Source organism: Schistocerca nitens, chromosome 12, assembly GCF_023898315.1.
Source record: "Schistocerca nitens isolate TAMUIC-IGC-003100 chromosome 12, iqSchNite1.1, whole genome shotgun sequence".
Taxonomy (NCBI): domain Eukaryota; kingdom Metazoa; phylum Arthropoda; class Insecta; order Orthoptera; family Acrididae; genus Schistocerca; species Schistocerca nitens.
Window position 1 is genome coordinate 87,552,314 of NC_064625.1, and position 229,359 is coordinate 87,781,672.

The following is a 229,359-nucleotide window of genomic DNA, read 5'->3' on the forward strand; positions in this document are numbered from 1 at the left end:
AAAATTCGTATTTCACTTCTCGCTTAGATATAAAGAAATGTGTTAGGGGATGAAAGTTTCTATGGAAATAACACCACAAGAAAGCTAAAGGCATAATGAACAACAGCTTTGCACTCCAGGAACTGAATCGCGTTTTGGTCAGAGGTACACTGGAAAAGACCATTCTTCTATGGCCTTAATTAGCGTGAAAAATTAAAGAAGGTGTTAAAATTTGTGAAGAGCTTAAGAAATCGATTACAGAAAAACAAAATATTCTGTGGAAGCCATATAGCATACGCGAGCGAAGCAGCGGGTGCCAAAATAGTTTTCCCTATGAAGGGCATGGTAATTCATTTACATAAACCGCAAAATTTACATTAATATTATGCAAAAATACAACCAACTTATTATTTTACACGTATAACTTCACGCATTCAAATATTCCGTTTTTAATTTTCTCGTTAGTAATTAAAAAGTGAGTAAGCTCGTGAATTAGCGTTGAAAGCATAGAAAAATAGCCAATGACACAGGGGGTGAGGGATTTTCGTCGCATGATGATCTGAGAAAGGCCGAAACCCGTAATTTTATTTTGAAACTGGTGCGCTTGTTCCTGTCTATGAACTATTTTTAAAACACGCCATCACTGTTCGTCTCCAATTCTACTTGTGTGTTGTCTTTTGCACTTTATTACGTGATTCTTACACTTCGGCGCGCACGTAAGAAACGACATAAACGCGGTTTCCTCGTAACCACTTGACGTTAACTACTTATATTATGAAACTTCCTGGCAGATTAAAACTGTGTGCCCAACCGAGACTCGAACTCGGGACCTTTGCCTTTCGCGGGCAAGTGCTCTACCAACTGAGCTCCCGAAGCACGACTCACGCCCGGTACTCACAGCTTTACTTCTGCCAGTATCTCGTCTCCTACCTTCCAAACTTTACAGAAGCTCTCCTGCGAAACTTGCAGAACTAGCACTCCTGAAAGAAAGGATAATGCGGAGACATGGCTTAGCCACAGCCTGGGGATGTTTCCAAAATGAGATTTTCACTCTGCAGCGGAGTGTGCGCTGATATGAAACTTCCTGGCAGATTAAAACTGTGTGCCCAACCGAGACTCGAACTCGGGACCTTTGCCTTTCGCGGGCAAGTGCTCTACCAACTGAGCTACCGAAACACGACTCACGCCCGGTACTCACAGCTTTACTTCTGCCAGTATCTCGTCTCCTACCTTCCAAACTTTACAGAAGCTCTCCTGCGAAACTTGCAGAACTAGCACTCCTGAAAGAAAGGGTAATGCGGAGACATGGCTTAGCCACAGCCTGGGGGATGCTTCCAGAATGAGATTTTCACTCTGCAGCGGAGTGTGCGCTGATATGAAACTTCCTGGCAGATTAAAACTGTGTGCCCGACCGAGACTCGAACTCGGGACCTTTGCCTTTCGCGGGCAAGTGATCTACCATCTGAGCTACCGAAGCACGACTCACGCCCGGTACTCACAGCTTTACTTCTGCCAGTATCTCGTCTCCTACCTTCCAAACTTTACAGAAGCTCTCCTGCGAAACTTGCAGAACTAGCACTCCTGAAAGAAAGGATAATGCGGAGAAATGGCTTAGCCACAGCCTGGGGGATGTTACCAGAATGAGATTTTCACTCTGCAGCGGAGTGTGCGCTGATATGAAACTTCCTGGCAGATTAAAACTGTGTGCCCAACCGAGACTCGAACTCGGGACCTTTGCCTTTCGCGGGCAATTGCTCTACCATCTGAGCTACCGAAGCACGACTCACGCCCGGTACTCACAGCTTTACTTCTGCCAGTATCTCGTCTCCTACCTTCCAAACTTTACAGAAGCTCTCCTGCGAAACTTGCAGAACTAGCACTCCTGAAAGAAAGGATAATGCGGAGACATGGCTTAGCCACAGCCTGGGGGATGTTTCCAGAATGAGATTTTCACTCTGCAGCGGAGTGTGCGCTGATATGAAACTTTCTGGCAGATTAAAACTGTGTGCCCGACCGAGACTCGAACTCGGGACCTTTGCCTTTCGCGGGCAAGTGCTCTACCATCTGAGCTACCGAAGCACGACTCACGCCCGGTACTCACAGCTTTACTTCTGCCAGTATCTCGTCTCCTACCTTCCAAACTTTACAGAAGCTCTCCTGCGAAACTTGCAGAACTAGCACTCCTGAAAGAAAGGATAATGCGGATACATGGCTTAGCCACAGCCTGGGGGATGTTTCCAGAATGAGATTTTCACTCTGCAGCGGAGTGTGCGCTGATATGAAACTTCCTGGCAGATTAAAACTGTGTGCCCAACCGAGACTCGAACTCGGGACCTTTGCCTTTCGCGGGCAATTGCTCTACCATCTGAGCTACCGAAGCACGACTCACGCCCGGTACTCACAGCTTTACTTCTGCCAGTATCTCGTCTCCTACCTTCCAAACTTTACAGAAGCTCTCCTGCGAAACTTGCAGAACTAGCACTCCTGAAAGAAAGGATAATGCGGAGACATGGCTTAGCCACAGCCTGGGGGATGTTTCCAGAATGAGATTTTCACTCTGCAGCGGAGTGTGCGCTGATATGAAACTTTCTGGCAGATTAAAACTGTGTGCCCGACCGAGACTCGAACTCGGGACCTTTGCCTTTCGCGGGCAATTGCTTTACCATCTGAGCTACCGAAGCACGACTCACGCCCGGTACTCACAGCTTTACTTCTGCCAGTATCTCGTCTCCTACCTTCCAAACTTTACAGAAGCTCTCCTGCGAAACTTGCAGAACTAGCACTCCTGAAAGAAAGGATAATGTTGAGACATGGCTTAGCCACAGCCTGGGGGATGTTTCCAGAATGAGATTTTCACTCTGCAGCGGAGTGTGCGCTGATATGAAACTTCCTGGCAGATTAAAACTGTGTGCCCGACCGAGACTCGAACTCGGGACCTTTGCCTTTCGCGGGCAAGTGCTCTACCAACTGAGCTACCGAAGCACGACTCACGCCCGGTACTCACAGTTTTACTTCTGCCAGTATCTCGTCTCCTACCTTCCAAACTTTACAGAAGCTCTCCTGCGAAACTTGCAGAACTAGCACTCCTGAAAGAAAGGATATTGCGGAGACATGGCTTAGCCACAGCCTGGGGGATGTTTCCAGAATGAGATTTTCACTCTGCAGCGGAGTGTGTGCTGATATGAAACTTCCTCGCAGATTAAAACTGTGTGCCCGACCGAGACTCGAACTCGGGACCTTTGCCTTTCGCGGGCAAGTGCTCTACCAAACTGAGCTACCGAAGCACGACTCACGCCCGGTACTCACAGCTTTACTTCTGCCAGTATCTCGTCTCCTACCTTCCAAACTTTACAGAAGCTCTCCTGCGAAACTTGCAGAACTAGCACTCCTGAAAGAAAGGATAATGCGGAGACATGGCTTAGCCACAGCCTGGGGGATGTTTCCAGAATGAGATTTTCACTCTGCAGCGGAGTGTGCGCTGATATGAAACTTCCTGGCAGATTAAAACTGTGTGCCCGACCGAGACTCGAACTCGGGACCTTTGCCTTTCGCGGGCAAGTGCTCTACCATCTGAGCTACCGAAGCACGACTCACGCCCGGTACTCACAGCTTTACTTCTGCCAGTATCTCGTCTCCTACCTTCCAAACTTTACAGAAGCTCTCCTGCGAAACTTGCAGAACTAGCACTCCTGAAAGAAAGGATAATGCGGATACATGGCTTAGCCACAGCCTGGGGGATGTTTCCAGAATGAGATTTTCACTCTGCAGCGGTAGAGCACTTGCCCGCGAAAGGCAAAGGTCCCGAGTTCGAGTCTCGGTCGGGCACACAGTTTTAATCTGCCAGGAAGTTTCATATCAGCGCACACTCCGCTGCAGATTGAAAATCTCATTCTGGACTTATATTATGGCCTATCAGTCTGCTCGAAGTATATGAAAACAAGTTGATGACGTCATTATAGACCTCAATGCTGCTAAAAAAGGGAAGTTTTATGGCCATTCACAGTGTGCGAGTTTTGCAACTGTTCTTGATCTTTTACGACTGGCTAGCGCAGTTCATTTACAGCCACGGGACACGTGGATCTTCGCACACGTCTGGAAAGAGACGCTATGGCGTCTTCTATGACGTCAGCTGCCTGATCGTCTTGAATTCGTGGTTTTGTTCACTCATGGCCGCGTCCTCTATCGCCGTTCCAAGTGAGGTCGGGTATTTTTAAGAAGGTGGATTCGTTTTCGGGGTGGACAGGGGCTCATATCCCCTCCTGGTCATCCACTTTTATGTTTTCCACAACTTCCATAAGCCGCTCGTAAAATTATGGATTGACGCCACTGAGAGGGCACGGTCGTCATACTTTCCCATTCCGATATTCTAGACCAGTTGTTATCTACATCTACATTTCTACTCCGCAAGCCACCCAACAGTGTGTGCCGGAGGACACTTTACGTGCCACTGTCATTACCTCCCTATCCTGTTCCAGTCGCGTATGGTTCGCGGGAAGAACAACTGCCGGAATGCCTCCGTGCGCTCTCGAATCTCTAATTTTACATTCGTGATCTCCTCGGGAGGTATAAGTAGGGGGAAGCAATATATTCGATACCTCATCCAGAAATGCACCCTCTCGAAACCTGGACAGCAAGCTACACCGCGATGCAGAGCGCCTCACTTGCAGAGTCTGCCACTTGAGTTTGCTAAACATCTCCGTAACGCTATCACGCTTACCAAATAACCCTGTGACGAAACGCGCCGCTCTTCTTTGGATCTTCTCTATCTCCGCTGTCAACCCGACCTAGTACGGATCCCACACTGATGAGCAATACTCAAGTATAGGTCGAACGAGTGTTTTGTAAGCCACCTCCTTTGTTCATAGACTACATTTTCTAAGGACTCTCCCAATGAATCTCAACCTGGCACCCGCCTTACCAACAATTTTATATGATCATTCCACTTCAAATCGTTCCGTACGCATACTCCCAGACATTCTACAAAAGTAACTGCTACCAGTGTTTGTTCTGCTATCATATAATCATACAATAAAGGATCCTTCTTTCTATGTATTCGCAATACACTACATTGGTCTATGTTAAGGGTCAGTTGCCACTCCCTGCACCAAGTGCCTATCCGCTGCACATCTTCCTGCATTTCGCTGCAATTTTCTAATGCTGCAACTTCTGTGTATACTACAGCATCATCCGCGTAAAGCCGCATGGAACTTCCGACACTATTTACTACGTCATTTATATATATTGTGAAAAGCAATGGTCCCATAACACTCCCCTGTGGCACGCCAGAGGTTAGTTTAACGTCTGTAGACGCCTCTCCATTGAGAACAACTGCTGTATTCTGTTTGCTAAAAACTATTCAATCCAGCCACAGAGCCGGTCTGATATTCCGTAGGCTCTTACTTTGTTTATCAGGCGACAGTGCGGAACTGTATCGAACGCCTTCCGGATGTCAAGGAAAATAGCATCTACCTGGGAGCCTGTATCTAATATTTTCTGTGTCTCATGAACAAATAAAGCGAGTTGGGTCTCACACGATCGCTGTTTCCGGAATCCATGTTGATTCCTACAGAGTAGATTCTGGGTTTCCAGAAATGACATGATACGCGAGCAAGAAACAGGTTCTAAAACTCTACAACAGATCGATGTCAGACCAGAAATATGCTTATTCGAAGAGGACAAATCACAGACAGGTCAGACATATCCTAACATTTCAAATTGTACTTGAGAATGGCTACAATGCTGAAATCATGATAGTGCAATAAAATAAAATACATTAAAAGAAAGAACAAGTAACAGTCAAATGATGGAAATTTATTTCGAAAAATTCTATATGAGTGGTCCCCCACGAAGGACAGATCGTTAATGGAATCTCCCCATTGCCCCTCATCCATAATTCGCAGCATGTCACATCAGATAGCGCAAGCTGAGTTTCGGGCGAATGATGCTTTCTAAAACCATGCTGATTCTCAGATATAAGGTAATTTCTTACATTCGGATACAGAATATGTTTAAGGATGCTACAGCAAACCAATGTTAGGTATATTGGTCTGTAATTTTTCGGATCCGCTCTTTTATTCTTCGTATACTTGGGAATCGCATGCGCTTTTTTCCATTCGCTTGGGGCTTTGCGCTGGGAGAGAGATTCGCGATAAATGCAAGATAAGTAAGGAGCCAATCTGCATCTGCATCTACATCTACATGGATACTCCGCAAATAATATTTAAGAGCCTGGCAGAGGGTTCATCGAACGACCTTCTCAATTCTCTATTATTCCCATCTCGTACAGCGTGCGGAAAGAATGAACACCTATATCTTTCCGTACCAGCTCTGATTTCCCTTATTTTATCCTGGTGATCGTTCCGCCTTATGTAGGTCAGTGTCAACAAAATATTTTCGCATTCGGAGGAGGAAGTTGGTGATTCGAATTTTGTGAGAAGATTTCGTCGCAACGAAAAACGCCTTTCTTTTAATAATGTGCATCAAAAATCCTGTATCATTTCTGTGACAATCTCTCCCATATTTCGCGATAATACAAAACGTTCTGCCTTTCTTTGAACTTTTTCGATGTACTCTGTCCTACCTGGTAAGGATCCCACACTGCGCAGCAGTTTTCTAAAAGAGGACGGACAAGCGTAGTGTAGCAGTCTCCTTAGTATAGTGCCCTTTATAACAACGAACTGAGATCCCGTCCTGACGTGGCCGACTGAATTGCTTTCAACTCATTCAGTTGTTGCTCTACGGCAAGGATGCCTACAATGTGTCGTCCATACAGGAGTCTGGTCGATTTTCAAACCACGCTATTTTGTTACATTTACGTGCGTGAACGATTTCTCAAACGTGAAATGTAATATCTGGGGACGGAAATCGGAAGTACTCTTTCGAAGGCTTCATTTTCCTTAAGCGATTTGGAGAAATCACGAAATCATGGCTCTCCAGCCGGTGATTTGAACCTCGTCCTCCCAAATACGTGTCCATTGTTTTAGCATTCTTACGGTTTTACAGCAATGCTTGTGTCCTCTCCAAAAATATCTCTGTCTCCTGTTTCAAATGGAATGGCAGATCACTAATAATATTGGGTCCACGACGGAGCCCTGTGGAACGTCCATTTCCCTTTATCCCACTAAAATGTTGTGGCGCCCGTATTTTTGTTATTCGAACATCGTTGTGTAACTTTTTGCATCCTGCTTGAACCTCTGCCTCTTGCTGTCCTTTATGACAAACGAAAGTCAGTAATGACCTTGGATGTGTTGACAGAAATGATCGGTCATTAACAAAGTGTTTTCCCAGGTAAAGCGCCTCGGGGTCTCAGTAGGCGCCACAGAGGATTCCCTGCTTCCGGAAGTCTACATGTCGTCGACCTCAACCCGTACAAGTCTGTGTGAACAACACACGACTGGGCGTCATAATGGGCCACGTATCGTGGCGTTAGAGCAAGTCTTCCAAAACAGACATATTAAATTCACGGACAATATATCTGTCGCAGTACAGTGGAATTCTTTGTACGAGGGTTGAAACTTAAATAGTGGCAACTATTTAGTCGCAACCGATACGAAAGTGTCACATGTTTGCAACTGTTACTGTCCTTCACTGTAGTCACCAGCGTTGTGTTCAACCCGTTGCTAGCGATGTGGAAGGCGTAGTATACCGTTAGCAGAGCCTCTTATGTTGATCCTGCGTATGGAGCGGGCTAAAGTTATGGTGATTTTCGTGTACGACTGTGATGGTGTTATCCTAACGCATTACGTTCCTCCACAGCAGACCGTCAATGCACAGTATTACTGTTCGTTTTTGCAGCATCACTTGCGACCAGCTTTGCGAAAGCAGCGGCGACACTTTGCGCAACCCACCCATCATTTTGCACGACAATGCGCGGGCGCATACGGCGCAAGCTGTGGCTGCCCTGCTTGGTCGATGGGACTGGGAAGTACTGTACCATCCACCATACTCCCCGGACGTAAGTCCTCGTTACTTTGATTTCATTCCGAAGATGAAGGAACCACTTCGTGGCATTCGCTTCAGAACTGTTCCAGAGATTCGACAGACAGTAGACGGCTCCATTCGCACCATCAACAGAACAGGCTCTGCTAACGGTATACTACACCTTCCACATCGCTGGCAACAGGTTCTACAATACGCTGGTGACTACTTCGAAGCACAGTCACAGGTGCAAACATGTAAGTCTTTTGTATCGATTGTGAATAAATAGTTACCACTATTTAAGTTCCAACTCTCGTATTTGGGAATTTTATGGCAGTCACTGCATGTAGCACATACATTACAGCATTGCCCTATGTGTTGTTGTTGTTGTGGTCTTCAGTCCTCTGACTGGTTTGATGCAGCTCTCCATGCTACTCTATCCTGTGCAAGCTTCATCATCTCCCAGTACCTACTGCAACCTACATCCTTCTGAATCTGCTTAGTGTATTCATCTCTTGGTCTCCCTCTACGATTTTTACCCTCCACGCTGCCCTCCAATGCTAAATTTGTGATCCCTTGATGCCTCAAAACATGTCCTACCAACCGATCCCTTCTTCTAGTCAAGTTGTACCACAAACTTCTCTTCTCCCCAATCCTATTCAATACCTCCTCATTAGTTACGTGATCTACCCATCTAATCTTCAGCATTCTTCTGTAGCACCACATTTCGAAAGCTTCTATTCTCTTCCTGTCCAAACTAGTTATCGTCCATGTTTCACTTCCATATATGGCTATGCTCCATACAAATACTTTCAGAAACGACTTCCTGACACTTAAATCTATACTCGATGATAACAAATTTCTCTTCTTCAGAAACGCTTTCCTTGCCATTGCCAGTCTACATTTTATATCCTCTATACTTCCACCATCATCAGTTATTTTGCTCCCCAAATAGCAAAACTCCTTTACTACTTTAAGTGTCTTATATCCTAATCTAATTCCCTCCGTGTCACCTGAAATTCGACTACATTCCATTATCCTCGTTTTGCTTTTGTTGATGTTCATCTTATATCCTCCTTTCAAGACACTGTCCATTCCGTTCAACTTCTCTTCCAAGTCCTTTGCTGTCTCTGACAGAATTACAATGTCATCGGCGAACCTCAAAGTTTTTACTTCTTCTCCATGAATTTTAATACCTACTCCAAATTTTTCTTTTGTTTCCTTTACTGCTTGCTCAATATACAGATTGAATAACATCGGGGAGAGGCTACAACCCTGTCTTACTCCCTTCCCAACCACTGCTTCCCTTTCATGCCCCTCGACTCTTATAACTGCCACCTGGTTTCTGTACAATTTGTAAATAGCCTTTCGCTCCCTGTATTTTACCCCTGCCACCTTCAGAATTTGAAAGAGAGTATTCCAGTTAACATTGTCAAAAGCTTTTCTAAGTCTACAAATGCTAGAAACGTAGGTTTGCCTTTTCTTAATCTTTCTTCTAAGATAAGTCGTAAGGTTAGTATTGCCTCACGTGTCCCAACATTTCTACGGAATCCAAACTGATATTCCCCGAGGTCGGCTTCTACTAGTTTTTCCATTCGTCTACAGAATTGGCGTTAGTATTTTGCAGCTGTGGCTTATTAAACTGATTGTTCGGTAATTTTCACATCTGTCAACACCTGCTTTCTTTGGGATTGGAATTATTATATTCTTCTTGAAGTCTGAGGGTATTTCGCCTGTCTCATACATCTTGCTCACCAGATGGTAGAGTTTTGTCATGACTGGCTCTCCCAAGGCCATCAGTAGTTCTAATGGAATGTTGTCTATTCCCAGGGCCTTGTTTCGACTCAGGTCTTTCAGTGCTCTGTCAAACTCTTCACGCAGTATCTTATCTCCAATTTCGTCTTTATCTACATCCTCTTCCATTTCCATAATATTGTCCTCAAGTACATCGCTCTTGTATAAACCCTCTATATACTCCTTCCACCTTTCTGCCTTCCCTTCTTTGCTTAGAACTGGTTTGCCCTATATGAACCACTAATGTATGCCAATATTGTTAGCCAAATGATTCTAACGTAGAGCTAAAGGGGAAGGCGGAAGAGAGCGATAAACCTTAGTGTAGTAAGGATTAATATCCAAGCCTCATCTGTCGTGTTTTCGCACTGGTGCTAAATAATTCCACATGAGTTTTACGAAATTAGTGTGCACTGCCTGAAAAGGGTTAGTAGGAGTGCATCTGGGAAGATGACGTCGATTTTGAGCCAATGACGGCATATGCCACCTGGGGGATAGGAGGGGACTGATAGTGGTTTGAAAGTCGTCCACCAACAGATAGTGTAGTTGCAAAGCTGCCGTAGCACCATTTGTATCTACCCTTTAATGGAGAATTCTGACAGCCAGACTCGTGCTACTGAGACGCACTCATGCTTCCTACAGCCACCTGAGCGACTTTGAAAGGGGTCGAGTTGCGGCATTGCGAGCGATGAGATGGTCCTTTCGGATAACTGGAACAAAGTTGGATGCGCTGCGTGGGTTGTGTGACGATCCTGGCATCAGTGGTCACGTCAACCTTCTTCTTCATACGTGGGACTTCGGGAGGGCAGGAAAAGGTGTGAACGGGGCCTAATCAGTTACCGTTGCTTGCACAGTAAACTCGTAGACTTCATTTAAGGAAATAAATTCTTTAAACAATCATTTTAAAAAAAATTGTAACACAGGCTACACTGGCGGCTGAAGGCCTTATTACGAAAGAATTCAAAATTATTTGTCGGCTGAAGGCCACAAGCAATAGGAGTAATTTAAACAAATATTATTTTGAAACAATTGACACAATCAGACCAAATAAAGAATGGAGTGATTCACAGACAGTGCTCTAAGGATCTACCTGAGAAAAGTCCCTACAGCTGCGTAAGTGGTGAGTTAGGCAACGAAGAGTTATGTTCACTTAACAGGATGACAACTCAAATTAGGGACAGCTTAAACGCCGACCAGCACACTCGCTAAATCCACCTAAGATGCGATAACTAAGACCACGGTAGAATAACAGTTAACACCGTCAAAAGACGAGCATTTGATTACACAAGTTGGTTCCACCAAATCTTAGGACTCAGACAGGGTTAAGACCAAACTGCCTATTCAAAATCTGACTAGATGCACATGGAACCGCAAAAGACAATTCCACTAACAACTCAAACAATGCCAAAAAATGGTTCAAATGGCTCTGAGCACCATGGGACTTAACTTCTGAGGTCATCAGTCCCCTAGAACTTCGAACTACTTAAACCTAACCAACCTAATGACATCACACACATCCATGCCCGAAGCAGGATTCGAACCTGCGACCGTAGCGGTCGCGCGGTTCCAGACTGTAGCGCCTAGAACCGCTCGGCCATCCCGGCTGTCAAACAATGCTAAAAGAGTCACTATACAACAACAAGACGAATTGGACGTAGACATGGACGCTAAGAACACAGGAGCGGTCGAAAGACCAGATACACGTCGTCCACTGAGACGACCGACCGAACGACCAACCATCGGTCGTTGCCAATCAAGTCAGGCAATGGTAACGTCGGAGTATAAAGCCGCCAACAGACAGCTTGATGGCATGAGGTCACTTCGACGGACACACACACACACACACACACACACACACACACACACACACACACACAAGTGAAAGGTGCACTACTCAAATATAACGATCCATTCAACTTACTCGCTGAATCCGGACCGCAGCGTGGTCGTGCACTCTCACGACCACACCCTTCCATCGGGCAGTGCAAATATCGCAAGCTCCCTCGGCGAGTACTGGCGCTGTCGGACCTCACTTCTCCTCGGTCCCAACTCAACCCCGACACACCCGACCCGGAAAATTCTTCACGTCCTTCCAAAGATAGTACGGGTATTAGATATCGATAAACGCCGGTCGGGGTGGCCGAGCGGTTCTAGGCGCTACAGTCTGGAACCACGCGACCGCTACGGTCGCAGGTTCGAATCCTGCCTCGAGCATGGCTGTGTGTGATGTCCTTAGGTTAGTTAGGTTTAAGTAGTTCTAAGTTCTAGGGGACTGATGACCTCAGAAGTTAAGTCCCATAGTGCTCAGACCCATTTGAACCATATCGACAAACGCTGCTGCTGCCACTCGCGGACAGACAACGCTAGCAAACGTAGTTGGGCTGGTTGGGTTGTTTTGGGGGAAGAGACCAAACAGCGAGGTCATCGGGCTAGGGAAGGACGGGAAGGAAATCGGCCGTGCCCTGTCAAAGGAACCATCCCGGCATTTGCCTGGAGAGATTTAGGGAAATCACGGAAAACTTAAATCAGGATGGCCAGACGCGGGATTGAACCGTGGTCCTCCCAAATACGAGTCCAGTGTGCTCACGAGTGAGCAAACGTAGTGGCTCCAGTAGCCAGAAGAAGAGAACAAGACGCCACTACCCCTATTACACGATGGCAACCTACCAACGGCATACAAAGCGGGCCGCACTCGGCTCAGTTGTCACACCTGTAGACGTGGTTCTGAACGTCCAGGCAGCACAGGCGGGCGCCAGGATCGTTTTATTCGAAGGGCAGCAGTGGCAGATCGTCCTCCTACCACAGTACCGGTAAGAGGGCTTGTGAGCCCAGATGTGTCAACACCAAATATTGTTAACCAGTTATTAGCAGTGGGACTTTTTCTTTTTCACTAGCTGCTTATATTTTATGACCCACCGTCTAATTTCTTATGGTGGGTCGTATGTTGCCACTTAGCCTCTGTGACTGGGTCCGGAGTGACTGAAAGAAGTAACACCACCCCGGCTCCCGTCCCCACTTACACCGTTGCCCGTGTCCCGCCACGTGGAGGCGGGCTCTATTTGTTTACATCCATTTGATATCTTTTTTTGTGCAGCATTAGAAAAACTTATAACTAATACAAAATCAAGTAAGATATTAATAAACAAAACGAAATTAAATATTTAGAAAGAAGGAAGGGAGAGGACTGAATAGAGGAGGGATAGGTATAATATTGCCCGTCACCTGGTTGTGGGCGGCGGCCCGGGTCTTGGAATGACCCTCAAGACGCTGGCCGTCGCTCACCATTCCTTTAACAACTACCATCCTAAAAACTAACTTAACTAGAAGAGATTAGAGTACGTTAAAGCCAGAAACTAAGACTAAGATCTCCGTGTCCAGCCTGCTAAACTATTTACGATATACTTTAGAGAGGTAACTGATTTTGTGCTTGGCTCAAAGTTTCTAATGAAAGGGTACTTGTGGTAAATGTAATAATATAATGACGCTAACGGTTTGTGTTGAGCCTACAAGGCTCCTAGTAGAGTACATCAGGCGCAAGCACCTCCCGGCCCCGCCGACAACACAGCCTGAACGGTGGTTTTCCCCGATCTAAGGTATCCGTCGGGTTGGGCTCAAAAGAGAGGGACCACAATTAAGATCCTTCCATCCAGACTGTGCGCTGCCTCTTAACGGAAGGCGTAGGTCCCTTGAAGAGGTTGAAACGTCCCCTTTTGAACAATTTTTTACAACTGTGCTTAAACTGACGCACAATATTTTTGTTAGCGCAACGCAATCTGACTTTCAAAATTCTCTACAAGAGAATGGCCCTGACTAACATTAACCTGTACTTTTCAGAAATCACTTACAAAAATCTTGGTTACTCCCACTACTGCAATACAGCAAGCGCCACTACTGCCAGCTAAATAAAAGATTCAAACTATGGAAGGCACTAACTACTGATAGGGATAGTTAGCAAATGAAAGATATTAATAGAGAACAAACAATGTATTTACCTTGATATCATGACAAATTACAAAACTCCACCATCTCTCTCCCCACATCCACCACTGCTGGCGGCTCACCTCCAACTGCCCAGCGCTACGCGCTGTTCACAGCCAGCTGCCTAACACTACAATGGTTGAGTATTACAACAATGCAAAGCAGCCACAGACTGCACACGGCACAGCCGGTGATTTTCATACTGAGGTGGCGTTACCAATAAAAAAACCTAAACAGCCTACTTACAAGGTACCCAGCTTTAAGCTCTCATTAGACATGGAGATGCTGTTAACTGTGGGACTACGGGCACGCACTATTTAAGCCCGTCTTCCACTCGACGTGCAATGCTGGACTGGTGGCATCAGAGAATCACTTGGAAGATGGAATGCCGCCCCGTGGTCTTCGCTGATGAAAGCAGATTCCACCTGTACGCAAGTGATGGTCGTTTGCGTCCATGACATAGACCTGGTGAGCACTGTCTCGTAGCGTGCATTCATCCAAGACACTCCAGGCCTTAGAGTCTGGGGTGCGATGAGCTACCGTCTCTTTGGCGCTTCTCGAGGGGAAGCCAAACACCACTCGATTCGTGCAAGAATATTGTTAGGCCCGTTCGTTTACCGTTGTTGCAAAAGGACGGTGTGTGTTATTCCAACAGGATAACGTTCGCCCACACGCTGCCCGTGAAACTCTACGTGTTCTGCAAGGCGTGCAGTAACTTTCCCGGCTAGCGCCTTGTCCGGACCTGTCCCCAGTCGAACAAGTGTTGGATATGATGTAACGAGAAGTGACTCTTGCGACTCGTCAACCAACAACTCTTACGGAAATGCAACAACTCGAGCAGACGTGGCATAACATATCCCAGGACAGTACTGGCGATATGTACGATAGACTGGACGCTAGAGCCAGCGCCTACATTGGTACCCGTGGATGCTGCACCACATACTAATATGGGTGTTCCCGCATGGGTCGATAGCTGGTACCTAAGAACCGTTTGCACTATTGATCTGAAAATTTATTCATTCCATGTACTCTATACGCATTGTTGCAATAACAAATCGTGGGGGAACTGTAAACCACAGCACACTTTTTTTCGGAGTGTGTTTATGATCTTGCCTTTCAATTTAACCAAGAATACACATCAAGAAAAGTTTTGGATTATCTCGGTTCCGAGAGTTTTGGAACCTGTACGGAAAACTGCTTATGAAAACCACACATTGCATGTTGTACCACGATACAGCGAGACCTACAGAGGTGGTGGTCCAGATTGCGATACACACTGGTAACTTTCATACCCAGTAGCACGTCCTCTTGCATTGATGCATGCCTGTATTCGTCGTGGCATAATATCCACAAGTTCATCAAGGAACTGTTGGTCCAGATTGTCCCACTCCTCAACGGCGATTCGGCGTAGAGTGGTCGGTGTGTCACGTCGTCCATAAACAGCCATTTTCAATCTATGCCAGGCATTTTCAATAGGGTTCTGGTCTGGCCACTCTAGTCGAGCGATGTCGTTATCCTCAAGGAAGTCATTCACAAGATGTGCACGATGGGGGCGCGAATTGTCGTCCATGAAGACGAATGCCTCGCCAATATGCTGCCGATATGGCTGCACTACCGGTCAGAGCATGGCATTCACGTATCGTACAGTCGTTACGGCGCCTTCCATGACCACCAACGGCGTACGTCGGGCCCACGCAGTGCCACCCCAAAACAACGGGAAACCTCCACCTAGCTGCACTCGCTGAACAATGTGTCTAAGGGGTTCAGCCTGACCGGGTTGCCTCCAAACACGTCTTCGACGATTGTCTGGCTGAAGGCATCTGCGACATTCATCGGTGAAGAAAACGTGATGCCGATCCTGAGCGGTCTATTGGCATTTTGTTTGGCCCATCTGTACTGCGCTGCATGGTGTCATGGCTGCAAAGATGGACCTCGCCGTGGACGTCGGGAGCGAAGTTGCGCATCATGCAGCCTACTGCGCACAGTTTGCGTCATAACACGGTGTCCTGTGGCTGCACGAGAAGCATTATTTAACATGGTGGCATTTCTGTCAGGGTTCCTCCGAGCCATAATCCGTAGGTAGCAGTCATTCGCTGCAGTAGTAGCCGTTGGCCGGCCTGAACGAGGCGTGTCATCGACAGTTCGGGTCTCTTTGTATCTCCTCCATGTCCGAACAACATCGCTTTGGTTCACTCCGAGACGCCTGGACACTTCCCTCGTTGAGAGACCTTCCTGGCACAACATAACAATGCGGACGCGATCGAACCGCGGTGTTGACTGTCTAGGCATGGTTGAACTACAGACAACACGAGCCGTGTACCTCCTTCCAGGTGGAATGACTTGAACTGATAGACTGTCGCACCCCTCCGTCTAATAGGCGCTGCTCATGTGTGGTTGTTTACATCTTTGGGCGATTTTAGTGACATCTCTAAAAAGTCAAAGGAAAACGGGATGATACAAAACTTTTTTTGGTTGTGTATATGCAAAATATGCTCTTGTTGGTTAGCACTTCCTTCTGCTGACCCGTCAATTGTGGAACGTCGGTTAGGACCTCGTATTAGTACCCTTTGGAGGTCTAAGATATCCTCTGTAGGAAGTGACTATTGAAACAGCGGACTCTTAATACTCAGCTCGCTCAATTTGTTCATGAGATATAAATTGCACAAGATAGCTGCGCCAAGCTGACGCCCTGTGACTAGACTTTAGGGAAGCGTTGAAATAAATGACTGAATTCTACCTAACGAACTGTAATTCGATGCAAACGGTTGCTTTATTAGTTTGGCCTTCCGAGGACCATATGAAGAAAGTGTCCTCTCGTTTATTTACTCCTTTCTTTATTTACAGTGGTTTTTCGTTCTTTCCACATGGTGTTCCCTTCTTTCTTCTGTTCATATGGCGCTTGTCGTTTTCTTCTCCTGTAACCCCTTGAAGCTTTATACTTTTACTCTGAACATTTGTCTTTTTTCAATTTCTTTCTGTGTTACTGTCATTGGTATCAAGTCTGGTCTATCTTGTTTGATTTACGTCATTTGCATTTTTAAGTTTCTCGCCAAACAACTTATAAATTATTTATGGCTATTTTTTCTCCTGTAGACTATTTAGATATCCATACATTACAACTCTTCTTTTTCATTGTGTCTACTTATTTTATGATATCCTTTATTTCCATTTCCCACTGTCGTATTTTGGTCTCAAGGTTTTATTGACAATTTTACTTCCCCTTTTTTTTCTATTTCCTCTAATTGTTTGGCTCTACTTAACGAAAGGTATTCTGAAGCATAAAGGTATTTGGGGCTACTAACAGTGTTAAGTGTCTGTTTTGCATTTACGCATAAAGATTTCTTGTTATACGAGTTTTTTGTTAACTGTAAAGTCGCTCCCGTTTTCCTTGCCTTTGCAGTAAGCTTCTTTATCCAAAGCATTCAGTTGTTTTATTCCATCTAGATATTTGAATTTTGTGACCTTTCTAATTCTTCAATTTTCAGTTGCATCTGTTACATCTGTCATACTCTGTTTTTTTTTCAAAGATAGGCTGGCTTTTGAAACTGTCTCTGCTTTGTTGCATCTTCTATAGATTCCACTAAGATGGGGAAACAGTCTGCAAAAATCAGTCAATCAAATTTTACACTATCATTTGATGATCTCATTCTAGGCATCAAATTAATTATCCCCTTGTTAGGTAATAATTTAGTATTGGAGGGCAGCGTGGAGGGCAAAAACGGTAGAGGGAGACCAAGAGATGGATACACTACGTAGATTCAGAAGGATGTAGGCTGCAGTAGGTACTGGGAGATGAAGAGGCTTGCACTGGATAGAGTAGCATGGAGAGCTTCATCAAACCAGTCTGGTCTGAAGACCACAACAACAACAAGTATTATTGTTAAAGTCGTATGTGTGATGTTTGCAATGGGGGAGGTACTGTAACATACTACGTTCTCGCTCCCCCCACCCAGTCCCACACACCCCACAGGACCGTACCGTGTGCCTGCTGAATGAAGACATTCCAGAAGGTCTGGGTCAACAGCAGCGGCGGATTGCGGTGTTCACTTCCCGGCTACCGCGCTGGTATATTTCAGCGGCCAGGCCGGCTTTAATGACATCGCCGGCTGCTCCGAGACCGCCGTAAAGCTTATCAGCAGCAGCGGCAGAGGCCGTGCGCTCGCGATACGCCCAGTGGAGCCGGGGCGGGCGTTCGCCGTCCACCGCGTCAGCCATGCGTGTCCGGCAGCGAGCTCTCCGCCGGGTTCCCAGCTGGCCGGCATTATGCGCGCGGCGCGGCTGCGTTTCGTAACTCGGACACGTCCGCAGGTGCAGCGGCGTCGCTGTGAGAACGGGCCGGGTCTTCCCGCCGCCGCCGCCGCCGCCGCCGCTGTCCTGGTTGGAGGTCACCCGCGGTTTCCGTGTTTTGCTGCGGCGAGCGCTCCCGGCCGATCTCTCGCCAGTGCCCCGGGCGACGCCGGCCAGTCAGCTGTTGAGCCGCCGCTAGGGACGGACGTCTCTCCCGCGGCCCACACCGCGCCACGCCTCAGACCAGCTGACTGCCTCGCCGCACAGTGGTCAGTCGCCCGCCGAGCCGCGCTCCACCGCGCCTGTGGTGTCGTACTGCGTGTCGCTGACGTCTGCGGAACCCGACGCAACCATGTGAGTACCAGCCTCATTCTGCAGATCCACTGTACTTGTGTCAACTATTCTCCACCAGCTTAGCTGGGTGGGACCGTGCTCGCCTGCCATACAAGCGGGCCCGGGTTCTATTCCTGGCGGGGTTGGAGAGTTTCTCCGCTCGAGGATTGGGTGTTGTGTTATCATTTCATCCCCATCAGCGGGCGCAAGTCCCCCAATGTGGCGTCGAATGAAGTAAGACATGCAGTTGGCGGACGAACTTACCTGAATAGGGGCCTCCCAGCCACCGATGCCATACGCTCATTTCCATTTTTTTTTGTGACACCTGTTGACACTGGATGGTACTTTACCTGAAGTTCACTACCAGACCTGTCCTGTGACAGGCTGGGAGTCTGGTAGCCCCCCCCCCCCCCCAAATCTCCACACTGCTCCTCCTCCACCACCTAAATCTTGGTTCTGGCGACCATAGCACAGCTTGACTTTTAGTCCGCAGCTCGTGGTTTAGTGGCTAGTGTTGCAGCCTCTGGATTACGTTGTCCCGGGTTCGATGCCTGGCCCGATTTGGGATTTTCTCTGCCCAGTACTTCATGTTTGGGTTGTCATCACCATTCGTGAAAGTGGCTACATAAAACTGTGTAAAGAGTGGGACTTGGTACAGGTGGTGATGACCACGGAGTGCCTCACAAACCGATCATCATCATCATCATCATCATCATCATCATCATCATCAACATCAACTTGACTTTTAGATTATTCTACAAGGTGACATCTCCACCCAAATCTTGGTTCTGGCGACCAAACTGTTCATAGCACAGCTTGACTTTTTGTCGTCAGCTCGTAGTTTATTGGCTAGCGTTGCAGCCTCTGGATTACGTTGTCCAAGGTTCAATGCCTGGCCCAGTTGGGGATTTTTCTCTGCCTGGTACTGCGTGTTTGTGTTGTCCATCACCATTCGTGAATGTGGCTACACAGCACTGTGTAAAGAGTGGGACTTCGTACAGGTGGTGATGACTGCGGAGTTGAGTGCCTCACAAACCGATCATCATCATCATCATCATCATCATCAACATCAACTTGACTTTTAGATTATTCTACAAGGTGACGTCTCCACCCAAATCTTGGTTCTGGCGAGCAAACTATTTATTGCACAGCTTGACTTTTAGTCCGCAGCTCGTGGTTTAGTGGCTAGAGTTGCAGCCTCTGGATTACTTTGTTCTGGGTTCGATGCCTGGCCCGGTTGGGGATTTTCTCTCTCCGGTACTGCGTGTTTGGGTTGTCCTTATCACCATTCGTGAATGTGGCTACATTGGACTAAAGATTGGGACTTTGTACGGGTGGTGATGACAGCACAGTTGAGTGCCTCACAAACCGATCATCATGAACTTGGCTTATAGATTATTCTACAAGGTGACATACTGGTGGTGAATCATCAGTTTCTTCTGCGTCGTTCCCACCGCCTCAGCCGGCCTCTGTGGACGAGCGGTTCTAGGCGCTTCAGTCCGGAACCGCGCTGTTGCTATGGTCGCAGGTTCGAATCCTGCCTCGGGCATGGATGTGTGTGATGTCCTTAGGTTAGTTAGGTTTGAATAGTTCTAAGTCTAGGGGACTGACGACCTCAGATGTTAAGTCCCATTGTGCTTAGAGCCATTTGAACCACCGCCTCAATAAATTTGAAGAATCATTTCAAACTTGGTTTCACATAAAGCGTATTCATATTTTAGCCCAGCAAAAGTCTTTAGTGTGCAAAAGCGTGTAATAAGACGCGTTTGTGGTGTAAATTCAAGAACATCATGTATAAATCTGTCCAAGGAACTTTGTTTTGTAACCACTGCTTCTAGGTGCTTTAATCCCTTAGTGAAACCTGTAGCAAGTAGTTCGCCTCTGTTTCCAACCAATAGCTTAATACACAATATCAATGCCAGAAATAAGAACAATCTACATTAAGGCATAATATCACTTACTTTGGTCAGAAAAGGAGTTCAGAATATTCAGGAACACAGACTTTCAATGAAATAACGGTAACCAATAAATACTTGGTTTGGGATACAGTAAAGTTTAAACAGCGTTTGAAAGATTTTATGATAGCCAACTCTTTCTCCTCTATAGACGAATATCTAAACTGGGACTATTAGGGCGGCTTGAATAATAACACCTCTTAGATTTCAGTTTTGACAGCACTTGGTCACAACAGTCAAAATTTTTTTTGGCTCTGAGCACTAGGAGCCTTAACATCTGAGGTCATCAGTCCCCTAAAACTTAGAACCTAAGGACATCACACACATCCATGCCCGAGGCAGGATTCGAACCTACGACCGTAGCGGTCGCGCGGTTCCAGACTGAAGCGCCTAGAACCGGCCGGCTTTGTTTTCTGTGTATCATAAATTTATTAAAAGTGCGTAATTATGTTTCATTCTGACAGCATATTAATTCTGTAAATATTAGCAGTTCCACTTTAATGTATTCACGCATTTTGCCACTCTTGTGACAAATGATCTGGGTAGTCGGTATTATATAAGGACGTTTTATGTTTTTGAGTTTAGGTTTTCTTGAGTTGTTCCGCAACCACGAAAATGATCTCATTTTTGGGTCTATGGAATGAAAACCGATCCTAGTGTAATCTAACGACGCTTTTCCACCAGAGTGTGCATTTTCTTTTACTTTTTTATTTTTTTCTTATTTTTCACGCTACCGACTTCAGGACCATTAAGTGTGGTAGGAAATGTGCAATATGAGGGTGTTTGACAACAGTGCTTTGCACAATTATGCATCGTACGCGATTCTTAAATTACTTGCAGCGATATAGCCATTTTGGTACTAGAGACACACTGGAGAATAGGCAGAAAAAGAAACTGGTAATGCGAAAAATAAAAAAGGAAATTATACACAGTCTGGTGGTGGATTCGCAAAGTAGGCCAATCTTATGGGGCGCAGTATTACACTGGTCTGCAGCATAGCTTAAATTGAAAAGTGTCAGTTAGGTGTTGGATTCGTGATGCCCCAACGTGTATACGAAATATATGGTTACGGAGTCATCTGTAGCGTTGCTTTAGATCTAAGTTACTTATAATGATCTCATTACTACACACACACACACACATCAGTGCAATAGGAGCAGTTGGCCACCTAAAGGAATTAATGGTGACCAACTCCTTCTACTTGACTGATGAATTTTCCAGTATAAACAACGTGTGTGTGTGTGTGTGTGTGTGTGTGTGTGTGTGTGTGTGTGTGTTTTTACTAATAAAATGATGCGAATATTTGTGCAATTTGACTTCTGTCTACAGACGTACTGAGCTGTAGTGAATCCCAACTTCTGTATTAAACTGGAGCATGCCAGTTTGATCTCCACTTGTGAAAGCAAACGAATTTTTCATAACACTAGTATGAATGTACTTCACTGCGCTTCCCATACGTAGATACGTGTACTTCCCCGCCTAGTCCCCCCCCCCCCCTCTCCCTCACACCTTCCGGTCATCGATTTATACAAATTCTCCCACTAATGTCTAATATATTACGAAACGGATATTCACATTTGGCGAATCCATATTGACGTCAACTGGTCATGACAAATGTAAATTTGTGAAATTTTGTGCTGGACCGGGGCACGAACCCATGTATCCTGATCGCGGAAAGCTGGAAATCCGGTTTCGAGTCCTGGCTTGCAACAAATCGTTATTTGTCACAAACAGATGACGTCAATCCAGATTCGCAAAATGCGAATCCATTTCGCAATAACTGGAAATTAGAAATTTGTGGTAAGGTCTTATGGGACCAAACTGCTAAGGTCATCGGTCCCTAAGCTTACGCACTACTTAATCGAACTTAAACTAACTCATGCTAAGGAAGACACACACACACCCATGCCCGAGGGAGGACTCGAACCTCCGACTGGGGGAGCCGCCCGTACCGTGGCAAGACGTCCTGAACCGAGCGGCTACCCCGGGCGGCTGCAGTAATTACCTTAGTTTTAATCGTCAGAACAGTGTCCGTACCTTCAGACAGGCATGCCTGTCTGAACAACATTGTAATGTGAAGACAGAAACGGCCGGCCGGAGTGGCCGAGCGGTTCTAGGCGCTACAGTCTAGAATCGCGCGATCGCTACGGTCGCAGGTTCGAATCCTGCCTCGGGCATGGATGTGTGTGATGTCCTTAGGTTGGTTAGGTTTAAGTATTTCTAAGTTCTAGGGGACTCATGACCTCAGATGTTAAGTCCCAAAGTGCTCAGAGCCACTTGTACCATTTGTACCAAAGTATAACACTTAGATGTAACTTCCTGGAAGATTAAAACTGTGTGCCGGACAGACTCACGAACCTCGGGACCTTTTATTTTTGTGGCCAAGTGCTGTACCATTGAACTACCCTAGCACACTCACGACCTATCGTTACAGCTTTACTTCTACTAGTACCTCATTTCCTACCACATCTGCGCAATATGCTTTACTCCAGAAGTGCTAGTTTTGAAAGCTTCACAGGAGTGCTTGGGTGAAGTTTGGAAGGTAGGAGATGAGGTACTGGCAGAAAGTAAAGCTGTGAGGAGAGGTCGTGAGTCGTGGCTGGGTAGCTCAGTGGCAGAGGACTTATTTGGGATGAGCAAAGGTCCCGAGTTCGAGTCTCTGTCCGGACAGTGCTGTAATCTGCCAAAAAGTTTCATATCAGCGTACATTTCAGTGCAGAGTGAAAATCTCATTCTAGAGATGTAGATGTATACAGCTGACAGAGAAAGAACCTTGAAATCATTGATGCTCAGAGGTGTAATGAACATCGTGAAAGTGTTGTTCTGCTGTCGTCAGTGACGTCATCATCAGGATGTATTTTACTTCTTTTAATGGAAGTTGTATTGACAGACTGATCTGCGTAATCACCTGAGGTTAAGGCTGGAGAGCGCTAGTTTACCTGCGACTTTCTGAAGCTATCGAATGTGTCCCAAAAACTAAACTTTTGTTGTTGTTGTTACATCGACGTTTCCATGACAGACTGAATCACAGTGTAGGTCAACAATTAAACTGAAACGTGGTTTCTTAACTGTGAGCTGGTAAAGTAAACGGAAGTGACAAAACCTTCATTTTAAAAGAAAAAAAATATTTATTGAAATAAGACAGTCATGGTTGCAAAACCTTTTTTATTTACAGAAGGTGGTGCGTTTCGCCCTTTTGGGGCTTCATCAGATTGGCCTAGGGGTGAAAAAATGACGCTAGTCGGAGTACGCAGATTAAAATGGGGAAATGAAGTTAATATGAAAACACGAAATCGGCAAAGTTCCAGGCTGTGAAGACGCCTCTATAGTTAAACATAACAGTGAATTAAAGTAAAAATTAATGTTGAAAACAAACGTTCGTCCACTAATGCCCACGTATGGCATTAAGATAAAATTTTGTAAGGAACCATCGTCCTAATGCCAAGTGTTGAACCTGGAACCAAGAATACAATGCAAGGTTTAGGTAGATTGTACCACATGAGGCCGTCAATGGACGAATGTTGGTTTGCCACTGTTATGGTTAACTGTAGAGACTGTCTCACTTCAAGAAATTCGTAACCGGTTGCTGTGCCAGTCGCCCAGAACGGAATGAAACTAATCTTTTTTAAAAAAATATTTCTGGCTTTGGAGTGATCTGTAGCAAAACTAGATGTTTTGAACAAGCAGGAAGGTGATAAGTTTCTTTTTAAATTCATTTGTCCTGAGGTACATCCACATCGTATCCCGCTGACTACGAGGGGTTACGAAGTGGTTGAATGTGATTTTGAAAAGCCAACGAATGTCTCACCATAATACGTTGCGGATTCCGAAGATATATTTACGTCTCTGCTGAAAAAGAACCGTGTTTTTCTTCTGAGTCGCACGTACCGCTGCAAGACACAGTATTATCAAAAGCAGAGGAAAAGTTCCTACAATTATATGCCCGGAAACCAGTACCTGTTGAGATACGGGCAGAAGATCTGCAGTTCATAGTTTGAATTTCCTTCAGTCATGAGGCACGATTCACAAGGCATTCTACGTCTACGTGGATACTCTGCAAATCAAGTTCAGGAAAAACGAACATCTGTATCTTTCCGTGAGAGTACTGATTTCCCTTATGGTCGTTATTCCATACGTAGGTCGGCATCAACAAAATGTTTTCACATTCGGAAGAGAAAGTTGGTATTGAAATTTCGTGAGAAGATTCCGCCATGATGAAAAAATCTGTTTAAAGACACTCCCTCCCCTATTTCTCGATACTGCAAAATTTGCTGCCCTTCTTTGAACTTTTTCAATGTACTCCGTCAATCTTATCTGGTAAGAATCCGATAACGCGCAGCAGTGCTCTAAAAGAGGACGGACAAGCGTAGTGTAGGCGGTCTCTTTAGTAGATCTGTTACATATGCTGTGTTCTGCCAATAAAACGGTCTTTGGCTCGCCTTACTCACCTCATTTTCTGTGTCTGCTTTCCAATTCCAGTTGTTCGTAATTGTAATCCTTAGGCATTTAGTTGAATTTCCAGTCTTTAGAATTTACTGGTTTATCGTGTAGCCGGAGTTTAGCGGATTCCCTTTAGCACTCATGTGGATGACCTCACACTTTCATTATTTAGGGTCAATTTCCAATTTTTTCACCCTACAGATACCTTTCCTAAATCGTTTTGCAATTTGTTTTGATCTTCTGATGACTTTACTGGACGATAAACGACAACTTCATCTGCAAACAACCTATGACGGCTGCACAGATTGTCTCCTAAACCGTTTATTTAGATAAGGAACATCAGAACGCCTATAACACTACCTTGAGGTACGCCAGAAATCACTTACGTTTCACTCGATGACTTTCCTTCAATTACTACGAAATGTGACCTCTCTGACAGGAAATTACGAATCTAGTCACGTAACTCAGATGATATTCCAAAAGTCACAATTTGACTACAAGTCGCTTGTATGGTACAGTGTTAAAAGTTTTCAGGAAATGTACAAATAAGGAATCAATTTGAAATCCCTTGTCTATAGCACCCAACAGTTCGTGCGAGTAAAGAGCTAGTTCCGTTTCACAAGAATGATGTTTTCTAAATCCGTGTTGACTGTGGCTCAACAGCCCGTTCTCTCCGAGGATTGCATAGTAAACCCTTTTCTGCGCAGATGTGAATCCTCGAGCAATTACGGAGCTGGGGCGCAGTATCTCTTGAGCACCAGTGCGTGCGTAAGAATTGTTATTGGCGGTGACATTCGTAGTGGCATACACCTTGCCAAAGAGATTAGCAGGTGCTGTGTATCACAGATTTCTGGTAGGTAGATTAGCTGCGCTGCTGGGACACGTTACCTTTGCAGAAAGACGACGACTGTGCCATGGGACACCACCCCATTTTCTTCGGATCGTGGGATACTGCCACAGTTGCAACGTTCCATGGGCGATGGATTGGTCGAGGTGGCGCTCTAACATGGCCTTCCCGTTCACCGGCCCTAAATCCGTTGGATTACTGGCTATAGAGATATTTAAAGGCAATTGTACATTTCCCACCCGTCGACAATGTGCAGTCCTAATAGGAATGTGCAACCAATGCATGTGGCGCATTTCGAATGGAGCCTGGTGTATTTGAAGCAGTACACGATTATCCGCTAACAAGACGACAGCATCAGAATGTTTTTGGAAGGAACACAACGCCTTTTGACTGTTCTGTGGCTTATTTAAGTACAGCTCAGTTTTCGGTGTTTTATGCCTTTTTCAAGTGATTGCTAAAAACAATAAACGCGTACCGTAAGAACCACGTAAAATTTCAAAAGATGTAAAATGTCTATAATAATTAATGTAAATTGGTGTATAATTACGAAATATGTACTTACATTTCACGTTTTTAACATGTATTGCAGGATGCCTAACATGTTGTCGAGCTCAATGTTGGCCATGAAATAAGAAGAATATTGGCTCCCCACGGAGTGTCAGGTGTAAAATTATCTTGTAACAGATCAGTAAATAACTGCGTGAGCGTATTTAGTAAAAACAGGCTTACGTTGGTAAATAAAAGATGAGCCCATGTCCTTAAAACGTAATGATAGTGAAATCAAAGAGTATGAGTAATGGAACAACTAAATATTAAAATTAGAAAGTGTCAAAAATTTATGACTATTAATGTTAAATATCTTGAGATTGTGTGTAATTATCTTCGTGGTGGCGCTGTGCACCATCATCTTTTCAATAAACATGTATACATCAGATCGTCAACAACTAAGTGAACCTGCATTTAGCTGGATGAGGAACTAAAGTCCAAAAGGAACGAAACGAAATTAAATTCTAAGACAGTGAATCACGTTTAAGTTCAAATGTTCAAATGTGTGTGAAATCTTATGGGGCTCAATTGCTAAGGTCATCAGTCCCTAAGCTTACACACTACTTAACCTAAATTATCCTAAGGACAAACCAACACACCCATGCCCGAGGGAGGACTCGAACCTCCGCCGGGAACAGCCGCATAATACATGACTGCAGCGCCTTAGTCACATCTAAGTGCCACTGGTAAAATAAGAAAGTTAACAATGAAAACGCGGAAGGGAGCTGGGGAGGGTAAATGGACGCTGGCTGAAGAGGGATGGGCGAGATACGGGAATATAGATTGTTAAGCCAAGACTTATAAAAATAAGAAAATTAAAAGAGCTGACTGTGTAAGAGAAAGATGGGTTCGGAATCAAAAACAGAGGGGAGCGGCAATGTCAATGGGCAAAAGCGAGATGGAGAAGTGGGGAAAGCCGTGTTAGACGTTGGTATATGTAGGGGATGGAGAGGAGGGTGAATAAAATGATAGTAGGGATAAGAGGGCATACTTGATTAAATGTTTAAGCAGGGAAAAATCAAAATCAGAGTGAAGAGGTGGGAGAAAGTTGGGGTTCTGGATGGTGGGGAGGCAGGGGAGGGGGGGGGGAGGAGGAGGAGGAGGAGGAGGCGGCCAAGATCCAACGGACGTACCCAAATTTTACGTCGTGTTACTGTATGCAATTTTTGCTTTTAGCGAATATTTGAAAATGGCATAAAAGGCTGAAACCGGTATTGTAATTAAATAGACAACAAAACAGTCAAATAGCTGCGTGTTCCTTTAAAAAATACTGTATGACCTCTGCGCAGCAACATCAAAAACTGTATAGCATCAGAATGCGGCGTTACCATATGCAGTTCTGCCTATAGTGCTTATTTCTACTTGACGGACAGATGGGAATTAGAGGAGATAATGATATTTCGACAGGTATTGGTTTCCAGACATGCCATTACAGGCACTTTTCTTCTAGTTTTTACCATTTTCTGTAAGAATAGGCGACATTTTTTTTTACACGTCATTTATACTCGACGGCTTTAATAACACGGACGACTCTACTCAAAACTTCATATTCACGTAGGGAAACTAACACTTCATGTAAATCAGGTGTTGCTGTATGACGATGTAGCTGCAACAGCGGTTATGTAGTCTTTAGGAATACTTACGTTGTTGATAGCGTCATTGGTCAATGCTGACAGACTACAAGTTTCTTCAGTATGTTTATATCGGAGAATTTCGAGCCGATACAGAAGGGTGTGGCACTGTTTCTTGTTGCCCTATAACCGTAGGAGAATAGAAGGAAAAATGAAAGAAAAGCTAGGATTTAATACACCGTAAGCGCCGAGGACATTTGAGACTATAAAAGTAATTTTCTCGTAACTTCGCGACATACAAAAGCGCAGAAAATCTAAATCTTGTTCACCGAATAGGGACCAGAATCGTTTTCCTGCAGAATGCGAGTCCAATGTCTTCGCACTGCGCTACATTCATCGGTGCTTGCCATAGCCAATTAGGGATGGTATTGAAACGGTAACTTGCAGAGTAGTAATATAGAGGTAGACAGTTCATAGTGGGTGAACGTTGAAACTAGCAAAGGTTCAATATCAAGGCGGTTTCCTGGTGCAGGGAGCTCAGCTGCACCATACTACGGTGACTTTACGTATTTAACTAGTTTTTTTCCCGCTCACCAGTCACTTGTTCAACAATCTTTCTGCCCATTGTACCTTCATTTGCTCTCTGCCCCCTGGTTTCTTATGATTCTGTGAGTTAAATTTTCGTGTCAGGCCACTCAACTTCTGCTGTCTTGTTCAATAGATGCACTGAGAGGGCAATAAATGAAATCAGAGCAAACTAGCAGCGAAAAGAGGACTTAGGGTTCATAATGAGAAAACATAGAGCTTTGCTCATGATATCGCTGTGTCTAGTTAAGATACGGAACAATTAGGAGCGGCGATGACGCAGACTGAAATCGTCTTCCACTAACAGTTAAAGTTAATAATGCTAAAACAATAACTACAGCAACAGTCTGAGACAAAAGACTATTGCTCAATGCTCCCTGAACAATGAGCGACTGGAGACTGCAGGATGATACAATGAAGGCTTTCACGACCGTATGTTTCAGCTGCCGAGAATTCTTCCGGGTTGTATGGCCGTGGTCCATGGAACTCCTCTATCCCTGACGTTTCGTTCAAGGCTGCGTTGGACATCTTCGGAGGTGCTCCTGGCTCAGCTCAACCAGGAGGACCTCCGAAGATGTCCAGCGGAGCCTTGGTCGAAACGTCGGGGATAGAGTTCCATGGACCAGCCATACAACCCGGAAGAATTCACCGCAGGATCCTTTGCATAATTCGGGAGTTAAATTACATCAAATGGATGATACAAGATGGTATTGCTAGCTAAATCTCACCGCTTTAACGAGAGAAGAAACTTTTTAAAAGGCATTATATTTGCCGTTGACAGTAGAAAGATTTTATTTTCACGACTGCTATGTCAGCCTTCAGGCCTATATCAAGAGGTGTATTGCGGACGACAGTCCTTCAGCGTAATTTTCTTGAATTAGAGCGCCAACTACCAAGAATCAAAACAAATGTTTAAGACAAAATGTACGTAGTTCTTTATGTAGAATCTGATTCTACAATAAGAAATGGGGGTAGCCATTTGAAACTATAAAGTTGCCTCCGGACCCACCCCCACGGGGCTAGGGTGGTGGGCTAATTGTAGCACCAGCAGATGTCCCCCTCGAAAATAATCAACTTCGAATTCTACACGTTTTTTTGTGTGAAGCTTATTTTTAGAGTTATTCTGGTTTGTCAACTTAAAATTTACACCCTGTATATTACGACTTTTGAACACTATTAAGGTAAATGCATTCGTTGTTCTCTATCAAAATCTTTCATTTGCTAACTATGCCTATCAGTAGTTAGTGCTTTCACTAGCTAGAATCTTTTATTAAGCTGGCAGTATTGCCGCTCTCTCTGTTGCTGTAGTTCGAGTAACGAAGATTTTTGTGAGGTAAATGATTAATGAAAGGTATAGGTTATTTTTAGTCAGCGCCATTCTTTTGTAGGGATTATTGAAAGCCAGAATGCATTGCGCTAAAAATATTGTGTGGTAGTTTAGTGATGATCAGAATAAGTTTTACTCAGCTGTTTGAGTATCAAATAACGTAAGAGTATTTCCAGCACTGTCATTGTTTACATGCAAAGGGGAAGTTTCAAAATGACTTGACTGTGGCAAGCAGGGTACTAAAAATACTCAATCCGAAAATTACAGGTTCGATCTTCCTACTCATCCGCATTAAGTTAGATTTCTCTACTTTTAGGACTAGCTGCCACTCATCATACCAACTGGAAATTTTTTCTAATTCGTCTTGTATCTTCTTACAGTCACACAACTTCGAAACCTTACTGTAGACCACACCATCATCAGCAAACAATCACAGATTTCTGCCCATGCTGTGCACCAGAAGATTTATGCACATAGGGAACAGCAGACGTCCTATCACGGTTCCTTAGGGCGCTCCTGGCGATCCCTTGTCTCTGATGAGCACTCGCCGTCGAGGAAAACATACTGGATTCTGTTACTTAAGATGTTTTCGATCCACTCACACAACTGTGGACTTATTGCACATTCTCATACCTTCGATAAAGACGTTTGTTTGGAGTGTGCTGCTGCAGGTTAAGTGAAACGTGGAGACTAGGAGAAATAGAAAAAACATAAAATAATACCCTTCGAGAGGTGATACTACCGCAGAAAGCTAAATATTTGCTGAATAAACAAAGTATCAAATCAAGAAGTTCTCCACAGAGTGGGGGGAAGAGAAACCGTGTCTCTTTAAGCTTACCCAACACTGGAGGAACACAGGGGTCGGTCTTTCATCTGACGAGACGTGGTTTCATTAAGAGTATCACTGAAGGGACGGTAGAGAAGGGAAGAAGAGGACAGAGACCGAAATATACCAACCAGATGCATCATGGATACCACTCTCAAACGGATTATCGAAGACAAAAATGAAAAATGCATGCCAACCAACATGATGCTTGACCTAAGACAGAACCAGCCACTAATGACCTTACGCGATTTTCGGGAAGATGGATCTCACACTGGTCTATATGGATTTTTTTAATCTATTTTAATTGACTAAAGCTTTCCGACTACTTTCTTCCATTTGTTAACCATGTTGTTTACGATATCTACTTGGTCAACATAGGCCGCTCCCTTAACGCATCTGACTGTCACGCAGAGAGACCGGGTGCAATTCCCGACCTGGTCGGAGATTTTCTCCGCTCAGGGATTGGGTGCTGTGCTGTCATCATCATCATCATCATCATCATCATCATCATCATCATCATCATCATCGACACGTAAGTCGCCCAGTATGGTGCCAAGTGAAAAGATTTGCAACTCAGCTGCCGAACTTTCCCATGTGGAGCCTTCCGGCCATGAATGCCTTACCATCATTTCATTCGGAGAACATGTCGTTCCTCTTCATTATGTCCACAGAAAATTTCGAGATTTTTGTGTACCATGCTCGAATTAAGTTCCATACGTGGATTAATAATGGGTGGTCAGAAAGCTTGTAAGGTTGTTGCATAGTAGGTCGTTCAGAGAAATAACTGTTAAAAAAATCGGTACGTTACGCCATTTCCGTGTTAATTAGCATTCAAGTTAGCCGACCAGGCCGTTGCCCGCCAGATACAACTGACGTTAAAAAATAGTTCAAATGGCTCTGAGCACTATGGGACTGAGCACATCTGAGGTTATCAGTTCCCTAGAATGTAAAACTACTTAAATGTAACCAACCTAACGACATCACACGCATCCATCCCCGAAGCAGGGTTCGAACGTGCGACCGTAGCAGTCGCGCGGTTCCAGACTGAAGCGCCTAGAACCACTCGGCCACACAGGCCGGCATTTGGCGTCACTTGTTCTCACAGCGTAGGCGATGGCGCACGAGCCTGCTCAGCCGTTGGCTCGGGTTCGATCTTTACTACCGTCCCACGTCCAATTTTTGTATCGCTCTCTTGTTCGGTTTTAGAAAATAAAACGGAAACACATTTGGCGATACCATCTCTGGGGGGCCTCTAGAATTTCCAAGCGCACCGGTCGGATTGGTTAACTTCAATACTAATGAATTTGGAAATGGCACAACGTATCGAATTGATTTCGTAAAATTTAATTTTCAGCACAGCCTTTTCAGATTGACTCTGAGCACCCTGTATATCTAAACTGAGGCTGTTCAGAGCATGGCGGAGGGTACGTTGTATGATTTTCTGGTGATTCCCAATCATCATCCACTGAAGTGAACCTTCGCCGACGAGGTACGTCATGGCATTAACGGGATACGTACGTGCTAGTAGGTCGTATGGAAACAGCGCAGTAAAATGAGTCGACATGAAGGAGGCCGGCCGCGGTGGTCTCGCGGTTCTAGGCGCGCAGTCCGGAACCGTGCGACTGCTACGGTCGCAGGTTCGAATCCTGCCTCGGGCATGGATGTGTGTCATGTCCTTAGGTTAGTTAGGTTTAAGTAGTTCTAAGTTCTAGGGGACTAATGACCACAGCAGTTGAGTCCCATAGTGCTCAGAGCCATTTGAACCATTTTTGACATAAAGAAGTGACAGAATAGCGGAAAAGAGCTATATTCTGAGTTAGGGATTTCGGAGCTTATGTCCACGTATCAGCACGGTTTTAGAAAGCATCGCTCGTGCGAAACTCAGCTTGCCCTTTTCTCACGTGAACTATTGACGAAGGAGAATGCACAGATTCCATATTTGTAGATTTTCGGAAAGCAGCTGACATAGTGCTCCATTGCAGACTTAACGGAGGTACGAGCGTATGGAATAAGTTCACAGATATGTGAGTGGCTCGAAGACATAATAGAAACCAGTAAGTTGTCCTCGACAGCGAATGTTCTCCAGACACAAGTGTAACGTCAGGAGTGTACCAGGGAAGTGTGACAGGATCGTTGTGTCTATATACACTCCTGGAAATGGAAAAAAGAACACATTGACACCGGTGTGTCAGACCCACCATACTTGCTCCGGACACTGCGAGAGGGCTGTACAAGCAATGATCACACGCACGGCACAGCGGACACACCAGGAACCGCGGTGTTGGCCGTCGAATGGCGCTAGCTGCGCAGCATTTGTGCACCGCCGCCGTCAGTGTCAGCCAGTTTGCCGTGGCATACGGAGCTCCATCGCAGTCTTTAACACTGGTAGCATGCCGCGACAGCGTGGACGTGAACCGTATGTGCAGTTGACGGACTTTGAGCGAGGGCGTATAGTGGGCATGCGGGAGGCCGGGTGGACGTACCGCCGAATTGCTCAACACGTGGGGCGTGAGGTCTCCACAGTACATCGATGTTGTCGCCAGTGGTCGGCGGAAGGTGCACGTGCCCGTCGACCTGGGACCGGACCGCAGCGACGTACGGATGCACGCCAAGACCGTAGGATCCTACGCAGTGCCGTAGGGGACCGCACCGCCACTTCCCAGCAAATTAGGGACACTGTTGCTCCTGGGGTATCGGCGAGGACCATTCGCAACCGTCTCCATGAAGCTGGGCTACGGTCCCGCACACCGTTAGGCCGTCTTCCGCTCACGCCCCAACATACGACCGAGGCACACAGGGCCAACACCCGGCATCATGGTGTGGGGAGCGATCTCCTACACTGGCCGTACACCACTGGTGATCGTCGAGGGGACACTGAATAGTGCACGGTACATCCAAACCGTCATCGAACCCATCGTTCTACCATTCCTAGACCGGCAAGGGAACTTGCTGTTCCAAAAGGACAATGCACGTCCGCATGTATCCCGTGCCACCCAACGTGCTCTAGAAGGTGTAAGTCAACTACCCTGGCCAGCAAGATCTCCGGATCTGTCCCCCATTGAGCATGTTTGGGACTGGATGAAGCGTCGTCTCACGCGGTCTGCACGTCCAGCACGAACGCTGGTCCAACTGAGGCGCCAGGTGTAAATGGCCTGGCGAGCCGTTCCACAGGACTACATCCAGCATCTCTACGATCGTCTCCATGGGAGAATAGCAGCCTGCATTGCTGCGAAAGGTGGATATACACTGTACTAGTGCCGACATTGTGCATGCTCTGTTGCCTGTGTCTATGTGCCTGTGGTTCTGTCAGTGTGATCATGTGATGTATCTGACCCCAGGAATGTGTCAAAGTTTCCCCTTCCTGGGACAATGAATTCACGGTGTTCTTATTTCAATTTCCAGGAGTGTACATAAATGATTTCGCTGACAGTATCGGCAGCAATCTGCGATTGTTTGCTGATGACACCGTAGTGTATGGTAAGGAGACGAGGTTGAGTGACTGTTGGAACACGAAAGACGATGTAGTCCACATTTCCAGCTCTGAATGTGGCAAAATATAAGTTAATGTGGATAAGTAGGAAAAAGAAATACGTCATGTTCGTTTATAGTATTACTAGTGTACTGCTTGACACAGTCAAGTCGTTTAAATATCTGGCCGTAACGTTTCAAAGCGATATGAAACGGAACGACCAGGTGAGAACATTGTTAGGGAAGGCGAATGGTCGACTCGGTTTATTGGGAGAATTTTAGGAAAGAGTGGCTGGTCCACCTATAAAAAGGAGACCGCGTATACGACGCTAGTGCGACCTATTCTTGAGTACTGCTGGAGTGTTTTGGAGCCGTACCACGTCGGACTGAAAGATAACGCCGAAACACTTCAGGGGCGGGTTCTTGTACTTGTTACCGGTAGGTTCGCACAAAACGTAAGTGTTACGGTAAAATGGAAATGAGCGTTTGGCGTCATTGGCAGGGAGGCCCCTTACGGGGCAGGACCGGCCGCCTTCGTGCAGGTCTTCTACATCTACATCTACATTTATACTCCGCAAGCCACCCAACTGTGTGTGGCAGAGGGCACTTTACGTGCCACTGTCATTACCTCCCTTTCCTGTTCCGCTCGCGTATGGTTCGCGGGAAGAACGACTGCCGGAAAGCCTCCGTGCGCGCTCGAATCTAATTTTACATTCGTGATCTCCTCGGGAGGTATAAGTAAGGGGAAGCAATATATTCGATACCTCATCCAGAAATGCACCCTCTCGAAACCTGGACAGCAAGCTACACCGCGATTCAGAGCGCCTCTCTTGCAGAATCTGCCACTTGAGTTTGCTGAACATCTCCGTAACGCTAGTCACGCTTACCAGATAACCCTGTGACGAAACGCGCCACTCTTCTTTGGATCTTCTCTATCTCCTCTGTCTCCTCTGTCAACCCGACCTGGTACGGACTCCACACTGATGAGAATACTCAAGTATAGGTCGAACGAGTGTTTTGTAAGCCACCTCCTTTGTCGATGGACTACATTTTCTAAGGACTCTCCCAATGAATCTCAACCTGACACCCGCCTTACCAACAATTTTATATGATCATTCCACTTCAAATCATTCCGCACGCATACTCCCAGATATTTGACAGAAGTAACTGCTACCAGTGTTTGTTCCGCTATCACATAATCATACAATAAAGGATCCTTCTTCCTATGTATTCGCAATACATAACATTTATCTATGTTAAGGGTCAGTTGCCACTCCCTGCACCAAATGCCTATCCGCTGCAAATCTACCTGCATTTCGCTGCAATTTTCTAATGCTGCAACTTCTCTGTATACTACAGCATCATCCGCGAAAAGCCGCATGGAACTTCCGACACTATCTACTAGGTCATTTATATATATTGTGAAAAGCAATGGTCCCATAACACTCCCCTGCGGTACGCCAGAGGGTACTTTAACGTCTGTAGACGTCTCTCCATTGAGAACAACATGCTGTTTTGTGTTTGCTAAAAACTGTTTAATATAGCCACACAGCTGGGCTGATATTCCGTAGGCTCTTACTTTGTTTATCAGGCGACAGTGAGGAACTGTATCGAACGCCTTCCGGAAGTCAAGGAAAATGGCATCTACCTGGGAGCATGTATCTAATATTTTCTGGGCCTCATCAACAAATAAAGCGAGTTGGGTCTCACAGGATCGCTGTTTCTCATTCGACGATTGTTACATTCGACGCCACATTGGGCGACCTGCGGGCCTCCCCGAGCGGAGAAAATCCCCGACCCAGCCGGGAATCGTACCCGGGCGCCTTAGGACGGCAGTCCGTCATGCTGACTTTTTTTTTTTTTTGTTCGTTGCATTTAGTCTGGGGGTCGTCGATTCCTTTACTCAGATTTTTTTACTACAGAGGGCGAGCAGCCTTCTGACCGAACACGCTGAGCTACCGTGCCGGCATCACTCAGCTACCGGAATGGACAATGTTACGGTGATGCTTCGGGATCTCAAATGAGAATTCCTGGAGGGAAGGCGACGTACTTTTCGAGAAACACTCTTGAGAAAATTTAGAGAGCCGTCATCTGAAGCTGACTGCCGCAAGATTCTACTGCCGCCAATGTACGTTGCACCTAAGGACCACGAAGATAAGATTCGAGAAAATAGGGTTCGTAAGGAGACATATTGACAGCCGTTTCTCTCTCGCTCTATTTGCGAGTGGAAAAGGAAAGGAAATGAGTAGTAGCGGCACAGGGTACCCTCTGGAACTCACCGTACTGTGGCTTGCGGGGTATCTGTGTGAATATATGGTGTTTCAAAAATGACCGGTATATTTGAAACGGCAATAAAAACTAAACGAGCAGCGATAGAAATACACCGTTTGTTGCAATATGCTTGGGACAACAGTACATTTTCAGGCGGACAAACTTTCGAAATTACAGTAGTTACAATTTTCAACAACAGATGGCGCTGCAAGTGATGTGAAAGATATAGAAGACAACGCAGTCTGTGGGTGCGCCATTCTGTACGTCGTCTTTCTGCTGTAAGCGTGTGCTGTTCACAACGTGCAAGTGTGCTGTAGACAACATGGTTTATTCCTTAGAACAGAGGATTTTTCTGGTGATGGAATTCCACCGCCTAGAACACAGTGTTGTTGCAACACGACGAAGTTTTCAACGGAGGTTTAATGTAACCAAAGGACCGAAAAGCGATACAATAAAGGATCTGTTTGAAAAATTTCAACGGACTGGGAACGTGACGGATGAACGTGCTGGAAAGGTAGGGCGACCGCGTACGGCAACCACAGAGGGCAACGCCCAGCTAGTGCAGCAGGTGATCCAACAGCGGCCTCGGGTTTCCGTTCGCCGTGTTGCAGCTGCGGTCCAAATGACGCCAACGTCCACGTATCGTCTCATGCGCCAGAGTTTACACCTATATCCATACAAAATTCAAACGCGGCAACCCCTCAGCGCCGCTACCATTGCTGCACGAGAGACATTCGCTAACGATATAGTGCACAGGATTGATGACGGCGATATGCATGTGGGCAGCATTTGGTTTACTGACGAAGCTTATTTTTACCTGGACGGCTTCGTCAATAAACAGAACTGGCGCATATGGGGAACCGAAAAGAACGATGTTGCAGTCCCATCGTCCTTGCATCCTCAAAAAGTACTGGTCTGGGCCGCCATTTCTTCCAAAGGAATCATTGGCCCATTTTTCAGATCCGAAACGATTACTGCATCACGCTATCTGGACTTTCTTCGTGAATTTGTGGCGGTACAAACTGCCTTAGACGACTCTGCGAACACCTCGTGGTTTATGCAAGATGGTGCCCGGCCACATCGCACGGCCGACGTCTTTAATTTCCTGAATGAATATTTCGATGATCGTGTGATTGCTTTGGGCTATCCGAAACATACAGGAGGCGGCGTGGATTGGCCTCCCTATTCGCCAGACATGAACCCCTGTGACTTCTTTCTGTGGGGACACTTGAAAGACCAGGTGTACCGCCAGAATCCAGAACAATTGAACAGCTGAAGCAGTACATCTCATCTGCATGTGAAGCCATTCCGCCAGACACGTTGTCAAAGGTTTCGGGTAATTTCATTCAGAGACTACGCCATATTATTGCCACGCATGGTGGATATGTGGAAAATATCGTACTATAGAGTTTCCCAGACCGCAGCGCCATCTGTTGTTGAAAATTGTAACTACTGTAATTTCGAAAGTTTGTCTGCCTGAAAATGTACTGTTGTCCCAAGCATATTGCAACAAATGGTGTATTTCTATCGCTGCTCGTTTAGTTTTTATTGCCGTTTCAAATATACCGATTTTTGAAACACCATATATATTATATATATATATATGATGGTCTATTCCTCGTGACCGGGCCAAATATCTCATGAAATAAGCATCAAACGAAAAAACTACAAAGAACGAAAATCGTGTAACTTGAAGGGGGAAACCAGGTGGCGCTATGGTTGGCCCGCTAGATGGCGCTGCCATAGGTCAAACGGATATCATCTGCGTTTTTCTTAAATAGGAACCCCCGTTTTTTATTACATATTGGTGTAGTACATAAAGAAATATGAATGTTTTAGTTGGACCACTTTTTTCTCGCTTTGTGATAGATAGCGTTGTAATAGTCCCAAACATATCGCTCACAATTTTAGACGAACAGTTGGTAACAGGTAGGTTTCTTAAATTAAAATGCAGAACATCGCTACGTTTGACCATTTTATTTCGGTTGTTCCAATGTGATACATGTACCTTTGTGAACTTATCATTTCTGAGAAAGCATGATGTTACAGTGTGATTATCTGTAAATACCACAGTAATGCAATAAATGCTGAAAATGATGTCCGTCAACCTCGATTCATTTGCAAATACGCGTATCGACATTCCTCTCAACAGCGAGTAGTTCGCCTTCCCTAATGTTCGCACATGCATTGAGAATGCGCTGACGCATGTTGTCAGGCGTTGTCGGTTGATCACGATAGCAAATATCCTTCAACTTTCCCCACAGAAAGAAATCCGGGGACGTCAGATCCGGTGAACGTGCGGGCCATGGTATGGTGCTTCGACGACCAATCCACCTGTCATGAAATATGCTATTCAATACCGCTTCAACCGCACGCGAGCTATGTGCCGGGCATCCATAATGTTGGAAGTACATCGCCATTCTGTCATGCAGTGAAACATCTTGTTATAACATCGGTAGAACATTACGTAGGAAATCAGCATACATTGCACCATTTAGATTGCTATCGATAAAATGGGGGCCAATTATCCTTCCTCCCATAATGCCGCACCATACATTAAACCGCCAAGGTCATGATGTTCGACTTGTCGCAGCCATCGTGGAATTTCCGTTGCCCAGTAGTGCATATTATGCCGGTTTACCGCTGTTGGCGAATAACGCTGCATCGCTAAATAGAACGCGTGCAAAAAATCTGTCAACGTCCCGTAGTTTCTCTTGTGCTCAGTGGCAGAAATGTACACGACGTTCAAAGTCGTCGCAATGCAATTCCTGGTGCACAGAAATATGGTACCGGTGCAATCGATGTTGATGTACCATTCTCAACACCGATGTTTTTGAGATTCCCGATTCTCGTGCAATTTGTCTGCTACTGATGTGCGGATTAGCCGCGACATCAGCTGAAACACCTACTTGGGCATCATCATTTGTTGCAGGTCGTGGTTGACGTTTCACATGTGGTTGTACTCTTCCTCTTTCCTTAAATGACGTAACTTTCCTGTGAACGGTCCGGACACTTGGATTATGTCGTCCAGGATCCCGAGGAGCATACATAGCACACGCCCGTTCGGCATTTTGATCACAATAGCGATACATCAACACGACATCGACCTTTTCCGCAATTGGTAAACGGTCCATTTTAAAACTGGTAATGTATGACGAAGCAAATACCGTCCGCACTGGCGGAATGTTACGTCATACCACGTACTTATACGTTTGTGACTATTACAAAGCCATCTACCAGAAAGCGAAAAAAGTTGTCCAACTAAAACATTCATATTTCTTTACGTACTACACCAATATGTAATATGTATCCCTCTTACAGTTGCGCTCTTGACCCATTCCCAATTCATTACACATGGTTACATTTCTATGAGTCTTTCTTGTATTCTCAGCTCCAGAGTGCCGGCCGCGGTGACCGAGTGGTTCTAGGCGCTTCAGTCTGGAAGCGCGCGACTGCTACGGTCGCAGATTCGAATCCCGCCTCGGACATGGATGTGTGTGATGTACTTAGGTTTAAGTAGTTCTAAGTTCTAGGGGACTGATGACCGTTTAGCGCCACAGTTTCACCTGGTGATAAAAACTGGAACAATTTTTTTTCTCCAGCGTAAGTCGGCTCCCCATTAATGCAACAGTATACAGAGTTTCGCTGGCATACGAAAATCGTATCCCAAACTGAACCTCTGTCAGTAGCTGCACTTTAATTGTAATCAGGGAAATTTTATTTACCCTGCGATACCAGAGTTCTAGCTGTGATGGCCTGGTAGTCACTGGCAGCCCTGGAGATCTAGAGAACACCCTCTTTATCAAAAAAATACCTCAGCACGGAACCTTGAAAGATAACATCGAGACCTGAAAGCCACAGGCGTTAACACCTCGGAGTGGTTTCCTCCACGTTGCCGGACCAATGGTGATCGTAGTTGTGTAGCCAGTGGCACTCCTTATGATCACGCCAGGTGGTTGGTGCGTCTGACGATAAGGAATGCCATGTGGTAACGTTCGTTCACCACAGAGCCTCCACACGGATACGTTCGGTGCGGTGGTCTACGCAATATCAGGAAAAGGTGTAGCGGCAAACCTGTATCACTTGTTGTCAGGCATCGTCCTTGGAAATTGGAACATTAGTCACTGTTCTGGGAATGCAGGGTGCTCCACATATCGTCGCAATATCTCTGTGAATGCTTGTCTTGCTGCAAGAAAGACTTTTTTGTGGCTCAAAGTATGTTACGTGTCGGATACTTCACGTTTGAGAGAAAATTGCCTGAGCTCTCCGCCTCTAGTCTCGTGTAGCGTCCTTGATGGTGGTGGTGGTTCGTGTTTAACGTCCCGTCGACAACGAGGTCATTAGAGACGGAGCGCAAGCTCGGGTTAGGGAAGGATTGGGAAGGAAATCGGCCGTGCCCTTTCAAAGGAAGCATCCCGGCATTTGCCTGAAACGATTTAGGGAATCACGGAAAACCTAAATCAGGATGGCCGGAGACGGGATTGAACCGTCGTCCTCCCGAATGCGAGTCCAGTGTGCTAACCACTGCGCCACCTCGCTCGGTAGCGGCATTGAGTATGGTCGTCCCGAACCCGTCTATTCCATAAAAACAGCCCACCAGCCATGGGATCCCGGCCAACGCTGGCAGCAACATTGAGGAAGGAAGCACGATGATCTCACAAACAACAAACATTCAAACGTTATTCCTGAATGAGAGACCTACTGTGTAATCTCTTCTTATATACGCAACGTAGATGACGTGCGTTACTGAAAATAACGGCAGAGTGCTCAATGTACAAACAATGTATTTTTCGCTCGTGACACATTCATTATCTATACCTACATTCCTAGCAAGCCAACGTAGGTGCGTGGTGGAGGGTACCCTCTATCACTACCTGTCATTTCCTTTCCTGTTCTACTTGCAAATAGAGCTACGGAAAACAGCTGTCTATATGTCTCCGTATGAGTCCTCATTTCTCGAATCTTGTCTTCGGCGTCCCTACACGCAATGTATGTTGGGAACAGTAGAATCGTACGGCAGTCAGTTTCAGATGCCGGTTCTGTAAATTTTCCTACCAGAGATTCCCATTTGAGTTCTCGAAGCATCTCCGTAATAATTACTTGTTGTTTGAACCCACCGGTAACAAATCCAGCAGCCCACCTCTGAACTGATTCGATGTCTTCCTTCAGTCCAGCTTGGTATGGATCCCAAACACTCGAGCATTACTCAAGAATAGGTTACACCAGCGTCCCTCATGCGGTCTTTTTTACAGGTGAACGACTGACTATTTCCTAAAATTCACCCGATAATCCGAAGTCGACCATTCGTCTTTCCTACCACAGTCCCCACATGCCGATTCCATTTCATATCGCCCTAGAACGTCACGGCCAGATATTTAGAGGACTTTCCTGTGTCAAACAGGACACTAGCATTACTGTAACATAACATTACAGGTTTGTTGTTCCTACACATCCGCATTAACTTACAATTTTCCACATTTAGAACTAGCTGCCATTCATCACACAGACCAGAAATTTTGTCAAGTCATCTTGTATCTTCCTGTAGTCACTCAAGTTTGACACCTTACCGTACACCACAGCTCCATCAGCAAGTAACCGTGAGTCCTCCAAATCATTTCTGTACATTGGACACAACAGCGGTCTTACCACGCTTCCCTTGTCTCTGACGAACACTGGCCGTCTAGAACAACAGACTGGGTCCTATTACACTACTGGCCATTAAAATTGCTACACCACGAATATGACGTGCTACATAAGCGAAATTTAACCGACAGGAAGAAGATGCTGTGATATGCAAATGATTAGCTTTCCAGAGCATTCACACAAGGTTGGCGCCGGTGGCACCTACAACGTGCTGACATGAGGAGAGTTTCCAACCGATTTCTCATACACAAACAGCAGTTGACCGACGTTCCCTGGTGAAACGTCGTTGTGATGCCTCGTGTAACGAGGAGAAATGCGTACCATCACGTTTCCGACTTTGATAAAGATCGGATTGTAGCCTATCGCGATTGCGGTTTATCGTATCGCGACATTGCTGCTCGCGTTGGTCGAGATCCAATGCAGAATATGGAATCGGTGGGTTCAGGAGGGTAATACTGAACCCCGTGCTGGATCCCAACGGCCTCGTATCACTAGCAGTCGAGATGACAGGTATCTTATCCGCATGGCTGTAACGGATCGTGCAGCCACGTCTCGATCCCTGAGCCAACAGATGGGGACGTTTGCAAGACAACAACCATCTACACGAACAGTTCGACGACGTTTGCAGCAGCATGGACTATCAGCTGGGAGACCATGGCTGCGGTTATCCTTGACGCTGCATCACATACAGGAGCGCCTGCGATGGTGCACTCAACGACGAACCTGGGTGCACGAAAGGCAAAACTTCGTTTTTTCGGATGAATCCAGGTTCTGTTTACAGCATCATGATGGTCGCATCCTTGTTTCGCGACATCGCCGTGAAGGAACATTGGAAGCGTGTATTCGTCATCGCCATACTGGCGTATCACCTGGCGTGATAGTATTGGGTTCCATCGGTTCCCTTGTTCGCATTGACAGCACTTTGAACAGTGGACGTTAGATTTCAGATGTGTTACGACCCGTGGCTCTACCCTTCATTCGATCCCTGCGAAACCCTACATTTCAGCAGGATAATGCACGACTGCATGTTGCAGGTCCTGTACGGGCCTGTCTGGATACAGAAAATGTTCGACTGCTGACCTGGCCAGCACATTCTCCAGATCTCTCACCAACCGAAAACGTCTGGTGAATGGTGGCCCAGCAACTGGCTCGTCACAATACGCCAGTCACTACTCTTGATGGACTGTGGTATCGTGTTGAAGTTGCATGGGCAGCTGTGCCTGTACATGCCATCCAGGCTCGCTCTGACTCAATGCCCAGGCGTATCAAGGCCATTATTACAGCTAGAGGTGGTTGTTCTGGGTACTGATTTCTTAGGATCTAGGCGCCCAAATTGCGTGAAAATGTAAAATATTTGTCCAATGAATACCCATTTATCATCTGCATTTTTTCTTGGTGTAGCAATTTTAATGGCCAGTAGTGTATTTAGAGTACGACGGGATATTTTTGTATGTGATAGCTTAGAATATCCACACATCAGTGTGTTGGCTGTTTTTTTTTTTTTCACTGCATTGAACAGTATTTCCGCAAAAACGTCACGAACTTTACGACCTGGTGTTTTGTGCACTGTTGCATATGGACTTCGTAAATATTGCACGTTTTAACTTTCTGAAATAAAAACTGATCGTCATCTAATAGATCGTCAATCATGTTTTCGAATCCTCTGAACGCTATTCTCTTGTCTGCCCTGATTGCTGAATGGTCAGCGTGACGGATTGTCGATTCTCTGGGTCCGGGTTCGATTCCCGGCTGTGTCGGGGAATCGCCGAAGTTACGTCAAATTGAAAGACGTTCACCCGGCGGACGGTCTGCCCGACGGAAGGCCCTAGCCATACGATTAAATAAATAAATAAGTAAATAAATACTACTCTCGTCAGCGGCTTGGATGTGTAAGGTGTTACACTAATTGCGCAATAGTTCTGACCTTTACCTGCCATTGCTACCTTCGGGACTGAGTGAATCATTTTTTGAGTTATCAGCGGTCTGCCTGGTTTGATGCGGCCCCACCACGAATTACCCTCCTGCGCCAACCTCTGATAACGGAGCCCAGTGGCCTCATTTAATCGTGCCTTTGGCAAAGTACGACGTGGCGGCCAATAGGCGAGGTGCTGCCTTCTGTGGTTTTCATTGTGTCTTCATATTGCTACGTTGATTTCAAAGGTACCTTTACTTCAGTGAACGGTCCACCCCGGTAGCTGAGTGGTCAGCGGGTCGGAATGTCATACAAAGGGCCCGGGTTCGAAACCCGGCTGGGACAGAGATTTTCTCCAGGCAGGGACTGGGCGTTGTGTTGTCCTAATCATCATCTCATCCTCAGCGACAAGCAAGTCGCCGAAGTGGCGTCAAGTCCAAAGACTTGCACCAGGTGTACGATCTACACGACGGGAGGCCCTAGCCACACGGCATTTCATTTTTTGTGCACGAATATAAAATTTGTGATCAGTGGAGATTCAAGTCCGGTTGAAAATAAAATCCTATGAGCTGAGAAAGGACTTACGAGAGACTGAAGAGGAAGAGGTTACATCCCGCTCAGGTATTAGTGGGGAATTGAGCCGAAAACAGAGGACAACAGGTTAATGGATTTCAGACCGCAAGGTCATTCGGTAATGACGCTGCGGCCACCTCATCAACAAGTGTATTTCAGTTTCTGAATCGTTCAGAGCTGAGAAGCAATCTTGGCGCCAGACGACGTTTATGCGATCACAAACATGTAATGATGGTAGTAGCCATAGAGTAAATATCTCTGGAGGGAGCATTGCGTTCTGCGCATGTTGTCAACACTAAAGCAGAATTGTAACGTGTTTTCGGGTCTTCGCTGTGCGTGTGTGCTTTCCGCAGAGTTTGAAGTTTATAGTATCAAGAGTTTTTGGTGTTTTCACCGTTTGTTGGTAGTGTAATAGCGATGGTGAATTACTGTTGTTGCAACGGTTGGCCGGCCGAAGTGGTCGTGCGGTTCTAGGCGCTGTAGTCTGGAACCGCGAGACCGCTACGGTCACAGGTTCGAATCCTGCCTCGGGCATGGATGTGTGTGATGTCCTTAGGTTAGTTAGGTTTAACTAGTTCTAAGTTATAGGGGACTAATGACCTTAGAAGTTGAGTCCCATAGTACTCAGAGCCATTTGAACCATTTTTTGCTACGTATGCAAAGAAAAATATGTGAAAGGAGGGATAGTAACTTTTCGTGGGTACCATGTTTAAAAATTTCGAGACGCATTATAATCAAGACTTGATTCTGTAGACCTAGTTTTCTACGATTTTATGACTGTATTATAGATATTACGGATCGGACGAAAGCTTACAAACAATCGCTTCCTCTCCTAAATTCGCTAGTGGAACAGGAAAGGGAATGGTTAGTTGTTTCAGCAAATACTATTCTCCATGCATTTATCAGTGACTTTTCGATTATGTATATAGATTTCAAAGACGGGAGACAGATAAATTCAGTAGAGTAGGAGACTGTAATTGTCTTCGTATAATGTAACCTTTTTGTTTACTGTAAAGTTACAGTAGGAGACCATGTTAGTGTGTCTAGGACATGGGGAATGATTATGTGTGATTTATATTTTAGTTTCCCGAATGATTAACAACGTGTAAAGATGTGGCTCCAGAAAATAAGGAGGAGTAATTTTGTCCCCACAAAATATTCCAAAGTAATTTCAAAACACTTTGAAGAGGAATGTTTAGACAGAAAAAAAATTTGGACGTGTGTGGCTGAAGGTAGATGCTATACCAACTATTTTTAATTTTCCACAGCACCTACTACCAATTTCTGCATTCAGCTGAAATACATTTTCTGCACAAATCAAATAAAAAACACAATAGTGTAGCTAATCAAAGTACACAGTCATCTTCTTTGGTGTATTTTGCGTTCAATTTAACTTCTTCACCATTTGATTAAGAAGCGTAAAATATTGGTAAACGTGTCCCCAAACTCTCATTTGTGTCACTTTCCACTTCCCTTAATGGTGTTATATGGGTTGACTGTTACATGACCAACTGTATTTGCTTTACGGTACATTTATTCTCAGATCGCCTTTTCCCCCCCTTCTTACTCAGTCTACTGTTCATTTAATAAACTGGGAGCAAGTACGTAAAATGCGTTAAATAAACACTTCAAAGTGTCATCAGGAAGAAAAATTGTGATTTAGGTCGCAAAAACGGGAAAATAAATACGCAGAAATAGCAAAGAAAAAAGGACGAATTAGCAGGGATGTAATCGCTAATGTATGGCAAATTCGGTGTTTTTCGGACACTTGCAAAAGTACTAGCGTACTGTCAAGTCGTTTTGCAAGACTATCACTACAAAAATGTACGTCAGGCTCTGTAATACTATAAAGTGCCGTATCATACCGAAAACAACCAAAAATGGAGTGCATCTGAACTGTGACACCTATCGCAAAGAAGCAGAATGCAATATCACTTGCCCTTAAAAGTTACGTAGCTGGTTTATTCCCGGTATCAAATGGTTTAAATGGCTCTGAGCACTATGGGACTTAACATCTGTGGTCATCAGTCGCCTACAACTTGGAACTACTTAAACCTAACTAACCTAAGGACATCACACACATCCATGCCCGAGGCAGGATTCGAACCTGCGACCGTAGCGGTAGCGCAGTTCCAGACTGGAGCGCCTAGAACCGCTTGGCCGCTCTGGCCGGCTTCCCGGTATCAAATGGATACTGTTAAAATGTCTGTGCAACATACATAAATAATCCACGACACGTACGAAAAGAATCCGTCTGTACTAGGGATGTAGTGACATTCGAAAGCCACGCGGGATTAGCCGAGCGGTTTGGGGCGCTGCAGTCATGCACTGTGCGGCTGGTCCCGGTTGAGGTTCGAGTCCTCCCTCGGGCATGGGTGTGTGTGTTTATCCTTAGGATAATTTAGGTTAAGTAGTGTGTAAGCTTGGGGACTGATGACCTTAGTAGTTAAGACCAATAAGATTTCAGACAAATTTGAACACATTTTTGACATTCGAAATATACAGGGTACTATACGGACGAAGACACGTGACCAGGCTGGCAATGTATGTTGACAACACAAAATCTGTTCTGCGCATGTGAATGCTCACTCCAGAGATAATTACTCTGTGGTAGTAACTGAGGATATTACAATGGCCACTGCCGTTGTTGTAACTCCACGTGCACGCAGAAATGATGAAAATAAGGTAGCAGTTACCGAGTATCGCGGAAAAGCGAGCTTCTTTAGTGCCACCTGTTATTAGCAATTTTTACGTCGTACTTGAGAAGTTTTATTTCCTCGAAGAGAGAAGGTGTTTGTCACTCGCCGATAAAGTGTCAAGCACAAGCATGCACGAACGCACACACACACACACACACACACACACACACACACACACACACACACACACACACACACACACACTGGATTATTTCTTGGTAGGATACGTGTTCTTTCCTTTTATGTTAAAACTTGAAGGGAGCAGCAGCACTATACAACTGTTCGCTGGCGGTGCCGTAAACTACAGAAAAGTATCGCGGTTCGAAGATCGTAGGGAATCACAGAAAGATTTGGATAAAGTTTGCACTTGTGGCAACGAATGGGATAAATACAGTACAGTGTGGATAAATACAGTAAAATATTGCTAACAACGAGAGGTCCACAGAGTTGGGATCGACGTTTTTGAAACCAAATACGAGGGTTGGAACTTCAATAGTGGCAGCTACTTATTTACAGCTCGTAGAAAAGAGATTCAAAATTGTCACCAGCATTGTGTATAGCCCGTTGCCAGCGATGTGCCAGTTGTGTTGACAGTTCGAGCGGTGCGGTCTATTGCCGACGAATTTGTAGCAGTTCTGAAGCGAATGCTGTGAAGTGTTCAGTTTAGAAATGGAGTTGAACTCACGAGGGCCTAAGTCAGGGGAGAGCAGTAGGTGGTATAGCACTAGTACAGTGTATATCCACCTTTCGCAGCAATGCAGGCTGCTATTCTCCCATGGAGACGATCGTAGAGATGCTGGATGTAGTCCTGTGGAACGGCTTGCCATGCCATTTCCACCTGGCGCCTCAGTTGGACCAGCGTTCGTGCTGGACGTGCAGACCGCGTGAGACGACACTTCATCCAGTCCCAAACATGCTCAATGGGGGACAGATCCGGAGATCTTGCTGGCCAGGATAGTTGACTTACACCTTCTAGAGCACGTTGGGTGGCACGGGATACATGCGGACGTGCATTGTCCTGTTGGAACAGCAAGTTCCCTTGCCGGTCTAGGAATGGTAGAACGATGGGTTCGATGACGGTTTGGATGTACCGTGCACTATTCAGTGTCCCCTCGACGATCACCAGTGGTGTACGGCCAGTGTAGGAGATCGCTCCCCACACTATGATGCCGGGTGTTGGCCCTGTGTGCCTCGGTCGTATGCAGTCCTGATTGTGGCGCTCACCTGCACGGCGCCAAACACGCATACGACCATCATTGGCACCAAGGCAGAAGCGACTCTCATCGCTGAAGACGACACGTCTCCATTCGTCCCTCCATTCACGCCTGTCGCGACACCACTGGAGGCGGGCTGCACGATGTTGGGGCGTGAGCGGAAGACGGCCTAACGGTGTGCGGGACCGTAGCCCAGCTTCATGGAGACGGTTGCGAATGCTCCTCGCCGATACCCCAGGAGCAACAGTGTCCCTAATTTGCTGGGAAGTGGCGGTGCGGTCCCCTACGGCACTGCGTAGGATCCTACGGTCAAAGTCCGTCAACTGCACATACGGTTCACGTCCACGCTGTCGCGGCATGCTACCAGTGTTAAAGACTGCGATGGAGCTCCGTATGCCACGGCAAACTGGCTGACACTGACGGCGGCGGTGCACAAATGCTGCGCAGCTAGCGCCATTCGACGGCCAACACCGCGGTTCCTGGTGTGTCCGCTGATCATTGCTTGTACAGCCCTCTCGCAGTGTCCGGAGCAAGTATGGTGGGTCTGACACACCGGTGTCAATGTGTTCTTTTTTCCATTTCCAGGAGTGTATATATATAAAGACGTACTGACAGGATTGTAATAGGTCTGCATGCCACAGGGGAAGATAGTCAAGAGATGATCTAGGAACTGTAATGGGAATTTTTGGAAGAAAGACTACATCGTTCTATGGTAATTCTGTTGTACACTCATGTTCGGAAAAAAACAAAACGCATTCAACGGCTAGAGATACGACGTTCATACAGGGTGAGTCAGCTAACGTTACCGCTGGATATATTTCTTAAACCACGTCAAATACTGACGAACCGATTCCACAGACCGAACGTGAGGAGAGGGGCTAGTGTAATTGTTTAATACAAACCATACAAAAATGCACGGAAGTACGTTTTTTAACACAAACCTACGTTTTTTTTAAATGGAACCCCGTTAGTTTTGCTAGCACATCTGAGCACATAAATAAATACGCGTGGTTCAATTTAAAAAACGTAGGTTTATGTTAAACATACTTCCGTGCATTTTTTTATGGTTTGTATTAACCAATTACACTAGCCCCTCTCCTCACGTTCGGTCTGTGGAATCGATTCGTCAGTATTTGATGTCGTTTACGAAATATATCCAGCGGTAATGTTAGGTGACTCACCCTGTATACAGAGGACATGTCCACTACGTGATCAAAAGTATCCTGAGACCTGGCTGAAAATGACTAACACGTTCGTGGCTCCCTCCTTCGGTAATGCTAGAATTCAGTACGGTTTTAGCCCACCCTTAGCCTTTCGCAGGCATACGCGCAATCAGCTGCTGGAAAGTTTCTAGGGGACTGGCAGCCCATTTTTCACGGAGTGCTGCACTGAGGAGAGCTATCGATGTCGGTCGGTGTGGCCTGGAACGAAGTCGGCGTTCCAAAACATCCCTAAGGTCTTCTATAGGATTCAGGTCAGGACTCTGTGCACGCCAGTCCATTACAGGGATGTTATTGCCGAGTAACCACTCCGCCCCAGGCCGTGCATTATGAACAGATGCTCGATCGCGTTGGAAGATGCAATCGCCACCCTCGAATTCCTCTTCAGCAGTGGGAAGCAAGAAGGTGCTTAAAACATCAATGCTGTGTTAGTGCCAAACAACAAGAGGTGCGAGCCCCCTCCATGAAAAACACGACCACACCACAACACCACCGCCTCCGAATTTTACTGTTGGCACTACACACGCTGGCAGATGACGTTCACCGGGTACGTACCATACCCACACCCTGCCATCGAATCGCCACCCTGTGTACCGTCATTCGTCACTCCACACATTTTTCCACTGTTCATTCGTCCAATTATTACGCTCCTTACACCAAGCGAGGCGTCGTTTGGCATTTACCGGCGTGATGTGTGGCTTATGAGCAGCCGGTGGACCATGAAATCCTAGTTTCTCACCTCCCGCTTGTCTGTCTTAGTATTTGCAGTGGATCCTGATGCAGTTTGGAATACCTGTATGATCGTCTGGATAGATGTCTGCCTATTATACGAGGGCCGTTCAGAAAGTAACCTCCGGTTGATTTAAAAAAATACACCAAGTTAAATAAAAATATTTTAATATATACATCTTACAACTACATTTTTGCACTATTTTTCTACATACTCTCCATAGCGATTGAAGCACTTATCGTATCTCTTCACAAGCTTTGAAATTCCTTCTGCATAAAAATCACCCGCTTGTGCCTGGAGCCAGCCTGTGACCGCATCTTTGAGCTCTTCGTCGTCATCAAACCGCTGTGACCCGAGCCATTTCTTCAAATGCATGAAGAGGTGATAATCACTTGGCGCCAGGTCTGGGCTGTAAGGTGGATGGTTGATAACGTCCCACTTGAAGGACTCAAGAAGGGCCGTTGTTCTGCGAGCAGAGTGAGGACGGGCGTTATCGTGCAAAAAAACGATACCGGAAGTCAGCATACCTCGGCGTTTGTTCTGTATAGCCCGTCGTAACTTTTTTATTGTTTCACAGTACACGTCTTGATTAATGGTCGTACCACGTTCCATGAATTCAACCAACAACACCCCTTTGGCATCCCAAAACACCGTTGCCATCAGTTTTCTGGCAGAAAAATCTTGCGAGGCTTTTCTTGGTTTAGTAGGCGAATATGAATGTGCCCACATCTTTGATTGTTCTTTTGTCTCAGGGTTCACGTACTTAATCCAGGTTTCGTCACCGGTCACGATTCTGTTTAACAATGGTTCTCCTTCGTCCTCATAACGTGACAGAAAGTCTAATGCAGAGGCCATTCTTTGAGTTTGGTGGTGGTCGGTAAGAATTTTGGGCACCCATCGTGCACAGAACTTACGATAACCCAATCTTGCTGTCACTATCTCGTACAAGAGAGTCTTAGAAATCTGTGGAAAACCAGTAGACAACTCCGACATTGAGAAACGTCGATTTTCACGAACTTTTGCATCAACTGTCTGAACGACTTCGTCAGTCACCAATGATGGTCTACCACTCCTCTCTTCATCATGAACGTTTTCTCGTCCACTTTTAAATAAACGTACCCATTCACGGACAACTCCTTCACTCATGACTCTTGGTCCGTACACGGCACAAAGCTCACGATGAATAGCTGCTGCAGAATATCCTTTGGCTGTAAAAAACCTTATGACAGGACGCACTTCACATTTGGCGGGGTTTTCTATTGCAGCACACATTTCAAACTGCCACAAAAACTAAACTAGCGCTGGTACGACGTTCACTCGACCACGGCTTGATGCCGACTGACCTGTTGAGTGCGTGAACGCACAGATGGCGTCGCTACTCCCCCCACAACCCGCACTGTGACAAATCGGAGGTTACTTTCTGAACCGCCCTCGTACATTACGACCTCTTCAACTGTCGGCGGTCTCTGTAAGTCAGCAGACTAGGTCGGCGTGTACGCTTTTGTGCTGTACGTGTCCCGTTTCCACTACACCGTCATATAAGACCTTAGCGTTTTGTTTTGCATGTTGGCGTTCCGATTGCTACGGGGTTTATTTATTGACTGTAATTTTTTATTGATAGTTTACTCTTGCTGTTTGAGTTTCCATATTGTCATGGGATAGTGAGTAACGCTGTGGACGATAGCTAAGAGTGCCAGTTGGAGAATTCGGAACGTTTCCGACATATTCTTCTAGCTGAGTTCAGTAGAGGTGTGCAAGCAACTAGAAACATTTGCGCTGTCTATGAGGATAACGCCCTTCGGCAGACCAGGGCAGTAAAATTGTTTTCTCGTGTTAAGGAGGATCGTTTTGTTGTTAGTGACTCTCCACTTTCAGGAAGACCTGGATTTGATGAAGATCGATTAAACCCATTAATCCACAGTGATACACGTCATTGTACTCGAGAACTGGCAGATGTGACGAACTGTGATCATTCCACAATCGTGCGACATTTGTATGCCATGGGGAAGGTTCAAACATCGGGAGTATGGATACCGTATGGTCTAAGCCAAAGTCACAAAAATTAGCGGGTGACCAAATGTGCATCTACGCTTGCTCGTCGTCAATTGGCTCGTGAACAACACCGACCATTCCTGTCCATCTACATCTACATCTACATCTACATACGTACTCCGCAATCCACCATACGGTGCGTGGCGGAGGGTACCTCGTACCACAACTAGCATCTTCTCTCCCTGTTCCACTCCCAAACAGAGCGAGGGAAAAATGACTGCCTATATGCCTCTGTACGAGCTCTAATCTCTCTTATCTTATCTTTGTGGTCTTTCCGCGAAATGTAAGTTGGCTGCAGTAAAATAGTACTGCAGTCAGCCTCAAATGCTGGTTCTCTAAATTTCCTCAGTAGCGATTCACGAAAAGAACGCCTCCTTTCCTCTAGAGACTCCCACCCGAGTTCCTGAAGCATTTCCGTAACACTCGCGTGATGATCAAACCTACCAGTAACACATCTAGCAGCCCGCCTCTGAATTGCTTCTATGTCAATCCGACCTGATAGGGATCCCAAACGCTCGATCAGTACTCAAGAGTAGGTCGCATTAGTGTTTTATAAGCGGTCTCCTTTACAGATGAACCACATCTTCCCAAAATTCTCCCAATGAAGCGAAGACGACTATCCGCCTTCCCCACAATTGCCATTACATGCTTGTCCCCCTTCATATCGCTCTGCAATGTTACGCCCAAATATTTAATCGACGTGACTGTGTCAAGCGCTACACTGCTAATGGAGTATTCAAACATCACGGGATTCTTTTCCCTATTCATCTGCATTAATTTACAATTATCTATAATCAGAGTTAGCTGCCATTCTTTACACAAATCACAAATCCTGTCCAAGTCATCTTGTATCCTCCTACAGTCACTCAACAACGACACCTTCCCGTACACCACAGCATCATCAGCAAACAGCCGCACATTGCTATCCACCCTATCCGAAAGATCATTTATGTAGATAGAAAACAACAGCAGACCTACCACACTTCCGAGGGGCACTCCAGTTGATACCCCCACCTCCGATGAACACTCACCATGTGACGTGAAGCGGTGTCTTTATGTTAATCTAAGGATAAGAAATGAATGGATGAGCTCAAACAAACCAGAAACTCCCCTTCCCAGACCTGCACGCGTCCATAAAAGATAATGTCAGCAACTGTGATAACTGAACATGTAACACGTCAGCCTCAGTTACAAATAGAAACCAATCTTTATCCAGGTTTCAGCCAAAATAATTTGGCCTTCTTCAGAAGCTATTGACACTAAACTATTGCATGCAAAGTTTGGCCATGTCGAGTATAAAACTATAGCTCCGTAGTTTTTTTTTTTTGGTCATCAGTCTACTGACTGGTTTGATGCGGCCCGCCACGAATTCCTTTCCTGTGCTAACCTCTTCATCTCAGAGTAGCACTTGCAACCTACGTCCTCAATTATTTGCTTGACGTATTCCAATCTCTGTCTTCCTCTACAGTTTTTGTCCTCTACAGCTCCCTCTAGTACCATGGAAGTCATACCCTCATGTCTTAGCAGATGTCCTATCATCCTGTCCCTTATCCTTATCAGGTTTTTCCACATATTCCTTTCCTCTCCGATTCTGCGTAGAACCGCCTCATTCCTTACCTTATCAGTCCACCTAATTTTCAACATTCGTCTATAGCACCACATCTCAAATGCTTCGATTCTCTTCTGTTCCTGTTTTCCCACAGTCAATGTTTCACTACCATACAATGCTGTACTCCAGACGTACATCCTCAGAAATTTCTTCCTCAAATTAAGGCCGGTATTTGATATTAGTAGACTTCTCTTGGCCAGAAATGCCTTTTTTGCCATAGCGAGTCTGCTTTTGATGTCCTCCTTGCTCCGTCCGTCATTGGTTATTTTACTGCCTAGGTAGCAGAATTCCTTAACTTCATTGACTTCGTGACCATCAATCCTGATGTTAAGTTTCTCGCTGTTCTCATTTCTACTACTTCTCATTACCTTCGTCTTTCTCCGATTTACTCTCAAACCATACTGTGTACTCATTACTGCAGGTACTATGACAGTTAGGCGGGAGGTGAGAAAACTTGGATTTCATAGCCGAGCGGCTGCTCCTAGGCCACACATCACGCCGGTTAAAGCCAAACGACGTCTCGCTTAATGTAACGAGCGTAAACGTTGGACGACTAAAAAGTGGAAAAACGTAGTGTGGAGTGACGAACCACGGCAGGGGGTAGGTATGGCCAATGCTCGGTGAACGTTATCTGCCAGCGTGTCTTGTGCCAATAGTAAAATTCGGAGGTGGTAGTGTTATGGTGTGGTCGTGTTTTTCATGGAGGGGGCTTGCACTCCTTGTTGTTTTTAGTGGCACTATCACAGCACAGGCCTACATTGATGTTTTAAGCACCTTCTTCCTTCCCACTGTTGAAGAGCAATTGCATCTTTCAACACGATCAAGCACCTCTTCATGATGCACGGTCTGTGGCGGAGATTTTACGCAACAGTAACATCCCTGTAATGGACTGGCCTGCACAGAGTGCTGACCTGAATCCTACAGAGCACCTCTGGGATGTTTTGTAACGCCGACTTCGTGCCAGGCCTCAACAACCGAAATCGGTACCTCTCCTCAGTGCAGCACTCTAAAGAATGGGCTACCATTCCCCAAGAAACCTCCCAGCACCTGACTGAACGTATGTTTACGAGAGTGGTGTTGGGTTGAGTTGGGGGTTGGGGTTGGGTTGTTTGGGGGAGGAGAACGGACAGCGAGGTCACCGGTCTCATCGGATTAGGGAAGGACGGTGAAGGAAGTCGGCCGTGCCCTTTCAAAGGGACAATCCCGGCATTTGCCGAGCGATTTAGGGAAATCACGGAAAACCTAGATCAGGATGGCCCGAATGCGAGTCCAGTGTGCTAGCCACTGCGCCACCTCGCTCGGTCTACGAGAGTGGAAGCTGTCATCAAGGTTAATGGTGGGCCAACACTATACTGAATTCCAGCATTACCGATGGGGGGCGCCACGAACTCTTAAGTCATTTTCAGCCAGGTGTCCGGAAACTTTTGATCACATAGTGTATCACTGAGCGACACATGGCTGAGATGCGTTTTATAATGCGAGTTCGATTAAGAAATCAGGGATGTCTTCAGGTCTGGGACCCCATGACCACTCCCCCACGGAAAGACCGCCGTTTTTTTTCCACCTTTTAGATTTGATCTCACCTTTTATGCCTTTTACTATGTGTGTTTTAACCTTACTATTTTATGATTTGACTCTCTTGACAGGATCGGTCTACTTTTAGCGGAAGCTCTTTCATCTGTGAGTAACTTCGCAATCGCAGGACTAATGACCACGTCGTTTAGTCCCATAAACCCTCTCAACTAATCAATCAATGAATCAAAGGAATCAGGGGTATTACTAGCAAATTTAAGAAGCCTTTGGTAACCGGTCTAAAGGTACTTCGATGCTGCTTAATGATGCACACCTTGCTGTGCAAGTTTCGATACACCATTTCTTTCGTCCGGCCATCCTGGTTTAGGTTGTCCGTAAAACGCTTCAGGGAAATGCCGGAATGGTTCCTCTGGAAGGACACGTCCGACTTTCTTTCCAATCCTTCACCAATCTGATGGGACCGAGGACTTCGCTGTTGGGTCCGTTTCCCCCAAATCAACCAACCAATCAACCATTCCTGGTGGCCAAGGCATAAAATACATTCCCAGTTGGAACCAGTCGCGCACTCGTGCCGTTCTTTAAAATGCCGACCCGGGACCACGCAGTGGCGGGTGGTGGATCGAGGTGACCGTGTCAGACAAGTATGCTCCTCCACAGCTGGGACCGTTGCAGCGGACGCGAGGAGCGCGGACCCGCTAAACGCCCGGACAGCCAGTAGCCGGCTGTCGGCGCACAGTGGCCCGTTTCTCCTGGTTAGCGGCGCTTAGCGCGCCCGTCCAAGGTTCAGCGCCTCCAGACGGTCTGCTGGCGGCGGCCCAGCAGACAGTGAAAGCTGGAGCCGCCGGCGCCGCGCCCACAGCCCAAGCGGCCGCACCGTTCTCGGGAAGGTCGCCGTCACATGTCTTCCCAGCAGGAAGAATATCCTGACAAGACTCGGTCCCATGTTAAATAAGTACGCGAGTCGAAGCCGTCGGACCAAACACACTGTGACCACAATGGCATCTAAAAAAAATGTTCAAATCTGGAAATTGAAATAAGAACACCATGAATTCATTGTCCCAGGAAGGGGAAACTTTATTGACACATTCCTGGGGTCAGATACATCACATGATCACACTGACAGAACCACAGGCACATAGACACAGGCAACAGAGCATGCACAATGTCGGCACTAGTACAGTGTATATCCACCGTTCGCAGCAATGCAGGCTGCTATTCTCCCATGGAGACGATCGTAGAGATGCTGGATGTAGTCCTGTGGAACGGCTTGCCATGCCATTTCCACCTGGCGCCTCAGTTGGACCAGCGTTCGTGCTGGACGTGCAGACTGCGTGAGACGACGCTTCATCCAGTCCCAAACATGCTTAATGGGGGACAGATCCGGACATCTTGCTGGCCAGGGTAGTTGACTTACATCTTCTAGAGCACGTTGGGTGGCACGGGATACGTGCGGACGTGCATTGTCCTGTTGGAAAAGCAAGTTCCCTTGCCGGTCTAGGAATGGTAGAACCATGGGTTCGATGACGGTTTGGATGTACCGTGCACTATTCAGTGTCCCCTCGACGATCACCAGTGGTGTACGGCCAGTGTAGGAGATCGCTCCCCACACCATGATGCCGGGTGTTGGCCCTGTGTGCCTCGGTCGTATGCAGTCCTGATTGTGGCGCTCACCTGCACGGCGCCAAACACGCATACGACCATCATTGGCACCAAGGCAGAAGCGACTCTCATCGCTGAAGACGACACGTCTCCATTCGTCCCTCCATTCACGCCTGTCGCGACACCACTGGAGGCGGGCTGCACGATGTTGGGGCGTGAGCGGAAGACGGCCTAACGGTGTGCGGGACCGTAGACCAGCTTCATGGAGACGGTTGCAAATGGTCCTCGCCGATACCCCAGAAGCAACAGTGTCCCTAATTTGCTGGGAAGTGGCGGTGCGGTCCCCTACGGCACTGCGTAGGATCCTACGGTCTTGGCGTGCATCCGTGCGTCGCTGCGGTCCGGTCCCAGGTCGACGGGCACGTGCACCTTCCGCCGACCACTGGCGACAACATCGATGTACTGTGGAGACCTCACGCCCCACGTGTTGAGCAATTCGGCGGTACGTCCACCCGGCCTCCCGCATGCCCACTATACGCCCTCGCTCAAAGTCCGTCAACTGCACATACGGTTCACGTCCACGCTGTCGCGGCATGCTACCAGTGTTAAAGACTGCGATGGAGCTCCGTATGCCACGGCAAACTGGCTGACACTGACGGCGGCGGTGCACAAATGCTGCGCAGCTAGCGCCATTCGACGGCCAACACCGCGGTTCCTGGTGTGTCCGCTGTGCCGTGCGTGTGATCATTGCTTGTACAGCCCTCTCGCAGTGTCCGGAGCAAGTATGGTGGGTCTGACACACCGGTGTCAATGTGTTCTTTTTTCCATTTCCAGGAGTGTATGTGTGAAATCTTACGGGACTCATCTGCTAAGGTCATCAGCCCCTAAGCTTACACACTACTTAATCTAAATTATCCTAAGGACAAACACACACACCCATTCCCGACGGAGGACTCGAACCTCCGCCGGCATCAACCTAACAATCCATCTCTGAAGCGCCTTAGACCACTCGGCTTATCCCGCGCGGCGACATCTAAAAGGAAGGCAGGTGAATAAGACAGCCAACCAGCTGCAGTGCAGCAACGTTCAAAATATTGAACACCCTGCATGCCAAGGTATCTGAGGCTGTTTCTACAGTGACGAGCCAAAGAAACTGGTACACCTGCCTAACATCGTGTAGGACTCCGCGAGGACGCAGAAGTGCTGCAAGACGACTTGGCATGGACTCAATGTCTGAAGTACGAGGTGCATTCAAGTTCAAAGGCCTCCGATTTTTTTTCTCCGGACTGGAAAGAGATAGAAACATGCGCATTGTTTTAAAATGAGGCCGCGTTCATTGTCAATACGTCCCAGAGATGACAGAACCGTACGGCAGATGGAATTTTACCGCCAGCGGCGAGAATGAGAACTGTTTTAAATACTTAAAATGGCGACGTCTTCCTTACTTGAACAGCGTGCAATCATTCGTTTTCTGAATTTGCGTGGTGTGAAACCAATTGAAATTCATCGACAGTTGAAGGAGACATGTGGTGATGGAGTTATGGATGTGTCAAAAGTGCGTTCGTGGGTGCGACAGTTTAATGAAGGCAGAACATCGTGTGACAACAAACCGAAACAACCTCGGGCTCGCACAAGCCGGTCTGACGACATGATCGACAAAGTGGAGAGAATGGTTTTGGGGCATCGCCGAATGACTGTTGAACAGATCGCCTCCAGAGTTGGCATTTCTGTGGATTCTGTGCACACAATCCTGCATGACGACCTGAAAATTCGAAAAGTGTCATCCAGGTGGGTGCCACGAATGCTGACGGACGACCACACGGCTGCCCGTGTGGCATGTTGCCAAGCAATGTTGACGCGCAACGACAGCATGAATGGGACTTTCTTTTCGTCGGTTGTGACAATGGATGAGAGGTGGATGCCATTTTTCAATCCAGAAACAAAGCGCCAGTCAGCTCAATGGAAGCACACAGATTCACCGCCACCAAAAAATTTCGGGTAACCGTCAGTGCTGAAAAAATGATGGTGTCCATGTTCTGGGACAGCGAGGGCGTAATCCTTACCCATTGCGTTCCAAAGGGCACTACGGTAACAGGTGCATCCTACGAAAATGTTTTGAAGAACAAATTCCTTCCTGCACTGCAACAAAAACGTCCGGGAAGGGCTGCGCGTGTGCTGTTTCACCAAGACAACGCACCCGCACATCGAGCTAACGTTACGCAACAGTTTCTTCGTGATAACTTTGAAGTGATTCCTCATGCTCCCTATTTACCTGACCTGGCTCCTAGTGACTTTTGGCTTTTTCCAACAATGAAAGACACTCTCCGTGGCCGCACATTCACCAGCCGTGCTGCTATTGCCTCAGCGATTTTCCAGTGGTCAAAACAGACTCCTGAAGAAGCCTTCGCCGCTGCCATGGAATCATGGCGTCAGCGTTGTGAAAAATGTGTACGTGTGCAGGGCGATTAAGTCGAGAAGTAACGCCAGTTTCATCGATTTCGGGTGAGTAGTTAATTAGAAAAAAAAAATCGGAGGCCTTAGAACTTGAATGGACCTCGTAGTGCTGGAGGGAACTGACACCATGAATCCTGCAGGGCTTTCCATAAATCGCTTAGAGTACAAGGAGGTGGAATCTCTTTTGTACAGTACATTGCAAGGTGTCTCAGATATTGTCACTAATATTCATGTGTGGGAGAGCTTAATGGCCAGTGGAAGTGTTTAAACTCAGAAGAGTGTTCCTGGAGCCACTCTGTAGCAATTCTGGGCGTGTGGGAGCGTCGCATTGTCCTGCTGGAACTGTCCAAGTCCGTCGGAATGCTCAACGGACTTGAATGTATGCAGTGATCAGACAGGACGCTTACGTACATGTTACTTGTCACAGTCATATCTAGACGTATCACGCGTGCCATACCCAGCTGCACTCGCCCCACACCATTACAGAGCCTCCACTAGCTTGAACAGCCCTGCTAACATGCAGGGTCCGTGGATTCATGACGCTGTCTCCGTACCCCCTTACACGTTCACACGCTCGGCACAATTCGAAACGAGACTCGTCCGACCAGGCAACACGTTTCCACTCATCAATAGCCCAATGCCGGTGCTGATGGGCCCGAGCGAGGTGTAAATCTTTGTGTCGTGTACTCATCAAGGCTACACGAGCGGGCCTTCGGCTCCAAAAGCCCATATCGAAGATGTTTCGTTGAATTGTTCGCACGCTGACACTTGTTGCTGGTCCTGCATTGATTTCTGCAGCAATTTGAAGCAGGGTTACACTTCTGTCACGTCGAACGACTCTCTTCAACCGTCGTTGGTCTCGTTCTTGCAGGATCTTCTTCAGGCCTCAGCGATGTCGGAAATTTGGCGTTTTACGGGATTCCTGATAATCACGGTACACTCGTGAAATGGTCGTACGGGGTAATCTCCACTTCATCGCTTCGTCGGAGACGCTATGTCCCACCCCTCGTGCACCGACTATAACACCACGTTCAAAGTCATTTAAATCGTGATAACCCGCCATTGTAGCAACAGTAACCGATCTAGCAACTGCACCGGACAGCTCTGGTGTTATAACGGTGGTGTCGACCACAGCGCCGTATTCTGCCTGTTCACATGTCTCTGCAATTGAATACGTATGCCTATACCAGTTTCTTTGGCGCTTCACTGTATATGGACATAAAATTGAAAATAAAGGGTGTCCGGAAAGTATGGACGGTTATTAAAGTGCTGCAGAAAATAGAAAATTTATTGAAAATGTAATGCTATTATTTACGTAAATGTAATGTAAATGGCATCCGTCCATCCTTGAGGGATGATGGTGTAGCATGCTTGGTTCAGAGTCTGCAGCGTCTGCTGTGGCTAAAAAGTCCCACTCGAGAGTGGCAGTCCCTACTGCAGTTTGGACATGTGAAATTTGAGGGACTTCGAACAGAAGCCGCTCTGTCTCTTCGCTTTGTCCTCTTCATCTCCAGGATGCTACAAGCCTGAGCGATAAACATGAAGACATGTGAGTTGCCCAATCATCACGGTCTACCTCTCGACCTAAATGATAATATCCAGAGGAAAGGCAAGCCAATACGTCTGGTATCACTTCGGTTGCTGGAGCTGCCGAAAGGGGACGTAGTACGCCTTCCAATCGCCTTTGGGGCCCCACTCCAGATTTTCTTTCAGGGTTTTATCCCTTAGCCTTCATCCCTCCCGAGACGAACCACAAGGCAGTGGTGTGTTAAGGTAATTAGAGAAAGAGAAGGAATAGTAACTGAGGAGAGGGTAGGGAATAGTATATATAGGATATAGGATATAAGACGGGTCGTTGTGAGGCACACTTTGTCTGGCTCCTCTGCTGAGACCTGCCCGGCTAGGTTGGACCTGCCAGTAGCTACGCTACCGCCGATATAGCTCTCAGCTTCCTTGGAGCACACAAACTCTCCCGCCCACACGGACAGTGCTACGATAAGGCGGTGCCTCATGGGAGAGAATGCTATTATTTACAGTGACATTAAGTGAGTTCTCCCATTTATGTTTGAAAAATTAACCCTCAATATACCAAGCCAAGACCGTGCGGCAACGAGCATTGCAGTCTTTGAGCTTCTCGATGGCACGTTTACAAACATATGGTGGGATACCGTTATAAGCCTTTTAATTTCAATTGGTGTATCGCTTGTGGTTAGCTCACGTACACTTTTGATGTGACAAATCTACACAAAAAAAGTCGCATGATCTAGCAGGCCTTTTCTGATTGCTACGCAAAGAGACGCAATGACTTTTTCGAGGAAACTTTTCATTAAGCGACGAAATCGCTTCACCGAATGTGTGCCACGTCGCACCATCTTGTTGAAACCAAAATATCACTTTCGTCAGTATGAGGGAAGCACGAGGAAGCACGTTTCGGTAACGGTCGTAGTTCGCAGTGACGGAAGCTCCCTCGTCATTTACAAAAAAATACGTGGCGATCAATCCTCGTGCCTAGACCCCACACCGCACAGTTGTGCGTTGTGGATGCATATCATCTTACACAGCCACTCGCGGGTTTTCGTTACCCGAAATTCTGCAGTTGTGCTTATTGACGTCCGCACCGAGGTGGAAGTGCGCCTCATCTGAGAATATTATTCTGTTTGTGAAGTGCTCGTTCTCCGTTTGTTGAGACAAGACCGTTTGAGGAAATGTATGTCTCTTTCCATGATCACCAGGCTTCAGTTCTTACACTACTGGCCATTAAAATTGTTACACCAAGAAGAAATTCAGATGATAAACGGGTATTCATTCGACAAATATAATATACTACAACTGACATGTGATTACATTTTCACCCAATTTGGGTGCATAGATCCTGAGAAATCAGTATCCAGAACAACCACCTCTGGCCGTAATAACGCCCCTAGTACGGCTGGGCATTGATCAAACAGAGCTTGGATGGCGCGTACAGGTAGAGCTGCCGATGCAGCTTCAACACGATACCACAGTTCATCAAGAGTAGTGACTGGCGTATTGTGACGAGCCAGTTGCTCGGCCACCATTGACCAGGCGTTTTCAGTTGGTGAGAGATCTGAAGAATGTGCTGGCCAGGGCAGCAATCGAACATTTTCTGTATCCAGAAAGGCCCGTAAAGGACCTGCAACATGCGGTCGTGCATTATCCTGCTGAAATGTAGGGTTTCATAGGGATCGAATGAAGGGCCGAGCCACGGGTCGTAACACATCTGAAATGTAACGTCCACTGTTCAAAGTGCCGTCAACGCGAACAAGAGGTGACAGAGACGTGTAACCAATGGCACCCCATACCATCACGCCGGGTGATACGTCAGTATGGCGATGACGAATACACGCTTCCAATCTGCGATCACCGCGATGTCGCCAAACACGGATGCGACCATCATGATGCTGTAGACAGAACCTGGATTCATCCGAAAAAATGACGTTTTGCCATTCGTGCACCCAGGTTCGTTGTAGAGTACACCACGCAGGCGCTCCTGTCTGTGATGCAGCGTCAAGGGTAACCGCAGCCATGGTCTCCGAGCTGATAGTCCATGCTGCTGCAAACGTCGTCGAACTATTCATGCAGATGGTTGTTGTCTTGCAAACGTCCCCATCCGTTGACTCAGGGATCGAGACGTGGCTGCACGATCCGTTACAGCCATGCGCATAAGATGCCTGTCATCTCGACTGCTAGTGATACGAGGCCGTTGGGATCCAGCACAGTGTTCCGTATTACCCTCTTGAACCCACCGATTCCATATTCTGCTAACAGTCATTGGATCCCGACCAACGCGAGCACCAATGTCGCGATGCGATAAACCGCAATCGCGATAGGCTTCAATCCGACCTTTATCAAAGTCGGAAACGGGATGGTACGTATATCTCCTCCTTAGACGAGGCATCACAACAACGTTTCACCAGGCAACGCCGGTCAACTGCTGTCTGTGTATGAGAAATCGGTTGGAAATTTTCCTCATGTCTGCACGTTGTAGGTGCCGCCACCGGCGCCCACCTTGTGTGAATGCTCTGGTAAGCTAATCATTTGCATATTAGAGCATCTTCTTCCTGTCGGTTAAATTTCGCTTCTGTAGCACATCATCTTCGTGTTGTAGCAATTTTAATGGCCAATAGTGTATCTAAGTTGAATCTTGTACTCATACATTTTCTTTCGAAAGCATTCAGTTGTTGAACTCTTAGGTGAAACGATTTTCTAGGGCTTACGGTCACATTGTCACACACGATCGCAATATTGGCTTGTCTTCGAACAGAGAGCGGTCGCCGTTTGAAACAGAGCCCGTGGTATACAACTCCCGGATCAACTTCCAAACTGATGATTCGGTTGGAGCATCATTACATCCGAGTGTCACACGCAATTCACGAAATTTCACGGTTCTTGTAATAACTTATTGTCTCTTGTATACGTTACTCAGTTGTCATCTGATGCATGACCAAATTAAACATCAAACAACAGTGATCCCCACACAAAAGCTATCAGGGACTAATGGGAAGGGTAGCAGGTAACAAACATCAAACAATCACGGCTGCCAACCGTCATATGACAAAATGACGCAAAACTCAAATTCGTCCTTTCTCGGACAACCGTTAATAAAAATAGGTTTCTTGTCCTGAAAAAGATGGCTTTAAATCCGTTGAAACCATGGTTAAGGTTAATTGGAAACCACCATTTATTGCAATTGGGTGACTGTCTTATTCACCTGCGATTCTGTAGCCGTTGCTGAATTACAGCCGTCTTCAAAATATCTGAGAGGAAGGGAAGGCCGAAATATTAAACGCCTGCTTCGAAAACTGTTTCACTAAGGGAGATCACTTTGCATTTCTACATTTAAATTTACGTCAAAGTGACATACATCGAAACACGCTAAGGTGACAAAAGTCATGCAAAATGTAAATGTCATGTGACTAGGGCCTCCCGTCGGGGCCCGCATCTCGTGGTCGTGCGGTAGCGTTCTCGCTTCCCACGCCCGGGTTCCCGGGTTCGATTCCCGGCGGGGTCAGGGATTTTCTCTGCCTCGTGATGGCTGGGTGTTGTGTGCTGTTCTTAGGTTAGTTAGGATTAAGTAGTTCTAAGTTCTCGGGGACTTATGACCACAGCTGTTGAGTCCCATAGTGCTCAGAGCCATTTGAACCATTTGAACCTCCCGTCGGGTAGACCGTTCGCCGGGTGCAAGTCTTTCAATTTGACGCCATTTAGGTGACTTGCGCGTCGATGGGGATGAAATAATGATGATTAGGACAACGCAAAATCGAGTCCCTCAGCGGAGAAAATCTCCATTCCCGCCGGGAATCGAATCCGCACCCTTAAGCCGTCGGCACACGGACCGTGCATCCGAACGTTGAGCGTGCCGAGTTTCTGACGTCATAGCGTGGAATAGCACGTTCGGGAGTCTTTCCGAATGTGCAGAGCAATAACTGGCATGTCAGATATTCTGAGCGTGCGTCTGAGCGTTGACCAATGAGATGGCACAACGCCACCTACGTCACACGCACGCCGTCTCCCTTCGGTACAGAGTTGTGAGGCGCCATATTGGAATTCATTTCAAGCCTATATGTATTCATGCCGTTTCTGAGCACCAGCAAATTGAGAATCACTGGAAAACCGGTTTTAGTTGTGTGATTCGTTCCAATAAAATAACGAGAAACATCATATTCATGGCAAAAGAATTATTGCAAAAATAGCCTACGAGAGTAGGCTATTTGAAGGCAGCGACACACTCAAGATCCATCCAAAACGCTCTGTTCTTCGTACAATTGCTTATAATTAAGTTTCAATTAATAACATAATTATCTAGGATTACCGTTTTTAGCAATGGGTAACACAATATTTTTAGAAATTAAGCTGTTGTTGGTTTGGCGTATCTGTCCGGTAATGAATACTTTATGGGGCGGTGGTTCGCGTCCCAACACACCCAAGTTTTTCTTTTTTTTTTCCTAACATTCGCGTTCTTATTTAGTTCTGATACTTTATTATTAGTTTAATATAAGTATATGCTATAATATTTGATGTTATGTAAATATAAGGTCACCTTTTTTTGAGGAGTGACTGTTCGGTTGGCTTAATTACAGGACAGCTTGCGCTACTTATATAAAGATATTTTGCTCCTTTTTCTTTTACGCTTCGTAATTTACATGTTGCAAAGATTCTGCTACTGCGTAGGAACAGTGATCAAGTAAGACTGACCTTGGGGTTTTACTAAATGTGAGAATGATGAAATAATGTTTATGTTATGCCGAGAATTATTCCAAATTTGTACCGCACTGTTTGTAATGGAACTTTTGTAAGCCTGTGTCCTTATTGATTGGACTTCGTACTTTCCTTTTCGTGGACGATGGAAGAAATGTGCATTTTAATAGAGCTAACGTGGGAATTTTACGCGCCCGTTGAGTAAACAGTGTGATTAACGAACTAGAAACATCCCTCAAACTGCTGTTGGGATGCGTTGCCATCGCGTATACCACGTTGGGGGCCACGTACCGTATGCACAAGTCGCTTCGTTCCTGAGCGTTCAGCAGCACGTTGAACTTGGCACGCTCAACGTTAACGTTCGACAGCACGGTCCGTGTGGCGACGGCTTTAGGGTTGACACGCTGTCGCGCTGACCACTCAGCTACCGGGGATGGACACAAAAGTCACGTGATACCCCTCAATATTGTGTCGGATTGCAAGGTTTGGTGTAGCAACTCTACGCGGCACGGACTCAACAAGACGTTGGAAGTGCCCTGCAATGTTGCCTCTGAAACCGTTTATATCGAGGGAGTATTGCCGGTGCAGGATTCACGAACTGACCTCCTCGATTATGTCACATAAAATGCCGATGGGTGGCCATGTCATTAGTTCGAACTGTCCAGGATGTGCTTCAAAAAAAAAAAAAAAATGGCTCTGAGCACTATGGGACTTAACATCTGTGGTCATCAGTCCCCTAGAACTTAGAACTACTTACACCTAACTAACCTAAGGACATCACAAACATCCATGCCCGAGGCAGGATTCGAACCTGCGACCTGCGACCGTAGCAGTCGCGCGGTGCCGGACTGCGCGCCTAGAACCGCTAGACCACCGCGGCCGGCAGGATGTTCTTCAGACCAGTCGCAAACGACTGTGGCCCGAAGACATGGTGCCTTTTTGTTTTGGTGAACATGAACTCCATGAATGGCTGCAAATGTTCTCCAAGTAGCCAAACATGACCATTTCTAGTAAGCGATCGGTTCATTCTATGTAAACACAGCCCACAACCATTATTGAGCCATCACCAGCTTGCACAGTGCCTTGTTGACAATCTGGTCCATGACTGGTGGGACCCGCACAACACTCGAACCCTACCATTAGCTCTTAGCGACTGAAATCGGGATTTATCTGACCAGTGTACGGTTTTTCAGTCATCTAGCGTCCAACCGGTATAGACGTGAGCCCTGGGGACGCACTGCAGGCGATATCATGCCGTTAGCAAAACCACTCGCGTCCGTTGTCTGCTGCCACAGCCAATTAACGCCATATTACGCCGCGCTCTCCTAACGGTTACGTTCGTAGCACGCTCCACATTGATTTCCGCGGTTATTTCACGCAGTGTTGCTTGTCTGTTAGCACCGACAACTCTACGCAAAAGCCGCTGCTCTCGGTCGTTAAGTGAAGGTCGTCGGCCACTGTCAGTGGTGAGAGGTAACGCCTGAAAGTTGGTATCCCCGATAAGTTCTTGACAGTGTGGATCTCTGAATATCGACCTGCCTAACAATTTCGGAACTGAACGTGCGAGGTGCCGGGGCTAGCAGTGTATTTAACACTAAATTCTTCGAGAATCTACATATGTAAATGATGCTCTAAGCCCCCCTATTCTAACTCCGACTTTTGCTGTTGCACAAGGATTAAAAAAAAAAAAACACGCGAACTGACTCTAATCAACCCTGCCAGTGGAGTAGAAGAGAGTTTGGCACCTGCAATAATTTAATTTGATAAATAAGTTAAATAAACGAAGGTTTCATTAACATAGTGAGAAATGATGGGTTGCTCTACCGATTAACAGAATGAAAGTTCTGTCCACAATAACAATATGATTTATTTAGACTAAACACAAAATAATAAAAAAAACACATGAAACATTTATAATACTTCAAAGTGGCTCAAATTGGAGACTCATACAAACACTGTAAAGGTGAAGTTGTACCTAAACTAGATTGTGAGGTTTAAGACGATGTGGTATGTGGAGCCAATTCCTTGCCACTCAAATCTTAAGAGAGACACACAGCTAGCCCAACATTAAATTGCTGCTACTCAAGACAGAACAAAGTTAGAAAAAGACGAACAGGCGCGCTCTGCTGAGCTCTGATTATCACCTAGGAAAATCCCTATCTGCCGGTGCTGTGGACATACATTACCAAACTGTCTTCTTAACTGCCAGAACACGATCTGGCGTACTGGGGGTGATGGCTGGTTACTTCGACGTCCTCGACCGAAAGGCGAGAGCCGACTACCCCTGAGCACCCGTACAGGCCGAACACAGAACATTCCCGCCCCCACGACAGTGGCCGTGGTTAAACGTTCCAATCAGCAACTCGAAAACCGGCGGAAATTCCACTCCATTGCCGGAGCACTACCATTCCACCAATGGAGATTCTTGGCGCCAATTTCTGCGCTGATTTTGCTACGTTACGGAGCTATGCCCTGAGAAAGCCAATCACAGTTACTATTTTGCAGAAAGCGCGGGAATTTTCCCGCCACAACTGCCTGGGTACACAAGTCATTCCCACGCCTCGCTGGTAGCCCGCCAGAAAGTGTTTTCGCTAAGTTCCTGCGAAGTAACGGAACCTCTAGCCCAGCCGCTACTTCAGGCCCCAGCGGGCATGTCTCTTGACAATGTCAGCGTCTGGAAAGCATTCACTCGACTGCCTCACACACGTCGGCTTAACCCTCTCGAGATCAGTGGTGCCCGCCTGTCACCGGACCACCCGGGTGACGAGAGACGCTGCGTGGGAAGTCCGCGTGTGGAGGAATAGCAACTTTCCACCGCATGCAATTAGAGAGGAGAATCGTAAGATAGAAATATGAGAGGGGGCTCATGCCACCTCTCAAACGTACCGCGTTCAGAGTCAGTTAATTCCGGTCGTTCAGTCATAATCAACGTCGGGAACCTTTTCGCATGAGTTACCGGGGTGCAAAAGACGGCGCCTCCAATGGACTGCCATTGTGTACGTGGTACCACCGCCATTTATATATGTACATATTGCTATCCCATGACTTGTCAGCATAGTGTATATGACAATGAGATGGTAAAGCAACTGAAATCCCTCAGCCTAGAAAAGGCCACTGGACATAACGGGATACCGGTACGGTTCTATCTTGAATCTGAAAAAGAACTTGCTCGTCTTTTTTGCTGCAGTGTACCGTAGATCACTTAGGGGAGCTAGGCGTTCGTAATGACTGGAAAAAAAAGCGCAGCCCAGTCCTGTTTTCAAGAAGGGTCATCAACAGAGACATAAACCTACGGTACCAGCCAAAGTTACTGCTCATCCTAAGGTATTGAAAAAGTTACGATAATCATGTTTTTTTGTGACTACTGTCGATACCAACACCAGAGAGCACTACTATATTTTTTCCAGATAATCATCAATATTGCTATTAAATCATACATCTGTGACTTTTTCTTGTTGGTTATTACCTGTTATGAATGCGTTCTCTAATGAAGGAAAAAGTTTTCGTTTTAAAAACGTGGAGTAATTGAGTGTTGGCTTTTTGCTGAAGCAGTAACTGGAAGCAATTAGCTGGAAATGTTGACAACCTATGCCATTCCGTGGCTACAGATAACCTACGAGGTGGTCAGTTCGCTTCAGTTTTCAGCACCTGTGCGAATGTACGTTGATGAGGTATTTAGAGCGAACGTTGGTGGACAATGAGGAACAATTGAACTGACTACTAGTTCTTTCGATTATCGTCAGTGGATTTCTTCTTTTGGAGATACGTTAAAGATAAAATGTATGCTACAAAACCACAAGGAATTGGGGACTTTAATGAAGCTATTGACAAAGCTTTCGAAGACATTGATTGTAAGAAACGACTATGTAAACAAGTATGCTTAAGCGTCTAGGGTTATCTGACGAAATTTATCAACAGATGGAAAACAAACCGAGAAAGAACTTCATAAATAATCCCGCAGCTTCAGTAAAGTCATTTCAAAATTATATTTATTATTATTATTATTACTAGTCCGCCGCATGGTAGCTGAGTGGGAAGCGCGACGGAATGTCATATCTAATGGCCCGGGTTCGATACCCCGCTGGGTCGGAGATTTTCTCCGCTCAGGGACTGGGTGTTGTGTTGTCCTTAACATCATTTTATCCCCACCGACAAGCAAGCCCCCGAAGTGGGGTCAGCTCGAAAGATTTGCACCAGGCGAACGGTCTCCCCTACTGGAGGCCCTAGCTACACGGCATTTCCATATTATTATTATTATTATTATTATTATTAAAGGGAATACAAACGTCTCAAAAATGAGATCGACAGAAAGTGCAAAATGGCTAAGCAGGGATGGCTAGAGGACAAATGTAAGGATGTAGAGGCTTGTCTCACTAGGGGTAAGATAGATACTGCCTACAGGAAAATTAAAGAGACCTTTGGAGAGAAGAGAACCACTTGTATGAATATCAAAAGCTCAGATGGCAACCAAGTTCTAAGCAAAGAAGGGAAGGCAGAAAGGTGGAAGGAGTATATAGAGGGTTTATACAAGGGCGATGTACTTGAGGACAGTATTATGGAAATGGAAGAGGACGTAGATGAAGATGAAATGGGAGATAAGATACTGCGTGAAGAGTTTGACAGACCACTGAAAGACCTGAGTCGAAACAAGGCCCCGGGAGTAGACATTCCATTAGACCTACTGATGGGCTTGGGAGAGCCAGTCATGACAAAACTCTACCATCTGGTGAGCAAGATGTATGAGACAGGCGAAATACCCACAGACTTCAAGAAGAATATAATAATTCCAATCCCAAAGAAAGCAGGTGTTGACAGATGTGAAAATTACCGAACTATCAGTTTAATAAGTCACAGCTGCAAAATACTAACGCGAATTCTTTACAGACGAATGGAAAAACTGGTAGAAGCGGACCTCGGGGAAGATCAGTTTGGATTCCGTAGAAATGTTGGAACACGTGAGGCAATACTAACCTTACGACTTATCTTAGAAGAAAGATTAAGAAAAGGCAAACCTACGTTTCTAGCATTTGTAGACTTAGAGAAAGCTTTTGACAACGTTAACTGGAATACTCTCTTTCAAATTCTGAAGGTGGCAGGGGTAAAATACAGGGAGCGAAAGGCTATTTACAATTAGTACAGAAACCAGATGGCAGTTATAAGAGTCGAGGGACATGAAAGGGAAGCAGTGGCTGGGAAAGGAGTGAGACAGGGTTGTAGCCTCTCCCCGATGTTATTCAATCTGTATATTGAGCAATCAGTAAAGGAAATAAAAGAAAAATTCGGAGTGGGTATTAAAATTCATGGAGAAGAAGTAAAAACTTTGAGGTTCGCCGATGACATTGTAATTCTGTCAGAGACAGCAAAGGACTTGGAAGAGCAGTTGAACGGAATGGACAGTGTCTTGAAAGGAGGATATAAGATGAACATCAACAAAAGCAAAACGAGGGTAATGGAATGTAGTCAAATTAAATCGTGTGATGCTGAGGGGATTAGATTAGGAAATGAGACACTTAAAGTAGTAAAGGAGTTTTGCTATATGGGGAGTAAAAGAACTGATGATGGTCGAAGTAGAGAGGATATAAAATGTAGACTGGCAATGGCAAGGAAATCGTTTCTGAAGAAGAGAAATTTGTTAACATATAGTATAGATTTAAGTGTCAGGAAGTCGTTTCTGAAAGTATTTGTATGGAGTGTAGCCATGTATGGAAGTGAAACATGAACGATAACCAGTTTGGACAAGAAGAGAATAGAAGCTTTCGAAATGTGGTGCTACAGAAGAATGCTGAAGATAAGGTGGGTAGATCACGTAACTAATGAGGAGGTATTGAATAGGATTGGGGAGAAGAGAAGTTTGTGGCACAACTTGACTATAAGAAGGGATCGGTTGGTAGGACATGTTTTGAGGCATCAAGGGATCACAAATTTAGCATTGGAGGGCAGCGTGGAGGGTAAAAATCGTAGAGGGAGACCAAGAGATGAATACACTAAGCAGATTCAGAAGGATGTAGGTTGCAGTAGGTACTGGGAGATGAAGAAGCTTGCACAGGAAAGAGTAGCATGGAGAGCTGCATCAAACCAGTCTCAGGACTGAAGACCACAACAACAACAACATCGTTGTCATTATTCAGTTAGGTTGCGATGGGTAGCGACTTTCGACACCCTCTATAGGCCCGTGTCTACGCCGCTAACCTGTTGCAGAATTTAGTAACATGTTTCGCTCGTATAATTTGACCATTCTGGAGGTTGAAAATCCCCTCAGAAGGTATCAACATGGGTTCCGAAATCGACGATCGTGTGAAACCCAGCCCGCTCGGTTCCACTACGAGGAACCGGCATCCCTGTTGATGCCGTATTCCTTGACTTCAAGAAACCGTTCGATATAGTTACGCACTGCCGTCTAATGAACAAAATACGATCGTATATTAGACCAGGTGTGTGACTCGACTGAAGAGTTCCTAGCAAACAGAGATTTCCCTCTTGTGGAAAGATATCTTCATACGTAGAAGTAACTTCGGGGTATCGCAAGGGAGAGTTATAGCGCCATTAAATTTAACAAAATACCTGTATATAAATCACATAGCGGTTAACGACAGAACTTCAGCGAGGCTTTTTACGAATGTCTACGGAGAAATCGCTAAGCTACTAATTGCAGTAAAACCTGGCAACTGATCCTCAAACCAAACAAACGTAACACATTTCGCATAAGTAGGCAGAAAAAGCCGTTACTGTCTCATTACACGACTGCAAATGAGTCACTGGTAGGGGTCACATCCATAAACTATCTAGGCCTATGTGTACGCGGCCAGGCATGTACCAAACCTAGATTCATTTGAAGAATCGTGCGGGCTGTATGGACGAGGTCGAAGAAACTTCTCGGTTCCTGACGTTTCGACCGGAGCTGCGCTGGACATCTTCAGAGGTGTTCCTGTCGACGCTCAGTATTGCCGACTGATGAGTCGGACATAGGAGATGAAACTTAACTAGCTATTGTCGTCTGTCAGGAATAAAAAATTATTTGACAGTTCTGCAGGGCCAGTGTCCATATCTCATTGAGTTTCATGCCTCCTTTTCTGTTAAAATTATCAGTATGCTTATATATTTTGATGCCATCTCTAAGTTGTCGTGGATAATAGTCTGTCATACTAGATGAAACTTTGGTTTCGGAAAACACTCCATGATTCTCTGTTAGTAGAGCGTGCTTTGCTACAGCTGATTTTTCTGTTTGCGTAGTCGCCAAAGACTTTTGTGCAATTTCAGTCTTGAATTAACGCGTCTCTTGGTAGATCCAACGTACACCTTTCCAGAAGTACAGAAAATCTCATACTCCATTTTTTGACAGGGGAGGACCTTTGAGTCTTTCATCAAAAAGTAACTGATAAGGTATTCACGATTTTACTGAAACATGGTATCAGACTGGCTTTTAAACTAAGAAAAATATCAAGCACTTCGATTTGTGAAGGAAAAAACCCTCCTCTTTCGGCAATTTGAGCATATAAGACTGCGTGTACATGTGGAAAGGTCTACACTGGATCTACCAAGAGAAGCGTGATTACAAGGCTGAATGAACGTAAAAGGCTTTGCCGACAAGGGAAAACAGAAATATCAGCTGTAGCAGAACGGGCTCTTCACCATGGAGTGCAGTTTTCGAAACCAAAATTTTATCTTCACTACTGGCCATTAAAATTGCTACACCACGAAGATGACGTGCTACAGACGCGAAATGTAAACGACAGGAAGAAGATGCTGTGATACGCAAATGATTAGCTTTTCAGAGCATTCACATAAGGCTGGCACCGGTGACGACAAATGCCTCTGAGTACTATGGGACTTAACATCTGAGGTCATCAGTCCCCTAGAACTTAGAACTACTTAAACCTACTAACCTAAGGACATCACACACATCCATGCCCGAGGCAGGATTAGTAACTGCGACCGTAGCGGTCGCGCGGTTCCAGACTGTAGCGCCTAGAACCGCTCGGTCACCACGGCCGGCGGTGGCGACACCTACAACGTGCTGACATGAGGAAAGCTTCCAACCGCTTTCTCATACACAAACAGCAGTTGACCGGCGTTGCCTGGTGCCTCGTGTAAGTAATAGAAATGCGTAGCATCACGTTTCCGACATTGATAAAGGTCGGATTGTAGCCTATACCGATTGCGGTTTATGGTATCGCGACATTGCTGCTCGCGTTGGTCGAGATCCAATGACTGTTAGCAGAATATGGAATCGGTGGGTTCAGGACGGTAATACGGAACGCCGTGCTGGATCCCAACGGCCTCGTATCACTAGCAGTCGAGATGACAGGCATCTTATCCGCATGGCTGTAACGGATCGTGCAGGCACGTCTCGATCCCTGAGTCAACAGATGGTGACGTTTGCAAGACGACAACCATCTGCATGAATAGTTGGACGACGTTTGCAGCAGTATGGACTATCAGCTCCTCGGTGACCATGGCTGCGGTTACCCTTGACGCTGCATCACAGACAGGAGCGCCTGTGATGGTGTACTCAATAACGAACCTGCGTGCACGAATGGCAAACGTCATTTTTTCCGGTGAATCCAGGTTCTGTTTACAGCATCATGATGGTCGTATCCGTGTTTGGCGACGTCACGGTGAACGCAGATTGGAAGCGTGTATTCGTCATCGCCATACTGGCGTATCACCCGGCGCGATGGTGTGGGATGTCATTGGTTACACGTCTCTGTCACCTCTTGTTAGCATTGACGGCACTTTGAACAGCCGACGTTACATTTCAGATGTGTTACAACCCGTGGCTCAACCCTTCATTCGATCCCTATGAAACCCTACATTTCAGCAGGATAATGCACGACCGCAAGTTGCAGGTCCTGTACGGGCCTTTCTAGATAATGTTCGACTGCTGACCTGGCTAGCACATTCTGCATATCTCTCACCAACTGAAAATGTCTGGTCAGTGGTAGCCGAACATAATATAGTTGTCCAATGGATACTCGTTTATCATCCGAATTTCTTCTTGCTGTAGCAATTTTAATGGCCAGTAGTGTATTTTGACAAACTGTTATCCACACTATATAGAAAAGCCATCGGAATACATAAACATAGTGGTAATGGTAACAGAAAAGAAGACGCAAGGAAACTCAGTGATTTATGGACAGCTGCTCTGCAGAATCGATAGATAAGTTTTTGTCCTTGATAGGTGACAATTGGTAGTTAATTCTTATCTCTGACGATAATTATCGTTGCTGACCATATGTAAACTCGACCACGCATACTTTACAAAGTACTTATGTCGTTCTCCGACTTCCGACTCATCAGTTGGCAATAATGTCACCAGGAGCCCCCCCTGAAGATGTCCAATGCAGCTGTGATCGAAACGTCAGGAACCGAAAGGCTTCTTCGACAGCGTCCATACGGCCCTGTAGACTCATCAGCTATTATGACATCCTTTCGTGAAAGCCTTCATTGTATGGACATTGAAAGAATCCTCAGCCAATATAATCCACTCACTACAGAGAGCAATACTTAATGTTTCTCAGTCTGACATGTGGGCCAGATAAGATTGATAGAGAGACGAAATCCAAAGAAGATCAGCGCGTTTTGTTTCAGGTTCGTTTAGGAAGTGCGAAAGCACCCCAGTGACAGATCCTGCAAGAGAGACAGTTTGCATCCCAGTGTGGTTTACTGCTTCATTTCCAAGAGCGTATGTTCCTAGAAGAGTCCACCTACTTATATCTCAGAGATTCGAGCACTTACGGAGACATGCCAACTATCGTTCTTCCGATGAACCAGCCGCGAGTGGAACAAGAAAAGGGGCATGCGTCAGTAGGGCACAAAGTACCCTCCATCACGCACCATAGCTGGCTTGTAGTACCACACAACTACACGTACATATATACTCAGTAATGTCAATGCATGGCTGAGGGTAGACCGTACCAACATTATCTATTTTCTTTCCCATTACATTTACACATCGTCTAAGATAGATACGCCTCCATGTAGCTGTTTATCAGTCTATAAATGCTCTCTGGCACCCCCGTAAAGCTTGTCTGTGTATCGTCTGCTATTGCTTACGAGTAACATGACCTTGATGTACTGATTCAGACACACCTTGCCAGAGACTAACCCGCCACCAGTTGATCTGTGTCGAAACCCCCCTCCACTTGGTGTGTGGAGTAACGCTGCCGTTATCAACCGAGGCAATTTAGGTCGGCATTCTGCGAGGGATGGTGAAAGTGTCGACGTGGCTGTTCTGCTCCAGTGAAGCTTGCTGGAACTTCGGGATGGGAAGACGCCACGTGGGAATGAGGTTGGTCCGCAGCGCAGCTACCGTCTTCACTAAATTACTATCTTCTTTCTTTGAGGATTGTGCTACATTGCGAACGTATTTTTGTAATGTATTCAGCGTTGTTTACCGATTCATAGTAAATTTTATTGCCAGCATTTGCTGCCTGTAAGATGCCAGGCGAGATTAAGCAGTTACGAAAGCTTTTAGTAAGTTACAAACCTTTGCCTCATACCTTTATGTTAATTGTCATCGTGTTGCATTTACGTCCTTGTTTAGAGTTTTCTGCTGTTTATGACACACACGAGGAAAGTTGCTTTATTAACCATTGTGTGTACTACTGAGTAAACATCCCATGGAAAGCGTTTATTTAAAACAGTATTTAATCGTAGTATAGTGTCTCCACCAAATTTCATTATTTTACTTGAGTCAAAAAGGCTTCAAGCAAATAGCACTAAAATTTTTCCTTTCACTTTACTGAACATATTCCGGTACAAAATGCAGCGTTCCAATTAGCTATATTACCTGTTTTCGTTTGCACAGGCAATAAAACTGAAGGGTTATCAGTATAGTTTATAATTAATCTAACATCATTCACAGGTGCCTCATCACAAAAAATGGTTCAGATGGCTCTGAGCATTATGGGACTTAACATTTGAGGTCATAAGTCCCCTAGATATAGAACTACTTTAACCTAACTAACCTAAGGACATCACACACATCCATGCCCGAGGCAGGATTCGAACTTGCGACCGTAGCGGTCGCGCGGTTCCAGACTGAAGCGCCAAGAACCGCTCGCCCACTCCGGCCGGCGCATGATCTCAGATGTACACGGTGAGCCAGGAGAGAAGGAACATTTGGAGGGGGGGGGAGGGTGTGATAGTATTACAGATTCTGAAAAAATGTTGTTAGAGTATATACCCTTTTACGAGATGGAAAGCATTTAATGTACATTGTTATTCATTTTCTGGTCATTCAAACATTGTCATTGTTCACAATGTACCACAGTAGTGAACAGGCGGAGTATTTGATACAGGACATTGTGGTCTGTCAAATTGGGGAACTACCTCAAACTGGCCCACAAGAACTACATAAGCTGCAGCGCATGCGCGTCGCGCGAAATTTTCAGTCTTCTCGCCGGCCTCTGTCACCGAGGGGTTCTAGGCGCTTCAGTCTGGAACCGCGCTGGTGCTACGGTCGCAGGTTCGAATCCTGCCTCGGGCATGGATGTGTGTGATGCCCTTAGGTTAGTTAGGTTTAAGAATTTCTAAATCTAGGGGACTGATGACCTCAGATGTTAAGTCCCGTAGTGCTTAGGGCCATTTTTCACTCTTCTCGCGCCCTCTTCGTGCAAATTTTTAGTCCTGGAGAAAAAAAGGAATAGGACCTTTCTTGTACGAAATTTAATGTACATTAATTTTGCACTGCAACGCGTTTTCTCTGGAGGGTCCAATTTTCGAGTTATTAAAGAAAAACGTACAGAAGTGATATTAAATGTATTCTATCTCGGAAACCATTTGGAACAGAGCGTACGTTCATATAAAGTTTGCTTCAGAATCGCTAATACTATCACCCTTCAAAGCATGTAATTTTTCTCGTGGGTCCATTCCACTGTTCCGTTGCACATCTACATATGTAAAAGGCAGTCAAATGAAAAAGATACAGATTAAAAGAAATAAGTAAACTGTTTATTATTTCAAATATAATCACCGTAACTGTTAACCCATGTGTCCCACTACGAGAAAAGACTGTCACTGCCTTCATAGAATAATGTTTGCGGCTGCCTACGGAAACGATGTGTAAAGGCTTCCTGGCGAGACTTGATGGAAGCGCGCCATGAAGTCCAAACGCCCAGGAATGTTGACGGATGGAACCATTCTGTTGCAAAATAATTCCGGTCCACATGTTGTCAGAGTTGTTACAATTATTCCGCAGAAGTTTCGCTGGGAAGCTTATTTCCCAGGAGGATAGACGAATTAAAAGTTAGAGCTATTACTGTTGAAACAATAACGTTTACTTGTCTTTTTCCATCTCTCTTGTTTTAGTTGGACTGCCTCTTATATTTAGACGTCCCACATTATAACTCAGAGAGGGAAAAATGACTAGATGCCTCTATATGTGTATCTCTCTTACGTAATTCACATGATGCGTATGAAAGCTATAGCATGGTGGCAGCATAAATGGCCGCACAGTGTTCTTCGAAAAAAAGTTTCCTCATTTCTCCAACAAGGATTTCGCAAGAATTACGTTGCTGGCTTCCAAGAAAGAAACATAGAAATGCAGTGGATAATGGAAAGTCCTTGCCGAAATCAGCGACGACGATGCAGCAAAATGGCTCTGAGCACTATGGGACTTAACATCTGTGGTCAACAGTCCCCTAGAACTTAGAACTACTTAAACCTAACTAACCTAAGGACATCACACACACCCATGCCCGAGGCAGGATTCGAACCTGCGACCGTAGCGGTCACGCGGTTCCAGACTGAAGCGCCTTTAACCGCACGGCCACACCGGCCGGCGTACGATGCAGCAGTCGGAGAAAAATTAACTGTTTGGCTCGAACTTTATTTACCCACACAGATATTACGTTTTAGCAGACTGCACCATGGGATCAAAACACAAGAGCATCACGTCAAAAGTAATATTAAAACATACGAGAGACACTGTAACCACTTACTCCCCACGCTCTGTACAATTAAGATTTCAGTATGGCCCTAGACACATTTTCTATTTATGGACGGTCGCACATTTGAAAGTTAGAAATTTTAAATACCTTGATTTAAAAGTTTGGTACCGTGCTTTTTCTGCCTTTTAAACGGATCGCTTTTATGGATTGACTAATGATGCAAATATAGTTCACGAAACCGGTAGTGTCTTTGCATAAAGATTTTTTAACACCTGCAGCGACGCTTCTTATTCAACATGGAATATTTCGATTGTGGATACCCTATGTACAATGTGTTATGTTGTTCAATCTGTACACTGAGCGAGCAGTGAAGAAAACAAAAGCAAAATTTGGAGAAGGAATGAAGATTCTGGAAGAAGAAACCAAAACTTCGGGATTGCCCATGGCACTGTAATTCTGTCAGAGCCAGCAAAGGATCTGGAAGAGCAGTGGAACAGAATGGACAGCGTCTTGAAAGGAAGACGTAAGGTGAATTTTAGTAAAAGTAAAACAATGATGAAATGTAGTAGAGGTGAACCACGTGATGCTGAGGAAATTAGGTTAGGAAACGAGATACTAAAAGTAGTAGATGAGTTTAGATATTTAGGCAGTTAAATAACTGTTGTTGGCAGAAGTGCAGGGGTTATATGCGTGCAACAAGGAAAGAATTTCTGAAAAAGATGAATTTGTTAACATCGAATGTAAAATTATGTAGTAGGAAGTCTCTTTTGAAGAGGTTTTGAGGTAGCTTGCACGAAAGCGAAACGTGGACGGTAAGCAATTCACACAAGAAGAGAATAGAAGCTTCTGAAATGCGGTGCGATAACAGAGTACTTAAGGTTAGGTAGGTAGATTGCAAGACTAACGGAGAGGTAGTGAATAGAATTGGGGAGAAAAATTTATGGCAGGACTAAAAGGATCGGTTGACAGGACAGAGTCTGATGCATCAAGGAACTGTTTATTCTGTATTGAAGAGAACTACGGGTGGTAAAAGTTGTAGAGGGAAACCAAGGGATGAAAACAGTAAACAAGTTGAGACAGATACAAGTCACCGTACGTATTCGGGATTGAAAAGGCTTCACAGGATAGAGTGCGTGGAAGAGCTGCGTCAGATCGGTCTTCGGACTGAACACCACGACAAGAACAGCATGTGAGTACCTTTGGTCAGTGACGAAGCGTGTGAGTAACAGAGTAGAGCACAGGATATCTGGAATGACTGTGCCCGTTTCACTGAGTCAGGTACATAACCGGACGCCTGACTCAACTGGCCGCCGAAATGCCTGTGACTAATGGGAGCAGCACTATTTACTACCCACTTATGTATCCAGACACTGTACTAGCGTTAAGGAAGCAAGAAGTTCGAGGCACACTCCGCTAGGGTGGCTTTAATTTTTCAGTTCTTTTTTTCTAATTCTTGCCTTCATCTACGTATACATTTACATGACTACGCTGCAAATTCAGTTAAGGGCGTGGCAAGGACGGTTCATCTACTCTTGCACTCTAGAGCATTTAAAACTTTCCGTATGAGCTCTGATATCTCTTGTTTCATTACAATGATAATTTCTTCGTATGCAGGTGGCGCCGACAAAATTTTCTCGCATTCGGAGGAGACAATTGCTGATCGAAATTTCGTGAAAAGACCCTGTCGCAACGAAAAACGCCCCTCCCCCCCCCCCCCCCCCCCAAGGTTACGTCTATCGCGGGAAAACATGCGTCACGTGTCAAGGGGACTCTAGGCCTCAAATTCTAGGGAAAAAAAAGGAAAATATGGCATTAATATCTCATCAATTTTTATCTCAAGTGTATGCATAGCAGTAGTTGATTAAGCAGTAAATTTATTATTTTAAACTTTATCATTAATGTTGTTGTATGAAATACAGTCTACAATTCTACAACGTACGTGTGTGAGGCAAATATGACGAGAAAACATTTTCTTTTGAAAATCGCTGTTCTTTGATGACTATTTTATGCCTGAAAACATACACAGCCTGAAGCATACAGTACTTCAGTTTCTTTCTTTTTTTCAATAAAAACTGTAATTGTATTCCTGTATGGGCTTTCCCTTTGTTTCTGCTAGATTAGTTACAGCTTGGTGAACTAACTGTAGAACATTGAGTGCGTTTCATGCCACACTGAAGGGTCTGTTTTAAAAGGATTGTCATTTAAGTAAGACCTGGTAAAAATTTCGATGTTACGTAATTGAAGTCCCACAACTCCATTTTCTTAAATTTTGCAGGTGAAGCAAAAATGATTCCTTAAAAAAAAGTGGTACAGACAGTTGCTATATGTGCATGTGCATTAGAGAAATCCATGCACTTTCAAATTTCTCTCCGATTATAGAGGCACTGGTTATTCGAATCAAGAGTTTTCACAAATAGATGGAGTTACGAGGTTTTCATTACCTATCATCGATTTATTTCGTTAGAAACAAATTGTTTGTTCTCATTTTACTGATTATTTCTATGCTTCGAGCAGTTCCCGACTATACTCATTTGTTTCCTTTACCTCATGATTCAATCAACACCCCATTTTCCTTTTTCGTTCAGAATACAAATCATAAGGGAATGTCAAGGTGGCAGCTTAAGGAGACTGGTTTTGGACGATTATTAAACTCTTGGCATGCTACGCGTTGCTTAGTAAAACAAATATTCTTATTTCCTTCAGTGGTAATGCTATTAGAAACATTATACAAGCTACGGCAAAAAGCCCTCGAGTTTTTAAGCAAAATGCGTTTCTTTTTGTCCATACATCATCATCTGGTTCAAAATTGGCTCTGAGCACTGTGGGACTTAACTGCTGAGGTCATCAGTCCCCTAGAACTTAGAATTACTTAAACCTAACTAACCTAAGGACATCACACACATCCGTGCCCGATGCAGGATTCGAACCTGCGACCGTAGCGGTCGCGCGGTTCCAGACTGTAGCGCCTAGAACCGCTCGGCTATCTGGTTCCATCCTGCTGTAGACAATTAATATTAGCATTTTTAGAACCATGATGTGTGAAACTGATGACTACGTAATGTGTCGGTGACGTGTATCAGGGAAATATGATGACACACGCATTATAGGCGCGTTAAGTGGACGGTTGTTTGTTCAGGTACGGACAGCTGACCACTAATCTACTAAACCTAGTAACCAAGCAATCTGACTGATGTGTCAGCACAGCATGGAATTCAACTTTTACACATCGTCACAAGCTCAGCACACTAGGCTGTGGGGCGGCAAGACTGGACCAAGTGACACATCAGGCAATCACATACAGCTCTCACTAGAGCCTTGCGTACTAAGCAAGTTGAATTTAACACATTCGAGGACAGACTCACAAGGGAACCTCCCCATCGCACCCCCCTCCGATTTAGTTGTAAGTTGGAACAGTGGATAGGCCCTGAAAAACTGAACACAGATCAATCGAGAAAACAGGAAGAAGCTGTGTGGAACTACGAAAAAAATAAGCAAAATATACAAACTGAGTAGTCCTTGCGCAACATAGGCAACAACTAGGGCATTGAGGGTTCAGGAGCACCGTGGTCCCGTGGTTAGCGTGAGCAGCTGCGGAACGAGAGGTCCTTGGTTCAAGTCGTCCCTCGGGTGAAAAATTTTCTGTCTTTATTTTCTCAAAGTTATGATCTGTCCGTTCGTTCATTGACATCTCTGTTCACTGTAATAAGTTTAGTGTCTGTGTTTTGCGACCGTACCGCAAAACCGTGCGATTAGTAGACGAAAAGACGTGCCTCTCCAATGGGAACCGAAAACATTTGATCGCGAGGTCATAGGTCAACCGATTCCTCCACAGGAAAATACGTCTGATATATTCCATATGATACTGGTGATTGCATGTGCGTCACATGACACAAATATGTTGTCGACCCACCTAACTTGCACACTTGGCGAATGGGTAAAAAGATTCTTCTACCTTGCCCGATTTAGGTTTTCTTGTGGATGTGATTATCACTCCCAAAAAAGTGATCGCATCGGACGGACAGACGGACTGATAAAAATTGTCTGAATACAAAAAATTAAAATTTTCACTCGAAGGAAGACTTGAACCTAGGACCTCTCGTTCCGCAGCTGCTCACGCTAACCAGAGGACCACGGCACTGCTGACCGCACATCATCCTTGTAGTTACATATCATGCACATGGACTACACAGTTTGTATATTTTGCTTATTTTTTCATAGTTCCACACAACTTCTTCCTGTTTTCTCGATTGATCTGTGTTCAGTTGGCCGGCCGGTGTAGCCGTGCGGTTAAAGGCGCTTCAGTCTGGAACCGCGTGACCGCTACGGTCGCAGGTTCGAATCCTGCCTCGGGCATGGATGTGTGTGATGTCCTTAGGTTAGTTAGGTTTAATTAGTTCTAAGTTCTAGGCGACTGATAACCTCAGAAGTTAAGTCGCATAGTGCTCAGAGCCATTTGAACCATTTTTTTGTGTTCAGTTTTTCAAAGCCTATCCACTGTTCCAACTTATAACTAAATCTGAGGGGGGGTGCGATGGGGAGGTTCCCTTGTCAGTAGGAGTAGCAACAGCCGGCCAAGGAAAAGTCAACAGCACAGAACCCAGTAGTCGATTCCGGCCACAGTTTACAGCTTAAGCAAGTCCCTTACCCTCTTGCTTGTTCGACGAAGCCAGCCGCTGCAGATCCCTGTGCCGGGAGATAAGCAGGAAGCGAAATACACCAACGGCTTCCCAGTAACGTGACCGCTTCCACTCCAGTGATATTTGCTACGGCGCCTTCACCCTGGTAAACAGCCCCTTTTAGGTGTGCTCTTCCTGTTGCCTCGTGCGGCGCCTGTACGCCAGACTTCCCAAACGATGTTATTGCTAGGCGTCCGAAGGAAAAAATCCTCGCTACTTGCTAGAGCTTACCCCTCGCTCCCCGATCAGCCCGGTAGGTGGCGCCACCGCGCGCTCTGCGCACACCAACGGAAAGATGACCCATCCCGGCGGCGGGAATAACGCTGATCGAGCCACACGGCTCACTGAATAAATATTTATTTTAGTTTACTTATTTATTAGGATTTAGCGACCCGTCGACAGCTATGTCATTATTTTTGGCCATCAGTCTACTGACTGGTTTGATGCGGCCCGCCACGAATTCCTTTCCTGTGCTAACCTCTTCATCTCAGAGTAGCACTTGCAACCTACGTCCTCAATTATTTGCCTGACGTATTCCAATCTCTGTCTTCCTCTACAGTTTTTGCCCTCTACAACTCCCTCTAGTACCATGGAAGTCATTCCCTCATGTCTTAGCAGATGTCCTATCATCCCGTCCCTTCTCCTTATCAGTGTTTTCCACATATTCCTTTCCTCTCCGATTCTGCGTAGAACCGCCTCATTCCTTACCTTATCAGTCCACCTAATTTTCAACATTCGTCTATAGCACCACATCTCAAATGCTTCGATTCTCTTGTCTTCCGGTTTTCCCACAGTCCATGTTTCACTACCATACAATGCTGTACTCCAGACGTACATCCTCAGAAATTTCTTCCTCAAATTAAGGCCGGTATTTGATATTAGTAGACTTCTCTTGGCCAGAAATGCCTTTTTTGCCATAGCGAGTCTGCTTTTGATGTCCTCCTTGCTCCGTCCGTCATTGGTTATTTTATTGCCTAGGTAGCAGAATTCCTTAACTTCATCGTGACCATCAATCCTGATATTAAGTTTCTCACTGTTCTCATTTCTACTACTTCTCATTACCTTCGTCTTTGCCGGCCGAAGTGGCCGTGCGGTTAAAGGCGCTGCAGTCTGGAACCGCAAGACCGCTACGGTCGCAGGTTCGAATCCTGCCTCGGGCATGGATGTTTGTGATGTCCTTAGGTTAGTTAGGTTTAACTAGTTCTAAGTTCTAGGGGACTAATGACCTCAGCAGTTCAGTCCCATAGTGCTCAGAGCCATTTGAACCATTTTTTGAACTTTCGTCTTTCTCCGACTTACTCTCAAACCATACTGTGTACTCATTAGACTGTTCATTCCGTTCAGCAGAGCATTTAATTCTTCTTCACTTTCACTCAGGATAGCAATGTCATCAGCGAACCGTATCATTGATATCCCTTCACCTTGTATTTTAATTCAACTCCTGAACCTTTCTTTTATTTCCATCATTGCTTCCTCGATGTACATATTGAAGAGTAGGGGCGAAAGGCTACAGCCTTGTCTTACACCCTTCTTAATACGAGCACTTCGTTCTTGATCGTCCACTCTTATTATTCCCTCTTGGTTGTTGTACATATTGTATATGACCCGTCTCTCCCTATAGCTTACCCCTACTTTTTTCAGAATCTCGAACAGCTTGCACCATTTTATACTGTCGAACGCTTTTTCCAGGTCGACAAATCCTATGAAAGTGTCTTGATTTTTCTTTAGCCTTGCTTCCATTATTAGCCGTAACGTCAGAATTGCTTCTCTCGTCCCTTTACTTTTCCTAAAGCCAAACTGATCGTCACCTAGCGCATTCTCAATTTTCTTTTCCATTCTTCTGTATATTGTTCTTGTAAGCAGCTTCGATGCATGAGCTGTTAAGCTGATTGTGCGATAATTCTCGCACTTGTCAGCTCTTGCCGTCTTCGGAATTGTGTGGATAATGCTTTTCCGAAAGTCAGATCGTATGTCGCCAGACTCATATATTCTACACACCAACGTGAATAGTCGTTTTGTTGCCACTTCCCCCGATGATTTTAGTAATTCTGATGGAATGTTATCTATCCCTTCTGCCTTATTGGACCGTAAGTCCTCCAAAACTCTTTTAAATTCCGATTCTAATACCGGATCCCCTATCTCTTCTAAATCGACTCCTGTTTCTTCTTCTATCACATCAGACAAATCTTCACCCTCATAGAGGCTTTCAATGTATTCTTTCCACCTATCTGCTCTCTCCTCTGCATTTAACAGTGGAGTTCCCGTTGCTCTCTTAATGTTACCACTGTTGCTTTTAATGCCACCAAAGGTTGTTTTGACTTTCCTGTATGCTGAGTCTGTCCTTCCGATAATCATATCTTTTTCGATGTTTTCACATTTTTCCTGCAGCCATTTCGTCTTAGCTTCCCTGCACTTCCTATTTATTTCATTCCTCAGCGACTTGTATTTCTGTATTCCTGATTTTCCCGTAACATGTTTGTACTTCCTCCTTTCATCAATCAACTGAAGTATTTCTTCTGTTACCCATGGTTTCTTCGCAGCTACCTTCTTTGCACCTATGTTTTCCTTCCCAACTTCTGTGATGGCCCTTTTTAGAGATGTCCATTCCTCTTCGACTGTACTGCCTACTACACTATTCCTTATTGCTGTATCTATAGCGTTTGAGAACTTCAAACGTATCTCGTCATTCCTTAATACTTCCGTATCCCACTTCTTTGCGTATTGATTCTTCCTGACTAATATCTTGAACTTCAGCCTACTCTTCATCACTACTATATTGTGATCTGAGTCTATATCTGCTACCGGGTACACCTTACAATCCAGTATCTGATTTCGGAATCTCTGTCTGACCATGATGTAATCTAATTGAAATCTTCCCGTATCTCCCGGCCTTTTCCAAGTATACCTCCTCCTCTTGTGATTTTTGAACAGGGTATTCGCTATTACTAGCTGAAACTTGTTACAGAACTCAATTAGTCTTTGTCCTCTTTCATTCCTTGTCTCAAGCCCATATTCTCCTGTAACCTTTTCTTCTACTCCTTCCCCTACAACTGCATTCCAGTCGCCCATGACTATTAGATTTTCGCCCCCTTTACATACTGCATTACCCTTTCAATATCCTCATACACTTTCTCTATCTGTTCATCTTCAGCTTGCGACGTCGGCATGTATACCTGAACTATCGTCGTCGGTGTTGGTCTGCTGTCGATTCTGATTAGAACAACCCGGTCACTGAACTGTTGACAGTAACACACCCTCTGCACTACCTTCCTATTCATAACGAATCCTACACCTGTTATACCATTTTCTGCTGCTGTTGATATTAACCGATACTCATCTGACCAGAAATCCTTGTCTTCTTTCCACTTCACTTCACTGACCCCTACTATATCTAGATTGAGCCTTTGCATTTCCCATTTCAGATTTTCCAGTTTCCCTACCACGTTCAAGCTTCTGACATTCCACGCCCAGGCTCGTAGAACGTTATCCTTTCGTTGATTATTCAATCTTTTTCTCATGGTAACCTCCCCCTTGGCAGTCTCCTCCCGGAGATCCGAATGAGGGGACTATTCCGGAATCTTTTACGACTGGAGGGATCATCATGACACTTCTTGAATTACAGCCCACATGTCCTGTGGATACACGTTTCGTGTCTTTAATGCAGTGGTTTCCATTGCCTTCTGCATCCTCATGTCGTTGATCATTGCTAATTCTTCCGCCTTTAGGGCAATTTCCCACCCCTAGGACAAGAGAGTGCCCTCCGCCCTCTTTGACAAGGCCGTTGGCAGAATGAGGTTGACTTCTTATGCCGGAAGTCTTCGGCCGCCAATGCTGATTATTTATCAAAATTCAGGCAGTGGCGGGGATCGAACCAGGGACTGAAGACGTTTTTGATTATGAGTCAAAGACGCTTCCCCTAGACCACGGGTACATGTCATTATACACAGATTAAAAGTTCGATTTGGTCAAAGATCGGGCACGAAACTTGACGTGTCCTATTTACTGGGTAGCGCACGAAATGTGTTTTGTTTTTGAATATAAACATTATATCCAGAATGAGATTTTCACTCTGCAGCGGAGTGTGCGCTGATATTAAACTTCCTGACAGATTAAAACTGTGTGCCCGAGTTCGAGTCTCGGTCGGGCCCACAGTTTTAATCTGCCAGGAAGTTTCATAAACGTTATTGTCAATACAATCAGAAAGGAACATATACTACAATGAAGAGCCGTCTTTGGAGATTTGTTCTAACTCAGCCCATGCTCAATATGTCCACCATTTCGTTTCCTAACTTCCTTCAAACGAACACTGAAGTTAGTGATTACCCTACGGCACATGTCTTCCGTAATTTCACTGCAGGCTTGAAGAATAAGTCTTCTGAGTTCCATTAAATCACGTGGACGTTTCGGGGAAAATTTTTCCCTTTTGGTACCCCCGAAGAAAAAAGTCACATGGATTTAGGTCTGGGCTATTGTGGGGCCAATTTTGTCCGTCACTGAAGCGACCTGGAGACGTGTGTGAAATGATCCGCATGTCGAAATGCTCGTGTAAAGTATGTGGCCTTGCTCCGTCTTGCATGAACAACTGCGTGTTGAAGGGCAAGGCAGTACCAAGAAGCTGTGGAATGAAGCTATTGCGAAGCATGCGCAAATAACGCTCGCTGTTCACAGTTTCTTCAAATAAAAAGGGCCCAGTAAGTCCGTGACTGCAAATTACTGCCCACGCTGTAATCCTCGGAGCATAATGTTGTCGTTTGAAGCACTTGTGGCTTTTCAGTGGCCCAAAAGCGTACATTTTGTTTGTTAGCCACGCCGTCTAAATGAAAATGCGCCTGGTCTGAAAACCAAACATTGTTGAGAGTTTCTTCCCTATCCTCCGCCCACTGAGCAAACAGTAGTCTCTGCTGCTTGTGTTCTTCAGTGAGCTTCTGTGCACAGGTCATCTTGTATGGGTACATATGGAGGTCACTTTTAAGAATGCGTTGAACGGAGCGTCTCGATATTCCCAGTTGCACTGCTGCCTTTCTACGCGATTTCCCGGGATTTCTCTGTACAGCAACTCGTAGCGCTTCAATATTCTCCGGCGAACAAACAGGCTTACGCCGAGGTCGCTTCGCTTCCAATACTGTTCCTTCCTGTACAAATTTATCGTACAAGCTGTGGATGGTCTTCTTGAAAGGGACCCATCGTGTGGTAAACTGTTGTCGAAAACGCCTCTGAGTCACAACAAGGCTTTTCGTTTCATGAAAAGGTAAGACAATTGCCGATCGTTGTTGTGTCGTCACTCTTCCGTTGTCAGCCATTGCTGCTTACTAGGCTCCTAGCGGCAGTACCGTGAATTACACGTCATTTCGTAACTCATTTGTTTTTCCAAGCTCTGCTAGTACTGCTGTAGAGATCCCAGCGGGATATTTAATGTGCGTCGTAAATTGTGAAAGAAACAATTGGTAACACATTTCGTGCGCCATCGAACATAAATTTAAATCTTAGAAAGACTATGCTGAAGGCATTTGTCTGAGAGTATTCTCGAACAAAAGCCAGTATAAAAAATAAAATTGAAAAATAACGATCAACACCGACAATTATATTGGTTAATGGTAATGACTGCGTGATGATATAATAATTTTGTGTCATTTCTAGATAATACTGAACGATAGTGAAACGTGGACGATAAACACTTCAGGTAAGATGAGAACTGAATCATTTCCAATATGGTGCTACAGGAGAATGCTGAAGACTATACGGGTAGTTCGGAAACTAATATGTACCTACTCAGTCAAAGTGTACAGAAAAGAAATATATGGCACGACTTGACTCAAAGAAGAGAGGGGTTCTCAGGAAGCATCCCGAGGCATCAAAGAACAGACAGTTTAATAATGGAGCGATGTATGGGGGATAAAAATTGTAGAGGGAGATCAAGGATCGGCATTTTCTTTTTCCACACTGGCTCTTATACAATCGTTTTTATACCACGACCAGCTGATTTAGACTATTAAAATTATCAAGTGGGTACTCATACAGGGTAGGCGGGGTCAAAGGTGCGCACGGGGCTATCGGAGGGTTTTTCCTCCTTGTGAGTGTAGTGTGGCAGCCCTGCACCTTCAGTTGAGACCTTATATGCTGGAAGAGTTAGGGGTGCTGTGTCACTAGCTTGCGCTTCAAAGCTTTCGAGATCTACGTGCATCTACGTGAATACTCTGCTAATCACAATAAAATGCCTGGCAGAGGGTTCAATGAACAACCTTCAAGCTGTCCCTCTACAGTTCCACTCTCGAACGGCACGCGGGAGAAACGAGCCCTTAAATTTTTCTGTGCGAGCCCTGATTTCTCTTATTTTATCGTGATGATCACTTCTCCCTATGTAGGTGGGTGCCAGCAGAATGTTTTCTCAATCGGAGGAGAAAACTGGTGACTGAAGTTTCATAAGTTCCTGTAGCAACGAAAAAAGCATTTCCTTTAATGATTGCCACTCCAATTTGCGTATCATGTCTGTGACACTGTCTCCCCTATTTCGCGATAATACAAAACGAGCTGCCCTTCTTTGTACTTTTTCGATGTCATCCGTCAGTCCCACCTGATGCGGATCCCACACCGCACAGCAATACTGCAGAATAGGGCGGACAAGCGTGGTGTAAGCAGTCTCTTTAGTAGACCTGTTGCACCTTCTAAGTGTTCTGCCAATGAATCGCAGTCTTTGGTTTGCTCTACCTACAATATTATCTATGTGATCCTTCCAATTTAGGTTATTTGTAATTGTAATCTCTAAGTATTTAGTTGAAGTTACAGCCTTCAGATTTGTGTGATTTATCGCGTAATCGAAATTTAGCTGATTTCTTTTAATACTCATGTGAATAACTTAACATATTATACTTCAGGGTCAGTTCCCACTTTTCGCACCATGCAGATATCTTATCTAAATCATTTTGCAAGTCGTTTTGATCATCTGATGACTTTACAAGACGGTAAATGACAGCATCATCTGTAAACAATCTAAGACGGCTACTCAGATTGTCTCCTATGTCGTTAATATAGAACAGGAACAATAGAGGACCCAAAACACTTCCTTGGGGAACGCCGGATATTACTTCTGTCTTACTCGATGACTTTCCGTCTGTTACTACGAACTGTGACCTTTCTGACAGGAAATCACGAATCCAGTCGTACATCTGAGAAGATACTCCGTAGGCACGCAGTTCGGATAGAAGACGCTTGTGAGGGATGGTGTCGAAAGCGTTTTGGAAATCGAAAAATATGGAATCAATTTGACGTCCGCTATCGATAGCACTTATTTCATGAGTATAAAGTGCTAGTTGTGTTTCACAAGAACGATATTTTCTGAAACCGTGCTATGTGTCAATCGTTTTCTTCGAGGTACTTCATACTGTTCGAGTACAGTATATGTTCCAAAATTCTACTGCAAATCGACGTTAGTAATATAGGCCTGTAATTCAGCGGATTACTCCTACTTCCCGTTTTGGGTATTGGTGTGACTTGAGCAATTTTCTAGTCTTTAGGTACGGATCTTTCTGTGAGTGAGAGGTTGTATATAATTGCTAGATATGGAGCTATTTTATCAGCATACTCTGAGAGGAAGCTGACTGGTATACAATCTGTACGGGGCCTTGCCTTTATTAAGTGATTTAAGCTTCTTCGATAGCAGGCAAGTTAGTTTTTCTGAACTTTAGATCTAGGATTTACCCTGTAATAGGTGCTATCTGTCTGCTACAACATAATCCCAAAGAATTACCAACACCTCGTATGTAAGTACATAACCTACCACACGGCTTAAGCTTAGGTGTTAGCTTAACACCTAGCCATACATGGCAGCTGATATCAGAAGTTCAGAATATAGTATAACCGGGCAAAGATCCTACGAACTAGATAGTACAAATCTCCGCAAGCGAACCTTTGCCCCAAAACGTTCGTCTTTTCTGTTCATAAATGGTTCAAATGCCTCTGAGCACTATGGGACTTAACAGCTATGGTCATCAGTCCCCTAGAGCTTAGAACTACTTAAACCTAAGTAACCTAAGAACAACACACAACACCCAGTCATCACGAGGCAGAGAAAATCCCTGACCCCGCCGGGAATCGAACCCGGGACCCCGTGCTCGGGAAGCGAGAACGCTACCGTGAGACCACGAGCTGCGGACGCCTTTCTGTCTTCGGTTATAATAGTGAACGCGTGGATTTATTTAACATACTAATGGACCTCAGTTTATAGTTCACTATTTCACATTGAGTGATTCCGTATTAGTAAGAATAGTTCATCTTATACAAAGTAAGAGAGAAAAATGTCGTCGACGTCGTTGTCTTCTAAAACGTTAAAGAAGGCTAAGAAGTTAATAAAAAATGGATCTTCCATTAGATATGCAGGTAAAAGATTTTGATGCAATGAATCCACATTGAAGCAGGCCGTATAGTGGCATAATTGGGGAGTTTCATGAGGATATTTTCTAAGACAAAGGAAACAGATTTCACGGAGCACTGTATCAAGCTCTATTCTATGCGATATGGCCTTACGTTTAAATGGTTCAAATGGCTCTGAGCACTATGGGACTTAACGTCTGAGGTCATCAGTCCCCTAGACTTAGAACTACTTAATCCTAACTAACCTAAGGACATCACACACATCCATGCCCGAGGCAGGATTCGAACCTGCGACCGTAGCAGCAGCGCAGTTCCAGACTGAAGCGCCTAGAGCCGCTCGGCCACAGCGGCCGGGACGTTTAAATGCTTCCGACTCTTAGCATATCAGTTTGCCGAAATGGTGTAAAACAAAAAGTTTAATAAAGAAACACAAGCGGCAGGGGTACACTGGACTCGCTTATTCGTCGCTCGGCTTAAGTTTGAGGCAACCGGAGAAAATCAGTATAGCAAGAGCAATGGGTATCAATAAAGCAGAAAGCTAACTATATTTTCGGTAGCTTGCAAACTTGGCAGTCTAAATAGAGCTTTCCGTCCCATGGAGTCCATGATGAAGACGAAACAGGAATACAGACTGTACCTGGAAAAATGAAGAAAAATGTTAAAAACGCCAAATAATAATAATACAAAGTGTTTCCTTGTGGTAAAATTTTTTTGCACTTCAGTCTGAGGTATGTTAGTGTCGTGTTCCAATGTTAAGTACCATCACGATGATGGGGCGATGCTGTTGATCTTGGTGATGATTATGATTACTATGGTTCCAAGATGGCGGGTGTAAAGTGAATGTGCGCAACGGAAAATAATAAACGCTAAAATCAAGATTTGTCCCTGCCTGACTAGACCCTGAAGCAGATCTTAGGATCTCTTGATTCTATAAATTACAGTGTAAACATAAATGACTGATGAAGGCACCTTATTCTACTAAATGATAAACGTTGTTCCTGCTTATATTGTTATTATAGATTAAAAAACATGTATATACAAGGTTTATATTTCCTAAGTAAAAATACCAATCAATTGCCAAACTCTGCCCCTTATTATGACTGCGCGGTCTAACATCAATAACGAGAAATGACTGACATCATCTACGTACCAAACACTAGAAGACACTACTTTCAAAGATGATCTACAGTGGTGTGGAACCTCAGTGGAAATAAACTAACGTGATCACAGCTGTTCAGCTTTTATAGCCCTAACAAGCCGAAGCAATTTGCGATATCACCGAATGTACTGCGTCCGGTGCGTCGAAGTGATGGTTCTCGTACTCTTTAGCGACGCTGGAATAACTCCAGCCACAAATAAACTCTTTCAAACACTAGGACGACAGAAGGCGGTCCACTGACTAATATACACTAATACAGTCTTCTCCTCTCTCTGTTCTGCAGATGAGAAACGCGAACTCCCAACCACTCGGACGGAGTTCAGATAACGTCTCAACGTAAGTGTAGACAGAAGGAGTGACCTCAATAACTGAACGCTGCGTACTCAACGACGACTTCCAACCCGGAGGTGAAGTCCAGAATCGTATAGGCTCGCAACAGTGCAGTACCTAACTGTTCTAACTATAAACTCTCCTGAGAGCAAAGACAGGAAGTCCGTGTGTACCAACAAAGCTGATATCGGGCGACCGTCACACACGGGTGCTCACATGGCTTCCCAGCAAGGCTTGGTCCCCTATCATCGTAATTTCGAAAACGAATCATATTCCCGAAACCATGGAATATTCTCCCTCTCTACAGATTCTTCCGAACGCCGACCAACCATATTTTAGTCTTTTGTCGTCTAGCGCGGAAAGTTTGCGAGGAAAATCCTATACTCGTACAATGGTACGCTTCAGGGAAAAAAATCCTTGGAAATAACCCAGGCTGCGTGGTTTCTGAGGTGCCGCTTCTTCGTTCCTCTCACCTGCGTCCAAGATTTCAGTAGTTTTCAAAGTACAGGGTGATTCAAAAAGAATACCACAACTTTAGGAATTTAAAACTCTGCAACGACAAAAGGCAGAGCTAAGCACTATCTGTCGGCGAATTAAGGAAGCTATAAAGTTTCATTTAGTTGTACATTTGTTCGCTTGAGGCGCTGTTGACTAGGCGTCAGCGTCAGTTGATGCTAAGATGGCGACCGCTCAACAGAAAGCTTTTTGTGTTATTGAGTACGGCAGAAGTGAATCGACGACAGTAGTTCAGCGTGCATTTCGAACGAAGTATGGTGTTAAACCTCCTGATAGGTGGTGTATTAAGCGTTGGTATAAACAGTTTACAGAGAATGGGTGTTTGTGCAAAGGGAAAAGTTCTGGACGGCCGAGAACGAGTGATGAAAATGTAGCACGCATCCAGCAAGCATTTGTTCGCAGCCCAGGAAAATCGACTCACAGAGCTAGCAGAGAGCTGCAAATTCCACAATCAACTGTATGGAGAGTCCTACGAAAAAGGTTAGTTGTGAAACCTGAACGTCAACTACCCGAGGCGATGGATCGGCCGCCAGGCAGCCCGTGACAGAGCACTTCATCACTGGCCTCCAAGAAGCCCTGATCATACCCCCTTCGCGATTTTTTCTTATGGGGGTATGTTAAGGATATGGTGTTTCGACCACCTCTCCCAGCCACCATTGATGATTTGAAACGAGAAATAACAGCAGCTATCCAAACTGTTACGCCTGATATGCTACAGAGAGTGTGGAACGAGTTGGAGTATCGGGTTGATATTGCTCGTGTGTCTGGAGGGGGCCATATTGAACATCTCTGAACTTGTTTTTGAGTGAAAAAAAAACCTTTTTAAATACTCTTTGTAATGATGTATAACAGAAGGTTATATTATGTTTCTTTCATTAAATACACATTTTTAACGTTGTGGTATTCTTTTTGAATCACCCTGTATAATCCTTCCGGTTCGGCTACAACATCGGCCGGTCGCGACTCTATTGTGCTCCAGCGCTTAGGTGCTACGACGTACGTCTTGCTACTTCCTGTGTTTAAGCAGGACCAACACACCTGTGTGGGCCTTCCACCCAGGGCTTGAATTCCGTCTGCCGTTTCATTTGCACTGGCGTTCCAACCTCTTCTAGTATGATAATAAAAGACAGTCCGTCACGTTTCATGCAATAAGCGCTAGCAATTGTTTACAAGGTGTGTGTGACAATGTCAGTCTCCTTTAAATATTCATACACTGCTGGCCACCGTAAATGCAACACCCTGAAGGAAGCATCCGAATCAAGTGAAATTTACACCATGAGTTTGCAGCGATGAGATATGCAACTGATTAGAATTTCAGCGCAGACGCACATCACGCGCGCCTGTGGCGCCACCTCATAGCGCCATTTAAGGCTTGGCGATTTAGACGAGTGTACGTTCGGCACGTGTGTTTACCTTGTGGTTGTTTCACAAGACGATCAGTTATGCCTCGTAGACAACAGCGAACATCTTTTGATCAAGTATCCGAGTTCGACAGAGGAAGGATAGTGGCTTACCGAGATTGTGGATTATCATACAGAGAAATCGCTAGTCGTCTCGGACGAAACCAAACAACTGTAATGCGGATATGTGACCGTTCGATGCAGGAGGGTAGGACGGACCGACGTGGTCGATCGCATTCACCTAGGTGCACCACTGCACGTGCTGATAGGCAAATTGTGCGCATGGCAGTGACGGATCGCTCAGTGACATCCCGAACCATAGCAAAGCACATTGCGTCTGTAACGCATCATCCAGTGTCTGCGCGTACCATTCGACGTCGTTTACAGCAGAGTGGTCTGCCCGCAAGACGTCCATTGCTTCGTCTACCATTGACGCAGAACCACAGACGTCTCCGTCGCCAATGGTGTGATGACAGACGGATGTGGACGGCAGAATGGAATGACGTTGTCTTTACTGACGAGGCACGCTTCTGTCTGCAGCACCACGATGGTCGGATTCGAGTGTGGAGACACCGTGGAGAGAGGATGCTGGACAGCTGCATTATGCACCGCCACACTGGTCTTGCACCGGGTGTTATGGTATGGAGCGGTATTGGATATTACTCTCGCACGCCTCTAGTACGCATTGCCGGTACTTTAAATAGCCGGCGCTACATATCCGAGGTGCTGGAGCCAGTTGTCCTTCCGTACCTTCAGAGCTCGGCCACAGCCATATTTCAACAGGATAATGCGCGACCACACGTGGCACGCATTGTCCAAAGGTTCTTCGTCAATAACCAGATTGAATTGCTTCCCTGGCCGGCTCGCTCTCCGGATCTTTCGCCGATAGAAAACATGGTCCATGGTTGCTCAACGAGTGACCCAGATTACATCCCCAGCTGCCACACCAGATGATCTTTGGCAACGTGTGGAAGCTGCTTGGGCTGCTGTACCCCAGGAACACATCCAACGTCTCTTTGACTCAATGCCGAGACGTGTGGCAGCGGTGATCTCCAACAATGGCGGCTACTCTGGCTACTGATTCTGGCAGGAACCACATGTCACAGACGTCTGTAAACGTAATCATTTGATACTTGGTCAACATGTTATCTACAAAATAAATTTTGTTGTGCTACCTCTTGTCTCTTTCTTGGTGTTGCATTTACGGTGGCCAGCAGTGTATATACGATGTACTACGTATCAAATAATACCTAATATGGTTGTACATCACGGCAAAGTATGTGGATGAGTGCTTGTATAGTGCGAAATTATAGCCACCTTATATGGTGATGATTTTCATACAGTAATGCATTATACGAGTTAATAATGGCAGCACCTAACAAACACCGTAATTCTCCTTTGTCAAAATGATTAGACCAGAATGAGATTTTCACTCTGCAGCGGAGTGTGCGCTGATATGAAACTTCCTGGCAGATTAAAACTCTGTGCCCGACCGAGACTCGAACTCGGGACCTTTGCCTTTCGCGGGCAAGTGCTCTACCATATGAGGTACCGAAGCACGACTCACGCCGGGTCCTCACAGCTTTACTTCTGCCAGTATCTCGTCTCCTACCTTCCTCTCCTGCGAACCTTGCAGAACTAGCACTCCTGAAAGAAAGGATATAGCTGAGACATGGCTTAGCCACAGCCTGGGAGATGTTTCCAGAATGAGATTTTCACTCTGCAGCACTTGCCCGCGAAAGGCAAAGGTCCCGAGTAAGGTCCCGAGTTCGAGTCTCGGTCGGGCACACAGTTTTAATCTGCCAGGAAGTTTCAAAATCATAATAATTTCTTTTTGTGCGGAATTTTTCCCCATAACAAAAGGAAGTTTACCCCAGATCTGGGGCAAAGATAATTTTCTTCATTTGTAACATTTTGTTAGATATAACCGTAATACATCATACAAGCAACGTGAAATTACGGCTTCGTGTAAGGCATGATCCTAGATGTATTCTGTACAATTTTCAGTGTCATGGAACCAAAAAAGCGGAAGGGAAGTATAGAACAGTGTTAAGAGCACATTTTTGACCCCGCCTTGACCACAACCCGTTTTGGGTGTACACAAATGTACATTTTGGTGCATAACCGCTGTCTTAGTAAACACAAGCGAAAACCACCTTTTACGTTCGTCAACGCATTAAAAGAGTAAACTTGAATACAGCAAGTAAGTTCAAAGGGATGTAGGTTGTTAGTAGCTGTGCAGAGATGAAGCGGCTTGCACAGGATAGAATAGCACGCAGAACTGTGACAAATCAGAGTTCGGATTGAAGACTATAACAACACAACAACAACGTTTCCATGTGATGCCAAGAGATTAATAGTTAGTGTTATAAGCCTGTCACACGAAGCGTGGAGGAAACTGTTTATCACAAGTTTCTGGCAAACAGGACAGAGATTAAGGTGAAAGTTACGAGGTTACGTTTGAACGCGCAATCTGGCATCACCGCATGGTGTAATGTTTAACTTCCGAAAGGGTGCGTGTCTATCCTACTTATATCCCACGAAAAGACCAGAAAGGTAGAATTAGAGAGATTCAGACCTACCAGTAATCGTTCTTCACGCGAACCATTCGCGAATGGAAGAGGAAAAGTGGAATGTGATAGCTATTGACATAGTGCCCTCCGCCACACACCGTGAGGTTTCTTGCAAGGGTGTAGATGTAGATTTTGATAGAATGTGTGATCTGATCGCTTTCAGAAGTGCGACTGAATTTTGGGGTCACTCTCGTCTATGAGGATTAAGTCAGTGACATTTCCTAACATAGGCAGTGCAGTGACGTAAGCAATGTTTCTTCGTCTTAATATCTGTCGTGGCAGATATTTTGTAACTCAGTTTGGGCCCTTGTGAGAAGAACAATGGAAAAGGAAGTTTCGACTGAAAATTTAGCCTTCATATGGACCAAAATGGTCTCAGTTATGTTGTTGTTGTTGTTGTTGTTGTTGTTGTCTTCAGTCAAGAGACTGGTTTGATGCAGCTCTCCATGGTACTCTATCCTGTGCAAGGTTCTTCATCTCCCAGCACCTCTTGCAACCTATATCCTTCTGAATCTGCTAAGTGTATTCATCTCTTGGTCTCCCTCTACGATTTTTACCCTCTACGCTGCCCTCCAATACTAAATTGGTGATCCCTTCATGCCTCAGAACATGTCCCACCAACCGATCCCTTCTTCTAGTCAAGGTGTGCCACAAATTTCTCTCCTCCCCAATTTTATTCAATACCTTCTCATTAGTTACGTGATCTATCCATCTAATCTTCAGCCTTCATCTGTAGCACCACATTTCGAAAGCTTCTATTCTCTTCTTGTCCAAACTATTTATCGTTCACGTTTCACTTCCATACATGTCGACACTCCATACAAATACTTTCAGAAATGACTTCCTGACACTTAAATCTATACTCGATGTTAACAAATTTCTCTTCTTCAGAAACGCTTTCCTTGCCATTGCCAGTCTACATTTTATATCCTCTCTAATTCGACCGTCATCAGTTATTTTGCTCCCCAAATAGCAAAACTCATTTACTACTTTATGCGTCTCATTTCCTAATCTAATACCCTCAGCATCACCCGATTTAATTCGACTACATTCCATTATCCTCGTTTTGCTTTTGTTGATGTTCGTCTTATATCCTCCTTTGAAGACACTGTTCATTCCGTTCAGCTGCACTTCCAGGTCCTTTGCTGTCTCTGACAGAATTATAATGTCACCGGCGAACATCGCAGTTTTTATTTCTTCTCCATGGATTTTAATTCCTACTCGGAATGTTTCTTATGTTTCCTTTACTGCTTGCTCAGTATACAGATTGAATAACATTTGGGATAGGCTACAACCCTGTCTCACTCCCTTCCCAACCACTGCTTCCCTTTCATGCCCCTCGACTCTTATAACTGCCATCTGGTTTCTGTACAAATTGTAAATAGCCTTTCGCTCCCAGTATTTTACCCCTTCCACCTTCAGAATTTGAAAGAGAGTATTCCAGTCAACATTGCCAAAAGCTTTCTCCATGTCTACAAATGCTAGAAAGGTAGGATTGCCTTTCCCTAATCTATTTTCTAAGATAAGTCGTAGCGTCCGTATTGCCTCACCTATTCCAACATTTCTAAGGAATCCAGTTATAAATGGAGTAATTTTAAACACAGAGGAATTACAGGTATTGGCTGCAAGTGGGCACTGATATAAATCAATGGGGAAAGTTGAAAATTTGTTCCAATGTCTGTAATTTATTTCTATTTAATTCATAGTTGCTGCTGGATCAAAGTGGTGACTGTAGTCCATGTGTTTTGGAAACGTGGTATCGTCATAATACCAGATGTACTGCTAAAAGAAGACAGAGAATAACGACACATTGAAAAGAAAAGAGAAAGGGTATTCCCCTAATAACAGTTGTGTCCAACTGAGATACATGATCTGGCTAAAGGTAAACGAATCCCTGCTTAGTTAGGACCACAAGACGGTCACCAATCAACCTGGAGGGCTGACTATGTCTATCATCTCACCGCACCACCTGTTCGAAATATTAAAATATTTTTTCAGGTAATTACGAAAAAAAATGGTTCAAATGATTCTGAGCACAATGCGACTAAACTGCTGAGGTCATCAGCCGCCTAGAACTTAGAACTAATTAAACCTAACTAACCTAAGGACATCACACACATCCATGCCCGAGGCAGGATTCGAACCTGCGACCGTAGCGGCCGCTCGGCTCCAGACTGCAGCGCCTAGAACCGCACGGCCACCACGGCCGGCGGTAATTACGAATAAATTGGCTTTACATTATATTGCGAAAACTTCAAGCTAGATAAATGTTCAGTTTTACGGCGGAGGCTAGCAGGTTTACTGCGCAAGTCTTAATCAAAGAAACCTTGCAGCTTACGTGGCGTTGTGTAACACTCTGGCATCCGACAAAAAATCTCCCAATTAAAGTACGACTAGAATACTTCACACTGACTTTGCAACTACCATGTGCAATTACGTCTCACTGGACACGTAGTTGTTCATATATAGGAAAAAGAAAACGATGACACTAAGACACTATAAGAATCGCAGTCTCATATAAAAAAATAGCTGTATCAGACAACATACAACTTAAAGAAGTCTTATCAGGCTGATATGCGAACGTGAAGCTTCACCCAGGGTATAAATTATTTTAAAATATCAGTTAAAACGGTAGGCCACAGCTAAATGTATTGCATACTCTAAGACAAAAAAAAAAAAAAAAAAAAAAAAAAATAGACGCGCCCCAAAGGAATTACTGAAATGAATTATTGAATTACTGAAGGCTTATATGATGTAACGATGTACATGTGTACAAATAATTGCAGATTCTGAAAAAAAATTGAATGTTTATTTCAAGAGAAAGAACTTCACAGATCGAGCAAGTCAATAACACGTTGGTCGACTTCTGGCGCTTATACGGGCAATTATTCAGCTTCGCATTGATTGTTGGATGTCCTTAGGGACATCGTCCCAAATTCTGTGCAACACGCGCATTAGATAGTCATAATCCCGAGCCGGTTAGACGGCCCTTCCCATAATGCTCCAAACGGCTCAACTAGCCGTCTCCAGACGCGTCTTTGGCCTGGAATCTTGTTGACTGGAGAAGAATTGTCTTCAGTGACGAGTCCCACCTCGAACCGAGCCCTGGTGACCAGCAATAACAGTGCGATAGCAACCCGACTGTCACCCGCCGTATCGCTCGCCAACAAAGAATGATGGCCTGCGGTGTCATTTCTTCTCATAGGATGACCCCTTTGGTTGTCATTCGAGGCAATCTTACAGCACAGCTGTACGTCGACGATACTCCACGTCGGTTTTGTTGCCCTTCATCGCAAGCCATCCTGGGGTTAAATTTCATTACTATAATGCCCGCCCGCACACGCCGAGTGTTTCTACCGACTGTCTTCGTGCTTGCCGAGCCTTACGTTGACCACCAAGGTCGCGGGATCTCTCCCCAGTTTGAACGTTTGGAGCATCGTGGACAGGGCCCTACGACCAGCGCGTGATTTTGACGAGCTAATGCGCCAATTGGACATAATTAGCACTATATCCCTCAGGAGTCGAAACAAGGCCCCGGGAGTAGACAACATTCCATTAGAACTACTGATGGCCTTGGGAGAGCCAGTCATGACAAAACTCTACCATCTGGTGAGCAAGATGTATGAGACAGGCGAAATACCCTCAGACTTCAAGAAGAATATAATAATTCCAATACCAAAGAAAGCAGGTGTTGACAGATGTGAAAATTACCGAACTATCAGTTTAATAAGCCACAGCTGCAAAATACTAACACGAATTCTTTACAGACGAATGGAAAAACTGGTAGAAGCGGACCTCGGGGAAGATCAGTTTGGATTCCGTAGAAATGTTGGAACACGTGAGGCAATACTAACCTTACGACTTATCTTAGAAGAAAGATTAAGAAAAGGCAAACCTACGTTTCTAGCATTTGTAGACTTAGAGAAAGCTTTTGACAACGTTAAGTGGAATACTCTCTTTCAAATTCTGAAGGTGGCAGGGGTAAAATACAGGGAGCGAAAGGCTATTTACAATTTGTACAGAAACCAGATGGCAGTTATAAGAGTCGAGGGGCATGAAAGGGAAGCAGTGGTTGGGAAAGGAGTGAGACAGGGTTGTAGCCTCTCCCCGATGTTATTCAATCTGTATATTGAGCAAGCACTAAAGGAAACAAAAGAAAAATTCGGAGTAGGTATTAAAATTCATGGAGAAGAATTAAAAACTTTGAGGTTCGCCGATGACATTGTACTTCTGTCAGAGACAGCAAAGGACTTGGAAGAGCAGTTGAACGGAATGGACAGTGTCTTGAAAGGAGGATATAAGATGAACATCAACAAAAGCAAAACGAGGATAATGGAATGTAGTCAAATTAAATCGGGTGATGCTGAGGGGATTAGATTAGGAAATGAGACAAAGTAGTAAAGGAGTTTTGCTATTTAGGGAGTAAAATAACTGATGATGGTCGAAGTAGAGAGGATATAAAATGTAGACTGGCAATGGCAAGGAAATCGTTTCTGAAGAAGAGAAATTTGTTAACATCAAATATAGATTTAAGTGTCAGGAAGTCGTTTCTGAAAGTATTTGTATGGAGTGTAGCCTTGTATGGAAGTGAAACATGGACGATAACCAGTTTGGACAAGAAGAGAATAGAAGCTTTCGAAATGTGGTGCTACAGAAGAATGCTGAAGATAAGGTGGGTAGATCACGTAACTAATGAGGTGTTGAATAGGATTGGGGAGAAGAGAAGTTTGTGGCACAAATTGACTAGAAGAAGGGATCGGTTGGTAGGACATGTTTTGAGGCATCAAGGGATCACAAATGTAGCATTGGAGGGCAGTGTGGAGGGTAAAAATCGTAGAGGGAGGCCAAGAGATCAATACACTAAGCAGATTCAGAAGGATGTAGGTTGCAGTAGGTACTGGGAGATGAAGAAGCTTGCACAGGATAGAGTAGCATGGAGAGCTGCATCAAACCAGTCTCAGGACTGAAGACCACAACAACAACATCCCTCAGGAGAACATCCAACAACTGTACTGACCAATACCAAGCCCAATAACTGCTTGCACAAGGATCAAATTTGCAGCAGCGCGTTAAGCTCTTTCTCTTGAATTACTCATCCAATTATTCTGAAATTGTAATCATTTATTTGTATTGGTTCAAATGGCTCTGAGCACTATGGGACTTAACATCTATGGTCATCAGTCCCCTAGAACTTAGAACAACTTAAACCTAACTAACCTAAGGACAGCACACAACACCCAGCCATCACGAGGCAGAGAAAATCCCTGACCCCGCCGGGAACCGAACCCGGGAACCCGGGCGTGGGAAGCGAGAACGCTACCGCACGACCACGAGATGCGGGCTATTTGTATTGAATCAGTCGAATATGAATGATTCCTTCGTGGTGTGTCATTTCCTTCTTGTCTTAGAATGTACGTTAGTTACGTGTAAAGTGCGGCATAAAAGGGAAAATAAATAAATACCTACTGTTACTACTCTTCGGCACGTCCTAAAAAAAGTGTGTATAAGGTAGGTAATGTTATGATTTGCGAAATATATACAGCAATAGCTGTCACATTGTCTCGTACAAAACACTGTATGGTAGAGATAAACATACTGCAAACAGTGTTTGGGCCGGCCGCTGTGGCCGTGCGGTTCTAGGCACTTCAGTCCGGAACCGCGCTGCTCCTACGGTCGCAGGTTCGAATCCTGCCTCGGGCATGGATGTGTGTGATGTCCTTAGGTTAGTTAGGTTTAAGTAGTTCTAAGTCTAGGGGACTGATGACCTCAGATGTTAAGTCCCATAGTGCTTAGAGCCATTTCAACCAAACAGTATTTGCTCTGCTTTCACGCAGATGACAATATAGGCGTATGTGGGTATGCGGCCAATACTAGCCCCATAATAAAGGGAAATAAGAAGTAGGCTCATTTGGTCAGCTTACGTCACTGTACATGACACATTTTGAACATCATAAATGTAAATGTCGTGTTACTAGGGCCTCCCGTCGGGTAGACCGTTCGCCAGGTGCAAGTCTTTCGATTTTACACCACTTCGGCGACTTGCTCATCGATGCGGATGAAACCATGATAATTAGGACATCACAACACCCAGTCCCTGAACGGAGAAAATCTCAGAGCCAGCCGGGAATCGGACATTCTGTTGCTCTGACCACTCAGATACCGGGGGTGGACATTGAACATCATAATACCAATAGAAGAATACTCCTATCACAGCAAAAAAAGACGTAAATATGCTCTGCTCCTTTTTAAAACTGACTGAAAAGTGGGGTACCATCTACCTCATCCCACCTTCCTCAGCACCTACAAATTTTCGCCAAAAATCTCGACATGCGGAAATGTTGGCGTTCTTTTCAGCACGGAACTCGCTGCCCGCTACCACATACTTCCTTAGGTATAATTTGCACACACCCACTAATCCATCACAGCGAGTCGCTCGTACCCATTCACTCCCAGTTGCTGCTTCTCAATCGTTCAGCCCAACTCATTGTCACTATCACTTTGTGTCTCTCTTCATTCTGTCAGAGTATTACTGTCTCCACTCATTGTCACTGTCTCCCTCCTGCCCACTCTTACTGCTAATCTCTCATTCATTCATTCCCACTGTTTCTGCCTCTTCTAACGGTCAATATCTCTCATTGTCATCGACTCTGTATCACTGGCTCTCACCCACTTCCACTTTCTGTTTCTCTTCCCCTCTCCTACTGACACTGTGTCCTTCACTCTTTTCCTGACACTGTCACTGTCAAGTATGTTTCAATGGCACTGTGTCCCTCCCTTTCTCTCACATTTCCATTCTCTCCTTCACTCTTCCTGTATCGCAACCACTGACTACTGTCTTCCAGTGTTCATTACTTTTCCATCTCTTTCCCACTGTCAATGTCTCCTTATGTCTCAACATGAAAAAAGGTGAATATTCGGGGAAACTATTAAAGGTTGTAAGTAGAAAAAGGCAGCTAGTACCCTACTTTTCAGTCAGTCTTTGGAACAGGAGCATATTCGCTCTTTTTGTGCTCAGATAGGAGAAATTTTTCCCTGGTTTCCTTCTTTTCGTCTCAATGTCTGTATGTCAGGTGTACAAGTAATTTATTTTTAAACCTCTGTATCTCGCAAACGGATAAAGGTATCAAGAACATTTTCAAGGTTGTTCGAGGTCGGGATCTGAGGAAAATATCGTACACAACACTCATTTGTTGTGCATATCCGTCTTGGAATCCGTGGCTCGGTTTTGGTAACCAAAATTTATGTTGTTGGGGTGTTTCTCGATAACGGATAAAGGTTTTGATAAGGGGAAGATACATGACTAGGGATTATACCGTCAAAATTCGAGCAGTTTGCTGCTACTAATTATTTAGATTTGCAAGCCGCCTCAAAGACAAGCCCCCTCGACAAGTGCTCGAATTGATTATTTATTTATTTATTTAGACATACGCTGCTGACGGCGAAAAATCGCTGGAAACGCTTTTTTCAGGTTTTCTCAGGAACCGCCCATGAACTAAATGGTACCTCCATTGTGCACACTAGACCACATCTAATTCAAAAAGAGCCAACCGATGTCCTACATTTGTGTAAGCCAGAGGAAGTGTGTAGTGTTCAAATTTTGTAGCTGTACTATAGAATGGTTAAAGACGATAGTTATGTTGGGTGTACAGATAGTTCCTAGCCCAAGGGATATTCAAAACACCGTACTCTTCTGTACCAACAGAAGCCGTGGTACGAACTCTGGAAAAATCCAGTTTTAAGCGCGGCATTTTGGAACCTACTGGTAGCGCATGATGTCACATGTGTATCAATAAAGGTTGTATCATTCAGTCATTCATTCATTCATTCACTCTTCCACTCCTTGCTCCTTGCTTGTAGATCTCATCATGAAGGAGAATGAAGTGGTTCTTGACACTGGTGAAGGTGCACAGAAACAAAATAAAATCCATTTTTTGGAAATCTACTTGATTATCAACTGTTCTTAAACTGTTCCAAACTTTCTGGGAGGGGCGTGGTGTGGTTTGTTTTGTGTCTTGATAGTAAGCTTGTAACGTCAGCAAGTGTTAGTTTATGTCTAGTCCTTAAAAAAAATTGGCGGCGCAAGGTCATTCATTCAGTTAAGACAGAGGAATGGTCCCACTATTGAACCTTGTGGGAGCCCGCGACTTACTTGTTAGTTCGCCAGTGGCGAAGCGCGTCATGGTATTATTTTAAATGACACCTGGTACCCGGTGCTTGCCTCCATTATTGTGTTAGTTTTGATTGCTGTGGCCGACAGTTCAGAATTCTGATACCTCTCATTGCCGCTAAATACGTATTCCATGGTCGGCTGTCGGCTGGTTTTCCGCAGGCTAATTCCCGGAACTGATTACGGGCCGAGCTGTTGTTTCAGCGGCGGTGCTTCCCAGGCGCTTAATGAGAGTGTGAGTTACAAAAGTAGATGTTTTTGCTCGCGTCCTACCAGAATTGCCGTGTAACAGACCGCATCCGACTCGGTTCTTAACCATTGCGTAAGCGCCGTTGACAGCGTACGTCAGTCCGCGTATGGGGCCCTTGCAAGAACCCCCCCCCCCACTCGTACTAAACCTCCAGAACTGTCTCAGTTTAGCCGGTGAGTCTGTAGATTGGTTCAAATGGCTCTGAGCACTATGTGACTTAACTTCCGAGGTTATGAGTCCCCTAGAACTTAGAACTGCTTAAACCTAACTAACTTAAAGACATCACACACATCCATGCCCGAGGCAGGATTCGAACCTGCGACCGTAGCGGTCGCGCGGTTCCAGACTGTAGCGCCTAGAACAACTTTTTTTTTTTTTTTTCGCTTTTGTGGGTCTCCTTCCTCCCCTTCAACCCATCCTTGCACTCGCCAATTTCTGCCTTCTCGGCCTGGCTTCTATGCCATTAAAAGAACGTTGAACACAAAGGACGCTTCTTCTGCATCAAGAAACAAAAACGTGTTGTCACTGCAGTGGAAAGTTCAAGGTGCGTTGCTTCTGCAGCAAAGGAAATGTTTCATTCCCTTTTGATGACTCTTTGCTTCAAAACTTTTATTTTCATCGTGTTTTTTTGTTTTTTTGTTTTTTTATCTTTTTTCACTTTTTTAATATACAACAAGTTTTCTTTTTAAATTGTTTGTTTCCACTATTCTTTGCGTGAGACATCTCGGCTCGTTGACGGCACTCAACGCTCGTCTTCTCGAGGGTTGCCTATTATGATATACCCCAAGCATATAGCTTGGTCTCATTTCTTTCTCCCCGTTTGTATGTGATCTCCTATGTCGGCAGTTGTCTTCTCTTAGCACTGAGTGCCCAATGGCCGGGCGCCACACACTGGTTGAAAAATAGAAAAAAAGAAAAAAAAGACCACTGCCATCAACGTTATTAACAGTCGGACGCAGTGCATTCATCTTACATCTACTTCGTTGTTCCTTGTTCGTTTTTGTTCATCGTCGTTGTCGTTCATAGTATCGTTATTCTCAATGCTGGTATATAGTTCGCGAACTTTTGTCTATATTTGTCATCCTTCATCAGCAGTTGCGCTTGTGAGGCTAGATATACTCTGCAGCCCTGGTAAGATGGCGCATCTTCGGCTTGAATTAGGTAATGCAGAGTATGTCCTGTCAGCCATGTCCATATATTTTCCTTCGTGATGGGGTAGTAAGTGCCATCAGGTTGCAACACCGATGTGATGTAGATTGTCTGTCTAGCTGTCCTGCAGACAGAGGCAAGGTTCATTCTGCACCATTCCCAGACCAATTTATTTTCTCCGCAGACACATCTGTGTAGCAAGCTGTCTATGAGGGCACACTCTCCACATCTGTCAGTTGCCGACAATCGTATTCTGTGTAATTTTTCTTTCGTAGGTATGGTCTCATTAACTACTTTATACCACGTTGATCTCATATTTGTTCCGAGCACTTTGTTGTGGATGTTCTTCCAGATTTGAGCCCAACCCCGTAGGGGATATTTCGTTTCCATGCGGTTTACTTAACCACTCGGCCACTCACGCCGACAGTCTGTAGATGTTAGTATAAGGGGCGTGCAGTATAACCGACCAAACCTTCCCACCCGAGTTGTCCGATACTTAAGCCACTCCTGCCTTGAACTGACTAAGCCGCCGCATAGGAATTCTTGCTACCTGTTATGTGGAGATGATCTCGTAGTTCTACACTCCTGGAAATGGAAAAAAGAACACATTGACACCGGTGTGTCAGACCCACCATACTTGCTCCGGACACTGCGAGAGGGCTGTACAAGCAATGATCACACGCACGGCACAGCGGACACACCACGAACCGCCGTGTTGGCCGTCGAATGGCGCTAGCTGCGCAGCATTTGTGCACCGCCGCCGTCAGTGTCAGCCAGTTTGCCGTGGCATACGGAGCTCCATCGCAGTCTTTAACACTGGTAGCATGCCGCGACAGCGTGGACGTGAACCGTATGTGCAGTTGACGGACTTTGAGCGAGAGCGTATAGTGGGCATGCGGGAGGCCGGGTGGACGTACCGCCGAATTGCTCAACACGTGGAGCGTGAGGTCTCCACAGTACATCGATGTTGTCGCCAGTGGTCGGCGGAAGGTGCACGTGCCCGTCGACCTGGGACCGGACCGCAGCGACGCACGGATGCACGCCAAGACCGTAGGATCCTACGCAGTGCCGTAGGGGACCGCACCGCCACTTCCCAGCAAATTAGGGACACTGTTGCTCCTGGGGTATCGGCGAGGACCATTCGCAACCGTCTCCATGAAGCTGGGCTACGATCCCGCACACCGTTAGGCCGTCTTCCGCTCACGCCCCAACATCGTGCAGCCCGCCTCCAGTGGTGTCGCGACAGGCGTGAATGGAGGGACGAATGGAGACGTGTCGTCTTCAGCGATGAGAGTCGCTTCTGCCTTGGTGCCAATGATGGTCGTATGTGTGTTTGGCGCCGTGCAGGTGAGCGCCACAATCGGGACTGCATACGACCGAGGCACACAGGGCCAACACCCGGCATCATGGTGTGGGGAGCGATCTCCTACACTGGCCGTACACCACTGGTGATCGTCGAGGGGACACTGAATAGTGCACGGTACATCCAAACCGTCATCGAACCCATCGTTCTACCATTCCTAGACCGGCAAGGGAACTTGCTGTTCCAACAGGACAATGCACGTCCGCATGTATCCCGTGCTACCCAACGTGCTCTAGAAGGTGTAAGTCAACTACCCTGGCCAGCAAGATCTCCGGATCTGTCCCCCATTGAGCATGTTTGGGACTCGATGAAGCGTCGTCTCACGCGGTCTGCACGTCCAGCACGAACGCTGGTCCAACTGAGGCGCCAGGTGGAAATGGCATGGCAAGCCGTTCCACAGGACTACATCCAGCATCTCTACAATCGTCTCCATGGGAGAATAGCAGCCTGCATTGCTGCGAAAGGTGGATATACACTGTACTAGTGCCGACATTGTGCATGCTCTGTTGCCTGTGTCTATGTGCCTGTGGTTCTGTCAGTGTGATCATGTGATGTATCTGACCCCAGGAATGTGTCAATAAAGTTTCCCCTTCCTGGGACAATGAATTCACGGTGTTCTTATTTCAATTTCCAGGAGTGTATGTCCCCTTGCAGAGCCGTAGCAGCGCCGCCAGATTCTGAAAGTGCACTAGTACTGTCTACGTTTTACGTATTGAAGCAGGAACAATTTTTTTTTTTGTGTGTGCAAATACTTTTAACACAGAATGCCATTATAGTGCTTTTATTGAAGAAACGACGTAAAATTAACTTGTTCACACTGATTATAGGCTATAAGAGCATGAATAGATGTAAAGGCACCCTACCGACGACTACAGACTATGGCGCACTGTGTGTAACTTGAGCATATATTCGATATAATTTGTATAAGATCGTACATACTGGGTTATGCCAAAGTTATTCATTTACTTATTAACATCAACATTTCCTGGCATTCTAAAATTACTGAAAGATAGTATTTATGACCTGTAGACTCGTAATGCCCGAGTGGCAAAAGGCAACTTTTCTTACAAGGGAACCGCCCCATCGCACCCCCCTCAGATTTAGTTATAAGTTTGCACAGTGGATAGGCCTCGAAAAACTGAACACAGATCAATCGAGAAAACAGGGAGAAGTTATGTGGAACCGTGAAAAAAATTAGTAAAATATACAAACTGAGTAGTCCATACGAAAGATAGGCTACAACAAGGAGAGCGTGAGCACAGCAGCGCCGTAGTCCCGTGGTTAGCGTGAGTAGCTGCAGACCGAGAGGTCCTTGGTTCAAGTCTTCCCTCGACTGAAAATTTTACTTGCTTTATTTTCGCAAAGTTATGATCTGTCCGTTCGTTCATTGACGTTTCTGTTCACTGCAATAAGTTTAGTGTCTGTGTTTTGCGACCGCACCGCTAAACCGTGCGATTAGTAGACGAAAGGACGTGCCTGTCCAATGGGAGCCGAATCGCAAGGTCATAGGTCAACCGATTCCTACACGGGAAAACACGTCTGATACATGCTACACGACATTGGTGACGGCATGGGCGTCACATGACAGGAATATGTTGTCGACCCACCTAACTTGTGCACTTAGCGAATGGGTAAAAAGATTCTTCTACCTTGCCCGATTTAGGTTTCTTGTAGATGTGATAATCACTCCCAAAATAGTGATGACAACGTAAGAGTTTGTCACATAAACTGAAAATAAAAAATTAAAATTTTCACTCAAAGGAAGACTTTAACCTAGGACCTCTCGTTCCGTAGCTGCTCTCGCTAACCACGGGACCACAGAGCAGCTTGCCGTACAGCGTCCCTGATGTTGCCTATCTTCGCATGGACTACTCAGTTTGTATATTTTACTGATTTTTTTCATAGTTCCACACAACTTCTTCCTGTTTTCTCGATTGATCTGTCTTCAGTTTTTCAAGGTCTATCCACTGTGCCAACTTATAACTAAATCTGAGGGGGGTGCGATGGGGAGGTTCACTTGTTAGCAAATATTCATTAATAATTATTACTTGAAACTTCCTGGCAGATTAAATCTGTGTGCCGGACCGAGACACGAACTCTGCACCTTTGCCTTTCGCGGGCAAGTGCTCTACCATCTGAGCTACACAAGCCGATTCACGCCCCATCCTCACAGCTTTACTTCCGCCAGTAAATTGTCTCCTACTTTCCAAACTTCACAGAAGCTCTCCTGCTAACCAGGAGTGCTAACCTGCAAGGTTCGCAGGAGAGCTTCTGTGAAGTTTGGAAGGTAGGAGACGAGGTCCTGCCGGAAGTACAGCTGTGAGGATGGGGCGTGAGTCGTGCTTGGGTAGCTCAGTTGGTAGAGCACTTGCCCGCGAAAGGCAAAGTTCCCGAGTTCGAATCTCGGTCCGGCGCACAGTTTAAATCTGCCAGGAAGTTTCATATTAGCGCACACTCCGCTGCAGAATGAAAATCTCATTCTGGAAACAATTACTTGATTCGCTGGAGAATAAATGTACTTGCCTTACGTATCTCTCTGCTGACGTCACAAGCGATTTCTGCATCGGCACCTCATCCCACTGGCTCTGGAAGTGCCAGAAAGCCAACCACTTCTGACAGCCATCGTGAGGAAACTACTACTCGCTCATTACTCCGAACGTACTGCAGCAATAATACATTCACTTGACGCATGTGAAATACCAGACTGGAAATAAAGTGAAATGTGCTCATATCTACATATAAGGGGCACCTTACACCGTCCTGTTCGCCAGAACCTCACAGGTACTAGACATTTGCCTACGTTTTGAATTCACAAAGCTCAGTCCTCAAAAAATCTCATGGGAAGGCTATTCAAGTTGTCAAGAGATAGTATTGTAACCCGTAGTGGACCTTGTAGGAGCCTACGACATGAGGTGGGTGAATCTGTCAATTCAATAGCAGCTAAATCAGAGGGAGTAGATTTGTTTGACGAATCACATCTGCAGTAGTGTGTAAATGGAATGGGACAAGCTCATAGGCATTTAAAGTTGGTCAAACAATTGGGCTGATAAAATTCGTTAATCAGCCCAGTTGTTGGAGTGATAGACGAGTATTGTTTCCTTGACTATCAAGTACAATTGTAGGTTCCGTGTAGTCAATCTAGTGTTTGTAACATTGGCATGTGTCACTTTCGTGTCATGAACAGGGAAACTATGTGATTGACTTAAAATGGACATTTGACTTTAAAAGTGTCCAAAGACTGTTGTTGGTGTGGGACTATCTGGTGTTTCGAGACTTGTTAGGGTATAAAGTGATACTGCCTCACCGTCTCCATAAAGAAAGGCAGATGTGGACGAAAACAAAAATCCACCCCTAGAACTGACTTAGAAACTGTAGAATTCATCCTCTGAAGGACCTTCAGACCGATTTATAAGCTACTGTGGTTGAAACTGACTCTTCAACGATAGGCGTAGGCTTCTTGATTGTGAGCAGAAGGCATGAAAGCCAAAAAGCCAAGTAAAGAAGCATTTGTTTACAACTGTCATGAAGATAAAGCGGTTGTCATGGGCAAAAATATATAAACTTTGGCGCTCCAGTGACTGGAAAGTTTAATTTTCAGTGAAGAGTAACGTTTTATTGTTAAAGGATACAGAGGAAAAGTTGTTAGTAGAGGCACCCGTGAGGCAGTGAAAGCTGATGATCTTGAACAAACTGTAAAATACCCCCCCCCCCCAAAAAAAATTTTTTTTGGGGGTGGGGGGGGTCCTTCACTGCAGGTGACCATAGGGCACAAGTTTCAGTTGATGGCACGTTGAATTCAATAAAATATACGGAAACCCTTAGGCGCAGCGTTGTGCCATTCCTACAGACCTTTGATAAATGGTGGAGGAACATTGCAACATGATCTGACCCTATATCACTTAGCTACAGCAGTCAAGACTTTCATGGAAGAAATCGACATTAATGCGATTCAGTAGCCTGGAAAAGGCGTTCAACAAAAGAACGCATGGTAATAAATGTGGCAGAAGTGTGGTTCGAGGACGACAAAGAAACATTTTCTCTAACCTGGCAGAATATATGCCACAACGTCGTCAGAAGCTCATTAAAGCAAAAGGAGGACACTTTGTACACAGTTAAGGTTCAATCGTCTTGCCCCAATTTATTTGCACGCTGCTGTACGTCTGCGTTCCGCAAACCTCTACAAAGTGTACAATAAGGGATCTTCAGGTTATACTTCGTTTCTGGGTTCCTTCCCATTTATGGAGTATGATTACAATGACTGTAAAACCCTCCCAGTACCACTGGGGTCAGTATGACCCCATAAGCACATTGGAAATATAAATCACACTTGTTTTTCAAAAGTTGTGTTATCGAAATATCACTTGGCCCCTCTGACGATATTTTATCCAATGATCTTTGTTCATTTTTAAGACTACAGCACACTCATATTTGAAGCTTCTGACTGTGGCTAAGCCGTGTCTCCAAAGTATGCTCTCTTCCAGAGGTGAGAATCCGCCAAGTTTCGCAAGAAAACTTTTGTAACATTCGGAAGATGGGAAATGAGGTACTCGAGGAAGTAAAGCTGTGTGGCAGGGTCGTGAGTAGTGTTTGGGTAGCTCAGTTGGCAGAACAATTCCCTGCGAAACGCAAAGTTCCCGACTTCGAGTCTCGGTCCGACACACAATTTTAATCTGCGGGGAAGTTTCATGTCAGCGCATTCCTCGCGGCAAAGCGAAAATTTCATCCTGGAAACGTTAATAATTATTCATGTGTCCCTCCGAGCCAGTTGTATCCAATGATGTTTCGTCTTGTTTTCATTTAAAACACATTAAAACATTTATTTCTTAAATGTGACATTTATAAGAACAGAAAGAACAGCTCTAATGTACATTTTTATGATAGCTTATTAAAATAGTTCCAATATATTCCGTAGATAACCGGAATAAACACTGATTCTTGAAACTTTGTAAGTAGGTGCTCCGTGGTATAGTTGGCACATATCTTCAGGACTTTGCAAGTTGTTTTCGGAATCTTCGTGGCCCTCTACCGAGGGTCGATCGAACCTCTTGCTATTCTCTCGGCCATTCTTTTTGTATGCCTTCCATATTCTCTCTTACCATTTTAGCTTTTTGAGTGTGTCTTTGGAGACCTTATTCATGCGCGCTTCGTGCAGTAAGTACATAACACATAAATTATTCGCTTATTTTAATTCTGTTGAGTTGATTTTCCTTTTTTTTACGGGGCTCGATTTCAGCCGTTTATTCGTATAATTCCTATTAACCTGAACTATTGTATTCTGTTACACTCCTGGAAATGGAAAAAAGAACACATTGACACCGGTGTGTCACACCCACCATACTTGCTCCGGACACTGCGAGAGGGCTGTACAAGCAATGATCACACGCACGTCACAGCGGACACACCAGGAACCGCGGTGTTGGCCGTCGAATGGCGCTAGCTGCGCAGCATTTGTGCACCGCCGCCGTCAGTGTCAGCCAGTTTGCCGTGGCATACGGAGCTCCATCGCAGTCTTTAACACTGGTAGCATGCCGCGACAGCGTGGACGTGAACCGTATGTGCAGTTGACGGACTTTGAGCGAGGGCGTATAGTGGGCATGCGGGAGGCCGGGTGGACGTACCGCCGAATTGCTCAACACGTGGGGCGTGAGGTCTCCACAGTACATCGATGTTGTCGCCAGTGGTCGGCGGAAGGTGCACGTGCCCGTCGACCTGGGACCGGACCGCAGCGACGCACGGATGCACGCCAAGACCGTAGGATCCTACGCAGTGCCGTAGGGGACCGCACCGCCACTTCCCAGCAAATTAGGGACACTGTTGCTCCTGGGGTATCGGCGAGGACCATTCGCAACCGTCTCCATGAAGCTGGGCTACGGTCCCGCACACCGTTAGGCCGTCTTCCGCTCACGCCCCAACATCGTGCAGCCCGCCTCCAGTGGTGTCGCGACAGGCGTGAATGGAGGGACGAATGGAGACGTGTCGTCTTCAGCGATGAGAGTCGCTTCTGCCTTGGTGCCAATGATGGTCGTATGCGTGTTTGGCGCCGTGCAGGTGAGCGCCACAATCAGGACTGCATACGACCGAGGCACACAGGGCCAACACCCGGCATCATGGTGTGGGGAGCGATCTCCTACACTGGCCGTACACCACTGGTGATCGTCGAGGGGACACTGAATAGTGCACGGTACATCCAAACCGTCATCGAACCCATCGTTCTACCATTCCTAGACCGGCAAGGGAACTTGCTGTTCCAACAGGACAATGCACGTCCGCATGTATCCCGTGCCACCCAACGTGCTCTAGAAGGTGTAAGTCAACTACCCTGGCCAGCAAGATCTCCGGATCTGTCCCCCATTGAGCATGTTTGGGACTGGATGAAGCGTCGTCTCACGCGGTCTGCACGTCCAGCACGAACGCTGGTCCAACTGAGGCGCCAGGTGGGAATGGCATGGCAAGCCGTTCCACAGGACTACATCCAGCATCTCTACGATCGTCTCCATGGGAGAATAGCAGCCTGCATTGCTGCGAAAGGTGGATATACACTGTACTAGTGCCGACATTGTGCATGCTCTGTTGCCTGTGTCTATGTGCCTGTGGTTCTGTCAGTGTGATCATGTGATGTATCTGACCCCAGGAATGTGTCAATAAAGTTTCCCCTTCCTGGGACAATGAATTCACTCACGGTGTTCTTATTTCAATTTCCAGGAGTGTATCATTACTATCAAGAAAAGTGGCTGAGTTGAAACGTGCAGCTTTTAGGCCGTAAGCCATTTTGGCATTACAAAGAGAGCAACTCGCAGAGTGAAACAGTCATCCACTGCCGTTCAACTCGTTGCCGGTAAACCGATAAGAGCAACCAGTTTGGAAGAATCGTATGGCCTACCGACTGAAATGTCAAGCGTCCCAGTAAATGCCCAAAAGTATTCTGCAGTTGCAAAGAGTGGACACAGGAAGAGAAAATTTCAGCAAACTCTGTAAATGACCGTCAAAAGCCACGGATGAGAATTCTTCTGATTGTACGGAAAAGAAGTACTCTTCATTTTGAATACGCAGGATAATCAAAAGCCGCGAAGAAAAAGACACTGGAGAAAAGGAATAGTGAAGTAACAACAGTAGAGGAAGGAAAGTAGGTGAAACGAGACCTCCAAGCGGCGTAAGAGTTTGTAATGAACCGTTCACGCCATATTTTAGAAACAGTGATCTCGGTTATTGATGAATAATGAGGAAACACTGTCTGGATTACATCTGCTTTTACTAATGACTATCGGCAATGAAACTTTGACGGTTCAGATGGTATAATCTGTCGTTACAGTCATTACAACATACAGTCCAATATTCACAAGATGTTGGCAGTATGAGAGCACTTGCATCCTCGCAGGCCTGGATGTAACCAGTGCTTCCGTTGGGAAGAGTTTCATGAAGTTGTTTGTATCCTCTCATGAGTCAAGCTGCTTCACAACATTTCTAACTTTAGAGGATACAATGCAGGTCCCTTCAGAAAACGTTATATAAAGGAGAGAAAGACTGTGTGAAACTAAATGTGACTATGAATTCTGGCGGTCGTACTGTAGGAATCTTTTATAGGGAAATAAGAATTCTGACTAAGAGATGTATACAGATGAACTTCAAGATTAGACAACATATCTCTTGAGGTTTTTTATTTTAAAAAAAATCCAAATGCGAGTAGGTCTTGCGCATAGAGGGTTCAGTGCAAACTTAATTATGTCTATAGACACTTCACCAATTCCGGGAATCAAAGATCTCGACCATTTTTGCCTGTTATCGACATTAATACTAACAAGATATCGGTGCCAACGTTTCGGAGATTATCACTTAGAAGAATAACGTTTCCACAGTACCGAAATACAATAGACCTCAGTATTTCACATAAATCTCAGCGTAATATGTCTACTCATTCCTGAGAAAAATGGGTCTTAACAGACGAACAGGCAGACCTACCGTCTCATGACCAATGACACAAATTTGTTTTTTCGTGTGGTATAGTTACAGATATAATAATAAGTATATAATAACTCCAATCCCAAAGAAAGCAGGTGTTGACAGATGTGAAAATTACCGAACTATCAGTTTAATAAGTCACGGCTGAAAATACTAACGCGAATTCTTTACAGACGAATGGAAAAACTAGTAGAAGCCGACCTTGGGGAAGATCAGCTTGGATTCCGTAGAAATATTGGAACACGTGAGGCAATACTGACCCTACGGCTTATCTTAGAACCTAGATTAAGGAAAGGCAAACCTACGTTTCTAGCATTTGTATACTTAGAGAAAGCTTTTGACAATGTTGACTGGAATACTCTCTTTTAAATTCTGAAAGTGGCAGGGGTAAAATACAGGGAACGAAAGGCTATTTACAATTTGTATGGAAACCAAATGGCAGTTATAAGAGTTGAGGGGCATAAAAGGGAAGCAGTGGTTGGGAAGGGAGTGAGACAGGGTTGTAGCCTCTCCCCCATGTTATTGAATCTGTATATTGAGCAAGCAGTGAAGGAAACAAAAGAAAAGTTCGGAGTAGGTATTAAAATCCATGGAGAAGAATTAAAAACTTTGAGGTTCGCCGATGACATTGTAATTCTGTCAGAGACAGCAAAGGACTTGGAAGAGCAGTTGAACGGAATGGATAGTGTCTTGAAGGGAGGATATAAGATGAATATCAACAAAAAGAAAACGAGGATAATGGAATGTAGTCGAATTAAGTCGCGTGATGTTGAGGGTGTTAGATTAGGAAATGAGACACTTAAAGTAGTAAAGGAGTTTTGCTATTTGGGGAGCAAAATAACTGATGATGGTCGAAGTAGAGAGGATATAAAATATAGACTGGCAATGGGAAGGAAAGCGTTTCTGGAGAAGAAAAATTTGTTAACACTGAGTATAGATTTAAGTGACAGAAAGTCGTTTCTGAAAGTATTTGTATGGAGTGTCGCCATATATAGAAGTGAAACGTGGACGAGAAATAGTTTGGACAAGAAGAGAAGCTTTCGAAATGTGGTGCTACAGAAGAATGCTGAAGATTAGATGGGTAGATCACATAACTAATGAGGAGGTGCTGAATTGAATTAGGGAGAAGAGAAGTTTGTGGCACAACTTGACTAGAAGATGGGATTGGTTGGGAGGACATGTTCTGAGGCATCAAGAGATCACCAATTTAGTATTGGAGGGCAGCGTGGAGGGTAAAAATCGTAGAGGTAGACCAAGAGATGAATACACCAAGCAGATTCAGAAGGATGTAGGTTGCAGTAGGTACTGGGAGATGAAGAAGCTTGTACAGGATAGAGTAGCATGGAGAGCTGCATCAAACCAGTCTCAGGACTGAAGACCACAACAACAACAACAGTTACAGATTGACTATTTCGGATTTTTCCCGTTACTTGTATTGTGAAACGCCTCTTCTTGCCAAAATTTCATGATTCTTGACCGGGAAGTACGCTATAATTCTGATGAATGACATTTGTATCAGTATATGTGGCATAAATGGTCGATACGTGATTGCACTGTCTTAGAAGCAAACAGCAAGGAACAGGTAATCGTTCCTGAGATAAAGAGGTCTTAACAGATTAACGATCAGACAGGCCGATAAAAAAATAAAAATGTAGTCTGATATTATTACAGATTAACAATTCTTGGAATTTAGATTTGGTTGTACTGTGCAACCTGTTTCTCGGAAAATTTCATGGTTCCAGACCAACGGGAGGTACCCTGTAACAAGCTGCGACATTGTCGCTAATCAGTGACCCGTATATACAATAAGTTTCCTTTAATTTACGTCTATTGTCACGAACCTTTTGTTAACAGATTACCGGTTTCGGTCTACAATGACCATCATCAGATCTGTTTCATAAATACAAAGTCCTAATGTACTGCAGCCATAGTGCCATCCTCAAATGGTGCTGATTTTGCATTTAACATTTGGCGATGCCACTATGGCTGCAGTACATTAGGACTTTGTTTTTATAAAACAGATCTCATGATGGTAATTATAGACCGAAACCGGTAATGTGTTAACAAAAAATTTGTGACCATAGACGTAAATTAAAGGAAACTTATAGTACCCTGTAAGTTCTTATGAGTGAGTTTGAGAGCGTCAGAATACACACCTCAACAAAAGTTTGGAATATCACACAGTTTACTACAATAACTTCTTATAGTATACCCACTTAAGTTTGTATAATCCCTTGTCAAAAAATAAACATAATTCCTTCTGAAAACAAGAACTATTTTTGTTAGTTACAAAACACCATTACGAAACAAAGTAGGCTCTCTCCTAATTGTACATGTTGAGAACAAAACCAGTGAAAATATTTATCTCATGATGATGATGATGGTGATGGTGGTGGTGGTGGTGGTCTGATGATGATGGTGATCTGATAATATGATGATGGTGATCTGATCGTGAGATGATGATGATGATGATGAGATGATGATGATGATCAGATGATGATCAGGTGATGATTATCAGTCTTCAGTAGTGAATACATCCTCGCCACACACGGACGAGTTCTTCCACTCTGCAAGGCATGCTCTGGATGAGACCAAGTTTATCGTGGGTTATTAGGCCCCTTTTTCAATCACTGCTTCAGTGAGGTCCAGGCCGGCCGAAGTGGCCGTGCGGTTCTAGGCGCTGCACTCTGGAACCGCGAGACCGCTACGGTCGCAGGTTCGAATCCTGCCTCGGGCATGGATGTGTGTGATGTCCTTAGGTTAGTTAGGTTTAACTAGTTCTAAGTTCTAGGGGACTAATTGTAGTGGACTGTTAAGGCAGCCAGTCCACAGTGAAGTAGCCGAAAGGGCACGCGTCAACTCACGCCGTCTGGCATTAAGTCTGGAACAGGATTCGTAATGAATGTGATAAAGAAAAGAACGTAGCTACTAGAACACTTAACTTTTATATATTCCTTTGGTATACAGCATTCTGGATGATACAAGTGAGACTCTATCTTGAGGTACATGCAACGTTACAAAAGGTTAATGGCGCCTTGCTAGGTCGTAGCCATTAACTTAGCTGAAGCCTATTGTAACTGTCTCTCGGCAAATGAGAGAAAGGCTTCGATCAGTGTAGTCGCTAGCAACGTCGTCGTACAACTGGGGCGAGTGCTAGTACGTCTCTCGAGACCTGCCTTGTGGTGGCGCTCGGTCTGCGATCCTGACAGTGGCGACACGCGGGTCCGACATGTACTAATGGACCGCGGCCGATTTAAGCTACCACCTAGCAAGTGTGGAGTCTGGCGGTGACACCACACTAATGACCTCAGAAGTTGAGTCCCATAGTGCTCAGAGCAATTTGAACCATTTTTTCCATTGAGGTCCTGAAGATCGCCAGGTGGGTTCGAGCGCTGTGCAGTGCCCGCTTTCCACGTGCTCAATTGCCTTCATGTCTGGGAACAGTGCCGGCCAGTGCATTCGGTTGATGTCGCATCTTTGAAGATACCGAGACGCTGCTAGAGTATGGTTCGGTCTTGCATTGTAATCGACCAGAACGAAGTTGTCACAAACGTTACATCTGTAGTGCCTCACAATAATTGGTAGGACCTCTTGGATGCATCGGAGTCCAGTAAACTTGAAGGAGATGTGAATTAGGAGGGTCCGCCACCCACACTACTACAATTCCACCTGCAAGCACATGGACTTCCTGAACGTATCGGCATTCTTGGTGTCGTCTTCCGCTTCTCCAAACCCTAACACATCTAGTGTTCGGTCACAATCAATCCTGGTCATGTAAGCAAACCTGACATTACTCCATTCTGGGTTGCTCCAATGTTATTGTGCAAGACAGCAGGTTCTTCGATGGCACCGGTTCCGTTGGTACAGTGCATAGCTTCATATTGGACTTCTGGAATGAAGACCAGCCTGATGCAATCTTCTGCACACGTTTTAGTCTGACATACGAGTAGCTGTTGCCTGGGGGAGGTAAATTCCATTATGTTGGGTGCCTGCAAGCCGACTGCTGGGGGAAGCCATCCTGCATTGATGTTGTCATACGAGGACGACCACTGCGAGGTATATCGTTCACATTTCTCGTCTCTCTGTACTTTATCCATACCTTAAACCACACCGTACCGATCGGCAACATCTTGCCGTGTAAGGCCTACTGAAAGTAAAGCCACTATTTTGACTCTCTCAAAGTGTTGTGTGTCTCTATGTGGCCTGTTACTACTGTGATGAACACAAACTGAATGAAGCTGTTGTTGGTACTGGACTGCTCGCGGTGTGCCTCTGCGACCGAACGGTTCTAGGCACTTCAGTCTGGAACCGCGAGACCGCTACGGTCGCAGGTTCGAATCCTGCCTCGGGCATGGATGTGTGTGACGTCCTTAGGTTAGTTAGGTTTAAGTAGTTCTAAGTTCTAGGGGACTGATGACCTCAGAAGTTAAGTCCCATAGTGCTCAGAGCCATTTTAAGGCGTGCCGCTGTGGCAGCGGTATGTTTACATTAGTGGGAAACTTCCACAGAGCGTCTTGGGGTTGGGGGTATTGTTGTTTGGGGAAGAGACCAAATAGCGAGGTCATCGGTCTCATTGGATTGGGAAAGGAAGTCGGCCGTGCCCTTTGAAAGGTACCAGCCCGGCATTTGCCTGAATCGAATTAGGGAAATCACGGGAAACCTAAATCAGGATGGCCGGACGCGGGATTGAAGCGTGGTCCACAGAGCGTGCCAGTAATAAACACCATCCAGTATATGGGCTCCAACTGGTTAAAGTGTGAAGTGCCTAAGTCAATGAGAACTCTAGCACCGTGCTACATTTTACAGTACTATTCCACTCTTGACCCCTACTACATGTAGACTGAGCCTTTACATTTTCCTCTTCAGATGTCCTTACTTCCCTACCATCTTCAAGCTTCTGATATTCAAGGCCGCGAGTCGTTGGTTATTCTATCTATTTCGTTGGCTATTCAATCTTTCTCGTGATCATCTCCCCCTAGTCCGCACTCGGTAGCTGTATGGTCAGCGCGACAGAATGTCAATCCTAAAGGCCCGGGTTTGATTCCCGGCTGGGTCGGAGATTTTCTCCTCTCAGGGACTGAGTGTTGTGTTGTCCTAATCATCATCATTTCATCCCCATCGACGCGCAAGTCGCCGAAGAGGAATCAAATCGAAAGACTTACACCCGGAGAACGGTCTACCCGACGGGAGGCCCTAGTCACACGACATTGACATTTAGCTCCCCCTTGGTAGTCCTATCCCAGAGATCCGAATAGGGACTATTGTGGACTCTTTTACTAATGCAGACGTCATCGTGATATTTTCTTTCAATTACAGGCCACATCTCCATTGCCTTCTGCATCCACATGCCGTTGACCGTTGCTGATTGATCCGCCTGTAGGGGCAGTTTCCTACACGAACCTCTCTGTCCACTACTTCGCCCTCTTCGACAAGGCCTTTGCCAAAATGAGGGTGGCTCCTTAAGCCGGAATTCTTCGACGGCCAATGCTGATTATTGATCAAAATTTAAGTGGTGACGGGTGTCGAACCCAGGACCTAGGATCTTTTGATTACGAATCAAAGACGCTACACCATTTTTTATTTATTTATTCTAATTTTTTTATTTTATTATTTTTTTTGTGTATTTGGTCGTGGCGGACGTCACATGACACCCGTTGAAGTTTGAAGTTCGCAGTTGATCCCTTCACTCATTTTTTTTATTACATAGAACAGCCAGTTCTTTGACCGAACACACTGAGCTACCGAGGCAGCTTCCCTAGACCACGAGTGATGAAGATGTTGGCAAAGGAGAGGAATTCGTGGCGTACCGCATAAAACCAGTCAGAAGACTGATGACTCAAAAAAAAAAAAGGTCCAATCTTTTTTTGTGCAGTGTATGTGACATAAAAGGCCTTATATTTTGATTACACGGACTTAGAAGCCAAGCGACTGTAGACCTAAATTTCAACTCGATACGTCTGTCCGTTACTGACAAGGGAACCTCCCCATCGCACCCCCCTTAGATTTAGTTATAAGTTGGCACAGTGGATAGGCGTTGAAAAACAACACAGATCGATCGAGAAAACAGGAAGAAGTTGTGTGGAACTATGAAAAAATAGGCAAAATATACGAACTGAGTAGTCCGTGTGCAACATAGGCAATATCAAGGACAGTCTGAGTTCAGGAGCGCCGTGGTCCCGTGGTTAGCGTGACCAGCTGCGGAACGCGAGGTCCTTGGTTCAAATCTCCCATCGAGTGAAAAGTTTAATTTTTTATTTTCAGTTTATGTGACAAACTCTTATCTTTTCATCACTTTTTGGGAGTGATTATCACATCCACAAGAAAACCTAAATCGGGCAAGGTAGAAGAATCTTTTTACCCATTCGCCAAGTGTACTAGTTAGGTGGGTCGACAACATATTCCTGTCATGTGACGCACATGCTGTCACCAGTGTCGTATAGAATATATCAGACGTGTTTTCGTTTGGAGGAATCGGTTGACCTATGACCTTGCGATCAAATGTTTTCGGTTCCCATTGGAGAGGCACGTCCTTTCGTCAACGAATCGCACGGTTTTGCGGTGCGGTCGCAAAACACAGACACTAAACTTATTACAGTGAACAGAGACGTCAATGAACGAACCGACAGATCATAACTTTGCGAAAATAAAGAAAGTAAAATTTTCCGTCGAGGGAAGATTTGAACCAAAGATCTCTCGTTCCGCAGCTGCTCACTCTAACCACGGGACCACGGCGCTCCTGACGTCCTATTCTCCTTGATATTGCCTATCTTGCGCATGGACTACTCAGTTTGTATATTTTGTTTATTTTTTCATAGTTCCACACAACTTATTCCTGTTTTCTCGATTGATCTGTGTTCAGTTTTTCAAGGCCTATCCACTGAGGGGGGTGCGATGGGGATGTTCCTTTGTGAGAAAAAGGTTTTTGAACACCGGAGAGAGAGAGAGAGAGAGAGAGAGAGAGAGAGAGAGAAGAGTATGATGATATATAAATAGTAAGTTCGGCAATTGGGGGAAATCTGGGGTGGGGGTAGAGGGCAGTTTGTAACGAATGCAATGTCAGCTGAGACCCTTCGGTGTGGCCACCACACATGGCGGGAGTTTCGCCTCCGCTCGAAGCGGAAATGTGTTGGGCGACTTTTGGCGCCGGGTGCGATGACGTAGACGAGGCAGCGCGAGGAAAAGCGCGGCACCACGGAAGAAAGCCCGGCCGGTGCGGCGCCAGGCTCGGACGACGGCGCTCCTCCGGCGCGCGGCTACCGCGACTGCAGACGACGCTATTTCGGTCGGCTGGCCCGCCGCAGCGGTGAAAGCGCCGGCCCGTAGCTCTGCCGCCTTGTCCACAAGCCGACTCGGCCGGCGCACGGAGCCGAGTGGCCTTGGGGTCGGCACGCCGACTGCACCGGCCGCCCGTCAGGTCGTCGCTCCCGTTTAACAGCCCGGCCAGCCGGGTCGCCAGCTCTAAAGCCTGGATTCGCTGTGTCGCTCAACTCTCGCCCAGCAGGTACAGGCAACACAGTGGCGGAAATAGATATTGTTACACCTCGAACGCTGACGATCTTCTCCGAAGAGCCCAATTCCGATAAGTCTTATCTACAGGGTGTTTCAAAAATGACCGGTATATTTGAAACGGCAATAAAAACTAAACGAGCAGCGATAGAAATACACCGTTTGTTGCAATATGCTTGGGACAACAGTACATTTTCAGGCTGACAAACTTTCGAAATTACAGTAGTTACAATTTTCAACAACAGATGGCGCTGCAAGTGATGTGAAAGATGTAGAAGACAACGCAGTCTGTGGGTGCGCCATTCTGTACGTCGTCTTTCTGCTGTAAGCATGTGCTGTTCACAACGTGCAAGTGTGCTGTAGACAACATGGTTTATTCCTTACAACAGAGGATTTTTCTGGTGTTGGAATTCCACCGCCTAGAACACAGTGTTGTTGCAACAAGACGAAGTTTTCAACGGAGGTTTAATGTAACCAAAGGACCGAAAAGCGATACAATAAAGGATCTGTTTGAAAAATTTCAACGGACTGGGAACGTGACGGATGAACGTGCTGGAAAGGTAGGGCGACCGCTTACGGCAACCACAGAGGGCAACGCGCAGCTAGTGCAGCAGGTGATCCAACAGCGGCCTCGGGTTTCCGTTCGCCGTGTTGCAGCTGCGGTCCAAATGACGCCAACGTCCACGTATCGTCTCGTGCGCCAGAGTTTACACCTCTATCCATACAAAATTCAAACGCGGCAACCCCTCAGCGCCGCTACCATTGCTGCACGAGAGACATTCGCTAACGATATAGTGCACAGGATTGATGACGGCGATATGCATGTGGGCAGCATTTGGTTTACTGACGAAGCTTATTTTTACCTGGACGGCTTCGTCAATAAACAGAACTGGCGCATATGGGGAACCGAAAAGCCCCATGTTGCAGTCCCATCGTCCCTGCATCCTCAAAAAGTACTGGTCTGGGCCGCCATTTCTTCCAAAGGAATCATTGGCCCATTTTTCAGATCCGAAACGATTACTGCATCACGCTATCTGGACATTCTTCGTGAATTTGTGGCGGTACAAACTGCCTTAGACGACACTGCGAACACCTCGTGGTTTATGCAAGATGGTGCCCGGCCACATCGCACGGCCGACGTCTAATTTCCTGAATGAATATTTCGATGATCGTGTGATTGCTTTGGGCTATCCGAAACATACAGGAGGCGGCGTGGATTGGCCTCCCTATTCGCCAGACATGAACCCCTGTGACTTCTTTCTGTGGGGACACTTGAAAGACCAGGTGTACCGCCAGAATCCAGAAACAATTGAACAGCTGAAGCAGTACATCTCATCTGCATGTGAAGCCATTCCGCCAGACACGTTGTCAAAGGTTTCGGGTAATTTCATTCAGAGACTACGCCATATTATTGCTACGCATGGTGGATATGTGGAAAATATCGTACTATAGAGTTTCCCAGACCGCAGCGCCATCTGTTGTTGAAAATTGTAACTACTGTAATTTCGAAAGTTTGTCTGCCTGAAAACGTACTGTTGTCCCAAGCATATTTCAACGAACGGTCTATTTCTATCGCTGCTCGTTTAGTTTTTATTGCCGTTTCAAATATACCGGTCACTTTTGAAACACCCTGTACATCTGCATTGTATGAAGTTCGTCCCAGAGAAACGTCCCATTCTACAAACTATTGGGATTTCCTCCCGTTCCATTTACGGGAATAATGACTGCCTCTGTGCGTGTAGCAATCGAGGGTGGTCCATTGAAAGAGACCTGGCCAAATATCTCACAAAATAAGCATCAAACGAAAAAACTATGAAGTACGAAACTTGTCTAGCTTGAAGGGGGAAACCAGATGGCGCTGTGGTTGGCCTGCTAGATGGCGCTGCCATAGGTCAAACGGATATCAACTGCGTTTTTTTTTTAAATAGGAAACCCCATTCTTTATTACATATTCGTGTAGTGCGTAAAGAAATATGGATGTTTTAGTTGGACCACTTTTTTCGCTTTGTGATAGATGGCGCTGTAATAGTCACAAACGTATAAGTACGTGGTATCACGTAACATTACGCCAGTGCGGACGGTATTTGCTTCGTGATACATTACCCGTGTTAAAATGGAGCGTTTACCAATTGCGGAAAAGGACAATATCGTGTTGATGTGTGGCTATTGTGATCAATAGCCCAACGGGCTGCTCGGTATCCTAGACGACATCATTCAAGTCTCCGGATTGTTCGGCGGATAGTTACGTTATCTAAGGAAACAGGAAGTGTTCAGCCACGTGTGAATCGTCAACCACGACCTGCAACAAATGATGATGCCCATGTAGGTGTTTTAGCTGCTGTCGCGCCTAGTCCGCACATCAGTAACAGAAAAATTGCGCGAGAATCGGGAATCTTAAAAACGTCGGTGTTGAGAATGATACATCAACATCGATTGCACCGTACCATATTTCAATGCACCAGGAATTGCATGGCGACGACTTTGAACGTCGTGTACAGTTCTGCCACGGCGCAAGACAAATTACAGTACGATGACAGATTTTTTGCTCGCGTTCCATTTAGTGACGAAGCGCCATTCACCAACAGTGGTAACGTAAACCGGCATAATATGTACTGTTGGGCAACGGAGAATCCACGATGGCTGCGACAAGTGGAACATTAGCGACCTTGGCCGATTAATGTATGGTGCGGCATTATGGGAGGAAGGATAATTGGCCCCCAATTTATCGATGGCAATCTAAATGGTGCAATGTATGCTGATTTCCTACGTAATGTTCTCCCGATGTTACTACAAGATGTTTCACTGCATGATAGAATGGCGATGAACTTCCATTATGATGGATGTCCGGCACATAGCTCGCGTGCAGTTGAAGCGTTATTGAATAGCATACTTCATGACAGGTGGATTGGTCGTCGAACCACCATACCATGGCCTGCACGTTCACCGGATCTGACGTCCCCGGATTTCTTTCTGTGGGGAAAGTTGAAGGATATTTGCTATCGTCATCCACCGATAACGCCTGACAACATGCGTCAGCGCATTGTCAATAAATGTGCGAACATTAGGGAAGGCGAACTACTCGCTGTTGAGAAGAATGTCGTTACACTCATTGCCAAATGCAATATGGTTGATGGACATCATTTTGAGCATTTGTTGCATTAATGTAGTATTTACAGGTAATCACACTGTAACAGCATGCATTCTCAGAAAGGATAAGTTCACAGAGGTACATGTTTCACATTGGAACAATAGAAATGAAATGTTTAAACGTACCTACGTTTTGTGTTTTAACTTAAAAAACCTACCTGTTACCAACTGTGCAGCGAAAAAGGTGGTTCAACTAAAACACTCATATTTATTTACGTACTATACGAATATATAACCAAAAATTGGGGTACCTGTTTAAAAGAACGCAGTTGATATCCGTTTGACCTATGGCAGCGCCATCTAGTGGGCCAACCATAGCGCCATCTGGTTTCCACCTTCAAGCAAGACAAGTATAATGCTCACCGGCCATTTGACCATCTTCTTCTGTGCGGATGCACAAACAGTGCCCGAACTCTTAGGAGAATGCGAGTAATGAGTATAATGGGCAGGGGGTACTGTAAATATAGTCCGGGACAACAAGCTGGGAATGTGGGCCTCACGGGAGGCGTGCCAGAGATAAGTCCCTGCAGTCGCACTATCCTCTGTGTCCTCGGCGGCTCACATCCCAGATGGATAGAGCCTCTGCCATGTAAGCAGGACCCCGAGTTCGAGTCCCGGTTGGGGCACACATTTCAACTGTACCCGTTGACTTGTATCAACGCCTGTATATAGCTAGGGGTATTCATTTCATTGTAATTTCATTCTAATCTTGTTCTCACGATCCCCATGTGAAGGATACATAGACGGTGGCAGCATATTCCTACACTGAAGAGAGACAGAAATTGGTACATCTGCCTGCGAGTAAAAAGAATTGCCAAACTCGACGTGGCATGGACTCCACTAATGCCTGAAGGAGTGCGGGAAGGGACATCATGAATCCTGCAGAACTGTCCATAAACCCTTATGGAGGGGTAGCGATCTTTCTCTGAACAGCATGTTGAAATACAACCCAGATATGCTCAACCATGTTTATGTCTGGCGAGTTCGGTGGCCAGCGGAAGTGTTTGAACTCAGAAGAGTGTTCCTGGAGCTACTGTGTAGAAATTCTGGATGTGTGTGGCGTCGCATTGTCCTGCTGGAATTTCCTAAGTCCGTTGGAATGCACTATGAACATGAACGGATGCATGTGATCAGACAGGATGCTTCCCTGTCTGTCAGCTGCCAGAGTAGTATCTAGATGTATCAAGGGTCCCACATGGCTCGCACTCTGACACGGTCGTACGGGAAAATCTCCACTTCATTGCTACCTCAGATATGCTGTGTCCCGTCGCTCGTGCACCGACTGTAACGCCACTTTCAAACTCACTTAAATCTTACAAAATTGTTAAGGCTTTAGTGGCTACTTGTTGTCAAACCGACTATTGGCTTCTGTCTCGGGTTCTTCGGCCGACGTACTTCTGATGATTTTACTGACGTTTCGCCAGCACGAGTGGCTTGCACTGTCAAAGCTTCACCCTCCATCGGCAATGGAAGGTGAAGCTTTGACAATGCCAGCCACTCGTGCTGGCGAATCGGCAGCAAAATCATCAGACGAAGGTCGGCCGAAGAACCCGAGACAGAAGCCAATAGGCACTTTGTCACTTGAATGTTGAAAACCTGCCCTTATGGCAGCAGTAGCCGATCTAACAACTGCGCCAGACACTTGTTGTCTCATGTAGGCGTTGCCGACAGCAGTGCCGTATTCTGCCTGTTTACATATCTCTGCATTTGAATACGCATGCCTATACCAGTTTCTTTGGCGGTTCAGTGTACATTCCTCTACTACGGCTGGTTCTTGAAACTTCGTATGTAAGCTTTTTCGAGATACACTCCTGGAAATGGAAAAAAGAACACATTGACACCGGTGTGTCAGACCCACCATACTTGCTCCGGACACTGCGAGAGGGCTGTACAAGCAATGATCACACGCACGGCACAGCGGACACACCAGGAACCGCGGTGTTGGCCGTCGAATGGCGCTAGCTGCGCAGCATTTGTGCACCGCCGCCGTCAGTGTCGGCCAGTTTGCCGTGGCATACGGAGCTCCATCGCAGTCTTTAACACTGGTAGCATGCCGCGACAGCGTGGACGTGAACCGTATGTGCAGTTGACGGACTTTAAGCGAGGGCGTATAGTGGGCATGCGGGAGGCCGGGTGGACGTACCGCCGAATTGCTCAACACGTGGGGTTTGAGGTCTCCACAGTACATCGATGTTGTCGCCAGTGGTCGGCGGAAGGTGCACGTGCCCGTCGACCTGGGACCGGACAGCAGCGACGCACGGATGCACGCCAAGACCGTAGGATCCTACGCAGTGCCGTAGGGGACCGCACCGACATTTCCCAGCAAATTAGGGACACTGTTGCTCCTGGGGTATCGGCGAGGACCATTCGCAACCGTCTCCATGAAGCTGGGCTACGGTCCCGCACACCGTTAGGCCGTCTTCCGCTCACGCCCCAACATCGTGCAGCCCGCCTCCAGTGGTGTGGCGACAGGCGTGAATGGAGGGACGAATGGAGACGTGTCGTCTTCAGCGATGAGAGTCGCTTCTGCCTTGGTGCCAATGATGGTCGTATGCGTGTTTGGCGCCGTGCAGGTGAGCGCCACAATCAGGACTGCATACGACCGAGGCACACAGGGCCAACACCCGGCATTATGGTGTGGGGAGCGATCTCCTACACTGGCCGTACACCACTGGTGATCGTCGAGGGGACACTGAATAGTGCACCGTACATCCAAACCGTCATCGAACCCATCGTTCTACCATTCCTAGACCGGCAAGGGAACTTGCTGTTCCAACAGGACAGTGCACGTCCGCATGTATCCCGCGCCACCCAACGTGCTCTAGAAGGTGTAAGTCAACTACCCTGGCCAGCAAGATCTCCGGATCTGTCCCCCATTGAGCATGTTTGGGACTGGATGAAGCGTCGTCTCACGCGGTCTGCACGTCCAGCACGAACGCTGGTCCAACTGAGGCACCAGGTGGAAATGGCATGGCAAGCCGTTCCACAGGACTACATCCAGCATCTGTACGATCGTCTCCATGGGAGAATAGCAGCCTGCATTGCTGCGAAAGGTGGATATACACTGTACTAGTGCCGACATTGTGCATGCTCTGTTGCCTGTGTCTATGTGCCTGTGGTTCTGTCAGTGTGATCATGTGATGTATCTGACCCCAGGAATGTGTCAATAAAGTTTCCCCTTCCTGGGACAGTGAATTCACGGTGCTCTTATTTCAATTTCCAGGAGTGTAGTTTACATCTATCTCAAAGAGTCTGCCTGTTCTGTTTCTTCAGATCTCTGTGACACTCTCACATGGATCAAACATGTGACCATTCGTGCTACCCTTTTCTGGTTCAAATGCCTCTGAGCACTATGGGACTTAACATCTGAGGTCAAATAGTCCCCTAGAACTAGCTACTTATACCTAACAAACCTAAGGACATCACACACATCCGTGCCCGAAGCAGGATTCGAACCTGCGACCGTAGCAGTCTCGCGGTCCTGGACTGAAGCGCCTTGAACCGCTCGGCCACCACGGCCGGCCGCCCTTTTTTGTGTGCGTTCAATTTCCCCTGTTTGGTACAGGTACCGCCTACTTGAGTTGATTCAACAACCGGTCGCACGAGTGACTGGTAAGCAAACATGTTTGAGACTGAATGCATTTTCTAAGTCTACGACCTACTTTACCATCGACTGAGTATTTCTGTTCATTTCGTATCTTTACAAAGTTACTGTGAGGTATTTGTATTAGTTGGCCGATTCCAGCCGTAAAAAATTGAAATGAGCGTTTGGCGTCATTGTCCGGGAGGCCCATTACTGGGGAGGTCAGGCCGCCTTGGTGCAGGTCTCATTACATTCGACGCCACATTGGGCGACCTGCGCGCCGGATGGGGATGAAATGATGATGAAGAGAAGACGATACCCAGTGCCTGAGCGGAGAAAACCTCCGACCCAGCCGGGAATCGAACCCGGTCCCCTAGGACGGCAATCTTTCACGCTGACCACTCAGCTATCGGGGCGGACATTCCAGCTGTGATTGTTTGATATTATAAACAGAGAATACTAGGTTTTTCGTTTTGTGAAGTGCATAATTTTACATTTCTGAATGTTTAAAGTAACTTGCCAATCTTTGCAGCACTCTGAAATCTGACGGAACAACAATGCAGCTTCTTTCAGGCAGTACTTCGCTACAGATATTTTCATCATCTGCAAAAAGTCTGAGGTTACCATTAATAATGCCTGCAACGGCAATAACATGACATGAACAGGAAAGGTGCCAGCAGATATCGTTGGTGCAGACCCACAGTTACTCCTGCATCTGATAATGACTCTCCATCCAAGGTAACATGCTGTGTCGTCCCTACCAATAGAATCCTCAATCCAGTCCCAAACTTCCCTCGATACACCATATGATCGTACTTTCGACAATAAGCTTAGGTTTGATACTGACTCAAATGCTTTTCAGAAATCAACAATTACTGCATCTACCTGGTTGCCTTGATCCAGCCGAAATCCAGGCAGCGACTCTACTTGCAGCCAAAGCAGCAGGTTTCCCACCTTCTCTCTTTGACCAGCATGGCCAGTATAGAGCTCCACTACATTTCCAGACTATAGTCTCACTAAACGAGCCTTCTGAGACGGGTGTTACGATTAATCAAGCAAAACCCCCAGTTGGGAAACGGGGCCAAAATTAGTTGGTTACTGTCGAGGTGCAATTTACAATTTCTTTATTGATTACTTCAACCATTAAAAGTCATTTCTTTACCACTTGACCAGAAACAGATCCAAAAAAGCTAGCGTGCATGAGTGCCTTTTCAAAATAATTTACTTTCCAGTTAACGGCCAAGCCATTTCACTTAAAACCGGATTTGATAAAACATTTGGTAACAAATCAAAATTTTCCAAGTAATGAAATTAAAAAACTTTACTTTACCGTTAATGATGATGATGATGATGAGTCCCATACTTCTTTACAGAGCGTAGGGGAGCGACGCGGGAGAACCGCGCCGCCTTACTAGGCAAGGTCCTAGTGGAGGTGGTTTGCCATTGCCTTCCTCCGACCGTGATGGGAATGAAAGATGATTATGATGAAGACGACACAATAACACCCAGTCATCTCGAGGGAGGAAAAATTCCTGACCCCGCCGGGAATCGAACCCGGGACCCCGTGCTCGGGAAGCGAGAACGTAGCCACGCCATTTTACTTAAAACAGACTTTGATAAAGCACATAATTAAAACTTTCCAAGTAATGAAACAAAACACCAATTTGCATACAATTTCGCTACCGAGCATGTAGGGAGCCACTTCTTTTAAATTTTGGCACAACAAGATATTAAATTACAAGAGCTTGCTAACAGGGAGGTATCAACTCCGCCATCTCTCTCCCCACATCCACCACTGCTGGCGGCTCACCTCCAACAGCGCAACGCTACGCGCTGTTCACATCCAGCTGCCGCTGCCCAACACTACAATGGCGAGTATTACAACAATGCAAAGCAGCCACAGACTGCACACAGCACAGCCAGTGATTTTCATACAGAGATGGCGTTACCAATAAAAAAACCTAAACAGCTTACTTACATAGCCCCCATGCTCCCCACAAAAAATTTTACAAATTGTTTTGGACAGTGGCCAATAATGATTTGATAAATTTTTTTTATAATTACAATAACAAAGATATCAATTGCACACACTTATTGATACAATGTTGGTCAAAAGCTAAAATTTTCTCACAGTCCATAAAGACAGTCCTAATCATTCATCACAGTAACATTGCAGTGTTTTTCTCAAAGTCTGAGCAGTAAAAGAAAATGCACATGGAAGTAGTGGATTTCCATGCAGAGGTGGCGTTACCAATAAAAAAACCTAAACAGCCTACTTACAACTTCTTTTAAATTTTGGCACAACAAGATATTAAATTACAAGGGCTCGCTAACAGGGAGGCAGAACTCGCATTTTCTAAGGATGCCAAGTAGATTAAAACAATCAAAGTAAAGATACAGTCATTCACCTTTTACAATAACTAACAATTTTAGAGCCACGTAATATAAAAAAAAACCAATGAAAGGCAAACTTAATCTTTTTTAAACAGTAAAATACAACCATTTAACATTTTACAATTACTAACAACTTTAATATCATGTCCTGCCACCAAAATGTCCTGGGATAGAAATAATTAACCGACCGGGTGTAAGGGCGGCCACAATTGTCTCCCGAAGGACGCTCAGGCTAGAAGCGGACTAACAGACCCACAACGCCTCACTTTCAGCAATCACATCGACCTCACGCGACGTCATGGGAGGAGGAGGAATCAAATCAGGAACCATAATCCCTGCCCAAAAATACACTTCCTCCCAGGCAGTAGTAATAAGAAGTCAAAAGATCACTGTCTATAATTACACCGGCAGCAGGGACAGAAAATCCGAAAGCAGGAGGCCACAAGGCAGAAAAAATGTAATCTAAAACAATATTCCCTGCCCAAAAATACACTTCCTACCGGGCAGTACTAATAAGAAGCGGAAAAGATCACTGTCTAGAAATACACCGGCGACAGGGACAGGAAACCCGAACGCAGGAGGCAGAAAAGACGCTGGTTGCACAAACCAAAATTCTTCAATTAACATCTAAACCTTTAACCTACTTAACTTGCAGTTTATCAGAGAAACATCAGGCGAACTCCGATGCAAAGGTTCCTCACACCCGACCGTGTCCACGTCGCCAGCGTACCCAACAGGGCACAGTCACGCAGCCACGCGCTCTGTCACCGGAGCCCTCGTCTTCTCTGCACCCACGGCGGCGAAATACCACTCCTCAGGTTAGGCGAGTTACTAGTCCATCATTCCCGCCTCCAGACGGACAATTGAAAGACATCCGTTGCCGCTCCCACCAAGTAGTGAGTCGGAACTACAGCCGTGGCCCCCCGGGTGTTCACAGAAAGAGCTTACAGCCTTGTCCCGTCAACTCGTCCCACACGTCTCGCACCACCAGGACAGACCACGCGGCTTCTCGGAACAACAGCCAACTCTGCACCGCCACGCCACACCACGGTCTCATCGTACGACATTCTCTAATTCCCGATTTTAAAACCGACCGACTGACGTCACCGCTGGGGAACCAACCGGCCATCCCTCCAAAGATCTTATTCCCTTAGAAAAGCCTAACAGGAAGCAACGACTCTAAGATCGATAAGACCAGATACGCCGCCAGAGGGGAATCTCAACAGAATCGTAAGCAGCATAACGATAAATATGAAAGAATCAATTAACGATGGAATGGAAGAACAATCTTAACAGCGCGATATATGTTGAGAGCCGACACACGGCTCACCTACACCATATGCCTTTGGGAAACTTACTAGTCTACATCTACATCATTACTCTGCAATTCACATTTAAGTGCTTGGCAGAGGGTTCATCGAACCACAATCATACTATCTCTCTACCATTCCACTCCCGAACAGCGCTCGGGAAAAACGAACACCTAAACCTTTCTGTTCGAGCTCTGATTTCTCTTATTTTATTTTGATGATCATTCCTACCTATGTAGGTTGGGCTCAACAAAATAGTTTCGCATTCGGAAGAGAAAGTTGGTGACTGAAATTTCGTAAATAGATCTCGCTGCGACGAAAAACGTCTTTGCTTTACTGACTTCCATCCCAATTCGCGTATCATATCTGCCACACTCTCTCCCCTATTACGTGATAATACAAAACGAGCTGCCCTTTTTGCACCCTTTCGATGTCCTCCGTCAATCCCACCTGGTAAGGTTCCCACACCGCGCAGCAATATTCTAACAGAGGACGAACGAGTGTAGTGTAAGCTGCCTCTTTAGTGGACTCGTTGCATCTTCTAGGTGTCCTGCCAATGAAACGCAACCTTTGGCTCGCTTTCCCCACAATATTATCTATGTGGTCTTTCCAACTGAAGTTGTTCGTAATTTTAACACCCAGGTACTTAGTTGAATTGACAGCCTTGAGAATTGTACTATTTATCGAGTAATCGAATTCCAACGGATTTCTTTAGAAACTCATATGGATCACCTCACACTTATCGTTATTTAGCGTCAACTGCCACCTGCCACACCATACAGCAATCTTTTCTTCGGATGACCTTACTATACGGTAAATTACAGCATCATCTGCGAACACCCTAAGATAACTGTTCAGATTGTCACCCAGGTCATTTACACTCCTGGAAATTGAAATAAGAACACCGTGAATTCATTGTCCCAGGAAGGGGAAACTTTATTGACACATTCCTGGGGTCAGATACATCACATGATCACACTGACAGAACCACAGGCACATAGACACAGGCAACAGAGCATGCACAATGTCGGCACTAGTACAGTGTATATCCACCTTTCGCAGCAATGCAGGCTGCTATTCTCCCATGGAGACGATCGTAGAGATGCTGGATGTAGTCCTGTGGAACGGCTTGCCATGCCATTTCCACCTGGCGCCTCAGTTGGACCAGCGTTCGTGCTGGACGTGCAGACCGCGTGAGACGACGCTTCATCCAGTCCCAAACATGCTCAATGGGGGACAGATCCGGAGATCTTGCTGGCCAGGGTAGTTGACTTACACCTTCTAGAGCACGTTGGGTGGCACGGGATACATGCGGACGTGCATTGTCCTGTTGGAACAGCAAGTTCCCTTGCCGGTCTAGGAATGGTAGAACGATGGGTTCGATGACGGTTTGGATGTACCGTGCACTATTCAGTGTCCCCTCGACGATCACCAGGGGTGTACGGCCAGTGTAGGAGATCGCTCCCCACACCATGATGCCGGGTGTTGGCCCTGTGTGCCTCGGTCGTATGCAGTCCTGATTGTGGCGCTCACCTGCACGGCGCCAAACACGCATACGACCATCATTGGCAGCAAGGCAGAAGCGACTCTCATCGCTGAAGACGACACGTCTCCATTCGTCCCTCCATTCACGCCTGTCGCGACACCACTGGAGGCGGGCTGCACGATGTTGAGGCGTGAGCGGAAGACGGCCTAACGGTGTGCGGGACCGTAGCCCAGCTTCATGGAGACGGTTGCGAATGGTCCTCGCCGATACCCCAGGAGCAACAGTGTCCCTAATTTGCTGGGAAGTGGCGGTGCGGTCCCCTACGGCACTGCGTAGGATCCTACGGTCTTGGCGTGCATCCGTGCGTCGCTGCGGTCCGGTCCCAGGTCGACGGGCACGTGCACCTTCCGCCGACCACTGGCGACAACATCGATGTACTGTGGAGACCTCACGCCCCACGTGTTGAGCAATTCGGCGGTACGTCCACCCGGCCTCCCGCATGCCCACTATACGCCCTCGCTCAAAGTCCGTCAACTGCACATACGGTTCACGTCCACGCTGTCGCGGCATGCTACCAGTGTTAAAGACTGCGATGGAGCTCCGTATGCCACGGCAAACTGGCTGACACTGACGGCGGCGGTGTACAAATGCTGCGCAGCTAGCGCCATTCGACGGCCAACACCGCGGTTCCTGGTGTGTCCGCTGTGCCGTGCGTGTGATCATTGCTTGTACAGCCCTCTCGCAGTGTCCGGAGCAAGTATGGTGAGTCTGACACACCGGTGTCAATGTGTTCTTTTTTCCATTTCCAGGAGTGTATATAGATCAGGAACAGCAGAGGTCCCAGGACGCTTCCCTGGGGAACACCTGATATCACTTCAGTTTTACTCGATGATTTGCCGTCTATTACTACGAACTGCGACCTTCCTGACAGGGAATCACTAATGCAGTCGCACAACTGAGACGATACCTCATAGGCCCGCAGCTTGATTAGAAGTCGCTTGTGAGGAACGGTGTCAAAAGCTTTCCGGAAATCTAGAAATACGGCATCAACTTGAGATGCCCTGTCGATAGCGGCCATTACTTCGTGCGAATAAAGAGCTAGCTGCGTTGCACAAGGTCGATGTTTTCTGAAACCATGCTGATTACGTATCAATAGATCGTTCCCTCCGAGGTGATTCATAATGTTTGAATACAGTATATCTAGTCGTTATCTACAGCCTGTATCGCTTTGCAGGAGGTGCCGCCTGGGACCGCCGCCGCTGGTTGTGGTCTCCGTCCTGCTGCTGAGCCTGCCGGCACCGACGCTGGCGGTGTTCCCCTGCGTGCTGCAGGAGGGGACGATGCTGTGCGACTCGCGCAACCTGACGGCCGTGCCGGACCTCTCAGACCAGACCGCAGACAAGGTGACTGAGCTGCGGCTGGAGCGCAACGCCATCCGCGACGTGTCTGGAGGCCCGCTGGTCAACCTGACGGCACTGCGCCTCCTGTCGCTGGACTGGAACTCGCTAGCCGACCTTCCAGAGGACCTGCTCGACGGCAGCCCCGGGCTGGAAGTCCTCCAGGTCGGCTGGAATCGGCTGTCCGCGCTGCCGCCCCGGCTCTTCGACAACCTGGCCCAGCTCAGGGTACTGCGTGCCGCCAACAACCTCATCGTTGAGCTAGACAAGTAAGACACTCCCTGGTTAACCAGGAACTGCACTGCAACTGCAAAATTATCCATTCTATCACACAAAAAAGGCTTTCGTGGTTGGCTTTCTCCGTTGTTGATGAACGTTCTGGATTGTATAGCCGTTACAGCGTTGCTCTTAGGAGGCGAAAAGAAAAAGAATTGTTATTTTATATTTTTTTAAAAGTGTCGGAAAAGGGAAAATTTTGGTGCGCCACTTGGCAACAGTATCAGGGATTCATTACACTATTATAATAACAGACGTTGAGCATCAAATACCTGAATAAGAGCAGCATATTGATATATTTCAGATCGTTCGGAAGAAACATCATTTCTATGCATTTTTTTAGTCGCGATGTAGTCATACCCGGAACAACACACTGAACTCGCATTCGGGAGGACGACGGTCCAATCCCGCGTCCGGCCATCCTGATTTAGGTTTTCCGTGATTTCCCTCAATCGCTCCAGGCAAATGCTGGGATGGTTCCTTTGAAAGGGCACGTCCGACTTCCTTCCCCATCCTTCCCTAATCCGATGAAACCGATGACATCGCTGTTTGGTCTCTTCCCCCAAACAACCCAACCCGGAACAACACTAAGGGACCAGAAGATTTATAGACTTTAAAAGAAATGCAACACTACACAGTTAAAAAAAGAGTTGGTTCAGAAATAATAGGAAAACGATAATGTACTTTCTGCCTCATGCTGCGTTCGGCCCATCAGCGTGATGGTAATTTCTGGTGATGAACTAACACAAAATAATTATCATTCAAGTAAATGAGGAGATGGAAATCATCAAGGTTAATTTACTTAAATAAGCACAATCTTTAACACACTTTTTTAATACTACGTAGCTTTTCATATTAAATTACAAGAGATGACCATTGTGGTTAAATACTTTATACGTAAGTCAAAATGTCCTCTTGATGCTGTCTGTTCGTAATCAATTACAAGAAACTACATGTTTTCTGATTGGAAAAATAACAATTAGCATATTCACTCAAGATTTTCACATGATATATAAAATACCGTTGCGGAACGCAGCAAATCCGCGTCCGCCTTTCATGGAATACAAACAGTAAAAGGTGAGGCGGCAATTGCCTCATTTGTCTTGAAACATCAAAATTCTTTTTTATGTCATTAATAGATACATGTACATAGAGATTTACAGGCACCGCACAAGAATGGCCGAGATAAAGAATAATACATTCTGTCCCTCCTATGCGATGGTTCGTTTCTTTTGCTTTACAATTGTTCGATAACTTTAGGCCATCAGGCGTGTACTATTGAGCGTATATTAATGATTGTGAGGCGAAAATTACTAATATTACACCGTGGTCCACGAAACTGTTCAGTTACTGATATTTCATTCAGAGCTGTGCTAGATATTTTCAGAGGAACTCCTGGTTCCGCTGACTCAGAGGAACCAGGGCCCTTTGAAGATACCCAGCACAGCTCTGGAGCAACTGGCAGAAACTAAACAGGTCCACGGACCATGGCCATACAACCCAGAAGATCCACCAGAAACGAATTTATTTTACACACACACACACACACACACACACACACACACACACACACACACTTTTATTTTGCGGTGGGTCAAAGGGCAAATTTGACACGGAAATAAACTGAAAATATTCGTAATACCCGGTTCCAACTAAATTGTTCAGCATGTATTATTTGGATGTCAAGTGAATGCCAGAAGTGGAAATCCCCTCCCAAATATTAAGAACTGGGAACTATTCTGCCCTTGCCACTAGGACATTTGGGTGAAGCTAATGGCGTCCTACAATGACCCACTGTGCTCTCACAAGAAGAGACTGAAATTTGTAAATAATCCCACCCCATCATATTTCTCTCTCTCTCTCTCTCTCTCTCTCTCTCTCTCTCTCTCTCTATCTATCTATCTATCTGTTATCTATCTATCACACACGCACATAAGCGAACAATATTTTTATATCTGTCTAGGTCAGAGAACAACATTGTCCCTGAAGTTAATTGTGTCCAATCCTGTCTCCATAACCCAGTGGTCTGCACAGCTGGCTGCCGGTCCCTGGACCTGGATTCCATTCCCAATACTGTTTGGGACTATTCGTTGGTGGGAGGACTGTTAAGGGGTGCACTAAACTCTTTGAGGCCAATTGAGGATGAGACGCCCTGCTACACCTGCAGGACAGGACAAGAAGTAGCAATTGTGGAAGGGGGCATGAATGAGTGGCTGTCAGTTACACTGCAGACACAACACTTTATTTAGTTGTCCAAACATTACAGCGCGATTTCTAAGCTTGACTATGGACAGAAAACGTTTTTAATTCTAAAACGGCTGAAGGCTCATGAATTAAATACAACTGGTGTATTTTTTTTTTTTTGTTTTTTTTTTTTTTTTTTGAGACAGAAGGCTCTATACTTTAACCTTAATAGTATTTAAGGCCAAGCGATGTAAGACTTGACTAGTAGAATAGGTTAAGTTTTTTTAAAAGCAGCTGAAGGCCGACAATTTTAAAACAACATAACTACAATAACCTTTCAATAGGCAGAAGACCCAAGCTTTATGACGAATAAGAAACCTTACTCGAAAATGGCTCAAAGCGTTTGTTGAAAACTGCAACCAATTTTCCAAGGCAGAAGGCGCAAAGCTTTTAACCTTAAATAGTATTTAAGCCCAAGTGATGTAAGACTTGATAAGTAAGAATTCAAAATTTTGAAGGCCCATCATTTTAAGAACAATACAACTATGATACATTTTCAACAGGCAGAAAGCCGCAGCTTTATCTTCCAAAAGGTAAAACTTGATAAGTACGATCCTTAAAACTTAAAGCTGCTGAACGCCGATGCTTTACAACAATACAATAAATTTTTAACTGGCAGAAGGCCCAAGCATTATCATCAAACAGTGTAAGATTTGCTCAATTTAAAAAAAAAAAACTTTATTTTGAAACGGATGAAGGCCTTTCATTTTAAAAACACAATTACAAGAATACACATTCCAATCATCGGCTATGAGCCATTAAAAAATACACATTTCAACGCCAACAAGAAAGGCAGTATAGGCAATGGCGCTCAGAAGTTTCCAGGGGGCTCGGTCTGTCCTTGAGATCTTAACGTTCGCTTAGATGAGACAAGAAGTCGGCCCAGCTATACTCGATCCGCCAGTAACACAACCAAGAGACAGTCAGGGACGCACCGATAGGACTTGCTAACCACCGACCAGTATACGAGAATTCCAAAGCCAAAACGTAACAGACATAGCCGCCCGCAACCAAAAATACATTAAGCTGTCAAAAACCACACACCATGTTGGACAGTTAAACAGGTGAGAAAATGGCACTGCCTGAATTTACGTCAGTGACAGGGCAGGTAACCGGAACACTATAACGGCCACAAGGCAGAAAATTCCGCTGGTGCACTTGAATTTCAGACCGACAAATATGGTTAATTCCACCACACAGTGGCTAAATCTTCACCAACTCGAACACTTGCTATTGCTCCCAGGAATACCGCCAACAGTGAACCACAAGCCAAAGGGCCAACGTGAACAGACGTGGCTTCGGTAATAAAATCACCACTCCATGGAAGTTGAGTCGGTGAGCCACGAACCCCGTAGCACTCAGAACGGCCCCCACAAGCTCTGACACTGCGTAGAGATCGCGAGCGGGCCCGGCCGGCTGCGACTCACAGAGACTTGCTTGCCGATCCGCTCCAACCGACTGGGTGGCCGCACACCGCCAAGCCGGAACTACACTCCTGGAAATTGAAATAAGAACACCGTGAATTCATTGTCCCAGGAAGGGGAAACTTTATTGACACATTCCTGGGGTCAGATACATCACATGATCACACTGACAGAACCACAGGCACATAGACAGGCAACAGAGCATGCACAATGTCGGCACTAGTACAGTGTATATCCACCTTTCGCAGCAATGCAGGCTGCTATTCTCCCATGGAGACGATCGTAGAGATGCTGGATGTAGTCCTGTGGAACGGCTTGCCATGCCATTTCCACCTGGCGCCTCAGTTGGACCAGCGTTCGTGCTGGACTTGCAGACCGCGTGAGACGACGCTTCATCCAGTCCCAAACATGCTCAATGGGGGACAGATCCGGACATCTTGCTGGCCAGGGTAGTTGACTTACACCTTCTAGAGCACGTTGGGTGGCACGGGATACATGCGGACGTGCATTGTCCTGTTGGAACAGCAAGTTCCCTTGCCGGTCTAGGAATGGTAGAACGATGGGTTCGATGACGGTTTGGATGTACCGTGCACTATTCAGTGTCCCCTCGACGATCACCAGTGGTGTACGGCCAGTGTAGGAGATCGCTCCCCACACCATGATGCCGGGTGTTGGCCCTGTGTGCCTCGGTCGTATGCAGTCCTGATTGTAGCGCTCACCTGCACGGCGCCAAACACGCATACGACCATCATTGGCACCAAGGCAGAAGCGACTCTCATCGCTGAAGACGACACGTCTCCATTCGTCCCTCCATTCACGCCTGTCGCGACACCACTGGAGGCGGGCTGCACGATGTTGGGGCGTGAGCGGAAGACGGCCTAACGGTGTGCGGGACCGTAGCCCAGCTTCATGGAGACGGTTGCGAATGGTCCTCGCCGATACCCCAGGAGCAACAGTGTCCCTAATTTGCTGGGAAGTGGCGGTGCGGTCCCCTACGGCACTGCGTAGGATCCTACGGTCTTGGCGTGCATCCGTGCGTCGCTGCGGTCCGGTCCCAGGTCGACGGGCACGTGCACCTTCCGCCGACCACTGGCGACAACATCGATGTACTGTGGAGACCTCACGCCCCACGTGTTGAGCAATTCGGCGGTACGTCCACCCGGCCTCCCGCATGCCCACTATACGCCCTCGCTCAAAGTCCGTCAACTGCACATACGGTTCGCGTCCACGCTGTCGCGGCACGCTACCAGTGTTAAAGACTGCGATGGAGCTCCGTATGCCACGGCAAACTGGCTGACACTGACGGCGGCGGTGCACAAATGCTGCGCAGCTAGCGCCATTCGACGGCCAACACCGCGGTTCCTGGTGTGTCCGCTGTGCCGTGCGTGTGATCATTGCTTGTACAGCCCTCTCGCAGTGTCCGGAGCAAGTATGGTGGGTCTGACACACCGGTGTAAATGTGTTCTTTTTCCCATTTCCAGGAGTGTATAAGCACCAGACCAAAGGTGGTATACGGTGCAATTATCGATACACACCGCTGCTGCCACACGTAGAAAGAGAAAGAACCACGGCATATCTGCAATAACTGCGGGAAACCATATGCAGAGTAACAGCCAAGTTTTAAAGCAACGCATAAGCTGCGGTCAGCATGGCTCAGAGGAGCTACTCGACCGAGCTGTAATGGTCTAGGTGATGAGAACTTACAACGGCATGGAGAGTGTCCCTCCATACCACATCAAACGACGCTATTGGCAGAGGACGACATGGCGGCTGGTCGGCACCGATGCACCCGCCAAAGCCTGTGGGCAGAGTTTACGTTACGTTACGAAACCGTTGGTACTCACCAATCTTTTCGGGAGGTTTCCCTTGGTTGTAATGGAAATGCCGGAATGGTTTATTCTCTCCAATACGGGAAGCCTTCTGTCCCACTACTAGTTCGTCAACAGACTGATAGAAATGAACTTAGATTTTATGAAGGGCCATATATCAAAGAGCCTAATCCGCTTCTTGGAACAGAGAATGCAAAGTACACAAAAAGCAAATTAAAAAGATCAATTAAATAATCTAGAATGATAATGAATGTGTATAATACATAGTAAAAAATACACATATATAAATAAATACATTTTGTCTTTTTTATTTCATTTTAAATAACTTCAGGAAGTTGATCAATCAACCACATACACAACTCACAAACTTAAGACAAAATTTAATTGACTTTCCATCTTATATAGGACATAAAAGTATTGACAGTTCAAAATTAATATCTGTACATTTCGTTTTCATAAATACAAAGTCATTCAAGACTATGTCTTTTAGTCAAGCTGGTTCCTAAACCAACTAAATTATGAAACCAAGTAGATAACAATCACAAATTTAAAATATCGATGATATCTTCTGGTACAGGCCTATAAATACAGGGTGTTTAAAAATTAATTACACTAAAACAAACTTTAATTATGAAAAAGGAAAATAACTTGCAGAAAGGTTTGACACAGCAATTAATGCAGTTTTCCTTCCAATTTTATTGACGACGTATCTGCTAGAGAGCAAGCGCATTGAGTTATTCCAACAGCCATCGTGGAGTCGTATGACTGTGCAAAGCGTGCACATAATTATTTACTGTTTCATGAATCCAAACCTGCTACTACAGTCCAGAGACAATTCAGGAGTAAATATCGAAAGACACCGCCTGAAAGACAATTGGTACGACCTTTTTACGGAAACTGGCTGTGTGTCACACGGGACGCCGGGTCAGGGATGGCCAGCAGCTGTAACTCGCATATCGTACCTGGACGTGCTTGAACTTCCAAATGGTTCAAATGGCTCTAAGCACTATGGGACTTAATATCTGAGGTCATCAGTCCCCTGGACTTAGTACTTAAACCTAACTAAAGACACCACACACATCCATGCCGGAGGCAGGAGATTCGAACCTGCGACTGTAGCAGCCGCGCGGTTCCGGACTGAAGCGCCTACAACCGCTCGGCCACAGCGGCCGCCGCTTGAACTTTACTTAATGCCCAGTTACAACATGAAATGGACACAGAATTGACTTTCTATCAAGATGGCAAGCCACCACATTGTCAACGTGAAGTTGTCGTATATTTTTGTAGGAATGTGCCGACTTGAATTGGACGTGGTGTAGCAATACCGGCATCACCTGATTAACCTCAGTGCTGTTACACTAAGACAGTGTGTTTGTTCCGCCGCTCCCTGGAAGCGTAGGCGAGCTGCGGCGAGAGATAACAGCACAAGCAATGGTCGCCATACATGAAGACTTGCTTCATAGGATTTGACAGGAACCTGATTACACATGGGACATTTGTCGTGTTACAAGAGGTAGCCACGTTGTAGTATTGTAAATATAGCTTCAAGATACTCGTATACTGCTTTTAGTGTTGTATCAAACATTTCTGTAAGTTGTTTACGTTTCTCACAATTAAAGGTACGTTTTGTGTAACTAAGGCCTTGCCGCAGTGGATACATCGGTTCCCGTCAGATAACCGAAGTTAAGCGCTGTCGGGCGTGGCCGGCACTTGGATGGGTGACCATCCGGGCCGCCATGCGCTGTTGCCATTTTTCGGGGTGCACTCAGCCTCGTGATGGCAACTGAGGAGCTACTCGACCGAATAGCAGCGGCTTCGGTCAAAGAAAACCATCATCATGACTGGGAGTGCGGTGTGCTGACCACACGCCCCTCCTATCCGCGTCCTCATCTGAGGATGACACGGCGATCGGATGGTACCGATGGTCCACTTGTGGCCTGAAGACGGAGTGCTGTTGTGTAACTAATTTCTAAATACCCTGTATATTTACTGGTTCGATAGCTCTCTATAATATTCTTGCCAGCGCCGATTGGATGCGTAAGCTTTTAAGACAATTGTTCGCTAATTCTAACACTTATTGCCATTGCCACCTTCGGAAATATGACGATGATAAAATTTTCCGAAAGTCTTACGAGAACTCTCCAGACTCATAGACCCAAAAAACCGTCTCGTTTGCTTGCCTATTCACCCAATAACTTCAGAAATTCCGAAGGAACGTTACCTACCCCTTCTCCATTTTTAATGGCATATTTCCTGAAAATTGCAGATTTCTAATACTGGATCTCCTATATTCTTCTATTACGCCATCAGACAAACGATTTCCCTCGTAGATATCTGCAACTTATACTTTCCCCTCTCTTCTGAGTTTAACAGTACATTGCCTTTTGCACTCTTAGCCAATGGAAGTATTAATTCTGTTACTCAAAATTTGCTATCAGTTACCTTCAGCTACAACTACATGCATACTCCACAAGCCACCTGACGGTGTGTGGTGGGGGGTACCTTGAGTACCTCTATCGGTTCTCCCTTCTATTCCAGTCTCGTATTGTTCGTGGAAAAAAAGATTGTCGCTATGCCTTTGTGTGGGCTTTAATCTTTCTAATTTTATCCTCATGGTCTCTTCGCGAGATATACGTAGGAGGGAGCAACATACTGCTTGACTCATCGGTGAGCCGGCCGGAGTGGCCGAGCGGTTCTAGGCGCTACAGTTTGGAACCGCGCGACCGCCACGTTCTCAGGTTCGAATCCTGCCTCGGGCATGGATGTGTGTGATGCCCTTAGGTTAGTTAGGTTTAAGTAGTTCTAAGTTTTAGGGGACTGATGACCACAGCAGTTAAGTCCCATAGTGCTCAGAGCCATTTGAACCATTTGACTTCTCGGTGAAGGTATGTTCTCGAAACTTCAACAAAAGCCTGTACCGAGCTACTGAGCGTCTCTCTTGCAGAGTCTTCCACTGTTTATCTATCATCTCCGTAACGCTTTCGCGATTACTAAATGATCCTGTAATGAAGCGCGCTGCTCTCCTTTGGATCTTCTCTATCTCTTCCATATCACTCCTAATGCCTACTCCCAGATAATTTATGGAATTAACTGCTTCCAGTTGCTGACCTGCTATAATGTAGCTAAATGATAAAGGATCTTGCTTTCTATGAATTCGCAGCACATTACACTTGTCTACATAGAGATTCAATTGCCATTCCCTGCACCATGTGTCAATCCGTTGCAGATCCTCCTGCATTTCAGTACAGTTTTCCATTGTTACAACCTCTCGATATACTACAGCATCATATGCAAAAAGCCTCAGTGAACAACCGATGTTATTAACAAGGTCGTTTATACTGTGAATATTAACGGTCCTACGACACTCCCCTGCGGCACACCTGAAATCACTCTTACTCCGGAAGACTTCTATCCATTGAGAATGACCTGCTGCGTTCTGGTATCTAGGAACTCTTCAATCACACAAGTGGTCTGATAGTCCATATGCTCTTACTTTGATCATTAAACGACTGTGGGGAACTGTATCAAACGCCTTGCGGAAGTCAAGAAACACGGCATCTATGGACCTCTGAGTCTCGTGGACGAATAGCGCGAGCTGGGTTTCACACGATCGTCTTTTTCGAAACCCATGCTTATTCCTACATAGTAGATTTCTAGTCTCCAGAAAAGTCATTATACTCTAACATAATACGTGTTCCAAAATTCTACAACTGACCGACGTTAGAGATATAGGTCTATAGTTCTGCACATCTGTTCGACGTCCCTTCTTGATAACGGGGATGACCAGAGCCCTTTTCCAATCTTTTGGAACGCTACGCTATTCTAGAGACCTACGGTACACCGCTGCAAGAAGAAGGGATAGTTCCTTCGCGTACTCTGTGTAAAATCGAACTGGTATCCCATCAGGTCCACCGGCCTTTCCTTTTTTGAGCGATTCGAATCGTTTTGCTATCCCTCTGTCATCTATTTCGATATCTACCATTTTGTCATCTATGCGACAAACTAGAGAAGGAACTAGAGTGCAGTCTTCCTCTGTGAAACAGCTTCGGAAAGAGATTTTTAGTGTTTCGGCCTGTAGTCTGTTATCCTCTGTTTCAGTACCATTTTGGTCACAGAGTGGACATTTTCTTTTGATCCACCTACCGCTCTGACATAAGAGCAAAATTTCTTAGGATTTTCTGCCAAGTCAGTACATAGAACTTTACTTTCGATTTCGTTGAACGCCCTCTCGCATAGCGCTCCCCACACTACATTTCGCTTCGTGTAATTTTTGTTTGTCTGCAAGGCTTTGGCTATGTTTATGTTTGCTGTGAAGTTCCCTTTGCTTCCGTAGCAGTTTTCTAACTCGGTTGTTGTTCCACGTTGGCTCTTTTCCATCTCTTATGATCTTGCTTGGCACATACTCATCTAATGCATATTGTAGGATGGTTTTGAACTTTGTCCACTGATCCTCAACACTATCTGTACTTGAGGTAAAACTTTTGTGTTGAACCATCAAGTACTCTGAAATCTGCTTTTTATCACTTTTGCTAAAGAGAAAAATCTTCCTACCTTTTTTAATATATCTGTTTACGTCTGAAATCACCGATTCTGTAACCGCTTTGTGATCGCTGATTACGTGTTCTACTATGGACAAACTGCACATTGCAGTACCTGACCTGAAATAATCTGTCAGTCAGATCGAAACAAGTAATCATTATTGAAAGAAGTGGTGACACAGACAATGTTTCAAATTTCATTATTGAGACCTTGATTCCTGAGACTATGATTCCTGAGACATGGCTCAAATTCTAAAAATAAAGATTTTTTGAATTGCCATCAAGATCTTCCGCGATGAAGCTGACCAACTTTCAGGTTGATGGCTGCAGTTACTTTGAGTACGTCTTTCCACAACTTCACCAGACTTTATTGTCAGTCTGATACTACACACAGACACAGATTTGCGTTGGTTTCCACGAAAGCGACAGCGCTACGGAGATTCGTAAATGTCACAGACATTCGCTGAAGAAAGGCTTCGGTTCAGTACGCAGTAGTCCCGAAGCCAACAGAAAAGCCGGAAGCATAAATTCTCCGGTACAAACACAGAAAGCACTTTACTGCAGGTTACGCACATACCGAGAAATGAGACAATGCGTACTTGCGGCGTGTGTTCCATAGCGAAGTCACGAAAAGGTATCAACTTTTTACACCAGTCGTATACCGTTTCCGTTACACAGTAAGAGTGTCGTAAAACACACATTTGTGACATGTCTGAAACTCGTTCAACAACACCCGGTAATTTTGTAAATCTAACAAGGGGAGGCCGCCAATTGTGAAATTCAGATTCGATTCATACTGCGCATAATAAAAGCTCATGGCCAGAGGTGTAATGTGGCAAACCACCAAGATGCACTTCTCAGCCGTTGTCGAGAAAATAGACAGTTAAAAGAAACCGTTGCGGTGAAATACTCTCTACGATAAATAGTTTTCTACAGCGTCGTGGCGCAGCGGTAAGCGCTCGGGCTCGTAATCCGAAGGTCGCCGGAGCGTGAGCAACACTACAATCGCAATTCAATTTTGACCTTTGTTGTGGTAGGGTTGTTAGAAACAATGTACGAATTTGATGCCCAACTACACTCCTCAAGTGATCTGGTGCTGCCCCCCCTCCCTCCCCCCCTCCCCCCTTGCTTTCGATTCCACTTTCGAATGATACATGAGAAGACCTCTACTTTTTCCAATTTTCCTGTCGCGGCAATTTCGCGAGACGTATGTGTGAGACTGTGAAACGTTGCCCAATTCTTCTTTGAATGAACGGTTTCGAAACTGTGCAGTACACTTCTGCCTGATTCGCAAAACGTGCGTTGTAACACCTGTCTCTGGGGTTTGATGAGTACCCTTGGTGCTCTTGCGACGATCTTACGTAAATAAATAAATTGTCCAGATTATAAGTACCAGAAAGTCTCAAACAAAGGGATCCGTTCCGAAGTCGGTACAAAACCCGAACTGCAACGATTTTCTTTTTTATTCGAAAGTGTTGCAAATGCTGATTATTTTTTACTTTATATGAAATTACACTTATTGATTGTAACAGAATGAATAAAAATAATGGCACTTGGTGACGAATGATCGTGTATGTTGGTAACGTTCATACAAAAGAAATTATTTTGTATTATGGTAATCGGACTTCAATAATAAACGAAAGAGCGCTTATGGCTTTCGCCGTTCCATTGTTGTCTCACCAAACACGTCGCTTCCATCTTAATTTAAATGGCCAGAAATTACTTGCATTATTTAATTAAAACAGAAGAACTGAGAGGATTGTCGTTTTACAAAATGAAAGACGTTTTAAACTCAGTATTCCAGTTGTCATTTGCAAAAAGCTACAGCTAATAGAACACAAGAAGAAAAACTCGTTCACATGCAGAACAAATAAATTTTCGGAGAACAAAGATTGCTTTAATATCAGTGGGTACAGATATTAATTTCTTCAAGACTTTGCCTTTCCATAAGTAAAACCTAGTGAAATACTTCTTTGTTGTTCACTGAATGGAATAGGCATAGTCTCACAAACATTTTGAATGAATTAAAATTAACAATTGTTACGTGCCAGTCTAAAAGCAGAGCAGAATAGCAATTGACATTAATACTATAACGTTCCGCACCGAATATTCAATCAGACGTATAAGTACGCCCTTGCTTCTTTATGAAAAGGTATGTTAAAGATCCTAGACAAAACGTGCCTATCAAGTTTACCTCTTCTATTGATCTAACCTTGTGAGAGTACCAGACTTACAATACTATCCCATTATAATACAGTGCTAAGTTGATAAAGGAACCTTTGAACATTTACATGCTTCCAGTTCGACTTTTGCGTCGGCGCCACTGCTGGAGACTGTGGACTTACGCAGCAACATGTTGACGTCACTGGAGCCTGGGACGTTCACCGGCCTCAAGAACCTCAAGGAGGTCATCCTCGAAGATAACCACCTGTCCTTGCTTCCACCAAAGACCTTCGGAAGCAACCCCAACTTCGTGACCTTGATGCTGGGCAAGAACAGTCTGACAGAGGTGAGGAGTCGCATAAATTTACTGTCTAGCAGCTAGCCAAGGCGAGTAAACGCGGAACTTACATGGTTTTTGGGGAAAATATTCGCACATAAATATCCAAAATTAATATTTCACTCTGCAGTGAGTGAGTGAGCGAGTGAGTGGGAGAGAGAGAGAGAGAGAGAGAGAGAGAGAGAGGGTGGGAGGAAGGAATAGAAACAGAGAAAGATAGAGAATGAGAAAGAGGAGAGTTAGTAAGACTGGAGGGAAAATTAAAGAGAGGAGGGAGAGTGAGAGAGACAGGTGTGGAAGAGAGAGTGGAAAATGTGAAAGAGGAAACTGGGTAAAATAGGGAGAGAGGAGAAGGAAAACAGGTGACTGGACAGATGTATGAAAGGGAAGGGAAACCATACAATAGTTTGAAACTATGATTAAAATTGTCACACCAGCGGTGAAAACCTGAATTCTTGCCTCTTGTAGTATGATAGGGTATTATTTTCCACCTAACCTTCGATGCCACATCAATGACGATTACGAATTGTATGAGACGACAAAGGCAAAAAATATGGAATATGGGATTGTACAAGAAGTCTGGTCTGGCTTCTAACAGGGGTAGCCAGGAATTCAGCTCGCAAGATGTGACTTAGCTTGAGTGGGACAGCGCACAGCCTCGCTGCACATTTCCCCCACCACCATTCTATCTGTCTGAAAGTGAGGAGGGGGGAGAGGGGAAAACTGAGAATGCACCGAACTTAGATGACAATTCAGAAGCATTGCATAGGATTTGGTTTTATATTTCATATTTCTCAACAACACAGATAACAAACAAAACAAATTTTGAGGATATTCTTTTTTGCAACTCTGAGGACAAGATTTTTATCTGTTACAAGCTGTTGGCATACAGGCAGACGTAGAAAATTACACATATGTTCGCACTCAGGTAAAGGTGACTCATTTCGTTCCTTAATGGACAAAAGGTATTTCACACACATGTTGATCGAAATATTGCAGCACTTTCATAACTTCATTTTGGGGAAAACTATGTAGATATCCTGTACAGGTTTTTAAAGTGAAACGATTACTCTTTAAAACGGTAATTACAGTGCAGATCAGATAGTTACATCCGCAAATGGAAGCAAAATTTCCTTGTAATTCTTTCAAGGTCACAATGAATTCTTCAGACCTCCCGTTTCATTTAACGCCAGTGAGCTTACGGGACTGGACTGTGTCGGTATTTATCCCTTCTACAATGCGGTTTTCTTCTGAAATGCATCCTCATCAAATCAGAAATAAGTATTTTTAGCATATTGCAGCCCCATCAGTAACTGTGAGAGATTAATATATTGAAAAATCCGCCTCAGTTGCGAAAATTTTCTGGTCTTTACCCAGGTTTCGGCTAGATTATATCTAGCCTTCTTCAGAAGCATAAAATTACTATAACATGCCAAAGTAAGGCACAGTCAACATTAAAAATTAAAACCTGTAGTACCGTGGTACCATATCGAATTAAAACATGGTACACCGTCCGCTTATAGTAACCTCTCAAAACTCTGGCATCTCAGGGGCTAGTGTAATTGGTTAATAGAAACCATAAAAAAATGCAAGGAAGTATGTTTTTTAACACAAACCTACGTTTTTTTTAAACGGAAGCCCGTTAGTTTTGTTGGCACATCTCAACATATAAGCAAATACGTAATCAGTGCCGTTTGTTGCATTGTAAAATGTTAATTACACCCGGAGATATTGTAACCTAAAGTTGACCCTTGAGTACCACTCCTCCGCTGTTCGATCGTGTGTAACGGAGAGCACCGAATTACGTAGGGATCCAAAGTGAACGGTGATGGACCTTAGGTACAGAAGAGACTGGAACAGCACATTACGTCCACATGCTAACACCTTTCTATTGGTCTTTTTCACTGACGCACATGTACATTACCATTAGGGGTGAGCTACACGTACACACTTGGTTTCCGTTTTCAATTACGGAGTGGAATAGTGTGTCCAGACATGTCAGGCCATTAGATGTTCAATGTGGTGGCCTTCATTTGCTGCACACAATTGCAATCTCTGGCGTAATGAATGTCGTACACGCCGCAGTACATCTGGTGTAATGTCGCAGCAGGCTGCCACAATACGTTGTTTCATATCCTCTGCGGTTGTAGACACATTACGGTACACATTCTCCTTTAACGTACCCCACAGAAAGAAGTCCAGAGGTGTAAGATCAGGAGAATGGGCTGGCCAATTCATGCGTCCTCCACGTCCTATGAAACGCTCGTCGAACATCCTGTCAAGGCTCAGCCTAGTGTTAATTGCGGAATGTGCAGGTGCACCATCATGCTGATACCACATACGTCGACGCGTTTCCAGTGGGACATTTTCGAGCAACGTTGGCAGACCATTCTGTAGAAACGCGATGTATGTTGCAGCTGTTTGGGCCCCTGCAATGAAGTGAGGACCAATGAAGTGGTCGCCGATGATTCCGCACCATACATTTACAGTCCAAGGTCGCTGTCGCTGTACCTGTCTGAGTCAGCGAGGATTGTCCACGGACCAGTAATGCATGTTCCGTAGATTCACTGCCCCGTGGTTTGTGAAACCCGCTTCATCGGTAAACAGGTAGAACTGCAACACATTCTCTGTTAATGCCCATTGACAGAATTGCACTCGATGATTAAAGTCATCACCATGTAATTGCTGATGTAGCGACACATGAAACGGGTGAAAGCGGTGACGATGCAGTATGCGCATGGCACTACATTGACTCAGTCCACCGGCTCTCGCAATGTCCCGTGTACTCGTGTGTGGGTTCATGGCAACAGCAGCTAACACACGAACTGCACCCGCTTCTCCTGTGACGGGCCTGTTACGGACCCGTTTGCGTGCTACGACCATACCTGTTGCATACAGTTGGCGGTAGATGTTTTGCAATGTGCGGCACGTTGGATGCTCTCTGTCCGGGTACCGTTCTGCATACACCCTGCAGGCTTCAGCTGCATTTCGTCGACACTCGCCGTAGATGAGTATCATCTCCGCCTATTCAGAGTTCGAATACACCATGGTCACAGTTCCTATAACACTACACTATCACAGACGTCTGGTAACACGGTGTACTACAGTTGGTCTGCGTGCGGAGACGAATGCAGAATAAGAATAGCAGCAAGCGCTACATGCGGACACTGCGACAGCTAGACCAAACCACAACAGTGCACTACAACCACGCTCGTAAACACGGTCGTCATCGTAAACACGTCCCTGCAGATGCTGCTCGCCGACCGTGGCCCGTGTTTTACAACACGCAACTGAACGTCGGAGGTTTCAAGCTTCAACTTTAGGTTACAATATCTCCGGGTGTAATTAACATTTTACAATGCAACAAACGGCACTGATTACGTATTTGTTTTTATGTTCAGATGTGCTAACAAAACTAACGTGGTTCCATTTAAAAAAACGTAGGTTTGTGTTCAAAAACATACTTCCGTGCATTTTTTTTTTGTTTGTATTAACCAATTACACTAGCCCCTCTCCTCACGTTCGGTCTGTGGAATCGGTTCGTCAGTATTTGATGTGGTTTACGAAATGTATCCAGCGGTAACGTTAGGTGACTCACCCTGTATATATATTTTTAACTTCTGAGGTCATCAGTCCCCTAGAACTTAGAACTACTTAAACCTAACTAACCTAAGGACGTCACACACATCGATGCCCGAGGCAGGATTCGAACTTGCGAGTGTAGCGGTCGCGCCGTTCCAGACTGAAGCGCCTAGAACCGCTTGGCCACACAGGCCGGCCTAGAAGAAGACAAACAACCACAACCATACCAACTAAACGATACCGTTCGGCCTGCAACAGAGGGTGTTAGCCTACGAACAGCACCAATGCGAGCCACAGCACGGCTCAGAATGAATGTCAGTTACGGAAACAATGATCGTGTGGAACCTAGCTCGCTTTGCTCGTCCATGAGGCAAGGAAAGTAGCAGATGCAGACACCCAGGTGGAGGCGGTGTTTCTGGTCTTCCCTCAGGTGTTACAGTTCCGCATTGCCGCCTAATGCACACAATACGACTGTATAGAATATCACACTAACTGTATGGTTGTATTGAAGAATTTCTCGGAAACATAACACAGCATGTCATTCTCAATGGAGAGAAGTGTCCAGACATAAAATTAGCTTTGGGCATATCCCAAGGGAGTGTCACAGGTCAATTGGAACTGTAATTGATCTCTTCAGAAATATTTTGAATGTTAGTGACAACGGTAACAATAAATGTAAATGACCTATTGTAGGTCGTCGGAAGTTCTAAGAGGCTTTTCGCGGATGAGGGTGTTACATACAGAGACGTGGTAATGTAGGAAGTTCCGGAGAGAATCAGCCCTCAGTGTAACGATTGGCTGTTGACCATGAACACAAGGTATGGAGAAAATGAGGGGAAAGACACGTTTTACATGAGCTAGCCGGCTACGGTGGCCGAGCGGTTCTAGGCGCTTAAGTCCGAAACCGCGCGACTGATACGGTCGCAGGTTCGAATCCTGCCTCGGGCATGGATGTGTGTGATGTCCTTAGTTAGTTAGGCTTAAGTTCTAGGGGACTGATGACCTCAGATGTTAAGTCCCATAATGCTCAGAGCCAATTGAACCATTTTTGAACATGGTATACTTTAGAGTGTGAGTACGGAGCGATTTAAAGTGGAGTGACTGAATAAAAATAATTGCAGGTAAGGCAGATGTCAGACTGAGCGTCATTGGATGAATCCTCAGGAAATGTGCCCGCACAGAAAGGAGACAGCTGAGAACAGTCTTTCAAGCAATACTTGAATACTACTCGTCAGTCTAGGAATCGTACCTGGTAGGTTTGATAGACGAAATAGAGAGGATACAGTGAAGAACAATGTGTTTCGTTGAAAGTTCATTTGGTGTGTGTGAAATGGTCACGGAAACGTTCAGGCAACTCTACTGGCAGACGCTGTAAGAGAGGCGTTCCGTACCACAGTGCGGTTTACTCTAGAAGTTCCGAGAGCGAAGACAATGAAAGCAAAATATTGAGGTCTGAGCTCACACAGAGAATTGGCAATAGTCGTTGGCAAACTATTCTTGACATGAACGGGAACACCGAGCGAGGTGGCGCAGTGGTTAGCACACTGGACTCGCATTCGGGAGGACGACGGTTCAATCCCGCGTCCGGCCATCCTGATTTAGGTTTTCCGTGATTTCCCTAGATCGCTCCAGGCAAATGCCGGGATGGTTCCTTTCAAAGGGCACGGCCGACTTCCTTCCCCATCCTTCCCTACTCCGAGCTTGTGCTCCGTCTCTAATGACCTCGTTGTCGACGAGACGTTAAACACCAATATCCTCCTCCTCCTCCACATGAACGGGAAAGTGGGAAAATGACAGTGCCACACAAAGAGTCCTTCACCACACACCATAAGGTCACCTGGATGCTGTAGATGATGCTACCCCCAAACTGAATGGGAGTTATTTGAGGAACATTCTACAGATAAAAGGGTGAAACTTCAACCCCATTGAGGAAATCTGCGACACCAACAGGCTAGGTTCGTACATCTTGGACCCAACTCCACCTCTCTTCTACAGTGTATACAGGGTGTAAACGTTAAGCTGACAAATAGAATAACTCGAAAAGTAAGCTTCACACGAAAAAATGCGTAGAATCCAAAGTTGATTATTTCCGGGGAGGAAGAGGGGGGGGGGGGGGGGACATCCGCTGATGATTAAATTTGCCCGCCATCCCAACCCCCTGGGGCGGGACGGGAGGCAACTTTAAAATTTCAAATTGGAACCCCCATTTTTATGTGCAGAATAAGATTCTACATAAAAAACTACTTACATTTTGTATTAAACATTTGCTTTGATTCTTGGTAGTTGGCGCTGTAATTCAAGAAAATCCATGTCCTAATTTTTGCGTGGTAAATGGTTACGGATAGATGTAGAATACTTACTTCGTAAATTTTGATTCGCTAGCACGAAAACTCTCCCTATCTCCCCATAGGGGTTTGAGAGAGACAGAGGAATTATACAAATGTTGACCCAAATATTAATTCTTTTCGCGGATTCGGATACGTTTTGTTTGTTTCTTTGTCAACATTTGTAAAACTCTAATTCCTCTCTCTCAAATCCCACCCTAAGGGGAGAGAGAGAGAGTTTTAGTTTTACCGAATCAAAATTTACGTAGTAATAAGTATTTTTTGTTTATCCGTGACCATTTTCAAGCGAAAATGAGAACATGGATTTCCTTGAATTACAGCTCCAACTGCCAAGAATCAAAACAAATGCTTAAGGCAAAATGTAAGTAGTTTTTTATGTACAATCTGACTCTGCAATAAAGAAATAGGGGACCCCATTTGAAATTTTAAAGTTGCCTCCCGTCCCACCTCCAGGGGCTGGGGTGGCGGGCTAATTTTAGCACCAGTAGATGTCCCCCACGAAAATAATTAATTTAGGATTCTACACATTTTTTTGGGCGAAGCTTATTTTTCGAGTTATTCTTGTTTGTCAACTTGAAATTTACACCATGTACATGCAGGCTGATGAGATGGATGAAAATTTGTACCAAGGACGGGGTTCGAACCCAGATAGCGTGAATGGGAATTTGGATTGAGGAGAAAGACGTGATAGGGAAATTGAGCAAAGCCACTGTGTCAGGGTTGTGTAATGGTTACAGTATCTGCCTATTGAGCAGGAGACCCAGGTTCGAATCCTGGTTTTGACACAAATTTTAACTTGTCGGTTCTGTTGGCATATCTATAGCATAGATGTTTGATACTTGAAAAGTCTCAGGAATCATATAATTTCATTTTATTAAACCACTTCTGTAAATTGTGGACCTAGGTACAGGACAGCTTCCCCACTCGCCCCGATGTTGCAGGTTCCGGCGGACGTCTCAGGTGCGATGCCGTCTCTGCAGTACCTGGACCTGGCGGACAACAGCCTCTCCGTGTGGGAGCGTGGCGCCTTCCGGGAACTGCAGCAGCTCCAGACGCTGCTTCTGTCCCGCAACAACCTGTCCAGCTTGACTGCAGGAGCCCTGGACAACCTGCCGGAGCTGACGGAGCTCCGGCTCAACGAGATTGGCCTCACCACGCTGCACCGCGACCTGTTCGTCAAGCAGGTACTGGCTATGTCTACACACCAACTGTTGAGTAACCATCTCTACATGAAGCTCATGGAAATGTGAGCCAAACCTGGACTGCATATTAGAGCTGACTGATGTCTGACAGAAACGTGGGAGTCTCACCATGCATGACCGCGTCGAGCAGGTACTGGCTCTGACTTGTTAGCGCACTCACTGGTCAGTAACAATCTCACCACGAAGCTAATTGGAAGATGAGCTCAACCTCGACAGCCAGGCACAGCTGACAGATATAAACTATGTGACCAAAAGTATCCGGAAACGTGGTTGAAAATGACTTAAAAGTTCATGGCACCCTCCACCGGTAATGCTGGAATTCAATATCGTGTTGGCTCACCCTTAGTCTTAATGACAGCTCCCACTCTCGCAGGAATACGTTCAATTGGGTGCTGGAAGGTTTCTTGGGGAATGACAGCCCATTCTTCACGGAGTGCTGCATTGAGGAGAGGCATCGATGTCGCTCGGTGAGGCCTGGCACGAAGGCGTTACAAAACATCCCAAGGGCCTCTGTAAGATACAGTTCAGGACTCTATACAGGCCAGTCCATTACAGTTATTGTGCAACTACTCCACCACAGGCCGTGCATTACGAACAGGTATTCGGGAGGACGACGGTTCAATCCCGCGTTCGGCCATCCTGATTTAGGTTTTCCGTGATTTCCCTAAATCGCTCCAGGCCAATGCCGGGATGGTTCCTTTCAAAGGGCACGGCCGACTTCCTTCCCCGTCCTTCTCTAACCCGATGAGACCGATGACCTCGCTGTCTGGTCTCCTTCCCCAAAACAACCAACCAACCAACGAACAGGTGCTCGATCGTGTTGAAAGGTGCAGTCGCCATCCCCTAATTGCTCTTCAACAGTGGGAAACAAGAAGGTGCTTAAAACATCAATTTAGGCCTGTGCTGTGCCACGCAAAACAACGAGTGCAAGTCCCCTCCATGAAAACCACGATCACACTTAACACAACACTGTTGGCGCTACACACGCTGGCAGATGACGTTCGCCGCGCATTCGCCGTACCCACACACTGCCATCGGATCGCCACATTGTGTACCGTGATTCGTCATGCCACACAACGTTTTCCTACTGTTCAAGCGTCCAGTGTTTACGCTCCTTACCCCAAGCGAGGCGTCGTTTGGCATTTACCGGCGTGATGTGTGGCTTATCAGCAGCCGCTCGACCATGAAATCCAAGTTTCCTCACCTCCCGCGTAACTGTCATAGTACTTGCAGTGGATCCTGATGCAGTTTGGAATTCCTGTGTGATGTTCTGGACAGACGTCTGCCTATTACATATTACGACCGTCTTCAACTGTCGGCGGTGTCTATCAATCAACAGACGAGATCGGCCTGTACGCTTTTGTACTGTACGTGTCCCTTCACGTTTCAATTTCACTATTACATCGGGATATTTAGGAGTGAGGAAATCTCGAGTACAGACGTATGACACAAGTAACACCCAATCCCCTGACCAAGTGCGAATTCCGTGAGTTCCATTCTGCTCTCTGACGATGTGTAATGACTGCAGAGGTCGCCGATATTGAGTACCTGGCAGTAGGTGGCAGTACATTGCACCTAATACAAAAAATTAATATTTTTGGGGGTGTTCGGATACTTTTGATCAGATAGTGTGCATCTACATCCGTATACAAGTTCCGCAAGCCACTGTAAGGCGTCTGGTGCATGGTACCCTGTACCACTATTACCATTTCGTTAATTGTTCCGCTCGCAAATGGAGGGAGGAAAAAACCTCTCCCTGTATGCCTCCGTATGAGTCCAGATCTCTTGTATCTTAGCTTCGTGGTCCTTATGTGGTTTATGTTGGAGGCAACAGAATCGTTCTACAGCCATCTTCAATTGCGGGTTCTCTAAATTCTCTCAATAGTGTTCTTCGGAAAGAATGTCGCCTTCCCTCCATGTATCCCCATCTGAATTCCCAAAGCACCTCAATAACACTTCGGTGTTGTTCGAACTCACCAGTAACAAATCTAGCATCCTGTCTAAGAATTGCTTCAGTGTCTTCCTTCAGTCCTACATAGTATGGACCCTAAACACACAAGCAACACTCATAATTCGCACTGGCGTCCAATATGCGGTCTTTACAGATCAACAAAATTTTCCCAAAATTGTTCCAATAAACCGGTTCGATCATTCGCCTTCCCTATTAGAACGTTCACATGCTCGTCCGATTCCATATCGCTTTGCAACCTTACACCCACATACAGTACAGGGTGATTCAAAATGAATACCACAACTTTAAAAAAATGTGTATTTAATGAAAGAAACATAATATAACCTTCTGTTATACATCATTACAAAGAGTATTTAAAAAGGTTTTTTTTCACTCAAAAACAAGTTCAGAGATGTTCAATATGGCCCCCTCCAGACACTCGAGCAATATCAACCCGATACTCCAACTCGTTCCACACTCGGGCGTAACAGTTTGGATAGCTGCTGTTATTTCTCGTTTCAAATCATCAATGGTGGCTGGGAGAGGTGGCCGAAACACCATATCCTTAACATACCCCCATAAGAAAAAATCGCAGGGGGTAAGATCAGGGCTTCTTGGAGGCCAGTGATGAAGTGCTCTGTCACGGGCTGCCTCGCGGCCGATCCATCGCCTCGGGTAGTTGACGATAAGGTTTCATAACTAACCTTTTTCGTAGGACTCTCCATACAGTTGATTGTGGAATTTGCAGCTCTCTGCTAGCTCTGCGAGTCGATTTTCCTGAGCTGCGAACAAATGCTTGCTGGATGTGTGCTACATTTTCATCACTCGTTGTCGGCCGTCCAGAACTTTTCCCTTTGCACAAACACCCATTCTCTGTAAACTGTTTATACCAACGTTTAATACACCACCTATCAGGAGGTTTAACACCATACTTCGTTCGAAATGCACGCTGAACAACTGTTGTCGATTCACTTCTGCCGTACTCAATAACACAAAAAGCTTTCTGTTGAGCGGTCGCCATCTTAGCATCAACTGACGCTGACGCCTAGTCAACAGCGCCTCAAGCGAACAAATGTACAACTAAATGAAACTTTATAGCTCCCTTAATTCGCCGACAGATAGTGCTTAGCTCTGCCTTTTGTCGTTGCAGAGTTTTAAATTCCTAAAGTTGAGGTATTCTTTTTGAATCACCCTGTATTTAAAAAACGGTATTATGTTAAGCAGTATACTACTAATGCTTTATCCGAAAATTAAGGGTTTGTTTTTTCTATTTATCCTCATTAACTTAATTTTTTCTACATTTATTCCCAGCTGCCATTCATCACACCAAATAGAAATTTTGTGTAAGTTATCTGCTACGCTCCTACACGCATTCATCTTCCACATCTTCCTGTACACCACGACATCATCAGCTAGGAACAGCAAATTTCTGCTCACCCTGTCAGCCACTTGGCAACGGCCTTGCCGCAGTGGATACACCGGTTCCCGTGAGATCACCGAAGTTAAGCGCTGTCGGGCGTGCGCCATGCGCTGTTGCCATTTTTTCGGGGTGCACTCAGCCTCGTGATGCCAATTGAGGAGCTACTCGACCGAGGAGTAGCGGCTTCGGGCAAGAACACCATCTTACGACCTGGAGAGCGGTGTGCTGACCCCACGCCCCTCCTATCCGCATCCTCCACCGAGGATGACACGGCGGTCGGATGGTCCCGGTAAGCCACTCGTGGCCTGAAGATGGAGTGCTCTCAGCGGCTCTCTCACACTTCCCTAAGGCACTCATCATACCCATGTCTCTAAACACTCGCGTTCGAGGATAACAGAAGTAGTTTGTATTGCTTAACAGATGTCAAAATGATGGGTGGGAGCGACCCCACGCTGCTTTGCGAGTTGTTCATCAAGCAGGTACTAAATACGACTTATTGACATTGTAGTGCGCTAACATGTCAATAACTACCCGACACGAAGCTAATGGGAAGTTGTGTCCAACCTGCATATCCTGCCAGAGCTGCCAGGTGTCGAAAGGGTGGCAGCCGCACCACGTTACACCACAACCATTTCGGTAGGCAAGTAGTGGCTCTGATTTGGTAGCGCAGGAAGCTAATTGGTACTTGGGCTCAATCTGGATGGTGTGGTAAAGTAGACAGTGAAAAAAAGGTGGTAGCCCCACTATGCTGTATCGTGACCTATTCGTCCAAAAAGTACCGCCTCTCACTTATTAGCGCTCTCGCTTTTCAATAAGAACCTCAACATGAAGCTAATGGGAAGATGTGCCCAACCTGTACAGTCTGGCAGAGTTCATGGACCAGTGGCTCAACAATGCTGTCCACCACACACTGTACCAAGACCTGTTCGTCAGTCATGTACTATATCTGACTTGTTAGTACACCCGCTGGTCAGTAACCACTCAACACTGACCTTATGGGAAGATGTGCCCGACGTGAACATTGTGCCAGGATTGACAGAGGTCTGCCGAGAATTCTTCCGGGTTGTATGGCCGTGGTCCATGGAACTCTTCTATCCCTGACGTTTCGTCCAAAGCTACGTTGGACGTCTTCGGAGGTGCTCCAGGTTGTGCTGAGTCTTGCCGACTAACGAGTCGGACGTCGAAGAACGGCCTAAATACCGTGGAAAGTGGGCGTGGTCTGGATTTCACTTGATAGCAGAGATCAACCTTGTCAAGGATAAAATATATCGATCATAGTACGTCAAAGATAAAAACTTCTCATCGATTCTGAAGGCAGCTGCTTCTTTTCTGTTAAAAGTATCGCCATATATATATATATATATATATATATATATATATATATATATGAGAACGACTAAAGTTATGAGTATTAACAGAAATGAGAACAGCGAGGAATTTTACATCGGAGTTGGAGATCATGGAGTGGGCGCAACTAAGGAATTCTGCTATCTAGGCAGCAAAATAATTGATGACAGAAGGAGCCAAACAGCAGATTAGCACTGGTAAAAAGGGCACTCCTGACCAAGAAAATTTTAGTGGTATCAAACACAGGCTTTAATTTGAGGAAGAAATTTCTGGGAATGTACGTTTCGAGCAGAGTGTTGTACGGTAGTCAAACAGGGACTGTGGGAAAGACGTAGGAGCAGAGAATCGGAACATTCGAGATGTGGTGCTACACAAGTATGTTGAAAATTATGTGTGCTGCTAAGGGAATGAATGAGAAAGTTTTCTGCAGAATCGACGAGGAAAGGAATGTATGGCAAACACTGATAAGAAGAAGGGACATGGTGATAGGAAATCTCTTAAAGTATCAGGGTAAAACTTCCATTGTATTAGAGGGGGTTGCAGAATGTAAAAACTCTAGAAGAAGACACAGACTGGAATACTTCCAGCATTTAATTGAGGGCGTAGGTTGCAAGTGCTGCTCTGAGACGAAAAGGATAGCACAGGAGAGGAGGAATTCGTGGCGGGCCCCATCAAACTAGCCAGAAGAGTTAAGTCTCAGCAAGAAAAAAGAGGGATATATGACTAATTTCACTGCTAGTGCTGACAAGCGACTAAATTAAAAATTCATAAATTCATTGCATGTGTTGACACGAGACTAACCTCACTGTTCTACTAGCATCCAGCTCGTAGCATTAGCTGTTTGGTGTTCATCGCAGACTTGTCTTCCGGTACGGTCCAATGGAACGGTACTAAAATGCGGATTTGGCTGATGCCCAGTTTGCCGTACGGATTAGCAGATGCTAATGGTCGTGGCGTTTAACCTTCGTATCGGGAGAGACTTCCAGAATGACGGTGAACCGGTGTTGCAGCGGTTGATAGTCGTCTTATGGAGCCTACAGATCGTGTACTTTTTGTGAATGTCTGGTGAAACTAAATTAGCAGTGGTGAAGCCACACAGCCGATGTTTGTTACTGTGTATCTTATCAAGTGAGTGTGTGGACTGTGTTTACTAATAAATAGCTTACTCTGAATAAATGATGGTACTGTTTTATTAATACGCGGAATATAGCACATACAGCACAAGCAACCAAGGGAACAATCTCCTGGAATTTCCTGCAGCCAAAATAACTCATCGTTTTAATCGACGAGATTAATTTTACGGATGTATGGTGTCATTTAACTTATAGGGGCTCAGATTTTAATTGATTTCAACTATTCAGTGAAAGGTAATGCGAACAGCTGCTTCATAAAGTGGTCTCATGGCAACGTGGTGAGACTATCCTTGTTTTGGCAGACGCCCCCTCCAAAAAATAAATAAATAAATAAATAAATAAAATAAAATAAATCATGTAATATTTTGTGTAATTTAATATCTTGTATTGACACATTTTATTAACCTGACACGTTCCACATCATTAAGAAGTGTCGTTTTCGTGATCTATGGAACAAGTACTAATCTAATCTGTCATACAATGAAGACTTTCACGACCGGATGTTCCAGCTCCCTAGAATTCTTCCGGGTTGTATGGCCGTGGTCCATGGAACACTTCTGTCTCTGACGTTTCGTCCAAGGCTACGTTGGACATCTTCGGAGATGCTCCTGATTGGGCTGAGTCTTGCCGACTGACGAGTCGGACGTCGAAGAACGGCCTAAATACCTTGGAAGGTGGGCGTGGTCTGGATTTCACGAGATAGCAGAGATAAACCTTGTCAAGGATAAAATATAACTATCGATCACAGTACGTCAAAGACAAAAACTTCACATCGATTCTGTATCGCCACTGTCCATATATTGCTGAGTTACATAGCGTCTTTCTTTTCTGTTATCCCCATGTTAATATATTTCGATGGTTTCTCTCTCATATATATATATATATATATATATATATATATATATATATATAGAGAGAGAGAGAGAGAGAGAGAGAGAGAGAGAGAGAAACCATCGAAACCATTGACTACCGTACAATACTGTGCTCGAAACGTACATTCCCAGAAATTTCTTCCTCAAATTAAAGCCTGTGTTTGATACCAGTAAAATTTTCTTGGTCAGGAGTGCCCTTTTTACCAGCGCTAATCTGCTGTTTGGCTCCTTCCGTCATCAATTATTTTGCTGCCTAGATAGCAGAATTCCTTAGTTGCGCCCACTCCATGATCTCCAACTCCGATGTAAAATTCCTCGCTGTTCTCATTTCTGGTAACACTCATAACTTTAGTCGTTCTTCGATTTACTTGCAATGCATGTCAACAATGCCTCTGTTCAATTGGAACAAGAAACACTGGCGATTAACATCAGTATTATAAATTAATTTACCTTATAACCAAACATAACCTAGAGGTTATTACGAACGTTCCCTGTAATAGTGATACGTTCTGTTGGTTTCGGGGCCGAAGACCCACTCGTGTACCCTTGATGACTGCACAACATAAAACCTTACGCCTCGCCTGGACCCGTCAACACCGACATTGGACTGTTCATGACTGGGAACATGTTACCTGGTCGGACGAGTCTCGTTTCAAATTGCATCGAGCGAATGGACATATACGCGTATGGAGACAATCTCATGAATCCATGGCAGGGGACTCTTCAAGCTGGTGGAGGCTCTATAATTGTGTGTAGGATGTGCAGTTGGTGTGATAAAGGACCCCTGATACGTCTAGATACGTCTCTGACAGCTGACATATACGTAAGCGTCCTGTCTGATCACCTGCAACCATTCATGTCCATTGCGCATTCCGACGGGTAATTCCAACAGGACAATGCCACACCTCACATGTCCAGAATTGCTACAGAGTGGCTCCAGGAGCACTCTTCCGAGTTTACATTAGATTAGATGATTAGATTAGTTTTTCGTTCCATAGATCCGTGCTGAGTAGATCCTCGTGGATGTGGAACATGTCAACTTTTCTTTTTTTTTAAGCTGAAATGACAATACAAATAGTATTAGTATATACAATACGTCATTTGTTTCTATTAATAAATTCGTCAGTGGAGTAGGAGTTGGCTCCTTTTAAACTGATCTGTATTTGTAAGTATATTTTTTATGTTTCCTGGCAAATTATTGAAGATGAGTGTTCCTGAGTAGACTAAAGTAAGTGCTTTTAAGTCCTTGTGCAGATCATTTTTGTTTCTGGTATTGTATGTATGAACTGAGCTGTTTGTTGGAAAAAGAGATGTATTATTTAGGACAAATTTCATTAAGGAGTAAATATACTGAGAGGCAGTAGTTAGTATACCCAGTTCTTTGAAGAGGTTTCTACAGGACGTCCGTGAATTTACTCCTCAAATAATACGTATTACACGCATTTGGACTCTGAAAACTTTTGTTTTCCTTGAAGAGTTACCCCAAAATATTATAGCATATGACATTATGGAATGAAAGTAGGCAAAGTATGCAAGCTTTTTCATTTTTATGTCGCCTATGTCTGCTAACACTCGAATTTCAAATACAGATTTGTTAAGGCGTTTCTGCAGTTCTGTGATGTGCTCCTCCCAACTGAATTTATTATCAAGTTGTAATCCCAGGAATTTAAGATTGTCAACCTCTTCTATCTGCTCTTCTTCATACTTTATGCATATGCTGGGTGGAAACCTGTTACAGGTTCTAAAGTTTAAACACTTCCGCGGGCCATCAGACTCCCCATATATGAACATTATTGTGCATCCAGAATGAGATTTTCACTCTGCAGCGGAGTGTGCGCTGATATGAAACTTCCTGGCAGATTAAAACTGTGTGCCCGACCGAGACTTGAACTCGAGACCTTTGCCTTTCGCGGGCAAGTGCTCTACCATCTGAGGTACCGAACCACGACTCACGCCGGGTCCTCACAGCTTTATTTCTGCCAGTATCACGTCTCCTACCTTCCAAACTTTACAGAAGCTCTCCTGCGAACCTTGCAGTACTAGCACTCCTGAAAGAAAGAGGAGAGCTTCTGTAAAGTTTGGAAGGTAGGAGACGAGATACTGGCAGAAGTAAAGCTGTGAGGACCGGGCGTGAGTCGTGCTTCGGTACCTCAGATGGTAGAAAACTTGCCCGCGAAAGGCAAAGGTACCGAGTTCGAGTCTCGGTCGGGCGCACAGTTTTAATCTACCAGGAAGTTTCATTATTGTGCATATCTGGGACGCCTTGCAAAGTGCTTTTCAGAAGAGATCTCCAGCCCGTCGTACTCTTACGAATTTATGGATAGCCCTGCTGGATTCAACGTGTCAGCTCCCTCCAGCACTACTTCAGACATTAATCGAGTCCATGCCACGTCGTGTTGCTGCACCTCTGCATGCTCAAGGAGGCCATACACGATATTAGGCAGGTGTACCAGCAATCCAGGGAGAAGAAATAAAAACTTTCAGGTTCGCCGATGACATTGTAATTCTGTCAGAGACAGCAAAGGACTTGGAAGAGCAGTTGAATGGAATGCATAGTGTCTTGACAGGAGGATATAAGATGAACATCAACAAAAGCAAAACAAGGATAATGGAATGCAGTCGAATTAAGTCGGGTGATGCTGAGGGAATTAGATTAGAAAATGAGACACTTAAAGTAGTAAAGGAGTTTTGCTATTTGGGGAGCAAAATAACTGATGATGGTAGGAGAGTATATAAAATGTAGACTGGCAATGGCAAGCAAAGCGTTTCTGAAGAAGAGAAATTTGTTAACTTCGAGTATAGGTTTAAGTGTCAGGAAGTCGTTTCTGAAAGTATTTGTATGGAGTGCAGCCATGTAAGGAAGTGAAACATGGACAATAAATAGTTTCGACAAGAAGAGAATATAAACTTTCGAAATGTGATGCTACAGAAGAATGTTGAAGATTAGGTGGGTAGATCACGTAACTAATGAGGAGGTATTGAATAGGATTGGGGAGAAGAGATGTTTGTGGCACAACTTGACTAGAAGAAGGGATCGGTTGGTAGGACATGTCCTGAAGCATCAAGGGATCTCAAATTCAGCATTGGAGGGCAGCGTGGAGGGTAAAAATCGTAGAGGGAGACCAAGAGATGAATACACTAAGCAGATTCAGAAGGATGTAGGCTGCAGTAGGTACTGGGAGATGAAGGAGCTTGCTCAGGATAGAATGGCATGGAGAGCTGCATCAAACTAGTCTCAGGACTGGAGACCACAACAACAACAACCATTTTCTTTGACTCTTCAGTATGAAATGTGAATGACGCGGAAAACTTATTTCTTTCAAGCACTTACACATAATGTTTGACTCGTCCTTCCCTGCGGAAGGTACATGCCTCGTAGTGACGTTGCGCTTAACCTTGCAGACGAGCCTACGGTCCCTGCAGCTGCGCAACAACTCGTTGGCTCGCGTCGCCCCGGGCACCTTCCGCTTCAACGGCCGGCTGGCGTCCCTCTACCTGGACAACAACCACCTGGCCGACATCGAGGTGGGCACCTTCGACCACCAAGGCGAGCTGGCCTTCCTCGTGCTCAGCGGCAACCGACTCACCACTCTCCGGTAGGTACAAACCGCTTGATTCCGTGTCCAGTACACTGTCCGAAATGGAAAATGTCGCATCACCTGCAAGTTGCCGGGGATAGCAGTGGTTTTAACAGTAAATTCTTCGAGAATCTTCATATATAAATGATGCTCTAAGCCCCCCCACCCTATTCTAACTCCAACTTTTGCTGTTGCACAAGGATTAAAAAGAAATGCGAACTGACTGTAATAGACCCTGCAAGTGGAGTAGAAAAGAGTTTGGCACCTGCAATAATTTACTTTGATAGACATTAATTAAATAAAGGAAAGTTTCAGTAACGTAGTGAGAAATGATAGGGTTGTTCTACCGATTAACAGAATGAAAGTTCTGTCCAAAATAACAATATGATTTATTATGACTAAACACAAAATAATGAACAAAAACACATGAAACATTTATAATACATCAAATTGGCTCAAATTGGATACTCAAACAAACGCTGTGAAGGTGAAGTTGTCCCTAAACTAGACTGTGAGGTTTATGACGAAGTGGTACGTGGAGCCAATTCCTTGCCACTCAAATCTTAAGAGAGACACACAGCTAACCCAACATTAATTGCTGCTACCCAAGACAGAACAAAGAAAAAGACGAACAGGTGCGCTCTGCTGAGCTCTGATTATCACCTAGGAAAATCCCTATCTGCCGGTGCTGCGGACATACATTACCAAACTGTCTTCTTAACTGCCAGAACACGATCTGGCGTACCGGAGGCGATGGCTGGTTGCTTCGACATCCTGTCATGGTGATGATGTCTCGAGTATAGCCCGAAACGAATTATCCTGGTTTTGGTTGTTCCAGACTAAAGATTTCCTAGCAATACAAATGCGCCTCTGAGGGAGACGAAGAAGGCTCGCCACACAATCACTGACGGTACAGTGATTGATTCTAACAAGCGAAGTCACACTGTAACTCCGATAGTCAATTTTAGCCAAAACTGCTCAAGACAGACAACATAGGCCGCTTGTACGCAGAATGCTCAATTGCCAACTGTACTCGGAAAGTTACGTTGAAGTCGAAACTTCAGCAACTTCGTCAAACAGTTACAATTAAATAAAAGTATATTAGACAGCCAACGGAAGGCAGGCTGTCCAGAGCAGCGAGAGCTCAGTCTTGTAACCTACTCCGACCGAAAGGCGAGAGACGACTACCCCTGAGCACCCGTACAGGCCGAACACAGAACATTCCCGCCCCCACGACAGTGGCCGTGGTTAAACGTTCCAATCAGCAACTCGAAAACCGGCGGAAAATTCCACTCTATTGCCGGAGCACTACTTTTACCATTCCACCAATGGAGATTCTTGGCGCCAATTTCTGCGCTGATTTTGCTACGTCACGGAGCTATGCCCTGAGCAAGCCAATCACAGTTACTATTTTGCAGAAAGCGCGGGAATCTGCGCGCCACGGCTGCTTGGGAACACAAGTCATTCCAACACCTCGCTGGTAGCCCGCCAGAAAGTGTTTTCGCGAAGTTTCTGCGAAGTAACGGAACCTCTAGCCCAGCCACTACTTCAGGCCCCTGCGGGCGTGTCTCTTGACAATGTCGGCGTCTGGAAAGCATTCACTCGACTGCCTCACACCCGTCGGCTTAACCCTCTCGAGATCAGCAGATCCCGCCTGTCACCGGACCACCTGGGTGGTGAGAGACGCTGCGTGGGAAGTCCGCGTGTGAAGGAATAGCAACTTTTCACCACATGCAATTAGATAGGAAGATCGTAAGATAGAAATATGAGAGGGGGCTCATGCCACCTCTCACACCGTCACCTTGACTGAAACATAGTAAACAGATACTCAAGGTACTCCATGCCAGCGACAGGCTGTAACTTCATTAAAAGTTGATCCTCATCCGAAATTACCTCTAGACAAAAATCATTCCTTCAGATGCAGAATGGCATGAGTATGTAATGGCTGCTTCCCCTTTGAATGTGAAGAATGACTGTGCTGGTAAAACTTCCACGTTACTTGATTTTCAAATTCCGGAGTGAAACTGAACGTAATGAGACTGTTTTCTCTTTCCTTATTGTGGTGTCACCGCCAGACACCACACTTGCTAGGTGGTAGCCCTTAAATCGGCTGCGGTCCGGTAGTATACGTCGGACTTGCGTGTCGCCACTTTCAGTGATTCCAGACCGAGCGCCTCCACACGGCAGGTATAGTCTAGAGAGACTTCCTAGCACTCGCCCCAGTTGTACAACCGACTTTGCTAGCGATGGTTCACTGACAAAATACGCTCTCATTTGCCGAGACGATTGTTTGGCATAGCCTTCAGCTACGTCATTTGTTACAACCTAGCAAGGCGCCATTACCAGTTACTATTGATGCTGTAAAACGTGTACCGTCAAGAGCGATGTTCACCAATTATGGATTAAAGTTAAGTTTTCCACCAGCTACGTCCGTTTTTCTAAATTCTAATTTCCTTGTCCTGTTCCAGACCTCACGCCACCCTGCGTGAGCTAAAACGCGTGCATTTCGGCCTCCTCTAGTAACACGGTGTTGGCTCTCCTGCCAACCACAACACTTATTCTCAACATTTCTAAACTGACACACAAAATATTAGTGCAACGCAGTCTGACTTTTAATAATCCCTGCAAAATAATAGCCCTGACTAACAATAATCTATAAACTTCATGAATCACTTACCTCACACAAATCTTCGTTACTCGAACTACTGCAATACAACGAGCGCCAATACTGTCAGATAAATAAAGGATTCTAACTACTGAAGGCACTAACTACTGATAGGCATACTTAGCAAATGAAAGATTTTGATAGAGAACAAACAACGTATTTACCTTAATAGTGTTCAAAAGTCATCAATATATAAATTCGTGACATTCAGTTCAACAAATTTCCTTTCTCTGACGGACACGCGTCCAGATCGTCTGCTCATGTTAACATCTCAAAACTCTGGCATCTCTCCCCCCACATCCACCACTGCTGGCGGCTCACCTCCAACTGCTCTACGCTACGGGCTGTTCACATCCAACTACCCAACACTACATTGGTGAATGTGTACAACCATCCACAGACATCACACAGCGCAGTCTGCGATTTTAATACAGAGCGCTACGTGGCTTTACGAACATAAAAACCTAAACAGCCTACTTACTCTGGGTGTGCCTAACGTCACTGGAACTGGAGACTGTATCACTCCAAACCCAGGGGAAACGTTTTCCACAGACAGCCTGTTTTTGTTGAACTTGATTAGGGTCAATTCTCCTCACTCAGCCTATAAGTAAGCTTCTTTATGTCCATCTTTTCAGAGATGCTTGCCGGACACGGCTGATCAGTACAGAACATCAACTCAAACACCTTTCAACCGTCTAATTTTCAAACCGTTATTTTATTGCCCTACCAGTTCTGAGGATATACGAGGGTTGGAACTTTAATAGTGGCAACTATTTATTTACAGCTCGTACCAAATAGACACGTATTCCAAAGTTTTACTGACCAAAATAGTCACCAGCATTGTGTATAAACCGTTGCCAGCGAGACGGATGTCATAGGATACCAGTTGTGTTGACAGTGCGAGCGGCCGGTCGGTGTGGCCGAGCGGTTCTAGGAGCTTCAGTGTGGAACGGCGGGACCGCTACGGTCGCAGGTTCTAATCCTGCCTCGGGCATGGATGTGTGTGATGTCCTTAGATTAGTCAAGTTCAAGTAGTTCTAAGTTCTAGGGAACTGATGACCTCAGATATTAAGTCCCATAGTTCTCAGAGCCATTTGAACCAGTGCGAGCGGCGCGGTCTATTGCTCGACGAATTTGTAGTAGTTCTGAAACGAATGCCTTGGAACTTTTCCTTAAGTATAGAAATCAAGTTGAAATCACGAGGGCCTAAGTCAGGGGAGTGCAGCGGGTGGTATAGGACTTAGCCTCCCCATCAGTCAAATAAATGAGTAACAGCTTGCACTGTACGTGCTTGAGCATTGACCTGCAAAATGATGGTCAGGTCCTGCAGAAAGTGTTATCACTGCTGTCTCTCTGCTGTTCATTTTTGGAACACAACCTACGACCAGGTTAGAGACAGAAGTGATGACACTTTCTGCAGGACCAGACCATCATTTTGCAGGACAATGCTCAAGCACGTACAGTGCAAGCTGTTACTGATTTCTTTGACTGATGGGGCTGTAAGTCCTGTACCACCTACTGCACTCCACTGACTTAAGCTCTCGTGAGTTCAACTCGATTTCTAAACTGAAGGAAACACTTCACGGCATTCGCTTCTGAACTGCTACAAATTCGTCGGGGAATAGGCCACGCCGCTCGAACTGTCGACACTACTGGTACTGCTAAGAGTATCCTACGACTTCCACCTCTGTGGCAACGTGTTATACACAATGCTGGTGAGTACTTTGCAGGTCATTAAAACTTTGAAACACGTATCTATTTTGTACGACCTGTAAATAAATAGTTGCCACTATTAAAGTTCCAACCCTCCCATTTCGCTACCTTCAGGCGCCCTTACCGGCGTGTAGGAAGATTTAACCGGAACCTACGTGTCGGTCAGGGGACCTGAAGATGGTGTAAAGGTATCACCGAAACTGATAGACTAATAAAATAACCCTGGAAACTAGACGGCTGAAAAGTGTTTGATTTGACACTCCGTATAAAACAATCGATTTTTACAAGTGTTGCTTGAAAAATCTAATGAAACAGTCAATGTAGATCTTTTGCACATTGTTTATTCATCATTGTACATCTTTCTCTGATTCTTTTAAGAAATTCGGTCATTATTTAGCTACCAATCCGAGGAGTTAAATTCGCTCTGTCCAAAATGAGACGTGCCCACGACGGAAGTCATGCAATGTGCAAATCGTAGCTGAAATTAGAAAACACTTTTCGTAATGTATAAGGCATTGCACACGTAATAGCAAAAATTTTCGGAACATGGCGGGCGTTCAAAACAGAAATGTAATTTAGTCGCATGTTTTTGGTCATTTTTGCAGTAAATAATGAATGAGTTGCAATAGAAAAGAAACAGCCTATTTATTACACCTTGCAGACGTGCCCGACTAGTTCAAAAATGGTTCAAATGCCTCTGAGCACTATGGGATTAACATCTGACGTCATCAGTACCCTAGAACTTAGAACTACTTGAACCTAACTAACCTAAGAACATCACACACATCCATGCCCGAGGCAGGATTCGAACCTGCGACCGCAGCGGTCGCGCGGTTCCATACTGACGCGCCTAGAAGCGCTCGGCCACACCGGCCTGCCGCTCGACTAGTAATTCATGGAGACGGAATTGGATATTACTCGGTGCTATACATTAAGAAAATGGTTTGTATTTCAGATTTCAGATAAGATTTTCAGACTACAGGACTTCGTTCATGCACACGCCTCATTTTGTGGAGATCAACTTTGACTCCTCGGATAGGAGGCTTAATGATAAATATTCTCCAAGAGTCAACAAATAATGTCCAAAAAGGCCTACGTTGATTCGTGATTAATTTTATAAAAAAGTCGTAAAAGTCGACTATTTTATAGGCGTATGAGGAGATTGGATCCTTAAATTATGTAACAAAGCAACGTGTTTCAACGCACAAATTTCATCTTCAGGATAATATAAAAGCACTCCGTCTTCAGGCCACGAGTGGCCCATCGGGATCATCCGACCGCCGTATCATCCTCAGTTGAGGATGTGGATAGGAGGGGAGTGTGGTCAGCACACCACTCTCCCGGTCGTTATGATGGTTTTCTTTGACCGGAACCGCTACTATTCGGTCGAGTAGCTCCTCAATTGGTATCACGAGGCTGAGTGCACCCCGAAAAATGGCAACAGCACATGGTGGCTGGATGGTCACCCATCCAAGTGCCGGCCACGCCCGACAGCGCTTAACTTCGCTGATCTCACGGGAACCGGTGTATCGACTGCGGCAAGGCCGTTGCCTTCAGGATAATATGGTAATACAAATATAATTAACGGGAGTACGCATTCATATTGATGCCGTTGTTTGCAGTGTTGGCATGTACTGCAGCTATCCTGCGGTAAAAGAGGAGGCTACCCTAAGAGGAGTGAGTACTTCCTTCTTTTGTCAGTATGTTTCTCACATAAAAAGTTTTCTTTTTAAATAATCACTAACTATGGTTAAATGAAATGGCTGTCTACTTGTAGAGTTTACAGTTACATCCATTCCCATGGCTCCTTGGATCTTGTTAACCAATTGGTCAGCTCCTCGTGTCTGGGATTCAGTTACGTAGAAATTTTTAAAAGGAATCGTATTCGCTATTAGTCACTGTTTATAGACTTGCAAAGGACACTGCATGTAGACGAGCTCTGCGGTTCGTCTACGATGACGCTATAGTAGCAATTTATAGCGCCTGCATTTTTCTAGCGAGACAGTGCATAAACTGGCGAAGCAAAATAGCAATGAAATTAGAATTATATATTAATGCCTTCAGCTGCTGACGAGCATTATATGTATCAACGGGGACAGGTGTAAATGTGTGCCCCGACCTGGACTCGAACCCGGGATCTCCTGCTTACATGGCGGACGCTCTATCCAGCTGAGCCACCGAGGGCACAGAGGACAGTGCGACTGTAGGGATTATCTCGCGCACGCCTCCCACGAGACCGATATTCTCACCTTATATGTCCACACACTACATTCGTAGAGTCGCTACCCAACACATTCATTACTCGTGGAAGACATTCTTACCAAGTCCCGTAAGAATTCGGGTAATATGTGTGTATCCGCGCAAAAGGAGAAGGACATGGCTGGCATTGCCAGAACTATATACTTATCCCTGCCATACCCGCAGGACAGGACAGATACTTTACTTTGTGGAAAGGGGCCAAAATGAGCGGCTGCCAGTTGCACTCGAACATAGTACTTCATTCATTTGACAAACATTACAAGAGTAAGGAAAACATTAAAAACAGAGCAAGCCTAGTTCTATGTACCGAATTGGCAGAAAATCCTAAGAAATTTTGGTCTTATATCAAAGCGGTAGGTGGATCAAAACAAAAAGTCCAGACACTATGACCGAAATGGTACTGATACAGAGGATGACAGACTAAAGGTCTAAATACTAAATGCCTTTTTCCAAAGCTGTTTCACAGAGGAAGACTGCACTGTAGTTCCTTCTCTAGATTGTCGCACAGATGACTAAATGGTAGATATCGAAATAGACAACAGAGGGATAGAGAAACAATTAAAATCGCTCAAAAGAGGAAAGGCCTCTGGACCTGATGGGATACCAGTTCGATTTTACACAGAGTACGCGAAGGAACTTGCCCCCCTTCTTGCAGCGGTGTACCGTAGATCTCTAGAGGAGCGCAGCGTTCTTGAAGATTGGAAAAGGGCACAGGTCATCCCCGTTTTCAAAAAGGGACGTCGAACAGATGCGCAGAACTATAGACCTGTATCTCTAACGTCGATCAGTTGTAGAATTTTGGAACACGTATTATGTTCGAGTATAATGACTTTTCTGGAGACAAGAAATCTGCTCTGTAGGAATCAGCATGGGTTTCGAAAAAGACGGTCGTGTGAAACCCAGCTCGCGCTATTCGTCCACGAGACACAGAGGGCCATAGACACGGGTTCCCAGGTAGATACTGTGATTCTTGACTTCCGCAAGGCGTTCGATACAGTTCCTCACAGTCGTTTAATGAACAAAGTAAGAGCATATGGACTATCAGACCAATTGCGTGATTGGATTGAAGAGATCCTAGATAACAGAACGCAGCATGTCATTCTCAATGGAGAGAAGTCTTCAGAAGTAAGAGTGATTTCAGGTATGCCCCAGGGGAGTGTCGTAGACCCGTTGCTATTCACAGTATACATAAATGACTTGGTGGATTACATCGGAAGTTAACTGAAGCTTTTTGCGGATGATGCTGTGGTACATCGAGAGGTTGTAACAATGGAAAATTGTACTGAAATGCAGGAGGATCTGCAGCGAATTGACGCATGGTGCAGGGAATGGCAATTTAATCTCAATGTAGACAAGTGTAATGTGCTGCGAATACATAGAAAGAAAGATCCCTTATCACTTAGCTACAATATAGCAGGTCAGCAACTGGAAGCATTTAACTCCATAAATTATCTGGGAGTAGGCATTAGGAGTGATTTAAAATGGAACGATCATATAAAGTTGATCGTCGGTAAAGCAGATGCCAACCTGAGATTCATTGGAAGAATCGTAAGGAAATACAATCCGAAAAAAAAAGGAAGTAGGTTACAGTACGCTTGTTGGCTCACTGCTTGAATACTGCTCAGCAGTGTGGGATCCGTACCAGATATGGATGATAGAAGAGATAGAAAAGATCCAACGGAGAGCAGCGCGCTTCGTTACAGGATCATTTAGTAATCGCGAAAGCGTTACGGAGATGATGGATAAAATCCAGTGGAAGACTCTGCAGGAGAGACGCTCAGTAACACGGTACGGGCTTTTGTTAAAGTTTCGAGAACATACCTTCACCGAGGAGTCAAGCAGTATATTGCTCCCTCCTACGTATATCTCGCGAAGAGACCATGAGGATAAAATCAGAGAGATTAGAGCCCACACAGAGGCATACCGACAATCCTCCTTTCCACGAAGAATACGAGACTGGAATAGAAGCGAGAACCGACAGAGGTACTCAAGGTACCCTCCGCCACACACCGTCAGGTGGCTTGCGGAGTATGGATGTAGATGTAGAATTTTAGAACTTAATTCCCGGCTAAATGCGCCATTCAATCTCACGCCTCAAGGGCAGAACAACTTTAATTTAAAAACCGGCTGAAGGCCAATCACAAGAGACTCAAAAACAAGAATTTGAATTTTAAAAGGCATAAGGCCTTTGCTTAAAATTTTTTTAAACCAGGCTGAAGACTCAGAAAATCTCACGCCTTAAGGGCAAAACAACTTTAATTTAAAATCAGCTAGAAGCCATACACAAACAAACAACAAGGACAATGAAGAAAAGGCAGCACATCAAACGGCGCTCAGAAGGTTCCAAAGGTCGGCCTAAATTCAAACACTAACGCTTGCTTAGGTGAGACAGGCAATCGGCCCAGCAATTTTCAATCCGACGGCAACCCAACCGACAGACAGTCAACGGACCAAGTGACATGATAACTTCCGCTCCACCCGACTAGCAGGCAACAGGGAGTTCAATGGAACAACGCAGAAGGTATCGGAGCCCTCAACGAATTACAGATTGAGCTGTCAAACTACACGCCGTGCTGCACAGCCACAAAACGACGAGGAAAATACACTGCCTGAATTTACGTCAACGGCCAGGGCAGGTAACCGGAACGTTAACGGCCACAAGGCAGAAGATTACGCTACTGCACTTAAATTAAAAAATAATCAAGTTAAACTCCACAGGAAGGCAGCTAGAATTTCGCAACCTTGAAAACACACGTTGTTTCTCGCGGGAATGTCCCAACAGCCCACAATTAAATTCAAGCGACACTATGTGAACAGTTGGGGCTGGCTGGTAGATTAAGTTAAGACTCAACCTTCGTGTCAGGGATCGGTGAGCCACGGACCTCGTAGCAATGGGAACAGCACGTCACACTCCGACCGCGCGTGGACATACGCCACGGAGACTTCCTCGCTGCTCCACGCCAACCGACCAACTGCCCGCACACGGCACAGCCGGAAACTATAAGCGCCAGGGCAAAGACAGTACAAGGGTGCGAATATCGATACACGCAACTGCTGCGACATGCAGAGAAAGAGGATAACAGCATAACCGCGGTAACCGCGGGAGACTAATCACGGAATAGCAACCAAGGTTTAATGCAAAGCATAACACGAGCCAGCCGAGGCTCAGATGTAGTGTCTGTTCTTTCGGACGTCCGAAAGAACAGACACCATATCGATATAAGTATATAGTTGTGGCAATAACGGCCATGACCTTCTTCTTCTGTGCGGATGCACACATATTACCCGAACACTTACGGAACCTGGTTAGAATGTGATGTGTCGGCAGCTGGGCCAACACCTTGTAGATAGAGGTGGCTTAGAAAGCACGCTAGACTAACGCAGACGGGCGTGAAGTACTGGAACAGGATACGTAATTAATGCTATGAAGAAAAGAACGGAGTTTCTCATATACTTATCTTTAATTTCTTCTTGTACATCTCTATGGTGAACACAAGTGAGACTCTAATTACAATCACTGTAAGGCTAATGGCGCCTTGCTAGTTCGTAGCCATTAACTTAGCTGAAGGCTATTCTGTCTCTCGGCTAATGAGAGAGAAAGGCGTCGTACGTCTAGTCGCTAGCTCTGTCGTCCGTACAGCTGGGGCTGAGTTCGAGTCAGTCTCTCGAGACCTGCCTTGTGGTGGCGCTAGGTTTGCGATCCCACAGTGGCGACACGCGGGTCCGACATGTACTACAGGACCGCGGCCGATTTAAGCTACCACCTAGCACGTGTGGTGTCTGGCTGTGACACCACAGAATGTCTTCCACGAGTAATGAGTGCGTTGGGTGGTGACACTACGAATGTAGTGTGTGGACATACAAGGTGGGAATGTGGGTCTCGCTGGAGGCGTGCGTGTCATAGTCCCTCCGTGGCTCAGATAGATCGGTTGGCCTCTGTAATAAAAAACTGAGTGGAAGGATCAACCACCGAAGTTGAACAGGATGTCTTGCGACGTCCGCGACGACCAAACACAACGATCAATGGTTGGTTGGTTGGTTGCTTGGGGAAGGAGACCAGACAGCGTGGTCATCGGTCTCATCGGATTAGGGAAGGATGGGGAAGGAAGTCGGCCGTGCCCTTTCAGAGGAACCATCCCGGCATTTGCCTGGAGTGATTTAGGGAAATCACGGAAAACCTAAATCAGGATGTCCGGACGCGGGATTGAACCGTCGTCCTCCCGAATGCGAGTCCAGTGTCTAACCACTGCGCCACCTCGCTCGGTCAACGATCAATAACTAATATATATATATATATATATATATATATATATATATATATATATATATATATATATATATATATATATATATATATACACTCCTGGAAATTGAAATAAGAACACCGTGAATTCATTGTCCCAGGAAGGGGAAACTTTATTGACACATTCATGGGGTCAGATACATCACATGATCACACTGACAGAACCACAGGCACATAGACACAGGCAACAGAGCATGCACAATGTCGGCACTAGTACAGTGTATATCCACCTTTCGCAGCAATGCAGGCTGCTATTCTCCCATGGAGACGATCGTAGAGATGCTGGATGTAATCCTGTGGAACGGCTTGCCATGCCATTTCCACCTGGCGCCTCAGTTGGACCAGCGTTCGTGCTGGACGTGCAGACCGCGTGAGACGACGCTTCATCCAGTCCCAAACATGCTCAATGGGGGACAGATCCGGAGATCTTGCTGGCCAGGGTAGTTGACTTACACCTTCTAGAGCACGTTGGGTGGCACGGGATACATGCGGACGTGCATTGTCCTGTTGGAACAGCACGTTCCCTTGCCGGTCTAGGAATGGTAGAACGATGGGTTCGATGACGGTTTGGATGTACCGTGCACTATTCAGTGTCCCCTCGACGATCACCAGTGGTGTACGGCCAGTGTAGGAGATCGCTCCCCACACCATGATGCCGGGTGTTGGCCCTGTGTGCCTCGGTCGTATGCAGTCCTGATTGTGGCGCTCACCTGCACGGCGCCAAACACGCGTACGACCATCATTGGCACCAAGGCAGAAGCGACTCTCATCGCTGAAGACGACACGTCTCCATTCGTCCCTCCATTCACGCCTGTCGCGACACCACTGGAGGCGGGCTGCACGATGTTGGGGCGTGAGCGGAAGACGGCCTAACGGTGTGCGGGACCGTAGCCCAGCTTCATGGAGACGGTTGCGAATGGTCCTTGCCGATACCCCAGGAACAACAGTGTCCCTAATTTGCTGGGAAGTGGCGGTGCGGTCCTCTACGGCACTGCGTAGGATCCTACGGTCTTGGCGTGCATCCGTGCGTCGCTGCGGTCCGGTCCCAGGTCGACGGGCACGTGCACCTTCCGCCGACCACTGGCGACAACATCGATGTACTGTGGAGACCTCACGCCCCACGTGCTGAGCAATTCGGCGGTACGTCCACCCGGCCTCCCGCATGCCCACTATACGCCCTCGCTCAAAGTCCGTCAACTGCACATACGGTTCACGTCCACGCTGTCGCGGCATGCTACCAGTGTTAAAGACTGCGATGGAGCTCCGTATGCCACGGCAAACTGGCTGACACTGACGGCGGCGGTGCACAAATGCTGCGCAGCTAGCGCCATTCGACGGCCAACACCGCGGTTCCTGGTGTGTCCGCTGTGCCGTGCGTGTGATCATTGCTTGTACAGCCCTCTCGCAGTGTCCGGAGCAAGTATGGTGGGTCTGACACACCGGTGTCAATGTGTTCTTTTTTCCATTTCCAGGAGTATATATATATATATATATATATATATATATATATAGCGTCTGCTATGTAAGCAGGAGATCCCGGGTTCGAGTCCCAGTCGGGTTACATATTTTCACCTGCAACGCCTATCAGTAGCTGAAGGTATTAATATATAATTCTAATTTCGTTGTAAACGGCTGTAGGTCATCAATGGAGTCTGTTCTTGCGGACATGTCCAAAAGAACAGACACCATATCCATATAAGTATAAAATAGCAGTGCGTCAGTAAGCACCTGAAGTTCAGGTGCGGCTGTCTTACGGAAATACTGTGTACTTTACACCACACTATATGTAACAGAAGCCCGAAATTTAGCGCGGACTTCAACGCAAGATGTTTGTGATAGTATCTACGACGAAACTTTATCTCGAAACCTGGCAGAAAATCCAAAGAGATACTGGTCATACGTAAAGTATGCTAGCGGCAAGACACAATAAATGCCATCTCTGCGCCATAGCAATGGAAATACTACCGACGACAGTGCTCCTAAAGCAGAATAAACACAGCCTTCCCAAATCCCTTCACCAAAGAAGACGAAATAAATATTCCAGAATTCGTGTCAAGAACAGTTGGCAACATCATTAACTTAGGAGTTGATATCATCGGAGTAGTGAAGCAACTTAAATCACTTAATAAAAGGAAGTCTTCCGGTCCAGTTTGTGTACTAACCAGGTTTCTTTCAGAGTATGCTGATACAGTAGCTCCATACTTAACAATTATATACAGCCGGTCGCTCGACGAAAGATCCGCACCCAACGACTGAAAAGTTGCACAGGTCACAGCAATACTCAAGAAAAGCAGTAGGATAATCCTCTAAATTAGAAGCCCAAGAATTTTGGAACATATATTGTGTTCGAACATTACGAATTACGTTGAAGAGAACGGTCTATTGACACACAGTCACCACGGATTTAGAAAGCATCGTTCTTGTGAAGTACAACTAGCTCTTTACTCACACCAAGTGTTGAGTGCTATTGAGAAGGCACTTTGATTCCGTATTTCTGGTCAGAAGGCTTTTGACAACGTACATCACAAGCGACTTGTAATCAGATTGCGTGCATACCGTATATCTGCTCAGTTACGTGACAAGATTCGTGATTTCCTGTCAGAGAAGCCACAGTTCTCAGTAACTGACGGAAAGTCATCGAGTGAAACGGATGTGATTTTTAGCGTACACCGAGGTAGTGTTGTAGCCCGTCTACTATCCATCTACATAAACGGTTCAATTGGCTCTGAGCACTATGGGACTTAACATCTGTGGTCATCAGTCCCCTAGAACTTAGAACTACTTAAACCTAACTAACCTAAGGACATCATCACACACATCCATGCCCGAGGTAGGATTCGAACCTGCGACCGTAGCAGTCGCGCGGTTCCAGACTGCGCGCCTAGAACCGCTAGACCACCGCGGCCGGCTACATAAACGGTTTAGCAGACAATCTGAGGAGTCATCTTAGGTAGTCCGCAGATGACGCCGTCGTCTAAAGTCTATTTAACTCATCAAAAGATCAAAACAAACTGCAAAACGATTTAGAAGAGGTATCTGTACGAGGTGCATTCAAGTTCTAAGGCCTCCGATTTTTTTTTTCTAATTAACTACTCACCCGAAATCGATGAAACTGGCGTTACTTCACGACGTAATCGCCCTGCAGACGTACACATTTTTCACAACGCTGACGCCATGATTCCATGGCAGCGGCGAAGGCTTCTTTAGGAGTCTGTTTTGACCACTGGAAAATCGCCGAGGCAATAGCAGCACGGCTGGTGAATGTGCGGCCACGTAGAGTGTCTTTCACTGTTGGAAAAAGCCAAAAGTCACTAGGAGCCAGGTCAGGTGAGTAGGTAGCATGAGGAATCACGAAGAAACTGTTGCGTAATGTTAGCTCGATGTGCGGGTGCGCAGCCCTTCCCGGACGTTTTTGTTGCAGTGCAGGACGGAATTTGTTCTTCAAAACATTTTCGTAGGATGCACCTGTTACCGTAGTGCCCTTTGGAACGCAATGGGTAAGGATTACGCCCTCGCTGTCCCAGAACATGGACACCATCGTTTTTTCAGCACTGGCGGTTACCCGAAATGTTTTTGGTGGCGGTGAATCTGTGTGCTTCCATTGAGCTGACTGGCGCTTTGTTTCTGGATTGAAAAATGGCATTCACGTCTCTTCCATTGTCGCAACCGACGAAAAGAAAGTCCCATTCATGCTGTCGTTGCGCGTCAACATTGCTTGGCAACATGCCACACAGGCAGCCATGTGGTCGTCCGTCAGCATTCGTGGCACCCACCTGGATGACACTTTTCGCATTTTCAGGTCGTCATGCAGGATTCTGTGCACAGAACCCACAGAAATGCCAACTCTGGAGGCGATCTGTTCAACAGTCATTCGGCGATCCCCCAAAACAATTCTCTCCACTTTCTCGATCATGTCGTCAGACCAGCTAGTGCGAGCCCGTGGTTGTTTCGGTTTGTTGTCACACGATGTTCTGCCTTCATTAAACTGTCGCACCCACGAACGCACTTTCGATACATCCATAACTCCATCACCACATGTCTCCTTCAACTGTCAAAGAATTTCAGTTGGTTTCACACCACGCAAATTCAGAAAACGAATGATTGCACGCTGTTCAAGTAAGGAAAACGTCGCCATTTTAAGTATTTAAAACAGTTCTCATTCTCGCCGCTGGCGGTAAAATTCCATCTGCCGTACGGTGCTGCCATCTCTGGGACGTATTGACAATGAACGCGGCCTCATTTTAAAACAATGCGCATGTTTCTTTCCAGTCCGGAGAAAAATAATCGGAGGCCTTAGAACTTCAATGCACCTCGTATTGTGCCAAAATTGGCCATCGACTCTTAACAATGAAAAGTATGACGTCGTTCACGTGAGTGCTAAAAGGAGTCCGTTAAACTTCAGTTACACCAATCTAAAGGTCGTAAATTCAACCAAATAGCTAGGAATTACAACCACGAGCAACTTAAATTAGAAAGAGCACGTAACAAATGCTGTGTGGAAGGCGAACCTAAGACTGCGTTTCATTGGCAGAGCACTTAGAAGATACAACAGATATACTAAAGAGACTGCCTACACTACGCTTATCCGCCCTCTTTTGGAGTACTGCTACACGGTTTGGGATCCTTTCGAGGTCTGATTAACGGAGTACATCGAGAGACTTCAAGGAAGGGCAGAACCTTTTGTATTATCGCGAAATAGGGGAGAGAGTGTCACAGAAATTATACAGTATTTGTCGTGGACATCATTAAAACAAAGGCGTTTGACATTGCATCGGGATTTTCACAAGAAATTTCAATCATCATCTTTCTCTTCCGAATGCGAAAATACTTTGTTGACGCCGACCGACATAGGGAGAAACGATCATTAAAATGAAATAAGGGAAATCAGAGCTCGGAAGGAAAGATATAGGTGTTGGTTTCTTCCGCGTAGTGTTCCAGAGTAGAATAGTAGAGAGTTATTGTGAAGGTGGTTCGATAAACTCCTCGCGAGGCGCTTAAGTGTGGTCTGCTGAGTAGCCATGTCGGTGGACCTGACACATTGTGAGCAGTCGAGATCGGGGTTTAATGACCCGTCGGCGATGAAGTCTTTAGAACGAGGTAGGAGCTCGGATTTGGGAAGGATACAGAAGAAAATTGACTATTTCTTTTCATAGAAACCATCCTAATAATCTCCTCTACGTGGTTTGTGCTAATTACAGAAAACCTATATCACGATGTCCAAATGGGAATTTGAACTGCCGTATCCCAGAATGCGGGACCAGTTTCATCTCTGCAGCATCTCTGGGTCTCTCATTAGTTTTTCATTAATTTGTGCATTAATTATCATAAGAGCACTGCATACTTTACTCGCTAACACACAAAACTCCAGATGTCGTATGTCGATAGAGCATCAACCAGAACACCGATTTAGTCCGTGCTGTGTGCAGTGGTCCAGTAGAAATGCATAAACGGTAATTAAAAGTAACCCAGAACTAAAAAGCACAGGAAAACCGTATCTGTCAGTATGTTTTCCATAAAACCAGCATGGGTGAGATGCTAGAACGTGCGGTCGTCGAATCAATGGTCCCACAGTTCAATACCAGCCGCCGATACTTTTTTTTTTTTAATTTTTTACGCGTGGGACTGTACTTGGGAGAATATTTTCCTGTCCTGTAAAACAACTTCTAGGAATTTGGAGCAATATTATTTTGGCACTCTCCTTTCGCTTCGTTGGCTGAACGTTATGTACTTGTCATATTATTTTGATTATTATTGCTACACTACTGACATTTATTGCTACACTATTGATTATTATTGCTACACTATTTTAGCCTGAAACAGTCTCAGGTTGGTCAGTGGTGAGACACTGGGCTCATATTCCGGTGGACGGTGATTAAAATATGTGTCAACCCATCCATATTTAGATCTTCCGTGATTTCCCTATATCGTTCAAGCAAATGCTGGGGTGCTTCATTTGAAAAACAACCATTTTCCATCCCCAAACCGAGCTTTTTCTCTCTCTGATGACTAGACAGGCGACGGGAAGTGAAACTCTAGACATCCTTAAATTTAGTCTCTAAAATGCATGACTCCATACAACCTAATTCGGCGTCAAAGTAACGCTTCTGTCTTTTTAGAATTTTTTCAGTGCAGGGAAAATTGTGTTTAATAATAATGATATACTCTGTGCTAAGTACTAGTAATAACAGAGTTTCTAACGCGATGAAACTTTAGCGAGTTTACTAGCTTTGCAGCAAGTAAAATGAATAGACGCCTAGAGGAACAATATGGCTTCAGAATGAGCAAAAGTACAGGTTCGAATCCTGCCTCGTGCATGGATGTGTGGGTTGTCCTTAGGTTAGTTACGTTTAAGTAGTTCTAAGTCAAGGGGACTGATGACCTCAGATGTGAAGTCCTATAGTGGTCCGAGCCATTAGAACCATTTTTTGCAATTGCTTCCTTATTTTTCTCTTTTGGTTGCAAATTCTGTGATGTGCAGATGTGCTCTATAGATTTTGCACTTTCGAAGAAATGAAGCGAAAGCAGACTGCCAAGAAAACATTGTTGTAAACTCCAAACACCCCATGTCAAAACATGTTGACGCATATGACACTTACACGCACAATACAGTGGAATAATTTCGTGACTTTGGTTTGGAAGACAGTGACCCTCTGTGCGAGGATCCAACGCTCTACCAACTTCTCACGGGATACAAACTTGACAACTACTCACACTTATGAAACTTCCTGGCAGATTGAAACTGTGTGCTGGACCGAGACTCGAACTCGGGACCTTTGCCTTTCGCGGGCAAGTGCTCTACCATCTGAGCTACCCAAGGTCCCGAGTTCGAGTCTCGGTTCAGCACACAGTTTTAATCTGACAGGAAGCTTCATATCAGCGCACACTCCGATGCAAAGTGAAATCCTATTTCTTTTGCTCGGAGCACTATAGGACATAACTTCTGAGGTCATCAGTCCAAAGTCTATTTCTACTCACACTTGCGCTCTTCTGTGCTCTGTAAATCTCGTGTTACTTTTAATTGCCGTTTGTGCATGTTCTACTGGATGACAGTACACAGCACGAAGTAAATCGGAGTTTTGGTTGATAATCTACATACAACGTCTGGTACCGATCTGACCAGGGAACCTCCCCATCCCACCCCCCTCAGATATAGTCTGCACAGTGGATAGGCCTTGAAAAACTGAACACAGATCAATCGAGAAAACAGGAAGAAGTTGTGTGGAACTATGAAAAAAATAAGCAAAATATACAAACTGAATAGTCCAAGCGAAGATAGGCAACATCAAGGATGAATCTGAGACCAGGAGCGCCGTAGTCCCGTGGTTAGCGTGAGCAGCTGCGGAACGAGAGGTCCTAGGTTCAAGTCTTCCTTCGAGCGTAAAATTTTATTTTATATTTTCAGACAATTATCAAAGTTCAGGCACTCACACATAATCAAATTCGCTCTCCAAAATTCCAGGACATGTTCAGATTTGCTTGGACATATGCAGGATTTGACGGTCTACACACGGAAAAATTTGAAAACGTTAAAAACATGTTTTGACACAGCACAGGGAAAATTGTGCGACTGTGAAACTGTTGGATTCATTTGTTGCAGTTTATGTGACAAACTCTTATGTTTTCATCATTCTTTGGGAGTAATTCTCATACCCACAAGAAAACCTAAATCGGGCAATGTAGAAGAATATTTTTACCCGCCGGCCGAAGTGGCCGTGCGGTTCAAGGCGCTGCAGTCTGGAACCGCAAGACCGCTACGGTCGCAGGTTCGAATTCTGCCTCGGGCATGGATGTTTGTGATGTCCTTAGGTTAGTTAGGTTTAACTAGTTCTAAACCGAGCGAGGTGGCGCAGTGGTTAGACACTGGACTCGCATTCGGGAGGACGACGGTTCAATCCCGCGTCCGGCCATCGTGATTTAGGTTTTCCGTGATTTCCCTAAATCGCTCCAGGCAAATGCCGGGATGGTTCCTTTCAAAGGGCACGGCCGACTTCCTTCCCCATCCTTCCCTAATCCGATGAGACCGATGACCTCGCTGTCTGGTCTCCTTCCCCAAACCAACCAACCAACCAACTAGTTCTAAGTTCTAGGGGACTAATGACCTCAGCAGTTGAGTCAAATGGTTCAAATGGCTCTGAGCACTATGGGACTTAACTACTGTGGTCATCAGTCCCCTAGAACTTAGAACTACTTAAACCTAACTAAGGACATCACACACATCCATGCCCGAGGCAGGATTCGAACCTGCGACCGTAGCAGTCGCGCGGTTCCGGACTGCGCGCCTAGAACCGCTAGACCACCGCGGCCGGCAGCAGTTGAGTCCCATAGTGCTCAGAACCATTTGAACCATTTTTTATTTTTACCCATTCGCCAAGTGTACAAGTTAGGTGGGTCGACAACATATTCCTGTCATGTGACGCACATGCCCTCACCAGTGTCGTATAGAATATACGTATCAGACGTGTTTTTCTGTGGAGGAATCGGTTGATCTATGGCCTTGCGATCAAATGTTTTCAGTTCCCATTGGAGAGGCACGTCCTTTCGTCTACTAATCGCACGGTTTTGCTGTGCGGTCGCAAAACACAGACACTAAACTTATTACAGTGAACAGAGACGTCAATTAACGAATGGACAGATCATAACTTTGCGAAAATAAAGAAAAATTTTTCACTTGGGAGACTTGAACCAAGGACCTCTTGTTTCGCAGCTGCACACGCTAACCACGGGACCACGGCGCCGCTGGGTTCAGATCGTTCTTGATGTTGCCACCTATCTTCGCATGGATTAATTTTGTATATTTTGCTTATTTTTTCATAGTTCCACACAACTTCTTCCTGTTTTCTCGATTGATCTGTGTTCAGTTTTTCAAGGCCTATCCACTGTACCAACTTATAACTAAATCTGAGGGGGTGCGATGGGGAGGTTCCCTTGTGAGTGCAGCGCGTGGTAGCTGCGCGGTCTCAGGCGCCTTGCACGGTTCGCGCTCCCCCCCCCCCCCCCCATCAGCCCCCCTGTCGGAGGGTCGTGTCTTCCTTCGATCATGGAAGTGTGTGTGTATGTGTGTGTGTGTGTGTGTGTGTTTGTGTGTTTGTGTGTTGTCCTTAGCGTAGATTACTTTAAGTTAGATTAGGAAGTGTGTAAGCCTATGGACCGATGACCTCAGCAGTTTGGTCCCGTAGGAACTTACCACCAAATACCGATCTGAGTGTCTGGCATCTGGAGGTGTGTGTTTGAGTCATTTCTCCACGTTGCCCTTGCTCCTGGCAGTGTTACTGTAGCCAACCACATTTGGAGTGCGGCCGGATTTGACTGTGGATTGTTCTGGTTGCCCGCTACAGCCGGACCATGTTCACCCGCCTGCCGCGGCTCTCGACGCTGATCGTGAACGACAACCGCGTGACGAGCGTCGACCGCGACACCTTCTGGGACAACCCGCTGCTCTCCGTGCTCAGCATCATCGGAAACGCCATCGAGCGGCTGCCCGCTGACCTCTTCAGGTGAGTTGCCGCCCGGCCTAACGTCTTCAGAACGCAGGTGATGCTCTGGTACGATGCGCTTCTCAAGCAATTTTCGAGATGTCATCTGAGGCTTTCCCGGCGTACAGAAATCCTGAAAATTTCTCGGGTATTCAGCCAGGTAGCGTCGTCCAGAAGACGCGATATTTCGGCAAGCCGACTTCTAGCCATCTTCAGGCGTTCTTGGTGTCTGATCTCCAGTGGAAGTCGGCATCCATCAATCAGACACCAAGAACACCTGAAGATGGCAAGAAGTCGGCTTGCCGATATATCGCGCCTTTTGGACGACGTTTCCTGGCTGAATACCCGAGAAATTTTCAAAATATTCGAGATATCGCGGTCCATAGTATTACGAGTCTGCTGAACAGACATACGCCAGCCATAGATCGGCAGCGCTGGTATAACTGGGTAAGCCGGCACAGTACGAGGTGTGGCTAGAAAAAAACCGGACTAGTACTGGTGAAACAATAAAACGAATGCAATAAGGCTGAAAGTCGCGTGGCTTGTTCGACAAGATCGCCGTTTAACAATCAGAGCAGTGTCTGAGTTAACAGGAGTTGACAAGGAAAGTGTCGAACAAGTTTACCGATTTTTTCAATGTTTGCATCAGTTTTTGCTGACAATGGTCTGACAGTGCGAGTGTCATCACTGGTGTCTTCGCGGCCATCTTTAAATCGTTTAAACCACTCAAACACTTGTGTTCGCGATAAACAATCATCGCCGTACACTTGTTGTAACATTACAAACGTTTCACTTGCAGATTTTCCTAGTTTGAAACAAAATTTGATGTTAACACGCTGTTCTTTCTGTACACTCAACATTTTCCGACGCACAGACAAAACGTCAACTACTTAAAACAGACGCCACGGGCAGATGAAACTCGAGCAGTAGGCGGAGCGAGAGTCACGTGACAGGCCACGCGACTTTCAGCCTTATTGCATTCGTTTTATTGTTTCACCAGTACTAGTCCGGTTTTTTTCTAGTCACACCTCGTATGTTTGTACCGCGTCCCGCTTTCATCATTCCTGTAACTAACAGGCCGCCAGCCTCTTATATCTCTTCAAGGAATTGTTTACATGGGAGATAATGACACAGAGGTAAGTTACTGGACAGGTAAAATGGGAGTATAAGGAAGAATAAAAGTTGTTTCTTCCACAGGAGGAAACAACAAGTAGCCACTATTAACAATACAAAATCACACAAAAACAGCCCAGATCGTGATGACTGGTTTCGGCCTAGTATTTCATAGAGCACCATTAGCTGAATTTGGCAATCCGTAGAAGGGTCAATTACCCTTAGTCGCTGAAACTGTAGTTCGAGCGACTGAGGTCAACTTCTACGCATCGTCAACTTCAGCTGATGGTGCTGTGTGAAGATGGCCTACGACTATGGCCAAATGATTGGAATAGAGCACAGGTAGTCCCAGTCTTCAAGAAGGATCGTCGAGCACATATGCAAAACTATAGACCTATATCTCTCACATCGATCTGTTGTAGAATTATAGAACATGTTTTTTGCTCGCTTATCATGTCATTTCTGGAAACCCAGAATCTACTCTGTAGAAATAAACATGGATTCCGGAAACAGCGATCGTGTGGGACCCAACTCGCTTTATTTGTTCATGAGACCCAGAAAATATTAGATACAGGCTCCCAGGTAGATGCCATTTTCCTTGACTTACGGAAGGCGTTCGATACAGTTCCGCACTGTCACCTGATAAACAAAGTAAGTGCCTACGGAATATCAGACCAGCTGTGTGGCTGGATTGAAGAGTTTTCAGGAAACAGAAAACAGCATGTTGTTCTCAATGGAGAGACGTCTACAGACTTTAAAGGAACCTCTGGCGTGCCACATGGGAGTGTTGTGGGACCATTGCTTTTCGCAATATATATAAATGATCTAGTAGATAGTGTAGGAAGTTCCATGCGGCTTTTCGCGGATGATGCTGTAGTATACAGAGAAGTTGCAGCATTAGAAAATTGAAGCGAAATGCAGGAAGATCTGCAGCGGATAGGCACTTGGTGCAGGGAGTGGCAACTGACCCTTAACACTCTAAGCGCCAAGCCCGTAAAATTTACGGGCCTGGGATCGCGCGAAAATCACCAAGCCCGTAAAATTTACGGGCCGCTACATTTAATTTCATTCAAAACACTGCAACGTTATTTCTACGGGTTTGGCCAGCGCTATACGTTTTTCAGATGTTTATTAACAAAATGCGTCCATAGATGTCACGGCAGCGCTGTAATTCATGTTAAAACTTATCTTTGCGTTCTCAGTCTGTATATCATTCAGTTGTTTGTCATCATGTTTCGGCGCGGTTTATCAGACGCAGAAATTGCGGATTTGATCAATCATAGCGACACTCTGGATAATGTAGAGAGTGATTCAGACGATTCTGAATGCAATGGTGTGTTTGAAGGTACGTATTTCCGAATTTTCCACGTAATTGTGCAGTACGCACATATCTGTTGAACATGTGTAAACGATGTATGTAGTTACACATAATGTGATATTCTTTTTAGAAGACGAGATTGATGACAGTTTGTCTTCAGATGAAGACGAGAATGATGTTGAAGGTGTTGCTTCAAATCCAGCAGCTGTGCCGTATCCGAAAGACAGTGAGTGGACTGCAGTTGACACCTACCGACCTCTGCCTGTCAACACGACACCCAGGCAGATACTAGTGGATATTGATGAGTCGAGTTCTGTACTGGATTGCAGTAAAGTGTTCCTTACTGACAGTGACGTAAATGAACTCAAGAGACAGACAAATTTGTATGCATCACAGACAATACAGAAGAAAAGAAGAGGAAATAATCTGAAGCCCCATTCAGTTTTGAGTTCGTGGAAGCCAGTGACTATAAGTGAGATGAGGCGTTTCTTGGGTATTATTTTCCACATGTGTGTTTCGAAAAAGCCAAAAATTGCGGACCATTGGAGCACTAATCCTGTTCTTAGTTGTAACTTTTGTCCCCATGTCATGAGCCGTTTGCGTTTCACTCAGATACTGTCATGCTTGCATCTTGTTGACAATTCAAATCAGAAAAAACCAGGCGAAGATGGATTTCATCCACTTTACAAAGTTTTGCCATATTATAATAATTTGAAGGAGCGATGTATCCAGGCATATCGTCCCTCAGAAAAAGTGACAATTGATGAAGGAATTTGCCCATTTCGAGGTCGTGTGAGTTTCCGTGTTTACATGCAAAATAAGCCTCATAAGTATGGACTGAAAGTATATGCTGTTGCTGAAGCCAGTAGTGGCTATGTTGTAAATTTTGAAGTTTATGCTGGTAAGCATATTGTTGACAATTCTTCGTCTGCGGTTATTTTGCGATTGTTGTCTGACAGCAGCTTGCTGAACAAAGGCCACACTGTGTATTTAGATCGATTTTATTCCAGTCCAGAGCTATTTCAGCAACTGGCAGAGAAAGGCACTGGAGCTGTTGGTACTGTGAACAAATCCAGGAAAGGATTGCCTAAAGATTTAGTATCTGCTAAGCTGAAAAAGGGCGAAATGTCTTTTCGGCGTAAAGATAATGTATTGGCAATGAAGTGGAAAGATAAGAGAGATGTGTATACATTGTCTACAAGGCATCAAGCAACATTTGGTACGCATACTAAGAGAAATGGGTCTGTAGTATTGAAACCACTTCAGGTACTTGATTACAACCTCAATAAAATTGGAGTGGATATTGGAGACCAACGCCTGCAGTACAATCCGTTCCAGCACAGAACTGTGAAATGGTGGCGAAAATTATATTTCCATTTGCTGCTTATGGGAGTATCAAATGCATTTTGGCTGTACAATGCAGTGCACAGGAAGAATATTACAATAACAGACTTTATAACAGTGCTTGCAGTTCAGCTTGTTGAAGACGACACACTTGAATTCATTCCAAGAAATGAAGGAACTGTAGGTCGGCTAACAAAGAGACATTTTTTGCAGCACATACCTGCAACTACTAAGAAGTATGCTGCTCGTGTGTGTCACGTGTGCAGTTCCAGGAGCAAGAAACAGAGTGGCAAGGCTTCTCGCAAAGAGACACGATACGAATGTGAACAGTGTGGCGTTGCACTCTGCCTGGAACCTTGCTTTAAAATTTTCCACACTAAAAAACAATATGATTCTGTGTGAAATTTATATGTAATACTGTATACTATCAGAAACATGTAATGTAGTGCCACAATTTTGGTTAAAAATAAATCACAATTGTATTCCCTTATTCGTATGACTTTTTCTAAATTCTTAAAACATCTAAGTGATTTCTATAACTGTACCTTAAAGCTGTGCATTGTAAAGTAGTTTCTTTCACTCAGAATTAAAGTAGAAATGTGCAGCTTCAAGATGGTACCAAATTTGCCACAATCCAAACAGTAGATTTGATGCAGTAATTTTTTTAATATTGGTAAAATTGCCCGGTTTCTAGGGACGGGTGCATAAAATAGGCCTGGTACAGAGAGTGTTAACATAGACAAATGTAATGTATTGCGAATACATAGAAAGAAGGACCCTTTATTGTATGATTATATGATATGATAGCAGAGCAAACACTGGTAGCAGTTACTTCTGTAAAATATCTGGGAGTACGCGTGCGAAACTATTTTAAGTGGAATGATCACATAAAATTAATTGTTGGTAAGGCGGGTGCCAGGTTGAGATTCATTGGGAGAGTCCTTAGAAAATGTAGTCCATCAACAAAGGAGGTAGCTTACAAATCACTCGTTCGACCTATAATTGAGTATTGCTCATCAGTGTGGGATCCGTACCAGGTCGGGTTGACAGAGGAGATAGAGAAGATCCAAAGAAGAGCGGCGCGTTTCGTCACAGGGTTATTTGGTAAGCGTGATAGCGTTACGGAGATGTTTAGCCAACTCAAGTGGTAGACTCTGCAAGAGACGCGCTCTGCATCGCGGTGTAGCTTGCTGTCCAGGTTTCGAGAGGGTGCGTTTCTGGATGAGGAATATATTACTTCCCCCCTACTTATACCTCCCGAGGAGATGACAAATGTAAAATTAGAGAGATTCGAGCGCGCACGGAGGCTTTCCGGCTGTCGTTCTTCCCGCAAACCATAAGTGACTGGAACAGGAAAGGGAGGTTATGACAGTGGCACGTAAAGTGCCCTCCGCCACACACCGTTGGGTGGTTTGCGGAGTATAAATGTAGATGTAGATGTAGATGAACCCCGAAACACGTCATTAAAAAAAATCTATCTAGACCGTTTTATCACAGATTTTATATAGCGTACTTTTTGTTCCGATGGGCAGGGGCACTACGAATATAGTGCGGGACAATAATTTGGGAATATGGGTCTCACGGGAGGCGTGCCAAAGATAAGTCCCTGCAGTCGCACTATCCTCTGTGTTCTGTGTCCTCGGTGGCTCAGACGGATAGAGTGTCTGCCATGCAAGCAGGAAATCCTGGGCTCGAGTCCCGGTCGGGGCACACATTTTTAACGGTTTCCTGTTGACGAGTATGAAGGCCTGTATGCAGCTACGGCTATTCATTTCATTGTAATTTCATTCCGAGTTGACTCAATGAGTCTACTCATCCCCACCTGATTCCAGGTACAATCATCATGCAGCATTTTGATAATCAATCCACCTCCAGTATTACTGCCGCAACTGGTCTTCTGGATCCTGGAGCGGCCAGGTTGAAATACAGCAGAGAAAGTCTGAGTCCTCTGGCCAACTTAAAACCAAAACAAATACATTTTTTGCAACACTTAACATACAAACACTTTTGCAACCAGGTGAACTTCATAAGTTGGGAGATCATTAAAAGAACAGAAGATTCAAATTTTCGCACTTCAAAAACACGAATGATAGATAATAACACCATGGATTTCGGCAATTATCGTCTTTTAAAAAGTAATCGAGGTAACAGAATACTTAATAATACATTACACCCCGGAGTTGCCTTTTCAGTCTACAAAAATATTTTTAATTCAAAAACGGAGGTAAAACCCATTAATAATAGACTAATGACATTTTCTCTTAAATGCGCAAATAAGACATACATTTTAATTAATGCCCATATGTCAGTCAATGAGGATAACTGTAAAAATCCTGAAGAAGTTAATGAAGCTTTGGAACGTTAGAGAGCATCATCTCGAAAATTCCAGCAACCATGTTAAAATTTTAGTGGGTGATTTTAATGCTCAATTAGGTAAAGAGAAAAAACATAAGATAAAGGTGAGTGGATTTCCTGCGCATAAATGGACAATCCAAAATGGTCAATGACTTGTTGAAACGAGCAAAAAATTTAAACTTAAGATCATGTCAACCCATCCAAACAAAAAACTTGGCAGGCACCCAATATATTTATTGGAGAATATCAAATCGATCATGTAGCAACTTCATACCACAAATACAAGGAAATTTTAAGGGCTAATACAGAATTTTACCATTACTTAATGCGAATAAAAGCAAAACTGCAACCGTAAAAACTCTTCAAAACAAAAAATGTTGTCCCAAAATTTGATACTGCTAAAATAACCCCAACTCTAACTAGCGAACTTGAAAAAATATAATCCAACAATTTTCGAAGCTTAAAGTAAAAGTTCATCACAACGGCACAAAATTTAGTTCCGCTTCGAAAGAAATAAAAGCATGCTTGGTGGAAAGCGGATTGTGAAACAACAGTTAAATTTAGGCATGAGGCTTTCAAAAATTGGAATAGTAACAAAACTGAAAATACGTACAACACATTTCTAACTGTAAGAAAGGGAATACCTGAATTAGACTAAAAGAAACTACGAAAATGCCTAACTTTCAGAAATCTAGAATACTTCCAAAAAGAACAATACAAGAAAATTTTATAAAACATTCAAAACAAATCTAACCTGTTACCAAGCTCAATGTCTCTGCTTCAAAATGAAAATGGCTGTTGAGCTCTGAACAACCAGGAAAACTGTAAGGTCCTTGCTAATTACTTTGTAAAACGATTGAACTGTACACAACCAGCCAATAAATTAAAACCACAGCAGACTAACAACACCAACCATACCTCTAAAGAACCTAATAGTATCGAAATAATTAAGCAAATTAAGAAACATAGAAACAATAAAGCATCCGGAGAAGATGGCGTAATTGCAGAAGTACTAAAAGCAGCCCGCCGCAACACTTTGAAACAGATCAATCAACTAATACGACATATTTGGCAAACTGAGAAAATAACTGAGGACTGGAAAATTGTCCTAATTCATACATTGCATTAAATAAGGGACAGAACCGATGTCAATATTTACGGAGGAATCTCCCTTCTCCCGGTAACATACACATTTTTCTCCCAATGTTTACTTGGCAGAGCCCAAGAACTGTTTGAACCAAAAATTGGTGAATACAAGCAGGCTTTATATCAAACAGATCCTGTCCAAAGCAAATTCTTAATTTATAACTAATCCTTAGGAACCAAAGAATTTCTGATAACAATATTGTATTTACATTTGCGGATTTTAAAAGGGCCTACTACTAAGTCTGATAGTGAATGTCTTTTCCAAATTTTAAAGGAACAAGGGATAGATAGTAAAACTCTAACACTGATTGAGATAACGTTAATTGACACTAGCTCTAAACTTAAGTTCGTGCCAGAAACTTCTGAACCATTTGACAGAAAGACTGATGTTAGACAGGCAGATGAACTCCCCCCATTACTGTTTAACTTTGTTTTGTAAAAGGTGATTACACAATGGCGAGAGAAAAAGTCGAATCAAAATACAGATTAATCAATCAAGTTAGGCAGAAGTAATATTAGATTGCCTGGCCTTTCCAGATGATCTGGCAATTTTAACTAGTTATATTAACACAACTCGAAACAAACTGAAATCCTTAAAGAAGTTACGGTCAATGTAGGACTACATATATCATTTGAAAAAACGGAATATATGGCATGTAACTTGTTTTTGAACACGACACATGGAAAAATAAAAAGGGCTACTCAGTATAAATACTTGGGGGAAGTCATACAAGAAAATGGTCTGAAAAAAGCTGCAAAGGAAAATTGCTGTCAAATAGTTTGGACAAGAAGAGAATTGAAGCTTCCGAGATGTGATGCTACAGAAGAATGCTGAAGATTAGATGGGTAGATCACATAGCTAATGAGGTGCTGAATAGAACTGGGAAGAAGAGAAATTGGTGGCACAACTTGACTAGAAGAAGGGATCTGTTGGTAGGACATATTCTGAGGCATCAAGGGATCACCAGTTTAGTATTAGAGGGCAGCGTGGAGGATAAAAATCGTAGAGGGAGACCAAGAGATGAAGACACTAAACAGATTCAGAAAGCTGTAGATTGCAGTAGGTACTGGGAGATGAAGAAGCTTGCACAGGGTAGGGTAGCATGGAGAGTTGCATCAAACCAGTCTCAGGACTGAAGACCACAACAACAACAAGGTGGTAGGAGTTACAAGCTCACATCTGTATGTTTTTTTTTTCTTTTTATACTTAAAAAAGAGAAAAAATAAACTTACAAAAAATAGAGAACGTATAAATGTTAGGAATGTAACACCATCGACAAATTAATGTATGATGTAGATGTAAATAACTCTTTCCACGTCATTGTCATGTATCGTGCAAAATGATCCATGGAACTTGTAACTAACTACCTTGCTATAAAACTTCCTGGCAGATAAAAAGTGTGTGCCGGACCGAGACTCGAACTCGGGATCTTTGCCTTCCGCGGGCAAGTGCTCTACCATCTGAGGTACCCAAGCACGACTCAGGCCCCGTCGGGACGTGAGTCGTGAGTCGTGCTTGGGTAGCTCAGATGGTAGAGCACTTGCCCGCGGAAGGCAAGGGTTCCAAGTTCGAGTCTCGGTCCGGCAGACAGTTTTAATCTGCCACGAAGTTTCATATCAGTGCACACATCGCTGCAGAGTGAAAATCTCATTCTGGATACCTTGATATATGCTGTGCACGCTGCGTATATCCATAATACATTTCTGACCAGTGGATACCAGCCTCGGTATTATCGGTTGTGCACCCAGTATCGACTGTTCCAGTTTGACCCAAACGGTTTCAGACACACCGCATACATCTACATTTACATTTATACTCCGCAAGCCACCTAACGGTGTGTGGCGGAGGCACTTTACATGCCACTGTCATTACCTCCGTTTCCTGTTCCAGTCGCGTATGGTTCGCGGGAAGAACGACTGCCGGAAAGCCTCCGTGCGCGCTCGAATCTCTCTAATTTTACATTCTTGATCTCCTCGGGAGGTATAAGTAGGGGGAAGCAATTTATTCGATACCTCATCCAGATATCCGACACTATCTACTAGGTCATTTATATATATTGTGAAAAGCAATGGTCCCATAACACTCACCTGTGGCGCGCCAGAGGTTACTTTAACGTCTGTGGACGTCTCTCCATTGAAGACAACATGCTGTGTTCTGTTTGCTAAAAACCCTTCAATCCAGCCACACAGCTGGTCTGATATTCCGTAGGCTCTTACTTTGTTTATCAGACGACAGTGAGGAACTCTATCGAACGTCTTCCGGAAGTCAAGGAAAATGGCATCTACCTGGGAGCCTGTATCTATTATATAGCGAGTTGGGTCTCACACGATCGCTGTTTCCGGAATGCATATTGATTCCTACAGAGTAGATCCTTGGTTTCCAGATATGACATGATATGCGAGCAAAAAGTATGTTCTAAAATTCTACAACAGATCGACGTCAGAGATATAGGTCCATAGTTTTGCGCATCTGCTCGACGACCCTTCTTGAAGACTGGGACTACCTTGTGCATGAAACTTCCTGGCAGATTAAAACTGTGTGCCCGACCGAGACTCGAACTCAGGACCTTGCCTTTCGCGGGCAAGTGCTCTACCATCTGAGCTACCGAAGGACGACTCACGTCCGGTACTCACAGCTTTACATCTGCCAGTATCTCGTCTCCTACCTTCCAAACTTTACAGAAGCTCTCCTGCGAACCTTGCAGAACCAGCACTCCTGAAAGAAAGGATACAGCGGAGACATGGCTTAGCCACAGCCTGGGGGATGTTTCCAGAATGAGATTTTCACTCTGCAGCGGAGTTTGCGCTGATATGAAACTTCCTGGCAGATTAATACTGTGTGCCCGACCGAGACTCGAACTCGGGACCTGCCTTTCGCGGGCAAGTGCTCTACCATCTGAGCTACCGAAGCACGACTCACGTCCGGTACTCACAGCTTTACTTCTGCCAGTATCGAGTCGGGCACACAGTTTTAATCTGCGAGGAAGTTTCATATCAGCGCACACTCCGCTGCAGAGTGAAAATCTCATTCTGGATTCCTTGTGCATATTCACAATGGCATTCATCGCAGTGCTGACGCTCGTCTTAGAGGCAGGAGAAGGGCTGCCTGTAGAAGCTGCCTTCTCCTTGGCCGGGTCTCGCCGGGTGTCGCCGGTGTGGGAGCAGCCCACGGGATCCTCGGCCCACAGAAGCCGGCTAATTACGTTCCGAGGTTGCGCAAGGCGGCGGACCAGCCGAGGCGAGACGGCCCCTCTGCAGCACAATGTCGGCGGCTTCCTGCGGCCGCGGCGAGCCAAGGACGCGGGCCCTGCCTGCTCGTGACCTCTGCCAGAGGGGCTCCGGAGACGCTGACGCTGTGGTCAACCGACGAAATTACTTCCCAGCCAAAGGGTCTAGGTCAGAGCACTGCACCCGCGCGGTGAGCGCGAGTCAGCGGCACTGTTTGCCCGTTCAGCTTATTCGCCACCTCTCTTGTATCGGGCATGATCGGTGCTCCATTCTAGGCTCTAAACAAGCCTCTTGCATACACCTCGACAAAATCTCATATACAGGGTGGCGCACGAAATGTGTTACCATTTTGTTTTCGAATATATGTTGTCAACACAATCTGAAAGGAACATACACTACAATGAAGAGCCGTCCATGGAGATTTATTCTAACTCAACACATTCTCAATATGTCCACCATTTCGTTTCCTAACTTCCTTCAAACGAACACTGAAGTTAGTGATTAACCTACGTCACATGTCTTCCGTAATTTCACTGCAAGCTTGAAGAATAAATCTTCTGAGCTCCATTAAATCACGTGGACGTTTCCACAATTTTTTTTTCCTTTAGGTACCCTCAAAGAAAAAAGTCACATGGATTGACGTCTGGACTATTAGGGGGGGGAGGGGGGGGGGAGCAATTTTGTCCGTCATTGAAGCGACCTGGAAGCCTGAGTGAAATGATCCGCATGTCGAAATGCTCCTGTAAAAACTCCAACACAGTGTTTGCAGTATGTGGCCTTGCCCCATCTTGCATGAACCGCTGCGTGTTGAGGGGCAAGGCAGTACCAAGAAGCTGTGGAATGAAGCTATTGCGAAGCATGCTCAAATAACGCTCGCTGTTCACAGTTTCTTCAAAGAAAAAGGGTCCAATAAGTCCGTGACTGGAAATTGCTGCCCACGCTGTAATCCTCGGAGCATAATGTTATCGTTCATGAAGCACTTGTGGGTTTTCAGTCGCCCAAAAGCGTACATTTTGTTTGTTAACCACACCGTCTAAATGAAAATGCGCCTCGTCTGAAAACCAAACGTTGTTGAGAGTTTCTTCCCTATCCTCCGCCCACTGAGCAAACAGTGGTCTCTGCTGCTTGTGTTCTTCAGTGAACAGTGTGCACATGCGTTGAACGGAGCGTCTGGATATTCCCAATTGCACTGCTGCCTTTCTACACGATTTACCGGGACTTCTCTGTACAGCAACTCGTACCGCTTCAATATTCTCCGGCGATCAAACAGGCTTAGGCCGAGGTCGCTTCGCTTCCAATACTGTTCCTTCCTGTACAAATTTATCGTACAACCTGTGGATGGTCTGCTTGCAAGGGACCCACCGTTTGTTAAACTGTTGTCGAAAACGCCTCTGAGTCACAACAAGGCTTTTCGTTTCATGAAAAAATAACACAATTGCCGATCGTTGCTGTGTCGTCAGTCGTCCACTGTCAGCCATTGCTGCTTACTAGGCTCCTAGCGGCAGTATCGTGAATTACACGTCATTTCGTAACTCATTTGTTTTTCCAAGCTCTGCTGGTACTGCTGTAGAGATCCCAGCGGGATATCTAATGTGCGTCGTAAATTGTGAAAGAAACAATTGGTAACACATTTCGTGCGCCACCCTGTACACTGAAGCGCCAAGGAAACTGGTGTAGGCATGCGTATTCAAATACAGGGACACGTAAACAGGCTGAATACTCCGCTGCGGTCGGCAACGCCTCTATAAAGCCCGATCTACACGATCGAATTTCTGGTCAAATTCGACTACTCAAAGTGCGTGTATCTTTTGTGGCTGCATATAAATCAGAAAGCAACCACGATGAGAGTGCTTTCGTGCCTCCTTAATCCTTATTGGGTGGTTTGCTTTGTTTTCGTGGCACACTGAAAAGTCACACAAGGTCCTGAGATTTTTTCCTGGTCTTCTCGTACAAGATACACGAAGTATATTAGAGAGAAAAAGCATACACTATGCCCAAATAAGGACGTAAGTAGATAATGTGCTTTAATGAAAATTATTTCAACCGTGGAAAGGTCAGACTTATCTGACGAGATACATAATTTTCGATGTTATTTGGCACTTTACAAGAAAACGAGATATAAAGGATAAAGCCAAAAGACGCCATTTACTGCATTCAAGTTATTGTACTTTGGTTCGAATGGCTCTGAGCACTATGGGACTTAGCTTCTGAGGTCATCAGTCCCTTAGAACTTAGAACTACTTAAACCTAATTAACGTGAGGACGTCACAAACATCCATGCCCGAGGCAGGATTCGAACCCGCGAACGTAGCCGGCTATTGTACTTTGCAAGTATATATTTTCTCGAGGAAATAAATGTACGAGTATACAGGTAGATTCCTTGACGAGAACTTCCCCTATGAATTCTGCTGTGGACATTGATAAACTTTATTATTATTCTTGTTTCAATATTTTGGTTTTATATTTTTACTTTTTCTTAGAAAGGTTAGTCTCTCATAACCTCACGTTCACCACCAAACTACGCAGCAGACAGCTCTCAGAACACACGCAAATTTTGCTCTGGCGTGTAAACGAAAATGACCACTCGAAACAGACCGAGTTTCACCACAGGAATAAAGCGCCAGGGGCGCTGCAGTAGACTCACTTGTTCCGAGTAGCCAATTGAGACAAGAAAATCTATCATGTAAAATGGGCTTAACACAACAAGTGTCTGGTGCAGTTGCCAGATCGGTTACTGCTGCTACAATGGCAGATTATCAAGATACACTCCAGAAAATGGAAAAAAGAACACATTGACACCGGTGTGTCAGACCCACCATACTTGCTCCGGACACTGCGAGAGGGCTGTACAAGCAATGATCACACGCACGGCACAGCGGACACACCAGGAACCGCGGTGTTGGCCGTCGAATGGCGCTAGCTGAGCAGCATTTGTGCACCGCCGCCGTCAGTGTCAGCCAGTTTGCCGTGGCATACGGAGCTCCATCGCAGTCTTTAACACTGGTAGCATGCCGCGACAGCGTGGACGTGAACCGTATGTGCAGTTGACGGACTTTGAGCGAGGGCGTATAGTGGGCATGCGGGAGGCCGGGTGGACGTACCGCCGAATTGCTCAACACGTGGGGCGTGAGGTCTCCACAGTACATCGATGTTGTCGCCAGTGGTCGGCGGAAGGTGCACGGGCCCGTCGACCTGGGACCGGACCGCAGCGACGCACGGATGTACGCCAAGACCGTAGGATCCTACGCAGTGCCGTAGGGGACCGCACCGCCACTTCCCAGCAAATTAGGGACACTGTTGCTCCTGGGGTATCGGCGAGGACCATTCGCAACCGTCTCCATGAAGCTGGGCTACGGTCCCGCACACCGTTAGGCCGTCTTCCGCTCACGCCCCAACATCGTGCAGCCCGCCTCCAGTGGTGTCGCGACAGGCGTGAATGGAGGGACGAATGGAGACGTGTCGTCTTCAGCGATGAGAGTCGCTTCTGCCTTGGTGCCAATGATGGTCGTATGCGTGTTTGGCGCCGTGCAGGTGAGCGCCACAATCAGGACTGCATACGACCGAGGCACACAGGGCCAACACCCGGCATCATGGTGTGGGGAGCGATCTACTACACTGGCCGTACACCACTGGTGATCGTCGAGGGGACACTGAATAGTGCACGGTACATCCAAACCGTCATCGAACCCATCGTTCTACCATTCCTAGACCGGAAAGGGAACTTGCTGTTCCAACAGGACAATGCACGTCCGCATGTATCCCGTGCCACCCAACGTGCTCTAGAAGGTGTAAGTCAACTACCCTGGCCAGCAAGATCTCCGGATCTGTCCCCCATTGAGCATGTTTGGGACTGGATGAAGCGTCGTCTCACGCGGTCTGCACGTCCAGCACGAACGCTGGTCCAACTGAGGCGCCAGGTGGAAATGGCATGGCAAGCCGTTCCACAGGACTACATCCAGCATCTCTACGATCGTCTCCATGGGAGAATAGCAGCCTGCATTGCTGCGAAAGGTGGATATACACTGTACTAGTGCCGACATTGTGCATGCTCTGTTGCCTGTGTCTATGTGCCTGTGGTTCTGTCAGTGTGATCATGTGATGTATCTGACCCCAGGAATGTGTCATCAGTGTGATCATGTGATGTATCTGACCCCAGGAATGTGTCAATAAAGTTTCCCCTTCCTGGGAGAATGAATTCACGGTGTTCTTATTTCAATTTCCAGGAATATATATATATATATATATATATATATATATATATATATATATATATATACTGAAAGCCTCAAGGCAAAAGTGGATAGAACAAACATGAACAAGGTGCAATATAAACGGCTAAATGTCACAATTAAATTTCAAAACTTTTTTAAGACTTTAAGCAGCTGAAGGCCCACAATTGATTTCCCAGAAATTCAAAAATACCTTAAACCTTTAAGTTTTAAGTGGCCGAAATCACACTAAATAAAAAAGCAACGCAACGACAGTAACTACATTTAAGAATATGGTTTTAAGCAGACGAAGGCCAACAATTGATTTTACCAGAAATTCAAAATGCCTTGAACCTTTAAGTGGCTGTAAGCGCACTAAATGAAAAGACGGTACTACAACAGTAACTTTCGGCAAAATATCCACTTGCCAGAATTCAAACTTACTTATATGGGCTGAAGGCCATTGATTTACATAAAACACAAAAAAAAATTTTAAAGCATTGGCTACAATAGATTACCAACAGACCATTAAACACCCATGAAAAGGACAGTATAGACCGGCACTCAGACGCCTCCATGGGGGGGGGGGGGGGGGAGCTGCCCTCTTTCTTTTTTCTTTTTTTTTAATCTCATTTTGTTCGTTTTCCTTTGTTGTATCTGCTCTAGGCGGACGTCGAAAGACACCCGATTCAGTTCGTTGTTGATCCATTAACTCAGTTGTTTTTTTTTTTATTACAGAGGGCAGCTAGACCTCTGGCCGAACACGCTGAGCTACCGTGCCAGCGCCCTCGAAACATTAACGTTCACTTCAGTGAGGCAGGTGGTGGGCCCAATTATACTTGATCCGTCGATACCCTACCAAGAGACAGTCACGGACTGACCGACCAAACGACTTGCTAGCCACGGGTCGGCATATTAAAACTGAAAGACCAAACTGCTAGAGACGTGATTATCCACAATGAAGAATGTCTTGAGCTGTCAAAACTATACACCGTGTTGGACAGCGACAAGAGGTGAGGAAAGGACACTGCCTGAAATTACATCAGTGGCCTAGGCAGGTAACCAGAAAACAAGCGGCCACAATGCAGAAAATTCCGCTGGTGCACTTGTGGTCAACCAATATACACTCCTGGAAATTGAAATAAGAACACCGTGAATTCATTGTCCCAGGAAGAGGAAACTTTATTGACACATTCCTGGGGTCAGATACATCACATGATCACACTGACAGAACCACAGGCACATAGACACAGGCAACAGAGCATGCACAATGTCGGCACTAGTACAGTGTATATCCACCTTTCGCAGCAATGCAGGCTGCTATTCTCCCATGGAGACGATCGTAGAGATGCGGATGTAGTCCTGTGGAACGGCTTGCCATGCCATTTCCACCTGGCGCCTCAGTTGGACCAGCGTTCGTGCTGGACGTGCAGACCGCGTGAGACGACGCTTCATCCAGTCCCAAACATGCTCAATGGGGGACAGATCCGGAGATCTTGCTGGCCAGGGTAGTTGACTTACACCTTCTAGAGCACGTTGGGTGGCACGGGATACATGCGGACGTGCATTGTCGTGTTGGAACAGCAAGTTCCCTTGCCGGTCTAGGAATGGTAGAACGATGGGTTCGATGACGGTTTGGATGTACCGTGCACTATTCAGTGTCCCCTCGACGATCACCAGTGGTGTACGGCCAGTGTAGGAGATCGCTCCCCACACCATGATGCCGGGTGTTGGCCCTGTGTGCCTCGGTCGTATGCAGTCCTGATTGTGGCGCTCACCTGCGCGGCGCCAAACACGCATACGACCATCATTGGCACCAAGGCAGAAGCGACTCTCATCGCTGAAGACGACACGTCTCCATTCGTCCCTCCATTCACGCCTGTCGCGACACCACTGGAGGCGGGCTGCACGATGTTGGGGCGTGAGCGGAAGACGGCCTAACGGTGTGCGGGACCGTAGCCCAGCTTCATGGAGACGGTTGCGAATGGTCCTCGCCGATACCCCAGGAGCAACAGTGTCCCTAATTTGCTGGGAAGTGGCGGTGCGGTCCCCTACGGCACTGCGTAGGATCCTACGGTCTTGGCGTGCATCCGTGCGTCGCTGCGGTTCGGTCCCAGGTCGACGGGCCCGTGCACCTTCCGCCGACCACTGGCGACAACATCGATGTACTGTGGAGACCTCACGCCCCACGTGTTGAGCAATTCGGCGGTACGTCCACCCGGCCTCCCGCATGCCCACTATACGCCCTCGCTCAAAGTCCGTCAACTGCACATACGGTTCACGTCCACGCTGTCGCGGCATGCTACCAGAGTTATAGACTGCGATGGAGCTCCGTATGCCACGGCAAACTGGCTGACACTGACGGCGGCGGTGCACAAATGCTGCTCAGCTAGCGCCATTCGACGGCCAACACCGCGGTTCCTGGTGTGTCCGCTGTGCCGTGCGTGTGATCATTGCTTGTACAGCCCTCTCGCAGTGTCCGGAGCAAGTATGGTGGGTCTGACACACCGGTGTCAATGTGTTCTTTTTTCCATTTCCAGGAGTGTAATTAACTCCACCGCACGGTGGCTCGATTTCACCACTACAACCACTCGGTGTTGATCACAAGAAAAGCTCCCCAACAGCGAACCACCGAAACGAACAACATGAACGGACGTGGCTCGGGTACTTAAGACAACTCAACTTTGACGTCCTGGGTCGGTGAGCCACGAAACTCGTAGCGACCGGACAGCTCCACACAGGCTCCGACACTGCGCAGGGACCGCCAGCGGACCCAGCCGACTGCACCGCACCGAGATATCCTGCCTGGTCCACACCAACCTACCGAGTCCCCTCAGAATGCCGACAACATCTAAAATAGTCGTCAGAGTAAATAACGCCAACTAAACACACAACCTGACAAACGCACGAAGACCTGAACTATACCAAACAGTAATTAAGCACTAACAAAGACAAATAGGGAGCCGATGCACACACACACACAGCCGACTCATGAACGATCGGCGAGCCAAAACGCGTCGTCCGGTAGGACGACCGGCCGACCATCCACCAAGACCGTGGCCCGGCTGAAGTGATGCGTGGCGGCAACGGTCGCGCGAGCCATGCCGACGCAGACCTCACTGCTCCAACCCGACTGCACCAGTGCCGCATTGCAACTCGCGACTGGCAGGTCCGGACTGCGCTCCAGACACATTCCAACTGGCTGGCAACCCTAACTCACGACCCGAACTGGCTTACGACAGACGACGACAGGGAAGTAATAGCAGTCGAGCAAAGACACGACGAGAGGGGATATAATGATACGCGCTGCTAGCGCCGCTCGCGGTGCGGCAAAGCAGAAACTCAGTGACACCAGCAATTTAAATTGGCGTAGTGAGCTGGACGTAGTTAAAAACAGGGTGTAAAATACATGATGGCGGGAACACGACCCACGCATGGCTCATCACTATTGCATAACAAATTGTTCCGTACCTGACCAGCCGCTTCGGTACAATCTGGCCATCTCCAGCTAACTGCCCTCTGCTAATACAAGCGAGTTTCTGCCTTGACTGTTTTAGCCAGTCAAAGGAAAGGAATTTCCATGCTACTATACATACAGAGTTTTTCAAAATTACACCGAGAAACTTCGAGGGGATGTAGAAGACGTCTTGAGCAAAAAATGAGAATGGGAACTTACTCCGGAAACGTCATCCAACTTCCGAAGTTCCAGGCGCCGGCGCCTGCATATGTATGCATGTACAGGGTGTTTCAGAAGTGATGGCCAATATTCGTGGATATGACAGGAATGATCATTCGACCCAAAAAAGTGAAGTAAACATGGCTCTAAAACGCATAGCTTAAGATGTATGAGCAATTCTTAATCTTCGATACTGCGAAACAAACCTCTTTTACTGCAAACTCTTTGCTTTCCATATTTTCTGAAGAGGTAGTGTGGACCGAAACAAAAGAAAAATGTCCAGCAAGCATGTGCTGTAAAACGCATACCTTAAGGACTATGACCACTTGCTGGTCTTCGCTACTTTGAAACACTACTCCTCTAATGAACAAGTGTTCATAACTAGATATAAGAGAAAACCGTTCTGATACCTCTGATAGTGGTATATACTGTTGTGTCGATTCCCTAAGGTCTCGACACAATGAGTGGCTAGGTGCACGCGAAACTAACGCAGACGGGCGTAAATCCTGAAACAGGAGACTGGATGAAAACTATAAAGAAAAGAAGAGAGATTTTAATATACTTAACTTTAATGTAGTCTTGTTCTTGTTGAAATACATCTCTTGCATAGTAGTAAGCAATTAGCAATGATACAACTGGCGCCTTGCTAGATGGTAGCTATGGAATAAGCTGAAGGCTATTCTATCAGTCTCTCGGCAATTGAGAGGAATACTAGGTAGGTCTAGTCGCAAGCTATGTCGTCCGTACAACTGGGGCGAGGTCAAGTCCGTGTCTTGTGACCTGCCATGTGGTGGCGCTAGGTTTGCGAATACACAGTGGCGACACGCGGGTCCGACATGTACTACAGGACCGCGGCCGATTTAAGTTACCACCTAGCAAGTGTGGTGTCTAGCGGTGACACCACATATACACTACTGGCCATTAAAACTGCTACATCACGGAGATGACGTGCTACAGACGCGAAATTTAACCGACAGGAAGAAGGTGCTGTGATATGCAAATGATAAGCTTTTCAGAGCATTCACACAAGGCTGGCGCCGGTGGCGACACCTACAACATGTTGGCATGAGGAAAGTTTCCAACCGATTTCTCATTCACAAACAGCAGTTGACCGGCGTTGCCTGGTGAAACGTTGTTGTGATGTCTCGTGTAAGGAGGAGAAATGCGTACCATCACGTTTCCGACTTTGATAAAGGTCGAATTGTAGCCTATCGCGATTGCGGTTTATCGTATATGGAATCGGTGGGTTCAGGAGAGTAATACGGAACGCCGTGCTGGAGCCCAACGGCCTCGTACCACTAGCAGTCGAGACGACAGGCATCTTATCCGCATGGCTATAACGCATCGTCCAGCCACGTCTCGATCCCTGAGTCAACAGATGGAGACGTTTGCAAGACAACAACCATCTGCACGAACAGTTCGACGACGTTTGCAGCAGCATGGACTAGTAGACCATGGCTGCGGTTACCCTTGACGCGGCATCACAGACAGGAGCGGCTGCGATGGTGCACTCAACAAGTATCCTGGGTGCACGAATGGCAAAACGTCATTTTTTTTTCGGATGAATACAGGTTCTGTTTACAGCATCATGATGGTCGCATCCGTGTCTGGCGACATCGCGGTGGACGCACATTGGAAGCGTGTGTTCGTCACCGCCATACTGGCGTATCACCCGGCGTGATGGTATGGGGTGCCACTGGTTACACGTCTCCGTCACCTCTTGTTCGCATTGACGTTACATTTCAGATGTGTTACTACCCGTGGCTCTACCCTTCATTCGATCCCTGCGAAAGCCTACATTTCAGCAGGATAATGCACGACTGCATGTTGCAGGTTCTGTACGGGCCTCTCTAGATACAGAAAATGTTCGACTGCTGCCCTGGCCAGATCCCTCACCACCTGAAAACGTCTGGTCAATGGTGGCCGAGGAACTGGCTCGTGATAATACGCCAGTCACTACTCCTGATGAACTATGGTATCGTGTTAAAGCTGCATGGGCAGCTGTACCTGTACACGCCATCCAAGCTCTGTTTGTCTCAGTGTCCAGGCGTATCAAGGCCGTTATTACGGCCAGAGGTGGTTGTTCTGGGTACTGATTTCTCAGGATCTATGCATCCTAATTGCGTGAAAATGTAATCACATGTCAGGGCTAGTATAATATATTTGTCCAATGAATACCCGTTTATCATCTGCATTTCTTCTTGGTGTAGCAATTTTAATGGCCAGTAATGTATGTACTGGAACTGTTGTTGCTAATACGGTACGGGAGACAACTTTCAGGGATGGCAGTATAGATCAAAACAGTACAGAAGTCGAGTAAAGATGGACTCTAAAATGCGTGCCTTAAGGAACATGAGCGCTTGTTCAATGAAGTGGATGTGTTTCACAATAGCTAAGATCTTCAGGTGTGCTTCTCAAAACTCATGTTTACTAGACACCTTACTCCTGTTTTTCTCCACACCACCATTTGTGAAAGTTGCCTATTCTACTATTTTAGCAACAACAATACTGGTACTGTCAGAGGTATCAGAACGGTTTTCGCTTACAGCTTTCGACACGTTTGTTTCTGGACCAGGGACCCTTACCTCAAATTGATACATTTATCCTCGAAAGTTGGTAAAATCATCACGGAATCACCCAGTGTACCCAAACATATACAAGCGCCGGCGCCTGTAGCTTCGACGCTCTGTAGTGGTGCTGGATGAAGTTTGCAGACATGGGTTCCTATCGTCATTTGGTTTCTCAAGACAACTTCTACATCCTCTCGACGTTTGTCGGTGTAATTCTGAAACATGCTGCCTGGCTTCTTCAATAACAAGCGAGGACGTTGTTCTCATATGGGTGACGTCATGCCATGTCAGCAAAATGCCGCTTCATGGGTCCTTCTGCCCGGGCTATATATCTTGCGGCACACTGCACGATGCTACGAATATTCGGTACAAATATTATACCATCCGGTTTTAGTATACAAATTGTCCACAGAATTCTGAAGACAGCAGGAACAGGTAAGTGCGAGAACAATCTCACATTCAGCACAACATCTCGTGCATCTAATCTGCTGGTAACGATAGTATACAGAGAAATGGAAAACAAAATAGAGGATCTGTTAGGCGACAATCAGCTAAAGCCCCTAGAGAGGTAGTTCTCACGAGGGGTGCCCAGAAAGTGACTCCGTCTTCCTGCCATGAGTGGCCTGCTGGGATCATCCGACCGCCGTGTCATCCTCAGGGGAGGATGCGGATAGCAGGGGCGTGGGATCAGCACACCAGTCCTCCGGTCGTTATGGTGGTATTCTTGACCGAAGCCGCTACTGTTCGGTCGTGTAGCTCCTCAATTGGCATCACGAGGCTGAGTGCACCCCGGAAAATGGCAACAGCGCATGGCTGCCTGGATGGTCACCCATCCAAGTGCTGACCACGCCCGACAGCGCTTAACTTCGGTGATCTCACGGGAAGCGGTGTATCCATTGCGGCAAGGCCGTCCAGAAAGTAACGCACCACATATTTTTTCCTTAATTCTTTACTGAACATAATGAGAATTACGCACGCGAAAGAACAATGTTATATCTACACACCCTATTTTTCCACGTACTCTCCATCTTAACTCTATGGCCTTCCTCCAGCGCGTAACAAGGGCCTGTATGTCCTGTCGGTACCAATCCTTGTCCTTGTGGCGGACCCAGCGCTTCGCTGTGTTAATCATCTTCTCATTAAAATCTCTTCCGCGAATGGCATCCTTTAATGGCCGTAACAAGTGTAAGCTCGCAGCAACATGTCAGGTGTGACAGCCGTGCATGGTCTCCCCAATCGCTGCTAGTCGAGGAGCTCCGCCGAACCGCCTTCTTATGGCCTCACCCTCCGTGCCTAGCGACTAACTGTACTTGGGTCGAGAGCATTTGCTCCATAGCGTTTGTGAATATTCCCCACAATTTCTTTCTCTGCAGTGAGAAATACAATGGTGACACGTTGTTTGTAACGGACATCACCTACAGACGCCATTTTTAAACTCTCCTGCAGCTACGCTATCTCTCGGAAGGGACGGAAACTTGGCGCACTCACTCTGGAGACTTCAAATAATACACTACTGGCCATTAAAATTGCTACACCAAGAAGAAATGCAGATGATAAACGGGTATTCATTGGACAAACATATTATACTATAACTGACATGTGATAACATTTTAACGGAATTTGGGTGCATAGATCCTGAGAAATCAGTACCCAGAACGACCACCTCTGGCCGTAATAACGGCCTTGATACGCCTGGGCATTGACTCAAACAGAGTTTGGATGGCGTGTGCAGCTGCCCATGCAGCTTCAACACGATTCCACAGTTCATCAAGAGTAGTGACTGGCGTATTGTGACAGGCCAGTTGCTCGGACACCATTGACCAGACGTGTTCAATTGGTGAGAGATCTGGAGAATGTGCTGACCAGGGCAGCAGACGAACATTTTCGGTATTCAGAAAGGCCCGTACAAGACCTGCAACATGCGGTCGTGCATTACCCTGCTGAAATGTAGATTTTCGCAGGGATCGAATGAAAGGCAGAGCCACGGGTCGTAACACATCTGAAATGTAACGTCCACTGTTCAAAGTGCCGTCAGTCCGAACAAGAGGTGACCGAGACGTGTAACCAATGGCACCCCGTACCATCACGCCGGGTGATACGCCATTATGGAGACGACGAATATACGCTTCCAATGTGCGTTCACCGCGATGTCACCAAACACGGATGCGACCATCATGATGCTGTAAACAGAACCTAGATTCATCCTAAAAAATGCCGTTTTGCCATTCGTGCACCCAGGTTCGTCGTCGAGTACACCATCGCATCCGCTCCAGGCTGTGATGCAGCGTCAAGGGTAACCGCAGCCATGGTCTCCTAGCTGATAGTCCGTGGTGCTGCAAACATCGTCGAACTGTTCGTGCAGATGGTTGTTGTCTTGCAGACGTCCCCATCTGTTGACTAAGGGATCGAGACGTGGCTGCACGATACGTTACAGCAATGCGAATAAGATGCCTGTCATCTCGACTGCTATTGATACGGGGCCGTTGGGATCCAACACGGCGTTCTCTATTACCCTCCTGAACCCACCGCTTCCATATTCTGCTAACAGTCATTGGATCTCGACCAACACGAGCAGAAATGTCGCGATACGATAAACCGCAATCGCGATAGGCTACAATCCGACTTTTATCAAAGTCGGAAACGTGATGGTAAGCATTTCTCCTCCTTACACGAGGCATCACAGCAACGTTTCACTATGCAACGCCGGTCAACTGCTGTTTGTGTATGAGAAATCGGTTGGAAACTTTCCCCATGTCAGCACGTTGTAGGTGTCGCCACCGGCGCCAACCTTGTGTGAATGCTCTGAAAAGCTAATCATTTGCATATCACAGCATCTTCTTCCTGTCGGTTAAATTTCGCGTCTGTAGCACGTCATCTTCATGGTGCAGCAATGTAATGGCCAATAGTGTACATAACGTATCGCATTCGTAGCATTGTTTTCGGCTCAGAAAAAAATTTTGGTGCATTACTTTCTGGGCAACCCTGATACGTTGCGCTTAACAATGGAAGCCAGAAAGACCCTTCCTTCATTGGAATTGTCAACTTAGGAAAAGTGTTCGATAATGCAAAAAAGGGGAGCAGATGCTCGGAAGCTTCATAAAAATAGGTGTTAGATTCCAGAAATAACGTATTAATAGCAACTGCACAACTTATCAACGTGATACAGACACATTCACGCCAAGAACACGTTAAAAACTTTGAGCATTTCTCGACAGCAGTTAGCATTTCTTTCTGTATAGGCTACTAGAAGTCGATCGTCATCTTCTTCCCTTTCTACGTCTTCTTGTTCTATTTTAGGCAATGTCATTATTTTTAACATGTGGTCAAAGATACAGGCAAAGATGGGTAATATACAAGGTGTACAACTTTGCTTCCACCGTCGTTTCCTCAACATTTGAGGCTTTAAAGAAACAAATTAGTTACACATGTATCATTCAAAGTATTTTCCATCGCTAGCCACTACATTCTCCCATTTTTCGGGCAGTGTACAAATCCCGCGTCGAAAAAATTTTTCAGCTTTTGAAGCGACCCACGAATCGATCCAATTTGTGACTTCTTCATGAGATCGGAAGTGTTGCTCAGCCAGGCCATGCGCCATTGATGTGATAGTCAGAGGGAACAATGTCTGGAGAATACGGCGGGTGGGGTAGGACTTCTCATTTTAACATTTCCAAGTACGTTTTCAGCTCTTTTTGCAACGTGGGGTCGAGCGTTGTCGTGTTGCAAGATGGCTTTATCGTGCCTCTCGCTGTATTGCGGCCATTTGCCTTTTAATGCTCTGTTCAAACGCATTAATTGTGATTGTTTCACTTGGTTTTAACACCTCATAGTACACGACGCCGAGCTGGTCCCACCAAATGCAGAGCTTGATCTTGGAGCCTTGAATATTCGGTTTGGCCTTCGACGTGGAAGCATGGCCGGGATATCCCCATGAGTTTTTGCGTTTAGGGCTATCGTAATGAACCCATTTTTCGTCCCCGGTCACAATGCGATGCAGATATCCCTTCCGTTTTTGCCTCTGAAGCAACTGTTCATAAACACACAAACAGCGTTCAACGTCTCTTGGTTTCAGCTCGCACGGGACCCAAGGTCCTTCTTTCTGAATCATGCCCATAGCCTTGAGACGTTTTTAATTGGCTTACTGTGTCACTCGCACCAATCGTGCCAATTCTTCTTGAGTTTGACGCGATTCTTCACTCAGCAATGTCTCCGGTTCTGCATCTTCGAAAACATTCTCTCTCAGGTTACCCTCCATTCAGAAGCTGTTGCACGCAGCGACTGTTACTGACTTGTCAATAATAGATTTCAGCTATCAGCCGTCCTTTTGAAATTTTTTATTGGCAGAACTAGATTTCAGCTACAAACTAGCCATTCTCAATGCACTATCATTTTTGATCAATGCATGTAATGCCTGTTGGCAACGGCCTTGCCGCAGTGGATACACCGGTTCCCGTGAGATCAGCGAAGTTAAGCGCTGTCGGGCGTGGTCGGCATTTGGATGGGTGACCACCCAGGCCGCAATGCGCTGTTGCCATTTTTCGGGGTACACTCAGCCTCGTGATACCAATTGAGGAGCTATTCGACCGAATAGTAGCGGCTTCGGTCAAGAATATCATCATAACGATCAGGAGAGCGGTGTGCTAACCCCACGCCCCTCCTATCCGCATCCTACGCTGAGGATGACACGGCGGTCGGATGGTCCCGGCAGGCCACTCGTGGCCTGAACACGGAGTGAGTGCATGTAATGCCTGTTGGTCGGGCTTCATCCGCAGTTCATTGAGTATTCAATGAACTGTGAATGCATTGATGAAAAATTATAGTGCATTGAGAATGGCTAGTTTCTAGCTGAAATCTAGATCTGCCAACAAAAAATTTCAAAATGAAGACTGATAGCTGAAATATGTTATTTATAACATTCTCTCTTAAACCACTATCCCGGTCTACGACGATAAAATCACCGTTCACGAAGAGTTGAAACCACTCACGACACGTTCTTTCACTAACAGCGTCCTTGCCATACGTAGTTGAGAGCATTCAGTGAGACTGAGCCGCTGTTTTCTTCATACTGAAACAAAACAGTAACGCTACCCGCAAATGACGAGAATTAGGCTCGTAAAGTGACATTTTCAGCCGGCCGGAGTGGCCGTGCGGTTCTAGGCGCTACAGTCTGGAGCCGAGCGACCGCTACGGTAGCAGGTTCGAATACTGCCTCGGGCATGGATGTCTGTCATGTCCCTAGGTTAGTTAGGTTTAATTAGTTCTAAGTTCTAGGCGACTGATGACCTCAGAAGTTAAGTCGCATAGTGCTCAGAGCCATTTGAACCAACTGACATTTTCAATCAAGACCAACTTTTGATGCAGACACAAACAGACTAATGTTTGAATGAGGTTATGTTGACCGAGGTCCAAGCTAACTGCCTGACGTCTGCGGTCTGTTTCTTTCGACCGTTACTTACCATTGTCGCCACCTATCGGAAAACGGCGGAAGCAAAGTTGTACACCTTGTACTGCGGATGAAGCCCGACCAACAGGCATTACATGCACTCACTCCGTCTTCAGGCCACGAGTGGCCTACCGGGACCACGTGGTCTGTTGTAGAAAGAGAAATACGGAGGGTGAGAGCAAATGATTTTGACCGAGATGTTTTATTTGTGTTTCCAGCCGCAACCCGAACCTGCAGGAGGTGCGGCTGCGCATCAACCGGCTATCCCTGGTTCAGCCCGGAACCTTCCGTAACAACTCCCGTCTCCAGTACCTGGAGCTGGATCACAACCTACTGCAGACCATGGACGTCTCCGTCATAGAGCCGCTTGTCTGGCTCAAGGGTGAGTTCCTTCACGCACTTTGCTTACATCGACATGCCACTGGGCTAAATGTCACTTTGTTCTGTGTTCCCAATGCTTTCAAACCATTTAATCTTACATTTCTTTATATATCGAACCTTGTAGACAATACGAGCGATCTTCCAGTCTTTCTTTGCCACGATTCCACTACGTGGCTCAGAATGCTTTACTTTGTCTTTTCTTCTAACATTCGTTTCCTACAGACACCATCCATATGTTATACTTTCCAATTCCTCTTCAGCTCATACATCCGTTTATTCAATTCTAAACATAATCTGGTATTACGCCCTCTCCATCTCCACAAACTGAAGAGCGCATTATCCTGTGTCCTCAGTGGTTTGATACAGATTGCCACAACTTCGTTTTCATCTTAGAAAAGCACTTGGATCCAATGCCCTCAGATGTTTGTTGTGTATATTCTACGCCTTTCACTACAGTTTTTGTCCACTAAAGCTCCCTTTTCTCGTTTCCTGCTTTCTTAACACGTATCCTGCCAACCTGTTCCTTCATTTAGTATTTTTCACATATGCATTTCATCGCCTATTCTTTGTAGAACCTCCTCATTTCTCTTCGTATCAGTGCACGTAATCTTGATCATCCTTCTCTAACACAACGTATCATACGGCTCGATTCTCTTCTGTTTTGGGTTTCCTCCTTTCGACAACCACATCCAAATGTACTTTCATAGAAATTACTTCCTCCCATTAAGGTTTGTATTTGATTCTAATAGTTCTCCTTTGGCCAGGACTACTCTCTTTGTCAATGTTAGTCTGTTTTTTAATGCCCTCTCTTCGTTGCTTGCCTTGTTTTGCTTCCAACGTATCAGAATTCCTTTCACTTTGTCTACTTGTAAACCCCAGTTTTGGAGATAAGTTTATCACTAATTTCGTGTCTGCTCCTACTCATTACTTACGCCTTTCTTATGTTCACTCTCAGTCCATATTCTGAGATCGTTATGTTATTAGTTCCATTCTACTGGTTCTGTAATTCTTCCTCAGTTTCAGTGTGGACAGCGAAGTATCAGGGAATCCTACCTCTGATATCATTTCACCATGAATGTTAATCGCACTTATGAACCCTTCTTTTCTCCGTCACTGTTTCTTGGAAAGGAACTGCACTCTTATGCCAGACTTAATGGCAATAAGTTTGCCAACATGGTTCAGATTCTCAGATATGTAAAACTGTTCACTTCACAGAGAGAAAAATGTAATATCACACGACTATAATACCAACGACTCACAACTGCAATCAGTGAACTAATGGAAACACCTGGGTCTAACAGTTTGTAGGGGTATGACACGTACCGATCACAATGGATCATACGTAGCTACAGCTTTTGGCAGACTGCAGTTCATTGGTAGAATACTGAGGCAATATAACCAGTTTCCAAAGAAGATTCCTTATAAGGCTTGCAGTCCATTCTACAATATTGTTCAGCATTTGGGACCCGTACTATATAGGAATATCCGGGCATATTGTGTGTGTGTGTGTGTGTGTGTGAAATCGTATGGGACTTAACTGCTAAGGTCATCAGTCCCTAAGCTTACACACTACTTAACCTAAATTATCCTAAAGACAAACACACACACCCATGCTCGAGGGAGGACTCGAACCTCCTCCGGGACCAGCCACACAGTCCATGACCGCAGCGCCCTAGACCGCTCGGCTAATATCGCGCGGCAACAGAGCATATTAAATATACAGAAAGAAAAGGAGCGCGAAAGGTCACACGTTTGTGCGACTTGTAGCATTACGTTTTCGAGGACAGATACGTATTTTTTGTCCTAGTTTTTATAACTTTGTTTCCATGGCAATTTTGTGTTATTTTATCTTTTTACATATATTTCTCCGCACTCGATACAGAATAAAGAATTTGGCCATTCGTTATGTCATACGAAGGGATGCACGTATCATCTTGTAGATGGTTGAATAATAGATGACAGCTCGAACATCTCGCCACGTACATGGTGGTTGGATGTATAACGGCAGTACGAAGAACGTTGCGGGCGAAGATACACCAGTTTATGGTAATTTCACCATCCTGTTTGTATGCTGGTTTGGTGACGTGTAAGTGTAATGATTACACGTTGTTCTCGCGTCTTAACGTTATGCACTTCTTTTTTATGCACATCCCTTATGTATACAGTGGAACGTTCTAAAAGCACTGGATCTGAGCCCGTTCTACACATTGGGTTAGAGAGTGCACGTAACAAAAAGAAAACAGAGCTTTCACAATATTAAATATATTGGGACATTCTAATTTGAATCTGACAAAGTGAAATGCTTTCAAAAGAGAACAATATTGTAATTAGTGCCTCTAAGACGGACGACTCATTCTGTGATATTACCTCATTTAATAATTAAATTCTGCTTTGGATTTTCTGCATATACATCGATACTCCACGAGCCACCGTACGGTGCGTGACGGAGGGTACCCTATACCATTACTGCTCACTTCCTTTCTTGTTCCACCCGCAAGTAGGGTGAGGCAAAAACCGCTATCTGTATGCCTCCTCGGTATGAGCCGTATGTCTCGTACCTTATCTTCGTGGTCCTTACGTGAAATGTACGAGGGCCGTTCAGAAAGTAACCTCCGGTTGATTTAAAAAAATACACCAAGTTAAATAAAAATATTTTAATATATACATCTTACAACTACATCTTTGCACTATTTTTCTACATAGTCTCCATAGCGATTGAGGCACTTATCGTATCTCTTCACAAGCTTTGAAATTCCTTCTGCATAAAAATCACCCGCTTGTGCCTGGAGCCAGCCTGTGACCGCATCTTTGAGCTCTTCGTCGTCATCAAACCGCTGTGACCCGAGCCATTTCTTCAAATGCATGAAGAGGTGATAATCACTTGGCGCCAGGTCTGGGCTGTAAGGTGGATGGTTGATAACGTCCCACTTGAAGGACTCAAGAAGGGCCGTTGTTCTGCGAGCAGAGTGAGGACGGGCGTTATCGTGCAAAAAAACGATACCGGAAGTCAGCATACCACGGCGTTTGTTCTGTATAGCCCATCGTAACTTTTCTATTGTTTCACAGTATACGTCTTGATTAATGGTCGTACCACGTTCCATGAATTCAACCAACAACACCCCTTTGGCATCCCAAAACACCGTTGCCATCAGTTTTCTGGCAGAAAAATCTTGCGAGGCTTTTCTTGGTTTGGTAGGCGAATTTGAATGTGCCCACATCTTTGATTGTTCTTTTGTCTCAAGGTTCACGTACTTAAACCAGGTTTCGTCACCGGTCACGATTCTGTTTAACAATGGTTCTCCTTCGTCCTCATAACGTGACAGAAAGTCTAATGCAGAGGCCATTCTTTGAGTTTTGTGGTGGTCGGTAAGAATTTTGGGCACCCATCGTGCACAGAACTTACGGTAACCCAATCTTGCTGTCACTATCTCGTACAAGAGAGTCTTAGAAATCTGTGGAAAACCAGTAGACGACTCCGACATTGAGAAAAGTCGATTTTCACGAACTTTTGCATCAACTGTCTGAACGAGTTCGTGAGTCACCAATGATGGTCTACCACTCCTCTCTTCATCATGAACGTTTTCTCGTCCACTTTTAAATAAACGTACCCTTTCACGGACAACTCCTTCACTCATAACTCTTGGTCCGTACACGGCACAAAGCTCACGATGAATAGCTGCTGCAGAATATCCTTTGGCTGTAAAAAACCTTATGACAGCACGCACTTCACATTTGGCGGGGTTTTCTATTGCAGCACACATTTCAAACTGCCAAAAAAACTAAACTAGCGCAGGTACGACGTTCACTCGACCACGGCTTGATGCCGATTGACCTGTTGAGTGCGTGAACGCACAGATGGCGTCGCTACTCCCCCCAGAACCCGCACTGTGACCAATCGGAGGTTACTTTCTGAACCACCCTCGTATATTGGCGGCACTAGAATCGTTCGGCAGTCAGCTTCAAATGCCGGTTCTCTAAATTTTCTCAACAGTGTCTCTCGAAGAGCACGTAGCCTTCCCTCCAGGGATTCCAATTTGAGTTCCCGTAGCATTTCCGTAACACTTAAGAGTTGTTCAAACGTACCGGTAACGAATCTAACAGTCCGCCTATGAACTGCTTCAATGTCTTCCTTCAATCCTACTTGGTACGTATCCCAAACAATCGAACAGTACTCAAGAGTAGGTCGCACCAGCGTCCTATATGCTGTATCCTTTGCAGGTGAACCACACTTCCGTAAAATTCTCCCAATAAACCGAAGTCGACCATTCAACTCTCCTAGCATAGTTCTCAAATACTCGTTCCACCTCACACCGCTTTGCATCGTTATACCCAGATATTTTATCGATTTAAGTGTCAAGCAGGAAACTAGTAATATCGTGACCGAACATTACAGGTTTCTTCTTCCTATTCATGCGCATTACCTTTCATTTTTCCACATTTAGAGTTATCTGCTATTCATTTCACGAACCGGAAATTGTATCAAAATCTAAGTCGATTTTGTGGTTTACCAAGGCATTTCATGAAATTTTAATATTATTCTGCGTGTATGAAATTGTGTGAAATTTATTTTTCAATACTCGTGTATGTATGTCTAGTTAGAACAAGCTTGAGAATGACATGTGTTCCGAAAGAGATTGTGGAATAATTTTGGTAATCGTCTTCATTACAGTCCTTGGACAAATATTAATCACTTCGTGAGTATAGTGCGACAGTAACGCTAACCAGAATGTATGCGCTCTCTTCTCATAATGTTGTAGACAAGACTTTTCTCTGAACTTGAATGATGATGACGAAACCAGCTCCGGCCGGAGTGGCCGTGCGGTTCTAGGCGCTACAGTCTGTAGCCGAACTGACGCTACGGTCGCAGGTTCGAATATGCCTCGGGCATGGATGTGTGTGATGTCCTTAGGTTAGTTAGGTTTAATTAGTTCTAAGTTCTAGGTGACTGATTACCTCAGAAGTTAAGTCGCATAGTGCTCAGAGCCATTTGAACCATTTTTGAACGAAACCAGCTGCTGTATTTGAATCTAATGTCGTTTATTCTTTTTAAAACATGCTACCAGTTTCGACATCACAAGTTTCATCTTCAGACCTCGAATGTAACCTGCCATCCACATATGCAATGAACAGAATCGCATGCAGTGGCTCTAAATTGACTGGATTCCGTACCTTCCGTGTCTGGCTGCAGTCCGACTTGATGGATTGCCAGGGATTTCCCTCTCAACATATGTCTCATAATACCAGTTGTCTACAAACTAGCCCGTTTCGCAATTAACAGCAGGTAGTTGCACTCCGACAAATGAATAGGTCTACGTACGAAGAGGTTTCAGACCAGATCCCACATGTGTGGCTCTAAATGTGATAACTGAAGCACGTTTGTTTCCCGCATGATGACTGGAGGAACGCTGTGTTCCAGGACTGACACTGGAGGGCAATCCGTGGACGTGCGACTGCGCGCTGGAGCCGCTCTTCACCAAGATCCGCAAGCACGGCATCGTGGTCAGGGCCGACCCTGCCATCTGCGCCAGCCCTCTGGACCTTAAGGGCAAGGAGGTCCTCAAGGTGGTGGGCGAGCTGCAGTGCGGCTGAGATGGCACCGGTGCCAACAACGCAGGCTGGGCGCAGAGCGAGGGAACTGCCTGTAATTCATGTCCACAATACACCACACTCCACTCCACTCCACTACACAACACCACACTACCAGCTCCACTCAAGCGACTGTTGCATATAGTACGCATTATTATACTAGGTATAGCAGTACACCTTACACTACCAACTGCACAGAATCAACTTTTCTATATAGCACGTACCATTGTATATTGTATTACATCATTTGTAAGTATACATACCATATTATACATACAGTTCTGCATCACAAAACACTATCCAATGCATGGAAATGACTGTCATATATATATATATATATATATTTCAAAAATTATAGCCATATATATATATATATATATATATATATATATTTCAAAAATTACAGCCATATATATATATGGCTATAATTTTTGAAAGTTTTGATGTGAGGTTCCTGTAACCGGAAAAGTGAAGTTAAGTTTCTGCAGCACTATGTACTTTCCTGCTCGCCCCCCCCCCCCCCCCCCCCCGCCTCCCCCCCGTAGGCTAAATGAAACATCAGAATACTGGGTGTGTAAAACCCCTTGATATGAGATAAAGTCAAATACTGTAAATGATATCAGCGCCTTCACTACCGTAGCCTACACGTTCAATGTGATGACAGTCAATCCCCCTACATAATGTGTAAAGACGAACCATGTTCTCCCTGATTCTCTACAGAATTTTGCACTCCCGTCTGAGGGTATCAACCCTATATTTACTATTTAAGTTTACGAAAATCATCATATTTTGTCCTACACGCTTTCCTCGAATATATATAATTTTTCTACAACAATTCTTTATAAATCTATGCTTATCATTTGTTGAAGTGATGATGAGTGAAGATGTTATTGTTTCAGAATATTTTGTTGGCGAGCTACACCCGAAAAAATATAGGCATGTGCAACGGCACTCAACATTTCTCACACTCACACCATGCACCGCTTCTCTTCTCCCTTGCTTTCCACACTGCACAATTTCTGTTGCGCCTTTCTTTGATGGGGGGGGGGGGGGAAGGAGAGGGGAGGAGGGGGGAGATAAAACCTGAAAACGATTGCTTATAAATTCTTCATTTGTGTGGCCATATTATCCGTAGTCGCTTTACAGTTACAGAGGGTATTTTCGTTCTGTTGTTGCAACTACAAGAAACCTTTTTTCACTAGAAAATGCGTGTGTTTTTCACCAGACGCGTTTCGCTGCATTGAGGTAAACCATCATCAGAGGTTGTGGTTTCAAATTCTCACCTACATCGGGAAATGCCGTCGTTGGTATGCGAGAGATCAAGCAGAAATCACCACCACTGATGATGCTTTACCTCAATGAAGCCAAACGCGTCTGGTGAAAAACACGCTCATTTTCTTGTAGTTGCAACTACTGAATGAAAATGCCCTCAGGCATTGCTTATAACTCGCAAAATACGGAAAGAAATAGGGTATGTTATACACCACTAAATAGAACGGTTTCTCAGCTTTCCAGAGATATATAAGATGTCTTGCCATCTACTAACAGAGAAGTAGAAACACTAAGGAGAGCCGGTAGAGTGATAAGGAACTTGAAACATGCGACCGACGGTGAGCCGGCTGTATTAGCAAATGGGTTAACATGTGCTCAATAAGCTTAGATACTGTTCCTGCTGGTGTTCTGTGCGCAAGAGGCTCTACATAGACCCGAAGAGGTCAGAGAAGTTCACAGGCGAAGAGACTGGACATTCGGTTACAAATACTCTCTGGCTGAAGTTTCATGTGAGATACGCCATGGCCTGACTATCAAAGTGTATTGAAGAACCCTCATTCTGAAACCACAAAGTAGTGCGCAGTTGCAAGGGATCGTCCTCCAGTAGTTCAGGTGAGGCATTGTTTTGAAAGTTCAAATACGGTGCACTATTCAAAACAATCTAGTAAGATGTGTAGTCCAATAAGGTGATATCCAAGAATCGCCGCCCAAGTATTCACTGAGAATCTCACCTGATAATTTCTCGTAGAGGTAGTGCATGGACTTTCTGCAGCCCATTGGTGGTGGTAGAAAATTTATTTCTACCTTCAGGGTTTTTGTATATCAAAAGGCTCAAAATTTCCTCCTCTACAATCTCTCAATTCCTTAAAACGTCAATCTGTTATACCCTGTAAACAATTACTTTCCTTGCATTACCTCATTTCGAGCTCATGACTACGCGCCACTTACCAAATATTTTACACCGCTGCATATTCTCCGTGTTTCATAGGTGAATAAGATTTTAGTTGAAGAAACACAGTGATTTGGACAGTATTCAGCGTACATGTTGTACACACGGTGCTAGTGTAATTTTTTCCCATTGTTTTGTTACAGTGAGTGTAATTATTGACTGACTTGTGTATTGTAAGATAAAATGTGAAGGTTATTTATTTCTATGTATTTGTAAATAAAGCAACATAAATCTAATATATTTGGTGTGTATTTATCTGAGTGTTCTAACGATCCTAGATTCTATTTGACCTACGAGGGCAGTTCAATAAGTAATGCAACACATTTTTTTCTGAAACAGGGGTTGTTTTATTCAGCATTGAAATACACCAGGTTATTCCCCAATCTTTTAGCTACACAACACTATTTTTCAACGTAATCTCCATTCAATGCTACGGCCTTACGCCACCTTGAAATGAGGGCCTGTATGCCTGCACGGTACCATTCCACTGGTCGATGTCGGAGCCAACGTCGTACTGCATCAATAACTTCTTCATCATCCGCGTAGTGCCTCCCACGGATTGCGTCCTTCATTGGGCCAAACATATGGAAATCCGACGGTGCGAGATCGGGGCTGTAGGGTGCATGAAGAAGAACAGTCCACTGAAGTTTTGTGAGCTCCTTTCGGGTGCGAAGACTTGTGTGAAGTCTTGCGTTGTCATGAAGAAGGAGAAGTTCGTTCTGATTTTTGTGCCTACAAACACGCTGAAGTCGTTTCTTCAATTTCTGAAGAGTAGCACAATACACGTCAGAGTTGATCGTTTGACCATGGGGAAGGACATCCAACAGAATAATCCCTTCAGCGTCCCAGAAGACAGTAACCATGACTTTACCGGCTGAGGGATGGCTTTAAACTTTTTCTTGGTAGGGGAGTGGGTGTGGCGCCACTCCATTGATTGCCGTTTTGTTCCAGGTTCGAAGTGATGAACCCATGTTTCATCGCCTGTAACAATGTTTGACAAGAAATTGTCACCCTCAGCCACATGACGAGCAAGCAATTCCGTACAGATGGTTCTCCTTTGCTCTTTATGGTGTTCGGTTAGACAACGAGGGACCCAGCGGGAACAAACCTTGGAATATCCCAACTGGTGAACAATTGTGACAGCACTACCAACAGAGATGTCAAGTTGAGCACTGAGTTGTTTGATGGTGATCCGTCGATTATCTCGAACGAGTGTGTTCGCACGCTCCGCCATTGCAGGAGTCACAGCTGTGCACGGCCGGCCCGCACGCGGGAGATCAGACAGTCTTGCTTGACCTTGCGGCGATGATGACACACGCTTTGCCCAACGACTCACCGTGCTTTTGTCCACTGCGACATCACCGTAGACATTCTGCAAGCGCCTATGAATATCTGAGATGCCCTGGTTTTCCGCCAAAAGAAACTCGATCACTGCCCGTTGTTTGCAACGCACATCCGTTACAGACGCCACTTTAACAGCTCTGTACAGCGCTGCCACCTGTCGGAAGTCAATGAAACTATACGAGACGAAGCGGGTATGTTTGAAAATATTCCACAAGAAATTTCCGGTTTTTTCAACCAAAATTGGCCGAGAAAAAAAATGTGTTGGATTACTTATTGAACTGCCCTCGTATATTAAAGTAAGACAAGGGAGATGGGAGAATTACATTTTGAGCTCGTCATATTTACGACTATTTTCATCCGCTGTTGAATGTGTGGAGACAAACTGAAAATTTGAGCCACAATAGGACACGAATCAGGAGTTCCTGGTGCTTATCTTGAGCAAACGAACAGCCATTTGGCTGCGTGGACAGTCTTCTAGGACTCAGCCAAACGCTACTGCTTTCGTACAGTAGGAGGCCAAGCTTCGAATCCCGTTCTGCCAAAAATTTTCTTTTTTGTATACTCGACCAGTGACGTTTGGTACCATAGTATCTCATACAACTCATGTCATCGATTCCATGGTTTCCAGACCACTGACTGTCATGGAATGGATCAAATGTTTGCCCTCATTAATGCTCAGTTTCGGTGTGTAGCTACTTTCAAATGAAATACCTGTGTGATACTACATTGGTAAAATACAAACAGGAACAGCCCTTGGACATTTAGTTGGAAGAATACAAAGAGAATATACAATGTGCAGTATAGTAAATTGACTTACCTTTGGTAAGTGAAGCGTTCACCATGTCCCATAATGGTAAAAGAAATGCTGGGTATTCGTGTGGAATGCAATAAAATTAATCATCAACAGGATTAAAATACTGCATATACAGGAAAGGAGAACATTTCATAATAAAACATTGTACAGCATTATGGTACTTTACTATGAAAGACATGATTGAAGACTTTATGCAGGGCGGGTAGAAGAAACTAGAAAATACACAAGGCCGATGAGGGTCATATTGTTCGTGACAATATTTCATAATCGATTATCGAAGCAAAATCGGTTAGTGACCCCCAGCAAGAAATTCTTTGGCTCTAGACAGAATTTATACCTCTTGACTCACATACTTAGCTTATATGTAAGATATATTCATTACAAATAGCCCAAAATTGGTCATAGCTTGTTGATTCCATTGATGCATCGTTCAAGATATTGTGCTTTAGGTTTAGGGGAGAGTATTGTACATCGCAAACTTTTCATTCATCTCTAACCAGTCATGTAATAGAAGATTAACATATTTCATTATTCCATTTTGAACTGGCGCCATTCACTTTATGTATGCTGCAGTCTTTTTCTGAAATTACCACAACTGGTCTGCAAAAGTAGGGTGTTTCCAAATGTGAAAACTGCTCCAATGTGAACCATACTCATGCACCTCGGAACAAATTTTCTATTAAAATTTAAAAGTGTTGCAGTTGAGAAATCAGTATGGTGCGTCATATGGACGTGATACGGTTACAGTCCACATTTAAGTCAACTCTGACCGTTTGACAGGTTGTACTATATCAGGTGATTTCGGTTGTTCATTACAGGAAAAGTATAGAAGATAGAAACACATTCCGCATGTCACAGGAAAGAGGAAAGGTTCAAAGTTTCGACATAGCTGCCCTGTTGATAGTTTGTTGAAACTTGGCGACTACATCACAGGAGAAATCACTACGTGTGTTGGAATTTACGTAAAGTCAGTCCGTTGCTCAAGCGTAACGTGCATTCTGCACAAGTAGATTTATGACTAAAAACTAAACTCCACCCGAGCAGGCCGTGGAGGCCCAGTGGTACCGACCGACCACCGTGTCATCCTCAGCCCACAGGCGCCATTGGATGCGGATATGGAGGGGTACCTGGTCAACACACCGCTCTCCCGGCCGTATGTCAGTTTACGAGACCGAAGCCGCTACTTCTCGATCAAGTGGCTCCTCAGTTTGCCTCACAAGGGCTGAGTACATCCCGATTGCTAACAGAGCTCGGCAGACCTGACGGTCACCCATCCAAGTGCTAGCCCAGCCCGACAGCGCTTAACTGCGATGATCTTACTGGAACCGGTGTTGCCACTGCGGCAAAGCCATTGACAGATTTATGACTGGCACACAAAATTATTGGAAGTTGGTTGCATATACAGTGGAAAGAGCCCTGGTGGGCCACGCTCCTCTGATGGAAATGTCGCACTTATACGAGATGCGTTCACACGGAGCCCTCGGAAGTCCACAAGACATGCAGGGCAGGAACTTCAACTCCCTCAGACAACAACGAAGGGTGTTCTGGACCGGGGCCTGCATACAGCCTTAAAACTTGAAGCTACTGCAGAAATTGCGTCTCGGCGACCATGATAAATAATGCAAATTTTGCATTTAATGTCTCCGGGATATACCAGAGGACACTTTTTCCAAACGGCCCATCTTTGCGGAAGAATCAACGTTTCGTCTATCCGGTAAAGTAAACCTCCATAATGCATGAATCAGGGTCACAAAATCATGGCGTCGTCGTCGACTTGAAAGAGGCTCACCCTTATTTTTTGCGGAGGAAACTGCGACAGGAATGTCCTACCTTGACAAGCTGCAAAATTGGTTGTTTCCTCAACTACTCGAAGAATCCAATGATTTCACTTTTACGCATGACGGCACCCAGCCTGACTTTCACCTTGAGGTACGGCGTTATATTAACAGCACCATCCCACAACACTGGACTGTAAGAGGTGGACAACAAAATCTTGTTCATTACTTTTGGCCTCCCATGTCACCAGACCTCACACTTTGAGATTTGTGTTTGTGTGTGAGGGGGGGGGGGGCGGGGGGTTACATAAAAGACAGTCTTTACACCACGTACGTTACCTACTCTTTAAGAGCTGAGAAGTCGAACTGTTGAAGGTGTCGATTCGAGAAACAAAAAAAGAAACCCCGCGTCTGTTGATTCGTGCACCAAATGAAACAGCCTACCGTTTCGATGTTGCTCGAGCAACGCACGGACCTCATGTTGAGTGTATGGTATATGATGTCTATGCGAACATAAGACTTTTAGCGTTCCTCCGTCCAGTAATAGGCGCAGTGTGCCTATGTCTTCCATAGTTCGTCTATGATAAACAATTGAAATCTGTTCTTTCTGTTTGAATCACCCTGTACTAATCTTGATCAGTAACCCGTCCCCCGGCCCTACTCTAGACTCTAAAAGGATCAAACATTTCCGCTTCGTTTTATGAAAATCTAATTTTTCACACATCTCAATGATAATAGTGGCGTATCTCCTTAAATACGTATTGCACAACGACATAATTTTGCAGGTCCATTCCGTGGTATATATTGACACTGTTTGCAAAACGCATTAGTGGTAGAGTAAGTAGGAAAGAAGAAATAAATGGAAACGCCAAGCCTGATATTAAAATTTTACTACAGGGACAGCGAAAATATCGTAAGCGATAAAATTTTTTCCATTCATTATTTTGTAGAGGATGTCATAGAGGAGCAAGTTTCTAAAAGGTTTGTAATAGTGCGTAAAGTGCTCGGATTCTCAGATATTAGACAAATAAATTCTGGATAATTTGCGCGCCATGAATTACGATGCCTCATGAGATGTACATACAGTTTCTAACCTTAATAATTTTCTTTCTGTGTTGAACATTTCACAAAAGATAATACCGCTTAATGAGTAAATTACGAAAGCATTTTAAGTTTTTAAATTAGGTCAATAATTATACTGAACGTCTAAGTAAAATTTTAGTTGGTCCTGGAAGCTGTTAGACAACATTTAAATGGGTTTGGATGAATTTAGCTGCTAGTATACATGCTTCATTGTTGTATGCTAAACTTTTGTAATACATATTGTTCAATTTGCTTGTTATATCTTAATGTAGGCTTTCTTTCGCAAATCACAATATAAGTTGTTGGAGACAATGTCATGCCATGTACAACCATGAACTGATGTACTCTATAAAAATTAGTGTATGAGAATGTGACATAAAAATGCATATTGTTCTGAATAGAAGGAAGAGGTTACTTTATTACAAAAAAAGATTAATTACATCACAATATCGTATGGCATACGGAAAGAAACAGTTCTTTTAGTGGTATAGTTTCAATTAGATTTGACATCCTATGCTCTTTGTTCCTCTGATCCAATTAAACAACTATGATCTGTGATGATGGAGTCAAATAAGGGACTGGCTTACTGTGACACAATATCTACATCGTCACTTTTATATTTGGGTGTCCAAAAAAAGAAAAAAATAGGCAAGCTTTAGGGACAGGTTTCTTGCACCAAAACAAGAAAAAAGTTCAGGAAACTCGCACTCTAAAATGCACACATTAAGAGCTATTAGCAGTTCTTCAGTAGAAGAGACATTTCACACTAGCGAAGGTGAACCAGTATTCATAGCACTTGAAGTATGCGTTTTACACACCATATTTACGGCCCTTTTTTTTTCTTGGTTTGGTCCGTAGTACCTCCTCCCAAGATGTGGGCAGAAAAGTTCTTACAGTAGAAGATATCTGTATCATACTTAAAAATCTGTAACGATTGCACAACATGGCTAGTTGTAATGGTGCGAATATAATATACCCGAAACATCGATCTGGGCAGATATATGTAGGTACGGCAAATGGAATTTAGCAAAGCATTTCTGTCATTTACTGACTTCCACTGAGCGCACCTATGCGATTAAAGTGCTATCTATATATTCATCCCAAAAAAGTTGATGAATGAAGTTCGGGCATTTAAAATACAATATAGAGGGTGTCATGCGTTAGGGACAGGTACCTTAAACCGAAACAGGAAACTTTTTCTATCAGCATTGCAACGCGTCAGCAATCGTAAGTATCGAAATAATTATGAAAAATTCGACTCGATTGCACAAACTACCTGGTGTTTATCTAGGTTTCAGCGTGGGTAACCACGCCTTCTTCAGAACAAATATAAAACAGCTTGCCTAAATAGGCATAGTCAAAGGCTAAAATCAACACCTGCAGCGGCAAGACCCAATTTTTTTTTTTTGTGGGATTTTGCCCCTGTAGGTGTTGATTTTAGCCTTTGACTATGCCTGTTTAGGCAAGCTGTTTTATATTTTTTCTGAAGAAGGCGTGGTTACCCACGCTGAAACCTAGGTAAACATCAGGTAGTTTGTGCAATCGAGGCGGATTTTTCATAATTATATATTGTTTACACGTATCATGAGAGCTTGGTGGTGGTTCTTCGGCTTTTGTTTTTACTCTCATTTGCAACTTGTATTACATGATGATTTGACTATGGTCTACTTAACTTTTACGATAGTACCAAGTCACTGTGATAAAAAAAGAAAAAAAAGAAGAAAAAATTGGCATACCTCCCCAGTAAACAAGGAGATATGGTGCAAGTGTCGGACATGTCACAAATTTTAATTCATTTCTTCAGCTTCCATCACTTTTTCACTATCTATCATTAAGATTTTACGTAGTCTAGATTACAGGTTAGGTCAGACTGGCTTAGGGCCTACAGTGAACGTGTGCTGTG

The 229,359-nt window shown here is 45.4% G+C and overlaps 1 protein-coding gene across 1 annotated transcript; it reads left to right on the forward strand.

Moving 5' to 3' along the window:
* Positions 1-18,128: 18,128 nt before the first annotated feature.
* On the forward strand, positions 18,129-220,531 carry LOC126215177 (leucine-rich repeat-containing protein 15-like). The gene is made up of 8 exons (XM_049941843.1): positions 18,129-18,306; positions 137,035-137,466; positions 149,810-150,017; positions 156,877-157,119; positions 167,263-167,456; positions 187,714-187,872; positions 214,471-214,634; positions 220,050-220,531. Coding segments are annotated over exons 1-8 (1,575 nt in total). The 5' UTR covers positions 18,129-18,304; the 3' UTR covers positions 220,223-220,531.
* The last annotated feature ends 8,828 nt before the right edge of the window (positions 220,532-229,359 follow it).

What these genes read in the sequence shown, in the direction of transcription:
- LOC126215177 (XM_049941843.1), top strand. An exon ending in GCGACCTGTTCGTCAAGCAG is followed by an intron (nt 157,120 to 167,262) that starts GTACTGGCTATG and finishes TTAACCTTGCAG; the next exon opens with ACGAGCCTACGGTCCCTGCA. An exon ending in GCCGCTTGTCTGGCTCAAGG is followed by an intron (nt 214,635 to 220,049) that starts GTGAGTTCCTTC and finishes GCTGTGTTCCAG; the next exon opens with GACTGACACTGGAGGGCAAT.